The 288358-nt window shown below is 38.0% G+C and overlaps 13 protein-coding genes and 1 long non-coding RNA gene across 22 annotated transcripts in view; 4 read left to right on the top strand and 10 right to left on the bottom strand.

The window, feature by feature from the left end:
- Nucleotides 1-14370: 14370 nt before the first annotated feature.
- col1a1a (collagen, type I, alpha 1a) lies at nt 14371-31408 on the top strand. Its single transcript, XM_026207624.1, has 51 exons — nt 14371-14593; nt 16045-16236; nt 16594-16616; nt 16809-16844; nt 17457-17549; nt 17932-18003; nt 18402-18446; nt 18839-18892; nt 19403-19456; nt 19730-19783; nt 19901-19954; nt 20053-20106; nt 20193-20237; nt 20341-20394; nt 20673-20717; nt 20837-20890; nt 21176-21274; nt 21393-21437; nt 21581-21679; nt 21813-21866; nt 22088-22195; nt 22279-22332; nt 22487-22585; nt 23061-23114; nt 23249-23347; nt 23515-23568; nt 23672-23725; nt 23979-24032; nt 24130-24183; nt 24413-24457; nt 24570-24668; nt 24832-24939; nt 25067-25174; nt 25272-25325; nt 25424-25477; nt 25559-25666; nt 25809-25862; nt 25993-26046; nt 26157-26318; nt 27131-27238; nt 27447-27554; nt 27652-27705; nt 27794-27901; nt 27993-28046; nt 28152-28259; nt 28344-28397; nt 28575-28682; nt 28776-29055; nt 29178-29368; nt 29480-29722; nt 30030-31408. The coding sequence occupies exons 1-51, from the start codon at nt 14512-14514 to the stop codon at nt 30174-30176; spliced, it is 4347 nt and encodes a 1448-aa protein (XP_026063409.1). The 5' UTR covers nt 14371-14511; the 3' UTR covers nt 30177-31408.
- Nucleotides 31409-39974: 8566 nt separating this feature from the next.
- On the top strand, nt 39975-81358 carry ppp1r9ba (protein phosphatase 1, regulatory subunit 9Ba). Its single transcript, XM_026207625.1, has 11 exons — nt 39975-40134; nt 42261-43637; nt 65657-65789; nt 67216-67336; nt 69002-69106; nt 70979-71114; nt 74805-74948; nt 75783-75836; nt 75936-76165; nt 76351-76447; nt 78650-81358. The coding sequence occupies exons 2-11, from the start codon at nt 42318-42320 to the stop codon at nt 78701-78703; spliced, it is 2394 nt and encodes a 797-aa protein (XP_026063410.1). The 5' UTR covers nt 39975-40134; nt 42261-42317; the 3' UTR covers nt 78704-81358.
- Nucleotides 81359-83262: 1904 nt separating this feature from the next.
- rapgefl1 (Rap guanine nucleotide exchange factor (GEF)-like 1) lies at nt 83263-118101 on the bottom strand. Its single transcript, XM_026207626.1, has 15 exons — nt 116819-118101; nt 103209-103287; nt 99895-100045; nt 99650-99747; nt 98899-99011; nt 97772-97939; nt 97512-97609; nt 96955-97077; nt 95607-95785; nt 94679-94769; nt 94256-94306; nt 93408-93495; nt 90234-90298; nt 88991-89045; nt 83263-84432 (listed from the first exon to the last, which is right to left on the bottom strand). Exons 1-15 carry the CDS (start codon nt 117198-117200, stop codon nt 84308-84310), a joined length of 1866 nt encoding a protein of 621 aa, XP_026063411.1. The 5' UTR covers nt 117201-118101; the 3' UTR covers nt 83263-84307.
- A 12044-nt stretch (nt 118102-130145) lies between these two features.
- casc3 (casc3 exon junction complex subunit) lies at nt 130146-146332 on the bottom strand. Of its 4 annotated transcripts, none has more exons than XM_026207630.1 (13): nt 146094-146332; nt 145256-145280; nt 144989-145044; nt 140386-140577; nt 139982-140127; nt 139652-139828; nt 138037-138872; nt 137886-137947; nt 137086-137194; nt 136789-136905; nt 135497-135702; nt 135270-135392; nt 130146-131633 (listed from the first exon to the last, which is right to left on the bottom strand). In XM_026207630.1, exons 1-13 carry the CDS (start codon nt 146277-146279, stop codon nt 131595-131597), a joined length of 2274 nt encoding a protein of 757 aa, XP_026063415.1. In that variant the 5' UTR covers nt 146280-146332; the 3' UTR covers nt 130146-131594. The 4 variants fall into 4 exon arrangements, with proteins under 4 accessions (XP_026063415.1, XP_026063413.1, XP_026063414.1 ...); XM_026207628.1 differs by having other exon boundaries at nt 135270-135398; XM_026207629.1 differs by having other exon boundaries at nt 137086-137197.
- A 1109-nt stretch (nt 146333-147441) lies between these two features.
- Nucleotides 147442-153291, bottom strand: msl1a (MSL complex subunit 1a). The gene is made up of 9 exons (XM_026207633.1): nt 153137-153291; nt 151830-152549; nt 151442-151635; nt 150419-150663; nt 149931-149995; nt 149448-149515; nt 148803-148927; nt 148643-148715; nt 147442-148561 (listed from the first exon to the last, which is right to left on the bottom strand). The coding sequence occupies exons 2-9, from the start codon at nt 152439-152441 to the stop codon at nt 148471-148473; spliced, it is 1473 nt and encodes a 490-aa protein (XP_026063418.1). The 5' UTR covers nt 152442-152549; nt 153137-153291; the 3' UTR covers nt 147442-148470.
- A 550-nt stretch (nt 153292-153841) lies between these two features.
- Nucleotides 153842-172931, bottom strand: si:dkey-225f5.5 (major histocompatibility complex class I-related gene protein). 2 transcript variants are annotated; one of them, XM_026207635.1, is made up of 7 exons: nt 172812-172931; nt 156232-156492; nt 154937-155209; nt 154550-154840; nt 154292-154404; nt 154178-154199; nt 153842-154070 (listed from the first exon to the last, which is right to left on the bottom strand). In XM_026207635.1, the coding sequence occupies exons 2-7, from the start codon at nt 156410-156412 to the stop codon at nt 154036-154038; spliced, it is 915 nt and encodes a 304-aa protein (XP_026063420.1). In that variant the 5' UTR covers nt 156413-156492; nt 172812-172931; the 3' UTR covers nt 153842-154035. The 2 variants fall into 2 exon arrangements, with proteins under 2 accessions (XP_026063420.1, XP_026063419.1); XM_026207634.1 differs by lacking the exon at nt 172812-172931 and adding an exon at nt 156594-157045.
- Nucleotides 163723-171027, top strand: nr1d1 (nuclear receptor subfamily 1, group d, member 1). Its single transcript, XM_026207631.1, has 8 exons — nt 163723-164364; nt 167177-167479; nt 167565-167653; nt 167794-167938; nt 168353-169056; nt 169146-169331; nt 169443-169653; nt 170100-171027. The coding sequence occupies exons 1-8, from the start codon at nt 164319-164321 to the stop codon at nt 170294-170296; spliced, it is 1881 nt and encodes a 626-aa protein (XP_026063416.1). The 5' UTR covers nt 163723-164318; the 3' UTR covers nt 170297-171027.
- A 2788-nt stretch (nt 172932-175719) lies between the features above and the next one.
- On the bottom strand, nt 175720-181443 carry LOC113046713 (uncharacterized). The gene is made up of 8 exons (XM_026207636.1): nt 181392-181443; nt 179939-180035; nt 179487-179610; nt 178881-179037; nt 178594-178650; nt 178311-178453; nt 177693-177858; nt 175720-176196 (listed from the first exon to the last, which is right to left on the bottom strand). Exons 4-8 carry the CDS (start codon nt 179016-179018, stop codon nt 176038-176040), a joined length of 663 nt encoding a protein of 220 aa, XP_026063421.1. The 5' UTR covers nt 179019-179037; nt 179487-179610; nt 179939-180035; nt 181392-181443; the 3' UTR covers nt 175720-176037.
- A 4688-nt stretch (nt 181444-186131) lies between these two features.
- igf2bp1 (insulin-like growth factor 2 mRNA binding protein 1) lies at nt 186132-224040 on the bottom strand. 2 transcript variants are annotated; one of them, XM_026207638.1, is made up of 15 exons: nt 223406-224040; nt 222149-222209; nt 196410-196458; nt 195258-195309; nt 194985-195048; nt 194067-194357; nt 193737-193871; nt 192561-192683; nt 192331-192466; nt 192111-192227; nt 191846-191962; nt 190942-191016; nt 190726-190857; nt 189711-189824; nt 186132-189129 (listed from the first exon to the last, which is right to left on the bottom strand). In XM_026207638.1, the coding sequence occupies exons 1-15, from the start codon at nt 223578-223580 to the stop codon at nt 188974-188976; spliced, it is 1797 nt and encodes a 598-aa protein (XP_026063423.1). In that variant the 5' UTR covers nt 223581-224040; the 3' UTR covers nt 186132-188973. The 2 variants fall into 2 exon arrangements, with proteins under 2 accessions (XP_026063423.1, XP_026063422.1); XM_026207637.1 differs by having other exon boundaries at nt 192111-192233; nt 223406-224039.
- LOC113046715 (uncharacterized) lies at nt 211472-215353 on the bottom strand. 2 transcript variants are annotated; one of them, XR_003276144.1, is made up of 4 exons: nt 214516-215353; nt 213901-214053; nt 213086-213199; nt 211472-212701 (listed from the first exon to the last, which is right to left on the bottom strand). It is a non-coding gene; the product is annotated as an uncharacterized LOC113046715 (long non-coding RNA). The 2 variants fall into 2 exon arrangements; XR_003276143.1 differs by having other exon boundaries at nt 213901-215353.
- An 8420-nt stretch (nt 224041-232460) lies between the features above and the next one.
- Nucleotides 232461-240206, bottom strand: ube2z (ubiquitin-conjugating enzyme E2Z). 2 transcript variants are annotated; one of them, XM_026207640.1, is made up of 7 exons: nt 239557-240206; nt 238027-238099; nt 236936-237123; nt 236530-236641; nt 236312-236424; nt 235240-235327; nt 232461-234184 (listed from the first exon to the last, which is right to left on the bottom strand). In XM_026207640.1, the coding sequence occupies exons 1-7, from the start codon at nt 239853-239855 to the stop codon at nt 234008-234010; spliced, it is 1050 nt and encodes a 349-aa protein (XP_026063425.1). In that variant the 5' UTR covers nt 239856-240206; the 3' UTR covers nt 232461-234007. The 2 variants fall into 2 exon arrangements, with proteins under 2 accessions (XP_026063425.1, XP_026063424.1); XM_026207639.1 differs by having other exon boundaries at nt 235240-235330.
- Nucleotides 240207-242624: 2418 nt separating this feature from the next.
- On the bottom strand, nt 242625-245325 carry atp5mc1 (ATP synthase membrane subunit c locus 1). The gene is made up of 5 exons (XM_026207641.1): nt 245188-245325; nt 243874-243921; nt 243277-243351; nt 243018-243202; nt 242625-242942 (listed from the first exon to the last, which is right to left on the bottom strand). Exons 2-5 carry the CDS (start codon nt 243910-243912, stop codon nt 242828-242830), a joined length of 414 nt encoding a protein of 137 aa, XP_026063426.1. The 5' UTR covers nt 243913-243921; nt 245188-245325; the 3' UTR covers nt 242625-242827.
- A 28830-nt stretch (nt 245326-274155) lies between these two features.
- Nucleotides 274156-276618, bottom strand: eve1 (even-skipped-like1). Of its 2 annotated transcripts, none has more exons than XM_026207643.1 (3): nt 276107-276618; nt 275580-275818; nt 274156-275022 (listed from the first exon to the last, which is right to left on the bottom strand). In XM_026207643.1, exons 1-3 carry the CDS (start codon nt 276108-276110, stop codon nt 274594-274596), a joined length of 672 nt encoding a protein of 223 aa, XP_026063428.1. In that variant the 5' UTR covers nt 276111-276618; the 3' UTR covers nt 274156-274593. The 2 variants fall into 2 exon arrangements, with proteins under 2 accessions (XP_026063428.1, XP_026063427.1); XM_026207642.1 differs by having other exon boundaries at nt 275580-275821; nt 276107-276616.
- Nucleotides 276619-288036: 11418 nt separating this feature from the next.
- Nucleotides 288037-288358, top strand: part of hoxb13a (homeobox B13a) — a 1877-nt gene continuing 1555 nt past the window's right edge. Inside the window, exon 1 of the mRNA XM_026208982.1 lies at nt 288037-288358. This exon is cut by the window's right edge and continues 543 nt beyond it. Coding sequence (XP_026064767.1) covers nt 288238-288358 — 121 coding nt within the window. The 5' untranslated portion in view covers nt 288037-288237.

Below are 288358 nucleotides of genomic sequence, written 5' to 3' on the forward strand. Positions count from 1 at the left end.
CGACACACAGACAGACAGACATACATACAGACAGACAGACAGACAGGCAGACCGACAGACCGACAGAGACAGAGACAGAGACAGAGACAGACAGACAGACAGTTAGACCGACACACAGACAGACCGACACAGACTGACCGACAGACAGAGAGACAGAGAGACAGACAGACAGAAAGACAGACCAACAAACAGAACGACACACAGACAGTCAGACCGACAAACGGACTGACAAACAGACCGACCAACAGAAAGACAGACAGACCAACAGGCAGAGCAACAGATCGACACACAGACAAACAGTAAGACAGACTGACACTCAGACAGACAAACAGACAAACAGACAAACAGACAGGGAGGCAGGCAGGCAGACAGACAGACTGACAGATAGAGATAGATAGATAGATAGATAGATAGATAGATAGATAGATAGATAGATAGATAGATAGATAGATAGATAGATAGATAGATAGATAGATAGATTAAATAAATAAATTGCAGTGTCTCTGGTATAATATGTGGGCTTTAATTTTCAGTTTACATTTGAAGGAGGGAAAGGTACATTTTTACACACTGTTGTAGGACATGTACTGTTTGAACTTCTCCTGATGCTTAAATTGCCCCTCAGACTGCAGGGCCCCTGCGTAACAGGGCAGCTATATGGTACCTGCATGCTTTAAACTTTTTTCTTTCCTCACACACCGCCTTGGGCAAGCACAGCTAAATGAAACATCTGTCTACAAGCTGCTACAAGTAGAGAGAGCCATAGTAGTTCATCTGACCTCTGAAATGTGTCCATCTTTCCAATTAAGGAATATGAAACGAACCCATCGGGCGATTTAATAATTCAGATTTATATATAAATTTATATTTATATAAGTCAGTGATGTCGGCTGTGTGTCAGTTCTTATTGTTCTTTAACCTCACAAACAGACCTTAGTGTGTGTGCGTGTGTGTGTGTGTGTGTGTGTGTGTGCTAATGGTTTTAATAATGTTCTATTTACATGATTTACTTGAGCATCAAATCAGCATTTCAGAATGATTTCTGAAGGATCATGTGACACTGACGACTTAAGTAATGATGCTGAAAATTCAAGGAGAAATTACATTTTAAAATTAATATGAAAAAAAAATATTGCACAGTATTATGTTTTCATTGTATTTTTGCTCAAATAAATGCAGCCTTAGTGAACATGAGACTGTAATAAAATCATTGTTAAATCATGGTTATCAAAAGATTAATATTATGAAAGATTATGTATATGTGAATACACACACATACACATACACACACACAGAGAGAGAGAGAGAGAGAGAGAGAGAGAGAAAGTGTGTTTGTATATGTACTTTCTTAAACTTTGACCATATTTCACATGATATCCATGACCTTTTGTAAAAAGATGCTATTTATGAAAATAATGTAATAAATATTTAGTCACATGCTTCAAATATAGTTTTTTATTGTTAAAAAAAACACTGTAATATAGTATAATTAGTGCTGTCAAAAAATGTATCACAAATTAATTGCATTCAAAATAAAAGTTTTGTTTACATAATATATGTGTCTGTGTGCTGTATATATTTCTGGATATATAAATACACATACATACATGTGTTTAAGAAAATATGTAGTTATTTGTATATTAAATATATTTATATATGATATAAATTACAGTATATAGATTACATATTCAAATTTGATTTGAATTCTGCACAATGTTTTATTTGCTATCTCCGTTCATATTCAGTTCATATCCTGGAATTGAGCTGCAATTAAAGAGGCAAAAAAATTAATAAAGAATCACAGCAAACCAATTGACAGATTTTTCAATATGTGTGTGTTTATAAACACATAATAAAATAACAAAGTGCATACACATACTGTATATTATGTAAACAAAAACTTTTATTTTAGATGCAGTTAATCACAATTAATCGTTTGACAGTTTGAAGATCTCTGCCAAAATAATTAAGCAACTCTTGATGGAAACTAATGTTGTGATGTTGCATAACGTTTTTAGAAAGAATGCGACAATGAAAGTTCAATTTTATCAAAGCTAAAGCACGGCCAATTAAATAATAGAGTGTGCAGCTTTTTTAACAGGCAGTGTAAAATCTACTCCACAGCAAAAAGACATTCAGTAGGATTCTGTAGTGGTAAATCTTTTACACATTGTGCCTGATGAATCTTGACATGGTCTTGCTGGAATATGGTCATGTGTATGTCTCTTCAGATGTAGCTATTTGAGAAGTAAAAGGCAAAACCAGAAACATATTAATCATTGCAATAGTGATTCAATTCTACAATATGCTTTTAAATCTTTTTTTAGATTTAAATCTTTTTTGTATAATAATTATGCTGTTGTAGAAATATAATTTATTAAAGCTATGTACATTTTTGTAAAGGTGTATCATATTACAAGTCGATGTCTAGTATCCACACAACTCCAAGCCACATGAACAGGAAAGCACTGATATACTACAGTCCCAAAGATAAACGACTTTATCCGGAAACAAAGCCATTAAATTTCACTTTCTCCTGATGTACTTCTACAAATCTTCTGGATGATAGAAACAGGCTTGTCTGAAGATAAATAGAAAGCAGAGAATGTTAAAGAAGAGCAGCTTTGCCTCAGGTGTGGAGTGTTTCATTAAAGCTGTGCTTTAATGCTTCATTACCTGGTGTGCTGGTTCCTGCCCTGCAGATGTGTGTAAACGATGTGTTTGTGTGTATGTGTATGTGTGTGAGTGAGTGAGTGAGTGAGTATGTGTGTTTGCATTCATGCTCCCAGCAAACGTGTCCTTTAACAGCTCTTCAAACAGGTAGTTTCCGTTCATAAAAGGGAGGTCTTCAAAGAGAGGCACCTTTTGGTTCAGGCAGTCAGAGTGGACAGCTACAGTGTACTCATTAGGACCCTGTTATGAAGGGTGATGAAAAAGCAGCTGTTAACAGAGGATTCATAAAGCTACATACAAATATTTCATTTGGCTTGAGAAAGCCTGACCAGAAAGTTTGAAAATACACCCGTTTTCGCAAAAACAATCCGTTTGAGTTCTGTAATTTCTACAAACTCGTATGAAGATTTTACATATGAATGGTGGGGAAATTACTTTCAAAAACAGCTTAAATCGGATGTCTACAGTGATTTCAGTTTGGTTGGTTGTCAAGACAAGCTTTAAGTTGGCTTGAGAAAGCTGGACCAGAAAGTTGGAAAAAGCTTAAAAAGTTTAAGTAGTAAAATTTTTTAAAAGTTTGATGGCTTTCAGTCTGAAATAGTTAGACGTTTGAAATGGTTTTAAAAGTTTAAAGTGTGAATATAGGCAAAACAGTCTGTCAGAGATTGCTAGGGTGTTGGTATGTGGTTGCTAGGTGCTCGGTGGTTGCTAGGGCACTTGGGGTGGTTGCTAAGGTGTTTCTACAGTATGTGGTTGCTAGGGTACTTGGGGTGGTTGCTAAGGTGTTGCTGGTGTAGAGTCGGATGATAGATAACATACTGACTATTATTACACAAGTACATTTAAAAAGAAACATAAAAAAGAGAGGGTTTTTTGACAAGTATGAGCTGTTTTGCTGTTGCTAGTAAATATCTGTCTTGATAAACTGTGGAGTGGGAAAGAGTCAAAGATTATTTGATATGCACAAATACATTAAAGATTTAGCATTATAGTTCACAAAAATTTACAATGTTTTTTAAAGGGTCCTATTATGCTCTTTTACAAAAGTCTTTATTTTGAACTAGAACAGGCTCTGATACTAGGTTGTTCGAAAAACACATTATTTTTCACATATTTTACGTTATTAAAAAATCTCTCTCCCCAGTCTGTCATGAACGGCTGGAATAGTTCCTGCATCAAATGAAGGCCTGGCTTCTGAAATACAAAATGTGCTGTGATTGGTTAGCTGCACCAGTCTGTGTTGTGATTGGTTAGCTGGGCGAGTGTGTGACTGACAGCACTTGGTGGATGGTCTGGAAATTTCATGCCCTTACTGTAGCCGCCTGCGAGCTTCAGTGTAAATATTGCGTCAAAATTTAATCAGTTTGAGCGATTAAAACCCAGATAATTGTACTCACTTTACGTTCGTCTGCCTGGTGAAAGCTAGCATGTCTCTAGTCTCAGCCTCAGACGTCACGCCCACGGACCGTTGGCTAAACGCATATGGGACACAAAAGTGGAAACACTTCAAAGTCAAAGTCAAAGAGTGTCAAAGTCATCATCAGATTGGTTGAATTATACAGGATTTCTGGGAGACGTGTATGTCGTGTTCTTTAACGTTCTGCCTGGAAAACAAAAATGCTGTGGCGCCAAACCCCTCATGAAAGGAGAAAGCCTGTGACGACGAGTGCTTATCAGGGTCAACTAAACACTGGATATTTTAAAGTATCTCAAATATTTAAAGTTTGCGGCATAGAATCTTTAAAATACGTTCGAGAGTTTTACTCACTGGTCTGAAAGGGCGCATGCACTCTGATGTAAACAAGCACGCATGAGAAGCACATGGAGGAACACGTAATAGACACACTTAATGAAAGCGCATTCACTCTCTGACTGCAGATGGCGCTAAAATGCAGCCCTTACCCTGTAAACACAGTAAATAAAGCAGCTGTTACTTTCTAAACCATATTTAAATCATCTTAAATAACCATTTAGATTTGTGTTTTCCCTATGGTGTTTAACTACTGAAATATTTAGACTTAATAGGCTATTTATCTTCAAAAAATGTAATATATACATATATATATATATATATTGTGACATGCGTCCCGAGCGCTCGTCAGCGTCGCCCTGGCAACACACCGGAATCACCGGCACGAGCTCATCACGGGCTGAGCGGTCGCACCTGCAGCTCATCAAGCAGGGCCTACTTAGGCAGAGGAGGAAGACAGAGTGGTGAGGAATGTCTCCTAACAAAGACGCTAACCCTTACCTCCTCTTTTCCAGAGAGCAGCGTGTGACCGTCAGCCCCACCAAGGAGAGCACAGCACGGGATCCACCACTCAGGACACAGCGAGCATGAGGGACTTAAAGCGCCACGGAGAACACCGCCTTCACCCAGAGCACTTTCATCTAATAAATCCACCCTTCGGGGACTTTTCTCTTCCATCGGTTGTCGTGTAGTTCCTCACCCCGCCACAATATATATATATATATATATATATATATATATATCTAGACTACAAATGCCCTAGATATTGTCTGAAAGTGTTTTGATCTTTTATTGTACATTCACACTTTACATTATGGCTTCATTAGTTAACATAAACTGCCAATGAAATAATTATTCTGAACATTCATTAATCTTAGGTATTCCAATATTTAATAACACATTGTTAAAATTCAAAATTGCAACTGTGTTAATTAATGAGCTAACATGAACTTAGACTTGTATTTTTAACAAAGATTTATAACATCTATAGCAAATGTAGCTATTGCTCATTGTTTAGCTGTGCACTTATTGAATGAGCACTATGCGATGTCCGAACTGATTACACAATTTTTTTATGTATTGCACTGTATTTTATGTAAAATCATTTTCTATTTTTAAACTGTCTTAAATTCAAGACAAGTTTAAGTCAATTTTTAAATCATTTTCATTTTCAAGTTCTTAAATTGCTTGTTTTATTTTGGTGATTATTTTTCTTCATGACTTTTTTTTTACCACTGTGTACAAAATGTGCTATATAAATAAACTTGCCTTGCCTTGCCTTGAATGTTAATGCATTAACTAAGGTTAACTAATGAGGTCTTACTGTAAAGTGATACCTATTTGTTTTTATAGTTCTTTCGAACTTTAATGTGTAAAACATTTAACTTTTATATATATATTTTTTATTGTTTTATTTTAGTTATAAGAAAAAAAGGAATTTAACCTGTTATACTGTATTATGACCACTTTTCTAAAACAATATTTCAATACCGTGATAATACCGTATACCATGATAAAAGCATTATCAATTAACCGCAACAGTAAAATTTTATACCAGCATATTCATAGTCTCATCCCATTAGTTGTTGTAGTCCAAACGAGTTGTTTAAGTTTTTGTAGTTTTTGAAAAAGTGATTTCTGTTAAATAAAATATCTCCAATTTAATGAAAACTTTGAGCGTTGTAACTTTGCAGATCTTTTTTATGATCAAACGGTAACATTACAGAATAACTGAAGGTGAAAAAGCTAAATTTAAGTGCTTAATGTAAGTGTTTGCGATCAGTTTATTTTAGTTACATTTAAATAAAATCTTAAGTTGACTAACTTTCAAATAATAAATAAAAAAATTTAATATAGCTAAAATAAATAGTTTGCAACCACTTACCTTAAAACAAATAGTATACAGTCATACCCTATTATTATTATATACCACAAATATTGGCACCCCTAGAAATTCTTATTAGTAAAATATCTCTGAAGTATATTCCCATTCATATTCACAATTTTGAGCACTCCAGCATGATTATAAACATGACATTATCCAGCCATTGCTTCCTGTTTCACAGAAATATAAAGTGGAGGGAAAACAAAGCCCAAATGCCCTTAATCATCCATCACAAAGAAAAAAAAACAAAGAATATATTTCTGATGTGCAGCAAAAGATGATTGAGCTTCACAAATTGGTGAAGTGGCTTTAAGAAAAGAGCTAGAGCAGTGACAATTCCCATTTCCACCATCAGGACAATAATTAAGAATTTCCAATCAACAGAAAATGTTAGAAAACTGCCTGAAAGAGGTCGTGTGTCTGTATCGTCCTAATGCGTGGTGAGGAGGTCAGTTTGAGTCACAGGGTCAGAAAACCTTTAAAAAAAATTGTCAAACAGACCCTACATCAACACATGTTGTTTGGGAAGGTTTCAAAAAAAATTCTCCTAGCTCATCCAAAAACAAACTAAAGCATATTCAGGTATCAGACACGACTGGAACTTCAAATGGGACTGGCTTCTATGGTCAGATGAAACTAAAAATGAGCTTTTTAGCAGTAAACACTCAAGATGGGTTTGGTGAAAACAGGGATAAAAAGTACCCCATGTGTACAATGAAATATACTGCTGTATTTTTTATGTCTTGGGCCTATATTTCAGCTGGAGGTCCTGGACATCTTGTTTAGATACATGGTATCATGGTTTCTATCAAATACCAACAAATAAAAAATAAAAAAGTGACTGACTCTGTTAAAAGTCTTATAATGGGCAATGTTTGGATCATTCAACCGTAAAATAATCCAAACACAAACCTCAAAAACAACACCGAAATGGGTCACTGAGCACAAAACAAAGCTTCTGCTATAGCCATTCCAGTCCTCTGACCTGAACCCTATAGAAAATGAGTGTGGTGAACTGAAGAGGAGAGGCTGGGAATCTGAAGGGTCTGAAGTGATTCTGGATGAAGGAATGGTCTCTGATCTCTTGTCAGGTGTTCTCTAACCTCATCAGGCATTATAGGAGACAGTTTTGAGCTGTTAAACTGGCAAATGGAGGTTTCAAAAATAATTCAATAAAAGGGTGTCCTTAATTGTGGCCAATGAGTATTAGAGAAAAACATTTATTTCATAATGATATTTCCCCCCATTTTAAATTCTTATTATCCAATGAAAGGATAAATTTTTGTGAATTTTTTAAATAAAAAATCAAAAGGATTAACAATGCAGATGAATTTTCACAGCCTTATTTGATCATATTTGCCAAGGGTGCCAATATTTGTGGGCATGACTGTATATTTTTTCAGTGTATTACAGTTAAAACAGTGATATAAACAGATTCATATGTCAGGAAGTCATTGACTTTATAAAAGATGCTATCTGTCAAAAGTCTGGAGTAATTAATGTTTTTTTATGCAAAAAATTAAAAAAAAGTTTTCAGCATTGATAATAAAAATAACCTTTATCAATAACTAAGCCGCAAATCATAATATCATGTTTTCTGAAGGATCATGTGACACTGAAGGCTGGAGTAATGATGCTGAAAATTCAGCTTTGACATGGCAGAAAAAAAGACATTTTGAGATATACTAAAATAGATAACACTATATTAACTCATATTATTTACATAAAATCAACATATTTCATATAATAATTTTCCTGTCACGAAGCCATTGCCTTTATAAAGTATACAGCGAGATTTCTCTATATTGTACTAAAGTACTTAAACCTGTTGATTATGTCAATTACCTTCATTCATACACACATTTTAAGGTGAGACATATTTTCTTCCTAACCCAGATTTAGTCCACCATTTGACCACATTAGAGATTTTGTGTCTGTTTTCAGAATGAGTACTTCTTCACAATCTTCCACTCCTGCGTTCGTCAGTCAGCAGGCCGTCTGCAAACTCAATCAACTACAGTATTATTGTATTGTGTCACTGTATAGTGAGAGACAGAAAAAGAAAGAAAGCATGTCTCTACTCAGATCTAACCTCATTGCTCAGTCCAATGGGACTCCACCCATAATCACTAGCTGACCTCTACTGAGACTCTGACCACAGAACTATAGATTATAAAGAGCAGGCTCAGACGAGGAGCTTCAGAAAATGTCAGTTTCTATTTCAGTGTTGCGCCGTTCTGCCACTGCAGCTCTGTAAACTCAGTGAACGCTGAAAACATCCATTAACATATTCAGAAGGTGCACAATGTCTACACACAAACACTAAACACCATCATTGTAACACAAATGAAACTGAAATAATGCAATAAACATTTATTTAACAACATTAGGTGTAACACACAATGCTAAAATACAAACCGATGAGAAAGAAACTAAGAAAAACCATGGTTATTTCAACAACAAACAAAAAAACATTTTTTTTAATGTAGAGCAGGGGATTCTGGGAATGTCAATTTATGGTTATTCACTGTAAATTATAAAGTCTTTTTTACTTCCAAAAATGGTATACTTACATAAAATAACCTGTAATGTTCAATACAGTTTTTCATCATATATAGTAGGTAAATTTACTGTTGAATATATAACAATTGTGCATTTTTTTACAGTATTATACCGTTAAATTCCAGGTCATTTTTTGCAGAGACTATGCTCATCAAGGCTGCATTTATTTGATTAAAATACAATAAAACAAATATTAAATATTATTATGAATAAATAATAAATAATAAAAATTCATTTCTTTAAAACAATTTAAATGAAAAATCTTATTGGCACCAAATATATTGTAGTCTACAATAATGTTCACATCATTATTTCATGCATTAAGTATTATGTATCATCATTACAATCATTTAAGGTGTTATAAACAATATGTTTAATTTTACATGGTTTTCTGGATTGAACTTAGATTTCAATCAATTCCTCCAAAAGTCTAGTAGATACAAATGCCACTCCTGCCAAGACACAGTTGATAATATGCTAATATGCTATATAAAACTCCATATACAGTTCAAACCAAAAGTTTGGACACACCATTCAAAGAGTTTTCTTTATTTTCATGACTATGAAACTTGTAGATTCACACTGAAGGCATCAAAACTATGAATTGACACATGTGGAATTATATACATGACAAAAAAGTGTGAAACAACTGAAAATATGTCATATTCTAGGTTCTTCAAAGTAGCCACCTTTTGCTTTGATTACTACTTTGCACACTCTTGGCTTTCTCTTGATGAGCTTCAAGAGCTAGTCACCTGAAATGGTCTTCCAACAGTCTTGAAGGAGTTCCCCGAAAGATGCTTAGCACTTGTTGGTCCTTTTGCCTTCTGTCTGCGGTCCAGCTCACCCCTAAACCATCTGGATTGGGTTCAGGTCCGGTGACTGTGGAGGCCAGGTCATCTGGTGCAGCACCCCATCACTCTCCTTCTTGCTCAAATAGCCCTTGATGCCTTCAGTGTAACTCTACAATTTTTATAGTCATGAAAATAAAGAAAACTCTTTGAATGAGAAGGAGTGCAAACTTTTGGTCTGTACTGTATATGGTGCATATATAAAGCTCCATATAATTGGTTCTAAGAAACAATTACAGCTTTAACTTGCAAAGTACTTGTGCATCTGACAAATGTAATTTGTTGGTTTATAGTTTACAGTGCAGTTTATTTTGCGCAGGCCTTATTTGTCATAAAATGTAGTCAATAAGATGGAGAGATCCAAGTACGCCTACGTTTGACCCCAATGGTGTGTAACATAAAAGGGCACTATATTGAGAAGGATATAATAACGAATACATTTACTTGCTGGCAAAAACACTGCGGTTAAAATTATTTTTGGCAAGTCACCGCTCCTAAAAAATACTATATCGTTGTCCTCATGGTAGCCAATGCACATTTCGTTAAAGAAAGCAAGCATGCGTCCTTTAATTGGCCTTTTTGGAAACACAATTGGATAGATTTAGACTCAAGCTTGTAGTTATTTACTAGAAGCAGTTTAATCTATGTTGTAATATGTGGTTTCCACATGCCATTAAATCAAACTCTGTTAGAACTAGAGGAACTCGGAGTAACCAAACAAAACTTCCAAAAAAAAAAAAAAAAGCTGAGCTTTGAAGAATCGGGCTGAGATGAAAAGCATCCAAAATACACTTAATTTGAAGAACCTTGACTGCATTTTAATGTAAAATAAAACAAACCCAACCTCCTGATGAGCGGGCCTGTATCCAACATGATTTATGAGTGTTTCACAGTCACCCATTCCTTTACCACATGCTTCCCATATTTCCAGGTTCACAGATCCTTCATCATATTGAGCGTGTGTGCGTGTGCATGACAGCAAACCATAAAGACGATGAGCACTTTCTAAAGAGGAACAGCTGTGGAAGCAGGAGCAGAGTGAGGCTGGTATTTTTGGAGAGCAGACCTTCTGCACCATGAAAGTGTGGGGTGGGTCACAACACCTGTTTGCTCAGGACAGACACCCACCTATCAAAGCACATGTTCTCCGAGCGTGCAAGACTGAGCCGTTTGCCATAATGACAAGACGGTTGGGAAGCTCCTCAATGCTGCAGCGCCAGTGTGTCCCTTGTCCAACAAGCATGAATGTAGCCTATGAAATGCCAGTGTTTAGCTTGAATCTGCCTGATAATGAAAGAGTAATATGTGTTTGTAGATGTCCGAAAGCTTGAAACCATTGCCTAGATGTCATAACACAGCAGATTCAGGCTTGGTTAAAGGCACAGTTCACCCCAAAATGAATATTCTGTCATTTACTCTCCCTCAAGTTGTTCTAAACCTGTAAAAGGTTGTTTCTTCTGTTGAACACCCCTGAAGATACTTTGAAGAATGTTGGTAACCAAACAGTTGACGCTAGCTATTGACTTCCATGCTATTTTTGCCATACTTTAGAAGTTAAATTGCAACTGTCAACTGTTTGGCTACCAGCATATCTTCATTTGTGTTTGACAGTTGGAACAAACTTCAGAGTGAGTAAATAATAAGATTAATTTTATTTTGTGTGTGTGTACTGTCCCTTTAAGAGCACAGTTCACCCCAAAAAATTAATTTCTGTCAACAATGAGTCACCCTTATGTCATTTCCAAACCTGTATGACCGTCTTTCTTCGGTGGAACATAAATAAAGATATTTTTAAGAAGTTTTTGTCCATACATTAAACGTCAGTGTGGTGCAAAACAGGTATATATAATAAAAATATATAATATTAATAACATTAATAAAAAAAATATTAAATGTATATGTATGTTAAATGTATGCCTTCATCTTGCATGAAGAAAAATTACTTTTTAATGGTCTCAGTTTATAAGAAAGTAGCTCCACGTCCCATACAAACCACTCACTCTGATAGGAAACCAACTAGATCTCATTTAAGATCAATTTTTCGGCCCAATGAAAAGTTCTTCTTCTTCTTCTTCCGTCTGCTGCTTTTTCCAGGTCCCATCTTTAGAAGCTGTCTGTGCTGTGTTGTGTTTGGCTCTTTCTCTGCTTGCAGCTCATGCTGGCTTCTCCCAGAAGGCTTTGCTCTCCCAGGTAAAACACTACTACTTGGCTTCTTGTGGTTGCATCAATTTTCATAAATTTTCAAATCTACTTTGGCCACTGCTGGGTGTTTCTTTATTTATAGTTATTTAGACAATTGATAGAGACGTGTGAAGACATTTTGCTGCACATTTCTTGGCAACAATTGGCGAATGTGCTACATACAGTATTCAATTTCAGATATCTTAAGCATAACACTGAATTATTGCACTGAATTAATATTAATTGCACTTTTTTGTGTTGCTGCTGAAGCTACTGACTGACACTACAATTTATGTTATGAATGGCAATGAAAAGTTTGATTTTGAGCATCAAAGAATTTTTTAAATGTACACAATATTCAGAAATCGTCTAACTGAAGTTCGGCTGTGTGACTGCAAATTATACGTCTGTTTCTGTGCTTTGGATATTTATAAGTAGATGAATGCATTTTTGCTGTTTTGTTCAGTAAAAATTGGCAAGCCTTTGGCAACATTCTTGTTTCATTTCTATGTCTTTCATTTAAAATATGATTGGTTACTATTTTTGTGAAAATTGTTGGATGGGGGGAACAAATTAGAAACAAAAATCTCATTTTTGTGGATTGTAGAAAGAACAGAGAGTGTGTTTCCAATTATATACAAAAAAAACATCAAATAAATATTTTAGATTGAGGAGTTTGGATTTTTTTATATTGTAAAATTGATAAGGAAAAAATTATTGTATTTTAATGCATATATTAATGTACTCAACTCAACCTTTATTTATTATAAATGTTTATATAAATGTTAAATGAAATGTTAAAGTAAATGCTATAAATGATAAATGTTTATGTATATAAACATTTAGACACATAAATTTAAGCACATTATATTATCACAGGTTAGGCATATTAAGCATACACATTCACACACTGAACTGTAAAAAAAAAAAAAACTAAAAACTAAATTTAAAAAATCCTCTTGACATACTTGGCACATGTCAGAATCAAAGTTTCTCGGAGGGTATTAGTTTACAAGTCCATTCCTTTCCATTGTGCCTTAAGTCAAATTGCTTGGATCCTCCATGTGTGAATGAAGCACAAGTGCATTCATCGCGAATGACCCTACGTGCACCTGAAAGCGATGAGGTGGCGTTCTCTCTCTCTCTCTCTCTCTCTCTCTCTCTCTCTCTCTCTCTCTCTCTCTCTCTCTCTCTCTCTCTATCGCCTCCTTTCATCTGCATTATTCTGAACGGAATAAGGAGGCAGACGCAGATCTTGGATGAGACTGTGCTATGAAGATGAAGAGAGAGGGGGGAGAGCCTAAGCTCTGATTGGCCAGCTCCAGAAGTGTGACGTGTCTACGGAAGAGAGATGCAGCCGCTCACAAGCCAAGTCTCTTTTTATGGCTCGTGCGTGCCGCATATTAAGGATGTGCACCTTTAAGTGCGTCTTCCGTTTTTATAGTCTAAGACCATATTTGTGTTTTTCTCTGTTCTGTAAATATTACAATGTGGCTTTTTTCACTGTCACAAAAAAGGTTACTAAAATTAAGTTTAATAGCTGTCTTCAAGTTTTAAGTAAATACAAAATGATGTCACGGTGACAGACTACAGTTATAAGTGGATGGACTGGTTCGACCACGTAGAATTTAATTATCGATAAATTGAAACTCAGGAAAATGAAAAACGACGCAATCCAGCGGGCCTATAAATGATGGAAATTGTGCTAAGATATAAGATTGTTCTTGTTTTCCTTTTAATAACAAGAAAGTGTGCTCATCCTGAAGGCCTATAGCCTACCTTTCAAATATTCACCACACACAACTACTTTTTATAGAGGAAATATGAAATATTTGCCTAATAATATTAAAAAGTGCGAATAATAATTATAAACCTAGATAGATAGATAGATAGATAGATAGATAGATAGATAGATAGATAGATAGATATGCAGTAGTTGAATGCAGAAATCCACTAATGAAAAAATACTTTCTAAATTTGTTATGGAATCTTCACAAAAAAAAAAAAAACGAATTCCGTTAAACGAATTTCGTTAATAATTAGGCTAACGAAAATTCCGTCTGTAAAGTTTTAAAAAGAAAACGAAACGATAAAAAGTTTAGTTCAGAAAGCACTGTGTCGTCCTCATCTCCAAATCCTCATTTGAAGAAAGCATGTCTTTGGGTCGAGAGGTCTTTCCAGAATTCAAGACTGAAACAAAAGTCCGGAGATAGGATATGCCCACAATGCAGGTGGTCACGTTGGCACACAACGCAGCTTCACCAAAAAAAGAAGTTTTGAGAGCAAACCCTCGCCTTTTTATTAAGAGATCAGGTTTCTTTAGATGTTCGCTCTGACAACGTTGTGAAGACAGCCCCCTGTCCGGTGAAGGAGGGACGCTATTCTATTAAACGTGAACATGCTTGAGTTATCTGCTGCTCCCGGCGCCTCCCAGAAAGTTTGGGGTATAAAAGGCAGGACCTGGAGTTGGTTTAGGCAGTAGGGAGTTTCTGCTGGGGTCTGGATTGGAGTCACAGAAGACCGGACCCTACCGTGTATGATTGGAGTCTAAAGAAGAAAAAAAACTTCCCTAGCTCGCCTCAAAGAGTCTACATGTCTAATATTTAGACATGTTCAGCTTTGTGGATATTCGGTTGGCGCTGTTGCTCAGCGCAACTGTGCTTTTGGCAAGAGGACAAGGAGAAGATGATCGTAAGTATAATTTTCTACAACTTTTCAAGCTTTTGCTGGAGGTTAGTGGATGCAAATGTGAAGCAGTGAGGCTATTCTGTGATGCTGTGGAGAGAAATGATTGTCTCAGGACTGAACAAGTTATACAAGCGTTTTCCTGTAGCCTTAAGCACAGATTATGTTTTCTCCTGGAATGGGAGAAGAGTGTTTGTACAGTCTGGATGAGCATTAGACCCACTGGGCCTTTTCACACTCTGCTTGTCTCCTTTGGAGACAAGTTGGCACAGGTTTGGAGACTCTCCTCCATGCGCAATTTGTTATCCTCAACAGCTGCTAGAAGAGAAAAGCAGACAGAGAGAGCAAATAGTCCATAACGTGCTTAAATGGAAAAAAATTACTGAGTTAAAATGTATAACTTAAAACTTTAAGGGAAAAAGTTCAGAGTATTTTACTATTGATAAGATTGGCCAGTTGGAGGGAAAAAACAAGCAACTTAGAATAATACTGTGTAATTCCAGCAAAAAGAAAAAACAAAGATGGATATGGGCGACATCGATTAAAAAAGTTTTCCCCAAAAACAAAAAAGAGAGAGAGAGAGAGAGAGAGAGAGAGAGAGAGAGAGATGATCTCATTCTTGGACCAGCATGTTTCCAAACTGGACAGTTACATCTGCTAACTAAATTAAAACAAAACCCCTCGCTTTTCTGAAAGACTTTCTGAAAGAAAATCAAGACATGCACATAGTTTAAATGTACGTTTTACTTTTAATTAATATTCCAGACGTATAATTTGACCTGTTCTAGGGCTCAAGTATTTCAAGCAGTCTCACAGCGCCACTTCGTGGTGAAATGTGCAATTTTGACCATCCCACCCCACCCCACCCCAGGCCTTTCACTTTCCCCTCCTCTGTTATGGTGATTGAAAACACATGCGGACCCTGCAGACTTTCCACTGAAGGAAAACGTTAGTCGTTGCCAAACCGACAGTTTTCAATTACTTCATGATCTACGGTGAGCTTCAGCAGACGTGGATGTGGAAAAATTTCCCTCAGGCTTTTTCCTCTGAGTAATGCAATCGGCGCATAACTGCACTGCGCCACCTAGGGGTGAATTTCATACCAGCAAAAATAAAGGTGCGCTTCCTCGAGCTCTACCTTAATCTGTTCCCACGTCTACGGGAAATGTTTACTAAACAAAATTCTCAAAAGATGGCCTTTATCTCAATAGATAAAACACCAAACCAGTCGTATTTCCCTTGTGAAACTGAAGAGATTTTGACATTATTTTCAGATAACAAAAAACTGCTTTATAAGCATTTCCCACCTTCCGTCACTGATTTAACTTGATGCATTCGTCAGGCAACAAGAATCAAACTGAGCAATATTAGACATGAGGATCTTATAATCTATGGCATACTGAAATAACATTTCTGCTTTCATGCTCATGCAACTATTTCACTCGTTATTCCCATAGGCCCAGACGGCAGCTGCACAATGGACGGCCAGGTCTACAATGACAGGGACGTCTGGAAACCAGAGCCATGCCAAATCTGCGTGTGCGACAGCGGCACCGTTATGTGCGACGAGGTGATCTGCGAGGACACGACCCACTGCGCCAACCCAGTGATTCCCAACGACGAGTGCTGCCCCGTCTGCCCAGACGACGGTACGACGCCTTGATTCTCACGCCCCGTTTTTCTTATCTTGGGCAAACAGAACCAGCCCACATCCCTTCATTTAAAATGTCAGGGAAAATTCATATGGAGCCACAACTTTCCCTCCCCATTGGATTTTTAAACGTGATCTTCAAGCTTCCGGCCTTATGGTCACTCATTGGATTAATTTGTGGGTTTGCTCTTGGTGCAAGGCCTCAAGTCTAATTGGGGAAAACCGCAGACTCACTTGTTAGGCTGATTGTTATCATTTTAGTGCTAAAAGTTTACAAACCAAAAGAGGCATGTGATTATTTTCTATTTTTATATGGTTTTCATTTTTGTTTTCATTTTTTTCTTCAATTTTATAGAATTCAAGGAGCCCGGTGCTGAGGTAAATGTTTTACTTTCATCAGCTTACATTTCCTCAAATAAGTTTTCAGTTCATTGTTACAAAGAAGGAACTTTATAAATGGCCTATTTGAATGAACTCAAGGCTTAATTTGAAGCTAGTTATTTTGCTACCTTTCTGCAAAAAAAAAAACAAATCCTTATAAGCACATTTGTGTTCATTATTCTCTCTTAGGGACCAAGAGGTCCTGCTGGTGAGAAGGGTGACAGGGTAGGTTCCTATTTCCCTCTTTATATGCCTCTGTTTACTGCTTTATCAGGATTTGTTTAGATGCTGAACATCTTGAAGTTCTTTGAGAACAAGATACATACATCTAAATCAGCAGTCATTACCACTGCATAAAAAGTGACGTGATTGTCCTTATAAGTTACTTATAACCCAGTTTATATAGCTTGCCTGATAACATATCAATACATCATATTGATCATAACATATATTAAATGTTAAATATGTATTATTAAATTTAATTGAATTATAGAATTAGAATTATACATAAATTCATGTATGTATATATGAATTCATATATATACTTGCTGCTTATTTTGTCTTATTTTATGATACTCAAGGTGCTTTGAACACTTGTGATGCGAGAGATTATTTAGTCTGTATTTAATATAAAAAGCCAACAGAATTATATATCAGCCCACCACTTTCCTCTAATTATACCTCTACATCAAACTGACCTATAGATGTGGTGTATCATTTTGAACTGTGGAGGCTTTGATGTGAACTGCTCTGAGCCTACAAACCTGTCTGTACCATAGTATTGCATCTGCCTCATTTACTTAAATTCTCATTTTCCTTTCCCTTGATCTCAAACAGGGTCCTCCTGGCCCTCCCGGCAATGACGGAATCCCTGGACAGCCTGGTCTTCCTGGGCCCCCAGGCCCCCCTGGACCTCCTGGCCTTGGAGGAGTAAGTATCTAACCCTAAAGAGAGAAAATACTGATTTTCTCCTATGGATAGGTGGAAGGTGCGACTTAGCAGTGCCTTTAGGCCAGGTGCCTAAAAGTTCAGGATTTGTTCTAGGCCATAGTTTGAAATCCGATCATATTTAAAAGACCTTTAGGTCACAGGGCTGACACATTTCAGCACTACTTAAGTGGACAGCACCTTTGGGTCAATAGCCACAGTTGCACTCAGGCATGCAAAGCTTGTGATTAAGCTCAAGATTAGCCTGAGAATAAGATAAATTCAGTTAAGCCTCTTCCTGAGATGAGCAAAGACTTTTCTAAGGGTCTCTCCTCTTATCTTTTGACTGACAGGGTCTTTGCTTTTTCTCCTTGTCCCTCCACAGAACTATTCTCCTCAGATGTCTGGTGGATTTGATGAGAAATCCGGAGGAGCAATGGTCGTCCCAGGCCCCATGGTAAAAAAAAAAAAAAACATATGCTAACAAGCACACGTCTATACATGCATGCACATACAGTACACATGTATCTTTAAAATCTCTGAGTGATGCAAATATCAGTGCAATAGATGCATACACACTTCTTTATCTCTCTATATAATCACTGTTCAGCTCTTTATTAACAGACAGCATCATATCAGCTGGTGCACTACAAACACATGCGTAGTATATTTTAAATCTATGGCATACAGACATAAGAAAGTCTGTAGCATGTAGCTTTAAACAAAATGTCCCATGTATACACACTTACACACACACACACACACACACATGTATATATATACAGAATGTATATGTATTTCAGTTACTACTTTGTAAGGCTAGCTAACAGTATCTCTTTTGTCTCTTTTTCACAGGGACCTATGGGCCCCCGTGGACCCCCTGGACCTCCTGGATCTTCTGTGAGTACTCCCTAACAGTTTTTAGAAAACTTGACGCATGTTTTAACTGAACCGCATATGGGGAGTCATAATTAACTTAAGATAGAAACAAGATCATATTTTAAGCCAAATATACACCATGCAGTTGGAGATAAATATACGCAGTACAGTTGTAGCATTTTTCTTAAAACCCATTTTCAAAAATGTATTATTTGTAAATGTATCATTATGAAATTAGTTTTATGACTGCAATTTGGAACCTGGGGAAATCAGAATCGATTGATTTGAATTAGATCCACCCAGGAAGTCCAAATGAGCTACTACCTATTTCCTCAAGGCTTATTTTAAAATTTAATAGCACTGTGTTCCTCAGGTTTGTGCCTCTAATTTGTGCTCTTTGTCCCCCTCTACAGGGACCCCAAGGATTTACTGGTCCCCCTGGTGAGCCTGGTGAGGCTGGTGCTCCTGTGAGTATCTAAACAAATCACCTCTGCACTCATCAACTTGAACACACAGCTTTTTCTTAGTAAATAGCATAAATAACAAAAAACCTGACTGTATGTCCTCTACTGACTTTTTAAAAAGAGTTAGTTGAACCCTAGAAATTTGAGGTAATTGTACCTGCTTACATGTACCCAAATTAATATTACTCTCACATAATTACATTCTATTTGGGTCAAATGAGGTCAAAAGTTTACAGGGTTCATGAATCATCATCAGCCACCTAGAATTCTTTTTTGTTCTTCACTGAGTGGATGCATGACATCCAGTCTGTGCATATGTATAAAAGATGTCTCTTACTGGCAAGCATAAAGTCATTTTAGTCTATATTTCACTTTCTTTCCTCTGGATAATTCATACTGCCAAAGTGTGACTCACTCATGCTGCCACAATGTGAAACACATAAATACACTCACATGGACACAACTGTTTTTTTTCCTAACCTAGATTTTTTTTCTGCTGCTTTCCTGGTTTAGGGTCCAATGGGTCCCCGTGGTCCAGCTGGTCCCCCTGGAAAGAACGGAGAGGATGTAAGTTATCTACATACATCTGTGTATCTACCACATTTTAGCTTAAAAAGATACAAGGAGCTATTAAAAGAAAAAAAAACTTCATTTGTTTATGCAGTTTACTTCAGTTATAGATTTCAGGAAACCACGTGTTGTATTTATCAATGCCAAACAGAAATGGATAAAGAGACATTAGTGAAATAGCTAACATTTCTCATAATTCATTCTAAAAAGACTTTAGGGCTTAAATAATGGCTCATTCATTTTCTCATCTGTTTTTCTCTGACTCTGTAGGGTGAGTCTGGCAAACCCGGTCGCCCTGGTGAGCGCGGACCCCCTGGCGCACAGGTGAGTGTTGCCAAAACGACTCTTAACAGGATTTCTTATAATTGCATTCTGTTAGTTAGTAGCATTGTAGTGTATGAGAAAGAGAACTGGCTGTAACATCTATCTCGTTCTATCTAGGGTGCTCGTGGATTCCCCGGAACCCCTGGACTTCCAGGCATCAAAGGACACAGAGTGAGTTCTCTTGATCTAGGGAGTGTTTCCTCTTGTTTGATGAATATCAACTTATGTCCACAATACTCAAATCTTGATGTGCATCCTCTGCATCTCAGGGATTCAGCGGTCTAGATGGAGCTAAGGGAGACACTGGCCCTGCTGGACCTAAGGTGAAATCAGAATTAAAATCAATATTACACTTTAAATCTGAAGTTCAAATTAAGCAGACCCCTTAACATGCTGCTGTACCCATTAGGGTGAGCCTGGTGCCGCTGGTGAGAACGGAACTCCTGGAGCTATGGTAAGAAATTGCATTTATTCACACTGAATAAGTATGAATTTCATATTTCCTATTTTCAACATCTACATATGCAGTTCTTGTCTAATGTAACACTGTTTCCCAGGGTCCTCGTGGTCTGCCTGGTGAGAGAGGCCGCGCTGGTCCTCCTGGTTCTGCTGTAAGTAGCCTTATAAACATATAACTTTGCTAATGTTGTAATATATGACTTCTGTTGCAGTGTTAAATGTTATATTTGGATGTGATTGTGTACTTTGCAAACAAAGGAAAGACATGTATATTGAGAATTTCCTGATAGCTTTCTGCACTTTTTAAATGCGTTGAGATCGTACCTCAAACATAAAACTCAGTATTTATCTAAATCCTGTCCTCTGCAGTACACAGATTTATATTAATAATGTATAAGTTCCAAATAATAATCTTTTCTCAATTTTTTAGGGTGCTCGTGGTAACGATGGTGCTGCTGGAGCTGCTGGTCCTCCTGTAAGTAGCTATTTTATTATTATTATATATTTTTTTATATGAGTAATATGAGTAATGAAATACGAGTAAAATGGATAACTTAAGCTAACTATAATTAATTTTTCTCTCTCTATTTTTAGGGCCCAACTGGCCCTGCTGGTCCCCCAGGATTCCCTGGTGGCCCTGGAGCTAAGGTAAAAGAAAAATACTCATTTTGTTCCTATAATTACACATTCAAATTCCAAATCAAACCAAACATGGGCTAGAGAACTGCAAGGTGGCATTGTAATTGGGCTGATGGAGCCAGATGTTCTTGACAGCTGTCAGTCTTCTCAATTATGTAGGCCAATAATTAATGGCCGGTAAAAGTTCATAAGTCAAAGTTGACAAACTTCTCCTCTAGCAACATAGAAATACACGACACTGCATTTTCATTGAGGGTTGTTTCATTTCTCACTCTTACACTTTGCTTTCTCCAGGGAGAGGTTGGTGCTCAGGGAGCTCGTGGTGCAGAGGGACCCCAGGGAGCCCGTGGAGAGCCTGGTAATCCTGGACCTGCTGGTGCTGCTGGACCCGCTGTGAGTGAATCTTTTTATATACCACATTATCTAATTGTTTTAATCTTAAGTCTTAAATTTCAGTTATTTGCAAACTTCAGTTGACCACCTTGTGCATTTTGCATTCCTTCTTCTGTAGGGTAACAATGGAGCTGATGGTGCCCCTGGTCTTAAGGGTGCTCCTGTAAGTACAGTCTTAATTTTGATCAACAAATGCTCCTCTTCTTGATACAATTGGTATTTAGATAAAAATAGATAGATAGATTAGAACAGTCGTGATGATAAATTAACGGCCACATATTTGTTTCTCTCTGCTGCCACCTGCAGGGCGCTCCTGGTATTGCTGGTGCTCCAGGTTTCCCTGGACCTCGTGGTCCTCCTGGACCTTCTGGAGCTGCTGGTGCTCCTGGCCCTAAGGGTAACACTGTAAGTGTCCATTTCTTCTCAGATCATGAGCTTCATTTTTTTCTACACAAAATATGAATTATTTTACACATTAACTTTTTAGGAAAAGGGGACTCTGCCTATTTCTTCTTGAGCATTTTTGTTGGTTTTTCAGGGTGAGGTTGGTGCCCCTGGTTCCAAAGGAGAGGCTGGTGCTAAAGGAGAGGCTGTAAGTATAAACTTCACTTATTTGAGCTAGAAGTTTTATCACCCTCTTCATTGTTGCATTTCATATAAATCTTATGATGCAAAGTTTGGTAAAACATTCTACCGCTTTGCAAATTTTTTTAAAAAAAAATCATTGCCTTTGTACTGATTTTTCACAAAGCAACTCTGCTGTTGACTTTTACAATCATTTCTAACTATGTTCTTTCTTGTGTGGTTACCTAGGGTGCCCAAGGAGTTCAGGGTCCCCCTGGCCCCTCTGGTGAAGAAGGCAAGAGAGGACCTCGTGGTGAGCCCGGTTCTGCTGGTGCCCGCGGACCCCCTGGTGAACGTGTATGTATCCAGAGCAAAACTCTCTGTTTGTAACAACCTTAAAAGTAGCCCTGACCATAACAATTACACACCTCTTTGTGCAGGGTGCTCCTGGTGCTCGTGGTTTCCCTGGTGCTGATGGATCTGCAGGTCCTAAGGTGAGTCTACAAAATATATAAAACATCCTTTTACGTTAGCAATTAAGCAGAAAATTCATGCAAAATCTATTTAGAATGTTATTGTATTCATACACCATATTTTACCAATGGTAGTGATCATGATAAATGCAACACTCCCTGATCTTAATAACAGGGTGCCACTGGTGAGCGTGGAGGCCCTGGAGTTGTTGGACCTAAGGGTGCCACTGGTGAGCCTGGCCGCAATGGTGAACCTGGTTTGCCAGGAACCAAGGTGAGAATGCTGATTTCAGCAGAAATGCTACACATTATTTTGTACTGTTTGTGTTAAAAAGACTGTAGAATACCCAAGACGTGTCACTCACAAAAATTCAAATGCAAAAATGCATTGCTTAATATGGCCTCTCAAACACAGGAAGCCCCGCCTTCTGAATGAAAGAGCCAACTGTTAATCGGTAAAGTCAGCTGCTGTCAGAAGTCCCAGTTACTATAGAAGTAGTCAGCACTCTTGGGACTTGCGCACTGCCTGAGCTAGCCTGAAAAATAAGCTTTTTATAATGCTATTTGAGCAAAAAAATAACATTTATGACAGTTGTTGTCAGAATTCTTGGTGATTTCAAATATGAAATTTAAGAGAGTCATTTCAAAAATGGCTGCTGAGTGACATGACTTTTATTAAAAGGAATCCGTTGTGTATTAATGTACCAGTGAGTTCTGTTTGACCCCCTCTATCTTCATTTTCATAACAGGGTATGACTGGTAGCCCTGGCAGCCCTGGACCTGATGGAAAGACCGGAGCTACTGTGAGTGCCCACACAATTCTCCATAATGTCACAACAAACCAGCTCAGTCAAAAATGCACACACTCCATACCCAGAGATTCATACAGGGTGGGTGATAATAAAACTCACAGGTCTCATGGGTTTATTTTTGACAGGGTGCTCCTGGACAAGATGGCCGCCCTGGACCACCTGGCCCCGTTGGAGCCAGAGGACAACCTGGTGTCATGGGATTCCCTGGACCTAAGGGTGCTGCTGTGAGTGATCCTTATTCTCTTTAAAAAGTCAATATGCTCAGTTCACTGTATAGCCAAATTGCAGACCATCAGTTTATTTTCTATGTATAAGAAACTTTTGAGGTCAGATTCTATGTGTAATTGTTGCTAAACATTTAAATTTGATGTTTACTTCTGCCCCTGTACAGGGTGAGGCTGGCAAACCCGGTGAGAGAGGTGTGATGGGTGCTCTTGGTGCCACTGTAAGTAGCTATAACCTTTGTTTTCCACACCACAGTCAGGCTTGTTTGGTTCGTAATGTTGAAGTCTGATGCTTATTCTACTGTGTTTTGTATTTAACTATAGGGTGCTCCCGGTAAGGATGGTGATGTTGGCGCCCCTGGTGCTCCTGGACCTGCTGTAAGTAGCACTTCAGTATCCCATGAGGCATTTGCAAGATTGTTTCTTGTCAATGATTGTTATATGAGTCTGATTTAAAACAGTGGTCCTGCTAATCATCATACAAACTGTTTTAAAATATATTGCCCAGCATAAAAATACATCTTCAGATTCAATCTACTACATTATAAGAATGTTCTCTATAACATTGAAATATAGTTACTCTAATGACCCACTTTGGCTATAGTGTCACATTATATTTTTTTATGAATAGGGGCCTACTGGTGAGAGAGGTGAACAGGGACCTTCTGGTCCTCCTGGATTCCAGGTGAGTGAGTTTCCCATCTTACTTAACCCAAAGCACAATATTTTTGTTATAGACATTGACAAATGTGTGTTCATCTCTCTGTGCATCTGAATGACAGGGTCTGCCAGGACCTCAGGGTGCAACTGGTGAGCCTGGCAAAGCTGGTGAGCAGGTAAGTTGCTAGCCAGTGGGTTGATATGAACTTGCTGTTTAAAGCTGTGAACCTTTCGTATTTTATAAAATAATTGGGGATCAATGCTTGCAAGGACACTTACACTTAAAGGACGCTTAAGCATGGAGTTTAGGCTATGGGCGACAGTAATTAAGTCCCTCAGAAACCCTCATTAGAAATACAAGGGCAGGCGATACAATACTAATTTGCCTTCTTTGGCATATTACAGGGTGTTCCTGGAGAGGCTGGAGCTCCTGGGCCAGCTGGATCCAGAGTGAGTATCTACAGCATGATCACCAAATGCACATAGTCCATAAAGCTGACTGTAGTTCTAGATATATGAAATGGACAAGAACTGAAGGCATCTCTCTATACTTTCTTCACAGGGCGACAGAGGATTCTCTGGTGAGCGTGGTGCCCCTGGCCCTGCTGGTCCTGCTGGTGCCCGTGGATCTCCTGGTGCATCTGGTAACGATGGCGCTAAGGTGAGTCTCACCTGTTCTTGATGTTATACCACACGTTTACAGTGATTGGCTAAACAAAATCTGAAGGTTACTCTACAATGTGAATCAAGCTCCTAAAGTGTATGACAGCACTGTACCTATGAATATGTGTCAACATTAAGATTGCCTTTTCTGGCTTCCTCAGGGTGATGCTGGTGCTCCAGGTGCCCCTGGTGCTCAGGGTCCTCCCGGACTTCAAGGAATGCCTGGCGAGCGTGGTTCTGCTGGTCTGCCAGGTCTTAAGGGTGACAGAGTGAGTACTAATGAGGACTTTCCTGAACTTTCATGGCAACAAAAAAAAAAACACTAACACACAGCAAACTTAGCAACTGAACTGAATAGCACAAACTCTCAAAACTCATGATAATCTCTTATCCCAGGGTGACCAAGGTGCCAAGGGTACTGATGGTGCCCCTGGTAAAGATGGCATCCGTGGTATGACCGGCCCAATTGGACCTCCTGGACCTGCTGGAGCTCCTGGTGACAAGGTTAGTGTCTTTTGATTCCATATATCCATAATGTATCCATCTCAAAAAGTTGAAGAACATATTCAACCATGGTTCTATCATTTGAATTTTAATATAGGGAGAGTCTGGTGCTCCTGGACTTGTTGGACCTATTGGTGCCCGTGGACCACCTGTAAGCATAATGCTTGACTTGTAGACATGAACATTTACTACATTAAATTGACCATTAAAATGATCTGATAGCATCACCTTTTGTTCAATCACAAATAGGGTGAGCGTGGAGAGACTGGTCCTCCTGGACCTGCCGGATTTGCTGGACCTCCTGTGAGTAACAAACTCTAGTATATGTATCCTAATAAAAACTATTACAGGCCAGTTCTTATTTCAAGAATGTCTGTCCAACAGGGTGCCGATGGTCTGCCTGGTGCTAAGGGAGAGCCTGGAGACAATGGTGCTAAGGGTGATGCTGGTGCTCCAGGACCTGCTGGAGCGACCGGTGCCCCCGGACCTCAGGTGTGATCATCTTCTGATATAATCTTCTCATCCAAAACAGACTTGTGCTCTTTTAGGTTTATAACATTTGACCCACGTAGTCATAGTTTCTTTTCTTATGTTGACACGTACATTTTTAATCAAAATGATTTGTGCTATACAGGGTCCTGTTGGTGCTACTGGACCCAAGGGTGCCCGTGGTGCTGCTGGTCCTCCTGTGAGTATGACTTCCTTGATTTTATATTTTTGGTTGTCCTGTTTGTACTTGCCACAGTTAAAAATTACCTAAAGACACTTGTAAATGACATATTACAATTGAGCTAATACATTTTTACATTTTTGTTAAGGGTGCTACTGGTTTCCCTGGTGCTACTGGCAGAGTTGGACCTCCCGGCCCTGCTGTAAGAATCTCTACAACACTGATATCGATAGTACTAATTAATACATCAAAGTAGCAACAGTGATCTTCTTCCATAATTAACAATGATTCTCTAATTGCTTCTTGTCTTAGGGAAACGCTGGACCCGCAGGACCTCCTGGAGCACCTGGTAAGGAAGGCCAGAAAGGTAACCGTGGTGAGACTGGACCTGCTGGGCGCACTGGTGAAGTTGGTGCTGCTGGACCACCTGGTGCCCCTGGTGAGAAAGGAAATCCTGGAGCTGAGGGTGCTACTGTAAGTCTTTTATGCCAATCTGTAACATTATTACTTTATCTTCTGGCTTTTCATATACATGACAATAACCAGAGTATTTGAGAGTCGATTGCAGTGTGTAGCATCATTATTAGGAGGTCTTAACCAGTTCTCTCAAATCCTCACACTGGCAGTGTTATATATGCACAAAATATTGCCTTTGGTCTCATCTGACCAAAAAAATCTTTTCCAACATCACAACTGGCCAAATGCCATGCCTGTTAGCAAACTGAAGACATGCTTTACTAGTTCTTTTTGGATAGTGATCAGTAAACTCTGTATCTCCTTATTACTGGCCTCTCAGTTTCTTCTCACAAGTCATCTGCACCAAAAAAGACAAGCTGGTTTAAAAATATTTGGACGTTTGTATTCTTTTCTTTATTTATGTATTTAGATGAATATGGATTTATGCTTTAGTCTTAATTTTCATAGACATCTTACATTCGATTTATAACTTAATAAAATATTATTAAATAATTTTTCTTCAACTGTGAGTTTTCTGTCTACCATGAGTGGTAGTTATTTAATTGATTATTGGTAGAGTCCAATTCTAAGACCAATGTGTGCATTTTAGCACAACTTGTTGTCAGAAGTAGAGGAAAGGAAGATTCATCCGCCGTCTACCTGTCCATGTCTGATGTCCTTGCTAGTATAGATTAATAGATATTTATCTGTTACAATTTCTAGTTATAAAAACACGCACTGTCTAATAAAGACATAATGAAATACAGACATTATCTTTGAGGTACTTCCTATTTAAAATCACTAATATTCTTCTAATACTTTTCTTACAGGGCCCTGCAGGTATCCCTGGACCCGCAGGTATTGCTGGTCAGCGTGGTATTGTTGGTCTCCCTGGCCAAAGAGGCGAGCGTGGTTTCCCTGGTCTCCCCGGTCCATCTGTAAGTATTCTGGGTCCTTGTTTTACGCTCTCTGATGTCTTAATTGAACACAAGAACTCCTCCACAGAACGCAAATCTCTCATGTACTTCCATACAATAATAGGCTATGGTTTTTTTATTCAGCCAGTATCTACTTTCAAGTGTTTATTATTGATGGATCTTAAGCATCAATCATAGCTTTCATTATTGTCTTCATCATGCCATTTAGGGAGAGCCTGGCAAACAAGGATCATCTGGTCCTTCTGGTGAGCGTGGACCTCCTGGACCCATGGGACCCCCTGGATTGGCTGGACCTCCTGGTGAGCCTGGTCGTGAGGTATGGATGTACACCTATATACCAACACTTACCTACATAAATGAAACCATAAATATCATCCTGTTGTGTTGACATTATGTTATTTGCTTTACATTAGGGTACTCCAGGTAATGAGGGCTCTGCTGGACGTGATGGTGCTCCTGGCCCCAAGGTGAGTTCCAGTCTTCATAGTTTCCTATACAAGTCAAACCCCTTCACCACACATTAGGCTTTGTGACTGAGTTCTGCTCCCGACATAGGGTGACCGTGGTGAGACTGGCTCTGCTGGCACCCCCGGTGCTCCTGGACCTCCTGGCGCTCCTGGACCCATTGGCCCTGCTGGAAAGACTGGTGATCGTGGAGAGTCTGTTAGTGTCCCATCTCCAATAAGGAAATGAACTGTTGATGGTTTAAAAAGCATGGGACTATATTAACTTATCTGTTTTTTTTTTTTATTAGGGCCCTGCTGGTCCTGCCGGTGCTGCTGGCCCTGCTGGTCCCCGTGGACCCGCTGTAAGTCCAGACTAAAACCTCAAAAAGAATTGCATAATTGTCTATGTGGAGCTTCATCTATGATACACACTGTATTCTCATCCGAGGTGTAATGTCTTTATCCAGGGACCCGCTGGAGCTCGTGGAGACAAGGGTGAGACTGGTGAGGCTGGTGAGAGAGGCATGAAGGGACACAGAGGATTTACCGGAATGCAGGGACCACCAGGACCTCCTGTAAGTGACTCTATAAATCTTTGATATAATATCTGTAGCTTAAAAAATATTTGTAATTAATTTATTTTTTATTCTTGTCCATAGGGACCCTCTGGAGAGCCTGGACCTGCTGGAGCTTCTGGACCCGCTGGACCAAGAGTATTTATTATTACAAAATATATTTAAAAAAAAATCAAAACATACATTTTGCTGCATATTTGTACTTCCATCATTTCTCTGCTTTGATCGAGAATTTGAAGTATATACACGGTGGTCTGAGTGTGTTTTGAAGATCATTCTGATTGGATTTGGATGTTTCTGTTTTTGTATTAATAGGGCCCTGGTGGATCTGCTGGACCCGCTGGTAAGGATGGTATGAGCGGCCTTCCTGGACCCATTGGACCCCCTGGACCCCGTGGTCGCAATGGAGAAATTGGACCATCTGTGGGTGATTCCTTCCTTTTCTAAATCACAGTGAACCCAGAAAACCAAATATACACTTTAACCCCTCCATATTTGGTGTAATATGTTGTATAGGGACCACCTGGACCCCCCGGACTCCCTGGACCTCCTGGACCCTCTGGTGGTGGATTTGATATTGGCTTCATTGCTCAGCCACAGGAGAAGGCCCCTGATCCCTTCCGCTCATACCGTGCCGATGATGCCAATGTGATGCGCGACCGTGACCTTGAAGTTGACACCACCCTCAAGTCCCTGAGCCAACAGATTGAGAGCATCATGAGCCCAGATGGCACCAAGAAGAATCCTGCACGCACTTGCCGTGACCTGAAGATGTGCCACCCAGACTGGAAGAGCGGTACATTCCCTTTCTCCATTGCATGAAAATTCTAAATAACTAAATTTGAAAGTCATTTTACATTTCTCACCCTGCATTGCCATGCCTAGATTAATCCCGTTTCTCTCAAAAATAAAACACAGGTGAGTACTGGATTGACCCTGACCAGGGCTGCAACCAGGATGCCATCAAGGTCTACTGCAACATGGAAACTGGTGAGACCTGCGTCTACCCAACTGAGTCCTCCATTCCCAAGAAGAACTGGTACACAAGCAAGAACATCAAGGAGAAGAAGCATGTCTGGTTCGGAGAGGCCATGACCGATGGCTTCCAGGTGAGGATGTTTAGGCCTTAACTAGGCCAAAAAGAATAACCAGGTTTTGTCCCCATATGTCGATTTATTACAGTTTCTGATTTGCTTGTGATTTCCTCTCAAAACCTACAGTTTGAATATGGCAGCGAGGGCTCTAAGCCTGAGGATGTCAACATTCAGCTCACCTTCCTGCGCCTCATGTCCACTGAGGCCACCCAGAATATCACATACCACTGCAAGAACAGCATTGCATACATGGACCAGGCTTCTGGCAACCTGAAGAAGGCTCTTCTGCTCCAGGGCTCCAATGAGATCGAGATCAGAGCAGAGGGCAACAGCCGCTTCACATACAGTGTCACTGAGGATGGTTGCACGGTGAGTTCTCCATCTTTATCTTTCCTTGATGTGACTATCACAAGGTCTTATTGCCACAACACTACAGTTCATTTGAATGTGGGAGCTAAAACAAGATAAACTGTTAAAATGACTTCAGTGTGATTATTCATTTAGCAGTGGCTTGTGTCTGAATTAACTTCCATATGAGAATAAAGCAGAATGGTATTATTTCAAGGGAAAAAGCGAGTACTAATTTAACAGCATAAATGTTTGTTATTCTAGCAACGTAAAGGGTTTTGTATAGGCTCTAATTCTATCCCTGTTTTCCTTTTTTCCATCTCTCCAGTCGCACACCGGTGCATGGGGCAAGACAGTCATCGACTACAAAACAACAAAAACATCCCGTCTGCCTATTATTGACATCGCCCCTATGGACGTTGGTGCACCTAATCAGGAATTTGGCATTGAAGTTGGCCCAGTCTGCTTCTTGTAAAAAAGAAATCTGGACATGAGATTGTTTGTGTGCGTGTGTGTTTTTTTCTAGCAATCATCTCTCAAATCTTTTCTATGCATTAAAATCAAACCCTAGAATTCAATTTGGCTATGCAAATGGTCCACTTGCTTAGACCTGCGCTTCAGAAGACAGTGGTTGTGTGTTATCAGGCTTTTTTTGGACCACTATTTTGTCACCACCCACACTGAGGATACTTTAGAAGACTCATTTGTTTCACTGGCAACAAGAAAATAATATATTATACTTATAAAGTGTAAAATCCCCCTGGAGTTTAAAGAAACATCACTGATGCAACTGACTTCTTTTCAACCACTGAGGAAGGACAATGAAAGAGCAAAACCAAATGCTTTGTACCATGTTCAGGTGTTAAATAAATCTGTAAAATGACATTTAAGTGTCTTTGTGTTATACCCATTAGGACCACCGGGGTGCTGAATGCCAACGTTCCTCTCAAGAGTCACACAAAGTACATTAAGTAGAGACAGGGGTTCAACTTTGTTTTGATGTCTTATGGCTACCTCAAAAAAGAAACCTGCAATTCCCAGTGTTGACCAACATCAGGTCAGGATTTTACGTGGCAGAAGTATGGTTAAGGATCAAGTGACAGCTGTAAACGTGCTATTTCCTCATGAGGTCCTGTCAGCAAGAAATTCTACAGTTGTGCTTTTTCTAAAAGTAATGCATTGTTCGTTGCTTTTGCTCACAGGGCCTTTGGTGCTAAAGAAATCCTAATATCTTGCCGCCCAGTTGTAACGGATGCCTCTCTTTCTGAAGTGTACGCTAAGAGCCAGACAGCAGAGCTTCTGTTAAGAGGCAGTACTGTAGCTGTGATACACGCAGTCTTTTCAAGTGTAGAATAAGCAGGTGGAGTCTGTTTTTATTTTCCAAACACCTTTTGACACTTTTTGGTTGTTGTCTATTGGTTTCTTTTCAAAACATCCCCCCAATGTTGTCCAGTTGCTTCCAGCTATATCCCCACTTCTTTCACATACTTCTGTAATGAGGATTTTTGTTTTCACCCAGGTTTTTTTTATTTTATTTTTTTTAGCGTAAAACAGGCAATCAAATAGAAAAGTCCTAAAATGATGAGAAGCACACCATAGGGGGGGTAAAACAAGAGGATCTGTACCTATTTTGTATATGTATATTAATTTGAGATGTTTTTAATTATTTTGAATGCTGAAATAAAGCATGTTAAGTGGTCGACCTTATGTTTGTCAGAAGTGATCTTGACTCGTCCCTGACTGCCCAATGGACTTGAATGAAGCACAGCTTGCACCTGTTACAGTTGTTTTGACTAAAAGGAAAGATTAAAGAAAATCTCAGAAATGTCTGTTACTTTTTGGTGTTTTTTTGTTTTTGTTTTTGTTTTTTTCATGCTGTTGTTGCAAAAATAGTTTTTATACCACTGAGCAAACTCTATTGAACAAATCATCCTTTGAGCAAAGGTACTTAAAGTTAGCATATGTGAGGAAAAACTGCATGTTCTGAAGCTTGCGTGTACTAACCTGGTGCAGCCTTGAGGTACTTGCGAATCGTTGCACTCCCAGACGATGTGCATAATATTCCACTGATAATCCAAATGATCCATTGGTGAATGGCCAGGTCAAAACTCTTCGTGTCGGTTGATGCTCCAAACTCCAGATCTGTTGAAAACATTGGTCATCCGAGCTGTCGAGGATAGTATATTCCACAAGCAGGCGATCCCTTTGACTTGAACGCTGAGAGCGGTGTTGCTGTGAACATACTTGTTTCTAAATGTTTCATATTATTTAAAAGCATAACTTTTTTGTGGAGCTTCAACTAAGGAGAACCAGTCTTTTGCTGCAGTGTGCACTCAAATGCTAAAGGAGGTAGGAGGTGAAGGTGGTAGTCCTGTAGGACACAACAGGGCCATTGTATCATAAGGTATGCAGAGCCTTCCGTAGTGGGGGGCTTGAATATCTAAGCTGCTAACTGAATCCATACACTCACTTTCACTTTAAGACACTGAAATGCTTTGATGTATACAAATCAGTAGCACAATGATTTGCACAACTAATGCATCTTTTTCCCCTTCATTTTTGGAGTTCATTTAATGAATCTGTACACTGGACATGGGTTTTTATTTCTGAATTCAGTTACTACCCATATAGCCCATGAACGTAGACATCAAATATTGAAGATAGTAGCATCTGGTGTACATACATTTCAAGAAGTAAGAATTGCATAAAGTAAGGTGAGTGAGAGAAAACTGTAGGGTCAAAATCTCTACAGGGCTTGATTTATCATCGCATGCCACCGTTCTTCGTCCTTACAGAACAAATGCTGTCCAACGTTTTTACATTGCCTGCAAAATAGTAGAGTAACCCCAGAGTGCAGTCTGGACGATGGGGCGGGGCGACACTTCGAGGCGGAGCGACACGTGTCGCCCCGCCCATATTTGTTTTCCCCGCCTTTGACATTTTCCTCCGAGCCAGCAGGGGGCAGTTTGCGTTGAAACAAACGGATCGGTAGCAACTACAGCAGCAGAGTAATAACGCTATTCCGTTGATTGCTTGAGGTGAGTAAAAGTGGTTGTGTAAATATCTTATAATATGAAATGCGATGTTCGATCATTTATTTATCCATGGTACGTTCAATTTGAATAATTATTGTTAATAATTGTTATAAATTGCTAATTTTATTGTTCTTTGTGGATTGTAACAGTACACTCTGTACATGGCTTTAGTTCATAGGTTCGATTTTACAGAGGTATGCATCACATTTGTCAAGTTATTTGAACAGACATGCATGATTTTTGTGTTTATATTATTATTATTATTATTTTTCAGGATGACATGATCAGGAGGTTGTGGTGTTCTGTTCTCCTGGACAGCTTTACTCCGCAAATGTATGTAGCTGTTTGAATGTTGCTACATGAAACATTACTCTGTACTATATCTAGCAATATACCTACCTCTTGACATTTGTTCTTTTAGAGCTCAACCACTGAGGGGAGGAACTTCACCATTCACCATGTCTTCAGGCAGAGTCCAGCAAAGCAGGTTATTACATTCATTAAGAACTAATAATTACATATGTGTGTACATGCAGAGGTATTTTAGTTATTACAGCTACATAGTTGTTCAGATGTGAAATTGGTATTATGTACAAGTACTATATTGGTCAGCACTGTGGATTATTTAATATATAGCTATCAGTTAACATCAGCATCAAAGACATTTAAAAACATTTCAGCTTAATTCATTTTCAGACAGCAGCGAGTTTTTTAAATAACTTCTGTTTGCGATCTAATGTGGATTTTGTTCACCATATAAGACAGAAATATTTATATTCAATGTAAAAGATCTTCATGTGGATCATGCATACAAATATATACAAATATCTCACTGGATTATTACAATTAATGGCAAAATGTATGTGTGGAAATGTAAACTAATATATCCTACTGACACACAACAGCAAAAGATATAAATAATTGGCTTAAAACTGTTTTTTTTTTCAATGTGAAAATACTAACATGCCTAATACTTCTGCACAGTACTGTATATATTAACATTTTATTAGTGTTATTATAAAAGAATGAGTATGCAGTTGTGGCAACAATCTATAGAGTTTTTAATGAGAGTTTTAAAGCAAGGTTGTCTGTATTCAGTGTTTATATAATGTTTAATAACTTTTATATACATGTATAAATAAACCTATGTATGTTTTTGATTCAACAGCTTCCACTGGAAATCCTCAGGGAAGTTATTTTGTCGGCGGGTGACTCTGCATATTTGACACTTTCTCTGGTTTGCAGATGGTTTAGGGATGTGCTCCGAAGTTTTTCGGAAAGCGGCACAGTTTGCCTGGCTAGACAGTAAGATTTCCCCGTTTAATGCTCATTCTCCAATTGAATTTTGTAGTAGAAGGCTGTTAAACTTTTTTTGTATTATTATTATTATCTTTCATGTATTTTGTCTTTACACTATAAGTTGTAGCCAACTGGAAGAATTGTCCTGTCTCCTGACCGGAACAAGTTCAGACGGATGTACAGCATCAGGGAATGCTTGCAGTGCAGAGCCCTTTTCAAGTTTAACCCACCAGGGTACATGGAAGAGACTGGCGTGGTGATCTTCTGGGCTTTTGTTTACACAGGATTTTGTTCCAAGGACTGTTTTTTTTTTTTGCGGCATGAAACACATTTGTGTGTTAAGTTCATTGAAGGGAAATAGAGAATGGACTGAGATCAACTGGTTTTGATATATTAATTGATGTCATTTAAAGTTCAACTTTGCAGTGTATAATGTTTTAATAAAAAAGCTATGGAAAACACGTGCATGCCAACCGGTTTCAGTCATTTACATCAGTCTATCATTCTTTAAGGTTTCTCATATTTGATGATAACATCATTTGCTATGCATTGCTCATAATGGATTCTTAATTTAGTTGTGACAGGATTGTGAGGATTAATGAGGTTTTCAGTAGTGCAGTTCAGAAAACAAATAACAGAAAGTAACAAGTGTTTTTGGGCAAGTTCTTTAGAACCTGTATAGTTCCTTCCTTGCAAAAAGTAACCATGGATTTATTGTAGTAAAAATATTTGTTGGCATATTAATTACTGTGAGCTGTAATTATAAAAACACCATAGTTTTACTATAGTTACTGTAGCAGAACCATGGTAAATTTTCGTAGGGGCCAAGGGAATGTTCAGAATATTATTGGTGACGTTCAGAGACTGGTGACAATTTGTTACACAAACACACACACACATATGTATGTATATATATATATATATGTATGTATATATAACTTGAATATATAAATAAAGGTACTCCATGACTATCTACATAACCATACTTCGCATAATATTGCCGTGTCATTTTCAAACCAGCGAGTAATGCCGAGGTAACGTCTACACTACAGCCATTGAGGGAGTAGACCATTTATTTCTGTTCTGTTCGTCGTAATCCAAAACTCTTTGTATTTATACGGGATGTTGTGGAAATGCAACAATAAATGCAAAAACAACATTTATATTCACTTTTTAATTTATATTAAAAGTTTATTCATCTGAGTGTCTACTTCCGCATTCCAATCCTGTTAATAGCGTCATAATTCTCTATACCAATAAGCTGTAAAATCGTCACTCATCTGTACACCAATAAGCTCATCTTAATCATAAACCAATAACCGCTGAGGTGGGCGGGGCGACACGTGTCACCCCGCCCCATCGTCCAGACTGCACTCTGGGATACTTGAAATAGTACGATGTCGTTATAACAATTACTGATGTTAAATTCTTTTAAAAAATGGAGATTAAGATGGTCTGGACTGGACGACTGTGATGGTACTAGCTCCCTACACACTTTAATGGCTAGAGTAGATAATCTCTACTAGTATCATAGTATCACAGTACAATAAAAAGGGATTTAGATAGAGAAACTATTTAAGCAAAAGCAGTTAAATATGTGTAAGTAGGCAGATCCTCCTAACGTTAAATTATAACTTGAATTAGTGAAACCTCAATGGCCTAATTCATCAGGAATCTAATGACATTAAAATAAGTAATATAATTTAACTTGGAGTAAATATAGGTATCGACAATCGACAGCATGCACCAGAAAAAATAATTTCTGGTTACTTTTTGTCACACACACAAAATATCCTCGCTACCACGTTTTATCACTTATTTTTTGGAAAATATCAGCAAAACCGTATTTAAACATATAAACACACCGACCTTCCGTAGACTCACGTTAGGTAAAAAAAGCGCTTGTCTGGCAACAGTTTCTAAGGAAGGATTGGTCAGTAGCGTTTTAAAGGCGGGGCTTAGGAAGGTGAAGTGGGAGGCGATAAAAGAAAAGACTGAGGAAACAGAAAGAACGCCAATAGAAGAAATCTGCGGATTTATAGGACCAGGCGACCAAATGTGTCAAATTGACAGTCATATTTTGACATAAGTCAAAAAAGTTGACGATTTAAGTCGCAGGAATAGCATTACATTGTGATAAGAAAGGTAACATACGGTGCTACAATAATGTACGTGTACAGCGAATTATTGTTCATTACGCCACTATCACATTATATTATTTGTTTTATATATATATATATATATATATATATATGTGAATACCTGTGTTAGTCTGAGACTTGTCATTTGCACTCAGATACTGTTGCTCTTTTGTTAGTTTTGATTGCTTTTATTGTCCTTGTTAGTTTTGATTGCTTTTATTGTCCTAATTTGCAAGTCACTTTGGATAAAAGCATCTGCTAAATGACTAAATGTAAATGAAAACAATGGCGCATTTAATGTAAGTGTGACAACTTGCCCCAGTCTCCCCTAAATACAGTTGCAATCAAAATTATTGACTTGCAAGACATTTTGCTGCTAATAACAAAGTTTTATGAAAACAATTCAACAAAAGTATTAGTAATATATTATATAAAGTTTATTAATACACCTTTGACCGTTTCTGTGAACATGCATTTTAATAATAATAATAATAATAATAATAATATAAAATGATCTCTAAACATTGATGTTCAAAAGTATTCAAACCCAAATTTGCTTCAAAATATTTTATCCTTTAAAAGCTGCTTATAATTGCTTTGAAGCTTCTGTCACCTCTTGGCCCATTCCTCACCTGAAAAGCTTTCAGATCACTGATAATCTTTGGTTTTCCCATTGCCTCTGCTTTCTTCAGATTCAACCAAGTATTTTCAAAGAGAACTAAACATGTAGACTGAACTGGCCACTCAAGAACATCCTATGGCCGTTCCCTCAAGCCTAAGTAGATTTGGATGGATACTTTGGGTTGGCCGTCCTGCAGGAAAGACCATTGATTATCAAGCTTTAGTCTCTGCATCAAAGGCATCTAAATTATTTGCTTGATACTTCAGCGAATGCATTATGTCCTTCATACAGTCAAAATGTCCATTGTCAAGAGTGGCATTCATCAAGATGCCTCAACAAGAAGGCCATGCTTGTCTAGTGGTGTTCTTATACTATGAATTGAACTGTTTCTCTGTCTGTTCATCAGGTCATCTTGCAAGTCTTTGGCTGTACATTGCAGGTTTTTCTCAGTTGCTCTGATCAAACATTTTATAATATTCTGCTTTTTTTCTTAAACAACCTCAAAGTTTAGGATTAATGCTGCCAGCTGTGTCTAGGAACTTTGTGTCTTGACAATCCTCATGTAGCCTTAGACTTTCTAATGCAATAAAACTATTTCTTCTACATACTGTGGATTTTGGGAGAGCTCTGTTGACTTTGCCATATTTGCTACTAAAGTTCAACACATGCAGGGGCTTAGTTTTAAATGTGGAACAGCTCAAGCTAATTCAGTTTCTAAAGGCTTAATTGTGTTTTAAGACAATTCTATTTGCCGCCGTACAAATAACTGACTTTAAAACAGTGATGGTGGATAAGGGGTTGAATAATTTTGACAGTTGTGTTATAAAAATAAAAAAAAATCCTATAGGCTTAGCTCAAAAATATTACATTATATATTGGCACGGTAACTTTTAATATACCATTACAAAAGTTACAGATGCTGTTTTCATAAAATCCTGGATCTTCAGTAAAGCTTGTATATACTATAATTTGATTACGACTGTAGTTGAGGCAGATTTATAACTAGGATTATGAGGAAAGACAATAAGTTAAACACACACGCACACAAATATTAGTTCAACAACAACAAAGAATCCAAATCAAGCCAGCCAAGCCAATGTCCATTCAGTATTTTAATGAAGAAGACTTTAGAGAGAAAGTCCAACTCCCATGTTATTTACCCAACTAGTCAGGATAAAGAACTGAGCAATGATGCATGTGGAGCAGTTTAGTATCTAGAGGGGCTCACTGTGATTCTGTTTGAGTGTGATCAATGTCAAACACACAAACAATAGCTAGTGTGATCCTAGTTCACTGAACACACCCATGCATAAAAGCACAACACAGGGGAGTCTGTATGTACTATGTGAGTAGTGAGATTAATATCAGAGGAAATACGGGTCACTGTGGCAGGCAGTGGAGGTGCAGCTGCGGCAAACACAAAGATGTTTGATGCAAATAGACTAGAAGTGCAGCGTTCAGCTGTTCTGAGTCCCAAGAGAAGTCTCAATCATCGGCTCCTGTTCTGCAGTCACCAGGGACATAATGAGAGAGTGCCACTGTTTAAATTAACTTCTTTATATGGTGTATTGTTAAATGAGCCTTTTACTGCTATACTAATTGCTACTTAGAATAATATAACTAGATTTGTTAATCTATAGATGGCACTGTTCCAAAAAGAATAACCTTTTTTTTTGTACCATTCCAGTTACAAATGAGAGTTTTTAAGGCAAGATTATCATGGCAATGAGAAGTCATTTTTCAATCAAAAATATTTATTGATAATAATACTACTAATAAAATAATAATAATAATATGTAGTCCACTATTAATGTTTGGTGGCCAACTCATAGCCCCCGAACCAGATTCCTGTCCTACAAACATGATTGTCACAGATTTTCTGTCTATCTTTTGTGCCTGCAGAGTTCAGCATCAGCCTGAGGAAAAGCAGCATATCAAATTGCAATATAAATGGAACTGAAAAGGTTGTCCCACTTCATCTTCAGTCCATATTCAGTTCCCACAGACAGGGTTTCCACAATCACAGATGGGAAGTGTAACAAAGACTCCCCAGGGTGTGAGATTCCTCGCCGGTGTCCTGGCTACAGGCTGTTCATCTGAACTACTGAGACTCTCCACACGGTGTCCTCCTCTACACGCCAGCAGCTGCCTACAAGAGGCTCAGATCTCGCTAAAATGGGTCAGTGTGTCTTGCAGGTCTTCGTGCATTGCAGTGGTTTGATTCAGAGATTCAAAGGACACGTGTAGTAAAAACTTCACAGTTACTCTCCTTTTTTTTTTTTTGCTGCTTCGAGTTTAGTAGATCACTTACTGCTGTATGAAGATATATCTGCCTATCTATCTATCTATCTATCTATCTATCTATCTATCTATCTATCTATCTATCTATCTATCTATATATCTGTCTATCTATCTATCTATCTATCTATCTATCTATCTATATATCTGTCTATCTGTCTGTCTGTCTTCAGTTTCACCAAAGCTGTTATATAAAAAAGGACGACTTGAATAATTAGCCTAGCCTATATAAAATGCTAAAGAAATTAAAAGAGACAAATTTGAAATAAAATAAAAAGGGGTGAATTCATGTGTAGTAGCCTACCAAATTTCAGTAGGCTATACCTCATGTACACATGGTTATTAGCTATCAATAATGACAATTTTGCCATACTGAAATACAGAACACAGACAGTAAATGTGTTGAAGTAAATAAACAAATGAAGAGGAAAAGGAAACAAAGGTGGACAAAGAAAAAAAAAATCTCTGTACACTCTTGATCTTGAAGTAGTTGTTTAAAAACGGGAATTTTATATATATATATATATATATATATATATATATATATATATATATATATATATATATATATATATATATATATATATATATATATATATATATATATATATGCATGCTTTCTAAAATATCTATCTTGCTGTATTACATCTAAAAATGCTATAACTAATTAATAACGGCTATAACGGGAATTAATGTACATATCCTAACAGCTTAAGCTACTACACCTTTTTATGCAACTACTGTGCAAATCATTTTGCCACTTTACCAGTGTAAATCTCTATTTTGAAGGGTTAAAATAATCTGCGATGCTGCTGTGTACTATAGCGGTGAAGAAGAGAAGGGCAAGAGAGAGACAGAGTGTGAGTGTGTGTGTGTGTGTGTTTGAGAGAGAGAGAGAGAGAGAGAGAGAGAGGCGCGACGCGACACACACAAGCTCGTGGGGGAAACCAAGAAGGAGTCGTGGACAATGGATTCGCGAACGAAAGGACTTTCCGATGATTAAAGGATTAAAGGTCTTCGATGAACACGAGACACCAGGTACGTCCAGCTTCTGAGGAGAGCGCGACTCGTTGATTTTGTTCGGTTTTGTTAGATTGTAACGGCAGAACCGTTATTCGGTCGGTGGAGGATGCAGGAAGTCGAGGCATCATTGCGGAGAGCGCGGCCCGCTCGCTCCGCAGGGTCCTAATGTGATGTTTTGACAGACTGCTGCCTCAATCTGTTGACACTCCTTCACACAAAAATGATATACCTTAAAAAGTTTTTGATATAGTCTGTCTTGCACACAAGGAACATCTCGATCTATCTAAGCGGTATTAAAACGACAGCCGCCTAAAGGCTGGTTGATCCATGCTGCCAAGATAAGTGATCTACTGGCAGCAGCAGCATGGGATCACAAAAAGCCTTCCTGTCCATGCCAGTATGCATGGTATTTCCCAAGAATGCATGACCCGTTTTATATATCAAATGGCTTGAAAGTGTCTCCTGTTCCTGTGACTCTGTTTACGGTTTCGTTCATGATCTGACTTCCTTTATCTGACAGAAAGATCAATTCGTTGTCTACAGAGATCCAGTCCTGTTGGGAAATCCAGCTTTTAAGCTGGGAGCTGTGTTTTGTAACATGATAGCAGGGCTCTAGTTCATTTTCTTGCTGAATTTTGATCAGCTAGTGTGTTATAAAAACCAACCTGGTCACCTTAAGAGGCTTTGTTGACGATCAAAGATGGTCTGCCAGGTCATGACCATCTGAGACCATCTAGAAATGAGCTACAATGTTCTGAAGCACAGCTATCAGCATCACTGTCTGCCAAAATGAATTATTTTAGTTTAAAAGCTTTGAAAGCTTATGTGAGTTGTAATCTACACCTCAAAGTGCATCTCAAGGAAATTTGAGTCACCACGGAAGTGTTTCGCATCACTGCGTAAACTGTTTCCTTTAGTATATTGTTGCGATTTTTAATTTGCACCTTTTTTTAACGGTTGTGTGTTTAAAATTGGTCTTGCATTCTCATTTGCTCTTGTTTTAGAACAATTTTTATGTAAACTGTAAAAGTAAGAGGCATCTAGAATGCAACTTTTCTGACTTTCTGACACTGGGGCATCTGTGTGGCCATGGCAGAGCTGTCAATGAATGCTCAAAACCCATCTCAGGGTACTAAACCTGTAGGCTTTTGCACTGTACGGTGTTGTTTTTGATAATATATACAAATCATTGTATATATGATACAAATCATTCATCCTGTCCATTTGTACTCACTTCAATGAACTTCATACATTTGTAAATGTGGCTTAAGTGTTCAAACAGCAACCCCTTCATAGATTTTTTATACTAAAGGGATGCCTGAATCTGATTAGTTGACCATTCTGATGTGCAATTCTTTTTCAGGAAACACATGGCTAAAGTAGTTCCAGGCAGGTCTTGACCACATTACATGTCAGTATCACTTTTCCAAATGATTTCCGTTATTTCAAAGGTCAACAGCAAAAGAACCAAAACTCACAAAATACAGACCAAACCCTGAAATATAACAAACAGAAGGATAAAAATACTATTTCCATGTTTTTCCCACAAAATTAAGTTTTATCATTGACAGAAAGCACACTCTCTCCTGCTATCTCTCCCATACAAACTGCCCTACGACTGCAAAAATATATCGTTTTACAGCTGAAACAAGATACATGATATTATTCAGTAGCGAGGTGGTAACAGCGCTTGAAGCAGTTAAGCTTAGTGTCTCAGTTAGTAGAGACGCTGCGACTGAACATTAATTTGAAATGCACACATTCAGGTGATTTACACATGCTTCGCACAGCTAAATTGAATCTCTCTCTCTCTCTGTAACAACTGCATTAGACTGCATCAATAACAGCACTATGGCTCAAGCCTCCATAACTACGTTTAAAATGACATTTTGCAATTGGCAACGGAGCCTTGAGATGAGATGCTTAGGAAATTAGTCCTACATGCACAAGTTTTTAAGGACAGCAACCCTGACAGATGTCTTTAAATACATCATACACAATTATTCCTTGCATATTTCTTTTAAAATAGGTCAATTATTTGATTTATTCTTACTTTCTCCTTTTCTCTCGTTTTTTTCTCTTTTTGCTGCTGATTATATGGACTGATCGTGATGGCCGCCACTTCTTATTCATGCAACAAGGAGGAGAAGCAGAGGGCTATGCTGTTTCTGCTCGTCTTTACTGCTGTTTGATTAACCATGATGAAGACTGAACCCCCATCTGCAGCCAGCGCAAACACTGGCACCACCCTCGTAGCAAGAAGTGCATCGCCGCACAGGAACGCCTATGAAGCTGGAATTCAATCTCTCAAGCCGGTAAAAGATTCCAGTGCTGCTAAGGGCGAGGAGGGGAAACCTCGACCCCAGGGCTGGGGCCGCAGGTACGGCTCCAATGTGCACCGTATCAAGAATATGTTCATGCAGATGGGTTCTCCTGGGGATGAAGAGGATCCATCGAAGGCCAAAGACCAGTCCATCCGACTCTCTCTCCCCAGAGCGAGCAGTCTGAATGAGAACGTGGATCACAGCGCGCTGCTCAAACACGGCGGGACTGTGTCAGAGCGAGTTAGCCGCTTCGATGGAAAGACCGATGGTGGCGGCTCCCGTGGACCATCCACAGGCTTCTCCAAGCTACAGGAGACAAGGAAGATATTTGAGCAACGTCACCTGCAGGAGAAGCAGGCTGCGACTAATCGAATCCTGTTGAAGAAAGAGCGGGCGTCAGGCTTCCAAGACAGCCGTTTGGATGTGGTGGTGCGCTTCAACGGCAGCACGGAGTCATTGGACAGACTGGACGCGGGGGACTGTCGCGCTGATGCAGTGTCCCCAACAGTCAGCCAACTGAGCGCTGTGTTTGAAAGGGCCGACCAGCGCAACAACCTATACCGACCGTCCTCAACCTCCCCGCAGCCTTCTACCCCGGCCAAGGTGGGAGGAATCAGCTCCAAAGTTGTCACTAAAAAGACACGAGTCTCCCCTCCAACGGAGAACCAAGAGGAGGGAGCTCAGCGCAACGACCAAGAGGCTGCACCTGGGAGTCCGAAGAGTAGAACAAGCATCCAAGCTGATGGAGCCAAAGGCAAACCATCCGAGGATGCTGCTGCTGGTACGGATTTAGATAAGTCTAGGTCAGAAGAGGGTTCCAAACTAGAGGAGCATGCAGCCCCAGGAGCACCGAATGCTGGGAGCAGACTGGTACAGGCGGATGTCCACGCCTCTCTGGAAAACGGAGAGGCCACCAGCAGCCATGAGCCCTCAGAACAAAAGGAGGAAATCGGACAGGCCTGCGCCGAGGAGGAATTCCACAGAGAGGATATCTCAGAAGCAGACCTGGTGGACATCAGCGCGTACAGCGGGATCGGAGAGGACTCTGGTGGGAGTCAGCTGGATGAAGACGAGGAGGCTGAGGACGATGATGCTTACGAACCAGAATCCAGCTGTTCGGAAATCCCCGGGCTGCCTGTGGAAGATGAACCACCCCCCAGCAGGAAGATCCGTTTCAGTATAAACCCCATCAAGGTAAGTGTCTCAAACGTGTGAAAGCAAGGAGTGACAGTACGCGTTGTTATAAATTAGCATGACAGTTTACACCGTCTTAAAAGCTGTGGGCACAGCTTCAATATTGGGTTTTCTGGAATGAATTATAGTAGGCTGTAGCCAACACTTTATATAAAAGTATGGATGGGCAGGATTTGGATGCCTGAAGGCATAAGGAATTAAAAAGATTGCATTTCTGTGGGGAATTGTGCATAAAAGTGTGTTTGTTATTGGCATGACGTTGATGTAGTAGATGCCTTTGTCTCATCCAGTGTTCTTCTGATATGGATTCTCCTTGAAAGGAGGACTGCTTTACTGCTTGCAGAGTCACCTCTGGACACCGTCAGCACTTTGATACAGCATGCCATTTGCTCTCCAGCTGCTGATGGCCCACTTCTGCTGGTTTAAGAGCTCTCTCTCTCTCACTGATTGTTTTCAGTTCGCACTAACAGACTGCATGGTTAGTCAGGTGGTGCACAATGTCCTTTGTATGAGAATCACATGGTTGTGTTCCTCTGTGTTTTGGTGACTTTCACATCTGAATTTCTATTCTTGAAACAATGGCACATTCACATAATGACCAACGTTATCAGAGCGCCATCGCTTCAGACTGTTCATGTGGTCGACAAAGAGCAAAGCAAAGTTGCGGTTTGTGCTTTCGAACAGGCAGTCGCGTCCAAAACTGCAAGATACATTGCTCTGCAGGTGTTAGATTCACAGCATGAGGGTTGCTAGCTCCTAATGGAGGCATACCGAAGGCATGCTGTATCTGAAGTGAACACTGTGTAATCTCACTGAAGTCGAGGGGCTTTGATACTGGGGGTTAGCACTGTGTTACTAAACTGTGACTGACACGGTCCTTTTCTGTTCTTAGTATAAAGATGATAGCAGCAGCAATGCTTTTTTAAATAAGAATCAGGTGGGAACATCTGTGAACATCAGCCCACCAGAGGCCAGCTCAGATGGACTAAAAGCTTAATCCCTTGATCACAGCTTCATTATGTCTTGACTGGTTTTGTATCAGTAGACCACTACTGATCCTCGATCACTGTTCAAGGTAGACAGAGGCCTATTGTAGCACTGAGGGAGTGTGAGTGTTTCTTTGTAAATGTTTGTGCTGTAAGCTTGTTTTTGAAGAGCTGTAGGTAGTTTAATGAACTAAAAGGGTCAAATGCTATGAAGACAAGTATGTGTATAAGTGTTTGATGTGTAAAGATGAGTATGTGCATGACTCGTTTCTGAATACAGAGTGGTGCCAAAAAGCACTTTTGCCGCACTTAAAATGTATGAGTTTGTTGCATTCGCTCAAGCTGTTCCATACTAGGGATCACGGGGGAACTGCAGTGAAGTTGCTAAACAGTTAATAATGAATTAAATCACAAAAATATCAAATTAAAATAAATTATTCATAAGAAAAAATGCATGAAATATTTATTTGTTTACGCACCTACAGCTTAGCATTAATCAACATCAGAGCACTGTGTACATGCAAATGTGTTATTAAGAAATATTAACTTCAAATCTCAGAGTATTTATATGTAGTATTTTATGTCAAAGGGGCTCTGCTGATAAAGCAAGTTTTGGAAACCCTGCATTAGAATAGTAACTATAGCTAATAATCAAAACAGCTGGCTTCTGAAAACAAATAATGCTATATACGATGCTGACTTTATGGTTCATGGCCATTATGTGCCATTATTATGTGCCATTGTTTTTTTTAAGTCAGTTCCCCTCAAGTTCACACAGCTATCATTCTGCTAGAGGTACTGGCAATGATGTAAAAGCAGGCATTGATCTGCGGATGCGGTGTTTAGTCACACTATTACATCATAAAGTGGCACATTCCACAACTTGTTGTTTTGGAAGACTGGCTTCAATATAAGCCATTTTTGGTGAGAAACTCTTAGGATGTTTTTATAGTAATGACCTCTTGCTATCTTTACACTAGCCCTGTTATCTAATGCAATAGCATTCATAGGGTAAAGTGTTTAAAGTGTGCACATTTGAATTGTTTTGTGGAAAAAAAGACTTAACTCTCTGAAACGATGTCTGCTGTTGTTTACATGCTAATGTTGTTGCACGTTTGCTTGCATGAATATTCATTGTACCATCTGTATTCTCATAGGTGGTTTAGCGTTCACATCTGGTTTATAAAGCGGCCTTATTACTAAGTGCTTTGTGAGTCCAGACAGGCGTGGGCAGACTCTCTTATCCTCTCAAACACAGGAAGAGCTGCAGCAGTTTCAGTGGAGGGAGGTGGTTTACGCAGGACTGTTGCTGGAAGCTGATGTCCAGAGCCTGGTTTGCAATTCATTTCAGAAGTGAGAAGTTCCAGGTTTAGATGTGATGAGCAGATCCTAAAAGAGCATAGAACTTGAAAGCTTTACTTACCCTGGGGTAGAATGGAGGAAAAGAAGGAAGGGGACAATTATACATATTGATTTAATTCCTCTTTAGGAGATAGTATAGATTGCAGTCATTTTTCCATGACGAAAATATACCATAACAGGATCCCCCATGATGTAACATTACACTTATGAATAAACTGTTTTATTTGGACCCTGTCTGATTGTCTCAGCTGGCATATGTGTGCATCCATTCCTGCTGCTAAAAATAATGGTGTTTCCAATCCAAAAAGTCTTACTCCCTGCACTACAGGTGGTGATGGAGCTTTCTCTGGATTAAGGTAGCACCGATCCCAGACAATAACACGGGGAATAATAGTGCTGTGTGCATTGCCGAATGAGGCCCGTTATCAGGCTGCAACCGGAAACTGACGAAAAAAGGAAATTCTTAAAGGGGCAGTGCAGGTGTTTTAATGAGAAGCTGAAACCTGTGTATGTGGATGTTGAGAAGCTTTTGTTAGAGCCAAACTATGCCTCAAATGAAAACTAATCTAGCATACCATCATAGTTTAACAGCCCACTTTTGTTCTCCAGTGACGTGAATGATCCATCATTCATTCAGATTCCACAGTATCTGCAAAATTTCCTCAAGGCCTGCTGGGAAATCAATAGGGCTGGGTGATATGCAAAATATCGGCAATATATTTGTTAGTTGTATAATTGTAACATCACTGAATCTCCTAAATGCTTCAAAATGATTTTGGTAAATTTTTAGGTGCATATTAATAAACATTTTGAATCAAATTAGCAACAATTGCTTTTATTCGCTTGTTTACTCAAACGTCACGTAGCAGCGCTTCCGTGTCCAAACGCTCTATCAGTTACCATGAGAAAACAACCAAAGGTGCTAATATAAACTCACAATGTGATAGAATACTAGCGAAAAAGTTATAATCTTAACCTTTAACTCCATACCGAAGTCCCAGATAGGCAAACAATGAAAATATAAATAGAAAAAAATTTACATAAAAATGATTTGTGTTTGGGACGCTGTGAGCACGGAGACTGTAGTGAATACTGTAAGTTTGAAAGCGTTTAGCTTAAATGATTAATATGAATAAACAGTGCTCATAAACGGCTGCTGAGGTCGTATTCTCAAGTGAAGCGAATTGAGGCTTGGACCCGGAAACAGCGCTTCTTACGTCATCACTTAACAACCGAATTAATAAAATCTAGAATTAGCTTTTATTTTTGTATTTTAAGTTTTCTTGTAGATCTTACTGTAGTTTAATTTCTAGGTATGCAAGTTTCTAATTTGTAGGTATGCCCCAAAAATTACTACTTGGTTTTTAGGTTATGTTTATTTCAGTTGAAGTTCAGAGTTCAGAGTAATTTTAATGCTTCGATTCAAACTTACTGTCAAGGCACTATTTCTAATTCTAATTCATTTGTCAATTAATTGTATTCTTTTGTTTCAGCCTCGTTTAAGAAATATGGTTCACAAATATGTTTTTAGTGGTTTCAATTTTAGTTGAAAAACTGAAAAATATTGCCATTTTTATTTAGCTATATCACTCAGCCCGAGTCTTCTGTGAATGTTCATTGTGTTGCATTGGTTTAGAGGACTCCAGCATGGTTTCTGTGCGATCGGACGTCATGCATGAGTTGTTTATGTCATTTGTCTCTGTTTAATCCTTTAGCAAAAACCCTGGTTTTGGGGTTACCAAACAAGCCTGTTATTTTGCCAGAACTACAACCTCCAACCTTTCATGTTGATATATTGTGACCCAACCGTGTACATTGATTGAAAAAGACAGAGACATTATTGGGGTAGTTGAATAATATAGTGAAAAGCATGGGGTGGACTGTTTCAATCCGATAGAGGGCCTTTGGCTGGCTTTTGATGAGGTTATTGATTGATGTATGGCCTCATTTTGTTAAACAGTTCTCCCTGCCCATCCCCTCCGTCAGCGGCTTGCTACACTAGAGTACTAGACCCCAGGCATACTCGCTGGGGGGAAAAAGAGTACTATATATATATGCTGAAAATAATCGAATTGTGATTTTTTTTAGCCAATATTACGATTGAGATTTAATATGCAATTCTTTTTTAAAGCTCTTTATGTTCTGTATGAACACAAAAATGAGCTAAAATAATTTAGCATTTATTCCTGAGAAGAAAAAAACGTGTTTAAGTGCTAGCTAAACAGACTAGGTCATCTATTTTGAGATTCTTTTACATTTTTACATGAAGATGGGATCAAAAAGGTGGGAGGATATATGAAATCTGATATGAACCACTGTTTCAAAGCAACTCATTTATCTCATTGTTGTCGTTTTAAAGCCTGGATCTTAATATTCCAAAAATAATAGCTTTTGAATTTCTTTCTTTTGAATTTCTTTTGAGTTGATGGCCAATAATAAAGTCTGACTTTAATTAAAGAACTAAAGTTTAGCCAGTGTTCATATGTGCAATTCGTTGGATGTGACAAAAACAACTTTGTCGTGAAGGTTTTATACTTTCAGCATGTTAGTAGATTCAAGCCAATTTCGAATACTTTTGTAAAGGCGTTAAGATGAACACAACAATGAACAATGGCGTCAAATCATGGAAAATCTGTCATTTCCTCCACTGATTTTCTCTCTAGTTGGATTGATTATTTCTGGTGGTTCTCAGTGACCTGTAACCGTTGTTTTTGCTCCTGAGGAGAGAAAGCGTAGATAAATGGAGGTCAGAGGTGCTTCTGTCTTGTCAGATGTCTTTTAAAATTATCTCTGCTGCTCCAAGCCATTATTCAGCTGCCCCTTACACGTTACAAGCCATTTAGTGATGTTTATCTTTTTATGATACAGTTCTGCATTCTGCATCAGCTTTGCCATCTTAAAAACTTCTCCCATTTAGACTTGTGGGATTGTCTTGGTATGAGAGGTACATTAGTATCTGGAGAAATTGCTTTATTGCATGACAAATAATGGAATAGCCTATTGTATTTCCAAAGAGATATCAAGTTTCATAATAGTTATAATGATGGACTGTGTAACATGTTTTGAATGATTAATTATATAAATGTCTTCTCAGTCTAAGCCCTTCTACTTTATAGTGACATCAAGCGTAGTTGTTTTCTTATTGTTACAAACAATACTGTACAGCTAACCTTTATTTATAATACTACTTAGCTGATAGCTTTTATCCGGAGCCACTTACAAATGAGGTGCATCACATGCTATTTATCAGAAGAGCAATACTTGCTGTGCATGATTCTAAGTTTTAGTTCGGATCTAGATTTGCACACAAGCTAGAGCAGAAGTGAAATGCAGAAAAGAGAAAAAGCAAACAAGTTTTTCTTTGTTTGTTTACTAAGAGAGAGATAAAGAGAGATATTATTGAGTGATAAACAATATGCACAAACAATTTTAAATGGTTTTTCTGCTTTCTGTAGAAACATAATTGAAAATGCCAGATTTATTTGCATGTTCGTTTAAAGAAAGAGAACAAAGTTTATTTGAATAAATTAAAAGTATATTTATTGATTGATTGATATGTTTACATAATTTTAAATAAATTTTTCTGCATTAGATAAGATGAGGTAAATTAATAATCATTAGACAATTACAATAAATCAATTATATACCATGTAAATATTTTATTTATAGTAACCATTTAATTTTTTTCCCCCAAATTCTGTTATTCTTTCCCCCAAAATCTTTTAAAATTTTTATGGATTGTGTTTTTTTTTTTTTTCTAAGACTCTGTTTTAATGGTTTAATTAAAATGTTTTAATCAAAAAGCATGTCTAACTAATTGAAATCATGTAACATACACAATTTAACAGAGATTTATTAAAAGTTTAACAAAAAATTAATTTTTAAGGCCCTATCAAATTATTTTTTTCCTCAAATTCGGTTTTATTTATATGAATATATAAATAAGTTAAATGTTTCTTAAAAATGATGTTTTAGTAGTATCATTACAATAAGTAATAGGCCTATAGCCTATCTCTCTGACAGTTTCATCACGTTAAACTGAACTTTCATTTTGATGAGTCGCTGTGAAGACTTTTATGATGATATATTTCTCAAACGAAATGTAAAATGTTAATGAAATGACTCTCAGAGCAGTTCTAGAGGTTATATTCATGTGTTCATGTTAGTGCTGTCACAGTACCAAAATTTCAGTATTCGGTACTGATACCAGTGAAAAACCACGGTTCTCGGTACCAATTTCGGTACCAAAGCAAAACACAAAAATATTCTTATAAAAAAAAAAAAAACATTTTATCACAAAAAATACAACCAATGCCATTCTTTATACTTATTTACAATTATGTTTAAAGTTTTTCTACAAGTAATATAATTATGAAAAACAGTAAACAAGTTTCACCCAAATTTAATTTGTATTTTAATTAATGAAATGTAAACATTTAAATTTTAAACATGGAAAAAAATTGTGTGATTTATTTCTTTAAAAAATAAACTTTTATAATTTTTTTCCACAGTAGTAGCAGTATCACATACATTCTACTAAATAAAAGGTAATATCTAGCAGAATGCCTTTATGTAAACATTTTATTTTGACAGGCTACTTTTATTTTGACACTGGTTTTACTCAGAAGAAACGGTAAAATGCTTGTGAAGTGACTCAGAGCAGTTCTGGTGATGTTGTTTATGTATTTATGTCCTCATTGAGATGGCAGATTCTTAAATTACTGCAAGTTTCACGCTCAGTCTATGTAGTAAACCTGCACGTCTCTGCCATTCATTTATTCACACAGAGACGCGCAGAACATGCAGGATTCATATTTCAACCATCTTTTGCGGCTTAAAAGAATGGTCCATATGGAGATTTGATTTGATTAATTTATACTAACTTTGACAAATTTCGTGATTGTCCATATTAAAATTTAAGTTTCATTATCATGACTGGATTTTGAGATTCCGTCTGCGTTTTCTGCTTCGCGGAAATCACAGCGTTGTGTGCGTCAAGAACCAGGTTTGACCGGGGCCTCGGTACTACCGGTACTTAAAGAAACCTGCTACCGTCACATTTTCATTTTTTTAGTACCGACTTGGTACTGAAGTACCGGGTCTTTTGACAACACTAGTTCATGTACTCATATGTTGAAGCAGCAGAGGCTGGAATAACCGTGAGCATCACACACACTTGTGCAGGATGGAGAAGACAGCAAATGCATTAAATTGCCATCTGCACTTTTATATATTTACGTTTTTGAACCGTTCATTTTGTTTACAAAGCTTTGGTACATAACAGCACTTATGTCTGTCTTGCAAATGTACAGCAAATGATCTAAAGAACAATGAAGGCGAACAGAAATGAGACATACAGCTTTCTACTTGTAGCGCGTCAATCATGCTTGTGAGGAAAGTGAGTAAAACACACAAACAAACCAACCTTTTTATTAAATAGTAAGTCATTGATAGTGGTTCGCTTCCGCGATTTGGTACGGTTACGTTCACGTCAGCAGCGAACCGTACCGGAGTTCACATGAACCGTGCCCCAGACCACCCTTTTTAAGCGGGCTTGTGTAGTTCACATCATCCAAACGAACCAAACTCTTTCGTCAATCATGTTTTATTTTTTTAATTTGGTAAACACATTGATGCTGTTGAACTTTTTACCTTTGAGTTTTCCATTCAGATCTTTAACCACTAAGTCACACCTCTGCAGTCGCTGTCCTGGCTAATGTGAAAATTCGGCACCTAAGCAAGCTTAATCCATGAAAATAATCACTCAGTAGTCTTTATCCATATCATTTGTATTTGTTTGTTGAGTGCTTTAGTCTATGAAGCTCTTGAACAAAACTACATTGTTTGACACATATTTCAGCTGTAATTTTCTCCTAATTATCCCAGATGTTTTCTGCCTGGAATGTGTCCCTCTCTGAGCTCTCTTTGTTGCGGAGCAGCAAATCAAGTGCATGAAACGTGGACCAGTATCTGTTTTTAACAGTTGAGGATGTCAACTAGATAGAAACAACATTCTTTTAATGTTGTTTTGACTTGAGGTTTGTGGGATGGAGTAATTTTAGTTCTTGTTTGTAAGACAAGTCTTTGTCTTTCTTGGTCTATAATGCACATTTAGCCACTTTCTAGTTCCTGTGTAAGAAATGCCTGCCAAGGCAGCGAGCGTCTTTTCCCCCTCTGTGTGGGAGAGCAGAACGGCAGTCCTTGGATAACTCACAGGGAGTCTGTTGTAAAAAAGGTTGCCAGGGTCACGCTGGAATACCCAGTGCACTCGTTTATTTCTTTCGTTCTTTCTTTTCGCTGCCATTTCTCTATGGCAGTCTTCTTTGAGCGTTGGCCGTCTGGAGAGAGAGAAACGGGGTACAGTGAAGCCTCTGTTCTCCACTTCTTCATCTCACATTATCTCACTCAGTCTTTTTCCATTAACATTCTCTCTATTAGGCTCTTGGACATGTGCATAATACCTGGAGAAAGCCGTTCCCATAAATATAAGTGTCAGTTGTTTGGGTGGCACGCATGCAGTTTGAAAGTGGGCTGCACAGTTTGGGGAAAAAAATCTAGTATGAGAGTTTTCTGCAGAAAAATTGTGTTGACGATTTAAAATGCAGTGTAATATTTGCTGCTTCTCTGCATGGCTGCACAATTTGGCCTATTCTTAATTTTGTTTCTTAACATATCACAAATTCAGTGCAATTTCGATTAATTGTGCTGCTCTAATCAGAAATCTGTAGAACAGAACTTGTTGAGATGTTAAAAGCAGCAGGGCCTAATGGGGTCATGGTAACCAGCCTAACTTTGCCCTCATCATTTTTAAAGTGCTCATGAGGGGAGCTGGATGTACTAGACAAACATACTGGAACTCAGCTTCCTCCCCAGTCCAACCAGATCATTTCATGAAACTAGGCTGCTTTAGCAATGCAGAAACTGAGGTGTATTGGCTGATAGGAAATGTCTTAGTACCGTATTTTCCGGACTATAAGTAGCACTTTTTTTCATAGTTTGGCTGGTCCTGCGACTTATCAGGTTACGACTTATTTATCAAAATTAATTTGACATGAACCAAGAGAAATGAACTAAGACAAATGAACCAAGAGAAAACATTACTGTCTACAGCAGCCAGAGGGCGCTCTATGCTGCTCAATGCTCCTGTAGTCTACACTGAAGACATAGGCTGTGTCCAAATTCAGGGTCTGCATCCTCCTTAGGATCCTTCCTACCCGGTTGAAGGAGGATGGGTCCTCCGACGACCGCAAAAACCGGAAGTCGGTGTTTGTGAATTTGGACAGCCTACCCTTCTTTCAGTTCCCTCCCTTAACCGTTGCTCATATCCTGTCGCCTAGCAACCGTGACAGCGCCAAGCAAGACGCGGGTGAAGAGCTCATCGTTCTCTCCCCGGAGCTTTATAAACACTTCTGTCTGCTCTTTCGTCCTTAGAAGCGTTAAAAACAGCTTCAATCACTAACAAATACGCTGTGTGTAAGGGGATATTCACACAGGCAGTAAGGAAGAAGCTAGTTTACGAAAGTAAACTTTTTTTTTTTTTTTTTTTTTACATATACACGTACAAATGTAAAAAAAAAAATGCTTAACGCTAAAACAAAATGCCTAACTAGAAAACCACTGAAAATATATATTTTTGAAAAGCCAGTTTTTAAAAAACATCGAAAATAATACTCCTCCCCCACTCCGCTACAGCTCGCTTCATCCTGCCGAAAAGAATTATGGGATAGGTAGGACACGAAAGGATCCACCACACCCATCCTTCCAATTCGGGGAAAAGGAGGATGCATTTGTGGGCCGCATTTGAAGGATCCTACGAATTTGGACAGCCTTCGTCACGGCGCTGTGACGTAACATCCTTCAAATGAGTCCTCCGAAGGATGTAGACCCTGAATTTGGACACAGCTATAGAGCACCCTCTCGCGGCTGTAGACGGTAATGTTTTCTCTTTGTTTTTGGTTATAAATAAATGTGACTTATAGTCCGGTGCGACATATATATGATTTTTTCCTCATCATGACGTATTTTTGGATTGATGCGACTTATACTCAGGTGCGACTTATAGTCTGAAAAATACACAACAAGCTGGAGCTATCATATTTTTTTATGTCATCATTGTTTTTGGGCAAATGAGTGTTCACTGTATATATTGGCCGTATTTTATGGAGCATTGGCCACGTTTAAAGGACAAACCAAACAATACTGTTTTTGTTTTTGTTTCTTTTTTAATTCAAAAATGATTTTGCTACTCAAAGTAGATTGTATATTAAGGTTATATCACTTAAATAAATATTCATCTATAATTTGTAAAATATACAGGAAGCAATATGCCATTATTTGACGTGTGTCATGAATGTGTCTCAAAGACTGACAGACAAGAGAAAAAATGGTTGAATAAAGTCATAATTTTGTCTCGTAGCATCATAAAATTGCGGTTGAACCACTGATGTCATATGAACTATTTTAATGATGTCCTTACTTCAGTTCTGGGTCTTGAACATGTCAGTAGTGTTGCTGTCTATGCAGGGTCAGAAAGCTCTTGGATTTCATTAAAAATACCTGACTTTATGTTTTCTGAAGATAAACGAAGCTCTTGAGGGTTTTGAACAACATGAGGATGAGTAATTAATGAAAGGAGTTTCATTTTTGTTTGAACTCTCCCTTTAATAAGCAGCACAAATATTTTGCAATTCATAGGTTCAGTAGGTTTTTGATGTAGTTAAAGGCACTAAACATATATGGGACCAACCCCTTTAAAGGGATCACCCAAAACAAACCTTGTGTCAGTTTTCTCACCCTCCACGTGTTCCTAATTAGTATGTTTCTTTTTTTGTTGAACACAAAATAGGATATTTTGAACCAAACCATTTTGGGAACCAAACAGCTGACAGTAGACATTATATATACAGTTACAGTTTTCTTTCTTTACACTGCGATTAACGCTCCAGATTGGTGGTTGCAGGGCTGGGTTCATCTTCCACATTATTTATGCATGATCGCGAATCTACTGGTCATGTTTCTCTAAATGTTTCAACAACACTAATCAGACTCTGGGCACCTTACTCTCTGCCACCTTGTTTGCTCTGATAATGCAGAAGGATCCTTGGATGGGTTTCCCTGAACACTGCAGATAATGGAGCCAGAGCTGCTTTTCCATCTCCATGTGCTCACATCTTGACAGCACCACTGCAGATATCTGGTCCCCAGCTTTGAATGCTGTAAATAGTTCAAGGGAAGTTCACCAAATAAAAAATAGTCATAATTTACTCACCTTCATTGTTTTCTAAACACGTATGACTTTCTTCTGTGGAACACGAACTATGATGTATAAAATGATAATAAACAACATAAACATCTACAGTTACATAGTCCCTAACCACTTTCATTATATAGAAAATAATGGCCACTGGTCAGAATATTTTATTCAATATTTTATTATTATTTTCTTTATTAATTAACTACTATTAACTCAATTAAATCAGCATTTGCTGTGACCATTCTTTTGCAGCTTTTGCCCTCGGTGCACTTGCGCATAGTCCCCTTTAATTCTTGTCTGGATGTTCTGTAATGTTCCCGAAACAGACTGGCTAGAGTTACTGATGCACAAGCCATTAAAACATGTCGCATAGTTAATCAAAAAGCCTTTAGTCATTCGGTCCCGAGAGACTGCATTCCAGCGCTCTGAATAGCAAGTCCTGATGCCGAGAGACTCTAATACAATTGATCACATTTGTGTGTTTGTGCTGGGAAATGCCGGAACAGCTGGTCAGTCCATAGATCAGTATTAAAGTAGTATTAGTGGAAGCAGGACCAGCCATTGTGGCCTGGAAGGGAAGCCCTGAAGGTACGCGTTGTGATTGTTTTTCCTTCAACTGGTAACCCTGTTTATTTTCCTCAAATGACACTTGTAACACTCACTAGCTACGTTTCCATCCAAAGTTGTGAATTTAACAAAAAAATCAAGTGCGCAAAATTGGAACATCGTCTAAATGTTTTGAAAACCTACGGTCTACATCATCAGAGCCCATTACGCTACAAGTACGCCAAGGATGCTTACATGCATTTTAAAAGCTAACTAAAGCAAAAGTCTGACTTGTAAACACTTAAGTCTGTTGTAAGATGTTTAGTCCATTTAAACACTTACTTTTAGCTTTTCTATCATGTCAGTTCACCCATAATGCTTCAGTCACAAAGCAAACAGCAGCGAGTCGAGCAGAGGTCAGTTGTCCTCAGGAGTCACAGCCACTTGATGGGATTAAACCAGCAGGTCGATCCTTTTACAGCGTGACTTGTGAGATTAGTGGAATGCAATGTAATGTAGTGTAATGGGATGTGTAGTGTTGTAGTGCTGCATATTACATAATTTGACAGCTGTAGTTACGTTTTGCTTGGTTTAGTTTAAGTTAAGCTATTCTGCATAAGATAAGTTTTTCTATAAGCAAGAAGATCCTGGTGTCTGAAGCCTATTGTTCATTTGTTCATGTTTAAATTACTGGGTGCAGAAGCTCCACGTCCATGAGTGTTTTGTGCTTGTTTACTAAGAATAGAACGTGCGTGTCTTTGCTTCTCTTAACCTGACTGCGCTGCAGAGCTTTTAGCTTGTACGTGAGTGGTTTCGTTCGAACACATCCATGAAAAAGCCTACATTATCAGCCTGTTCCACAATGGAAACATGACAGGTGAAAAATTGACAGGTAAAGATACCGCATGTTTTCCACAAAAGCAGCAACGTTCCATGTTTTACACAAATCATTTTCTAAGGTTTATTACGTTGCAAATTGTAAAGACTGTCTACACAAGATGCAACAAAGCACCCATTGCAAATCATTTTTCCATTGTGTGAATACGTCATAATTAGTACAAGGCATCGGTTTACTGTCTGAGATTTGTCGCTGGCTTTTCACAGTCGCCACTTCCAGTTTAGTCAGAATCACTGTTTATAATAACTTTCATTGTTTTTAGTCATGCTGCATCCCGTTCCCATCATCCACGTCTGTCTTAGACACCATGTAAAACTGGATTTTTTTCACACTTTGCACCAATATAAGAATTATTAGTCAGACATCCTGTACTGCCCGAGCCAAATTCATTTCAACAACCATTCCTGTTCACACATGACCTCTAAATGGAAAAATGTAATTCAATTTGTTGCGGAGGCGCCTACTGTCACATTTTGTCCAAATAAATGTGTGTGACCTCTCAACTCTGTCATAGATGAGGAAGGGCGAGAGCTGTAGACTTGCTCTGGGGCTATTTTACTAAATGGATAAATGGATGTTTGTACTTTTAATGATGATTACAATTATTTTTATTTTTTTTTGGCTGATACTTGCTTGATATTTATGCTGTAGAGGATAAACACTGTGATTCATTTAAAAAAAACGGAGGGGGAAAAACATTACATAAATGTGGGTGTTTTGGGCAAACATGCCTGGAAACTGGAAAATGACCCTTGGGCTGAAATGCAGACTATTATTGGTTGATTGATCAATTGATCAGTTGATTGATTGGATTCCCTTTAATGCCACTCAGTAGACGACAATTTGGCATCGTTTTAGGTCCTGGAGAGCTATGTTTTTCACTTGGTTAAAGGTTGCTGCTGTTACTACTAGTAGTAATTAAATGGAAAATTAAGCTTTTGTCATTATTTCCTCATCTTTATTTTGTTCAGTATATGGGTAAGCTGTTATTTGAAAGAAGGAACAAGAATTAAAGTCGACGTGAGAGTTGAACTCTATAAGGGTGTTGAATACTAAAAGTTGATGTGTTTTTTTGCCACTGTCAGCAAGTAGTGCCAATTTTAAAGTAGTACGTAGTGTCTTACTCTGCTTGGTGAAGCTGTGATTATAATCAACAGCTTCCTGTTGTCAAAGTTGACTTCCTTGCTTGTTGCCTTTATTATTGTGTGAAAATGAGTGAGAGGTTGCTTAATGTATCTCAGTTTTAACACAGACCCTCTTACATGCAGCCTGTCATTTTCAAAAGCACCTGAAGATCCTGATTTGCAGTGGTCAAGGTGCAACTAAACCCTTAATGAAGGTCGTTTTTTTTTTTTAAGACATGCTGTCTGATTATGTACGCTTAGTGACTTTTAAACTGGATTAGGATCAACTTCCCCTGTTCACATCAGAGCCACAGCAGTTTCAGTCGCCACCCAATGATACATGTTTGTTAAAGTGAGCACAGAAAGTCAGACTATGGATTAGTTGTTGACACAGATTTGAGTTATGTTTGGAATAGCATTTCTGTCAAAGATGAGAGACAGTTAGCATACAGTTTGGATTTGGCAGGAGGAGTTGGGGATGGAGGAGGGTCATTAGGTATTGAGCAATGCGAAACCTGCTGATAATACTGAGGGAAATTATATGTGACCCTGCCCTTGTCTTAAGTGTACATTTTTCTAAATTGACATAAGGTTTGCAAGGATTGGACAAAATTTTTGGCCGAGATACAACTATTTGAAAATGTTGAATCCGAGGGTGCAAAAAAATCTAAATATTGAGAAAATCGCCTTTACAGTTATCCAAATGAAGTCTTTAACAATGCATATTACTAATCAAAAATTAAAGGTCCCGTTCTTCGTGATCCCTGTTTTAAACTTTAGTTAGGGTGTAATGTTGTTGTTAGAGTATAAATAATATCTGTCAAATTCTAAAGCTCATAGTTCAATGCCAAGCGAGATATTTTATTTAACAGAATTCGCCTACAAATAACGACCCGTTTGGACTACATCCCTCTAGTTCCTGCAGTAATGACATCACTAAAACAGTTTTTGACTAACCTCCGCCCACATGTTCTGCTTCCACGGAGAAGAGGAAGAGCTGGGTTTGTGTTTGTCGCCATGTTGTCGAAACGCTGTTATTTTCATCTCGGAGTCCAGTCACCTTTGTTTGGGCTTCCCAGGGAAGCTGTACTTAGAGATCAATGGTTACAACTTATGTTTAACTCGGTTCCCAAAAATTATAATCCACTTGTAAAACTATGTGCAGCTCATTTTGCTGAGGATGGCTTCCTCAATCTAAATCAGTTTAATGCCAGATTCGCACAAAGATTATTCTTGAAAGATGGAGCAGTTCCCTCATTGTCTGGATAAGGCGTTGTATATGGACCACAACCGGTGTATTTTATTATTTAAGTTGGGGCGTTTAACAGTTTCTGTAACTTATTACACAAAGGGCAACACTGTTTAGCTTTGTTAACTAGATGTTAGGGCTGTGCAAAAAAATCGAATGAGATTTTCATGCGCATCTCGTCAGTAAAAACGCTCCTGTGATTATAAGTATATCTCCAGCACATACAATCTTTTACTGTCTTTAGTTCAGATCAGGATTGCCAGGTTTTCAAAACAAATTCTGCCCACTTGCTTCTCAAAACTAGTCCAAAACTAGCCCAATCGTGTTTCCAGGAGGGCAGCATGCTCTCAGCTGCTGTCGAATAACAACACAGGAACTGCTGGCACAATCAGAACTCGTTACGTTTTTCTGAAGGAGGGATTTTATAGAACAAGGAAGTCATCAGCCCGTTTTTATGACAGTGAAAACAGCGGTATACAGGTGAATTGTGTGGAAAAATAGTGTTTTTTTACACGCGAAACATGAACACATGTTATATTGCACACTGTAAACACAAAAAAACAAAACACTTCAAAAAAGCAAGAAAAACTGGACCTTTAAGTTTTGATATATTTACAGTAGGAAATTTGCAAAATATCTTCATTGAACATGATCTGGATTTTGAATTGATAAAAAAAAATTGATAATTTGTGTGAATGGTGCTCTGAGGTGCAGCAGGATTATCTGTCTGAAGTTTCTCGCTCTGTTCAGTGCAGCGTCACGTGTCTGAACAAACAGCACGTGCTCTCACACTATATAATGAACACAGAGCCTTCTCAGCCGCTCCAGCAAAGGACGAAACACGGAAAACTATCGGCATGTTTTTTGGCCGATAACCGATTGTTCCAGCAATCAACTATCAGTGCCGATTAATCGGTAAAACTGATAAACCAGTCGACCTCTAATGCATTTAGCATGATATACTTTGTAGTAAGCTGTATATGCTAATATTCAATTTCAGTTTTAATTCCTCATCGTTTGTTGTCATGGTCTGGAGCATCATACTGAATGTCATAGTGCTATTCCAACATTAAATGATGAGGACTCCGATATTCAAACCTCAGCACATGTCTGTTTCATAAGTCTGCATTTCATAGATGTTCAGGACATGTCTGCATAAATCAGACATTAAACAAAGGAATAAATACTAATGAACTGTGTACAAGAGAAGGACATCATTGGCTTTGTTATATGCAGATGAGTTAATTTGCATTAGATAAATATTAAGTTGGAAGGGAAAATCAAGCAATCATTCAGTGCTGTTCTGACCAGCCTGCAGTCTCTCTCTCTCTCTCTCTCTCTCTCTCTCTCTCTCTGTGGGGGATACTGTAGACCACCCTGTATCTGAATACGTGTGATTTTTCAGGGCTGTAATTATTAGGCCAACACAGGTTGCAAAGAATATTGGTCACAACCGTTCAGGACGCCCGGGGGTTTCTCGTGTGTGTGTCACCTTGTGTTAGTGTTTGTGAATGTGATTGTGTCTGTGGACTGTTTTTTCGGTCTGCATGTAAAGACAGTCTCCATGGAAACCAGGCGAGGAGTGTCAAAACAGCGCCTATGTAGAGAGGATGCTTTTCGCCGTGGCTCGGAGAGAAAGGCGTTAGCACAGATGCTGGCTTGGAGAAGAGCAAGAAGTAAACTGGTGGACGTGCATACTAACACACTTGTGTTTCTGTTTAGTGTTGCACTTTAGTTTTTCTGCATTTGCTGCATTGGGGTTGAATTGAAGATCTGTTCTAGTAAAATCCCAGGTTTAGGGTTTGGATGAGGGGTGATCTGTTCTGCCTGCAAATTTTGTCTCTTCTAAGTGGACTGCCCCCTTTAAAAACAGTGAAATTGCAAATAAAACCGATTATTGAAGTACATTTTACAAAGAAATACTATTTCAGTCTTTCTGCATTAATTCAATGTGTTACTTGCCATTTCTTAGAAATTATTTGTGAAATGAAACATTTTCTAAGAGAAAATAGTTTTGCCTCCAGTTTTTTTCTAAATTATATTTTAGAATTATACAATTAACAGTATTAAGACTCATTTGTTTGCATTATTTGCCATTATTAAAAACATAACATTTTTATTATATATTTTGGTATCGGCTCTTAAAAAACCCATACTGGTCGGGCACTGCTCTGTCTTATAATCCTCCTTTCTTTTACTCTAAATCAACACACACACACAGTATGTACTGAAGAGGTCCCTCAAATGCATGTGTTTGTGTGTGTTTGGCTGCTCACATTCCAGGACCCTCCACATCTTCCTGTACGCAGCTTTAGGTCTGTGGCATGCCGAGAAGCGAAGGTTTGTTTGTGTGTGTGTGTCGGTGTGTGAGGGAGGGAGGGAGCGGGGTGCTGTAATACTAACACACTACACTGTCCCCCTGCATACCAGTGAGAGTTTAGAGTCTGTGAGCCAAAAACACACATTCAGACCATCTGTATTCCACATGCACACTCTGCAATGTCCGGTTTCAAGCTCATATCAACAGCATTATCTGTCACCTCGTGTAATTTATTGTCTTTAGTGTCACATGCTTGTTCTGTCAGTATGGCACAGCTTTGAAATTTCTTGTAATTTATGTCTTTGATACTGAGAATAATGACAGGAAATGAGACTCGGATGGTGGTAATATGAGCCTTAGTCAGACTTGACACCATTTGACACAAATGAAAATGAGTCTGTGAAGGATAGATGTACCATCGGGTTTTTTATTTTATTAGTATTTTATTTTTATTTGTTTATTTATTTGGGAGGAGCTTTGGACTCTCTAGGACCCTGGAGGCTCCTTGACCCTATTTTTAGTAAATATTGACTCTTTATTAATTTCAGTTTATCACTTCACAATGTGGCCGCATGCTTCTTTAGATTTGCATCAAATTGAATGTGGCATGAACTCTGACTGAGGTCTACAAAGACTACGAATTCTCTTCTGCTCTGTGGACGGAGTTCACAGAGGTTGCACGTGTGCTTCAGAAACTTTCTGTCGTCCCGTCCAACATTCCATCTGAGAGAGAGGTACAGAGGGGGAGACACCAAAAACAGACAGAAAGATGGAACAGACTCCTAGCCAATGACAGATGACCCACAGATGCCACTTGGCAATGCACTGTTTGAATTGGGCCTCGAAGACGTGAATGACCAAATCTCCCAAAACCCAGAATTCAAATTTATGGCGTTTTATCGGATTCATTTTTAGTCAGAAATGACATGTAGAGGGATGCAGGAATCCTGATTTCATTATTGTATAGGTTTGCATTGCACAGTCGTCAAGAGGAAGGCAGGAATAAAGAGAGAGGAGGGGGAGGGAGAGAACGAGTGGGGCGGGGGGTGGCACAACGATGTCATAATCACAATCGCCAAGCCGGGCCGTTGCCATGGAGACAGAGACATGTGAGCAGGCCGATGGCATTCACAGTGAGGGTGCCTCGACCTGCTGTTCACTTCAAACACTGAGATACAGGGAATATTTTTAGATAAGAGATGCAGCGATCTGAGGAAGGGAGGAGCGACCCAGAGAGGAGACGGAGGTGTGAGAGAGAAACACAATGGTGATGTGGTACTGTGCTGGAAAACCCTGATGGAAGCTGATTTTACCTGGTTTCTAGGTGCTCTAGATGGCTGGGTTTCAAGCTGGAGCTGATGACCTTGGACCGGATAAAAAATTCATTTTTTTCAAAAATCACCTTTACCAGTTTTTTTTTTTTTCTCAGCAGATGAAGATAATATCAAACGTAATTCATGTTATGAAATCTCGGAACTGTATTTGGTGTTTTAAGAAATGACAAATATTCGTCTTTTATTCATTTCCAAAATTGGCAATAGAAGCACCATAAACAAAGCCAATATGACTCATCTGCTATAATCCAGAGCTGCGTCCCAAATGATGCACTACTCTATGCTCTTAAACACTATGTACATATGTGCTCAACCATGTAGTGTATGAAATATATAAGGTTATTTATGTCATTCATAAGTAGAGTCTGATAGCCTCCCTTTCCCTCTGCTACGAAAGTGGCCAACATTACATTTTTGGGTTAAAAGTCCACTTTTTCTGTTTAGTGTTTATTTTAGTGTTTATTTATGCTAGGAAACGTCATAGAACAGTTTGTGATTTGGGATGCTGCGCACGTCTTCTCAAGCCATACGATAGCTTTGAGTGAGAAACAGACTCTGTTGACCACTGTGACTAAGTCATTGAGTCACAAAGTACAGTTTAATAACCAGATCATCTTTTGAGCTGTTCATTTATAGTTCATTAATAGACTCTAATATGGTCAAAATTATACAAACTTTCTATAATTATATAGACTCTTACAGTATGTGCTTTTTATTCTTTTTTTAAGAGTCACTATGAACTGTCTGTTTATCAAAAAGACTTCTGTTACACAAAAGAAAATAATAATTGAACCCATTTTCATTTTTGGGGTGAGCTATTCCTTGGAATGAAAGGGATGAGAGAATATAATGTACAGGGTGAGAAATAAGAGGAAGTGAGTGGTTGTGAAAGACGAGCTGTGTAGGATGGGGTGGGCTGAGAAAGTTGAAGATGACTAAACAAAAATGAACAGAAAACAGAAGCTGGGGGAGAAAGTCAATGTCTGCAATTTTCCTGCATTATGTCCGCTCTACCCAACTATAATGTGCACATTTTTCTGTAGTTTTTACAAGAAGAAAGAAGTTGACAGCAGCACCAGCGGAGAGACAGATGGAGGATGCGTTACTCAGCTGCTGTCGTACATTTCTTCCATCAGCAGTTTTTGATATAATTATAATTTCCCACTGCAGTAGAGCATGGGAAAAGATTGAATCAGAAAAAGAAATGAGGGGAAGCTTTTTAAACATTCAAACTCTGCCTAGATTATGACATCAATCAGAATTTTGTTTGGAACGAATGATTAACTTCGTTATCTGTATTAAGCAACGATGGGGGAAGGAAAAATCTAGTCAGATTTCAATATGACTGTCATAAATATATTTCTAATCTTGGACTGTGGCCTGAAACAATCTTCTAAATCTATTACGCAATAAAATGTAGAAATCAAATGAATGACAACATTTCATATCGAAGTAATATACGAGAAAGATGGCTTTGATTTTCCCGCACATAAGAATCTTTCAATATTTTTGAACAAATCTGCTGAATTATTGGGTTGAGTGAATGTTTCAGTGACAGTTCTTGTTTTATTCCCAAAATAATTGAAGTTTTTAAACAAATCTGTTGAATGAATGATTCAAGCAACTCTTTCGCTTGTCACTTGTCAGCTCTCACTTGGTAGCATCAAATGGAAAGAGTGACTTCCTGTATTTTGCTCTATATGCTTATAACATAGGCTTTAGAAAGAAAGAAAAAATCTTTAGATCAAAGGTGACCCTAAACAGGAAGCTGTTACCACCAGATATTCAGCAGATGTTCACAAGTGCTGTCTAAAGACTCATGGGGAAACTGTGCTTCTTTATATAGAATGGCTCTCTTTTTCCGGCTTACTGTTGTAGTTCTCAACTTTTATAAATGAACCCACAGTGATACACCCATATGCTGGTGTGGTTGCAGTGCCCTGGTCTCTCTGACCGTGAACATGATGCATGACTGTATCTGTATAAACTGCTGCTTTTGCTGAACGGTTAGTGGCGCTCAGAGCGATGGGGGGAAAAATATCTTCACTGAAGATGACTTAAGCTCTGGACTGTTTTCCCAAAGGTGTGTAATTTCCACTAGCTGTACCAAATGAAAGTCTGAAAGAAGGATTGTCTCCCCTACACTCCATCTGTCTGACATGGTTTGGCGTGTTAGAGTAGCACGGCCCAGTTAGCGCCTGCTGGTAGATGTCATAACTGCACCATCTGGACCCAGAGAGCTCCTTTCTTCATTGATAGCCATTCGAATAGTTAAAAACAATTGTTTTTGTTACTTATAATTAACATTTTTAGGACATGAAGTAATTCAATGACACTGCACATGCTACATTTTTTGGCCCTGGCACACCATCATGACATCATGTATAATAATATAATATCAGGTAATTTGGCCTTTTTTATGACAGGGCATGGATATTTCAGGTTTGAAATGTCACATAATGTGACTCCCCAAAAACGTAACAATATTTTTGAAGAATTAACTTTTTAGCTTAAAAATTGAGTTTTTCGCTACCCTACCCTACCTTTTTGAACCGAAGTACACAGATGAAGAACTAACCACACATTACTTTTTTAACGTGATTATGTAATGTGTGAAGTGTGAAAAGGCCATTTGGACCTTTAACCCATTGGCTGCCACTGAAGTCCACTTGTATTCCATCTGTTGTTGCTCAGTGAAACAATTTGCACCAAAATGCATCTTGAATATAATCCCGGTTAGAAAACGATATGGACCCTGTCATGGTGACTCTATCTGAACCTAAGTCTCCTGACAGCCAGTGTTAATTAATTCATAATTCTTACAGTAATTGGCCCTGCTCTGTTACTCTCAGTTTGGATGACTTACTGCATCTCTTGCAGGGAAAAGCAAAAATACATTACATTATACAATACGCTATACATTAAACTTAGATTTTTTTTCCCCCAGGTCTTCACCACATACTCGAACGAGGACTACGACAGGCGTAATGATGATGTTGACCCCATGGCGGCTTCGGCCGAATATGAACTGGAGAAGAGGGTGGAGAGACTGGACCTTTTCCCTGTGGAGCTGGAGAAAGGTACTCGACCTGCCGATGGAGTTTTCCTGATTAAACCGTGTGTGTTTTTAGAGCCTGTGTGGCATGTTGTCTTAAGGGTCATTAACTTCCTGTTTCTAAACAAACTGACTGAAGCAGCTTGTTTTGCTCTGTAAAGTAAGCAGCATTTGCTGATTAGGAAATCGGAGGGGTCGGGCCCTCTCTCCTAAAGCAGTCTGGCGCTTACTATAGCTACCATGTGTGAAATATCACTGCAGAGACGTAGAGGAGTTGTGTTCAGCTGTGGAGTTTTTATATTGCAATGGTAATATTACATAAGTTACAACCAATCTGAAAAAAAAAAGTAATTAGGATTAATGTCTTTTCAAGAGGATTTTTTGGAGTAAAGCGTATTTATAATTGATAACTAATTATAATCTTAAAATCTGCTCAAATGATTTACATTCATAGGATTAGTCACACTAATCCCAGCTCATTATCCCAATATTTAGTTATTGCATCTAAAAGCCTTAAAGCTCTTTGAAGTTTGCATTTACAATTTTAAGCTGTTATTTTATTTTATTTATTAACCTTTTGAATTAGGTTGAATTTGGTTTTAATTTTAGCGTTTTTTATATAAAAATTTTTGTTTAGTTTGTATATTTCCATATAGCTTAAATTTATTTGTATTTTGGATTTAGCAGTTCTAGTTCTTAAGTGCACACCTATTTATTTTAGTTAATTGTCAAGGCAACTTTCCTAATTTGCTTACGGTTTTAATTTTTAATTATATATATATATATATATATATATATATATATATATATATATATATATATATATATATGTCATATTTTATTTTATTTAACCTTTATTTGAATTTAATTTAATTTTGAATTGTACAGTATTTAATTTGATAATATGAAGCGATTTCAAATGTTCCTTCTCTTTGGAGTGTCACAAGCTCTTGGTGCATAAAGAAGATCTGTAAAGATTCAAAGAATAAAGTCTCAAATCCAAAGAGGTATTCTTTATCAAAGTTAAGACTCTGCTACGCCCCCTAAAATGGCTCACTCAAACACGCCCCCACGTATCTATGTCACTACGTGGAAATATTTGCATAATGCCGCCCAAATGTTCATGCAAAAGAAAGAAGACGTGGTTTCAGTAACAGCAGTAGTCTTGAAGCAGCCATGTGAGAGAGATCAGGGAGTTAGCTGTCTTAACCGTCTGTGGCTTGTGTACGGTGTTTTGGCGAATATTTACTCGGCTTCTAACGTCTTCTGAAGCTGTGTGATGGCTTTGCATGAAGAGCATACTGAAATATATATGTTATTTACAAAAAAATGCCATAGGTCTGAAATCCTGCTTGTTCTAATGCGTACTAATGCTTCATGTTGTGTTTGTTTATGAGAAGTGTTAACTATTTGTGTGAACTGTTATCAACACCATGATTCCTTCCTGTCAGATAAAGACGGATTGGGAATCAGCATCATCGGGATGGGTGCCGGCGCAGACATGGGGCTGGAAAAACTGGGAATCTTCGTCAAGACAGTGACGGAAGGAGGAGCCGCCCACCGAGACGGAAGGTCAGTGAATTACAGGACATGAGTGGGATATATACAGATTTGAAAGAAAATGAGAGTGAAAAGAAACTGGGATTCCTTTACCTTCGGTCAGTCTGTGCTACCAGACTTTCATCAGTCTGCAAAATAGATCAAATACCAAAGTCACAGAGGAATCACCAGAAATGCAGTGGAAACTGTGAGGCTGATGCTGTTAGACTGATATGAGACCACATTTAAGCCCATGGTTCTGATATTTATGAAACAGAAATGTATCTGGAGTTACACTTGACCGAGTATTACTCAAAACATATGTGCATTGATAGAGGAATAGAGTTTATTGATCTGTAATGAGTCGAATCTGACCTTGCAATGGCATCTGAGCTCATCAGGCCCAGGAGGGAGTCATGGAGGTCACAGAGAAGCTATCTCTGTCTGCCAAGCTCAAGAGGTTTGAAAAATATCAGCAATTCAGCCTTGAGAAGCCCACTTGTGCTTATGACGTTCATTTAGATCGCAGGAGATTCAGCCAGTGTTAGGGATCTTAATAAAAACTCCCCGGTCTTGAGTCAGTAGGTTTATGGTGCATTGCAGGGGCTTCATAACAGTTAGAAACAGTCCACCTGGAAGCCACAGGAGGTAAAAACATCTAATGAGCCAATGCTGAAATGAGCTTTAGCCACATGTGTGACACAAGTGCTTAGATATTGACTTTAGCTCTCAGAAATGATTTCATCCTCACTAGGGATATGCCGGTATCAAATTTCCCAGTTGCTTTTATCACAAATTTATCAATAACTTTTTTCTATTAAAAAAAAAAAACTGAACATTTAAATAAAATAAAGCAATTCAGAAATATATAAAGTTAAAAGATTAAAGTGCAAAAGAATTAAAAAGACCAACAGGTAAGATGAACATCATAGCAAATACACAAATCTGAATGGCTATTTAAAATGATTTAAATATGTTTTAGAAAGTAGTGCAGCTGCTTTATATATGGGGTTTCCAGGGTAAGGACTGCATTCTCTGCAGTTTAGCGCCACCTGCTGTCAGAGAGTGAATGTTTTCATTCAATGCATCCCTCATGTGTTCCTCCATGTGCTTCTGATGCGTGCTTGTTTACATCGCAGCACACACACGTCTTTCAAGCACCATACAGCGGTGTTGTGCATTTTGACCAGTTGATTGGAATAGTTTTTGTAAAATGCATTTCAAATTCAGAATAATTAGCAATATATAATTATTTGCGGTATTTATAAGTGCCCACGATAACAATATCATGCATATTCATTGCCGTAATATATCGCATTACCGAATACCGGCACAAATCTGATCCTCACTCTCTGGCGCCTCATTGGTGCTCCCGCTGTCTGTCATACGTACATCTGCCTTGGCAAAAAGGCTGTTTTTGGATGCCGCCGGATAGTTTGACTTGTTTTATGACTAAGAGGATGGATCGATCATTTTAACGGCTTGGATTACAAGAAGAGGTTTCATAAGTGAGGCACTGATTCACTGCTGCTGTTGGTCAGTTCCTCAGAACGAATAAATGACTTCTTTGGCATTGTTCGTTTTTCTACACGTATAGTGATGAGATTGATCCGTAACTTTAGATGTACGGTAGCAGCCATTATGAGGACGCACTTTTCCTCACTGAGCTGTTCTCCTGGTTATTTTTCTTCTTTCTAGGATCCTGGTGAATGACCTGATCGTGGAGGTGGACGGAACCAGCCTGGTGGGCGTGACCCAAAATTTTGCTGCGGCGGTCCTCAGGAACACCAGCGGCACTGTCAAGTAAGGAAATGAGACTACATTTTCATAGAGAGTTCATTTAAAGGGGTCATGAACTTAGGACTCATAATTCCCTTGATCTTTTGACACATGAGAGGTCACTGTACTATTTAAAACATCCCGTCAGTTTCAGAACGCCAAACTTTCTCATTAGTCTAAAAACAGCTTGTGTTAAACAGTAGGAAAGAGTGGATAGACTTTATATTTAATGAAGTTCTTCCCAATAAGGATTTGAAGAAAGATTGGAGTATCAGTAACTGGTTTTCTTAGAATTCTTTGTTTGTTAAACATATTGTTTGATATGAGTATTAATGCGTTTTTACCATAAATCACAGCAGTGTCCATCTGTGAAGGATGTTGTCTGTCAAACACACAACTGTTAGCCAATCACAGCACTGGGCGTTTACTTCCAACCGTACAAAGCTCCACACTTATTCCAAAAGGGGTCAAAACAGCACAGAAAATAGCCTGTTACTTCTAAATTATGATGTTTTTAATACAAATGTCTTGATAACATTATAAGTGGACCTCAGAGAACAGTAAAAAAAATAAAAAAGAGTTCATGATCCCTTTAAAATCTCACAGGTCAAGTTTTGGTCGAGTCCTATATATTATATTATATTATATTATATTATATTATATTATATTATATTATATTATATTATATTATATTATATTATATTATATTATATTAAGATTGGGAGTTTTATATTTTTTTTTTAAAAAAAGTCTATTTATTTATTTATTTACAGTAACAGTAATTTTTTGTATCAAATTTAAAATGTATATTTTATATTTGAATCTATTTTTAAATGTTTTATTCCTGTTTTATTTAACATTTTATTCCTGGGATGAATTTTCAGCAGCCATTTTTTCAGTGTCACATGATCCTTCAAAAATCATTCTTTTATTTATAATCATGCATTTATTTGAAAATACATATTTTTCTATGATCTTTTGATCAATTAATTGTGCCCTTGCACTATAATTGTTTTATTATTATTTTTTTGTGATCCTAAACTTTTGAAAGGTAATGTGTATGTGTGTGTGTGTGTGTGTGTGTGATAGAATTAAATATATGACAAAAATAATAGAAAATTCTAAAACAATCACTCAAAAAATATTTAGACCAATGCCAAATTTCAGTTTTTCTGTATCCAAACAATTAAAAATAAATAAATACATAAATACATAAAAAGCTATATATCACTGAAGTATTATCAGACTCAGTGTGAATGAGTTCACAGAGATCCACTGCTTCATTTTTAACTTTTGTTCCACGTGTTTTTGTAGCAAAAATTCAGGTTTTAGTGTATTAGAATTAAATTTCCCTTTATTTAATCCAGCGTTATCTCTTGTCATCTCATTTGGCATCAGCTACTCACTGACTCACAGTAATCTCTAATATTGCCCTGACAGTTCTGTGTATCGAATAGATTGCTGCTTTCCGTTCCTTTGATTTAACAAAGATCTAGGACCTGTGTGGTTGCATCTAGAGTCAGGATGAGGGCCTGGGTAGTTGTGGCATTTCAAACAAGCCCTGTTTTTTCTTCATCTGTTCTGGCTGGGCGTGGATGGTTCTTGATTGTAGTGCGGGGAAATGGAAAATGTGATTAATAGACGTGGCTTAAGCACAATGGGAGAGAACATGTTTAATAATAACTTGTATTTTTGTGGAATACCTGAGCACAGAGGCAACTGGCAATCATTTGCTTTAAAATTGGATGCAGTTGAAGGCCTACAGCAGGATAGTGAGGAAGTCTTTGAGCCTTTTAGGCTTCATAATGCAGGTCCTTTCCTTCCTGTAAACATCACAGTTGAGAACTCACTAAAGGAATGACAATCTTATCTGATTGGCTGGTGTTTGTGTTCCAGGTTTGTGATTGGCCGGGAGAAGCCGGGGGAACAGAGTGAGGTGGCCCAGCTGATCCAGCAGACACTGGAGCAGGAGAGATGGCAGAGAGAAATGATGGAGCAGCGCTACAACCCCTACATGGAAGAAGACGAAGTGGTAAAGCTCCTTCAGATACACCATTGGACCCTTAACAGACAACTTTTTCCATTTGTGACCAATGCAGATTCAGTATAAGTGACATGAGATTTAAGTAAATAAATAAGCTCTGTGTGTTTCTGAGTGAAGCGCAGCACTGTGTTCATTTACACATGAGCAGCTCGAGATCTGCTGGTGTTTGGTTTGACTCATCTCTGCATCTGCTCTGAGTTTGGGTCCCTGTAACATGCATTTGGAAATGAACCATATGATACGCCAGCCGTTTAAAAATAAAGAAAGCCTTAAATATTGTGAAGTAGTATCACATGTAAAATACCTCTTTCATAATTGAATCTATTTTAAAACATTAACTTATTCCTGTGATGAATTTTCAGCATCATTTCTGCAGTCTTCAGTGTCACATGATCCTTCAGAAATTATACTTGTAATGATTTCCTGCAGTTTTTCATAAAAAAAAAAATGCCATAAATATTAGTATTGTAATTCTACTGTTGTAAAAAACGTACCCGTATTTTTCGGAATATAAGTCGCATCAGTCCAGAAATACGTCCTGATGAGGAAAAAACATATAAGTCGCACTGGACTTTAAGTCGCATTTATTTAGAACCAAGAACCAAGAGAAAACATTACCATCTACAGCCGCGAGAGGGCGCTCTATGTCTTCAGTGTAGACTACAGGAGCACAGAGCAGCACAGAGCGCCCTCTCGCAGCTGGAGACGGTAATGTTTTCTCTTGGTTCATGTCAAATTTATTTTGATAAATAAGTCGCACCTGATTAGAAGTCGCAGGACCAGCCAAACTATGAAAAAAAGTGTGACATATAGTCCGGAAAATACGGTACTTAACAGTGGAATATTACATTAATATTTCTTATTTTGTTTTTATTTAGCAATTTGTCTACTTTAAGTGATTATTATTATTATTTTACAGCCATTTTCATAACAAAATTACAGAAATGTGTCGGACTACAAAAAAGCAACTCAAGCTGTTTTTTTATGGTATTCCAAATCACAAAATTTTAATCAGAACAATCACAATGAATTTTTTCCCCCAAATCATGCAGCCCATTTTTTATGTTTCCCAAACAGTGCAGAAAACAAATCTTTTAACTTATTAATATTCACAAAGAAATCACTAGGGTGGAAAGGACTTTCGTGTTAATATTGCAGACGTACTGAACAGGAGAACTGTGACTAATTTCAGATGATGCTTTCTGCAGAAACCATCATCATATACATTTAGTTCTCTGCAACAGATTGTTTTTCCATCTATTAAATATTATTTTCACTTCAGTATGTGACAGATTTATGAGGTGAACACCAGAGGTATAAATTTTTTTATGACATGTTTACATTTTTCTAATCATTTAATTGCATAAATCTAGCTGTACCCCTTAATGATGGGCTATTAAAGTGATTCTGGTTGCATGCAGAAGACAGGATTTAAACACTCAGACTCTTTCAGAATCATAAATCTCAATAATTAGCTCTATTTCAAAGCACTGCATTGCTTCAACACGTTCATGCTGTACATCCTGTACGTGTCTCATAACTGTCCTCCACACCTGCCCACATTGCCATGGCGCGAGGGGAATTGATGAATAATTTAGATGTTGAAGATTCACAGTTCTCGCAGTCGGTATTCTTGGAGATCTTGGGTGTGAAAGTGAGGGCAGGATTCCGTGGCAGTGCGTCTCGCGGCTCTCGATTTGCCGGCTCAGTGCCCTCTCAGCGCGTCCTCCTCCGCAGCTCTGAGCTCACATCAGTCTGGTGTTGTCTGAACGTCTGCTGCTTCACCCTCATGGCAGAGTGCAGACCGATGCATGGACTTGGGCAGACAGAATGACAAACTGGACTCACTGAGATAAAAAAAAAATACATGTGTAAATACAGAAGCCCCTCTCCTCTCCGATATATGTAGGGAAAATAATATTTGTTAATATTTTTTACTAGTGACAGATTAAATTGATCAAAAGTGACAGTAAAGACATTTATAATGTTAAAAGATTTCTATTTCAAATACATGTTGTCTTTTTGAACTTTATATTTACCAAGGAATCCTGAAAAGAAAATGCATGTAAGAAATAATTATTTTAATAATCAGTGTATTAAAACGATTTCTGAAGGACCATGTGACTGATGGCTGGCGTGATGATGCTGAAAATTCATCTTTTGGAACACAGGAATAAATTAAACATTTTTAAAATATAATCAAATGTCAAAGTTATTTTAAAATGTTATAATATTTCACAATCTTACTGTCATGATTAAATTTTTTTCATCACATAAATACAGCTTTTGTGAGCGTAAGACTAATTAAAAAGCAAAACAAAATTAATAAGTAAAATAAATGGTCATATCTATAATTAAATATATAATAAGTAAGTATTTATATTCATAATTGTTCTTTTAGATTAAATATATAAATAAGTTATACATACATATTACATCATATAATAGTTTATTAACAATGCAGTGTTATGTAATTAATTCATACGAGTCAGACATTTTATAATAGTTCTTATTAATAGTTTTTCTGTACAAAATAAAGTGCAGAATAATATATGAATAACAATTGTTTAATCTGAAAAGAATCTTAAATCTATAACCAAAGTGTTTTGTAACTCAATCTGACAAAATGTAGGTTTTTGCTTTTGTGTTTTTTTTTTTTTTACAATTTCACAATTGTTATTATTTTTTTCTAAGAATTTTCTATTCATTTTGTGTCATTTGCTCAAGTGACAATTACAGGAAATGACATTTTATATATGTTAACTTAAGATACTGTAGTAAATAGATTATCACTCTTTTCTTGTAAATAATAGTTATTGTGATACTCAGAAATACTCACAAATAGACCGACTGCAAAGGTCATTATTAATAAAAAAAAATGATTCTCTGAAGGAATCACGCTGTTGACCAGCGATTCTCTCGTGACGTGTGTCATTAACTCTGGTTCTTAGCCTGATAAGAGTTTACTCTGCGTTCACTCATCCAGACAGGAAGTCATTGTGTGGGAGTTTGTCCCATCTTGCAGGGGAAGTCCATTGTTAAAAGGATGTTTGTGCTAGTGGTGGATTTGCAGTTGCTCTCAGGGAGTGTTGGGTGTACAACGGCCTTTTGAGGTCAGAGTAATTGCAGTTTTAGGATGTGGAGAACATGTTGGATGCTTTATCTCAGATGTGTTGGGACATGTTTCCATGGGGGTGTTGCTCAGAAATTCCTCGGAGACTTTATATGTTTGTTTATGGTCCAAGATAATCCCAACAGCTCTCGAATCATTTCAAATGTGGCACATCGGCGTATCACACGGTTGCCGTTCCCTCAGTTTGCTCTTATCTGCCTTTGCTTCATCTTCCAGCAGCTGCAGAGTCAATTCAAAATGGTGGTTGGCCAGTCCCAGGGTTTGTTTGTTTTTTGCAGTGTCCTGGCATGTGTTTTTCCCTTGATCCACTGGGTTTCTGCCTAGCTTAACTCTGACATCTAGTGGTTAATGTTACTAACACACAGTACATAACCAAAGTCATTTAAGTCAAGAAACCGTATCAAACATCTCATACAGAAACGTCTTTAGCTTCTAAATCCATAAATTGATTAAGGCCAGATATACAAATCTTAAACTGAAAACTTAAAAACAGTATGTTTCAATATCCATCTCTTTTTCTTCCTCAATTGCTTGTCGGTGTTCAGACGGGTGAATATGCCACCGATGAAGAAGAAGAGATGAGTCTCATGTTTCCTAACGCCATCGAGGTGTTCGAGCTGGCGGAGAATGAAGACATGCTCTCTCCTGTGGAGATGGACCCAGAGAAACTTGCACACAAGTTTAAGGAGGTTAGTGGGACACACAAGAAAACCTGTAAAGCCGAACACACATAAACACATTACCATAAAAATATGCAAATCTGTTCATGCTGGCATTACTTACATTGATTTGCATGTTTGAAATTAACTGGGAATGCACTGATGATAAACCAATAGCGACAATACCAATAGCTGATCATTTTTTTTAAATGATAATTAATGGCTCTTTTAATTATAATTAAAAGTTATGATAGTTTTTAGCTATTTATTTCACACTAAAGCTCCAATATAAAAGTGTCGGGCTATATCAATGATTATTTATTTATCTGTTTGTTTGTTTGATTATTGAAGTACATTTCACAAGAAAATACTATTTCAGTATTTCAGTTTTCTGCTGCTTTGTTTTGTTTGTTAATTAAAAAAATACAATCATCCACCCCGTCTCAATATATAGAATTGTTTACTTCAGTGTAGAATTTTAATAGAATTCACGTGCCAAAATGTTATTAACAGATTAAAAGACAGATCTCCATTTAGTGTTTGAAAAACAAACATACTATGTGTGTGTGTGTGTGTGTGTGTGTGTGTGTGTATATGTTTATATTATATTTATATATTTATATACACATATATGCATACTATATACTATATTTAAAAAACAATATACTGTTTAAATTATCTGCTTCTAGTATTGAGAAAATAAATAATAATTATTTCTTATATAATTATGGTCCTTTTAATAAGTCTTAATAGTCCCAAAATAAATTAGAATATAATTTACATTTCATTCGAATTGGTTTGTAAATTTGTATCTGCATGTACTCAATAATGAAGAGAAATGTCCATCCATCTCTGTGTCTCCAGCTCCAGATAAAACATGCTGTGACCCAGGCTGAGATCCAGCAGCTCAAGAAGAAGGTACGTCGTTTTCTTTGCTTGCTTTAAATGTAAGCTTTCAGAATAACGAACATTTGTATGAGATCTTTAACCAACCTTTATTTACCCTTGTCTCTGTAGCTGGCTCACGCTGAGCAGGATAAGCAGCGCTGGCGGATGGAGAGGGCTCAGCTGGAGCAGACGGTGAGAGAGAATAAGGAGCGGATGGAGAAGCTGGAGGGCTATTGGATGGAGGCTCAGAGCTTGTGTCAAGCGGTGGATGAGCACCTGAAAGAGACGCAGACGCAGTACCAGACGCTGGAGCGCAAGTACAGCAAAGCCAAACGCCTCATCAAAGAGTACCAGCAGAAGTGAGTGCAGAGGACTGGGGATATTAACAAGACAAGACTCAATATAATGAGTTTAATCAGAGTCACAAAACAACATATGCATGTGTGTGGGGTTTGTGGTCGAAAGAATTAGACAAACTCCTTCATGGGAGCTAGCGAAAGGGTTTTAAACCATGTTGTGCATATGTGTGTGTGTTGTAATGCAGAGAGATTGAGTATTTGAAGAAGGAGACGGCCCAGCGCAGAACACAAGAGGAGTCAGAGGCCAGCCACAAGGTGGAGACAGAAAACCTCCAGGAGAAGGTGCGTTTGGACACCAGTGTGTCCAGAAACAGTTTGCTCTTATTACTGTAGCTCACACACTGTCAGGGATGTAACCATTCACTCAAGTCACCATTCGATATAATTCACAAAACTGATTTCACAATGCGATTTTCTCACAATTTAGTTTTTTAAGACAAATTAGAAATTAAAATGCGCCCTCTTATTATTTCTTAGACACAATTGCTAAACATTTCTTCGTGAGATTTAAATATAATAAAAGTAAATTGTAATTTTAAAACAAACCCGAAAACAAATGAGTGACACAAATGAAAGAAATCTGGTGATATAAACAAAGTAAGGCTTTGTTTGTGCTTCCACTATATTTGAATCATTATCCAAACAAAGATGCTGCATACTTACAACATGAGCAGATTTTAATCTAAAATAGATTGTATATTTTGAAGCAAAAAAAAAAAAAACTTTTTAAAGACAGTCAGTTCCCCTCAGAGATCCATTCATATAAACTTACAGTCCCACCCCCAATTGTGTCACGATTCATTTAACATCTCAACTGATTTGAATCGTTGTATATTTGTATTGATTTTCGACCGGCTCAGGGTTCATTGTGACCCACAAGGGTGAATGCGAATACTAGTTTTATTTTATGTGTATTAGCGGTAGATTCTTTTATTTGTATTTAAATCTTTAAACAGACAGGCGCCCACTTATATATCGAGCTTTCTGTCTATGCATAATCCATCGCGATCCCTCAGATCTCAGATCAGAGGTTGTTGACTGTTCCTAGGGTAAGAATAAATCTGAGAATTGATCCGGCTTTTTCAGTAGTTGTACCAAAACTGTGGAACAGCCTCAAGGGTTCAAACACTTTCTGATCTTAAATCTTAAATCCTCGTTTCCACCGCAGGAACTAAGGGACTTTGGGCCGGTACGTTGTGAGTTTCCAATGCAGGAACCAGGATCTAAATAAAGTTTTGGGTAAAAATGTAGTAGTACTACTAGTATTGGTAGTACCAGCAGTTCCACTGGCGAAGTAGTACCATAGACTGTATAAAAACAAGGACTTAGTGTCCGTGATGTCACCCATAGGTTTCAGAAGAGCGTTTTTGAAGCTTAAAGTGGGTGGAGCCGGCTGTCACCATTTTGGCAGCGCGTCACTCACGGAGAATTGAAAATGGGCAAAGAGGTAGTAGCTGGTTGCTGAAGCCACACCCACTTAGTTTGACGGTGGTGACATCAGCTGCAATCCACCTGTCACTCAAGTGGCCGCGCCCTTAATTATGCAGAACTTTAATGTTGTTTTAATAATATAAATTATTAATATAAATGGATGAGTTATTAATCTAACAGGTAATCTTTGGTCTTCATTCAATTAATCTATTAATATGTTAAAATGAAAAAGAGGCAATACTGTTTGATGTAATATTATGTTTCATTGTAATGTATGTACGTTCCCTGAACTACATTTCCACAGCTATTAATATGTTTCAATGAAACCGAAAAGAGGTAGTGGTGTTTGATATCATATTTCATGTAAAGGAAGGAAAAGTGAGGAAAATTGCATTAGTCAATGCGAGCTGACTGATGTTATCAAGTGGACTGCCGTTTGCAGAATTACTGGTTTCACGTCATCCCGTCCGCGGGAGATCACACTCCTGAGTCAAACTTCCCAAGCCCAATCTACTTATGACGCAAGTCCAAATTTTGCGTACATTATATTAAGAAATACGCGCAGACCTACATCACCAGATTATTTGTCTATTCTTCTCGGAACTTTAGACCGCGATGGAATGCAGTTGTTCTGCAAATTGTTCCAGTTAATTTCGGTGGAAAAGTGGCTTGAGTTGAAAACTTGTTTTTCTTGTCTTGTAATGTATTGTAGAGATTCATGTAATCTCCTTCAAAGAAACTGTTTTGTTCTAGTTGTCAACAGTACAGCACTTTGGTCAACTTTTATTTATTTAAAATTGTGCTTTAGAAAATAAACCTGAACTTGAAGCGAACATCACTATTATTAATCCTATTTTGACTTGAGCGCGTCGTGCATGATGTCATGCAAGATGTACACACAACAGTCCAAAAAATTTTCGTATCGCGTATTTGGTGAACATTTTCAAAAACATTAACCCCAAAATTTTTAACAGTTATGTATGCATTTAAAGATAAAAACAGTCGTTTAAAACGGTCGATATTAAGTGTAACTTCCCTCTGTTTCCATCGCAGATTACTGACTTGGAGTCAAAGGTTGGCGCTCTGAAGAGCTTGGAGCCGTCGTAAACCTTCCTCTGTGGAAATGACGGAGAGAACGACAGAAACGCCTTGAACTCCGCCCACTCTACCCTCCGACCACATTTTCCCTCCATGGCCTGAAGAGCCTGATGGACTACAGGAAACATGCCGAGGGGATGTTACCGGGGACAAAGAGGGGACAAAACACACTGTACCAGACGCCTGAGGGACGGCCATCAGGAGGCCCTTTTTATAGTCATTTAATCATGTTCTCCGTTTCTTTTTAAGCGCCCTTAAAGGTATTATGAGCCTCTCTGCTCTCGGCAGGAATGTAAAACCTCTTCGTTAATAAACGTTCACTCACGTGCTTGCAGGAGAAAAGCTGGTTAAAGACGGCACGGATGCCCACACGCACCCTTAATAAGTGTAGGACTGGAGCGAGAGGCGGCCTGTATAGCAGTGACTGACAAGAGGACTGTCTGTATATATTCTGCCATATATTTAAATATTAAAACCGCTTAAGCAATGTGCCGGGGGGGGAGGAGAAGGGGTAAGGGCTTTCTTTACTTTTCAAGTCTAGACAAATCATACAGTGAAAATGAATCAATCTTTGCATGGCAAAAGAGAGGGTTTTTTAGGACAAAATTGGAAAACGGTGTGAAAAGTGTAGCGTTAGTAGAGTTAGCGTTCAGGGGCTTCTCATGTTTGCTTTCTGTGTAAAGACGTGTCAATGGAAGTAGAATGAATAGGGGCTTATGGGTGATGTTTCTTCATTAGGAGAAGCATCACGTTGTGATTGTGGTTAGGTGGCGCAGTGCTCGTGTGCCTCGGTCAACCCTGCAGTGTCGTCCGACTCTGTGACGTGACAGAGGAAGACTTCTGCATCAATCAGAAATATGGCCTTGTTTAATTGCTACCCGAAACCTTTCACCAGCCCTCTGTGTTTAAGCAGGCTTGTAGTGTGTTTACTCCAATGAGCCACAGTAAGTGCACTACAGAGAGTCCAGGAGAATCCTAAAGTTTTCCGCTTAATTCCTCCTCTGTCTGATTCATTCAGTATTATCATTCCATATGATGTGGGATCTCCTTTAAGTTGGTTTGTGGTGTTATAAGCCACCTTTGTCTTCGTTATGCCGTGTTATAAGTGTTTTTGTTGTTTATTGTACTCCTGGGAAAACTGGAATTCTGACACAGGAATTTGAGACCTCGATTATATGTCCTCTTTTTCAAATCAAATCCACAGATGATCTCAAGTTTGGCATGTTAGAGACACCGAGCCTCATTGATAGGACACAAGCAGAATTAAGCGTCGAAATGTTCATTAAAGCACTCTTGGGGGCCGTTCACACAGAACAGAACAGAACGCCTTCTGTGTGAACGGCCCTCAGTCTGTGGAGCGCAGATGATTTTCTTTAACTGACGCAGATAGTTGTGTCTTGTTCTCACTGTTGGGCCTCTTTACATCAACCATAATAATGAAAGAGAATCAAGTTGTTTTTTTCTTGGCTCAGTATTGAAAACCTTAGAGCATTGGAGTTCTTCCCATTTCCCTCTCTAAAGTGTTTAAGTCTTGTTCAGCTTTTTACGAACTATTACCATTTTGCGTGGTTTTCAAAACGTTTCCCTTTAACTATGACAAGTCATTTGCAGTTTTTTGGTTGAAATGTTGATAAAGCAGCAGGGTAAGTGTTTCTTGAAACGATGGTAGGAACATAATAGGAATCGTTAAACCATTAATATTCTGCCGCTAACTTATTTTGAACGTCAGTCATCGAAAACTGCAATTAGACTGACTTTATGTCTGACTTTCATTGTCATAGTCACCTAAAATCATTTTTCAAGTAAGCGAGAGTAAGCACTGACTGGAAATGATTTTCTCGCTCCATTAAATATGGGACTTTTATCTCATTGACTCTTACAACTAAGGAAGCCCACTGGGTTGACAAGGATGTGCTGTGTATAGTTGTGTTTTCAGTGAGCCTCTGTTTGCTGAAATGTAATGTGCTGGCTAGTGCACAACGACCTTGTGTACGGATGTCCAGAGGTGACACAGTTGAAACATAGACACATTCATTTCATATTCCCGTGCGTCTCACTGTAGAAACGAGCAAACTGGGTTTTTATGGAGGTAACGGACACTTTGAATCATTTAAACGCTTTTAAATTTGACATTTTAGCTTAGCTTAGCTTAGCTTAGCTGCTGCCTTTAATGAAATGAATTTGCTTCCATGTACAGGAAAGAGGTCTGTGTTTTTCTCCTCACTTGCTGGTGTAATAGTTAGTTCCTCTTTATTTTCGGTGTCCTATGTTGTATTAAAATCTAATAATAAAATGAGTACAAAATAACATGTTTAAAGAGGTTACATTACAGTGTCGTTAAACAAGCAGCAATTTGCTTGGCTCTATATCGGAGGGGGGAAAAAGTGTCAACAAATGCCACAATTGTAATTTGATTGCCAAATTGATGATATTAGCGCATTTGTCTGACACCTAACATGAAGCAGGAACGCCGATTTTATAGTTGTTTCACGAACTGGGCTCCATTTCCTCTGTAGGCTGCTCTTTAGTTCCTTTCTTAACCCTGCTGTGTAAATTGCTACAACATGAACCAGAGGAAGATGTTCTCCATTTGAAGTAAGCATCATCATGTTCAATAACTGCACAAGTACTGTCATAATAAATACAGAAATGTGCTGAGCAAGATTGAAATTGTGTCTTTTTTTGTTTCTTTGTGAAAGTCGAAGTGCAAGTGGGTTTACAATGCTGAGCAATTGCTGTTAGGTTTTAAGTTAAAATTAGTACTGTCAGACAGACGCATCCAAAATAAAAGTTTTGTTTACATATGTGTGTGTACTGTGTATATTATGTATATATAAATACAAAAAATGCATGTATACATTTAACAAAAATGTTTATATATTAAATGTATTTATATAAAATATAAGAATAAGAATATATATATATATATATATATATATATATATATACGTAAATATTTTAAAAATACTCTGTGTATGTACTTATATATTCACAGTACACAAACATAATATTAACATATTTAACAATTAAAAATTGTATTTAACAATTAAAAACATTTAACAATTAAAAAATGTATTTTGGATGTGATTAATCGCAATTAATCATTTGAATGCACTAGTTAAAATGAGTTGTATCTTATAGCACTTAGCAATATTGATACATTGAAAAATTATTATTCTTTCCTTCATTATATATATATATATATATATATATATATATATATATATATATATATATATATATATATGTCTACAGCACAAAAACGATGCAGAAAACTTGAAACAAATTGTATTTATATTTGTTAAATGGATCCAAGCTACTCCACTATTTGTTAAGAAAAAGATGGCCTTCGTTGTGATTTTAAAGAAATCAGAGTCAATTTTTTACAATGAATAAAACGGTCTGAATGGTTCTTGTGTGAAATTGGAGCGATCTGACTGCAGCAGATTCAAATGTTACAGTCGGAACAAGTCACAGTTAGGCTTATTGAATAAACCGGCCTTGTTTGACTGGAAAGAAGAAATGATAGTAATAACCAATAATGATTGAGAATCACATAATTTTAAAACCTTTTGCTAGAAAGATTTTTTTTTTTCATTCTTGCACCCTGTGCACAAACACACGTAGTGAGGCAGAACGTCTGGAGAGCTCATCACAAGAGGCTTTATTTTAGATGCATCTTTGACTCATGTCAAGAAAAGGGGGCGGGGCGATATTGCATGCCCTGCCCTCCGTATCTTCCACTGGACATGTCTGAGTTTTAGATAATCGCACTGTAAACACGGACTTCTGTACAAAACCAAAAGAACAACAAGAGAATACCCGCTTTAAAAAGATCAAATAAAAACAAATGAGAAACTTTGACCAAATAAAAACAGCAAAATCCAACTAAACCACCTACATGCTGTACAATTCATCCATTGCAGACAGAAAATCTACGCAACCAAAACAGAGGATATGTACAGGTCATCTGTAATGGATAAGAAATGATATCAAACAGAAATGACAAAAACCAGTGAATATGCTATACAATACTTTCATCGCAAACCACAGACTCTGTCTGGGCCGTCGCCTTTTAAACTGTACACGTACATTTCTTTTTCTCAGATTTACAAAACAAATATTCTTCTTGAGAGTCCATCTCATAGCTCTTACATAAAATAGAGTCATATTCATATTTATTTTTGCTATTTACATGAAGTATGTACAGTGCAGCCTTACAGGCCGTCCCTTGTGTGACCTCAGGAGGAGATCCTGAGAGAGTCCGATCCAAGACAAGTCGTCCCGTACAGAGCCCGTTTACAGCTTGGGTGCAAATAAACACTTTTCCAGTTAGGAGGATTATTTAACTTCCCACCAGGCCCTTTCAACAAAACACAAAGGGCAGACTGAAAACAAGTGCTTGACCAAGTAAAGCTCGAGCTGAAATGAAGCTGGGCCATCAACGCTAGATTACATTGAATAAGTGGTTCTGTTCAAAAAAAAGAAAAAAAAAAAGAATACCGCATTTGGTCCATTTATACATCTATATATACCTTTTTTTTTTTTTTTTTTTTTTTTTTTGGTCCATCACTAATTTTTAATATATTAACAGCTATGTTAAATTTGGCTTCTACACTACAAAAAAATATATATATATATATATATATATAATTTTATATATCTTCTTTTTTCTATGCATAAGTCATTAAAACAAGATAAATGTAATCAAATAATATATTAATATTCCTAATCTGAATAAAGTTCAAGGCTTGTTTTCTGAGTATACATCTATATTTTGTTTTTACTCTACCGTCTCTTCTTGTTTTAAGCATAAATCTAACCAAATGTTTTATATATTTTATATTTAATATTTAAGACATATATTAAATAATACATTTCCTCAATTTGAAATATTAAACGTTTTATTACTTTATGCAATTTTGTTTCTAGAAAAAAAAAAGAGAAATATTGCTATAAATAGATTTTTTGCAGTTTATATGTTCTTATCCATTTAATTTATCATCCAGTTGAAGTGTTTTTCTTATGACTTGATCATTGAACTAAAGAACATCCTGTACGTTGGAGCTGGTCTTGGATTCAGGACTCATTTTTGATGGCTGGGGATCCATATCGAACATCTAATGCACAGGGTCGCAGTAAGTGCCAATGTTGGCAGGGGAGGAGGGAAGACCGAAGGTCAGATTGTCTCATGTATTTTAGGGTCATGAATGTCCAAAATGCAGTCTGTGTTTCTGAAGGCCCGGATGACAAACTGTACAGCTTAAGCTTATTCCGGTTTGGTTCAGTTCAACTGATGGCAGTGCAATCAGGACAGGTTTCCCTTCAGTTGTGAACAGCGATTAAAAAATAAAAATAAACAGTAGAAATGAATCCAGACCACTATGTGTGGTCATAATTAACATTGACACAGAATAAGCCACTATAAACACAATTCACACCATTTTCCTTAAAGAAAGTTCCTGGTTCGATGATTCGGAGGCGGAGCCGGAGATGATTGACAGCCCAGCTGGGTTGATCTACCACAATGGAGAACGAAGGGTTGGGAGTGTGGGTTTATTTGGCGGGAACAAGAGGTTTTGTAGATATGGCTTGTAGGTTGGCTTGGTCCCGTCACATGTCTTTAGGCTCCATCTTGCTGGACATCTCAAAAAGCAGGTTCTGATTGTCGATGACCTGCAGCTGCCGCACATACGCTTTCGTCTGGAGGTGAGAGGGGGACGGCTCGGCCTCCATCACTGTGAGACAGACAGAAGGAGAAAAAGAAAACAATTAAATCCAAAGAAACGCTGAAGTCACAAAATCTGACTGATTTGATGCTCAATTATCATCAGTAATTATTGGTGCTCAATTGTTAAAAATGGTTCTTATTATGATAAATGTTGAAAATGTTATATACTTGTATATATTTATATGGTGAAAATCATGATGCATTTTTTCAGGATTCTTTAATGAACAGAAAATCCAAGAGAACTATTTTTGAAATGTGTGACACTGAACCACAAACTTTCACAATTTCACAATTTTTTTTGAAATTGAGATTTATACATCATCTTAAAGCTGAATAAATAAGCTTACATACCAATATTTGGTCGAGATATTCAACTATTTGAATTTCTGGAATCTACGGATGTAAAACAAAGCAAAAAATATCACTAATCAAAAATTTTAGTTTTAATATATTTATGGCAGGACATAAACTAAATTTATTCATGTAACGGGAATTGTACTTAATATTCTAATAATTGTATATTAGAATATATTAGATAATTTTGACCCATTCAATGTATTGTTGGCTATTGCTACAAATATACCTATGGTTTTTATGACTGGTTTTGTGGTCCAGAGTCAAATATTAATATTTTTAGCATTACAGATGTCTTTAATGTATTTTGTCCTTGTGGAATATTTGTTTAATTTATATTATAATAGGAAAGAAAAAAAGACCATTTTAAATTGCAATACTATTTTACAATATTACCGGTTTTGCTGTATTTCTGTTCAATAAATAACAGCCTGGATGAGCATAAAATAAATCTTTAAAAATAGGCATTTTTGATTATTCCCAACTGGTAGTGTTAATGAATATTAATAATGCAACTATTAAACACTAACAAATAACATCACTCTGCATGTCTTCAAAACATATGTTGTGTTCAGGTAAAGAAGTGTCATAGATGCAGATGACAGAATTGTAACTCTTTATAATTATTACATTGACAGCATCCTCCAACTACTGTAACTACTGTAAACTGCAGAGGAGTAAAAATGTAGTGATGTATTGATCGAGGTGATACTGAGACTGACCATATGGTGGCGTGGTAGAGATACCGCTCGTGTCCAGCTAACCCGACTTCACACACACACACACACACACACACACAGCATCCGCTGCTAAGCCATACTTTAAAAAACACTGCAAGAAGAGAGTAAGTGAGAGGAGGAGGAGGAAGGAAAACAGCTCTTTCAGGAGCTATGAATAGCTGCACATTGTCCTCTCTGATCTCAAGAAAAAAACCTCCCTGTCTCTGCATCAGATTCAGCTGTCACTCAGGTTACAGCGAGACAGATGCTACTGCAAACCTATGCTGCTAGAATCATTAGTTCAAAAAGATCACTTTCAAATAAATACTGTGCTTTAGCAATTTCTGTTCATTAAAAAAACCTGACAAAAATAAATGCATCAAGGTTTCCACAAAAATACGAAGCATCACAACAGTTTTCAACAGTGATTACAATAAAAAAAATGTTTCTTGAACAGCAAATCAGCATATTATAATGATTTCTGAAGGAGCATGAGACAGAATATTCAGAAAATTACTGTTTTACTGTATTTATGATTTGAAAAATGCAGCCTCATGAAAGTCTTCTCTCAAAAAGTTTTTTTTTTTTTATCATATCGACCCCAAACTTTAAACCGTAGTGTGCATTTATCTTGTGTGGAGGATGTTCTGTAACAAAGCCAGACAAAGATATTGATTAACAAAGATGACTTTTGCAATACTCTCTCATATCTCAGAAGAATGAATGAAGTAATGTTTCATTAACGCAACTTTTTTCCAGATATTTCCTAAAATAGCCTAGAATAACAAAAACTAAATGTAGACAGCAGATCCCAGATCATTCAGTTAGATACTGAAATGTGACCCGTTTGCTCATGAACGTCTTGGAGCAACACTGGAAACGGAGTTGATGTCCTCAGTGATTTTTCTTTTCTAACGATAAGAGATCATCTGCATCCTCCTTCCTTTGCCGCTTTGACAGCAGGAGCGCATTAGAGACAATTACGGAGTCATTAAGTCTCACATCCGAGCAGCTCCCCCAAAGTTCAAAGCCGGCGTCAGGGAAATGCAGTGCTCTTACAAATGTCAATGGCTGCAATGTCTCTATTGAAACTGATGCCCTCTGGCCTCGACACGTCACCAAATGAGCTTCAGACACCCTATAGAAATGCCACTGCAAATGGGATCCGGTTCTGTGGGCGACGGATGGAGCGTCACGCTACACCAGCATCAATCGAACGACAAAAATTCAACATAAATATTAGTGGTTTTATGTGTGATCACAAGGACGATGGACAGTGGTTTGGGGTGCATCTAAATTCGATTCTTTGCAGAGCATAGAGACAAATGGATTGTTCTAAAAAAGGCCACTTCTACACACTGGACTGAAAAAGTGCTGTGCGCTTGGCTGGCCATCAATCCCTCTAATGGAAATAGATGAGGGCAATCCACTCAGGTAGATGGAGGAAGAATGAGCCCTGATAATTACAGCCCTCATTCAGAGCCACAGACGGGAAAATAAGTGGCCTGACGCACGAGACCTGCTGATCCACAAACTGGAGACACACAGCACAGCAGCTACACCAGACTAAAATAACAGCCCAAAGGGCTTCTTTTCTTAGTGATTCACACTAACAAAAAAGAGGCCGACTCAGTTCTAGTGCTGCTAAAATATGGTGGAATATTAACAAAGCTGCTAGAGAGAAACACCTCTTATGCTAATAAATGGTATGATAATTCCAATAATATATGGTAGGTAATAAATACACTTTAATTTAAAAGTTCGAGCGCAGTAAGATTTGTTTATGTTCTTGAAAGAAGTCTCTTATTCTCACCAAGGCTGCATTACTTTAGTAAAAAAATAGAGTAAAAACTCTAATGTTATAAGTTGTTTTCTATTATTTATGTTTGTGTTCAGTGTTACCAATTCTAATATGCTGATTCAGTGCTAAAGAACCATTTCTTGTTATTACCCATAATTATGTTTTTAATATTGCTGATCATTTTTTTCTTTTGTTTCCAGGATTTTCAGGATTCTTTGATGAACAAAAACAGCTTTTTGTAACCGTGTACTGTAAACATCTACTAGAAACAATGTAAAAATGACAATTTTGTAGCAATTCAATTCATCCTTGTCGAATTAAAGTATTAATTTCCTTAGAAATAAATAAAAACCTTACTGTCCCAAAACTGTTCATCAAAAGTGTATAAAAGCACAGCTCCTATATACTCCTATATATAAAGTATCATATACTTTTATTTTTTACACCTTAAAATCTGTATTTTAAAATACTCATGTCTAAAAAGCTAATTGCCATACTAAGAGTTATGATATTTCATTTTCTAACTAGATTTCTTACTTTCTCCTGTCATAGTTTGTCCATTGAGTTAATAAGGATAATATGTTTTTTTAAGAAACTAAAAAGTCATGATTTTTTAAATTATTATTATTGTTCACTTCTGTTATAGAAGTGTCAATCCAAAAATCAATTTTTAAATAATAAATCGTAAATTGTGTTTACCCCTTGATGATCGCAGAAATGCAGGTTTCAGATAATCATGATAATGACAAAATGATGCATGACAACCTGAAAACAAACAGCTGCATGGAGAGGAAGGAAATGTTTTCTGCAGGGCGTGATGATGCAGAAGACGATCGAAAGGCTGTGTGGGTGTGTGCAGAGTCACGGCTGTTCTACCTCACAGAACGTCACGGTTACCATGGAAGCCATGTTTTGTTTGTGTGGTTGAGATTTGAATCTAGGGAGTCAAGATTCCACAGCGGAATCTTGCAAAACAGAATCTGATATTCAGCTAATCGCAATTTCAGAAAACAAATATGGACACCTAGTCCATATTCTGAACACCTAATGACAGCATCAAGACCAACACTAATGCCCAGCTACGAGGTGAATCACAGCATTGCAAACTTTTATTTGACAAATCTGATAAAAAAGACAAAAGAACTACACTTAGAACTACAGTCCCATGAAGCATTGTGAATGACATAACTGAATTAAAAACTATTCAGTGAAATCTGTTGATTTTCTATAGAAACCATCCAATATTTCAGTATTTTGAGAGCACAGGGAGACCAAGCTCATTTGGTGAGATTTGCTGGCCGCAGCTCTCTGATTGGTGGAATTTTATGCACAGCATCATGGGTAATGTTGTTTCTCGGCACACATCCTGCTGTTAAACATGATGATTATTTGAAAACGCTGAGGGCGTGTGTGTGTTCGTGTGTGTGTATTATGAAGCGGTGCCCTGTGGCTCGTGGCCCCGAGGGCTGTGCTGTCCCAAACAGATGGGCTGTGGCAGGGTGGAGCAGCAGTCTCCTAGAACTAATCCACTCAGACAGGTGTGTGTGTGTGTGTGTGTGTTCATATAGGTAGGTTGTTATGTTGGCGGGTGGAGACATGCTCTACTTTTGCACTAATCCTATTTGACAGGCCGATGTCTGTCTGTCTGAGTGTGTGTGTGTGTGTGTGTGTGTGTGTAGGAATACACATACCTAGCTGAGTGCTCCTATACCGCCTGATGCTTCGCACCATCTCAGCCACTTTGTGCTACAGAAAGAAAAAAAAAAGAGAGAGAGATTTGGTTGACAGTCATTGAGTGAATGGTATGCAGTTACAAAATAATGTATCTGTGGCCTCTAATTAACTGTACAGAATATGGTGTATTAATCAAAGTCTCAAATAATTTTTTATGATTATTTTAGTCATTTTGTTTTGAAAAGGAATGCACAATGAAAACAGTTTTTACTGCATTCATTACACCCTCATCAAGCTGATTTAAGAACAAAAGCCTAAAGCTGCATCAGTTTGATCAAAAAAACACTGGAAACAGTAATACTGTGAAATCTTATGACAATTTAAAAGTAGCTGTTTTCTATTGTAATATATTTTAAAATAAAATTTATTCCTGTGATGCAAAGCTGAATTTTCAGCAACACTGTTTTTGAAAACAATGTTGAAAAAAGTTCATATATTTGTGTGGAAAAAGATCAAATTAACAGCATTTTTTAGTCACATTATACATGTCTTTACTGTGACTTTTGATTGATTTCTTTAAATATAATAATAATAATAATAATAATAATAATCTTATTAGCCCCAAACATTTGAACAGTAGAGGATATACATATATATATATATATATATATATATATATATATATATATTTTTTTTTTTTTTTACACAGACATTATAAACAGTGGGAAACAATTAAACATGCTTAAAAGTTGATTATTCATTTTCATGCACAGCGGACTAAAATTAATATTCATGCGTGTTGTCACAACAAAAGGTATAGGGGGTCCTAATACATTAACATTTAGTCATTTTGCAGATCCTTTTACTAAAGTGACTTACAGATGAGGACAATAGAAGCAGATACTTTATAATGCTGTTATGACTGCAGTGTGGAAACATTAATGAAAAAAAACTGGAAATAGATTGGTTATCATTAAAAAAAAAAAAAGAACCAATTCCTATTTTCAATATTTAATTGAAAAAGTTAATAAAAAAAGTTATTGACCCTATTATTAAATAAAAATGAATAATTAATATATTCGTTTTAAATGAGGTTCCTTTCAGTGGTAGGATAAAGGTGACTGCTAGCCTGTAGAAATGACAATTAGCCTTTTTACGCATAACAGAAGTCTATGGTATGTCCTCATCTAAGTGTCTAAATAAATATGTGTGTGCATTAATGTAAGCACATCATTACTTCCATTATATATGCCAACTCACCATCTTTTCAAAATTAACCAGCTCCCCGTGGAAAGTCTTACAGCTCTCATGGAGGAAGGTCAGATCTGCGGAGAGAGAGAGAGAGCGAGAGAGTGAATGCACAATAAAGGGAACAGTTATGTAATGACATGTCATCATGCCATCACTCGCTCAGCCAGGCGTCTTCTCTCTGGCCGAGCTGAAGCTTGACGTGCACACGCAACATAAGAGAAAGAGAGAGAGTGAGCAGTCATCATGTCGTGATGAGTGATCTGTCAGTGCCTGGGCCAGGTCTGGTGAAAAAGAGAGAGAGGCAGGTAACATGAGAGGAGGAGTTAGAGACACTACATGCTGTCAGGATGACTGAGTAGAGAGAGAGAGAGAGAGAGGCCAATGTATCGGCTCATAAAAGTAATTATCTGCAGGCTTACAGTTTCACACGACTGTTTGAGGCCTGCAGTTCAGCATGAGCTCACCGTCTGTCTACTATATAGAGTTTTGTTAATAACCCAGACCAGTTTGAATTTAAGAAGGTGTATGTGTATAGAGCAGTGTTTTTATTGATAACTAAGGCTAAGAGGGAAAAGCCTTTGATAATATTGAACAAAATATAAAGTTCTCAAGTTCCTAAGAATTTTATATTTGCTTTGACAGCTACAGTAACTAAAAATTAATACATTTAAGTACTAAAAATGAGCAAAACCTTTTTCTTTTCTTTCTTTATTTTTTACATTTTAAATAAAAATTTTATATAAACATATACAATTTTAGATTTGTACAAAATTACTAAAACAATCTAAAACTAAAAACTGAAAATATAGAAATAAAAGCTAAATAAATATTGTAAATATTGTTTAAATAACACTGGTAAAGAATGTACAATTCATCAGGCAATTGTGGGACTCCACTGGTTCCCATTGGTCTGTTCGAACATAAATTAATTAGCATATTATTTCTCAACTTATTAACATTATATCTCAACTGGGGAAATAAACCATTATTTTTATTATTACTACTACTACTACTACTACTACATATACATTTTTATATATATATATATATATATATATATATATATATATATATATATATATATATATATATATATATATATATATATATATATATATATATATATATATATATATATATATATATATAATTTAAAATGTAAAAAGTACAATGCTTTTTCTCAGGCATGGCGATAAAGTTACCTAAATGTTGAGAAAGGCAGAAAGGAGGGGTGCATCATGCTTCACCTCCTGACCTGCTTCTCTGAGCCATTAAAAATGCAACACGCGTCACATTTCGCCTTGCCATCACAAACAAACAACCCCTCCAGTTCTCCTGAAGGTCGCCGTTTTAACTCCTAAACTCAGAATTTATGATGAAATGTGGCTACAATCAGCATCATCTAATTCACTTGATGCCATGCCAGATGCACTTCTCTTTCACATGTGCACACATGCACGACTCCTGCAGGACTCCCATTTTCAGATCAGTTGATATTTCTAGACACAAATGACACGGTCAACTACTAACATCATTCTAACATCTTTACCCCAGCAGACTCATGACAATTTACACCTGCAGGATCCATTAAACAGCACCGTCAGACTACAGATGAAGCCGTGCTACGAGGAGTGACAGATCAGCATCAAATACAAATCAAAGGTGTTCGAAGACATTCCCAAATGTTTTGAGACGGGCACATTGCATTGTGGGCAATAGTCCCTGAGCAATAAAACTGGTTGTATACAAATATTGTCAGTAAATCCTTGCATCACAAATAAAATTGGCATATCAATAAACAATAAATAAAACTATTCTAAATGTCTTGAACTACATATTACACTAGGAAAAAAATGCTAATTAAATATTAATTTATGGGGACACTTGAGTGTTTTGTTCCTGCAAATGAATCAGCTTGCTACTATGAATCAGACTTTTCTAGTTATTAGTCCTGCGTTCATCATTCTTCAGCCTGTTCTTCCTCATTTCTAAAGCCTGTCTTTCGTATTCTGATGTGTGTGTGTCTCATGCCAGAGTCATGTAATGTGTGTCAGACTGAAGATTTTGCTCAGCAAAGATTTTGATGTTCAACCGATCCTGACAGGCTTGAGTCATGAGCACCTAGAGGGAAGGAGACAGAGAGAGACTACACACACCAGAGAGGACAGATGGGACAGGAACACAGCAGCTGTGTGTGTGTGTGTGTGAATGTGTGTAGAAATGAGGATGAGCAGATAGGTAAAGGTGTGTATGTGTGTGTGTACATGGAAGCTTTTAAAATCACTACAATTCAAAAGTTTGTGGTCAGTAAGATTTTTTTTAAATACTAATATACATATATATATATACACACACACACACACACACACACACACACACATTGAGGACTAAAGTAATGATGCTCAAAATTCAGCACTGACATCAGAGAACTAAATTACATTTTCAAAACATTGAAATAGAAAATACTCATTTTAAAATGTAAAAATATTTCAAATTTTTTACTGTGTTTAATCAAATCAAGGCAGCTTTGGTGAACCAAGATACCATATATTTATATGCTAGTGTACTGTATATACTTACACTCTGCAGTGTAAGTGAGATTTAAAAAAAGTGTCAATACATTTCCGGCACTTGTAGGTGTTAATGTTAACAACATTTGCCTCAAGTCACTCAGTAGAAGATCTTCATTCAAGATTTTCGTCTTTTCAGGCAGCAATTTAAGCATGTAATAAAGATTTTAATGAATTGAGGCAACAAAGTGTGGGTCAGGTTTTGCTTTCATTATGGGGACCAAATATCCCCTGAAGCATAACGAACAAAGTCCACAAGGAAACCCATAAAGAGATTACATTATGTCTTAAAGGCATGCAAAAAATCTGGGGTTAAAGGTTAAGTTTAGGGTTTGAGGATAGAAAATAAGATTGGCTAATGTGTATGCGTGCATGCTGATCCCTGGTGCATGTTTGGCTGCAGGGGGGCTGAAATCCAGCATGTTCAGGAGCTGCGGATCAGAGGGACGTTAATTAATGAGGCGGGGCCTTTCAGACTGACTTCAAATCACAGAGGCAGTCACGGCAGGAGGGGACTTTAGACGAACACATGGACAACAGCTGGAGGAAGAGACTGAGAGCACACTGGAGCTACTGTAACATGTGTGTGTGTGTGTGTGTGTGAGGGACTCACCCTTTAGCAGCAGTGGAGTGAAGGGTATGAGTGGGGCTCTCAGGCTCGCTAGAAGGTCTCTGTAGGATTTGTGGTTCCTCGAAGGGTCCTGCAGCAGCACAAACAACATCATCATTATGAATGCTGCCGATTAATGTCAAATCAGCCTGCAGAGTGATGAATTTTATTGCTCAGAGGTTGTTCTTTCAGAGATCAAGAGACTTAATGGAGTTCTCAGTTACACTGTGTTCAATTATTAAAGGAATGGTTCACCCGAAAATGCACATTTGCTGTTAATTTGCTCACCCTCAGGCTACCCGAGATGTAAGTGACTTTTATTCTTCGGTAGAAGAGTAGAGAGGATTTTTAGCTGAACCTGTGGTCCTTAGTGATTCAAGTCAATGGGTTCCGTCACTTTGAGAATCAAAAAAGCAGGGAGAGGAGGCACAAAATAGCTCCTGGCGAGATAGTGAGGTCTTACAGAGCAAAAGAATCCATCTGTGCAGGAAACTGAACATCATTTGATTCATTTTGTGTGTCCTGTACCTGTATATTTGATTTATTTTGTTCTCTTTCAAAGCGATGGAATCCCGTGTCTTGTATTTTTTGAATGAAGGCCAGTAAATAAATGAAGGTCAGCAAATGTTCATTTTGGGTGAACTAACATTCATTAAGAGATAAAGAAATAAATGTACTCATTTCTAAAAGTAGTGAGTAGAAAAATAGACACAAATGGGACAATTGCTGACATACAATTGGAGTATAGAGTTATTAAATGAACACTGATTTCATAGTCCAGATAATGATCACTGCTGTCTAGGAAAAACAGTTCAGATATTAAATAGCATTTGGGATTTTTCTTCACTTACAGCAACGCTCTCAAACTGCTGAAACTGCTTCCGAAACTTTCCTGGCAAACCCTGCCAAAACACACACACAATTAGCAATAATCACACATTGCACATGCAAATTAAAACTTCATTAGGAACTGGATGCATGTAAACAACACAGCGCATGAGGTAAAAAAAGGTTTAAGGAGTTATGATTTATTTAAAAATCAGAAGGCATAACGGACAATAAATGCACAGGTGCACATGGAAACATTTCCTTTGGAACAGCACAAGCTAATTCAGAGCTGTTGTCATGACAACTGCTAATAGCCTCCTGCCAAGAATAACACTCGGCGGTTCTTAGGAACGAGAGTAGGACGAGGTGCTAAGAGACTGTGTGTGTGTGCGAGAGAGAGAGAAAGAGAGCGTGAAGAAGAGAGATTAACACGCAAATGCACTCACTTCCCAGGTCAGACGCAGGCGGCTGACCGCAGGGTTGTCCAGTCCCAGAACCAGCGCCAGGAACGACAGCAGATCCTGCTGCTGTTTACACCTGAAACACACACACACAGCACTCATCACACACCTAACAAACAACGTAACAGTCTTAGAATTGTTCTCTAACCCTTTTAAAAACTCTGCATTTGGCAGCTGAAATAAAGCTGAAGTAAAATAAACATTAGATGAAAAACCTTAACTTAAAAAAAAAACCTTTACTCAAGTAATATTCTAAAGGATGATTTTAACTTCTGCCAAAGTCATTTTCTGGTAAGATATCTGTTCTTTTACTGCAGTGTGGCTTTCAGGTACGTCATCCACCACTGGATGTTAGTCACTTTTATTCTTCAGTAGAACAGAACAGAAGATTTGGAGCTGAACCTGTGGTCCTCAGTGATTCATAAAATGCAAGTCAATGGGTTCCGTCACTTTGAGAGTCACAGGAAGCACAAAATAGCTCCTGGTGATATATTGAGGTTTGAGCTATATAGCCTATTTATACTAAGTGAAAATAGCTTAGTGGATAGAAAATAGTGAAGTTTGCCAAAAGGCATATTCGAACCCGGGTCAATCACCTAAAAAAGAGGACACAGACACTCTGATTTTTTTTTTATTCCCAACAGTTAAACAGTAGCCCACAAAAAAAAAAAAAAAAAAAAAAAAACGGGGTGCTGCAGTACCCTAAGCACCCCCACTTCTCCCGCCTATGGTGGCTACCCACCCGCTCCGAGAGGCAGAATACGGAGCAGGTGTTGATGATGTGGGTGGTCATATGTTATCACATTCACAGTTACGACGCAGTTCAGTGCCATGATGGCTCCTGAATAATTCATTTCTGACACCTTCAAAAGCGGTTTCAGCTTGTACCCATCCCAAACACATTTACACTCACAAGGCTGCAATCTTGATGAACTTGCGCAGCAGCTGTATCCTCTTTGGGAGCGACTGGCACTGCAGGATCTCTGTGGCGACCCAGTGCTGCACTTCACTGCACCGCTGCAGGATCAGCTCCAGGTTGAGGGGGCGCCAGCGAGCCTGCTCCCCGTGAAACACGTAACACACAAACTCCACCTGTTCAAACAAACCCCCAAAAATATCATAAATAAATCAAACAGGAACAAAGACACATGGAAAACGTTGCATAATGTGCCATTAAGTTTTGATGTTTTTACATGGACTTTGCTATCTAAAAGCCAGTTTCCTAAAGCACACATTTGATTGCAATGGAAAACTACAGAGGATGCATCTAGACAAGTCTTGATCAGACTTTGTAGTAACCCACCTTCAAAGGATACACCAAATAAATATGCATACTGATAAATTAAGATATATTGTTGAACAGTGTTATTTTAGTTTTTTTCCATAATATTATAATAATTATTAATCTATTCGTTTTGAATAATTAACATTTTAGTTTAAGTCTTAGTCATTTTGTTATGAGCTTTTGTAATTTATTATTTTATTTATTTAATATTTTAATATATAGCTATTATAGTTTTGGTTTTAATAATCTCAGTGTCTCAGTACCTACACATGTTTTATTTCAGTTAGCTGTTAGCTTTTTAAAGTTGAAGTTTTTCTTCTCTTTCTTATTTATTTATTCACTTTCAACTCTAATTCGATTCCCAATCTCTAGATTTACTAGTTTTATTCGTTATTTTGTTTGTGTATGTAATGAGTGCCATTGCATAATACTTTTAGTACCTTTGAGATAATTCATAATTTAGTTTTAATTTTAGGTAAAAATAACAATACTTTTTTTTTTAGGAATTTTGAAAGAAACTGTAGCATAAAAACAGACATGAAATCATCTACAATGTAAAAAAAATCACTCAGGATTACATTTATTTGTGGATTTAAAATCTTGGAGATTCTTAAGTTTAAAAGCAGCTAATAAGGAGTAAATAAATGTTGAGAGCATGATACTAGCAACTAAAAAGGTCATGGGTTTAATTCCCAAATTCACATAAAATGCACCTTAAATGCCCTGCAATTTGCTTGGATAAAAGCATCAGCCATGCGCATAAAAAAGAACTAATAACCAATATTGAATGCAGAGCTACAAGGAATTCGTCTTTTAAGAACAAATCTCCTGACATCCCCCGAATACAATGATGTGCAAGCATTAAACACATTGATATTATGTGCACAATGCAATGCAGCAGCTTTCGGCTGGCCTGTGTCTGTCTGTGGTGAAGCGGAGCTGAATACTGATGATTTGAGGGCCGTAGTGTCCTGACCTCGTGCACACAGCTGAAGAGTTCCCAGTCGAACACCACCAGCTGATTGGCCACCTCCTCTGCGCTCATGTCATGGAGTTTGCTGTCTCCTGGCGACCAGTGGATCTCCTCAGGGAGCGGTATCTGACCCACAAAGACAAGAGGATGAGGACCGGAATCACCAAAAGACCAGTCAATACGGCTTTTTCAATAACTTTTACATTAGGTGCCCCCAAGTCTTAAATATTTGCCTCCATCTACCGCATTCTCCTCACACAGTGACTACGATCACAGAGTTTAATAACTCCAGCTCTCTGTTTGACTAAACACTGCTTTCGCTTTGTGGTTGAATAAAACAAGATTTCTGATGGCTTTCTGAACCACTGATTTAAGTTCTCAGCACTATTGCAGATATCATCCTCAAACATGGAGTCTGTGGTGTTTAACTAACAACGATCACGAGGAAGAATTCCCGTACGACTGTGACAAATACAGAACCCTTGTGCTTGCTATTTCTGAAGGTTTCGATGTGAACACCACTCCCCCCTCCACAGGAGCGCCTCGCCCACGGTTCTCACCAAGCTCTCGAGCTCCGCGGGCTCGCAGGCGAACAGGTGGGTGTTGACGCCCAGAGTGGTGAAAACGGCCTCGTCGCTGGGACGGAACACAGCCTTCTCTGAACAAACACAGATTAGATTATGATGTTAAAGCAGATGAGCCAGAGATGTTGTGTTCCCAAACAGTGAGTCAAGGTCGGGATCATTATTAACCGTCATGCCGCTTCATAATTCACACATATGTGTGCAAATGAGGTCCTGGTAAGATTGCATTCTCTTACCCCCAGATGAGGTGACGGCCACCAGTATGAGGTTGGCAGGTTGGGTGGGCTGGTCCTCACTGTACTGGAGTTTCTCTTTCACCAGAGCCAAGATCTCTCCGACCCGGCATGAGAGACGGCTCCGGATGGTCACGTATGAGTGATCTGGTGTGTAAACCCTGCAGAAGACTAAACAAGGACCAAAAAGACAAATTAACTATCCAATCACCCCCATCTTAGTCTCACTGCACTGCACATTATAGAAGTGATGTAAAATTATTTTATGAGTACGTAAATCAGCGAATGAAAAAAGTTTCAGGCAACAGTATCACAAGCTTAATAATAATAATAATAATAATAGACATGTTTTTGTACTTGTACATTTTGTTTGTGTACAGCTCATTTTCTAAGATAAAATTGTGAAATGTTTTTGCAATATAAACTATACTTTTTCTATTTCAAAATATTTGTATATACTGTATATAATCATTCGAATATACTGATTTGATGCTCATGAATCATTCAGTTTTATGATCAATAATTAATACATTTTTATGGAAACCATGATACTTTTTTTAAGAATCTTTGTTGTCGTTTTTATATATATATATATATATATATATATATATCTTTTCTAACATTATAAATGTCATTACTCTTGAATAAAAGTACCTATTTTTTTATCTAGTTAGATTAAAGAGGCAAAACTTTGAAAAGTAGTAATTCTGTACAATATTGACTTCCTTTCCATTCACCAGCCACAGTTCTGACAAAACTGCCACAAACTGGGTCACTGGAGGCTTCGGGGTCAGTAGCGTTTTGTACCGTCAGATTGCCTATTGATTAAGTTCTGGGAAATCACTTAGCTTGGCTTCAGCCACTGCCCTCACAAAGAGTCCCATTCCGTCAGATGAGCTCATTGCATCTATAAAACTTGGCAGACGCTACTTTTGTGACCCGATTTGTCATCCAGGTCTGAATGAAGTGGAAGCAGACTGGCACTTTTACACAAAAAAGGATGAATAAGATGATTCACTAACAGTATTCTCATGGGCGTTATTGCACAGCTAGGCAAACGCAGTGGTAATAAACTGCGGTCAGTCTGGGCAATATTTATGCATCATATTGAAAGGAAGGTTTGAACGTACTTTCGTCCGAGCCACGGAAAGCCTCTCGGGGCTGCAGGCAGGCGTCGATACGTCTGAAGTGTCGGAAGAGCGGCCGGACTTGCTTCTTGCGACTCTCCTTGTCCTCCTCGGCTCTGTCGGATAGCGGGGACAACAAGTCAGGTAGCTATTCATGTGTAAATAACTGAATAAGTTATATGTCTCCAAAAGACTATTATTAAACTAAAATTAGTTTAGTAGTGGCATCAGGGATGGAAAATATTCCGTGCATGTGCAAGATATTTGAGGACCAGTCATGCAAGCTCTTAAACTGTTTATATCTGCCAAAACCAGGAAAATGGCACTGGTTATGTTTGCATGGCATCCTTATAATTTAAAGAAAGACCAAACATGCCAGTGGCAGTTAAAAGCTCTCCAGGAAAATTTTGCTTTTTTTTAATAAACTGAGTTACAGAACTGTTTAAGGGTTTATGAAAAGACTGCTGCCTTGTCGAGAGGCTTTAAAAGGCACAATCGAAATCCAACACAACACATTAAAGTATTAATCTCTGCACAATAATTCTTCATCTGGTTCTAAAGCTTTTAATGGGCAACTGCATGCGCCTCATTTAATACTTTACAACTCACGCTGTACTTCACCAGGCTCTTGAGGCTTCATGCATTATGTGATTTTCTGTTCCTCTATGATTTCTCCAGCCATTATAGCTCATAAAATATATTTATAGCTTATATTAATATTCCACTGTGAGGATGAAGGGGATTTGATGCTCACGGGCTGTGTAATATCTCAGTCCAGCGCTGAAGCTTCAGGACGTCTTCCACCAGTTCAGGAAAGCGGCTGAGCTCCTGAACGGCGCACAAATACAGTTCCTGAAATGACATGCATTTATTATTAAGACATGCAGGAAGACAATAAAGTAGAAGAAGCAACTGATGATTATAAAAAAATTTACCTTTTTTATGCATTTGAATACTTTTTGTTTTTATTTGAATTTTTTTTACAAACGTGTGCAATACCTTTGGGAAGGTGTTGGAGCGATCTCCCTCCTCCTGCAGTAAGTCTCTGTATGTGTCCAGATAGCGGAAGGCCACAGACAGAACTGCAAGCTTCCGTTCAGCTCCTTCCCAACCGGGCCAGCCTTCACCCTGCTTACCCTCTGAACTGAATCTGAGCCAGGAGTTAAGAACCAACGCACACACCTGCGCTCACTAAATACAGTCAATACAACTGTACCAACACGTCTACACCTGTACAGACAGACCGACAAACAGACAGACAGACCAACAGAAAGACCGACAGACAGACAAAGACAGAGAGACAGACAGACCGTCAGACAGAAAGACCTACAGACAGAAAGACAGACAGACAGACTGACAGACAGACAGAGAGACAGACAGACAGAGAGACAGACAGACAGAGAGACAGACAGACAGACCTACAGACAAGAGACAGACAGACAGACAGAGAGACAGATAGACAGACCTACAGACTGAACAGACAGACAGAGAGACAGACAGACCGACAGACAGACCCTCAGACAGAAAGACAGACAGACAGACTGACAGACAGACCCACCTACAGACAGACAGAGAGACAGACAGACCTACAGACAAGAGACAGACAGACAGACAGAGAGACAGACAGACAGACAGACCTACAGACTGAACAGACAGACAGAGAGACAGACAGACCGACAGACAGACCCTCAGACAGAAAGACCTACAGACAGAAAGACAGACAGACAGACTGACAGACAGACCCACCTACAGACAGACAGAGAGACAGACAGAGAGACAGACCTACAGACAAGAGACAGACAGACAGACAGACCGAACAGACAGACAGATAGATAGACAGACACACTCACTCAGACAGACAGACAGACAGAACAGACAGACAGACAGAACAGACAGACAGACACACTCACTCAGACAGACAGACAGACAGACAAGCCTCAAACACAACGTGCAGCTGGTGTTTTTCAGAGTGGGTTTTTATGAGTGTATGCAGTATGCAGTGTATTCAAACACATACTCAGACAGCCGCTGTCCGATCACCTGACACAGATGCCACACTGGAAAAACAAAATGTATGCTTCAGTGGCCAGACAGCCAGAATAATTACAACCTTTGAACATAATTGAGGCCGATGCAACACACCCATCACACCCACACACACTCACATACACACACAAGTTGCAACAAACACAGCAAAGGTACTCTCATGCTTATATTAGTCACGTTGGTGAAGTCACACATAAGGATTTAAGTAAAGACATATAGTTCTTCGGCATGTAAAATGACCTAAAAAACTGCAAAGTCTCGCTGTCCCCAATCCTACCACTCAGGAAACCTGAAAGGCGGACTAAATTTAAACTGGAGTATCCCTGAGCCTCTCTGCTTATAATTAAAGAGTCCCTGACACCCGTCTAAAATTGACACAGCTATTCCCATACAAAAAAGGCCCAAAAGGAGCTTCTGCAATTGGCATGCGAGATCTAGTAAATCTATATCCAGAGCTGTCACCTCTGCTCGGGTGCTAAAAAAACAGCAGCCGTCTGAGCCGCTGGGCAGCTGTGAAAGTTGAACTCACATGAGCCCTGGATCGAGGCAGCCGCAGCGGTTTGGAGTCCGGCCAGGCCGACTCCATCGGGACTGTCAGTGTGTGAAGAGCTAAAAGCACTATCAGTCCTGACTGAAAAGGAATCATCCTGCTTTGAAATCCTTTTATTAAACCCCTCAAATGAGCCCTAACGAGTGGGAAGTCAACAAGACAGGGATTTTCGAAGCAGGAAGCAGACATGTTGCCACAACAAAAAGATCTGATTAGGCCTGGATTAGGTCAAGTCAAAGACCAGGAAAAAGGTGTGGAAAGTGGAAAGATAGATGGCCTGGGTGGAGGGAGAGGAAAGAGAAAGAGAGGAGCGGATCATAGATGAGGTGGTGATGGCAGTCAGGGAAGATTAGCGAGGGTCACTGATTGCCGCAGACTCTCGGGGGGCCGCCGTGCAGAAGACACGCTGCATTAGGAGCACCGAGGCATGCAGACCGGCCTCCCCAGGAATACCTTTGTGCTTAAAGTCTGTAGACAAGCCCCTCAGACGCCATTATGGTCTGGGTAGAGGGGGCTATGGCACTCACAGAAGGAATGTAGGTCACTGAATGAGAGGGGACTTAGAGAGAGAGAGGGGTGTCCTCTACACACACACAAACACTTATACACACTCTGACACAACGCCTAAAGCTAACAAAACAAACATTCCCCTCACTGCACTCTTCTTATCTGAATTTAGGAAACTGATGGGCCCAGGGGGGTGTGGGCGGGGTTTGGTCTGCAGAGAGTCTGATAGAGCTAGTTTAGCATTGAAGCTAATTGGTAAATCATTTTGACCCAAATCTTAAAAGGCATGTGCAACTGTTACCCCCCTGCGGTAGAAAGACGCTGGGCTCTTCGGCTGGGCATGTTGGCTGTTTTTGGCAGATAATTGAGTTTGTTTTGGAAGTGTTTCGAAGACATTCAAGTGTTCGGCTTGATAATTCAGAGCCAAATGCTTTTATTGAAGTTATGCGAAGTAAACAAACTGATTGGGGAACATGTGGGACACTAGCACAGCTGTCTGTGTGATAATTCAGTTTTAAACAAAATAACATAAAAGAGACCTAAAACTATTGAAGTTAAAAAGTTAGGTGAAACACTACAGGTTTAACCAGGAAGACAATTAGCAAGTTCTGCATGATTTCCGTTTTTTCTTCAGCGGGGTTAACCAGTTCTGAGTTGCTTCTTGATGGTAAATATTGGTCTGACAAACCATAAAGCCTGGTCATGCTAGACTTTGATCATGTAAAATTTCTCCTGATGCTGTAATGAATAAAGACAACAGTCCGTGGCTTGTGTACTGCAAACACATACGAACTTCATCACTGTGTCTGTCACCGACTCTGTTCCTCTTTCAGGCTTGAACTGATGGTAAAACTAAGGACATTATTAACTGTCTTTATATTTATTTTAAAAGAAGAAGCTCGCGATTATGGAAAGGAGCGTTATATTTCCGACGAGTGCTGGCAGTGATCGGCCAATCACAATGCACTGGGTCATTTGGCCAATCAGAGCAGACTGCGCTTGTCAGGAGGAGGGACTTTTTAGAAAAAAGAGAGAGGCGGGGCATAGAGGTCCTACAATAATGTACAGTATTTGAAAAATAACACGTTTTTTGAACATTAAAGCATGTCCACATATTCTGTTACATCAAATCCACAAAATAATGACCTTTAAAAAAGAATCTTCTGACCATTTAAGAGACTCTTCTGGTTCTGGCGAGGGGAAAGGATACTGCTGAAGCAAGACCTGCTGGAACTTGTCTGGGGCCAAGAAGATGGGGTGTGTCAGCATGAAGTCATCCAGGAGTATTTCTGCAAGGAGACAGAGAGAAGAACACAACCTTATTAGTGACATCACAACTGAACAAGATGTTGTTTGACACGAGGAGGACCGTTTGTTGAGACACCAGGAAAGACTGGAAAATCATGCGGACTTAGCCACAGCTGTTCTCGTTCGACAGGTTGTGAACGTATGTGTGGAGAAACCTGCCTTCACCTCTGCTAACTCATCTCAAGGACAGAGGGTTTGTGGGTAGAATAAATCACGGCACTTTCTGGCCCACTTTGGACCGCAGACACTCCCAAAGGCTGCAGTGATGTACTGTACACACACATCTGCCAGTACAAGACAACAGCTGAAAGCAAAAACTAACAAACTAGCTCACATAAACGTCAGCAAACAGTGAAAACGCCTTTATAAACAGAATAATCAACGAGCAACGCTCTGAAAAACTGTGTGAAGTGCTCAAAAAGGAATAGAAATGATAGATATAGTAGGTTTCGATCTGGGCCACATCTTCACGGTGAGGATTTCAGGACTTTATTTTGGCTGATGAGAAGACATGATGCTGATTATGTATCTGGGTTAGATCAATGTGGAGCACATAAATCATTGATACTTAACTATTAAAAACGTGATGGCTGAGAGGAATGAGAAACAAGTCAGTGGCACGAAATGAATACGTCGGTTCAAAATGCTAAAGCTTTCACGTGTCATGCAAATAAAGCAGAGCAGGGAAGAACTGGAGCAAAACAGGGTCCAGTGTTCAAAGCTTAACTAATACATTCGCTTTTCAGAGCAGTAGCTTGGACGCAGAATCATTTTGTATCATTGGCTCAGTCAAACAATGAATTTAATTAGGATGAACTGTCAGCTGAATGTCCTCAGCTGATCTGAACAGAAAAAAGATTCCCACAATCCTGCCCTGCTTTGCATTCTGATTTGCAGGCAACAGCCGATCACTGATTGGTGCAGACGTGTTCGCTTTAGTTCCTCATTGTGACTATTGAGAAATTACACAAACGTCCCCGTCGTGACCGGATACTGGGACGCTAGGCGTTCTAAGTCACATTTTAGAAACGTAACATGTTCAAACCTGCATACTTCACACCTCTGTGCATGTTTTTGTGAAGTCACACCTCTTTTGAGAATTTCAGGTGAGGAATAATGGAGAAAATAAAATCACATGCACACCTCCCTATCTATTGTATTATATATAAAATAATACAAAATGCAATCTAATATTTATATAAATATTTTTACTAATACAAATAATTGTTTCACTTACGTATATATATATATATATATATATATATATATATATATATATATATATATATGTGTGTGTGTGTGTGTGTGTGTGTGTGCGTGTATTAAAGTATTTAAATTATATTAAAATAATCATTAAAATAATAATTATATATATGAAATAAGGAAAACATAAGGAATAAAATATTTATAAAAATAATTAAGGAATGATATAATGTATTGTATAACTATGACTTTATATACATATTTATATTAATTTAAAATAAGTATTTGTATTATAACATATATTAAAAAAGTGTGTGTATAAACATACATATTATTTTTATAAAGTATATGTATTTGTTATGAAAGCCTCTATAACATTGTTATATATTTATGTATTTATGAATTATATTATTATTATTATAATTACAGTACCTATTGCATCAAATTTCGTTCAGCATGTCAGGCCCACTTTAGAGGTCACAGCGTCATACTTGTTGAATAAAATACAGCCTGTGTGTGTTTGTGTGTTTGGAGTCAGACGTCCACATCTTCACAGCTGCAGATCTTCTGCGGTTGCCACGGCAACGCTGACTTTAGAGGCTCCACAGTGAGTAAGGAGAAATAAAAAAGATGAGAGGACGAGAGCGAGACGCACAGACAAAATAAATACGTACGTATGAGAGACACGGAGGGGAATAGACTCAAGTTAAAACCCACAAAAAATCAAATATAGGATGTAGAGAGAGAAACGGGGAAAAGGCAGGCAGCGAGGCAGTCAAGCTAGTGTGAAAAACAGGAAAGGAATGACTGGAGGAGGAGTCAACGGGGTTAATTACCACATCTGATAGCAGCGATCCCTTGAAGGCACATGTTAGTAACCAAACTGAAGATACGTGCCGGACAAGTTCTACTACAGTTGATGAGGAAATGATGAGGTGTTGTGTCAGAGCTGAGGGCGTGAAATATATTCACGCAACTTTACTTTTAGTCACTGTAGAGGGTGTGTGTGTGTGTGTGTGTGTGTACTGGAGCCCCTCTGGTCAAATGTAAGCATTCTTTTCTAGGGCAATGTCCATCTCTCTTCATTAGCATTTGTCACGGCTGTTGAGATGAAATTAGAGGGAGTTTATAATTCTGGATAACTTGTGCTGCAGCGGTGTTTGAGCCGTGTGTTGTGTCAGTGCGTGGGTCTGTTTGCCTCCCTCAGACATATAATGCCTAGCAGAGAGCATCACAACTTCTGGAAAGAGCCGAGTTTATTCCTCAGTCATGTGAAGAATCACTGCAGGACGTGCGTTTAATGCATCCAGCTGTCCTTACTCAACACTTTTGGCTTTGACGCGTCAGATATGAGCCAAATTTAGGATAACTTTTATGCTAATAAAATTTTAGCTCACCGAGGTAAATCAAAGCGATAAAACAGGAAAACGCAAATGTGCTTTTGCACCTTGCATAGGCAGGAAGTATTAAAGCCTGCTCATCTATTTCTAGTAAAGGCAAACGTATATCTCACAACTGCAATTTTATTTCTCATAATTTTTATTTTATATCTCTCATTTGCAACTTTATATCTGCAACAACAACTTTATCTCTCAACATTTTATCTTCGTACTTAAACTCATAACGACTATTTCTCTCAATTTTGAATATATCGTTCAGCAGCAACTTTCTTATAATTGTGACTAATATATATATATATATATATATATATATATATATATATATATATATATATATATATATATATATATATATATATATAGATTTACATTTGTGACTTTATCTCTAAATTGCAAGTTCATATCTTAAAACTAAAATTTAATTTCTTATAATTGCAACTTTATATCCTACAATTGTGACTACATCTTACGATTGCAACTTGAATGTGAGTTTATTTCTTATGTTAAACTTTAGGTTCTGTCTCTGTTGATTATTTTTTTGGGTGGAAACATGCTTTCAAAATAAATGATCTATGTGGGTTAACTACATAAAAGTTTGATAGCTACCTTTAGTGGTAGTCGGCGCTGATGTTTAGCTTGGAAATATAAATCAGGATGAAGACGAGGCACAGAAGACGCAAATATGACACCTTTCCTCCTTGCATACTTTTTTCTTTATTTAATCCCTTATTTCTCTGACGGCCCCCACATACTCCAGCCTTCTTTCAAGCATTATCCTCTTTCAACTCACTAGTTTACATTACGATAGAGCTTAAACTGTAGCAAATCTCCTGCCCAGATAGGCACAAAGAGCATCTCTTTAAATGACAAGAGTGGGAATAGAGCAAAATCCAACACCCACCCTGATACCCACATGCACACACACCACACGCACACGCACACACACACACACACATGCAGATACCCACACAAACACATGCACACACACAATCCTTGTCAAATATAGAAACTGCACATGTATTCTCTACACCAACACATGCTTTCGCACAATGAGAATGAAATGCATGAGGGAGATCAGACGGACACCCATCGGTCAGACAAGTGAAAGCACTCCCTTTTCACTCTTTCATCTTAAGGTCAAGAGAAGCTCTTATTTCATATTCCTGCTGCCTTCAGACGATGGGAGGAAACGGGGAGTGTGCAGCTGAAGGCCGTCTAGAAGAACTTCAGTTTCAGCTCAAATGACCTGGATGAGACTGAACTGGGACCAAACTCATTTCACAATCTTTGTTTTGAAGTTTTTACATTAACATTTAAGATCACATGGAGAGCAAATGGAGACTTTTACTTAAATGGACAGTTCACCCAAAGATGAAGAATATGTCACCATTTCATGCCTTTTCTAAACTTTTATACTTTATATCTTCTGCAAAACACATAATACATTGTCCAGACCAAAGGTGAACCTATGCAGGAGGCCCCAGGCAAAATTAATCAGTGAGGCCCTTCTAAAAAAAATTAAATAATAATTAAAAATCCCTAGAGACATAATTATACAACATACAAAAAGTAGTCAAAACACATCTAATAGACCATAAATGTCTATTTTTTTAAACACACAAAAATATATATATGGACAAAAAACTAAGATATTTAGAGAGAAAAAAAAAAAATCTATAAATATATATATATATATATATATATATATATATATACTTTTATGTTTCACAGAATAAAAAAAAGTGATAAAGGTTTGGAACCACATGAGAAGTAAAAGATGACAGAATTATAATTTTCGAGTGAACAATCCCTTTAATTAAATGCCAATAATGTCTCTCTAGAGTTTCTAAAGTTTTTATTCCCAATCATTTCTCAAACTGTGCTCAGAATTGCCAAGATAGCAAAGTTTGTGAACAGAAGTCTGAGATTTCTCTATGAAATCTTACATTACATGGGCCTTCCACCTTTTAGAGTAAATCAAAACAAAAAATCAAAATAAAAAGGATATACTTTGTGTTTTTAGATATTATATTATATATTTCAGTACAGGCTGACTTACGTCCTCATGCCTTTAATGCCAGTCTCCATTTACGCATATAGCGGATGGACAATAAAGCTAACTTATATTAACGCATTTAGGCCTAAATACTTCGTAAACTTCATAAAAAGAGCTGAAGGGCAATTATAATTGGCCAACCCCTAACAACAGATCCTTAAATAAAACATAACCAAAAGACAAAAAGAGCAACACTTGAGCAGTTGCATTTTCATATATACACTGGGACACCTCCAGGTTAGGGGTCGCGGGGGTTCACGCTCAATCAACGGCTGTCAGAAAAGAGTCCCAGCTGCACGGATGTGGTCAGTGTGGATTGTAATCAGCTGGAGATGTGAGATTGGGATTTCAGGAGAGCGTAATGGAGAGGACCAGGGTGGCGTTACATAAACCATGATAGACACTGCGTTACCATGGAGGCCTTATCACATCTAGACCCCCCACTACCCACGCATGCTCTCCTTTCTCTTCCTCGCGCCGTCTTTTCTTCATCTCTCCCTCGCTCACGTTGGTGCCTTTTGGCATGACGCGCCGTGTGTGTGCATTTGTGCGTGCTTTGATGGTCTCTGCTCATTCTCTGAGGCTGTATGCGCTTGTTCTTCGTATCTGCTTTATCTCGACCCCCCTGCACAGAACCCGTCCATTCTGGGAGGGATTTCACCCTTCAACTCCCATCTTTTCTTTGGCTCGTAACACAAAACACCGTCATTCACATGCAAATCTCCTCTGGCGGGCCGCCAACTAGAAGGAAATACACAATCGCCACAATTCCTGAAACAATCTTTTGAAATAAATGAAAACTTCCCATACAGTTTGGAAAGAAGAAAGCAGGTGCAAATAAAAATACATGCGCAAAAGCAAGAAAGAGTTCGTGTCAAGCCACCAGCCTGGCACAAAAAAACACCTTACGGCCTGTAAACTAAAACAGAGCTTGCTGAATTTAGAAGCATGCCACTTTTTTAGGTCTAACCCAGTTGAAACTAGCCCCAGGAGAGATTTTACCTAGATCAAGTCTGCTCTCCGGTCAGATGGGAGAAATGATTTGAAACCTCTGCAGCTGGTATTATATAAGATGAAAATGAGAGAGGTGTAGCTCTAATAGCTCAACAACATCAAGATGTGCCCACATGAAAGCATGACACGACAGATCTCAACAGGAATATCAGTGAACACCCATGCAAACAAATCCAAACCCACTGCAGAGGTAATGGAGTCATTTTGCACGCTTTTGTTTGCCATGTGCACAAGCGCTGAACCGCTGGAGGCAGAGGCTTGATGCTGCTATTAACCAAGGCATCATTTTCTCACAGCATTTATTGAACTCGAATGTGTTCAGTTTTATCACAACATTTCTGCCAAAATGGTATGAACATTTATTCAGACTGTTACACATGTAAATCATTCAAAAGGTATCAATGTTACAAACGTTCAGATAAATTCAGATCTTTTGACTTTTATATTTATATTTTTTGTTTGTTTTCAACATTAATAATAAAAAATGTTTCTTGAGCAACAAATTGGCATATTAGACTGATTTCTGAAGGATCATGTGACACTGAAGACTGGAGTGATGATGCTGAATATTCAACATTGCATCATAGGAATAAATTACATTTTAATATTTACACAAATAGAAAACAACTTTTTTAAACTGTAATAGTATTTCCTAATATTACTGTTTTTATTGAATTTTAGGTGAATAAATACAGCCACATACATACATACGCATAAACTTTCTTCTGAAAAAAGTGTCACTTTCTGCCTCCCCTGGCTCTTTTTCCTGCAGGCGAAGAGCGAACACACACCCAGCTTGTCATCACAGTGAGAACGGCCCCAGTACTTCAAAATAGCATCTAACACATGTTAGATTAAGATGATCATCAAAGCTAAAAGCTCCTCTTTGCCTCGGTTTCTAAACGGTCGTGTATATAATCATCGCCCTCCTCCACTAGAGTGAAAGAACTAAACAAATGAACTTCATTGCCTTTATAGTATGCAGTGATTGATATTACTTCTCCCTACGCTCGTCGCTGTCTGCATTACTGTTTATTTCTGTGATCTCAAAGCATGGGAAGCTGCTCGAAGGCTCTGTATCTTCTTTGGTAAGCTGCTTCGGAAGGAGGCTTTCGTTGTGCGACTGCTTCTTGGTGGGAGTGATCACTGTGTGCTAATCACATCCTTCTCTCTAGCAAGCAGGAGGCTGTTTTCAGGCTGTTATTATGGCTGTCGGTCAAGCCACTGATCTGGGAGCTCGAGGCCATCTGTGTGCGTGCGTGTGCGCGTGTGTTTGAGTGTGCAAACTGCGTGGTGAAAAAGCGCAACCTCTGCTGTCACTTCAAAGGGGCGTCACGTGGAGTATTTGCTATGGTTTGATTCAGCCTCTGACTCGCACTGACTGCAATGCTGCTTTTGTAATGCAGAATGAAAAGAGCGGAGAGAGAGAGAGAGAGAGAGAGAGAGATTAGAAGTGGCGCCTTATAATCACTTTCAAAAATTGTGTCTATGTAGCCAGAGTGTGATATTCTGCGCTAACATCAGGGCATGAATTACAGGGGTTTGCAAAGGGAATATGATGATGCCTAAAATTAGACATGACCCACCAAGAGAAGGTCAAAACTAAATTATTATTTGTTTTAAATGTATGTATATCACCAGGGTTTTCAAACGTCAGTAAACACAAAAGTAAGATCACAAGGTAATACAAGTATGAATATTCACCTTGTGATAAATAGATGCTCGCAACCTGAAATAGTGTTCATCTGATGAGTTAACCATAGCAACAGTGGACTTCCTGTGCAATTTCCTTAGGTTCGAATTTAACATTAACACACACATGCACACGCACATATACATATATATATATGGATACATTCAATTTATCAAGTTCTTCTATTCCTTCTGAAATAATTATCACGGTTTCCACAAAAATATTAAGCAGCACAGCTGTTTTCAACATTAATAAAAATATTAAGTGTTTCTTGAGCAATAAATCAGTGTATTAGATTACATACATACATATACACAAATATAGAACAGAAATGTTTTAAAAGAGTGTTTAGAGTTGGTTAACAAACTTTACTAGGGGCGCCAAAGAGCAATTTAGCCTGCACTCAACATATTTCCAATTCAAAAACCTCATAACGTGCCATAAAAGACATTGCATAATTCCAACACTGCTTTCCACTTCTCCCTCTGTTCCCTCCTTCTATCTACCTCTTCCTCCTACACCTCCACCTCCTCTGAAGGCGGCAGTTGCCATGTGAACAGGTGCTGCGTCCGAGAGAGGCTCCTTTTACACTGGAGCATTTCGGCTAAGAGGACTAGGAGGACCCAACATGCTCACACAAATATCCATTTCATAACGTGGAGAAAATAGCATCCCAAAACATTTACTTGGAAAACAATATGTTTCTCCACTAAATTCTGAGGCAGCACAACATGTATCAAAAGGCAATCCCAGAATGCACTGTGCCGAGCTCAGAGAAAAAATACATCCAAGATGGTGGATTCTAAATTATGTTTTCGTGCTCAAAAGCTCAATATAAATAACTAATTTTCTCCTACATTTGGGGACATTCTCAGAACGAATGTGCTGATGTTCTTGCAAAGTTCTCTCAAAGTTATGAGCAAACATTCTTCCAGTAATGTTATCAGAATAGCCATTTAAAGTGATCTGGACTTCAGTAATGTTCTCAATATGTTAGCACAAAATAAGTAATTTATGCATCATTCATATGTCCTATGAATGCTATGCTACTCATATGCTCTATTTGCTTAAGTGAGCGTTGAGTTGCATCAGAAGTTGCCCATGCAGGAACAGTGCAAACGAATCACATATCAATGTAACAAACACTTGAAACTGCCCTACTGTATACTACCACCCCCTCCACAAAGACATCAGTTCTGCAGAATTAACATACATCAAGATAAACAAGTTCAAAAAGCAGAAAGTCGAGGTGGACAGCTAGCTACTCTTCAGCAGAGCGCTGCCCAGGTGCGTGGAGAAGCACAAACTGAGTGGGCTAACCCTCAAGAATCAAGAAGAAGGGGGGCGAGAGGGTGATAGACACAGAACGAGAGGGAGATATCTCGCCTTTTCTTATGGTGTTATGTAAAGCCTTGCAAAGGGAGGCCAGTGAGTGGGCAGCCATTCCACTCTAATCCCTCACTCTTTTCAAAAGAAAAAAAAAATGCCAGCATTCCTCCTACACAAATACACTCTCTCCGACTGCACTTCTCCCTCTCTCTCTCCCTCCATGCATTTCTTTCTTTCTCCACTCTCGCTCTCTTGCTGAAGATTCTTTAAAACACCCTCAGGATAGTTCGGACCCACAGGAAAGCAGCACATAGAGAGCGGGGTGGTCCTTATACAACCAGGCCTCAGTCCAGAGACTACCAACATCCTCATAAACCTTCCTTTTTGATGAAAAAGCAAATCAGATATAATAATACTCAAAGAAATCTTTGTGCATATGACTACAGAACTTTTTGAGCCAGGCTTCTGAGCTGCAAATGCCATCACTGGGGAACCACTGGAAAATGCTGATTGACACCACAAGAACGCACACAGTCCCAACCCTTCACTACCAACAATCTTCAGATGTGAAAGGCTTTTAAGAGTATGGCTGGAACTGAGAACAAATTTTCATTCATTATTTAAAAAATACAGAATGACATTTGGCCTAGCTGGTGGTTTTCACGCATGCATTATTCTGCCTGTGCGGATATACAGTAACGACGCTGCTTGAGTGAAAACAGCAAAAACAGACAACGCAATAAGTGTGGTAGTCAATTAAAAAAAGTCATGAAAGGTGCACTGTGCATCAGGACTGATACGCAAGTTGTCAGAGTCCTGAACAAATGATTAATTTGAGAATTAATCAAAAACAAAAAGCGCAACCTGTGTAGTCTAATAATCAAATGTATGACTCTAATGACTTTTTAATGCAGACCCTTACAGCTTACAACTAACTGTGAAACTTAAATCAGTTAATCAACTGACCAGCTACAAGCCAATCTGATGTACACTCTTAAAAATAAAGGTTCTTTGTCGTCATCAATGGTTGAATGGAACCTTTCAATGCAGAAAAGGTTCTTAAAAGTAGAAAAAGGTTCTTTAGATTTTTAAAATGTTCTTGAAATGGTTCTTTTAGAAGCTGTTCACTGAAAGATTCTTTTTGGAACCAAAAATTATTCTTCTGTGGCATCACTGCGAAAACACCCTTTTGGAACCTTTATTTTTAAGTGTGTACATTGCACCCAAATGGTGTAGTTACATCATCTACCAGGAGGACATTTTTGTTGACATCAACAAAAAAAAAAACATTAAAGCATGAAGGTACAAGCCATTCACCTCGGTGTATAAAAGTGGAACGAAATTTCCCAAAATTGGCAACCACCACCACTAAAGAATCACATAGCCATTACACTGCTCTTGCCCTGCCCACTGGAACGGTGTTCTGACATGCCAGCCAACAGAACTACTGTTGCCTCTGGCTCACAACTGGATCGGCTAAAGGTAAACAAAGTTATGTAATGATCAACCTGCTAATCTGGGTTCAATGAGCCCTACCAAACCACTCCATTACACACACTCATGAGGTGTCCGTGCACATTCCAGAGACAAAGCGGTTTTGTAGGTGTGTTCCCTTGGAAGAGCACTAAATTAGGTTCTTGAGAATCATGCATTCCACATATTAAACGCAAGATATACAAGTTAAAAAAGTATATACTCTCTAAAAAATTAAGTTTCGTAATTGCCATTAATGACCTTTGACATCCATGGAATCTGTCTATTGCACAAATGTCTCTTTATATCGGAAAAAAAAAGTTCTTTAATTTTTTTTTTTTTTAAGGTTCTTCTTACATTAGTTCTTTTAAGAACTAATCACTGAAAGGTTCCAAGGGAATCCAAAATGGTTCTTCTATGGCATATGGATCCATTATTTTTATGTATAGGTTATTTCAAAGTAATTTTAACTTGCAAAAATGGGATCCAAAATGTAGAAGCATCTACAAAGTGCATCTGTCTACAGTTACTCATTTGGTCAACAGCTGAGCTGTTTGTCTAACACTGATGCATCAGGACTGATACGCAAGCAGTGTCTTATTTCAGTGTTACCTCTTGACCCTGGATCAGTGGACTTCCCTCAGTCCATAATCCACAGTCACTCCATGGACAACAACACTAGATGAGACAAATTGCAGGCCCATTGTTGGCTAATCCAGGATTAGTGGCACTTTTTCAAAATTTCCCAGACCTCAATTGTGACAGAGAAAATGTCAGTTTTATCTAGAGGCAAGGCATCCCCCTTCACATAAAAAAAAGTGAAACAGGTTGAGAATGAGGCCAAATGTCTCAGTCTGTGAAAAAAAATGAAATCTCTCTGATCTGTTCTCTGATATAGAGCAGAGGTTCAAGATAAATTGCTTAAAATAGCCACCAATGGAGGAAGAGAGACGTGAGCTGTCAAGTGCCCAAAATGAATGACAGTTTAGGTCAAGGCGTCAGTTTATAGGTTATCAAGGGCTCACACATAATGTGCATGTTGATTGAGAACTAGTGTAATATTTCAAGCCGTATTTACAAATGAAGGAAATTCAGTTTCAATGCAAAATTTCAAATAAAGACGTCAAATTCTGCATGTCCTTCAAATGCTTCTAGGTTTTTAGCTTTTGCTTTATTACACATACAGTCTGCCTCAATTTAGCTTGATGTCCGCATAAACCTTTCCTCACCTTTCTACTATCCACACAGGTAGAACAGTCCAAAGGAAAAAAATCAACTAAACTATCTATCATCATTATTTACCTTGTCTATATAAACGGGACATTTTATTAGTAACCACAGATCCCAATAACGCATTGAACCAAGGCAAACTGACCATCTGGCCATCGATTACACATCAAGCATAATTCTCTCTTTATGCACAGGTCCGGCACACTGTCGAAATCCCTCCAGTTTCCATGGTTACTTCACAAAAACACTCTAATGCACATTTGCAAGGGAGAACCGCTGCATGGCTGAAAAGCATCACTGCCAATGAATGTGTGCGAGAGCCATTCTTCATAGCATAAAAGTCCTGGGACTTACAGGAACAGGTAACATGTATGCACTTGTTAAAGACACCCCATTCCTATCACAACAACATCACAGTTTGTCATTTCCCTGTATAGTGTCCTTTGTCTGAGGCTTCAATAGAAATCCCCTCACTTGGAACAGGAATTGATTCGTTCCTGGTGTTTTCTGCACACAGGTGCTCAGTGCTGTTTGTGGGTGTCATGTGCGGGTGGCAGCAGCTCGTCGGTTCATGAAACACCCATAACACCAATTTGAGGAAAGACACAAAAGAAAACCATTTCATATTTTCCTTCTGTTGACATAAGCGTTCCCATAGTCAAGGAAATACCCTGGCACCGCCCTGTTTGAAGATATTCCCAAGCCAGTTCCTCATTTAGTGATTGGGTCTGTTATTGACAAATGTGAAAGCACTTTGTTTTATGACATCACTATGTCCGACCTTTTGATGTGACCTTTTAAATGTTGTCAGTGCTCAATGAAACTCAAGGTTTACGACTAACCTTGACTGCCTATCTACAATACAGCGGTCCACTGTCGAGCCACATTTCTGTGAAATAAAGAGGCTACAAAATGTATTTATAGATCATATAATCATAGCTACAACAAGATTTATTTTCCTCAGTGGTGTGAAACTCAAACTGTTTTGTTCATACGGCCCAAATATTGCCAGTATTACTAACTATTTTTGTAATAGCAGTGACTAACATCTGTAACCATAGGGATGGTAATTAAGGAAATAACAGAAGTGCTAACACATTATATTACATAACAGACAACTAGTTGTCAAGTGTGATTCTGTTTACATATCACAGGTTTTCCCGGAAATGCAACAGCGAGGTGAGAAAATTTGAGGGAGTCAGTTTGGTTATATTTATTGCAACTTTAAAGTCTGGTTGGACACACCCACTTTTCACACTAATCAAGTCAATTTAAATAAAATTAATGCTTTGCCATTTTTTTCTTGTTGAATATAATAATTTACTCCAAAGCACCACATTCCCTAAGTAAAATGTTTTCTTTTTACTTTTATTTGATTTTATTAAGTTAAATGTTTTTTTTTTTAGTTGTTTTTTTTTTTTTTTACATTTTAAAAACAGTTTGTGGCATGACATACACACAAAAAATTAGAAGACATGAAAAAAGGGCCGACAATTTAAAAAAAAATTGATGTAGTAGCTCATTAGCGGAATTAGATTTATCGTGATTCTGAAAATATATCCAGCAAAAATCCATAAAAAAAAAATAAGTAACTTTTCTTTGTAAACATACAAACACAACTTATGAAAAAGTTAGGCTAACTTTTAATCACTTATAACTTCTGATCATACAATAGGCCTAATGTGTGTTTCCTTTAAGGCTACGTTAACAAATATGGCGCTTAAAATATTAAAACGGTTTGCAAATGTTTGAAATATTTATCTTACACTTGTATCCAACTTAAAATCCAATTTATTACATTATACGGATTACTGAAATATTATGCGGTAGATTGATGATTTATGTCTGCGCTAAATTTGTCAAATTCGTGCAAGCCGTGAACTAAAAATATGCGACATCGCGTGAATATTAAAGAGCAAGTGAATTTAAAATGCACAGTAATATTGAATAAAAATATGCAGGCGTTGTGGAATCTATTATTATTGTAACCCACCACAGTGCGCGATAGCAACGCAAAGAAACGCAGTTTCAATATTCCTCAGTAAACTAGCTGCTCTTCATAGATCCGCTAGAGAAGCTGTGTCAGTGGAGCATGATGAGTGGACTCGTCTCACCTGTGCAGGAGGCGTACCGCTTCCCCGCCACGCTGTCCAGCAGCGCCAGCGCCAGGTTCTCCGCGGTGTCCGCGGGCAGCGGGGTCCAGTTCGTGTCCAGACTCGCCTCGGAGCTCTGCTCATCACTGGACAGCGACGGGCTCCTGATGTCCGCAGTGGCGGAGGGCCAGCACGGCGCTTCCTCGGTCTCCGGGCTGAACACCTCCCTCGCCGGGCCGCTCTCGGGAGACGTCTCCCTGAAGAACGGCACCACACGGGACAGGCTGGCCCGCCGCCTGGACGCCCCGGTGCCGGTGGCCTTCTCCCCAAAACCGCCCCCACGAGTGAGCGCATTGGTCTGTTTCTTCAAGAATTTTTCAAGAGGCTTCATTCCAGCCGGCATTTTGATGACAGAGATCTCAAGAAGGCCCTGGGTTGCTCCTAATTAACACTCGACGAGGAACACTGACGATGACCGTGTGCACGCGAGCGTCTACATTATAGCTGGATGATGCTCGGTCCCAGCGCGGTTTGGAAAACGCCTGAAGAAGTTCTCCTCCGTTTGTGTTGAGGTGTCAAGAATAAAACACGGCCATGTTCAGTGTCCCAGTTACACAAGTGGATGCTGATCGAGTCCTTACTACGCTAAGGAGAAAAAAAAGCCCAAACGTGTCCCAGGGAAACCCGTCCTCCACTGCAGTCCTTCAGCTCGAGAAGAAGCCTATATGTGGACTACTAGCATTGCCACTGTCAACGAAGCCTTGATCGATGAGCTAATTAGACGAATTATCAGACACACACGATGAAAACAGCAGCAGGTAGGCTGTATATTAATAATGCATATGCATATATACAAATCAGTCTCTGTCAAGATGCTGGACCATATAAATGAATCGTCTTTACCGCAGCAGGTCTGAAAGAAACGCGCTCCTGTCGCAGAAAACTCGATGCTGAGGAGGATTTCGCGTCTGGAGATCCCTGACCGGTTCAGTGGAATCCGTGTTTGGTTTTCTCTCACGGTACCGATTGTCTCTGCGCCTCGAGTCCGCGCAAATACTGCGCTCCGTCTCTCTCACATACAGTATAGATCTCTCTCTCTCTCTCTCTCTCTCTCTCTCTCTCTCGCTCTCTCTCCACCCGCCTTCTCTGCAGCCGAGTGCGTGTGTTATTGGTGGTGTCAAGAGCTATTGCTCAATTGCTTTGAATCGCAGCAATTGCAGTCACAAGCTCACATACTAACGCCGAAGAGCCCACAAGGAATGAGTATTTGAATACGCGTTTGAATTTGTTATGATCATCCGGGGCAAAATGTGACGTTACACGTGGTATCGAAAAATTGTAGAACTGTTCAACTATTTACTTTATTGGTAACAATACCACTGTGTTTATAGGCTGCTACACTTGTCCAGATTAAATTAGTTAAAAGTCTGTTACCCCTAAATTAATATTAAGTACAAAGAATTCTTCAGTGGTCAAAACACCGTTTGGGAACATTTATTTTTAATAGTGTAAAATCAATTTGTACAGAATGAAATAACTTTTTGTGCATTGTAAATAGTTCTATATAACAGTGGGAATTTTGTCTAAATAAAACAAATAATAATAATAATAAAAAAAAAGATTTAAAATAGTAAAAAATAAATTATATAGACATTATTAAAAATAAAGATTACTAACTAATTGCATGAAAATTCATTAAGGAAGAACCTGAGACTTAAGTCCTGTATCAATTACAGTTGGCATGTGTCATTTAGGTCTATAGTTGGCCAGCTGTCTGGTTTCAGATTGCCCAGCTGGAAAACACAAAAAAGGAGTTATCTCCTCCACAGCCACTTCATGAAAACACACGCTGCATTTAAGAGTCTTTAATCAAAGGAGAACAAGCACAGACACCATCAGACCTCGGGCCTGGTCAAGACACGAGTGGGTTATAGTTGTGAGCCAATAGGGTAAGCAACTTCATTATCAGTATTAAGTTACATTTAGCAGGCCATACGTGGTGTCTTGTTCAAACGTCTGTCAGGAAACAGTATCCCGAGACATCTATGAGGGGTAAATATGGGATCCGGTAACTGTCGGTGACCGCACTATGCTGGCCACTTAATTGAATAGGGGGTCATTTTAACATATGGGAATAGAAAACAAATGTGTTTAATCTTCTTAATAGATCAGCTGTTTTGAAATATTAATGAGTTATGTGGTTTATAAAATGCATAAAGAAACTATTGTTGTACAGCATTACCAGTATGGTCTCAAAACTCACAAAACGAATCAAATATTGCATAAAACTAAATCTTATGTTAGTAATCTTTTCCTTAGTCAATTTACATATGTACTCGATGTTCCTTCATCTGAATACATTTGGAGAAATTTAGCATCGCATCACTTGTTCACCAGTGGATCTAATGTAGTGGATGGGTTTTGTCAAAAAAAAAAACAGTAAAACAATTTGAACTTCAAATCACTGCTTCTTTATAAAATATGAATCCTCTGTCCATAATATTGCTTTCTCCGGTGAAAAGTTGTCTTGTCTGAATCAGGAAATATGCACAGATCAAGCACCATACAAAAGTGAAAACGGTCCAAAGCTACTGATATATGTGAAATATGTCACTGGATTTTGATATGAAAGGACAACAGGGAATGTTCATTTTTCTATTTTTAGGAGGGAGTTTTATAATGGATTACCGACTGGTATTTTAAAACTCTTTGATGGATGAAGCTTTTCCCTTCACAAGATGTTAAGTGATGACTAGAATCATGCTATTTTTTTATGCTAATTTTTATCAGCTGTTTAACTCTCAGCATGACGGCACAAATTCACTGCAGAGGATCCAATGGTGATGTAATACTAAGTTTTTCTGATCTCATCTACATCTTGCCATGCAGGCCTGAGAGTGAGTACATTTTCAGCAAATGTTGAACTCTGTCATCTGCGGTTAGATCTTCTTCCACACATCATATGTGATGACTGCACACTGCAAAACCACCGAATGGGTATTTCCGCCCTCTGTGACATCATTTGCTGATGATGTGCTGAATGTGCTGAAGTTAGGCAGGGTGAAATGCACTTTAGTTACATCACATATGATCCAGTTGAATTTGGGCAATTTGTGTGATTTCACTCAGCCATGTCTGCAAGCTCAAAACTGCAGGCCGTAAAAAAAGTGCTGCTGGTATAAATTTAGCTCTGCGTTAGAAGAGCTCCTCATTGTCACCATGGAAATGAGAGTGAAACCATGCTGCAGAAGAAGTGGAAATCACACATCGGGTGAACCACTGCAGTCATCCGCTGTGCACAGAACTAAAATAACAAACACACGCATTCTCTCCACTTTTAAACACATCTATTCTAGTAAATCTCCCGGTTAGTGGCTTTTCCCTGCTTATCTCACCACAAGTCATCTCTCACTTTATCCCACTTCTACTTCTGAAGTTCCTGTGGCCTCTTGTATGGGGAAGTACACTGCATTAGGCCCGCTGTCAGATGTGGATGTGTGGAGTGTCAAAAGAATGACCCGGTCAAGTGTTTGTCATGCCGTTTAGTCATATGACATTCTCTGAAGATGACCGACATGATGTTAACATGCACAGTCTATGACTTCATCACTTGAACCCCCACAACAACAACATTAGACTTACCATCAAAGTCGTGCAAATGACTATATAATGTTTTCTGTGCTCTCAACGGGAGAATTTAGGGGGTAATGAACCCTTAAATAAATTAACTAAAGCCAGATGAGCTCCTGCAACTGGGAATGACATGAATGAATATCAAAATTTAGGAATCTACAGACATATAATGCCAATTTTTATGATTAAAAACATATATTGCTCTTTCACATACAATTTTTATATTTCATATACAAATTATATATATATATATATAGTTCCCTGAGAGATAGATAGATAGATCATGTATAATTCAATGTGTAATTCAATGTGTCACCTCTTGTAATTAATTGTGAAACTTTCTAGCAATTTCTAAATGAAAATTATTTCTACACCTTTTTTTTTTGGTGTATATATATATATATATATATATATATATATATATATATACAGTAGGTTTTTACACTTACAGAGCATAAAGTGTTTTCTGTTTTTCGGGTGAAATATTCCTAATATCTGCTTCCAATATCAGCTTTATCATATTTAAGTTCATAACTTTAAAAAAGGATGCAACTGGCCAATATAGCATTAGATATTATGTATCCCTACTCATAAAATCTTTTGTATCTGTATATTTGTATTAGTTTCTATCAACAAAAAAGCGAGGAGCATTTCCACAAAAGCAAGCAAAGTCATTACCATGGTAATTCCATAAGCATGTATGTCTTTGTAATGAACATGACTCTCTAATATATTTGGCTGGCAGTGAAGCCCACCAGTCCTCATGGATACATAAACCCACCCACACATGCAGATGATGGATGACCTCAGCAGCCTAACGCACTTGCCCTGGAGCGAGGAGAACGAAGCTCACATCTGCGATGACTCATTAAATACATCCCCCACCCCTCCTTGCTGTCTCAACGCCATCCTTATGTCATGCGTTATCGTACACAACCCAAACACACAAGCACTAGTGCACAAGCTCACTATGCTGTCATTTTGCATTGTGAAAAAACCCTGTAATGTATTGTACAGACAAATAAACACAACAAAATATTAATGTCCTTAGTCAGAATTCAGAGACACGCAGCCTTTTGTTTCACATTAACAAAAGATCAGTCCAATATTCACACACATTAGACTAGACTGGGAACCCCTTCAAATCCAGACAGAAGCTTCTCATGTGGACACACACTCACTCTTTTATACACACACATGCACAAACAGAAGCTACGATGAATGTTTTAGGCCTCTAGAGTACAGGATGCGTGTGTGTGTGTGTGTGTGTGTGTATGGTGTGTGTGTGTGAGTGTGTGTGTGAAATATTCATGCCTTAAGGAGATTATCTTTAACTCATTAAACAGACCCACTTTCAAGCACCATGATACAGAAGCCCCCCTTCTCATCCCTGATACCCGTACACATCCAAACACATCATAAGGAAGAAAGCCGTTTGTCTTACCCCAGCGCAGACGCCCTCCTTCCAGTGGGTCTGGCAGATTAATATGATAATGTGACCCCTGAAGATCATTTTCAGAAACACACATTCACTCTGATCCTCAGGCTTAAAGCATCATTAAGCTTTGCGTCGTTTGGGAAGCGTCAATAGATTGTGCTACATGTCTTAAGACAATGACACCAGATAGGAGACTTTCGTTAAGAGCTAGATATAAATCTTAATGAGTTCATTGAATTCATACAATTTTGTTGCCAAATGCAGGAATCATGAGAGTCACTTGTTTGGTAATAGGACTGGGTGCACTGTATATATTTTGATTAAATCCATGAGCTTTCTGACCCTCCATAGACAACAAGGGTCAAGACATGAGTGGTTGAAGGTCCAGAAAGGCATCAAGAACATCGATAAAACAGTCCATGTGACAGCAGTGGTGCAACCGTAGTTCTCATTTTTGGGTGAACTATCTCTTCAAGACACTCAAAAGAATCGATGTAAGTGTAATTTGCACAAAAATCAGTTCACTGTGTGGTTATGTTCATTCAATGTAAGACCTTTGTAAGACCAATGTAAGTTTTAATGTAAGACCTTTAATATAATAAATAAAGACCAGACAGAAAGAGTGAGACTTTTTTTTTCTTACACAAAAATTGCGGAGAACGATGGCACATTAGACACAGTCTCTATTGCATTCACCTAGGGATGCATGCAGGTTAAAGCAATTTCCTTGACTGTGATATCACACCTCAGTGCTGCTCTCAGGTGTGAAGACAATGTGAGAAAAATACAGCATAAATAAAGAAAAGAGAGGAAATCAATCAAAAGAAATGACAGCATATATGGGTCTCAGACGCCTGAGTCACTTCTGAAGAGTTTGTGTGAGGGAGCATCTTTATTTGATAAATGATACACACACATAACATTTTCACAATGCATAGATGCTTCCAAACGGCTCCCATGACTCATGCAAAAGTTTAATGACACCCACATAAACACACACTCCAGGCCCGTTCTGGGGGATGGGGACCCAAAATGACATCACCCTGAGAGACAGGGGGCTTTGTTTGGTTACTGTCACTCCATAAAGACGCCAGAGGGGGAGGTCCCACCTCGCCCATGTGCATCTCTCATACAAAACAAAGGATGAGAGTACAGACACTGTGAAATATGTTTAAAGCATTCAACTTAAAGCATTAAAAATGCATTGGTGGCAAAAGCTTTTAAAGCAGAATCGCTAATTGTGCAGACTTAATGAGTTTTAAAAGTGTGTCAAATTTAGGGCAGTAGAAATTTTAAGGCTTTTTCTGAGTTCTTCAGTCTTCCTGGATCCAAAGTTTGGGTTCAGTTTAGGGTCACTTTCTCTATAGTTTACAAAGATTCATCCAGCTAAATTCTTTCATGAACTGTTGTTCAAAGAAAATTCAAATACTGTTGTTTTCAACCTTGTGTAGTTCCAAATCAATAACTTTTTTACTTAAATGAAATACAAAACTGAGATATGTGTGTTCTAAAAATTGGTCTTGGTAAGATTTTTTAAAAATGTTTATGAAATATGTCTCTCATGCTCACCAAGGCTGAATTTATTTGTTTGTATCTTTCTTTGGTCAAAAAGTTTCGGTTTCAAGTTTCAAAATTAATTTCAGTAATTTTGTGAAATGTTACTACAATTTAGCTGTTTTCTATTGGAATCTACTTAAAATGTAATTTATTGCTGTGATGACAGAGCTGAATTTTAAGCAGCCATTGCTCCAGTCTTCAATGTCACATGATCCTTCAGAAATACATTTTTATTCATTTGAATAGAATTTAACAGAAGTTTGCATAAATCTTTAATCAGAACAAAAACCAAAATATACTGGATGTTGATCAGCTAAAAGAATAAGACTCTTTAAGCAAATGAGACCCTATAGTGTTTACAGCATGACGTCTTGGAATGAGTTTGGGCTTGTGACTCTAGAAGAATCTGTGACGTGTGTCAGGTTTGTGCAGGTCATCTGCGGCCTGAAGACATAAATCAGGTCACGCTTCAGTGAACTCCGATGCAGCGTACAAACAAATTCAGCCACGTGATCACTATCCTGCATGTGCTGTGCATGGGAAAGCATTGCTGCGCGTGTGTTTGTAAACACTGCATAAGTCTGGCTGGAAATATATCAAGGCTTATTGTCTAGAACCTGAGGCCCAATCAAATCTGGCTAGTCTGTGCAAGTCACCGCCGCTCCAGAGAGACAGAATGAGAGAGATGCCATACATAACAGATGAAGAGAGAAGAGGTCAGCTGGAGAAGAGGGAAGAGGGCTTGCTTTATGCATGTGGGCTGCTGTCAGGGGAAGAATTTGAGTGGCTAGATAAAAAAATAAAAAAGAGGAGTGGGCCGAAAATAACAATTTAATAGTAATAATCTTGATTTTTTTTATATGGTTTGAAAATATGGATTGTGCTTACCTGTGCTAAATTATTGCTTAGTGGTTACTGAAGTGATATGTAGAGTGTTATGGATGCTGCACACAGTAAAAAAAAAAAACTTTATATGTTTTTTTTACACTGCAATTTACCTTGTCATTACTTACTACAAAATAGTCAGAAGAACACAGACTACAGGAAAGCAGGTTTGACGAATCCATGGTCTGGCGTTTGCAATTAGACTCATAAAAACACCTTTGATTGTGCAAACAAGTGCGCACCACAGATGATTTTATTTCCCACTCAGGTCAAGTCAGGGGTGTGCAATACATCATCATCTATAATAATACGGTAAGTGTTGTAATGATGGGCCACCAAATATCACCAACCACACAGAGTGCATGCACACCCTGATTTACATGATTTATTAGTCTATTAAAACTCCAATCTAAATCTAAAATCAATCTAAAAGTCGACATTCTAAATTGTAGATGGCAAAAATCCTTCCGTTTTTCTGCATAGGCATGAACAAATTAAATAGTAATTTTATGCAAGTTCAGTAAAGTAATAAATGACTTACATTTTAGACATAATATTGCTTGGTTTTGATCAATTTTGCCAACGAAAATAGTTCCAAACAGATCACAGCAATGGATGGTGTTTACTTATTGAATGAATCAGCTTTTTGAATGAATCGGTTGAATGAATGATTCAGTGATTCACTCATTAATGCAGTCAAATGCTTTGTTTGCCTGAATGAATCAGCCGTTTTAAATGAATCGTTTGAAATCTCAATGACTCACTCATTAACATTCACTTGCTTTCACCTACTGACAGTTTTAATTTCACATTTCAACTTTTTTCATGTTTTAATTTATTTCAAATGTCAGTTTTCAACATTTTATGTTAAAAACAAAACATAAGGCCTATTTATACATCTGTATCTGCAGTTTAAATGCATCCATGTCCCCTGTGAGATATACATGCTATTTCAGATGCAGATTCAAGAAATGATTTCTTATGTTGGAATGAAAGACACTAAGTACCAGAAAAAGAGCTTCTTATTCTTACCCAAAAATATAAAATGGAAGAAATAGTTAAAAATGAACACAATCTTGCTACTCAACCGGTGTATGAACATTTGTATATATATTTATTTATTTATTGCACAAGTCATACATAACTTCATTCATTCATTACGTGCATGAATGAATAAAAAAAACGGAACAGGAAGAAGAAAATCTTATGGTACCTGTCGTTTATTTGTGCACATCACAAAAAAAAAAAACTAAAAAAACAGCTACTTTATAAATGGATCAACCCCAATCCTCACCCCAAACACCAAGTATTTTCAGTAATACCTATCTTTACACTTAATTATCATCATTTTAAGCGTGTTAGTCATCATTTTTCTTGTAACATTCCTGTATTTTTTTCTTAAACAAATTCTTAAATTTACAAACACTTTTGCAGCACTTCAGTTCATATTCCAAGGTGTTCCATAGTTTAACTCCGTAAATAGACAAACACATCTGTTTTTGTGTAGTACGTGCAAAAAGAGTTTTAAAATAATATTGCCTTCTATGGCCATAGATGAATATATATATATATATATATATATATATATATATATATATATATATATATATATATATATATATATATATATATATACATATATATATACTTCTTTTTCATTTTGCATTTACTTGTACTTTTACTTTCAATACTTAAGTACATTTAAAATTTTAAAAATACTTTTTGTACTTAAGTACAATAAATATCACATACTTTAAGACTTTTACTTAAGTAATATTCCAAACAGTGACTTCAACTTCTTCCAAAGTAATTTTCTGGTAAGATATCTGTACTTTTACTTGAGTATGACTTTCAGGTACTTTATAAACCACTGGTTTTCACCATGTTCCTGCAGTACGTATTAAGAATCACCATTTTACCATGATACTGTTAGTCACACAGCATCGTCTTTTAGTTTCAGTCTTTCTGAAAATCTCACGTCGATTTGTGCCTTGTTTGTAAATGAATCTGTGGAAAAATGAAAGTGAACAAAGGACCAAGTTCTTACTGATGTGCTATAGAAAAATAAAGTTCATCCACTCTTTCCTAACATTGGGATCAGAAGGAAAGCAACCCAAAGACAGTTTCCCCCAAAACTTTGGCACTGCACACCATCTTGTTGTCTTCAAAGCCATCTTTATTGTTTGGACTTGGTGTAGACCTGCATTTGCCTCTCTCATAAACACTACATGAGTGAATCAGTGGGCGGGGCTAAAGCAGTGATGTAGAAGCAGACGCTGATCTTCTTCTGTGGAGGCGGTGCTTATCCACACTTTCACATCATAGAATAGAACATTCCACAAACTGCCTTCAATAGAAGCTATTTTTAGACATGAGATAGTTTTGAGTTCTGAAACTTACAAGATGTTTTTATAGTACAATGACCTCTTATGTGTCAAAAGGAATTTTGGTTTCACAGTTCATGAACCCTCTAAAGCTAAATTACCCACGTATAAATTCTTTCTTTTAGCTTATTGTGACATTGTTTGACTGATATCAACTCTGCTAGAATTAATTAATGTTACAATTTAAATTGAGGCTTTTCTACCTTAGAAAGAATATTGAACTAAATGACTATAAAGGACATGTCAAACCATGACATAAGACTGAATGTGCTGTATAAATAAATTCCAATGTACCATCTAAACATGCGAATATAGTCTTAAATACAGTAAACTCATTGGCTGCTGTGTGTTGTTGTGTTAAAGCAGGCAAACAGTGCATGCTTACACGGTCAGTTTTTTGCATGTTCCTTTTAAAGACTTTTGGCCCTATCAGCCTTCCATACATTCTTACCTTTATAGTACAAATAGTCCATTCAGGCAAGAAGAATTTACAGTACAGTCTGCAATATTATATGAGAATATTTAATGCTAGAGCCTTTATGTGAGTCGCAGGCTGCGTTCATCCAATCAATAACACTGACACTGCAAATATGCTAATAAGAACATTAACTCAGCGTTTAAGAATGTACTGTGTGAAATATCGGATTGTACATACCCAGGATTAATTGTTAACCCTATAAGTATGAATAGTGTGAAATGTGAAACAAAATAACCCATGATTCGTTTTTCATTTAGAATGACCAAGAGTCAACTATTTCAAGAGTGAAAAGACTTTTTGTGTGTCGGGTCTTTCCTTCAAATTTAGGATTTTCTAGCTTTTTTATTATCTGCTGGGTAAAAGAAAGAATTCTTTTTTCAACATGCCGCACAATTTGAGGTATTATTCAGTTTAGCTAAAGTTTAACACTTAGGTTCATCGGTTTAAACAAATCCCCATTCATTACCCCATGAGAAATACTAGTTAGGCTATGATTGCCCTAGCGAGCTTTATTTCACCCTGGGAAACTAAGATTGAAATAAGAAATCTGAGTGCAAACCCCTACGCTTCCTGTTTCCCCCTTTCAGCAGTGACACAGGACTGTTGCTCACCAGTTCACATGTTTTGTAACATGAACCCGTAAACAATACTGTAGATATGCTCTACCCAGTGTGTTTCACATAAGAGTGAATGCACTAGACTAAATACTTCTAGAAGTAGGTCATTGAGACTATGCGCAGTTTCACGGCTTCTTTCAACTGCTGTGCATAATAATCACATTATGATGATTCAAGAGGCAGGAAAGGGTGTTTTTTCTTTTGTTTTTTTTTTTGGTATGCTGTAGTCAAGAAGATGCATGCAGTAGCCATTGTTTCCAGGAGAAGGATCATCACTTGATTATTTGATCGTTTATAATATAATTGGTGCCCCAATCTGAGTCACTTTGCTAGTGTGGTTGGTTTGGTGAAGCAGCGAATGGCCTTCAAGAAGCTCAGTGTGAATTCAGAAGCACCCAGTGAGGTTCACACTCTGAGAAAGGCCATGGGTTACTCTGAACTGAGACTATTTCTGGTCTTCTAGAGAAGACAAATCTTTGTCAAGTTGATAATGTTCATGTACAGTACAAGACAAAGGGTTAGACACACTGGCTCGTTCTTTCTCATTCTTTTGTCATGTTTTTCCACAGCTTAGAATAAAAAAATTCACTAAAATGTACAAAGTAAAATCTAAATGTAATGCAAACATCAACAGGAATGACTCTAAAAAGTGATTATTGTAATTATTTCACCAAAAAAAAAAAAAAAAAAAACATTGACAACAAATGCAAAACTCAGTCTCTTTGTCCACCAAAGGGGTTTAAGATCCCAGTTTTAGATTAAAAGATTGTTCTGAGCTGAACGGCAGTGTGATTTTTATTATTTATACATTTTTATAGGATTTATTCATATTTTGAATCCACATTTTCGTTTTATATTTCTATTTAGCTTTATTTTTATATATTTAATTCAGAACTGTCAAGCTTTTTATGTTATTTTCTTTCAATTAGTTACCAATGCAACATTTCTCATTTTCTTTAAGCATTTTAAATTGTTATTTTTAACAATTATTTAGTTATTTAGCTCAATTAATCAATGATTTTGAAATTATAATTTACAATCACAACACTGATAGACAGGTCCAATTTTTTGAATAGCCTACCTTACAACTCACTTAACAACATCTGTATTATAAATAAATCAGTCAAGCAAGCAATTAAGATTGAATTATAGCTGAAGATGGAAAATATCCATTACAGGAAAGAATTCAGCTAGTGCAGTATGTATTGTTTGGTCTGAACACTGCTGGGATCAAAGCTGTAAGAGATGTGTGAGAGTGCAGCAGTGAAGAATCAAGACATTAGTTCCCCCAAGTGGACATTCTGAAGCACTGACAGGGACAGTTAAACCTGACCTAATTCTACTTCCACTGAAGTCTATTGGTTCGGTTTCACACTTCACTGCTGAAATGATCTGTAATTTAGTCTTTCTCGTACATTTTAAATCCGGCTAAACGTGGTTAGTGGTGCGATTTGATTATTTTTTTATTCCTCTAAATAACAGATGCAAACGCGTCAATGTCTCGTAAACGACAATAATTAATAAATCCAAAAACAAAACGAACACCTCTACTGCGGCTGCAGAGTAGTTTCGAGGCGCGTTCCGCCGCATCACGCCGGCTTCAGTCACTCCCTCTTTGGCAGGATGTATGCGGCAGACGGCGACGCTTCGCTTTTGGCAAAGTCAAGAGTTTAGCACGGAACCACAGGCGGCAACGCTGACAAACGCTGGGACGGGCGAGCATTCGGTGTTTACAGACTAGAATGCTTTTTACCGCGACTAATATCGCTCATATTTCATCTCTTTGAAAAATGAAGCAAAATGGAGAAATGTATCAAATGGGAGAGCTGAACAAAAGACACAGCTGGTGAAGGAAAAGGGTTTAAACAAACAAACGCTTGCTAGTAAATTTCAGAGTTACAAAGAAACAAGTAGCACTAAATTAGAACAACTGAAATGGTATTTTCTTCTAAAACAAACTCCATCTTTATTTACAATTTAACAGTATAAGGATATTGATAATCGTTATGGACAATATAGCTGACATTATAAGTCTAAAAGTCATTGTGTGATAAGTTAAAAAAAAACGTGAAAAAAAAGTTGAATTGTTCCATTTGATAAATTCATAACTTCATAATAATAAACACTAAAAAGCTACTAGTAAACTTAGGCATTGCAACACTTTTAGAAGAAATTAAGATTAGCTAAATATATGACATCCTGACAATATTATTAAATGAAGATGAAGGCAATCTTAAATGTAAAATGGAGGAAATAAGCATTCATATTTAAACGTACGATGAGTCAATATTGATAATTGTGTAAATATGCAAATGTGTTTAAATATAAAGAAAAAAAATTAAGGACAAGTCAAATGTTATATTCAGTTTTTGTTTAATTTCATCTCCTGACATTGCTCCTCAAAATAAAATGGCAAAAATGAAACACTAATATTATTCAAACAAACTATGAAACACAAGCCCTCACAGTGTTGTCAGGTCTAATCAAACAAAGACAGATATGTCTAATCAATTAACTCTTTAAGGCATAGAAATTAATACAACATCTTCTAATAGTCTTTAGGAGCCATGTCTATACAACGCTGGGAACGACAACATCTCATTTATACTGTTAGTTTTCTCTTCCTTTCATTGGAAACAATGATAAAGGGAACAATTAAAAAAAAAAAAATGCATCCATAGCACTCAAAGAATAACAGCTCACAGTCAGATCTGCCATCTAGAATTGCTTTCACAAAGAAATATAGCTATAAAACCACGCATGCCTGTACAGTGTGCCTGAAAGAAAACTATTGCAACCATATTACTATTTATAAAAAGGAAAAAAATTGATTAACTGCAAATTAATTTTAGAAATGAAATGTAAAAAAATGAAAGACAGGCCTAAGCTAGGTTCCCTGCTGACTTTGTTCATACTGACAGCACTTCATAAATGACTATTTCTTAGTATTATTTGTTAAACCACTGGCTTCAATATACTTTAATATGTACACTTACAATAGAAAGCTAATCAAGCGAGTCGCACGGTCAAGTAGGTCAGTATCGGGCAAGGTTAACGGTTTGCTTCGATAGAATTACAGTATTGAATTCAACACAGTACAATGTCCAAAGATACAAGGGACAGACGGAGGGAGGAGGATTGATCAGTCTGAAATGGGACTAGCACCATCACAGCAGGTTCAGCAGTCAGAATAGCACAGCTCTCTTAAACGGAAAAGAAAACATGCTAAAAGAGCCTTAATTTGGACCAAAAAAAAGGTCTTGGATTTCATTACCATTAACTTCATAACCGTCTGCTGGTCTGACAGCTCTATTTGAAGCATGACACTGATTTGAGACTATATTTGAACCGTAAGTCCAGAATTAATAATGCAGGTCCATCTTTCACACACTAGTTTGTCTTAGTGCTTTTCTCCTTCTCAGTAAAAACATTTATCTGCCCAACAGAGTACAAGGAGATTTAAAACAAACTCGATTCAAAAGTCCAGCAGTCTTGTGCATGTTGACTTCTCGTCTATTAGAGACAGCGATGCAGGAGTTGCTCAGTGAAAACTAAAACCGCTCGCTGTGTAAGACCGCACATTTAACTCATAGCCGATCAGCAGATAATGGAAAAACACTTCACTGGTTTTGAATGGAAATACAAAAGATAGGGAGCAACCCCCAAACAGAACTTTGGATGAAGAGAGTGAACCGAAGCAAGGCGTAACAAATACACAAACGGTAGTACAACCTAAATGGGGAATTGAATTTATACAGAAGCGGTGCTGGTCCTGACAAGCGGCGGCCTCCTCGTCCTCCGTCAGCTAGGAGTGAATCTCCTCAGCGGCCTTTCTGCTCTGGTCCTGACAGACGGGAGAAGGTCAAACCACAAATCAGCTGTTAATCTCTACAAGTTATCATGTAAACTGATAATCCTTCTATCATACATTTATATGTTAAATACATGTAAATATTTTCAAAATATATGCTGTATGCGTGTCTTTATACACACACACACACCATATATACACCGCACACACACACACACATAAATGGATGCGATTAATCATTTGACAGCACAAAGACAGACAGACAGACATAGTGTGCATGTGCTCTATCTCTGTTAAGTTGAAAAATATTAAATTGGTCTTGCACACACAGACAGCCACGCACACAAATGCAGGGTCGACCATTCTCTGTGTTTACAGACTAGATGCTTTTTAGTATGACTAATACTGCTCATATTTCAAAAATGGAGACATTTATCAGTTAGGAGAGCTGAACAAAAACAACCCCATGAATGAACAGGGACAAAAAAACAAAAACTACAATAATAATAAATTGCTAGTAAATATCAGTTACAAAGAAAGACTGAATTAGAAAAACTTATAGTATTTTCTTCGAAAACACTTAAAACACCATAATCTTTACATCTTCACACAAAACAGTACAAGTACAGGTGCTGGTCATATAAATAGAATATCATCTATAAGTTGATTTCACTAATTCCATTCAAAATGTGAAACTTGTATATTATATTCTTTTATTACACACAGACTGATATATTTCAAATGTTTATTTCTTTTAATTTTGATTATAACTGACAACTAAGGAACATCCCAAATTCAGTATCTCCGATAATTAGAATATTGTGAAAGGTTAAGTATTGAAGACACCTGATGCCACACTAATTAGTAAATTAACTCAAGACACCTGCAAAGGCCTTTAAATCGTCTCTAAGTCTAGTTCTGTAGTCTACACAGTCATGGGGAAGACTGCTGACTTGACAGTTGTCCAAAAGACGACCATTGACACTTTGCACAAGGAGGGCAAGGCACAAAAGGTCATTGCACTAGAGACTGGCTGTTCACAGAGCTCGGTGTCCAAGCACATTAATAGAGAGGCGAAGGGAAGGAAAAAATGTGGTAGGAAAAAAAACAGTGTACAAGCAATAGGGATAACCGCACCCTGGAGAGGATTGCGAAACAAAGCCCATTCAAAAATGTGGGGGAGATTCACAAAGAGTGGACTGCAACTGGAGTCAGTGCTTCAAGAAACACTACGCACAGACGTATGCAAGACATGGGTTTCAGCTTCGCATTCCTTGTGTCAAACCACCCTTGAACAACAGACAGCGTCAGAAGTGTCTTGCTTCAAACAGGACTGGACTGCTGCTGAGTGGTCCAAAGTTATGTACTCTGATGAAAGTAAATTTAGTATTTCCTTTGGATATCAGGGTCCCAGAGTCTGGAGGAAGAGAGGAGAGGCGCATCCACGTTGTTTGAGGTCCGATGTAAAGTTTCCACAGTCAGTGATGGTTTGGGGTGCCATGTCATCTGCTGGTGTTGGTCCACGGTGTTTTCTTAGGTCCAAGGTCAACACAGCCGTATACCAGGAAGTTTCATGCTGTGTTCACACCAAACCTGAATAGAGTGTCAAATTCGCGTCTAGTTTGCCGCTTGAACATTTTACGTGCATTCGCGCGTCTAGAGCGAAATGGGTCTGAGGTGAAATCCGCTTCTTGTGGGAGGGGCAAGTGGTAGCAGTTGTCTGTTTGCAAGATGGCTGATGTTGATCGAGCACTCGGGTCTTTTCCACTTTTTCCTGCACACGTCCTCTGAATAAACGCATTATCTTGTTAGCGAAAAGTAGCTGTAGGCTATATTAGGGGGAAAATAGTTGTAAAAAAACAGCGGGAAGGCCGTGGGTCGATAAACATGTACGTGACTCAAAAGTTAAATGTGTATTTACAACACACTCTTCCAAGCAAGGTCCTTTTTATTCCTGAAATATGAACTTGTGTGTGATACTTGTGTCATAAAGCTCCGGTTGACTGCTAACTGACAACATCAGTCGTTCCTCCATGTTGAATGAGTGACTCCTGAGCAGGCTCCTGATTGGTTAACGCGGCGCGAATTGATGCCAAAGTTCAAATTTTTCAACTCAGTCGGCAGACCCGAATTCACGTCAAACACACAAATGCACAAAAGCACAATTCGTGCGTAACGCGCCTATCGCTCAATTCGAGTCATTCACGCGAACTAGACGCACGAATAAGGCCAATTTGCGTCTTCCGCGCTAAATGCCTCATTCGCGCCGCGAGACCTCCAGACGTGCGTAAACGCGCCTTTGCATTGACTTAACATTGAAATCATTCGCGCCAGACGCTCTATACGCATTTGGTGTGAACACAGCATTAGAGCACTTCATGCTTCCTGCTGCTGACCAACTTTCTGGAGATGCAGATTTCATTTTCCAACAGGTCTTGGCACCTGCACACAGTGCCAAAGCTACCAGCACCTGGTTTAAGGACCATGGTATCCCTGTGTTCTAAGTTGCCCAGCAAACTCGCCTGACCTTAACCCCATAGAAAATCTATGGGGTATTGGGAAGAGGAAGATACGATATGCCAGACCCAAGAATGCAGAAGAGCTGAAGGCCACTATCAGAGCAACTTGGCTCTCATAACACCTGAGCAGTGCCACAGTCTGATCGACCCCATGCCACGCCGCATTGCTGCAGTAATTCAGGCAAAAGGCGCCCATGTATTGAGTGCTGTACATGCTCATGCTTTTCATTTTCATACTTTACAGTTGGCCAAGATTTCTAAAAATCCTTTCTTTGTATTGGTCTTGTTACATTCTAATTTTCTGAGATACTGAATTTGGGATTTTCCTTAGTTGTCCGTTATAATCATCAGAATTAAAAGAAACATTTGAAATATATCAGTCTATGTGTAATGAATGAATATAATATACAAGTTTCACTTTTTTAATGAAATTAGTGAAAACCTTTTTGATGATTTTCTATTTATATGACCAGCACCTGTATATAGATAATTGAACTAATGTTGAATGGTTCTTTCCATTTTTTCTAATTTCTTGAAAAGCAATATTAATGTAAACTGCACTTATTGAAATTATGGCTAATAAAATAAGCTGGTAAGTATTTTTATATGGTCGATAACTGGCAAAAGTATTTTACCTTTTTTTTTAATGCTACAGGTGAATTTAGATATCGCAACAATATAATGCACAGCAACAAAATAGATATTTAGACATTTACTAAAGATTACATTTACAGTGTCATTAAATTAGTTTTGTTACTTTTTTTAATGGCATGTTATCATCAGGGCTTTTTACATGGCAAACAATCATACATTTTTATAATTATCATATCAAGACAAAATCTTGGATTTAGTCATATTATAGATTACAAAATATTCAACTTAACATGTTTCTGAAAAAAAAAAGTTTTCTGGCAGTATTATAAAACACTTCACCTAGCAGTAGAACATGAAATAAGTGTTTTTAAAGATGAAGGGATTGTGAGATCACTGCAAAGGTAAATCTAAACATGAGAGTAAATGAAAACAAATTCCAATATCAGCAGGTAACCAATATGGCATTGATATCCTGTGAATCCTCACCATCCAAACAACCCGACTGATCTCTCCTGGATGAAAGTAATGAATGATGTAATGTTCAATGTGCCGTTACCTCAGGAGGGGGAGGTCTGACTGTAACGGGATGAGAGGAGCGTCGGGGCGGGGAGCGTTTGGGCAGAGCTTGCTGCTGTACCGTGTCGTAGTAGGTCACACCACCGTAGACCTGTACCTGTGCCTGTGCCTGGAGAGAGGTGCACAAACCCCCGTCATGCTCACTGCTGTACTACTGGAGTGTGTCACAGGATACAGATGACACTTATTTGGGGTCAACAGGCTCACCTGGGGGTTGGGGTACATTGGAGGTAGCGTAGCTCCGGCAGGGTACGGGTAGTTGGTGTTCCCAAAGGTCATCACACCTGGAGGGGGGTAGAAGGGTGGGGGCAGCAGCTGCTGTGGAGGCGGTTGCCCAGGTGATATAGAAACAGGTGGGGCGGCGTAAAGAGCTGGATTGGGCATGGGACCTCCTGACTGGTGCGGGTGCAAGCCTGAAATAAAACGCAGCAAAACACTTAGCAGGTTAATGTTGACGCAACATCTGGAGAGATGCAAATCAAGAAAACTGAAGTTGCAAGAGATATTTTCTCATGTACTGTGACACGCTTCTGAAGAAAAAAAAAAATTATATATATACACACACACATATATATATACACACACACACGGAAGGATCAATCCCAATTAAATCAACATGCATTTAGAAACTAGATTGGGTGAATTTACTTCATACTGACTTAGTATAATCATACCTGCAATCTCCAAACCAGAGAAAAGGTAATTCCTTGGTGTATTATTAATTTCATTTTTTTAGAAATGCACTGATTGCAATTTCATCCAATTTAATTTCTGTTGTCTTCATTGTAAAAGTTAAATACAAATTAATGCTCACCCTTCAGTATTCAGTTAAGAGCAGAAAGTGGTTTGTTTTGTCTTTTGTTCTTTGATGAACATGACAGACAGCAGCAGGGATATTGGTGTGCGGTCCCTTTAAGAGTTTATCTACGGTCTCAATAGACTGTTACACAACATGCCTTCTCTTCCTCAACTATTTAATGTTCCAAATCTGACATTGTTTAACCAGATCCTCGGATAAGGGCGTTTTGACAATTTTTAATGTATTTGAACGTTTTAGTGCAGTCAGCTACTCATTTTGGTATTTGATATAAAACTATCAAAAGTTCCCTTCAGATATACATTCATATAACACACATTAGCTTTGCATGAATTTCAAAGTCAGTGAATATGCCAAAAAGTGACGAGTTTGCATGCATGGCAATACTCAAACAGAAAAGTAAATAAGCAGTCAGTAATATCGTTTTAATTGGGTGAACACCGGTTTCATGCTACTCTTCCTTAAATAGTCTCCGATCAGTTTTTTCTCTTTCAAGTCTAACGTGAACCACATTCTGTTGGCCTTCACCTGTTAGCTAAGCTTCAACCGCTCAGACTTTTTGTTCTTGCACCCCACTAATTATTAAACATGAGTATTTTTTTTATTAGAATTTTAGGGACTACGGATAATGCGGTCATTAACCGATTTGAACCAGAAGTCTGCAGATGTTCACAGCTCTCACCTGGGTGTCCGGGGTGAGTGGGGTGTGGCAGGTGCATCTCAGGCTGAACCAGCATGCCTTGAGGGGGCAGGGCTGCTGGGCTTTCCCCGTGCGCGTAGATTGGTCCCTGGAAAGACACTGCAAGTGGAAATGCAAGCTATTATCTTGGATGTTCACAGACAAAAATAAATAAGAATGGCGTTTCCTAAATTAACAGCACTTGAGTTTTCAAATGAAGGACTAACTATAAGTTTAACTACTCCGTAGCTGATTTTAGGACACATTCCCATGACCCATTAAACTTAAAACTGCACTCACTGGGTTCATAATAATGGCCCTCCATGACTCCAATGTGCATGGGTGCAGGCTCGGGAACTGCCCTCTGGCGCTGTGATGAATAGCGCTTAGCCCGGCCACCGCCAACACCCTGCTAACAACAAACAACAGATGAAACGAGGTCGTAGCTTATGACTTTCATCTGCAAATTCATACACATTTGCGAAAATACATGTACATTTATTCATTTAGCAGATGCTTTCATCCAAAGCAACTTACAATTGAAGAATACAAGAAGCGATTCATCATAGAGGCGCAAATAAATGTTAGAAGTGCTTGCAAAAAGTTTCAGGCATTATTCAAATACTTTTAAGGGTGATGTTTAAGTCATGATGAAACTGAGGTAGCGACAGGTCTTTCATCCAAACTGTGTTTCATTTCACTGTATTCATGAAGTCTTTGTCTTTTTTTAATAAATGGCAATATCATACCATGGACTTCATATCAAGGTATTATTGTATTGTGAGATTTTGGCATGATTATATCCCAAGGATTCAGAAAAAAACAGGAACAAAAAACAAACAAACATTATAGTGGCCTTCAAGCTAAATTCAAGCAAAAATGAAACCAGCTGTGTGAGGGAAATGCATTTTACAAATAAAGTAATATAACTTTTCTCAGTAAAAATTATATATTTACTGTTAACTGCTTTATAGAAGTTGATATGCATTACAAATCAACACATTTCATATGATTTCAGAAAATGCAATACATTATTAAACAATTCAAAATAACATTATTAACATTTATATAGGCAATTATTGATGGAGCGGTTGACTCACCATATCCTCCATGTTTCCATACTGCGGAGGGCCTCCTGTCATGTGCATGGAGCTACGAATGCCTGTGAGGAACAATAAAAGCAGAAAATGTAAACCAACGTTATCAAAAAAGATTGTAAAACCACCTAATTATACAAAGATGAAGCATTACCTCTCATCTCAGCCTGCAGGTAGGAGGGTGGGCTTTGGGCCCAGTTTTGCCCCGCCAGGCTGAGTCGGGCCAGGTCCTGGTCGAGGCCTGTCAGTCCAGCTTGTGTTCCAGCATCGCTCTGCTCTTGCCACGACTCGCTCTTTGCTGCCGCTGGGGCTTGCTGGACCACGGGCGAAGACTCATCTAATGACGCCTGCTTACTGAGATCAGATGGTCGCGTTCGCGTCGCCCTCCGCGCAAGAGAGTACGACTTCTTTTCCACCGGCCTCTCTTGAGGAGGAGACGATTCTCGCACCGGACCGGCTGCACTGCCCCCTTCCATCGCTGGGCCAGACTCTTGTTTCCGTGGAGCCGGGACCCTCTCTCTCTCAGTCCTGTAGTGGTGAGCGGTGTATGTAGTTGTAGCTGTTGGAATCTCGCCCTCCTCCTCATCTTCCTCACTGCGGACGTCCTCCACCACCACGGCTGGGCTACGCTCGGCGTGAACAGCATGTGAGCCTCGGCCCCTGAGCCTCGGGCCCCTCTCGCCCTCTACAAGCTGTGGCTGCACTCCTCGGGGTGGCGGGCCGTCTAGACTGGGCTTCGAGTGTCTCTGCCCTTCTGTCCTGTGGGGGGCCGACGAGAAGCGACTGCTTTGGAAGCTGCGCTGTGGAGGCTGAGTCGAGGGTCGGCCAGAGGGTTTGGGTGCTACAGGGGGAGCAGGAGGTGTGCCTGACTGTAGGGGAACCATCTGAGGGGTGTTGCGGTGGCCAGGTGGAGGCGCCTGCCATGTTGTACGAACTGACTTTTCACCGTCACGGTGACGCCTCGGCTCCCGACTGGGTGAACCAGCATATCTGCAAACATGATATATAAGCTTTTAGTCCACAACTCCATAAATATCTGGCTGTTACAAATATCTAGGAAAGAAGTATAAATAAGTATGATTAATAGAAATGTGGCCAGTTTGTGTTTTGTGGTCAGTAAGATTTTTATTTTATTGTTAATATGCTTGATTTGATCAAAAATAGTTCAAAAAGTTAAACTGTAAAATATCTACAGTTTAAAAAAAATACTATTTTAAAATAATTTATTCCTGTGATTTCAGTGTTTTTTTTATTGTGGCCAGCCTAAGGCACACCTGTGCAATATTCATGCTGTCTAATCAGCATCTTGATATGCCACACTTGTGAGGTGGATGGATTGTTCTGGCTAAGGAGAAGTGCTCACTAACACAGATTTAGACAGATTTGAGAACAATATTTGAGAGAAACAGGCTTTTAGTGTACATAGAAATAGTCTTAGATCTTTGAGTTCAGCTCATGAAAAATGGGGCAGAAACAAAAGTGTTGCGTTTATAATTTTGTTCAGTGTATATATACACAATAAAAAATAAAAAAAAATGTATAAAATTTTATGAATTCAGAAACTGAAATGGTTTATTATTTATCAAAAATTGAGAAAGCGAAGGTAACATTTCTAAAATGCACTTTTAAAATGGCTAAAATAGAGCTGAATAATCAACCTGGGTAGTTTGTCAGTCCATCACTAATACATACGCATACCTAAAACTTTAAGTAGAACAACTAAAGTTATATTTTTACCAATAAGAAAAAGAAATAAACACGGGCTTCACCTGGGTTTTCGAGGGCGGTACGATCGCCCGTCACTTGCCCCTGTGCCATTGCGGATGTCATAACCATATAAAGCAATTAGCTCGTCGCGCGATTTTGGGGCCTGCTCCTCTTCGCGGAACTTGTCGTGTTCCCATCGGCCCTCGTCCTTCCACAGCCTCCTGTGCCTGCCTTTTGGCCTGATGACAGATGGACAAACAGGGGGAGGAAGAAACGGCACAAAATGAAACCATGAACCCCATGGCTTTGTGACAAATTCAATGAATTACATCAATTACAATACGACTTGGAAAGGGAGCTTTCCCTGAAAGAAAAACCCTCATGTCTCTCACCTCTCCTCCTCTGTAGCCTGGCCTCTCACGTCATGCTCAAAGAAAAGACCTTTTCGGGGGATGTAGGCAGGATTCTTCCTGTCCTCATCATCATCAAGCTTCTCGCCTTTGCTGCCTGATTTATTCTCAGGGTCCTCTGTGCTTTCCTTTAAACATTAGAGGTCTCAGCTTCAGCTTACATGCAAGCAGTGTGATCTAGCATTGTCTTAGCCCAGAATGTGGCATTCTGGCCAACTTTTTTAAATCTGTCAAAGGAGTGTTTTAATCATTCGGGATAGTCTGAATTCAAACTAAGTGTTTTCAGCAAAAGAAAGGTGTTTAAATGTCAGTCCCGCCACACAGACTGAACCGGACCCCTTCCAGAACTGTTCTGGTAGAAGATGTAATGTTCTGTTCCTCCATACCTGTCCGTCCCCACTCTGTCGCTCCCCGGCTAGATTGCCCTTCTCATCAGATTTAACTTCCTTGACCACTCCATCTCTCTCCTCCTCTTCACCAAGCTCTTCTGTCGGGGCGTCTGCACTGGGCTTCGGCTCTGCGGCAGGACGTGAGGCCTCTTCATCACTGAAATGCTCTCCCTCCTCCTCCTCTCCTCCCTGAAACAAGCAGCGCCAAATAACAACACATTCTCAGCCCAGAAAACACACAAACCAAAACTTCATTCCTATAGAAGTACATTTTAACTAATTTTAGAAACACAAAAGGAACGTAGATTCACTGAAGCTCTAAAAATCACAAGAACAAACAGAAACACTATTTCACAGTGTCTTTGTTACATATACTTACTACACTAATCTATGGCTGGATAGGAAAACGATAATTATTGCAATATCATTTTCCTCGATAAAATGATAAAGAGTTCAATAAATGTTCAATATGATGTTTATATGTGAAACAGCACGCTACACAGACCATTTATAAAGTTGAAATTGCAGCGCAGTGCGAGCAGATGAGTATACTCGCTGATAAATCACATCACCACTAAACACTGCCGTGAGATCCAGTGTGAAGCGTTTGAGTAACGATACAGGCTTTTCAATTTACAGATCGTCATCATTTACCATGAATTACAGTGGTAACACTAACAGCACCATGGTATTGTGGCAGAAATGTGGGTATTTGTCTCAAATATTTTTAATGTAGACGTGTATTAAACATAAGTAACAGAACCGTATTTTTGTGATGAAACTAGCGTTTATGCATTTTTAATTATGCATTTAGACTACTGTTTCTCATACACATTCCTAGAAAGCATATGGTTACATTTTTGCCATGGTATTGATGTGTGCTATGTGTGTGGTTTTAACAGTAGTTATGACCTAAATGCTACTATGGAAGGCCAATGGTTAATATGAATAAAATCCAAGTCAGAATAATTCAATTAAATTGAGCTACATATAAAAAGTAATATTAACATTGCAGCCTGCACTGCAGACTGTGCTGAAACGAGGCATCAAAGTCAAACAACACAATTTTTGAAATGATGGCAAACAATAATCACTCATAAGAGCATGCAGAAACTCAGAGACAACTTTTTCTATTAAGATGCTGATTTTGTTAATGATAAATGACTGGAAACGTGAATTCAGAAAACACAAAGTAATGACCTTAAAGAGTAGTTTAAAAACCACAAATAATGGTCAGGGCCCATATTCTTAAAGAGTTTAAGAATCCTCTCAGAGATCTCCTAATTCAGCTTAAAAATCCCTAAAAGTCTTATCTTAAAAGCGATTCGGGACCAATCTGAAAGCAACTCTGAGCGAGGAAAAGACAAAAACTTATCTTAGCGAGGCGGCGTGGCTGAACCCATTAATAGCTACGACACAGTCTACTGAAGACTGTGATTGGTTGCTTGTCCAAGAAGGAAATAAAAGATCACATTTAAGAGTAGGGTCAATTATAAGCCTTCACTTTGAAATTACATGTGTCATTTTTCCCGTTTAACCATACTCTCTCACTCTCTCTCACACGTACATATATTCTTTATTTTTTTATTTACCATGCGGTCATATTTGACATTTTATAGGAGATGAGTAGCGACACAATAAGGTTCTGAAAGCGCTGTAATTGTGTTTTCACTTTGCTCACAGAAGGTTGTGACAGACCCATATCATCACTGCTGCATCGCTGCATTTTTCCAGCTATGACATTTCTGTGCGGTGTGTTGGAGATGTTAATGTGTCTTAAATAAGATTGGTTACAAACAATCCCTGCATGATCTAATAGCATCTTATTAACTCGCCGTCATGCATTGTGGAACACATTTCTTCTCCCTCCCTCTTCAGGTTTGTCCATTTTCTCCACTGCTAAAGAAACTCTTAACCCCTTAACTGTCAGTCACATTTTTGAACATTGACTTTGTAGTGCACGATCCAAACTTAAATTTGTATAATTCACGAATGAAAATATTTTGTAACATGATATTGATGCACCATTTACATGGTAATGCAATGCCTGATTTAAAAATGGGTTTTAATTGTTGAGGGTGCAGTCTTGACATAAATTAATCAATTACTTTTCCTAAATAATTTAACAAAAAACATTGGTAAAATATATATTCGGGAGTCTTAGATCTTTCCAACGATATATAGTTTGTCAAGATTAGATTAGATTTAATTGTAATCCAGTGAAATAAATGTAGGCGTCCCAGAGAGCGGACGGGTGAGTTAACAGTTTAAACCTCTTAAAAGTCCTCGTCCCTACTCCTAACAGTTTTGGACCTTAAGACCTCTTTTAAGGGTTAAGATGCTTTCTGAATTATTTTTCTTTACCGTGATCTTTTCTTTAATTTTAAGAGGAAACATCCACATTTTGTTACTAGGAGCAAGTCTTAGTTAGCACGAAGATTTAATCCTAAATCCGAGCTCACACTACAGCAGTTTTAAAATCATCACCGATTTTGAAATATGGTTGCAGCTCACACGAGGAGAATCTTTGCAGATTATCTAACCTCAAATATTAAACATGCACACACTACAAGATTTGAACATCGTGGCACATCACACACACTGCAAGATACATTAAGATGATCATGCCAGAGGGAGCACCTTACGCAGCAGATCATCAATGATTTTTTTTTTGCGTGCTAGTAGCTTTCTGCATTCACCCGGTGCATTTATACTGAGGTGATTTCACTCCAGCGCTTCTCTTTCTCCTAACGGTTGTGATGCGTTTTCGACACATTATACAGACTGTCCTGTTACTACAAAAGGTCAAGAAACAGTTTCATCTATCTCCACTATCCAACGAAGCTGTACATCAGCCGTTTTGCGCATTTGCTGTAAAAGTACTGACGAAATCATATAGAAATCATTAATCCCGATTTAAATCCTAAATATCAAACATGTTTGATAATAATCATGGTTGCCCTGATTTGTTTCCGAGATTCGATCGGTGAGCGCCTCACATTACCAGATAATCCACGCCGAACATCGGGAACAGATCGAGGTGCTCGCAAGATGTTTGCTCTGATTCTCGGGAGGGGGAAATCAGGGCGAAAAATCCTGTAGTGTTTCTGGTCATATCGCCCAGCTTCAATAATAACAGTAAATTATGCACAGCTACAAGCAACGAACTAAACCTAAACAGAAATGTCACTTAATATTACTCCGTACTTGTTTGCGTAATTGCTCCCTAGCAAGCACACCCAAAAAAAAAAAATATATATATACATATATATGTATAAAATCTGCACATTTGAACCAGAATAAGCAAAACAACAAGCTTTTCCACATCAGCAAAACAGTTATCGGTAACTATATATAATAATAATAAAATACATACATAAAAATATTAACTTAAATAGAAATGTTGCTTTGGAAGCTGACTGAAATTACTAAAGCTGGTAGAAAAAATAAAAAGACCCACTTTATATTAAGTGGCCTTAACTACTATTTACTTATTTTAATTAATAATTTAGTGCAATGTACTTATTGTGTACATACATGTTTTTACATTGTACTTATATAAAAAAACTACATGTAATTACATCTGTATTTAATTTCTGTAATAACATTTATAATTACACTGTTGATGACCCATACTTTACACCTTAACCCACCCTCTCCCTAACCTTACCCCTATCCCACCTCAATAGCAGCAAAAGTGTTTTACAATACAATATGAACACAATAAGTACATTGTACTTATTTTTTATGTAAGTACATCGTAGTTAAGGCCACTTAATATAAAGTGGGACCAAATAAAAAACTATTACAAGACGCACATAAATTTTCCCACTAAAACTAAAGTGAAAATAAACTGAATAAACCAAGATAAAGTCAATTCAAAACATCAGTAACATGCTAAGACCTAGCAGCAAAATAAAACTCTTTCAGGAGAAAGTCTGGCATCCACTGATTTCACTACACAAAGTTTGCCATTATACACTATATTTCTGGATCTTTTTAACATTTACATATTATCGGCTCAGCAAGACTAAGTAACTATGGCACTACAACCCAAAAACAGGTCCAATAAACCTTCTCCTGGTCGTTCCTGTTCTAAAATCTCCTTCTGACAGCATTTCGAAGCGGTGAGGAGACTGTGCTCGTCTGCAGTGAATTAAAGGCAGCTTCACGCAGGTCTGAAGAGTAAGGATGGTGTAGAATGAGACGCTAGGAGACCAAACAAAGAGGACAACACCCTCATTCAACTCCACCACATCACCCGAGGAGCCCACAATCATCAGAACGATACTTGCATAGAGAGGAAGAGCAGCAGAACGTGTGGGTGGTGCGTCATGTCTACTAAAATTAGATGTGGACCGCAGATGCACTAACAGCATGGGGCTCCGCTCTGGCAGTCCTCATGATGCCACGAGAGAGAGGAGCGAAAATATCATTGACACAATTTCAACAAAACATTCAATCCAAATCATTACTTTGGGAGGTCCGTATTGAGCTTTAAAGCCACTAGGTTAAACAATAAACATGCTCTCAGATCCACAGTCTCCATGAAGAAAGGGCAGCACGCTCTCAGTGACACAGCATTCCCATAGAGACTCACCTCCGTGTGCGACCCGTTCTCCTCCAGATCAGCGCTGTCATAGTCCGATAAGACCGCTGGAGGAAAGAAATCAGACGTGTTAGCAGCTCCGGTCACGCTTCTGAGAGCAAATAACACATGGCTTCAGAAGCGGTCATCATAATTTAACCTGCACTAAAAACTGACGTGGTTTGTGAACCATAACAATAATCTTTTGGTCTCTTTTGAGAGTAGACTAGTGAGCTTGAAGTCAAAACTGAAGTCATGAAGACTAAAATACAGACTCACCTTCACCAACACCATCTTCACTTTCCTAAACAGAAAGAGAACAGAATCAGACACTCAGCCGAACAAGCACAAGCCTGGATTCATTGAGATGCTTAACTTAAGAATTAAAGACTCATAAATGAACTAAATCAAGAAAAACAAACTTGTTAATAGAACATACAGAGCATCCAGTTTAAAACAATAGTGCACTTCCTCTTCCCCGTAGAGAATGACGGATCAGATATCAAACCCCCAGCAACCTCAGATCTCATCCAGTTTGCTGATCAGTACCTCACACAGCATCTTAACACCGATCACGTGCACTCATGAAGAACTGATGCACTTTCATACGAGCATCAGTGCGTCTCAGCCCGGTTTATAGAGCTATGGTGCAGTTTAGGGGTCTTATTAATCTGACACACACAGCTCGGTCTCGGCTGTCTGTTTGGGATGCAGGCTCAGCTGATGGGTGTAAGTGAAGGAGACACACACACCCACACCGTGCGGGACGAGGGGAGCCTCCAGGACCAGGATGGAGAACCACTGAGTGACTTCGGATGATTGAGAAGCAAGGCATTTAAAGGTCAAATGAAGTCAACACCACATTTATATGAAAGGAGCGCCACAGACACATCAGGAAATGTAAATTCCTGTTACAGAACTAGGATTAGTCGGCTGTTAAACACTTGAGCATTTATCTCAAGGGCTACAGACAAGAAAACGCGCATCAGATTCTTTCGTCACAGCTGAACTCGTGTTTAAATGACACGAACTCCGTGTGTGGATTGTGTGAAGCCTCAACACGCAAACACAGGGATCGGCCCTTGTTATAAAAGCAGATTTACAGCCACACACTCACACACTCCGACTCGTCGTCTCTCTTGGCGCTCACGCGCTCCGCGGGCGACTCCACCGGCACGGGCTCTTCTCCGCGAGTCTTCCGGACGCCGGGCAGCGACCCCCCGCTCTCGGAGCCCGACGCGGACTCGTCCTCCTCCTCGCTGTCCTGAGAGGCGCGCCGTCTCCGTCGCCGCCGGTCCGCCATCTTAACTCTCACGGAAAGGAAAGCGGATCTGCGCGCGGAATTGTGGGTGATCGCGCGCTCGTCACATCCTCTTGTTCCCTGCTGCGTCAGTGGAGGCACGCGCGAGTGGGTAGCTCGGTGACGTACGGTGCGAGAAATGTCCAAGTATAGCTCTCTGCAGGAAAGTAATGGGAGTTACGAGATCAAGGTGTTTTTACATCATGATACCTGTAATAGTGACGTTAGGTTTAGGGGTGGGGTTGGGTAAGGGGGATCATTTAGATTGCATGATTCAGAAACACCCAGCAGTTTCAAAACACCAACATGGTGATAAACGCCCACTTTTGCTCTGCAGAGACCTAAGTCTCGAAATGTCATTTATCTGCGCGGTTTCGTTTTTGTGTGGACCCACAAGAAGCAAACGCAATAGAGCTGAGCTTCTTCATTTATTTGTTTTGGCAATGCACCTACACAGAAAAATGTTGGTCAAATTGTTTAATGTTTATTCAATCTTATTTTGTAAGTGACTTTTCTTTTTTACTTTAAGAATACGGTAACTTAAATATTACATAATTAATTTGTTTTCTGTTAGCTAAACTTCACGTTCACAAACAGAAGGTGACTGTCCAAAGTTCTGCTAGTTTGAAAGCTATGAAAGCTATTTCTGTATTCATCCTTTGTGTTTTCCTAAAGCTGAAAATGTAATTTTATTACCGTTTTTATATTACTCTGAAAACAAGAATGTGTGTATTCTTGTATTTTTTTTTTCTTTCACTTTGTGTATAATTGTAATTATATTGCCTTAAGGTTTTATTGTTTGTATTAATAAAAAAAAATCAGTAGCTCTAAGTCTAGAACCACGTTAAGTTACTGTTTCCCACTCATTGTTAAATGTACAAGGGCATCTCAATAAATTAGAATGTCGTGGAAAAGAAAAAATGAAAATGAAATCAGCATCTTCAAAAAGCTGGTCAGCAGAAGGAAGCATGAAGTGCTACAAAAAATTTTTTTTTTAGTACCATTATATTTTCATTACTTTTGAAGAACAACAAAATACAATGGTATTACCACTTATTTGAAACACTATGGAGCACTAAAACACCAATTTGCATTGCAATTTGTTTTATTTTATTTTTTTAAATGTAGGACCATAATAGCAAAATAATATATATATATATTTATATATATATATATATATATATATATATCCCTACTGTAAAAAAAATCAGAAACCATCACAGAAATTCTAATAGTTTCCACTACAGATACCGTTACAAACCTTCAATTTGTAAGAAAATTAAAAGAAAATGTTTCCTTTAGTGTCTTTTGGGACATATTGCATCAGGATTTAGTGGTTTTAACAAGCCACCAATTGAAGGCGAAAAATTACCAGTAGAGACCATTACAGATCCCATTAAAACCAATGCAATTCCCATTATAACCAGTAAAACCATTAGAAGTTCTGTGAAGGTTTCTATTGTTTTTGTCTAGCAGGGACATGGAATATGCTTCTTATATGTTACACGGTGGTAGAACATTTTTTTTGACAATTTTAGGGCTTGTCACATTCCACAGTACTTATATTATTTATATATTTCAATTTCTCACATGAAGGATAGGTTAATACTCTTAAAACTGATGACTGCTGTCTACATCAAACACTTTTGCCTGGTTGAATCTGATTCCAGTAAAAAAAAAAATTCTTAGCCAAACATGAAAGTCAAGATGATTTCTGTGATTAAGCTTTCAATACAATCCTTCATTAAAAGACATGAAAACAGGGTATATTCATATATGACTCGTTTTAATATCTGAAATAATTTCTTTAGTTACACGTATCTTACACATTTCCTTGGAACAAAAGCGTTACGTTACAACAAATGCTTCTGTTACCGGTTTTCATCATTTTTCCCTTTATGCGACTGACAGAACTCACAGACCAAAAAGCGCAGCATGTACAGTTTTGATCTTTTACGGCAGCTCTCGGTGTGTTACGGTAGAAGCTTTGGTCCAAGTATGACACAATGGTAAACACTGAAGTGGTCCACTCTGCACTATGATCATGGGGGTGTTGTTGGGAGAGCTTGCAGGGGGCTTCAGATCCAAAATTCACCCTTCAATCTGCTTCTGAAGATCCAAAGTGCAATACAGGTGTGTACGCGAGATGAGACCACAAGGCTAAGATTTCGGAAGGAGCTTCCTTGCGACGGTTTCATTTGCGACATGTTCGATGAGGCGTCCGTTTCTTAGTCACCTCTGCCCGACAGCGACTACGCTCATCCAGCCAGGGCAGGTCAAAGTTTCTGTTTAAATGTAAATATGTATTGCAATCAAAACAAGACGTACATTATTAACAACATGCAAAAAACAGATATTGAACTTACTGCTGTTTCAGGTTGGGCAGAGGTCGTCCAAAAGCCACCACTGGCAGGAAGGGGGTCACCATAACAGACTCCACTGAGGACAAACACAGAAACAAGCACTGTCAGTGAGCAGACCAAATAGTTCTCAGGCATGCTGGGAAAAAGGCATCGGCTGACATACCATCCTCAGGGTCTGGATAGAAGGAGCGCAGCTCTGGTTCACTCTCCTGAATGACCTTCCTCCTGTTCATCCTCTGCTGCAGGCGCTGAAACATCCTCTGCTCACGAATACGCTGGATATCCCACCTGAATGAGACCAATGAGATTATGGGATAGAGTTATACAGTAGTGAACTGCAGGCCTATTACTTTAATTTATATATCATGCAGCACAATGGTCTGTGTGTAACAAACTATGTCCATATTTACAGACGAACTACATTCATCCTCATGTGCCCAGACAGTCAAGAGTGATATGTTTTTGGAAACGCTGTTTTGTACTCATTAATTCACAAGTCAGATGAATGTGCTGCTAACTCTGCCGGCTGAGGAAGCAGAGCTGTGTCAGGAAAGCTGAAACCTTGCACTCGCGGGGCGAAACTCGTTGCTATGTGCTTGGTCTTACAAAAGAGACGGTAAACAGTGCAACACTGGTTTGTGCACCCCTGTGTTTGTGTGCCACAGAGGTTTGAGTGACACGAGTGCTATTTAAATATGAAGTGGAGACAGGTCCAGACTGAATTATCTCCGGACCGGAGTCCAGACTTTGACAAGAGCTGCTCTAATCTATCTGATACTATATAGAAGAAAAATAAAACAAGCATCACCTCTTCCTCCTCTTCTCATCCAGCTCAAGTTTTGAATGCCTCTTCAGAAAGACATTATCATCTAGACACTGCACAGAAGAAAGTATGAGCATGTACATGCATCATTAAGGTGGAACATTTCATTCAAATAAAACCAAAATTGTGATAGGAGTATGAAATCGCAAAGGCTGTGATTTAATTAAAGGGATAGTTCAAACAAACATGAAAATTATGTCTTTAATTACTCACCTTCATGTTATTCCGAACCTGTAAAACCTTATTTCATCTTCAAAAAAAAAAATTAAGATATTTTTAATGAAATCTGAGAGCTTTCTGACCCTCCATAGACAGCAACACAACTGACACGTTGAAGGTTTTCATTTTTGAGAGAACTATCCCTTTAAATAAATATATATGCATTCAGAGTGAAGCAGCATCTTGATTCACAGAAAATACAGCTCCACATGAACTTTGCCTCTTGGGATGCTTATGGGTCTTACTAACCTCAGGGATGTCTGACGCCTCTTTCTGCCCCAGTGGCTCTAAGATACTCTCCCGCCAAGAAGGAACTACATATGGTGAATAATGATACATTTTTGAGGATCTTAAGTATTCTCTATGATCAATATATGTGATTAAAATTATTAAAGGAATATTTCATCCAAAGATTGTGTCATTATTTACTCACCCTCATGTCGTTCCAAACCTGTATGAGTTTCTTTCTTAAGTTCTTAAACATTGTGAAGATTGCTGGTAATCAAACAGTTAACAGTCCCCATTGACTTCCATAGTATTTCTTTCCCTATTATTACGGGAGTCATTTGGTGAACCATCAACTTTTTGGTTCTTCAAAATATCTTCTTTTGTGTTCAACATAAGTTATAACATATACAGGTTTGGAACAACATGAGGGTGGGTAAATGAGGACAAACATTTTTCCATTTCGTGTGAAATATTTCTTTAACAGAGAAATGACATTCACTTCTCCCAACCTGCAACTGTGTCCTCATGCACAGGTGAGGGGTCTCGACGAGGGGACGGAGGCGGCTGATGCCAGCGGCACAGGTACATCTCTGTGGTGGTCAGGTAGGGCAGTTCCTCTGACTGAGACTGAAATTCAGGCCCCGTCTCTTCCTGGGGCTCCTCCTCCTGAGCTGGGCCGTCCTGTGGTGGTGGTGGTGACCTGGGCTGCCCACGTCGTGACCTACTCATCCGGGAGTCCTGGAAAAGAAACCTCCTTTGAGAGGATGAAAACATAAAACTTATTTAGTTTAATCAATTCTCATGTCGTTAGCTACAGCACATTAGGGCTGTCGAATTTTGAATTTCGAATATTTGTGGAATTAAAAAAAAAAATCCAAGTTTGAATGCAAAAACGTTGCATGCAAATTTTAGGTGTGCGTCAGGCAGCCTTATCAGTGGCACACAAGATGCAACGACGATAAACAGTGTTGTTGCAATTTAATGCTTTTGTTGGTTTTTCCCCATCCCTCTTCGTTTCATGTTTTTAATTTTACAAAAGTACTCTCTGTTTTTGAATCCTTTGTATTAATTTTTGCACACATACGTGATGCTGTTTTGTTTCTAATTGTTTAAGCTAATTATGTTTTAAGTTTTAAACAATGCACTTTTTGCAAAGATAGTCCTGTAATTTTTTTTTTGCTTTGAATAAATGTCCATTAGTAATATTTCGCTCCATGCGCCCTCTTGTGGCTTTAGAAGAGAAGCCAAAATCTATTTAGTGAGAATACTCCTTTAAATTTGAATATAATTTAAATAAAGATAACATTTAAGCACAAAATGCAATTTTAGTTTTTCAGCCACCTTGACTGCCCTACAGTTGGAAATAATGAGGATAGCTCACCCACAAATTACAAATTGTCTTTACATACACACCCTCATGACTTCTTTTGAGTAAACAAACGACATGAGGACAAGTAATTGATGATGAATTTTTGGGTGAACTATCCTTGGAATAAATCTTTATATAATTAGAGAAAAAGTCATGATCATACCTTTTCAGTTTTTTTCCTCTTCTTCCAAAGTGCATCAGCTTTGGGGTTTGGACCCGCCCCTCAGATTTCTGGACGTCCTCTGTGGCAGCAGCCTCAGGTTCCTTTCGACGAGGCGCCTGAGAAGGACGGGACTGCGTACCCTCTTTTCTCACCATCTGCAGCCGACGCTCCATGAGTTCAATTCGGGCCATTAGCTACAAACACACACCTGTGTTAGGCTGTGTATTAAACATCAGCTTCGGACCAATAGGTGAAACAAGAAACAAGTGTTACCAAACAACAAGCGGGAAACTCTGAATGCACCCAGTTTAACACAGGCCCATCATTTAACACTTCATTTCATAAAAGCAGGGGGAAAAGTGGCAAACTGTCAGCGTAGAGAGCGTACCATCTCTTTCTCAGCTTTGAGGTCATCGATCTCTTTGCTCTTGTTGTGCAGCTGCTTCTGCTGCTGTTCAATCAGCTCCAGCTGCAGCAGCAGGATCTGTCGGATGCAGCTGGTCTGCGTGTCCACGAGGCCGGAGCCTTTCCTCACATTACGACGCTTCCCATCGGGACTGTTCTCCGGTGAGGGGACCCCCACGACCGCCCCCACTTCTCGCCGCTGATTGCTGCCATTTGATACCGTGGGATCCATCTTCCCCACGTGCTTTTGACTGGCCTGACAAAACAGTGATTTGCTCTTGACCGGGGAACCTTCGGCCCCCATCTGCTTGGTTGACGGGAGTGTCAAGGCCCCCAGCGTCTCCCAGTTCTCCTCCTGCCCGAGGTTCCCTTTTGGAGACTGGTCAGGGGAGCTCAACACGTCCCGGCGGCTGATATTTGCTTTGCTGTGCAGGTGATGCTTTTGATTTCCGCTGTTGTGGATGGTGCTCAGCACATGGGTGGCGAAGTCGTGACTCTCCTTCTTCAGGGATTCATGGGCTCTCGCTGGCTTCTTGCTGAGGCTCGTGTCCAGTCTGTGTCCTCCACTCGTGAACACGGTGGATCGCATAGTCATCGCGACTTGCTCCAGTTGGAGCCTTTTTACCAACACCCACCTCTATAGATGAGGAGGATTTGAGACAGGCTGAATGTGTGTCCTTTGAGCCCCTTTTCTATAGCCATTCTGGGGGAACAACACAAAAACTTGAGTTTTATTGCACAATTTGACCATAATTTGTTTCTTAGGAAGGCAAAATTAAAAGGTAGGTATACTGATATGACTGATATACGATGCTTTGTTTTCTGAAAATTGAAAGCACATGAATCTAAGAGGAAAAATGTAATTTATAGAAACATATTGTATGATCGTAATTCCAAAATAATGTATATGGTATAACGCTGATGTAACTTGAAGTACCCTTGGCTTCCTATCTGTTGAGTGTTGCATGCATTGTGTTTACTGTTTCAGGAAGCACATCGTCCGATCACTGTTTACATGCATGCAACTGGGAGTTGTTGTTTTTAATCTATACTGAAACTCCAGAGTCATACACGACCTATTGTGTGGGCACAGGCAGCGTCCACCATTTTAGATATACAGCAAAAACAATTACAATCATTTCAGCAGTTCCCTTCGTCTGCTCTTGAGGGACGATGACGCCATTTTAAGTCATGCAATCGTGCTGTTTATCTAAATACTGAACGAAGCATATTGCAACCATATCGTATCGACATTTTATTTAAATTTCCCTGGCCCCCGTCCGAACTCACCTATCACCTTCCTTTGGCCCACTTTCCGATGTTGTTTGAATCTGCGCACACGGCGCATGCGCGGTACGTCTGGAATCTGATTGGACTCTTGCGGAGCAACATTTCGTGGCGCGTGCTTCAAGGTTTGCGTTTTGACATCATGCAGAGATGAACTGAAGATTTAACATTCAAGTTTTAAAACGCATTGCAACATTACGGTAAATATGAATAAGATCGTGACAACTTTTAAAGAATTCACAGATGATTAAAACAAATGTTTATTTAGCGCACTACTGAAAGACAGTTTTACAAGCAGGCTAAATATACCGAACCTGATTAAATAAATACTGAGGAGTTTATTTTTTTTGACTGATTTATTGGCAATGCAATCTGGCAAACAGCAATGCTAAAATACACAGGTGTGTTCAAAAAACTTGGTATTAGAGGAAACCTGTCAGATACATACAGTTACTACTAGCCTATTAACCAAAAACATTATTTTGTAAAACTTATGAATATCGTAAAAAAATACTGAAATATTCAAAAATATGATAGAGAACAAATCAATATGCATGATAAAACAGTATTTTTTTTTCTTAAATGAAGAAAAAAAAAACGTGCCAAACTGTCAAATGATTGTAAAAATATACAAGTAACACATTCTTTTGAAAGGATATGTTTTATATATATATATATATATATATATATATATATATATATATATAAAGAAAGAGAAAGATACATATCAACACACACATGTATATATGAGTAATACTTAATAATTTCTCGTGATGTTAACAGATGTTAAGAAAAAAAAAATACTGATTCAATTTTTTTCAGTTCAGTCAGTTTATAGATACTACAAGATGCTTTCAGTCTGTAAATGTGAACAGATCATTTGGTGGCACTTTGCAGCCAGGTCACATCTGCTGTTCTGCTGTTTGGTCATCAGCTGCTGAGGAAAAATAATAATAATCAAATAAACCCACATTCGTAAATATACATGTCTATCTTTCTTAATACCAAATGCATAAATATATCGGAGCAGATTACAGGACAAACCTGAGGTAGGTATGTAGATGATCTGCAATATGAAGACAGAAATACAATTATGAAGCCTGGCCAGCAGAGCCATGTGAATCTGATGTATCAGTGAAACAGTGAGTGTATGTGTACCTGCTCAGGCTGGGAATATCTCTTCCTCCATATTTTAAAGACAGCCAGGAATCCAAAAACAAACAGCAATAGAAGTACAGCGGGAACTATGATAACAGGCTCAGGACCAGGTTCTAAAAATATACAAAAAAAGTTAAATAATATATATATATATATATATATATATATATATATATATATATATATATATATATATATATAAATAAAATATAGATATTTATTAGTGTAAAGATTGCAATTTGTATCAGATTGCCATACCTATACTGATGTCAAGCTTGTTGTCCAGGCTAAGGTGAGTTACAGAACAAGTGTAGGTGTGTCTCTCTCGTTGTTCTTCGGCGCTGAGCTCCACACTCTTCCTCATCTGATAGGTCCCATCAGGGTTGGGCAGCAGTGCACCTCTTGTGATCCTCTCTTCATTAACTGGCTGGCCATCTTGAAGCAAGGTCAGATTAATGTGACGTGGGTAAAACCCAGTGGCCAGGCAGGTCATCTGAACTCCACCTGCCTCCCTGCGATAGCGTTTAATCACTCTCACTCTGGGCTTTACTGTCAAGGAAAGAGTGAACACTTTGAGCAGGACACCCATCATTAATGTTTTTCAAACCAAACGCAGTGCATTTTTTGGAGGTTACATTAACGGACCTTTTGCCATCACACGCTTCTGCTCCTTTTTTAGATATTTCTTAAGCTGGCTAATGCACAAGGGCCGGTAAAAGTGGGCATAGAGCCATGTGTCGTACTCCAGCTGTGCCCTACTCTTTATGACAGGCCATTTCCAGTCAGTGTGCTGGTCTCCTTGAATGTTATAGCGGCGTTCAAAGCCACTCTCGCCATTAAAGGCCTCCAGCGTCATCATTCGGCCAGGCTCATCACGGAGAAGTTCACATCCAATCATCCTCTGCTGCACGTGAAGGCCTTGGGAAGAAATACAGAGTCTCTGATACACAATATGTAAGGATTCACAATTCTGGTTATGAGATTACATTAACATTTAGTCATTTAGCAGACACTGTTATCCAAAGCGACTTACAGATGAGGACAATAGAAGCAAACAAAATCAACAAAAGAGCAATGATATACAAGTGCCATAAAAAGTCTCATTTAGCTTAATGCAGAACACATAGCAAGTTTTTTTTTAAAATCATATTAATACATTTTTTGCTTTTGTTATTTGTATATTAAAAAAGAAAACAGATAGAATAAAAAAAGATTAGAGAAGCTAGTGTTAGGGTTTTTTTTTTTTTTTTTTAAGAAAACAAGCTGTTATACATAGAGTGCTAGTCCAAAAGGGGCATGTTTTTTAAGAATAGAAAAAGAAAGTGAAGTGTTTTTAGACAATTCTTGAAGATGAACATTGACTCACAGAGAATTGAAAAAAAAAAAAAAACTAGATTTTGCTGACAGTCACAGTAGTTCACTAACAATAAGGTTATCTGCCATTGAAATGGTTTGGGTATGATTTTCTTTCTTTTTTTTAATAAGTCTTTGTTTGATCGAATATTACAGTACAAATAATAATAATGTGAATTTAAATGAACTGTTTTCTGTTTGGATATTTAAACATCATTTATTCCTGTGAAGCAAAAGCTGAATTTTCAGCATCACATGATCGTTAAGAAATCATTCTAATATGCTGATTTGCTTTTTAAGAAATTTCTTATAATTTTTTTTTTATAAATTTCTTATAATTATCATCAGTGTTAAAATTAGTTATGCTGTTTAATATTTTTTATGAAAACAGTTTTTCAAGATTATTTGATGAATATAATTTTTTAAAAGAACAGCAATTGTTTTAGAAATTGAAAGTGTTTTATGTATTTATTTTTAATCCTAGTGAATTCCAATTATTGATTTGATTGCATGTAGCCTACACAATGCACAGAAACTTTTTCATGCACTCTCAAGAGAACAACGCAAGCCCATTAGAGAATAATTACCTCTTGTATAATTTAGGTAATCGATTAAGTAGTATGCTTTGGTTTTCATGCCCTCGTGTATGCCTTTAAAGACTGTTGAAATAGTCGTTTGCTCCGTGACATTAACGGATTCTTGCACCGTCACCGGGACAAAACTTCTCTCATCTGCGTTATAGCGACCGATGACAATATCATCCAGCATCACAACTGCAGTGAACTCTGGGAAGGGCACTGAACTGTCTCCGGTCAAAAATGTAGCAAAGACCCATAGCGAGTGCGACCCTGTGAGAGATCAGATTTTTTTTTAGCTTCATAATTCGACAATATAATGAGCAAGAATAGCAAAATGTCTGCTTAGTGCTGTAAAACTAGTTCTTGCTTACCTGATTTAGAAACAACAGTATGTGTGGCTGACAGTATGTACACTAAGATGAAATAAAACATTCCTTTTACAAGGTGTTAATTTTTTTTACCGTTTTTTCTTTACATTTACAAAATGATTAACTTTAGTCATAGTATATCTATTTTAGGTTCCAGCACGACAATATTTGAGTAAATCTCTGATATGTATTAAATCAGCAGCATCCCGTACTAACACTTCCTCGTTGTGCACGAGGTTACAGTTCATTTAACGGAGGTGTGGTTTCAACACGCGTGTCTGCGAACACCACAAAACTGAAAGTGGAACCTTGGAAGGTGCATTTACATTTTTGGAAAGTGAACATCTTAAACAAGCTAAGACCAGCAAACCACTTTAGCTTGGTTTAATTTAATTGTATTTATTTTTTTCGAAGGGGAGCTGGGATTTGAGACCCAGAGTGTAACTGTAATTATCTTTCTTCTCCACTAGAGTGCACTCTTTGTCAGGTTTCGTCATTCTCATTCGCAGAACTACTACAGGTTATTCTCAATATATTAGAATGTCGTGGAAAAGTTCATTTATTTCAGTAATTCAAATTAATTAAATGCACACAGAATTAAGTAGTTTCACTCTTTGGTTCTTTTAATTGTGATGATTTTGGCTCACATTTAACAAAACCCCAGCAATTCACTCTCTCAACAAATCAGAATATGGTGACATGCCGATCAGCTAATTAACTTAAAACACAGGAGCCACAAACATTCATTACCATAGAGTGCTGTATCCAAGCATGTTAACAGAAAGTTGAGTGGAAGGGAAAAGTGTGGAAGAAAAAGATGCACAACCAACTAAGAGAACTGCAGCCTCAATTCAAGAATCTGAGTGAACTTCACAAGGAATGGACTGAGGCTGGTGTCGAGGCATCAGGAGCCACCGCACAAAGACGTGTCAAGAAATTTGCTGAACCACAGACAATGTCAGAGGCGTCTTGCCTGGGCTAAGGAGAAGAAGAACTGGACTGTTGCCCAATGGTCCAAAATCCTCTTTTCAGATGAGAGCAAGTTTTGTGAGTCTGGCGGAAGTCTGGAGAAGCTCATAGCCCAAGTTGCTTGAAGTCCATTGTTAAGTTTCCACAGTCAGTGATGATTTGGGGTGCAATGTCATCTGCTGTTGTTGGTCCATTATGTTTTTTGAAAGCCAAAATCGCTGCACCTGTTTACCAAGAGATTTTGGAGCACTTCATGCTTCCTTCTGCTGACCAGCTTTTAGAAGATGCTGATTTCATTTTCCAGCAGGATTTGGCACCTGCCCACGCTGCCAAAAGCACCAAAAGTTGGTTAAATGACCATGGTGTTGGTGTATTTGACTGGCCAGCAAACTCACTAGAACTGAACCCCAGAGAGAATCTATGGGTTATTGTCAAGAGGAAGATGAGAAACAAGAGACCAAACAATGCTGAAGGCCACTGTCAAAGAAACTTGGGCTTCAGACCACCTCAGCAGTGCCACAAACTGATCACCTCCATGCCACGCTGAATTGAGGCAGTAATTAAGGCAAAAGGAGCCCCTACCAAGAATTGAGTTGATGTACAGTAAATGAACATACTTTCCAGAAGGCCAACAATTCCCTAAAAATGTTTTTTTTTTTTTTTTAATTGGTCTTATAAAGTATTCCAATTTGTTTTTGTTAAGTGTGAGCCAAAATCATCACAATAAAAAGAACCAAAGACATTGAATTTATGATGAGTTTCACAATTTGAGTTGAATTACTGAAATAAATGAACTTTTCCACAAGATTCTAATTTATTGAGATGCACCTGTACATGCATGTAGCTAATACTGCTCTAATTGATCAAATGTGAACAGTAAGATTTTTATTCATTATTTTATAAGTTGTACAGATTGGTAGCAATGTTAATAAGTGATTTGTTTTTGGACAATGTTAATTTGTAACTTCCCACAAGGTAAGTAAATATGGGAGTGGATGAAAGATTCCAGGAATAGCAGCTATGCCATGTAGCATATCATGATAAGGCTTATCAATTTTATACTGCTATATCATGCAAGACCAAGGCCAGTAGGAGTTCATTTAGGCCCATGTGATATAAATGACCTCTATGATCTACACAGAGAAACAGTTATGGGTTCACGTGTTCAGAATTGAATTTCTTCATGTTTGATTTAATGATCTCTTTTCATTCCTCGCTCTCTTGTCTATTTACCAGCTTTACAGCACTGAGGGAACCAGTCAAAACAAAAAAAACCATAGTCCGAGTTTCTACGTTCTTCAGTTTGGGGAAATGTTTAAAATCTGAAACTTTTAATGTATGTTTTCAGGCCTAATGGCTTTCACTCTTTTTCTGTGATGATCACACTGGAGGGTCAGTTGGCCATCTAAAGCTCCTCTGGGGTCTTAGCCTTGTAAAGAAAACACATCAATGCCAAGGAGCTAAACCGTAAAGCCATTTGATTGAGAAGAACAAGAACATGTTTATCATCACATAACATATGCTTTGACATTCATACCCAGACCACGAGAAGACAATGAAGCACCTGAGCAAACAATTCTATCAGTTCTACACAAGAGCAACAATAGACCACTTACTGACAATAAAACGGATTGTTCTACGAGTCCAGCACAGAAGAAACCTGTTAGATGAGGGATAAAAAAATAAGAATAGTAGTAAGTTATCAACAACAAGTCGTCTAATCATGTCTACAGCACGAATAACTGTATAAAGTCAGAAGTCAAACAGAGCTTACATGATAGTGTAGATAACCCTTACGAAAATCAACAATGGTTTTATTTTAGTAAAAGTGTAGTAACCAGGTTTTTTCATGGTTAAACTATGGTTAGTGTAGCAGGACCATGGTTAATTTAGTTACCATGTTTTGGGGGGTTTTATCTGTAGTTAAACCATGGTTAACTTAGGAGTGGGATAGAATCAGAACGTGTGTGTCTGTGCGAATCCACGTTTAAATAGAGCAACAACCCAATTACACGGCTTCGGTTTCCCTCGGTAAGACCTCGGAGTTGTTTACATCAGTGCATGAACGAGGCTACTCACTTTCCACGAAAATAGGGCTCGCCGGGTCGACGCCCACTTCACTGCTCCACTTCAGGGCTGAGTCACCCCCGCACGTGGACCAGCCTGGTGACCGCCTCCGGGGACGACACGCCCCCCTCACACTCCTGAGCGCGCAGCCGTGTCCTGTGCGGGACGACTCACATGGCACACGGGACCCTGCGACTGCAGCGCGCACACAAACAGAGACGCATGTCTCTCTGCGCCGCGTCGATGCGTTGAAGAGCTTCGCATGGCGTGTATTATATTTGATTGAGGACTGAACAACGGCTTCATAATAAAGCCCAGGCGCGTCCAAGAGACGAAAATAACCTGTCGCTGTTTGAATTAAGAGATGCGTTTGTTGTTAAAAGACGCGCGGCAGCGGCTGATATTAAACTACTTAAAGTAGTTTAAGATATTGAAAATATGCTTTTATTTTTAAAAACGGGAATGACGGGACTTGGAACGTTTTACTAATACAAAAATATGATCGAATCGCACAACATCACCTTAACGGTGACATATCATAAAAATCAGACATTTTTCAAGTTTTTAAGTGCTATTTCAGTTCCACGGCGCATCAACCAACCAACCATTGAAAGTGCACCAAATTAACCCAGTAACTTTGTTTTGGTAAGCCTGAAAAAACGAGCGCCAGTGACGTTGCAGTGAGATCTCATTAAAATATTAGCGTCCCGGTTTACACCCATGGCGCACTCATTTGATTTCGCAAGCGACAACAAATAACGTCTATAATAGTGAAAATGACAGCATTTTGTTACATTTTAGTCCGATACTGAGAGAAGCGCACAATCAGCCACTGTTGCTATCGTTACCTCCTTATATTAACCCTTTCGCTATCGTTTACTTGCAGCTGGGTGAAAATACATGTTACTTTGGTGACTTTTGTGGTTACTTAAGCGTGTATAAACTCTGTTAAAAAGTACTCATTTGTCAAACAGTATCGTATTTACTTTTATGAAGTTCAGATCTCACTCCCTATGAATCACGCCCCTATCTGTCTCATGTTAGTTGTCATTTTTAGAATAAATATTGATTAATCAGCGCTTTCATATTTTTCCAAATAGCTCTTAAAGAATCCTTTATGTGGTTGATGTGAAATGCTGTATATAAAAGACAATTCCTGTAAATGTTCTAATACTCTTGCTTTGCTCATCCTTAAGGAACGCGTCAGTGTTTTCCCAACACGTTTAGATGGTCTTTGGTGTTCCCGGAGGGAGGAAGACCGCAGTGATGAGAGTCTGATGAGTGTTCAACATGCACTGAGACTTCCTCACGTTGTCGAGCACGAGCGCTGGTGCGCCAGACAACACACAGAGGACAAAATAACACAGGGATAAAACCACAGCTGAAGAGTTGAGGCATACTGAACTTTGCCTCTATGAGTCCAGTGCTAATTATCATGCTGTACTTTGCAAATTGATCATCGTTACTAAAAATATGCACGGCTGACAAGGTGTGGGGATTTCTGGAGAGATTGTTAGCAATTAAGTTTATTTAAAGGACTCATAAGGTTTGATGTGTCACCTCCATTTTAAAACGAATCACATGTAATAATGCCACAATTAAGCACAGTCTAGGCTACATAAATGAGATCAGCGAAAGCTAGTTTTCCGCAAGGTGCATCATTTTTAGGCTTATACCACGGGGTTTAGCGGCACTAAAACACAACTTCACCCATACCAAAAATATATTATTAATTGCCATTTGAACATTCCAACCAGATGACATTAAAGAACCTTTATTTTTAGAGCGTAACGTAGAACCTTTTTTATAAGGTCAGTAGGCCTAAATATGCAACCTGCATATATTTAAAGCTCAAATTTACAATGCTCATGATATCTCTGAGGGACTTGATGACTTTTAAAAGATTTTAAACTTTAGACTTTAATATTACAACTAAATATTTAATTCTGCCTTTATACAAGCACATTTTTAAGCCCATCTCACAACAATTGCTTTAAATATTTTACTAGGGCGTGTCAGTGGGGCGTTATATAACTTCAAAACTAATACATAACTTTTAAAATAACTTTCTGGAAAAAAAAATATTTCTACACACACAAATATATATATATATATATATATATATATATATATATATATATATATATATATATATATATATATAAAATTCAGTTGGGTTTGAAATCTGGCACTGACCAAGACACTGTGCGTCTGGTGACATAAACAAAGACCGTGCTGGTTAGATTATGGTACACCGGTGCGCTCCATGTGAAGTGTGTGTGTGTAACGCGTACGGAGTGTTTTTGCATGTGACAACACAGCGGTGTGTCAAACGCAAGTCTGGGGAGTCAAAGCGCGCGCAGCTATAAGTCCACTCAAGCGATACATGCTGCGCGTGCCCGCTCTCATGGTGTTTGGTCCAGGTAACGTGATGTGCAAACGTGACGAAGAATTTATCATCTTGCTTATGGTTGCTGTGCTTATGCAGAAGCACTGTTATCAGGCTACCATGTCCGCGATAGTCAAAATACAGATGTATTTTTTTATTGTTATTTTATTATGTGTTTATTGTTCTGTTTCTGTTTATTGTTCATTCTGTTGCACCGCGGAGCTTCTGTCACGAAAACAAATTCCTCGTATGTGTAAACATACTTAGCAATAAAGCTTATTATGATTCTGATTCAGCACAAATATTCAGACACTTGCCATAAAGATAAAGTCCGAAAATAGAAGCAACAGGCGTGGTCAGTTCACAACATCAGACACGCAGTGAATCATATACCTTTATGTTTTCCACCCGGTTGTCACGTGTAGCGCCACGCAGTGTTGTTATATAGGTGAGAATGATTAATCATACCCACAATAAGACGCCAGAGTGATTCACGTGAATGCAACTACGGATGTGACTCCTTTTATTGCTGCGAGATGTTCTATGTTTTTTTTTTGTTTGTTTGTTTGTTTTCAATAGCACGGTTTTGTTCTCTGACACGTGCTTGCTGGAGCCGCAAAAAAGGATAATGGTCTGCCAAAAGCTGGTGAGCTGTTCTCTAAGAGAGGCGCTTTATCTGGGACACAGTGGAAACTTGTTTTGGGGGCGAATTACTGTTTTGAAAATAACCTTAAAATAAATTCAAAAGCTGAAAAGGCGCAACAAAGTGCCAAAATAAGCCTCTGAAACACACTAGTTCAGGACATAATAATTTTGTGCATCCTAAAATTAACACACACACACACACACACATATATATATATATACACATACCCATATATATATATATATATATATATATATATATATATATATATATATATATATATATATATATATATATATATATATAGCACAGACACACACACACACACACACACTTATATAGGGTAAGATTGGGAAAGAAGTCCACATAAGCTATGGCATATATGATTTTTTGGGGTTAACAGGATTGTTATATGCTGTGGAATTATTAAATAACACCAACTTAAATATTAATGAATTTCAAATGTTTATGTTTAACATCAATAAACAAAGCAACCTATTATTTTGGGGCAAGATGTCCCCAGGGGACTTTTGTAATACTTTACCCCATCTCACCCCCAAGGCACAAAATATATTCCTCAAATCAATGTTAATTATTCTACCCATAGTCTTCAGTGTACATACATTTATACATTACAGATTAACTCTCTAAAACACAATTTTACATTAACATAACTTTGACATGACTTTAGGATTAAGTGATGACCTATATAAATAATGAGCATAGAAATAAACTAGTATGTAAATGTAGTTCATATTTTATATAATTAGGCTATATTCACTTCTCTGCCATTTGCTATACCTCAGATTAAATTCACACGTTATTCTTATTTTTTTTTCTATGGAATAATTAATACACTTAGTTGATAATAGAGAAGAATTTTATTTTTGCCAGATAACAGATCAGACATCTAATATGTTAGTAATGGCACATTAGATATAGTCTGTAATGTTCACGTTCACATTTTTCATGCATTGCACTATTTTAGTATAGCGTAGAGCCTGCCACATTCTGAATGAACGTTTGAGGAGATTCATACATTTACTGGGACATCTACATGCCTTGCGCTGAGCACTCACTAAAAAAAAACTTCTCATTCAAAAACACTTTTCAAGCATTGGTTTCAAGCACAGAAACCAGATTCAGTCATACAATATTCCAGACGATTTCAAACTCTTCAAATTAGACCTCATTTCCCAACACAGAAGAAGGCACGTGCGCGGGGATTTTTTTTTAAATTCGCACAAATGTGTTCTGGAGAAACTGTGTCACTGGGCCACGAGGCTCCCGGGGTCACATGCACACATTTTGAGCCTCGTGCAGCTGCGCGCCTGCGCTCATCTCATCCACGCTCCTTGGAACAAAAGCAAAACCCGGCCGACTTGACAGAACAGTTCAGAGCGACACAGATCGGGGAGTGACAGGCGCACTGGCGTATGATACACTTTTACTGAATGAACCACATTTCCCTCACGTCTTTGCGCAACATTTAACATCTTTTCTCAGCATCTAGCAGATGCGTGTGTATTTTCTGCGGTTTTAGGACGGTCGTTTCGTGGCAGTTATGACTTTATCGTAAAGAAGAACCGATCTGTTAGAAAAACAGAAGTGCCTCTTCTCTCTGCGTGTTGCATTGGAGATTCTTTCATAAAGCTGCATGACTTTGGGGCTCAGCATGACGACAGCAGTAGATACAAACACAGGTAAGAATCCTTTCTGTATGATTTTAAAAACAGGCTCGTTGATCATTTCCTTGCATTCGCTTCTCTGCTTCATCACTGTCAAACTGATGTCTGTAGTTTCTATTACCTATGCACTACTGAATGTTGCTCGATGGATCCACAAAGTACATTTATAAGCACAGCTTGGTGCAATGGAACGGCACGGATATCTTAATAATTGTAATTAATGATCTAGCAGTAAAGTTCGCCGAATACCTCGACATTTTGTAATAGCTAGCCTATTTAACGACGCATGATTCTGACATAAACAATCGCGAAGATATATTTAAATATGTACATTAATATCTTTTAGTATGTGCAAATACTTCACTGTGCTTTCGTAAAACTTAATTATGTGTACTGAAAAATTCTGTTAAAGTATGCATTCTTTCAATGTTTATATCGTATATGTAGTGATAAAAGTTCTGTATCTGTATGTAAATACACAACGGGGGCAAGGACAGCACGGGTTAAGGCACTGTGTTCTCGTGAAATTCGGGGAACTAGGTCATAACTGTAAAGTCAGGTGTACGGACCTCCCCGTGATGCAGTTGAGCATCGGCGATCGTCGCTCGATTCACATGGACCGCCGTGCCTAGCCATGTGCTTTTTGTTTTCATTCTCCACTCTCCGCCTACAGCCATTGGTACACGCAGGCGCTCATTACATAATTCCTCCCAGCGCGAGCCCGTGTGTGACGCCGCAGTCTGAGCCATGTGCGCGCTGCGATTGGACCGAAGAGCGAGGCGCGGGGCTCGGCATCACGTTAACCCGTGTTTGCTTTAAAAGTGGGACATGAAATTGATCCAGTTTAACGTAACAGCCCCCCCCCCCCCCCCCCATGACATGAATACAGCGTCACAAAACAGTTCCCCTGGACTTAACTTAGTGCTCAAACATACTGAGAATGAGCGGATTATGGTGCCTAACCTTAGTTTATGATACAACTCAAAATGTTTTGAAGATATTTTAGAATGGGTTAATTTGCCAGTGGTATATCAAATACCTGATTAATCGAATGTCTTCGACTCGATTCTGAACAGGCTACTTATCAAATATTTAAAATATTTTGTATACCATGCACTCCCCGGTAAACAAGTAAAAATATATCTTTATATTCAACACTTTGTTGCTTGGTAGCCTATAGCCATTACCCGTCACCAATATACAGTCAACCCAAATTATATAGCTAACCTAGCGGGAACATGTTAAAATGTAGAATGTTTACAATTTTTATTGAGCAACATTTAATTTTTAAAATCACGAACAATGAATTTTCCGTTTCGTGTTCTTAGAGCACACTCATCTAGTGGCTTAAGAGACAAATATAATGAACCCAACCTAAACTATGACTGAATTTATTCATGTAGAGTGTATTTGTTGTCTCACTCACTGCGTGTGCAAGTTTAAAGAAGCGGGTGTGTTTTGAGAGGCGTGTCTAATGAAGTGAGTCTCGTTGAAAGGCTGTCCTTGTGTGGCGCACGTGGAGGGGAGGCGTGCTTCCCTAATGACACAACAGCTCACACGCGCCTGTGTTGTGCTTACACAAGTATTTCCTTTGACAGAATGTTTAGGAAAAACCAAGTGTTTAAATTGACAAAAAAATAGGAGCCGAAGAAAGCACGTTTTTGAGCATAAATAGGGAGAAGATCTCAAACCACTGTTGCCATGTACCAAAACCAGAAACATCCAGACTCACTGCAGACTAGTGGACACGCATTGATCAATCTAACGCGGGACTATTGTTTTTCAGGAGCTTTTGAAGGAAACCACAGGGCAGTCAAAGCTACAGCATGTTTCCCAGTCGTGGCTCCACCTGACACAGTGACTTTTTCACCGTTTGTGCTAGTGTACAGCTGTTATGTAACCTCTACGCCAGTTCACCTTTGACATTTAAAGTGCTAATGAAGATTATACTCTCTAACACTTCGCAGAATAATTCTTGAACATGACCAGTCAAGTTTATTTACTCTATAAACTTTCATATGATAATACAAAGTTTTTGTAATATCTATCTATGCATCTATGGATGCATCATTTATGTTAGGAGAACAGAAGCACAAATCTCCCTAAAACATGGTTTAGAACGAGAATGAAGGATACAGTGTTAAACCTCAGGGGACCAAAGGTTAGGAAAGGCAAGAGGAGGTATCATACACTAAGGAACAGTTTACATGCTAGAATCAATGCCGAGGTGTAAACTCTAGCACTGCGCTGTTCCTCAAGAGCAAAGTTGAATAGTCGTATCTGATTTGAGCTGATGGACGCTAATAAGCAGGATGTAACTCAAACAAAACAGTCGTAAATCTCATATAAATGCACATGGTAAGGCATGTGCTACTGAGACATCATGCAAAGTTATGTACTTCATAAACGGAAATAACATCAGACAAATGTGGCTGGCTCACATGGCTCACTGGTGCCAGTGAAACTATAAACCACAAGCCTTCTGAGGCACAAACACAGGAAGAAAGGAGTGGTCGCTGTCTTTTTTTTTTTTCTAATGTACCCTTGCAGTTTACAATAACATTTCCTAGAAAGTATTTTCCACAAAAACAGATCCTCTTGCTCCCTCGGCTTCCTGGTTTCCATAGCGCAATCCGTTTCAACTGCTTGTGTAGTAGAGAGAAGTATTTATGGGAACATTTTAACGAGGATGGACTGTTTTAGGCAGGAGAACAAATACCTGAGAACATTTTCAGCCCCTTCTCAGCGGGCCCCTCTCACTTTTTGTGTTCCCACAGTGGAGTAAAGAGGACCATCTAGTAAATGTGGCTTTCTTTTCCATTGCTAGGTGGGGTAATTTCATACATCGGATCGTGTGGAGGCTCTCCCAACCGCACCAGCCCTGTGTCCATGTACAGTGAGAATTCCAACAGCAGCATGCAGTCCTTTACACAACCCTGCTTTGGCTCGTCATTCCCACCTTCTCCCAATGGATCCCATGATTCTTCGCGTATGTACACTAGCAGCAGCAGCTCAAGTTCAGGATCAGGAGAGGACGGAAGCTCATCGTGCTCTGGTGGATCCCCAAGAGGCCGCGATGATGGTGGAAGTACACGCAATTCCCCCAACAAATCAGTTGCCACCCTTACTAGTAAGCAATAAGAACCATATTTTACCTGATTAATGTATAGTATGGTATCCAGGAGAAGGATTTTAACATCTGACTTTCCATCCAGAGCTGAATGGAATGGTGTTGCTGTGCAAAGTGTGTGGCGACGTGGCTTCCGGATTTCACTATGGTGTCCATGCCTGTGAGGGCTGCAAGGTAAGACAATAGCATTGATTTGCATGAACCATTAAAATATTGTTGATTGCATTTTTGTTTTTGTTTTTTAATTAAAAAAGCTTAATAATTGTAAATACTGCATAAAAAATTAACATTTACATTATCTACTTTGTCTGCAGGGTTTCTTTCGACGCAGCATCCAGCAGAACATCCAGTACAAAAAGTGCCTTAAGAACGAAACCTGTACCATTATGAGGATCAACCGCAACCGGTGCCAGCATTGCCGTTTTAAAAAATGTCTTTCCGTGGGAATGTCCCGGGACGGTAAATATCTATACAACCAGACTTAGAGAAACAGTTACAGAAAAGTTTTTGGGATGCACTGATATTAAAACTCTGAATAATGCTGATATACCGATATAAAAAAAAAAATCGTAAATACCAAAATTAAAATTAAAAACATTTATTAAGTGAATAAAGGCAGTGAAAACAGTATAAACATTACTATTAACTTTAAAACTTAATGTTAATATTAAAAATAAAATGTTTTAATGTTTTTGTTTATAAGATTAACTCTAAAGTAATTATGGCTAAAGTAATGTAAAAAATGGGTAAACCCAGTGTCTGATATGATAAATTTATATCTTGCATCCCCTGAAACGTGTATGAACAGAACGTTGACATACAGCATAAATATGACGAATGTGTGACATTTTCTATCCTTTCTTTAACCCCCAGCTGTTCGTTTCGGCCGTATCCCGAAACGCGAGAAACAGCGAATGCTGGCCGAGATGCAGGACGCCATGAACAACATGGTGAACAACCAGCTTCAGAATGAATTCCAGCTGGCGAGCATCACATCCCACACCCCCTGCTCTTCCTCTTCATCCCCATCCACCTCTTCCTCATCTCCATGCCCGGGGCTTACAGTGGGACCGCAACTCCAGCCCCCCGGAGTGCCGGTAGCACCGTCCCCTTCCCCTCCGACCCCAACCTCTCCTTCGGTTCAGCTGGCTCAGAGTCCCTCGGCTCTGACGGCTTCTCCACCACCGTGCTCCAGTCCAGGTGTAGACAAAACCATCGCCGCCATAACCAGAGCACACCGTGAGACCTTCATCTACGCCCATGATAAGTTGGGTCCAGCGCTTCTGCCTCACAACGGCGAGCTAGACAACCAAAGTAGCAACCGCTGCATGGCTGGATACCACCTCAATGGTGCCAACACCATTTACCATCATAATAATAATGTCGCTCACCATTGTAACAACTTCGAGGTGCCACCAGAAAATGGCCTTCATTTTCAAGTCTCTGGACAGCAGGACAATAACAATGGTCAGCGACCTCCAAACAGTAACCTCTTTGGCGTCCACCACAGTCAGGAGATGAACAGCAGCTCCCAGGGGCAGAACTGTCCGTGGAAAAAACACAAAGAGATTCTGCTGGTAAGATCTTTGATATTTAAAGTACTCCACTATAGGTGATTACCAAGTAAAGAGGACTTGGAAGTGATCAGGATTCCTTTTTTTCCCAGGCTTGTCCAATGAACATGCATCCTTTCTCAGACCCCAACAAAACACCACAGGAAATCTGGGAAGACTTCTCTCTTAGCTTCACCCCAGCCGTCAGAGAGGTGGTGGAGTTTGCCAAACACATCCCAGGGTTTAGCACGCTATCTCAGAATGACCAGGTCACGTTGCTGAAGGCCGGAACGTTTGAGGTAAGTTATTGGTGTTTTATTTAAAACAACTGACTTGCATCAAGGCCACAGTGCCAGTCACACCTCGATGGTTTTACTAAGTGCGTATTTCTTTTTGAAAATCTCCTGCAGGTCCTCATGGTGCGCTTCTCCTCTATGTTTAACGTAAAAGAGAGGACCGTGACGTTCATCTCGGGCACCACCTACACCCTGGAGGCCCTGAAAAGCATGGGCATGGGCGACCTGTTGGGAACCATGTTCGACTTCAGTGAAAAACTCAACGCATTAGAACTCTCAGCAGAAGAACTGGGACTCTTCACTGCAGTCGTGCTGGTGTCTGCAGGTCAGTTGCATATTAGTGTGAAAGAGGAGGTTCACTCAAAACTGTCATCACCTACTCACCCTCATATTGTTCAAAACCCGTAAGACTTTGGTTGATCTTTAAACACTATCCAGACATTTTTAATGATAACAGAGTTGTTTGTGGTCCTCCATTGAAAGCATATTTAACCAAAACTTAGAAAATCCCAAAATCCAAGCCTTGTGAAGAGATACAATCGCTCTTTATGATTTATGACTTTTTTTGGACCTTTTGGTTACTTGGAACTTCAATGGAAGGACAGAAACCTCTCAGGTATTATAAAAAGTATTGTAAAGATCAACCAAAGCTTTATGGGTTTGAAACATAGGGTTGGTAAATCATGGAATTCCAAACTTCAAGACTGTGAAGTACCTTCATTTGATCCACTAATTAACTGGGTCTCTTGTTGTCTGTTTCCGTTTGTACAGACCGTTCTGGCATTGAAAATGTGAATTCAGTGGAGATGCTTCAGGAAAGTTTGATCCGGGCTCTCCGATCCCTTGTCAGCAAGAATGCCCCTAATGACGCCTCCCGATTCACCAAGCTGCTGCTCAAACTTCCAGACCTGCGCACGCTGAATAACATGCACTCAGAGAAGCTGCTCTCTTTCCGCATTGACGCCTGAGGTTGCAAGAAGCTGGTGAAAGTGGGTCACCGCTGGTTGACTGAAGGACAGAATGGGTACAAACACTAGAACTCTTTCCAGGAGAACCCACCAGAGAGCAAACTCATGGCTTTGGCACTTAAAAGCACTCAATGACACATTTAAAGGGACGCTTTGGTGTCTAATGGTCGGTCAGTAGCCTTTATGGCTTGATAACCATGAAAGCTCATTGAGCCTCTTTCAGTACTTACCTGAAATGGGTAGTAAGGTTAAGCTAATAATAAAGCAGACAAAAAAAACCCTGGCATTTGGAGTACATGGGAAACAAGTGCAGAATGCCTTTTGTAAAGAGTCGCAGCCAAGCCAGAAGGATCTCCAGGTCACTTCCAAACAGGTGACGACAGCAGAAAAATGTCAAGCGTCTCCTCGTGCCCAGTCCGGCCTGGGTTCCTGCTATACCCACACTCAGAGAACGTTATGATCATTTTAACTCTAACGCAAATGACAAGCTATAAGGGGGATGAACCTTCACAAATAATCACATCCCTGTGACTTTGTAAAATATGTGTAAATATGATATATATACTTGAACTGTTTTGAAATGTATAATATATATTTTTTGTAAAGTTCACATGCTCAACGCAAATGATAAATCTATTCAAGCACAGACATATAAGTAGATTGTATGCATATTATAGACATCAAGACATGTATTTCAGTTGTCTTCTTCATAAAGGCATTTTATGAAACGAGTGTAGTGTCATTTGTATCTCTATATAATATTTTTAACTTTTGCATCTTGAATAAATGTTGGTTTATCTGTGTACTGAACATCATGTTTACACTTAAAGAAAGTACAGTAACATAGTAACTGAATGATAAAAAACTAAATAGAGTACTATTCATAATATACTAGGTATACTAAAAAAGTTGCTTTTCAGTGTCAAGAGAGCACCGGGCAAAATGTATCATTGCTGTCCCAGATTGTAAAGTTAAGGCTTTGTCCTCTAGTGGGAGCTGACATGTACCAAATATGGAAGGCAGGAAATGATGCCAATTCTTTCCCATAAGTTCTGACACTGAACAGGACTGGGAAGTAAACTAGTACATTATGTTCAAAAGTTCGGGATTAGTACAGTTTAATAACAGTAATACTTTTATCCAGCAAAAAGACATTTAAGTGATCAAATGTGACAAAAACAATAATGAAAAGATTAATTATAAATATAATTATTAATATAAACAATGTTCTTTGGAATTGAAAATGATCAGAAATAATCGGATCATGATCAGAAAATGAGCAAGTGAGGAAAAATGGTGGAGGGAGGGTTGGGGCTCAATATCTACCTCATTCCTCAATACCTCAATGCAGAAAGAAGTATGATTAATTAGCTATGCACGCAAATACTGATTAAAAGATAATACAAATTCTGTACAAGAGCTTTTAAGACAATTACTATATATACACAAAACCAGATTTTAAGAGGGACAGAAGCAATAGTTTACTGAGGTGATTACGAAGTACTCAAAAGGTAAAAAGTCTTAATTTTCCCCACCGGACGTGGAATCTGATCTACAGAAACTGTTGTCAAAGCACATCACGTATCCCAGGCCCTACTTCATTACGGACACCAGAATAAGCAGCGAAAATGTGAAGTGTTCTCAACACACATGGACTCTGAGAGACACTGTGCTCTCATAAACAGTTTCACAGCTGCCTATTGGCCAGATCCGATCAAAACTCACATCTTATTTGGCCAATGAGAGCCGCTCTGACTGTGCAGCGCCTGAGGGCAGATAACTGGTACAGAAAGTGGAGTCATGCTCTAAGTGCCAAGTGGAGTATCTCAGAACAACCATGGGAAGACAAAAAAATGAATGTGAATTTGACCTCGTTTCATAACAAGCTCGGGGGTGGCCAGAAGCCAGCATGATAGGAGCTTTTAGTGTCTGACATGGACCACTTCAAAAATGATTCTACAGAACTGTTGTGTAGTAAAAAAGAGGATTAAAATATACAGGTAGCAGAAGAACAAGCTGGATCTCCAGATACAGTCTAAATCGTTACCTAACCTGTTATGTCAGCCCATAGCATGCATATGGTGCTCTTCACAGGAAGTGCTGCCCTCTAGTGAGGAAAAAACAAGAGCTGACTGTAAATGTAAAAGAGGGAAGTGGAACATGCATGCCATTCTATATATTTTAGATTAATTTCATTTACCTTTTTGTTATATAATAGACACAGATATTGCATTTAAACTATACTGCTGAGAGATGTCATGTGACATGTCTGGCTTTACTTGGTGAACAATGCAGAGCTCTTTACTACTTGAAAACTGTCTCAAACTGAACTGCTGGCTCTCCCAATCTGTTGACACGAGTGAAGAGCAGTTTTACACAAATAATAATGATAATCTGACTCAAAATGCAGACACAACACAAAAATGTTTTTTTATGTATCTACAATACAACTAAAACTGTACAGTGCAAATGGATTGTTTGTGATATATAGACTCTGACTCTGGATGTGACATACATGATGAAGTCTAACCGGAGGATCTGGCCTGGGGTACATCTTGTGATGTCAGATGATTGGATTGGAGGAGAGAAACTCAAGCCACTCTGTCAGAACAGGATGTTGCACTGGGGGCTGAAAACAGTGATTTATAAATGAACAACCTGAATTCAGAAAAGACAGAAAATGATGTTGCATCTGAGCTGGTAACATATTGACCTCCTATAAGAGGGAATATTCCAGTTACTTGGCTTGGGAACATTTTCAGAAAATGCTGGGTCTCAATTCAGCATGGCAATCTCTCAACTCCACTTACTTCACACACAAAAAGACCCGCTCTAATAAACATGCATTAAAATGCAACTTAAACCTTCAATGAAATAAATGCAGATCCTCTGCGAGGAGCAAATGATGGATACAATCTTTTTTTTTTTTTTGGGGGGGGGGGGGGGGAGATGGGGAGTTAATTACAAAAATGATACAATTGTTCTGATATCATAGTAAAGAAATTCATAAAAATAAATATTATTAAATAGTTACATAATTTTATACAACTAAATTACTAAATATACTAAAATAATACATAAAAAAAATAAATAAAAAAAACTTGTAAAATGTCATGAGGGGCAGCTCCCCAAAAGCATATTGATATCTATGAATTTATAGTTCCTGAGATATATATATATATATATCTCAGGAACTATATACACACACACACACACACACACACACACACACACAAACACATACATACTTACATACATAGATATATTAAACATGAAAACAAAGAATATAATTTATAATAATAATAATTTATATTTATTTTAAGCTTCCTATCACTGTTTATAAGTCCTGTACAATAGGTTTAAATCCATCCAAGGTTAAAAAACATTGTCATTTTGTCAAAATATCATTTTAAAATTACCTCAATTCTCAGAGATCCCTAAACGGTTCGTGCGAAGCTGTTCAAAAGATTCAGTTTCCTTAAACCCCACCTTTCGGTAGCATACTGTGTTCTGATTGGTCAACTAACATAGTTTTGATTGGTTGTTCCGCACACACCTACACGGTAAACTATGCGTTAGCATCTGTTTGGGGTGAATTATGTCTTATTCCTCTCATCGCGAAGCAAACAGTAAAATAAAAAACTTGAACAGTCTCGCTGCTTTTTCTTCTGTGTGGGTGTATTCAAGCCGCGCGCTTCAGTTTGAATCTGAATAGTGCGTTCAGCGCGGGGGCGTGGTCACATTGGATAAAATGAAGGGAGACATGAAAAACAGACATCGCGTTGTTTTCATATGGATTACTTTATCACAGAATATCTGTTTTCGGCAGCACTTGTTACACTTCATTTTAATGACAAAGGCTGCAGACAGCACATGATAAGACGCTCGGGAAAAAATAAACACATAACTTCATAATCATACTTTGCGTTGTGATTCGGAGATGCTCGTTGTTCTAAATAAAGTTGGTAATGAACCCTCTTTTATGGCCAAACGCTTTGAAAATCCTGCTGTACTCACAGAGATTAGAAAAGCAGTCATCAGTGAAATGTTGTGAACACAACAAAAGGGATTTGTTGTACTGCTCTAGTATTGTGGTAAAAATGAATTTTAGCCATTGGTTCTTCTGATCTTCATTCCTTGGCAGTGAAAATAAAACAAACTTGCCTTTACAATTAAGAACACACTGTCTCCTCGACATGATGCTCTCACACCAACCAGAGCATCTGTGTGGGGGGGTGGGGCAGGTCAGATTTAGTTTCTCCCAAGACGGTAGGCAGAGATTATTAAGTGCTCCTAGTGACGTACATAGAGATGGGCAAAAGATTTGAAATCTATAATGACTCGTTTCAACAATATCAATAACTTTATAAATCGTCTCCTTTTTGGTTTAATTACTTTGCACATTGTTTACACTGATGGACAGCTACATCATACACTGTAATACAGGTAATTTTTGATTTCCCATCTGTGTGGCTCTTTAAATTTCTATTCTACTTCTAAATAAGAACATTTTTCAGCAACATATATCCAATAAAAAAGGGTGAAAAACTCCTCCTCATTTTCTGCACCAACTTCAAAATCATCCGACATTGTTTTCACTTTTTTTTTGTAGAGAGCATTTTACTTTCTTTGCATGTTTGCTTGGTAAACACTGGGTCGTTACTTCCGCCGACTTAAGTAATGCATGAGGTCGAGCTAGTGCAAGATGAGCATTTGTGGTTAATGAAAAAAAAAAAAAAAATTCCCCAGCAGGGATCATGTAGAGAGCAATAAAAACTAAGCAACAAAAAAGACTACATGGCTAAGGCAACATTTCACAGGTTAAATAATTTTAAACAAAAAAAATTATGGCGTATGGTGCCTTTGGGTTGATGAACCTTATTAACCTTTTTCTTTATCAGCAACTTGTGTTGAATCTGACCTTTACAGTCATAAAGAAATGATACTGAGATTTATGAAAAATGTATGCATATTCTTTCAGGAAATGTACCTGGAGTGCAGAGCCTGATTCTCAGACAGCATCTCTCCTTGACTTATGTACCGCTCCAGGACCTCCACAAGGGCGGCGCTCACTTGCCTTAGACATCCATTCACTGCCTCCTCCACAAGACCAGCAGTTCCCTTAAACACCTGAAACACAGGGAAAAGAGATATCTACAATAATGTAGTAAAGGAAAGTGAGAACCAGACAAGGCTAAAAATACATATACTTCTAGAGGAATATTACCACTCACAAAAACAAGAATATTTAGTTGTATTATTATATGCACACTACCATTCAAAAGTTTTTAAAATATCACATAGTAATAATTGTTCAAATTGATAAATGTCTTTCTTGATTGTTGATTAAATTAAATACAAAATATTTTTTCATAATAAAGTTGAAGTTAAAGTTGAAGTTATGTAGCATGAATAGTGCTTTGTTTATTTGAGTTCTTATCCTATTTAATTCAGCATTACAAATTATAGTCTCATCATATTGAGAGCATGTGTACATGTACAAAATAAAATTTACAATTTTATCATTAATGGCACTTTCCACTACACAGTACCAGCTCGCCTCGACTCGACCCACCTCTGTTTGGTTTTCCACTGTGTAAAAGTTGTACCTGCTTCCAGGTACTTTCTTTCGTATCACCTCCGGCGAGGTTCTGAGAGAGCTGCGGCGATACTAAAATGTGACGTGACACCAAAGCAGACTGCTGATTGGTCAGAGAGAATCGTCACTATTCACTGCATCATCATTGCACGCGCCAGATGGAGTAAACTCTCCTGGTATTGCAGCAGTGTTTCGTTTTGCTGGCCTCGGCCTCTCCTGAAACAACGTTTGTCTTCTTGCTGTGAGAAACGGGCACATCCCGAGGATCAAAGACAGCATACACTCGATTTCCTCCATTGTCCTGTGTGTGTGGGCATAGACAGTAAAAGAAATGGACACAGCAACCCCATTGGATTCAACGGAGACAAGTGAAGTCAATTAGAAGCACACACTTCCTGGGGGTTAAGCGTACTGCGCAGACTCAAACTGAGCTTGATGATGTAAATGTCACGTGAGCAACCTGTCTGACAATTGTCTTCTAACCGCTGTGTCAAGAGAAATCTGAATCATCCACCGAATCTTGCAGACGTTGAATAATTTTGTCCCATGTCCTTTATAGACTTGTCCCTTGACTTTATGCCTCCACGTCCCCCCGATAGCCTCATAGAAACTGAAAGATTGCCTGCGAGCTTCTCCTCCTGTCCATATGGTAATTCATCTAACAGAGTCACTGGTTATGACGCAATTGTTAGCCTCTTTTTTTTTTTTTTTTACAAAAACTGCTTCTACGGGACCATAATATTAGATACTAGGTAATGAAGCCTTTTATACATTTTCGTGTTTCTTTAGAAATAATGAATGGACAAATGGAGTCTTTAAACGCCTCAGATGTAAAGTTATTCACTGTAAAAGTGACGCCAAAATGAATGGGAGTCAATGGGATGCTAACAGCAGGTGGTCCGCCAGCCAATGGAGGCGCCCAGGGATGCTTCAATAAAATATGAAACCCTGCCCCCGTGTGCGGGTAGCGGGTGTGTGTTGCGTTGAAGAATACATCACGGCAGTTTCCTGTGGCAACAGTGTTGCCAGATTGGAAATGTCCAAGTATCGTACCAGAAGTTCAAAATTATCATGTTTGGAAGAAAATTATCATAAACGAGTCAAAAGAGTTATTTATCTATTCTAAACCAACTACATTTTGACAGGACCTGCAAATTACCACCAGGAGTATGTTTGGACGGAAGCAGTGAGACAAAAATACTATCCCATTATTTTCAGTGACTGTTTACATCGCGACGCATATTAAAATGATTTTTCCAGTGTAGAAAAATCATATAATTATTATTTTGATTAGATAATCATGCAGTGTTCTAAAACAGAAGAAATTAAAGTGTGAGAGTACACATACGGTCTCCATAACCTATGTATGTAATTTTAATGTTATGAATGCTGAATTAAATGGTAATACTTAACAGTTAGAGTCAATTTGTAATATTAATGAAAGCTGTAGACGTATTGATCCTAGTGTGTTCATTTCAACATGTACTATTACTAATAGGCTACATTTTAATTTTTTTTTAAGTTTCTTTATTTAACATAAGTAAACTATGAAATAAGTTTACTGGTCAAGATAATAATTTATATAAATATGTTTATTCATTTACAATGTGTGGTTCAGTTCTGCTGCGGGTTTTTTAAAAATAGTAAAGCACTGTTTTAGTTTCCGTTTAGTACCTATTTTAAAAACTGTGGGTTGATTAATGGATATCAGCTAGTGTGGTCCATCCTAGCTATCAGAATCTGTAAAATCTGTCGACCTCTAATCTCTACAGGGAAATATATGCTGAGACACAGTACCTGAAGACGAAATTCATCACTGGTTGTCATGGTGATGGAGACACACAGGGGCTCAAGTGATCTTTGAGCAGCACAAGGCAAGAGCTCAAGGCACAGCTCAGAGGAACTGACTGACAGCAGCCTGTACGCCATGTTTCTGTGAGTCACGCTGACCAAGGTCTGCAGCCTGAGAGTCAGAGAAAACAAGAGGAGTTTATGCTGTTTAAATCTGTTCGCAGCAAAAACTTATACATATTAAATCTTCAGTGTAATCAGTCACAGCAACAACACAGTGTGTTCAATAAATTGTATTGTTGTTGCGGATGCGAAAAAAAAAAAACCTCTCTAAAACATCAAAATGATGTGATGTGAATTATTTAAAGAGTGCAAGCCAATGTAAAAACAAATGTAGCCTGTTCCTCGTTTTAATCCACGTTTAGTCAGTATGGCTTCTAAACTGACTAAAATCTATTTCTCCAGGCTTTGGTGCCACATGATCCTTCAGAAATCATCGTGAAACGTTGATTAGCTGTTCATGAAAAATGTTCTATTATTCGTATTATCGTATTCGCTGTGCTGCTTAATATTTTTGAGGAAATGTAATTTTTTGATAAATAAGTCTTGTATTTACAGACTCACCCATCTCTTAAGATTGTCCAGTCACTAATTCGAGCCTGCTGCTTTTCAACCTCATCCTTGAGCTTAGAAAACTGCACATCACAAGCACTGATTGAGTTTTGGGCGGCCTGGATGAAATCTTCCATCTGAAAGCTGATTTGTTTCTGTGTGAGAGAGAAAGGAGTAAGAATGCCACCAATTTGATTCAACCCGACTGTCCCACAGCTGTTCTCGGTGAAGAAAAGAAGACATTTTTGGAGCTAACTAGCCAGACCAGTAAGTCTAAAGTGAGCGGATGTCTTACCTCAGCTCTCTGATTTCGTTTATCTGTGTTTCTCTCCTTCTCTTTGCACTCCTCCTTCTGAACAAGAATAAGATTCGATTTAATGTCCAATAAAACAGTAAGAATATTCAAGTGTGAAGCTAGCTCCATGTTTGGTTTTATAAAACTGCTTCATAAAAGTAGCCATTGTTTGAAATCATAAGAGTATAATAACCTGAAATAACAGCTTTTTATCAAATGCCTCCAAAACATAAATAGTATGTGTTTGCTAAATCAGATGAAAAGCCATATTTTTCTGAATGTCTTACCTTTATCTGCAGAGCAAACAGTAGAGTCTCCAGTGTCCCCCTTGCCCCTGAAGCTCTTCCATGCGATCCTGGAGAGTGCTGATCATCTGCTCCACCTCCTGAACTCTCTCCTGATATACGGCTTTTAAAGACTTCCATGCAGAACGAGCTCCATTACCTGTGTGCCAACACACACCAAACACTGCATCATTTCACCATTTAGCCAATGTAACAATGAACGGTCAATATATATTGTTTGTTTGTTTGTTTATTAAGTTTTTACGCCATGTTAGCATCATGGCTATTTACATGGCAAAAAGGTTCAGTATCATCCATAAGATTTACATTATATAAAATATTTCAACGTAACATAAGATAGAAAATCTAAAATACATTTAGGTGGTACATTTTCAAATATTCCATGCAATCATGTTTCTGAATAAAAGCGTTTTCTAGGAGCATCATAAAAATTACAATTCAACAAAATATGCTTGATAGTCTATGGAACTTTACATGAAAGTCATAAAGGAGGAACTTCACGATCAATATATATATATATATATATATATATATATTTTTTTTTTATTTTTTTTTTTTTTTTTTTTAAACACGGCATGTGTGTGTTACCTGGGTTTTGGGGACAAGGCTTATTGAGCAGCTGATCCACTGACTCCAGACCTGTCAGGAGCTGGATCATGTCGACCAGCTGACACAGCTGCCTGAATACATGCTTCTGTTTTCTCCTGCAGTCCTACACAAACAAACATCATTAAAGGGCATCAATATGCCTTTAATGTATACATCTGTTTAATGTAAAACACTTTAAAACACCATAGTACTATGGTTATTGTTGCCACAATAAAACCATGGCAATTGGGTATTAACCACCAGTGTTATCAAAAGTAATACTATTTTAAAAGTAAATAAAATAAATGAAAAACTATGTCAGAGAAGATTCTAAATGGTTCTAGCATCATTTGAGGGAAATCCTCAAATTTATTGTTGAATAATAAAGCATTTTTGAAAGTTAGTTATTGGCATAAACTGAAGCTTAGCACAAAAAAAACCCACAAACTTACCATCAGATAAGGAGCCATCATTTCTCCCTCTCCTGTTTCCTGCAGCTCGGTGGTGTTGCATGATTTCAGAAAGGAAGGGTCAGTCCTTTCCAGAAGACTGAAATCAGAGAAAACGGTTTAGTGGTTATTTATTCAATCGTACTTGTCCATATTTTTCTATAGCTGGGCTAAGCCTCTGGAACAAGCTACCTGCTGATATACGTACAATCACTGACCTGGGCCTCTTTAAGGCTAAGCTTAAGACTTATTTATTTAGACTGGCTTTTAATTGATATCAGTTGTTGTGGCATTTTGTTTTTTCTTTGTGGCATTATATATTTTGTATATATATATAATATATATATATATATATATATATATTTTTTTTTTTTTTTTATATATATTTTGTATTGTTGTCTTTATGTGTGTGTATATATATATATATATATATATATATATATATATATATATATATATATAATTTTTTTTTCTCCTGGAAAGCACTTTGGTTCACTTTGAGTGTTGTAAAGGGCTGTACAAATAAAGGTTGATTGATTGATTGATATTTCATGTGCTTAAAAACAAGGACCATAGCTAAACATATTAGAGACTTTCAGTATGTTGGGTCATTTTATTTAATACTTTGATGTAAATCAATAAGTTGATTACAAAGGAAAGATATATTTTAATATATTTTAAAAACAAATATATTAAAAATAAATACAAAAACGTGCTTGTTTATAGAATATCCAACTGCAGTTTATTTTGGGTGTTCACACTCACCTGCACACCAGTATTTGTATTAAAATCTACAAAATATGAGGATGAAATCAAAGATAAATGTCTTTAATCATGGTTATTTCATTAAAATGCCCTAGTGAAAACACATCGGTGGAGTATTTCAAATTGGTCACACTTTACTTTAAGGTCCAGTTCTCACTATTAACAAACCATTAGTTATGACTATTGTCTCAATAAATTGCTTATTTGCTGCATATTAATAGTTTATAAGGTAGTTGTTAAGTTTAGGGTATTAGGTAGGATTATGGATGTCATGCATTATATGTACTTTATAAGCACTAATAAACAACCAATATGTTAATAATAGACATGCTAATAAGCAACTAGTTATTAGTATGAATTGGACACTATACTAAAGTGTTACCTTCAAATTAAGTCGTAGCATGTTGAATGTGTTAGCACGCTGCCACAAATAGGAAGATGAAAGTCATACAGAGTTAAGAGAACGGGTGTTTTGGGTGTAACACCAATCCCTAATGATTTAAAGATCCATCAGAGGGTTAATGTAAAGACGGTGGTGACTGAACACTGAGTGGCCGTCTTTTTAACAGTAACTGTATTGATGGTAGTTTAGCGAAAACTACCGTTACAACCGTTACAATCAATTCAAAAAGTGTATTAATTCCGTATATGTCTTTATAATTTGATAGCCAATACCTCTGCCAATACTCACGCTTCAGTTCTCTCCGTCGCCATTTGTGTTTTGAAACTTACCGCCTAACGCTTATTTGTTCGAGTAGGGGGCGTGGTTTGCGCTCAACTGGTTTGGGAAAAAAAATCACGCATTTGTCAGGGTCAGACTCAGAGCTCGCACGCCTACGTCACAGATGTGCACCAATCATCGGTCTATGTATGAACCTTTAGATGTAAATTTACAGCTAAACAACCACACATTAGTGTATTTAAAATATACATGACATAAATAATTTTAATTTGTGAACTATTTATACATAGTAGGCTACTAAATTCATATTTTAAATGATTAATATATAGTTTTTGCGTTGTGAGTTATTTTATTGTATACTTTTACAGGAAATACATTTTTTAATGCTTACTTCAATGTTTACATCAAAAGCGTTCTCGTTTAATTTAAAGAGCAAAGTTGGCAGTCATTCAATAGCCTACGATTAACAGAATGAATCAAATGCACATACTTGTCGTGCACAAAAAAAACCCCGAAACAACAGTAAAAAGAAGTTAGTCTGCAATCCAAACAAATAAAAGCAACATAAATACAATACAAATAATAATAATAGCCTACTTGTTTATCATTCCTGGTGATGACTTTCAATAGCTATTTTTTATTAGTCTAATCTTCTTCCACGATTGAACAGAGAAGGAAAATTTCGTTGATTCCTTAAATTAAATTTTTGTTTTTTTTTATCGTTTTCTAACGTCAATGCTTCTCGTTTTTCACGTTATAGGGGAGACCAGGCTGATCATAGGAACCGTCGACAGATATAGTTTTTTTGCTACATTGATACAACAACAATGTGACACACAAAACAATACTTCAACTTAGATATTAAAATGCAATCAAAATGTCAGATTAATGATTTAACATTTAAATAATCTATTAATTTATGAGGTCATTTAAAATTATTCAATAAAAGTCACAACTTTCTCTGACCTGTATCATTATCTTGAGAACACTGGCCTCCCTTTTCTTTTTAAATATGCCTTCGTTGTAGTTCCACTGTTAAAATCTTTAAGAGGTGTATCTTAAACCAAAACCCCAAACTCTTTTTTTTAAAACACATATGTGCAACTGGACTTTTGACTCAAAGCCTTGTATACAGTTTACATTTACAATATCTGCATTCAAATCATATTGAATATCTAGTGATTAAATTAAATGAAGAACAGTCAAGATAACATATGGCACACTGTAAATATAAAGCCTTTTAAATTAGGTAGAAAATCCAAACTAGATGTGCCTAAGCAGAGACAAACACAAGACGACACCGGTTTACTCATCTTTTATTGTCACATTCATATCTATGCTCTGTATTCTTTACAAGGAGTTCAAAACAACTGTGGATGAGAATCAATCAAAGTAAATCAGGCAGGCAGAGGCTGAAAGTCCTGGTGATGTCTGTGGCACCTGCTGTAAGAAGGGTGAAGGGATAAAGGTAGTCAGGTAGTCTCCTTCCGCTCTCATCCTCCTAAAATGTGCCCCATTTAATTCAACAGACCTTCACTCTCCTGTTGCATCATTACAGGTGAAATGAAACAATAAAAATGAAAACGATTTCAACATCATGCTGCTCTGTGTGGCCTGAAAAGATACTATTATGTTGCGGTTCACAGAGAAAGAGAGCGGATTCTATTGCAAACATAAGAGATACAATCCTATGTCCTTTTTTAAAAAGCCATCAGAAATATAAATCAAACGAAGAATTTGTAAGTTAAAAATAAAGTCAGTTTAATAATAATGAAAAGGAGAAAAAAAAAGAGATTGGATAGTGAAACATGTTTATCTCCCCTCCCACATTCCCATTTATTCCATTTCCGAATTCATCCAAAACAACTTCAAGCACAACTGAAGAAAAATCATCTTTGGAAGTAAAAGACTCCTATGCACTACAAAGGAGTAAGGAGATGCTGCTACCCAGTTGCTTAAGTCATTTATTATTATAACTATTGATTCATTAAGCTTAACATTTTCAAAATTAACTTTTCGTGTCCTTTTTTTTTTTTAGTTTTATGATCTGTTCTATCTGTTTGTCTTTATTCTAAGAGGTAGATCAACAAAAAAGAAAAGGAAAAAATTTTAAACACATGGTTACATGAGTCGCGCCTTTCGATTCAGGCGGTGAAGTCATAAGATGGGACAACAGGTGGAGGACAGAATGTTAGTAGAAGCTCCGGACAGGTCGTGCCATTTTATTGCTGATTTAAATCTAGTTTCACCAAAGAAGAGAGAAGGTGAAACCATTTTCAAGATCGGCGAGAAAAGGGCTTCTAGACGGGGAGGGTTGTGTTAGGGTCAAGGCTGCATGGCATGGAGGTAGTGTGGTGCCATCGAAGTGGGAAAGGACACAGAGGAAATAGCGCAACAGGCACAGTTGTGAGTTTCATCTACTGAGGTATCATTAGTCACTCTATGAATGCTGGCCTAGTTACGTTTGTGCCATTAGATTCAGAAAAATCGGGGTTTATGGTGCATCCAAGTCCTTCGGAGAAGTCTGTATTTATGAATAGGGAAGCCGTAATTACCACGTCACTTTAGTGGGTGCGAGAGGGCAATGTAGCTTTCTACAAAAAAATGATTTGTTTTTAAACTTCTATAAATCATCTTCACCTCAGTTGTGTTTTTCTTTATGTTTTTATCCAATTTCTAAATGTGCTGCAATAGTAATTGTACAATACTACTTTATTTTGTACATGCGATCTATTGCGGCAGCTATATATTCTTACAAACTAATATAATATATATATATATATATATATATATATATATATATATATATATATATATATATATATATATATATATATATATATATATATATATATATATATATATATATATTCTTATTCAAATACACACCCCCAACTTGAAAATTAAGGGCTTATATCAAAATGTGCCTAAAATGTATTCACCCTCAGGCCATCCAAGATGTAGTTTGTTTCTTTAACTGAACAGATTTGGAGGAATTTAGCATCACTTGCTCACCAATGGATCTCTGCAGTGAATGGGTGCCGTCAGAATGAGAGTTAAAAAGATCACGATAACAAGTCATCCATAAGGTAAAGCAATACAGTAGATAGAGGACTCATATTTGAAGCTATAAACATCTTAATGGTGGATTCTTACAAACACACAGCATTTCACATCACATGCTGTTAACTGACGGACTACTGTGATGTTTGGACTCTAATTCTGACGGCACCCATTCACTACAGAGTATCCACTTGTGAGCAAGTAATGCTAGATTTCTCCAAATCTGTTCAGATGAAGAAAAACGTAAGCATGTTTAGCATGTTAATGTGCGGTCAACTCATAAATACAACCTTTCCGACCATGACTTGAATGCACCATAAGTCACAAAGAGAATTTAAGCTTAACTCTGCACGAACAGATCTTCACAGATTATTTAGCGTTCCTCGTCCCGTGCAAACCATCACACCACACCTCCGTTGCCCGTCCTGCCACCTCGCCCCGAAAGAGTCCCAGATCCAAGCCGGAGTAGTATTCTATCCAAACGTCTACTGAAATGAAGAGCTTAAAATAAATTAAAACTCAAAAGTAAAATGTAACATGCACTTACGCTCTCATCTGCTTGATTAAAACAATCTTATGGCTAAGTCTTGAGGTAGCGTTCCTAGTTATGTGAGGTTTGAGTCGTCATTTGTAGCACCCAAATGTTTTCCGTAAGGAGAGGCCAGAAACTAGCACGGTGAGATACAACAGTGGCATGCAACGTCGATATGATGATCACACCCAACTAAGCTGAACTTCAGCCTGTGGTCTACATGTACATCTATGCACTGCAATGCAACTTTTCCAAGTGGACGCTTAACAGTCCGTGTGACAAACGACAGCCATTCGCTTGACTCGTCACAGAATTGCATAAGTAAACAACATACTATCTCTTTCCCAAAGCTCAAGTATGCTAAACTGTTCTACGGTTTGTTCAAGCCCTCGACCACTGACAATGTGTGGAGGACATCGAAATAAAAAAGAAGAGAAGAAAACACTTCCAAGTGCCAAACAGGAGGCCGCCTCGCAGTACTCAGGGAACCGTGTATCTATATGAGCACTGCATCCGTTCCTGACTGCGAACAGTCTTATTCAGTTCCCTTTTTTCTTGAGTACAAGAACAAAACGCAAAGCGAACCCCAGTTTGGCTCAGGTGTTACATGAAGAATTATTTATGTGTTAGTATTTTAAATGAACTAGTAGCAGTGTAAGAGGTGTCTGTGCATAAAGAATTCATATCGAGGAGAAACCTAGCTAGAATCCAAACTTAATGGAGAAAATTTGAGAAAAAAAAAAAAAAACAGGAAAACGCGACGAATGAGGAAAAATAAAACTTGCAAATAAATTCAATATCAAACGACTGAACTGAACAGAGAAAACGGTCACAAACGAGGCCAGCGTGAGAGAGGGCGTTCAACTCCAGAAATGAAAGGACACGTCTCTTTTGAATCGGATAATAACGCAAAACTAAAATGAGCAGATGAAGGTAGCGATTGGTGAAGGGGATGAAAGGTGAGAACACGAGGGGGAAAAGAGGAAGAGGACTTTTGAAATCTTTACAAAATGTCCACCGAAACCAGGGCATCTCCTTCTCATCGCTTTTACCTTTCACCCGAAGAAGAATAATAATAATAAAAGAGACAAAATAACAAAAAATGCAATTACAATAATATATCTACTATTTCTGTTGTTTTTTTTTTTTGTTTGTTTTTTTGCCTTTTTTTGTCACAACTATGTTAGTTCTTGGAGATCCGCTGTTATGTTAATATTTCTTGCTCACAAATTTTTTTGTCTTTTATTGATGAAACAGTTCACAACCAGATGTCATGTCCAAATAATGCTTGCTGTCAAAAAAATACAAATAAAAAGGTAAAAAGGCTGCTGCAGTCTGAACAGAGTAGAAGTGTGTGAGTGTGTCTTGACAGAAATCTATGGGCTTGAACAGTGTTGTGTCTCCATGAGTCATTGACAAGTTCAACCCTCAAGCAGAAAACAGAAGACTGCCCTCTAGTGTCAAAAAGGGAAGCTAAAAAAAAAAACGATGAACATGCTAGCAAACCCTTCGCCTGAACGGAGCCTGAAAAGGACGTGGTCTGGCAGTGTCCATGCATCTTTAACGGTTAAAAGTCTTTCCATCCATTATCCATTTTGTATTTTATAAAAAAAAAAAAAAAAAAAAAAATACAAACAATTTTTTTATATCCGGAACGGTGAACAAATTATTTACAGGTTTTAATTGGAAAGATGTGAATGTTTTTATTTAATTCTTTCACGTTCTATTTTTTCGGCTTCCGCTTTTCGAAGGTACATTTTATGTTCTCAGTCAGTTTAAAAAAAGAGTATGACCAAGGCCATAGAGTGTTTTTCTATGTTCCTGCCTTTTTAAAACACCCTAACCACTTCCCCAACAAAAAGATTGAACTCAATTAGAAAACACACTCGCGCACACTTGCACAAGACAATGGGGAAGGACGAGTTGAGAATGGTTCACATTCAGTGTCTTGGGGCTGAAGATCGTCGACATGCTGTTGTTGTTTTTTAAGCATGGCGAGTTAAGTCAAGCCCTTTCAAGTAAGTCATCCAATGATGTCAAAATCAATCAGCGCAGCATGACGAAGATCACACCACAGGTGCAAAAACAACGGCACGAGTTAGAAATAAAAGCCATTTTTAGATTCTACCAAACTTGTTCATTATGCACCAGATGGTATGATCTGTCCTACGTCCCATTGAAACGTGATTTCAAGTGCGACTCTCCAAGGACCCCCAGGCTGGCCTAAAGGCTGCGAGAGAGACCACCTAAACAATTCTGAATTTTTCCTGGGGGTCCGTTCTGATCTCAGGTGAGGAAAAACCCCCTCAATTACACTCACGCATTCACTCACACCCAAAAATAAAAGGGAAAAAAATTAAAAATAAGAGTAAAATATTTCTTCCTTAAAAAAATAAAATATTCAAGACTATCAGCTTTTATATAAAAACACCAGCAAGCAAGCAAAAAAAAAAGAAAAAAAAGGAAAAAAGAATGAAAAGAAACAAGAAATTAGGAATACTGAGGTAACAATACCCTGAGGTAGGTTTTTTTTTCTTAATTTCATTTTATCTAATCTGTTCTAGGTTCAGTGAGAAAGGCAAACCTCATCGGCAAATGTCGAACAAAGTGGGCGAGAGAGAGCACAGAAACCTCTTGCGGTCACCTGTTCTTGACCTTTGACCTACAGGCAGACTTGTTCCCTGTCATTTCAAACCTGCCATTCAGGCTGACTGTCCTCACTTGATAAGGTCTCTGCATATTTTACAGCATATTTACTCTCAGGAAAACCACAGAACAATGCATCTGAAGGCCAGGTTTTATGATTGCTTTTTAAAAATCGGTGAATATGTAAATCACACATTCTTCAAAGAGAAAACATTTTAAAAAGATGCCAGGTCACGTTTTCTGAAATTGCGGTACGTTTTTTTTTTTTTTTTTTCATCATCTGCCTGCTCCACTGCAATGAGGGGCCAGGTTAACTCACATATCATATATATATAATATATATAAAATATGCCGTTTGGGTGTGAGCGGCGCTGCAGCGATCGATCCTCGCCGGCGTGGTTTAGGACGGAGCTGATGGGTCTCCGCACATCAAAGCTGAGCCACTGCAATACAACTGCAGAGGTCACCTTTAGCCCACACGCTTACTGAACTCTCGCCGCACGTCCCGCCGGACAAACGGCACGCAGCCTAAAAGGGAAGCCTCTGAAAAACACCGCAACCCTCTTAACCCAGGTACGCGACTGGCGGCGGTTAAACGTGCAGCATCTCAACACAAAGTCATGAAGATTATATTTACAACCTCATTTTTTTTTTCATCTCGTCACCCTCACAGTTTAGCGTGGGGGACTTCAAGAGCTGTGTTAACAACTTTAGCCCCTCCCCTCGTCTCTTATTGGCAGGGAGAAGTCACCTGATTGGTGACCCCGCCCCCCAAAAAATTGCTAAGGTTCCTCTGCTCTCTCTTTCCCATCTCTACCTCACTGCATTTCATTAATAATACCTCTGAATAAACATTTCTATACATATATCTCTATCTTTAAAAAAAAACACAGTTTAAAATTTTGAAGTGACTGCTGATGGCTGAGGGTCCCGAGGAGCTCGAACACACTTTTGAGGGACCTTCATTACGCCCCATTCCTAATAAGCAGCTATGTAAAAAGCTCTCACCAGAGGGCGCTCCGCTCTGACGGACCTCCTCGCCATCCTCAGTCACTCCATCTGGCCTGGCATCTGGTCTCTGTTTTCTAGTTATCTCTCTTCAAAAAAAAAAAAAAAAAAAAAAAAAAAAAACTTTTTTTTTTTTGTAATTCTTGTTCGTTTTCACTCAATTATCTTCCTCGCCCTCTCTCGGGCAGGTTTTTTTTTTTTTGTCTTTTCCTCTCTTTAATTCGCTCTCATTTCGCTGCTCATTTCTCCCTGTCTACCGCTGGGTCTGTGTGTCACTCTCTCTCTCTCTCAGTCAGTCCTCTCGTTTGTCTGTCCCTCTGACTGGCCAGCGGCCCCGGGCTCTCACTTCCTCCTGGGTTCTTGTGCCAGTCCCTGAGGGGTCCCCAGCTCAGACATGCCCTCCGGATGGGACACCTGTGGACCTCCTGTACCTCCTGTACCTCCTTTCTGCTGCTGCTTGACTTGTGTCAAAATGTCCCTGATCTTCCTCTGTGCCAACTAGAGAGAAGACAACAAACAGCATTTAAGTGAAAGTGAAGTGACGTATGGCCGTGTTTGGTGATCCATACTTGGAATCTGTGCTCTGCATTTAACCCATCCAAGTAGGTGCCTTGCTCAAGGGTCTCACCTCAGTCATGGTATTGAAGGTGAAGAGAGCACCTATCTAAGCCAGGTATATTTGTGACCCCGGACCACAAAACCAGTCATAAGTAGCAACAGCCAAAAATACATTGTATGGGTCAAAATTATTGATTTGTTTTTATTCCAAAAATCATTAGGATATTAAGTAAAGATCAAGTTCCATGAAGATATTGAGTACATTTCCTATCGTAAATATATCAAAACTTAATTTTTGATTAGTAATATGCATTGCCGAGAACTTCCTTTGGACAACTTCAAAGTCGGTTTTCTGAATAATTAGATTTTTTTGCACCCTCAGATTCCAGATTTTTATGCAACATATTTATTCAGCTTTCAGATGATGTACAAGTCTCAGTTTCAAAAAATGGACTCTTATGACTGATTTTGCGGTCCAGGGTCACGTTTGTGCAGGGAATGCAGAAAGATTAGCGACTGACCTGACTTGCGTAGAAGTGGCCGATGATTTTGACGATGACCTGGTCGTTTTCATCGGGGGTCTGCTCTCGGGGAACCACTACTTCAGCAGCGGTGAGGTTCTGCAGTTCATTCACCTGTGAGGGGTCGTTTCAGCACACAGGATTATTCATATGAAAGGAAATTAAAGGAAATCAGCTTGATTTTATTAGAGTTTGACCACAACATATTAAGAGTTCTTTTTAAAGAAATTAAAATTCAGTTTTGGCAAAGATACATTTGTGACAGGGTGACAGAGTTTTTTATGTTTCAAGGCACTTTTCCATTCTACTCTATTGTAAGGATCTTTTATCAAATCCACAGGACTCTTAGTTTCACTCATTTTACCGACTACAAACTTTTGAGCAATATTAGCCGTACAGATCAATAGTAGTTTAACTTATACACTATTTTAGTTTCAGTTTTTTATAAGATTAGGCTTTTTTACACTCTCCATTTTCAATTTAATCTTAGTTAATGTTTTAATACTGTAATTCTGTTGTGTGTGTTTTTTAATTCAAGGATTTTTTTTTTCAATGTCTCTTACTTTTTATTTATTAGTTTTAGCTTTAAACTTAACGAAAAAGAGAAATGTTGACATTACAACTAGCTCAAATCAAATAAATCTTAAAAAAAAAAAGATTTTATATTATTTCAGTTAACAGATATTTTACCTCAAGTACCATTTTTAATGGCTTTCATTTAATAATCACCCATATTAACATTTCACCGTAGATGACTAGAAAAGATAACTTCAATTAATCCATACTAAAATGAACTGAAATGTACTATTTGCTGCTTTAAATATTAGGGAGAAAAAAATTATATAATAAAATGTATATTATTCTATACATTGGGTTGACACCGTAATAAAACATTTGAAATCCATAAAAACCTTTCTCTGTGATCATCTCTTTTTAATTTTACTAGATAACATCAGAGAAACTCTTTGTTGTCATTTATTATTTTTCAGCCATACGTTAATGATGTTCGACGTACCGTTTTCCCGCCCTTTCCGATGACCCTTCCTGCTGCTGCAGCTGCTACTTTGATGTGCGTCTCCAACTTCACTTCCTCTTTGGGGCCAAAGAAGTTCTCCTCCTTCAGCTTACCGTATATTCTGCCTTGAGCCTAAAACACACAGCGCTTCTTAAGTGACTTGGGTCCTCCTGACAGCAAATATTGTTTTGAAATTAGTTTGCAAAATATGCAAACCTTGAACTGGGCCTCAGGTGGTCCTGTAACAATGACCATTCGCATTTTCGAGTCTGGAGCCTCTGCTGGTGCAATCTGAGGAAAGACGCATTTGAGAGCTGAAGTCATCGTGACATAGCCATGCACTCCAGGAAGAGAGAACATGAACCTCAATATTTTAAATGACATACGAACACAATATTTGATCTGAGATGACCTGTGTGATCATGTTAACAATAATGTCACCCAAAGATAAAATATTTATATCATGTACTCACCTTCACGTTGTCCTAAACCTGTAAGATTAACCTTTATCCATGGAATATATATATATATATATATATATATATATATATATATATATATATATATATAAATTATTTTTTATTAATACTTGTATGCAGCATTGATCAAACTGATCAAAAGTGACAGTACAGACATTTATTTATAATTCAAAAAGCCTTGAAAAATATTAAACAATTAATACTTGAGGTATTTTTTAGCCTAATCTCTCACGCCTCACACACAATTATTATTCATCTTTCTTCCCCATAACCAGTATTGTCTGCTTTTTCATTAAAAACAACCAATGATGGTGACTATCTGTTAGATTGGTTTTGTTTGTTGGGCAATTATATGCAAGATGTAAGATTTAAATATAACTGAAGAAAATCTAATAAATAAAGTCAACCAAAATTAGAATTAAATGATTTCTGAAGGAGCATGTGACTATAAAGAGTGTAAAATGATGTGGAAAATTCAGCTTTTTAATCCGTTTACAAATTGAAAACACTGCAACAGGTTTGGGGAAGAATTAAGCATGAGTAAACAAAAGAAGTCATTTTTTAGGTGAAATATAATGCTTTTGTTTTTTAAGCATTGTAAACCAAAGAGATTACCCACAATGCATTTTTATAAAGGCTACCTTAATAGAAGCTCCAGCAAAGCGGCTTAGCTGCTTGATATGCTGTCCTTTCTTGCCAATAAGGGCTCCTACGGCTTGGGCTGGGATGTACACGTGGACGGTCTCCTGTTCGGAGGCCTGTGGGGGGAGACACAAAAATGAAAAACCTCTTAGACCGCCACAAAAGAGAACTGCGTTAACCGACCATAACTGGCTAAAGATGCCACAGAGGCCTAGTTCATGTGACATCGGTATCTATGATTTTTTTGGTCAAAATTGGTCATACCCCCATAGGGCCATAGGGGGGTCCAGGCATGGAGTTTCCGAGGGCAGGAGGAGGCATGGCAGAGGATGACGGGAAGAGGCCGATTGCTCCCAGGTTTAGTCCAGGGATCAGGTGAGTCTGTTGCTGGATGAAGGCGGAATAGATTTTCAGATTAGGATTCAAATTCATACCTATTAGCCAAATAAATCCCGACACATTTGTCTCTCAGACACGAACTCACATTCATGGCAGCAACGTCGTTGTCATACGCCTCCCGCACTTTCTTCATGATTTCCTGTTCTGCCAGACAGCACGCTTCGATCGAGCCCTTCACTGTGATCGTCCTCTCTGGGTTATAAAGGGTCAGATCCTGCAGTCTGCATTCAGAGACATTGAGAAGCAAACCGTGTTAAGAACAGTCAGTAGAAGATTCAGCCACTGGTTGTGTGATTGTGTCCTTTCAGTGCTTACGGTGAAATTGTGATCTTGGTATCGGTGTCTTGTTCCACTTTCTTCAGGTTGCGTCCCTCTTTGCCAATCAAACGGCCAACAAAGTTGTTGTGAGCAAGAACCTTCAGAGGCACCTCATCGGCACTACCAGAAATGTACAGTATTTGTTAATACTGATCTGAGAACAGACATGACCCAATAAATTAAATGCAATTACAACAGTAAATGGAATTGTCCGTTACAGTGACTGAGAAAAAAAAAACATTTAATTCATACTCCACCCCAAAATGAATTTTTTATAATCTCCAAAATGCTGCTACAGTGATGAGCAGAGAAACAGAGGAGACGAATTGTTGAATAAAGTCATTATTTTTGTTTTCTTCGTGTACGAACAGTATTCTCGTCGCTTCATAACGTTACGGTTGAACCACTGAGGGCAGGTGGACTATTCTGAAGATGCTTTTTATACTTTTCTGGACTTTGACAGTGTAATTTACTTAATAAACCTGACGTTTTTCATCCAAAATATCTTAAATTGTGCTTTTACAGTTCTGGAATGGCACAGGGGCGAGTGATTAATGACAACATTTTCATTTTGGGGTGGAGTACCCCTTTAAATTACAGTTTCTTTGAATGATTACAAAGGGGGTTAACATCTGAATATTTTCACACACACACACACACTAAACTGATTTCTTTCCTAGACTGTGATATCTTTAACTGAAATCTTGTGGTGGCGGTGCTTTACAATGAAGTGATTACAATCTTAATTCAAGTGATGAAGGATTTTGAAAGTCTGACAGTAATGAGTGTTGATGGCTGCTGTAAGGTTAACACTGCCTGCTTCAATTTATAGTTTCAAAACGATTCACTGTTTTAAAACATTCATCAGAAATGTAGAAAAGTTATCAAATGAACTCGGTTACATTAATAAAGCAACTGAAATAGTTCAACTACTCATACCATTTTAAATAAGGTAACTTGTAATCTCCAAAGTAACCTTCCCAACACTGGTCAATTTCGATCATTAATGAATAAAGTACTAATTTATTAAATAAATTAATAAATAACTTGCCAAGCCCAAACTTTTGAACATATAAAGAGGACATTATTACTTTATTACTTATGTATTATAAGAAAACTCAAATTTGTAATAAACGTAAAGGGGTGACTGTTCTGATGGTCGTCGACGCTCACGTTTTGGTGTCCTTGGCCTCCTGGATCATGATTTCCAGGATCATGCGGCAGGCAGCTGAACAGCCCTCTGGGGTAGAATGGATACTTATGGGCTTCTCAGCGGCACCTGCGTTCTCTTTACGATGCACATCAATCCTGAGAGAGGAGAGGAGAAGAGAAGAGAAGAGAGGGCGGCATCGGAAAGGTTACGCAACGAACAGTGTATCAAATATACAAAGGTATGAGGAAAAGTCAAACAATCAGTCAAAAAACCTTCTCTTAAATTCTATTCGTTTCTGTTCCATTCCTCCACGTTTTCCATTAAATCACACTTAAGAGTCAATAACTCACTTGCTCTGAGTTTGTTTGGTGATGTTACGAATGGTGGCGCCCTCCTTGCCGATTATGGCCCCCACGTATTGCGTGGGCACCAGCAGCCTGAGAGGGATGTCAGGGTGCTGATGTTTGCTGGGGATCCCAGAGCCGGGCGACATCTGGCGGGACGTTCCTCGCGGACCGTATCCAGGACGTCGGCCGTTGTCTGGGTCTCGCTGGGAGTCGACATCAGAGTTTTCATCAGGGATGTATGACACACGCAGAGCGTGGTTCTCAAACTGGTAACCGTTGAGCTTCTGGATTGCTCTTTGAGACGAGAAGCATGAATGATATACATGAATGCCAGAGGGTTTAAAGTAACTTTCTTGGGTGAAAAAAAAAGTCACTGCGGTGTGGATGAATGCTGAATTATTCAATGTACAAAGATTAAATCATACAAATAGTTTGGCAGTTCAACAGAAGAGATTAGCTTGAATGGTTATTAAGCAACATTATGAATGAATCTGATGAAGAATCCAGGCTGACAGATCTCGTAGTTAGCTAGCCTGAATAAAAGCTTGTAAAGCAGCTGAATCACCAGCAGGTGTCAGCCGCAAACAAGGAAAAACCCTAATGAGCGCATGCATGCTTTGTGGTGAAGGTTTCACATGTGGTATTGCAGAAAGACAAAGGATTTTAAAGCTGAAATGTGTACTTAGTATTTTTTTTAATACTTTATATTATTACAGGACGATGTACACATGCAGTCATTTTTTGTGCATTTTCAAAACATTGAGAATCCAGTCTGAGGTGAGAATCAGTTTGTCCAAATAATGGAAGACAAGGGAAACTATCTGACAAAAGTCAGTATTTTTGCAATTAAATCTGGTGACATTAAAAATAAAAGACACACTTCAGCTTCAAAATGAAGGTTTCAGGGCAAAGGTCACTCACTGTCTAGCCTGTTCCCGCGTCCCATATGTGACGTTCACAACTGCAGTCTCACTGTCTGTATTCACTGTGGAAATAATAAGAACAGAGAAAGAAAGGGAGTTTAAATAACTGCAATTTTTTAATCTTTCAGATTTATTTTTATGCAACAAAGCGCACACAACTTTTCCAGGTGTTCAGCGTGCTTCTGATGTATCTTTAGAACATAAGTCATTCAAACGTGTGTACTATTTATATCAGTAATGCATCATTCAAAACATAAAAGAAACTATTTACCTTGTTCACAGTTCTCAACCGTTCCATACTGGAGAAGCATAGCATCAAGAACCTACAATGGATAAAAGAGAATGAATGAAAGTGTTGGGGAAAAGATCCTGATTGCGGATTTACTTAAAACTGTAGTAACTAACAACAAATGCAACAGCTGACTGAATTGGTTTCACACAAGACTCATGAGTGTACACTTCATTAAACGTAGTTACCCAGGATGCTCTCTTAAAAAAATAAATAAAAAAAGTTTCAGTACATTTCTTTTTATTCTGTATTACAGAAACATCCTAACTCAGAATCCTATCCGTTTAAGTAACCAAGCTAATATCACTTAGGAACTTAGAACTTCCAAATTTGATCAATATTCCAAAACCTAATTCAATATTATGTATTCTGTATTATAGTGTACTCTGTCTATGATAATAGACTTAGTTTCTCCATACCAAAACTTCACATCTGTCAAACTGAACTAGGCTTCACCCATTAAAACCTGGTTGGCGTCTGATTGGTTTCGCCTCCTAGTGGTTGACGTTGGGGCTTGTGGCTGGCAGAAGTGGGGCCTGCTGGAGAGGTGCCAAGAGAGACCCCGCCCCGCAAGAACAACTGTCAGCCAGTACAAAAACCATTGGAGAAAACACACTCTGAGCCACACCCATGCGCACCCATGCACACACACAGATGGTTTCTTTTTGCAAGAAGTTAAAGAACTTAAATAACTAATAATTAATTTGTCATTTATACTTAATTTTTTTTTTTTTAAGATATTAAATTTCTCATCTTCCAGCTAAATTTGCAAAGAGATCTTTTACATGTAGCTTCATTTTCTAAAAGAAGAGCAAAATAAGTGTCTCAGTGGGACTATTAAAACATGTAGTTTTGTTTTTCGTTGCGATTATCTGTTTGTTCCGACTAATGCAAAATTATTCCAGTTCTCTCTGGTGATGTATAAACATTTATATCCGGGATGTTTTTTTTTTTTTTTACATCAAACCTAAAATAACATCTGAATCTATGAATGGATAACACAATCATTTATTCTTGGATTATGCTTTAATCGGTCTAAACTACATCCTTAAGAGACACCCATGCTGGTGTCGATGGAGATGAACTGAAGAAGTCTTCCTGTCAGAACAGACACGGACACTAATCCAGACTCACCTCCCACTGCAGCTGTGGTGGAATGTTTCGGATCTGGAGTTTTCTGGTCCTGCAGAGGGAGAACAGAAAGACAGAAATGGGGTTTAGAGGAGGCTCCCTCACCAGTCTTGCTTCATGAAACAAGAGCCATCAATATATCCAACCCAAAACGAATGAGAGCAGCGGTTCCAGCCGCAGACATCTTCAAGAAAAACTGCTCTCAAGTTTACACCCACAATCACATAAAAACTAATTACACTAATGCCATCCAACATCATCCAAACGCTGATTTACGCTGACAGCTAGTGTTCAGAAAGGCCCTGGTCTTGTCCATCTCTAAATGATGTGGAAAGGTGAAAGTCAAAGTCAGAACAAGGATAAATCCACCAGAACGCTAACTTTCATCATAAACGGTACTTCATTTTAGCTCTGATATTAAAACTTTCATTCTTTTACATGCCATAAGAGTGACACCTTGTAAAAAACACTTTATTTTAAGTCAACTCTTAATTACTGCTTACTAAAGGAGTTGTGAAGTTCAGGTCTTGGGTAGAATTAAGGATGTAGAGTATGGTCGTACAGAATATGTGCTTTATTAGTATTAATAAACAGACAATATGCTAAAAATATGCATGTTAATAAGCAACTAGTTAATTGCGAGAATTGATCCCTACACTAAAGTGCTTTACTATACTAAAGTTTATTTAATAAATTAAATTAATTGAAACTGAAGAATTAAATTAGTTGTTTAAAAAAAAAAAATGGTATTCAAGTCATTGTATTTAACATTCATGATCTATGTTTAATGAAAACAAAAAAGACTGATAAAATATACACCTTGAACTTTGGATAAAAGTATAAATGTAAACAAATATAAATGTAAAATTCAGTCCTGAACTTTGACCAGCTATACAAGTAAACCATAACAAGAATGTGTTGACTGCAGAATCATTCTGATAATTCTAGAACGACATGATTTATGCTCATAAATTTTATTTCAAAATCGAGGGCAGGACCTGTGAGGTTGGAGAAAATCTCTCAAAATGATCTGGAAGGAGGTATTATTTATAGGTATAGATTAAACGTGGTGAAGATGCTCGGGCATAGAAGCGAGGCGGAATGGGCAGAAGAGAAAGAGAGCGAGAGAAGAGACTGAATGGGTATATTATTGAAACTGAACACTGATGTAGTTCAATGCCAGCTGCCCCGGAAGCATCCAAACTCTCGGCCCGAGAAAGAGAGAGAGAGAAAGAAAGACATGCAATAACTACAGCAATGCAAGGCTCAGGGGGAAGGAAAAATGAGTGAATCAACTGTAAAGTCTGATAGAAGACTGCAGCATGGCATTGCCAATGACACAGTTATAAGGAGACCGGATAACCTTCACAAAGCCGGAGCACTCTGGGACCTCTAGAGGGCGCAGCAGCAAACTTCTGAAGCAATGCATGTTTTATAATCAAGGAGGGAAATGGGTGCCAGGGGTCATGTGGGAGGGGCAACCCTTTTCTGGTAACTGAGAGCAGAAACCCTAAAGACCTCTGAACTCCGGAAGGTTGACGCCCACCGATTGACAAGCAGAGAAAATGGCGCCGTTTGCCCGCTTTCAAGCTCCCTTCATGCAAATGGCGGGCAAAACAGCCAATCAGGGAACAAAGAATCCTGCAAGGGTGTTTCACGCCACAAAGATCAGCATTGTGAGCGTGCCTAAGCCAAATGAAACCAATTGAAATCATGCCTCGCCCAATTTTGAAAATGGCCATGCAGATTCAAAGGCCTTGAAGCACTTATTAGACTATGTACTTTCTTTTTTAAGTTGGCTTCCAAGATTATGCACAAATCAGGAGAAATGCAACACGACTTGAGTTGAGTTTGAAGCACCAAAAGGTTCAACAAAAGGCAAAGGCCACACAAACACGGTGGGTGAGACCACCAATCTGTTGGCTCTCCCGCTGATCAATCACCTTGCCCCCAAACCCATCCCCCAAGCTGACGCTTCCACATCCCACCCCCACTACTACAAAAACATGCCTCTTGTTTGGCACCTTTGAACCCGTTTAAACCCATCATGTCACATCCCACCAAGTCTCCGACTACTTTGATTGGTCAACGCCGTGGAAATCACGTCCAGATGAAAGAGGTGACCTTTTGGTCTCTTTTTACGTTGTTTGGAGCGGAAAACATGCTTCAGCTTCGCGTTACTCAATTTACCTGTAGTGCAGCAGGCCTTACGTCCAGCCGTGGAGCAGTGGATGATGGGACACCAAGCACAAAACCAAATCTGTTAACACCCTCACATTCCCCTGAAAGAGTTGCATGAGATTTCACTGTATTTTATGGTGTGGCAAATAAAGTCTATGTTTAGATTTGGCTAGATTTTGCTGAAACATAGAAAATTCAATCACACAGCACTAAAAAGACAATAAAAATGCTAATAAAAAGACCAAATAAGAAGAACATAAAAGAGTGAAGAAACAAAGAAGAAGAGCGATTAACCCCTATAAGGGTCAGAGGTGAGGACTCTATAGGCCAGCGAATAGTATTAGGGGGAGGGTGTGTGTCTGTGGTATTGTCCAACAGCAGCGGTGAGTTATTGAGGTCTGCTCTTATCTTAATATAGTGAACGTGAAAAAAAAAAGTATAATAATAATAATAATTAAAAATTAAAAAAGGTTGAGATATGATTATATAACCTGAGATAAGATTTATCAGAGGCTATAGCATGAGTTTGCAATGTGCTTTTGATTATTATAATAAAATCATAATAATAATTCTTAAATCTCACTCTTTAGTAAAGAGAGCGGTAAAGAGAATCATACTAGGACAATAACCCCTGCTTTGCACACACAGCATCACATGAGCCCAACAACAAAAAAAACCCTTGAAGGGAAAGAGCTATATGTCTTGACACAGTTAAGCACATTCAGTTCCTCCACACACCACTCAGACATGCTTAAACACAAACACCTTTACTTTGCTATCTAAATGAGGGCACATAGCAAACTACCAATCAAAAGTTTTGGGTACTTTTATTTGTTAAGAATGCATTAAATCCCAGTTTCCACAGAAGAGCATAAATGTTAACAAAACTGATAAAAGTGAAAAATGTTTCTTGAACAGCAAATCAGCATAATAGAACGATTTCTTAAGGATCATGCACGGTAAAAAAAAAAAAAAGTGGTGTCCTTTTAGGTCAAATACTGTAAAAACACTACGGGAGAAAACTGGTCATAGGTTATAATACATGCTACATAATCTGTAAAACATCTAGTAATTGGACATTTCATGTTTTTTTACAGTAAAATATTGATAAAGGTACAGTTATAAGTTAAAAAACAAATCTAATTATAATTTGCAGTGGAAAAAACTAAGCTGATATAGCTTTTATTTTATTTTTGTTTTATGTTACAACATCTGCTGTTTAAGAAATGTTTATTGCATTATTTCGGTGTCATGTTTTGTGTTTGTGTGAATGACTGCACCTTCTGTATCATTCTTCATGCAGCTTCCTCTTTTACCACCTGTATTTAATATGATAATTTTCAGTGTATGTTAAAGTTAAAAAACAGATTTTAATAGAAGTGAGCCTTATTGGATTTACTGGTTTAAATGGCAGTTTTCAAGTTTGTAAATTCCATTTTTATACTGTAAAATGTACTGTTTGCTCTATAAATACGTTAACATCTTTAATAGTATATTTTACAGAATTGTTCTGGCAGCCACAGCTGTGTGAGACACTGAAGGCCAGCTCTGCTTTCAGAGGAATAACATTTTAAAATCTCTGCAAACAGGAAACTTATTTTAAATTGTAATAATCTTTCACAATATTACCTTTTTACTGTATTTTTTACAAATTAAATACAGCCTTGGTAAGCATTCAAGACTTTTTCCCACACTTTTAAACAATCCTGAATGTATGTGTAGCAGACTTTATTTGAACATGGTATTGTTTTAATAAACATTTCTGCTGTACAGAATGGTTATATATATATATGCACAAATACATAATTTCAATTTAAGACAATTATTCTGATAACTATACTTATAAATTAAAATGAGTAATGTTTCCTTTTTATAGCACACAATATCACACATGGGCCAGTCCCAGCTGGCTTGGAGGAATCAGCAATTCTCTCTTAATCAGACATATTTCATATCTTATATTTCACAAACACTCTCTGGCATAAACACTGGCATATCAAAGAACACAAACTTCACTTAAGGATGTTGCCTATTGATTATCTTACATGCAAGTTTGCCATAAAACAAGAAAATGATTCATTATTAAGTGTGAATTAAAATGAAAGTACAACAGAATTTACAATTGCATCTAAGACGTCTTTAAAAGCTAAAATGCTACTCCAATGCTCAAACACACACTCACAATCTAAGCATTCAAACAAACAAGCCCCCAGTGCAGGGAACGAATGTGTTATACTGCCATTAAACACACACACACACACACACAACACCGTCAGCACTACACAGGTGCAAGCCGACGTAACCTCCACCAAACCACGTATGATGAGCGTCGGCCTGTCAGGACACAAGAAAAGACACAAATCTGGAAGACAAATGCGTGTTGTTGAGGATAATAAAGGTGCTTCCCAAAACATCGCTCTCCATTTAGTCTCAATGGATACTCTGTATTAAAAAAAGATACCATACCTTAAAAGCCTTAGACACTGGGAATTATTTCCTGTCAACTGTGAATGTGATTTTTTTTTTTTTTTTTTATTTTATGAAGTAACACTTGTTGGAGAAAGGAGCTGGGAGGAAAAAAATAAATGAAGAAATCATTGACTGTAAATACAGGGAGCTACAATAGTATGAACAATAGTGGAGATCAAATCTAAAGGTTAATGTGATTTGTAGTTTACATTAGCGTACATTTAGGGCAACGTCAAAGGGCAAGAACCAAGTCCTAAGTGGCATTTAATTATGGGACTTAGAACGACAAAATGTAGTGATCGAACACTAATTAACCATTCAAGTCCCACCGTGAGAGAGGTCCAAAAGGAAACCCAGTACACAGGAAGCCAAAAATCACCCCTTAGAAGTCACAGCCCTCATCGAGCAACTTCCTGTCTCGCTGTGAGCCATTGCCACCTCAGCCAATCAGAGGTGAAGTTGATTTAAAAACGGGGGAAGGGCAGAGAAGCAGAAAGAGAGAGGAAGAAGAGAAACAATATGCCAGCAAGAAAAGAGCATTGCATCTTTAACCCCTCCTCCATGACTTATACATTCACTCACCTAACACACACACTTTCATTGCTTAAATTGAAGTTTTTGCACCAATATTTTTGGAGCTACACAATGAGTGTAGGTTAAGATAAACACAAGGTACATTGTTGACCAACAAATCAAACTAACTTTCCTCTTAATTTATTCATTTCCACATATTCAAATAGAAAAATACTGGCTTGCATAGCAATTTAACTGCATTTGGGCATTAGAGGGATCTGAAATTAAATTGCATCCCAGATACTTTCTGAAACATTTAGGAAATTCACGCACGCGTTACTTATCATGCATTCACTCATGGAGATAATGGGGTCAGTTCAACCAGTTCTGCTATTTGGAGAATTTATTTCAAAATTTCTCCAAAAAGAATTGTATTAAATGGACCAAAGACATTAAGATGTCTGCATTAAAAGAAATTTACAAAAGTGATTTTATGTCCTTAAATGTAAGTAAAGTGTCTACATTTAAGGTTTCAAATACGTTTTTGGAGAATAAAATGTCAAAATTTGGTTGAAATAAAGATACATTGTCATTCAATGTAACACTATATTTATGTAAAAATACAAACGTGTTTATTCTGACCTGTACATATTAAAATATATAAAGGAATAAGTGAGAACATTAAATTTGATTGTGTTTAAAATTAGTAAAAAAAAACAAAAAAACAAAAACAAAACAATCTTACTATTATGGGCAAAACCTATTATGGTGGCAAATTAAAAAAATGTAAAATTAAAACGAATTAGTATATAGGGTGAAAGTAATTAATCTTTTAATATGTCAGAAATAGAATTTTGTTGTATATATGCATGACAAGATTGTTACACTGAATGACATTTTAGTGAGCGCCTTCTGTAAATCAAATGTATGATATTTATTATTTGCTCAGAAAAAACAAAAACAAAAATGGAATTAAATTAAGCAGATTTTTTATTTATTTATTTTTTATTTTTATGGGGACAACATCAATTTAAATCAGTCTCCAGAAGTAATATTCCATAAAAATTATTGTTTTTAACACTTTTTAATCATTGAGCCTAAAAATAAAAGCAAAAATCTAAGACACTGGTGAAACCTACAATTTGGGCTAAAAAGACTTTTGGTTTGAATACTAATAAAAAAAAAAAAAATAAGCTGTGATTTACTAAAGATGAAAATGAATAAATAGGCTAAACCACATTTTTGAATCAAATGTTTTAACCATTTTTTTTAAAAAAAAGTTACTTAAAAATGTTTTAAATAATCTTTATATATTTCAAATACAAATGCAAGATTAATAAATTAGATAATATATACAAAAACATACTCTTTCTTTAATAAAAATCAATTAGAAAAAAGAAAAGAAAAGCAGACTGGGATTTATAGCTCTGCAGAAATAACATAAAAAAGTGAGATACATACTTCTTTTTCATCTACTTTTTTGAAAAGCCATTCATGAGCAAATCATTTTTAACTCTATATAATTATTGTATTAATTCGCATCTAGAAATCAAAATCTAATCAGTCTCCAGAAGTAATATTCCATACCACTGAAATCAATCATAAAACTGCACGTATAAAGGTATACACAACCCAAACTGAGATGATACGAAGCTAAAGCACCTTTTTAACCTGACGCACTGTGACAGAGGAAGTAAACTGCTAGAGGAGCTTCGTACACAGCAAGGCCTCTGCAGCTAATGCTGAAAATGGCGGGTAAGTGTGGGAGGGGAAGGGGCGGATCCTAACGTCCACGCACCACCCTTTCCCGCTCTTTGCGTAACAGCGAGTCCACAGTGGGACGTAGTAAGCTGCTTAAGGTCTAGATGGATGTGAGGTTCCTCAAGTCAATGAAAACATCCTGGCAACTAAGCTAAGGAGCTCAGCTTGGTGGCCGTGTAGAAAGCAATGGGTGCCGTCGGAGATACCCTCTCAGCCGGGGGAACAGACGCGGTGGTTCCAGGCGCTGAATGGAGCAGCAAGGGTTAAACCATAAATCAAAGTGGTGTAGAGAGTAGCACCGATGGTGAGACAACTTCACCAGAAATAACAGACGTCCCATCCCCCCTTTTTCCTGCTTCTTCTTACCGTTTCTCGCTCCCTCTTTCTTCACTCCTCCCTGTGGAGCTATCTGCTCTGCATTACCTGATAGGCCTTCCCTCCCCCTCGCCGCTACGCTTTTTTTCCCCTTGCCCTATTCCTCTGAGAGGTGAAAGGTCACTTCCCAAGCTTAGCAATCAACACATGCTGATGCAACCCATAACATAGCAGAAGAAGAGAGTGAGGGGTAATATACTGCTTACTGCCGGCCCCAGCAAGACAGTCGTATAACAATGAAAACAATAAAAATAAATCTGCCGCCTCTAAAAAGTGCCTCTTGGCATTGAGCGCTTGTGCTGGCCAATAGCATGGCAGGAGTGGACACTGTCTGAAAACTGGGACTTAGGAGATTACGGTTTTTGTATTTTCACTTGAATTTTTTTAAGTTGTGAATTAATTTACGGCTTTAAAACTCTTTAAAATGTTCAGAATATCAATCCTGTCAATGCAGGAACTTCAGTGAGCAACTGCTGGAAAACGTGCAATGATGCATTCAACAAAAGCATCCGTATAAACAGATAAATTCATAAATATTATTTATAATTAGGCATACACACACACACACACACACACGACCCTGGACCACAAAACCATTCATAATGATAATTTTTTTGAAATGTGGTAAGTTACATCATGCTTGGAGACAAACTGTAGCTTCTCATAGGCTGCTACAGAGCAGTGACAGTAAATTTTTTATGCTATTGGCAAGCAGAAAATCTGAGTTAATATTTCATAGTTCATGCATAAGTGACTAGTGACTGAAAGTGTCTCTCTAAAATGGATTTGACAAACAAAGATTTGAGGAGCAAGGTCAGACCTTCACAGAAACAGATCTAAACTGTTGCAAGGATGGAAGACAGATGTTCATTTTTTTTTTTAGCATTAGATATACTTAAATAAATCTTAATTATATGAATATTATTAAACCAATGAACTCCAAAAGATGGATAAAGGGAGAAAGACAACAAAAAAGAACCTCTTTTTATTATTACAAGCTACACCACAAGGTTATGTCATTCTCCACATAAAGCAACTTCACACACAGATTAAAAAAAAAGAAAGAGAGGGAGGGGGAGAGAGAGAGAGAGAGAGAGAGAGAGAGAGAGAGATGGTTTTGTGATTTAGTCTGAAGTTTAAGCTTCTCTAATGAATTCATACAGAAGACTCACCGTTTATGGGACATGTTTTACAAAGTGTCTATAGGAGCGTTTTTATTTTTTTTGCCTAAACTGTTTTCGCACTGAGAAGCAGAAAACAGCAATAAAAAAATGATGTTTTAAATAGGAAAAGTATTCCCTCACCGTCAAAAAAACACAGGAATGCTAGTTGAAAACAATTAAAATCTGCTAAAAATAAATGATTTACAAGACTAACAATCTGCACACTGTCTTTCTATCAGTGATCTTGATATACCAAACTGTCTAGCAATGACTTTTTAAACGTATACACCCCAAGTTTAGAAACATCAGGCAAGTAAACCACTGAAAGAAAATTCCAAGCTATACCTGAAAACGTTTTTAGACTTCAGAACGGAACAGTTTTTTGACTTGCATGGGCCCAGCAGCACAGGGGAAGCACTCTGCCTTTGACTGCACATTTTTAAGCACGTCAAAGTGTGCAGGGAGCGACATGCTCAACTGAGGAATGCAAACGGCCTCTGAAACGGCAGCCGGTGGGGGTAAAGCCAAGAGAACCTGAGGTCCTTTCCTGCGCATTATCATGTGAAACACCCCTCCCTCTCATCCGTCATCTTCTCTTTCTCCCTTGGCCATTTGATTGAGACCGAGAGCCATGGGGAACGGAGAGAGAGGGATCTCATCTTATCGACAAAGAGGTTTGTCTGCAAGTAGTTCTCAACCTTGCATCTCAACCTTTGACCCCAATGTGGATGGGGAACGCTTTGGTCAGGACTTTAAAAAGAGGCAGGGCAGGAGACCGGGGTTACCAGCAAACAATTGAACTTTTCAAAGAGGCCGCATATTATGCTGAGGTATGGCGGCTCTGTTGAAATGGGGGAAGGGATTGCAGGACATAAATGTTAAATATCTCTAAAATTAAATTTGTGGTGCACTGTTAAAAAAAATTACTTAGCATGTTGAAAGAGGCTTGCTGAAAAAGGGGCGTTGTCTAAATCATAATTCATCATCAATAACAGAAGGTATTGTCTAAATATTTTGTTAGCTGCACACACTGAAAATTGTAGCAACTGATCTCTTCTCCGCATGTAGCCTACGATATTCACGCAAACATGTGCGTCGTCTACCTACAGGCCACACAGAGAACAGGGCTCGAGCACAAGAGCGTTTGCGTCTTTCTAAAAACTCCTTTATGTTTAGGCATTTCCCTCTGGGGTTGGGTTGGTTTGGTCGGTGGTATGTGGGAAACAACTGTAGAGAGTAACAACTCCGGGATCCATTTAGTTTACAAAGGCGAACTGCCCTTAGTTTGGGTCAAAGTTCACGCTTCGCTCTGCTGTGCCCTACTCCGCGTGGAGAAGATGAGAGCGCTCGTGCGCCTCCATTTTGTGACTCAGGAGCAGAGCACGGACAGACAGCATGACTGACTGACTACAAACTGACTGAAGAGACGTAAAGTGAGCTCAAAATGAGCAAATACTTTGCATTATGATTAACTCACCGCTAAGTTGCTTTACGAAGAACAAATCACACGATTTAAGAATAAATTAGGAGCACTAACGCTTAAGTAACCGATCGAGGCATAAATATGACCAAGCATCATAAATAATTTGTCCCGAGGGCTTTTGTAAGCCAATCAAGTTTGTATGCTCCTCAACTATATAAATGAGAGTGTAGGATATTAAATAATGTTTTAACTTGTAAGTTTTGAATAAATCTGTATACAAATATTCCTCCCTCCTTCCGTCTCATGTTCGCCATTTCATGAAAGCCAAGTGTTCAGGAAGAGATGAAATGAAGGTTGCACTTCAAAACATACTTGTTCAGCTGCAAAAGTCACCAAATCACCTTTGAGCTGCTTTTGGAAGAAAAAAATACATATAGACACACGCACACGCACACATGCTCATGATTTAATCAGTGGAGGAAAAAATACACTTACAGCGGTTTAGTCTAATTGCTCATATTTAGTTTACATTTTAAAAGTAGTAAAAACCTCAAATAAACTGTTTTTTTTAATTAAGTTTGCAATTATAATGCTGACAAATAAGACTGTCAAAAGACAGTTAAACAGCTTTATTTCATTTGATATCCAGTTACGCATTTTGCATGATAAGCGCGTTAAAAAAAAGTAAAAGATCATACCCAATTTAATAATTAGCTTCATCAGAGGATTTAAATAATAAAATAAAAATATATGCATACAAAAAAGAAAAGAAAAGAAGCAAAGACACAAAACAATAACAAAAATAACCTTATCTGTAAAAGTTACCAAATTAGTTAGGCTATTTAAATTTAGCTACAGTCAGTGAATCATGAAGCACGCGATAAATATGGGCACTAAAATGCACATTGTCTTTCCCACCAGTTATTTAGGATGCGTCTTTTGTTGTGTGGTTATGGTTTATTCTACTTTCTCATTTACCCAACGCGCACCCGCAGGCCTACGTGAGGATGTTTACGAGAAGCAGACTCGTGAAATTTGGTTATCTCATATCATAACAAACACATCCGGAAATTCTTGTTCGGAGTGAGTAACATAGGCCTGGATACATCTCGAGCATGTGGACCAGCGTACGTTCAGCCATCTTCCGCTGACAACGCCCAATTAACACAACGAGGCCCGGTCACGTGAGCAGGCGCAGAATGTGCTAGAAAACCATAGGTAACATCCAGGAGCAGAACAAGCCTCCATGTAAGCACAGAGAGCAATGTGGCGTGTTGTAACGCTGCTATTGCAAAATGCGTAAAACAGAGAACATGCGTGTGAGAATTGCGTTAGTACATGTGACCTTACAGCAAAATAAAAAATAAATAATTAATAGGCTTAGCTGTAGGCTAAGGATGATATTTTATTTGATGGGTTCAAACTCTAATATCATCATCCCCTTTTAAAATGCATTATAATGTATTGCTGTTGCACTATCATTGCACTGTATAGTGTCTGCTGTAATGTAGGAATCAACGTGCATAATAATTACATTACAGCTACGAGTTCATCCAGCAATAAAGTACTGTATTGCGCATTAAACTCCATTTACCAGCGCCTTCATCTGAGCCTCATCGAACTAATGTGAGGATGTGAAGATTTGCCTGTAGATGACTGACTGCCTGCAGTGCAGCAGGCGCAAGCGCGCGCGCTTCTCTCGAGCACACTCCCCTTTACGCACGCCGCGCTGTGGCTTCAGCTTCTCGCAGCAGTGAGGGGGAGACCTGCCTTCATTCATAAAGTCACCGAGAGTACTACAGCGCCGTGGAAGAGGCGGTGCGCGCCGTCACTGTCCCGCCCACCGCCGAGGAGCGGAGGGGGTTGGTGGAGAAGAGGAGGTCTGCACGCTGACGAGGAAACAGGGGGTGTGGAGCGGAACTGAAACCGTCTCGTACAGAACCGAGCATCCAGGCTATATGTGGCACAATACAGTGCACCTGACTCAGCACGGGTTAATAACGATTCGGTCACGATTCGCAGCGCCCCCGGTGCGGTCCTCTTGAAGAGCACGGCTTGTAGCCCACGGATTTCCCGCGTTCTGCCGTAAAGATCAGTAAATGAATAGTTTCCATCATGTTCTGGTAATAAAGCGCGCAATAAAAGCCCGGGAATAATTTCAAATAAATTATTTCGTTCCATTCGGAACTGATCATGAATATTATTAGCTCATCTACGGCTGTAAATAATTGATTCTTTCATACTCAAAGCAGCTCATCTAGTTAGAGTTGCAATTATTATCATAAGATCAGAAGCCAGATTTTAAGCACAGTGACTCGTTGGAGAAGTCAAGTCTACAGGTCTGCAAATGTGAATGAACATGCCAGGGAAAAGTCTGATATTATCTTGTGCATACATTTGATATATATTTCGCAAGGCTAGCTCATTTTCGACCCGCATAAAGCATATTTTACATAGTTTTTGTCAAATAAATAATCATCTGTTTCATAAAGGATAGTTTAAAGTCAAATGAGCACCAATGTGTGTTGTCACATTTCAAGTAGTTTGCCTTTTGAGACAATAAAAACATTTTCCACTTTCCATCTTAACAAAACTGAAGAAACCAATAACTATCAATTACTATGCACCTAGATTTTGCAAATTTAAAGTAGTTAACTTGATTCAAATTCTCAAGCTTTTTGAACAATAATAATAAAAACAAACTATATTCTCACATTAAGACAAACTGTGTTTCTTTTAAGGCAGTTATAAGATTATTAAAATCAATAATTGTCATTTGTTCCATGACTTTTTTCCCCCAAACTTTGAATTATCAAAAAATGTACAAAACCTATATAACAACCTATATTTTCATTCACAAAACATTTATTGCTCATATATAATTGCATTGCTAGAAACTAATCTTTAAATGCCACAAGTATACTCAAGACCTCACACGTTTTGCTTTTCCTTTAAGCACATTTCACAATTTGTAAAACTAATACAAACAAGTAAACATTCAATTTAAAATATAATTTAGTCAAACAAATAAATACATTTCAGTCAAAAAATGAAGGACTCTGAAATGTTGTTGTACAGTTCTTTTTAATGCAGTTTAAAACTAAAGTCTCTGATTACTTCACTTCTCAGTATTTTTATTCAGACAGTAGTTTGAAAACAAATAATACCATTTTAAATGGAACAAAATAAGGTTTGAAAACATTATTCTACCACTTAAAAGGTATACTTTTTTAACTCAATTACTTTGTAAATACATTATTAATTGGTTCCTTTAACCTTTAATCAATAAAACCTTTGGTTAAACCTTTCTTTCAAAGCCAGTTTATTCTTTTGTTACGAAAGGACATTCTTTTTTGCAAAGTGTGACGTCAAACTCTAATGTTATTTTTTTAAGTTTTAACTCTGAAAGTAGACAACACTCTCCTCTTACCGGTCTTCATGATCTCTCCTCTGTTCCATGTCCTTAAGAAAAATGACTATTAAAAATTACACTGTCTCAGAATCTGTTTTCTTTGTTTTGTGGTTTCTTTGGAGGGAAAATAGTCTTAAGTCTATCCAAAAGGGTTCAAAATTAAGTTAAAAATGCTCAGTAGTTCGCAGAACAACCTTGTGGGTATAAAGCTACACAAAGTAACAAAATCAAAATGTGATTAATTTATTTTCATAACACTTAATACTACTGAATTAAAACTAGATAATAAAAAAAAAAATCAAATAAAAATCTAGAGACTTGAACTGCACATTTTTAAAACAAAGCTAACACCTTCTTTTTTTTTTTGCAGGAGACCTTAAATGTTTTTATTTTATTTAAATCAATTCTCCAGGTCAGCTTGATTTCACAACAGCTTTTGTACTATATTATATCGATATCTGAATGCACAGAAATGACCAGGATCATAAAGTTTACTGAAATGTTGCTCTGCAACTGTCACATCTAACTGCATGCAATCAGAAAATATAATGGATAGTAATATATTTCTATATGTGTATGTAATGTATACACTGGTGGCGGCTGTACTCCGCCTGAGAAAGCCTTCGCTCTACACTGCAAGAGGAAGGTATGACTCCATGTATGTCTGAGGGGGACGTTGCCAGCCCCTCCCCCCTTTCTATGCTTTTAAAATGCATGTGTGTGTGTGTGTGTGTGTGTGAAGGGGGATAGCATGACCATACCAGCACATGCCTGTTACGAGGCCATGTGATCTAGAGGCTCCATTTTAAGTCATTTGGACTCAGTAAGGAGGAATTGCAATGTGGAGGAAGAGAGGGAGGGGGAGGAAGAAAGAGAAAATAGCAGAAAAAGAGAAGAACAGTGTTTACTGATCTCTGTGGCCTCACAAAGGAGAAAGGGGTACAAGCCATGTACATTCTCGGTCACTTTCATGCTTCTCTAAGGCACATTTTCAGCAAAATAAAACAACTGCAAACTTCTGTTTTTGTGCAAGTTGTTATACTGCTAAAAGAACTTTAAATATATGTGGACCTCACTAATATGAAGGATCAGACTGAATCAAAATCGAAATGACTAAACTAATTCTATCGTAATGCAAACAAACATTTGAGTTGAGTTGTCACCAAAGTATTGATTAGTCTTTTCTTCCCTACATTCAAGTGTGATTTATCAGAAAGTTAAAAATTAAAGAAATTCTGTCCATCGGCTGTGGACTAGATTTTGAAATGTGAGCGCTGGACTCATCTGCAGGGTGTAAGTGGACTAAATGTCTGGACACAGCACCAGAGAAGTAGGCTAAGTAAGAAGTTTCACTGGAAAAAACAGTTATAATAAAAATAATAAAAATAGTAAAAAATAATAATAATTAAAAAAAATTGCAGGTAAAACTTTTTTTTTTTTTTAATGAAATATGTGCATGGATAAATCATGAGGTTAATAACATGCACTCTCAAAATAGATAGTGAATTTGCTTTAATTCTGACTTCAATAGTAGAGTTTTACACTTATAGCTAGCAATGGCGGGTCAGCATCCAATTAATAATTTGCTGGCACACAGCTCTCTAAAACATACATTACATACATACATTATAAAAATGCATACATTATTTATACAAGACAGAGGGGAGATGGTCACTAAAGAGAAAATTAGCTACATCTCCCCTGTTCTAATACATGTGAAACGTTCTTGTTATGATTGATACAGTACACTGTAAGAAAAAATACACCATATCTACTCAATAAAAATGAGGCAACAGATTACAAGCAATATTATTAATTAAATTTCACAAGGTTTAGTATTGAGTAAATATTAATTAAATGAGATCCTTAATAGTTATTCATTTAATATGAGTAGATTTGAATAGAAAACAGCACAGAATTAAGTATAACCCAAATAAAAATATTGAGTTGTTTTGAAAAAGATAAACTCCCTAATGTGTAAATAGTACTAATAAATATTAATTAGATTTTACATATCATAATTGAGTAATCATCATCTACATCAATCTGCACATTGATTTGAATTTAATCAATGCAATTAATTAAATCGAAATATTTCTTTCTTATGAATAATATGGCCCAGAAAGTACAGAAGTTAAATACTCAAATAAGAATTTTATTAACAATTCACTTTTGTGCTTTAGACACATTGTAGCAAATCATTGTACACTGCAACCACAGTCTCATTTCAAGCCAGAAGTTTGAAAAGGACAGAATGCTGACTTTAAACTATTTTGTAAAAACAAAAATAAATTACATAAAGAATGATGTGATGTGTCTATAAACCTGCATGCTTTCTCATCTCACATCCCACTAAATTGGGTCAATAATGATCTTAAAGGAAAATCCTCCAGAGGTGCATGTACCAAAAAAAGCAGAAAAGTGTAATTTGTACAGAGCAATAAACATTTCGTACTTTGAACTAGAAATATCACTGACATTCGTGGGATAAGAGTCCAAATCAGTGCTAACTTACAAACATAACACTTTCAGATGTGTAATTCCCAAGCTCTGTAGAAGCTAAACATTGTGTAGCAAATCATGTACACTGCAACTACTACTGTCTCTTTTTTAAAGCCAGAAGTTTGCTCAAGCATTTCAAACTTTTTCAGAACTTTGAAAAGGACAAAATGCTGACTTCAACTTAAAATTGCAATTCCCAAGCTCTGTAGAAGATGAACATTGTGTAGCACAAAAGTCTGCACTGCAATACAGTCCCATTTCAAGCCTGAAGTTTGAAGCAGCACTTCGGTAGTCTGGGATAATCAAGATTCAGCGCGTAGGTCAAGCCAAAGAGGACAATGCAAGCCCTTGCAATATCTCCAAGTCCTGTGATGACTTCCACGCCCTTAATGAGGATCCCAATGTTCTTTGGGCAGTTGCTTGTAGAAGCTCCACGCTTTGGGGTCACATTAATGGCCATTATGAGCTGTTCAAGTTCCTCCAAGTTCTCAGTGTCCTGCAACATGAAATTGTCATTGTCTTAGTATAAAACTGTCAGAAATATTTTGCAAGCATATCAAATTACTAGAAAATACATTCATTATTGTTTTCATAGCTTATGAATCTATTTTAGTAGATATTATTTTCTTGCAGGCCTTGGTGTCAAATTGTTATTTGTTGTGTTTTCTTCTCTATTTTGATGTTTTTGTACAGTGTTCATGTAGGTTACAATAAGTCAAATTTTAGACCTTAAGACCTACACGATGCATTACCAAAAAAATTTCAAATCAAAGAAATTCTGAAAAAAAAAATCATTAATTTAATTTACATGTAAAGGTCACATTTCTAGATTAATCAACAAATTGAGGAATTAAGTTAAATTTATATTAAGTTCACCTACGTTGAATTCTTTGATAAGATGTCCCCCTTGTTCTCCAAGGTATTTTTTGTAAGATACCGAGGAACAATCTCTCTGGTCCTCTCAATCGAAGAGTGCTGGGGAGGAAGTCAATCACTAAAAACAAAAAAACAAAAAACTGGATGTTTCTGTAATTTAGAAAAGTAAACACATGACATCTATCAATTCTGATCATACTTTACATGTCTGCTTTACTTAATGTATAAAGCTTCGTCAGACCATAAGGCAGAGCTTCATAATGCTTTAAAGTAGAAAATACTGTTTATGATTTCATGATAATCCATTAGCCCCTTCCACACATGCACTGCAAGCCTGAAATTACAAAGACATCACCTGAAGGAGAATGTTCGAATCTGATATTAAATGGATTTAACCCGGTCAGCTCTATAGTACAAAGTCTGTGTCATTTCTGAATTACCCCATGTGTGAATACAACAGGGAATTATCCGAAGGATTCACAGTGAGCAATTGAAGGTATTAAAAAGGGTTTCTTGGGAGTTTTTCCTCGGTCAGTGTGAGGGTCTAAGGGCAGAGGCTGTTGTCATGATGCTATGCAAAGCCCTTTGAGACAAAATGTTTGTAAACTGGGCTATACATATAAAATAACCTTGTCTCTGATCAATTTGTAAGGCAAAAAACAGCATCTTAAAGGCATGAGCTATTATTAGTTTTTCCTTTTCTAAAATAGTACAGCATCTCTGGAGGACAATTGTCTATCATTCAGTTTGATGTCCTTATTGATATAATTTGGAAATCTTATGGAACAAAGCTACTTCTAATTTAGAAAACTACTGTACCTGCAGCATTTCCTTTATGATCTCCAGTCTTCTTCCAAGTGCTCCATCGTTGGCACAAAATGGCGTCAGTAGCTTGGGAGTGTGACAGTCAAACACAGACATAAATTTCGGTACTTGAAGTACAGTAGTTGTTCTTTGAAATTCTGCATTGATCTGAAACACAAAGGCGACAAAGATATCACATCAGTTCTTAGCCTTTTAAACCTCTTTCATATAAACTGTCTAACATTCAATACTTTTTGCCACTGTCAGAGTACTGAAGTCCTCCTCCACAATATTTTCCAATTTAATCATTCTGGAATTGTAAATGAGGAAGAGTTAATGTAATTTTAAAGATTTTAATGACATTATTGAAACTTTGTGGGAGAAAAAAACGTGTTAGACTAATTATTAATCAAAGTATGAATATTTTTTTTCAATTTTTAGTGTAGGGTTTAGCTGTAAAATTATAGAGTTTGTGCCAATGTAAGATTACCACATTAAAATTAACAGATTTATGCATGAAAATAAATAAAATTGTGGCTCTTAAACATAACACTGTTAATAGACTGACTACATGTGGATTTAGCTAAGTTAACTTACAAAACAGTGAAACAAAGAGAGAAGTTAAGTTACCTGCCTCTGGAAGACGAGCTCCACACACGAGAAGTAAAGCCAACGGAACTGCGTCAAGTGCCGTCTAAAATATAAGATCCTCATCCAGCGAAAACCCCAAATATTGCGCTTTATGGAACCTTAAAATTAAACGCCATGTACTTATTTACGCAATTTCATACAAAACATACTTAGGATATAATATTAACACACAAAAGACCTAGGAACCATGATAGAGAAAAAGGTAACCCACATCCTTCAAAATAAACGTTTGACTTCGATACATAAGAATTCTTCCAAAATGTATGATGCTGTGTCAATATTATAGCGCAACAACATCACATAGCCTTCCAACAGAAGCCAACTTTGTGTTGCTGCTGAGTCTCTTTTTCTGTGATAACTCATTTTATATTGTAATATACTACTACATGCGTTTTTCTTAGTAGCCCAGTGATAACAAAATAAGTTTTCTTACCTAAGTCAACCAGTCAAATTTTGCAAGATGAGCAATGTGGAAGAAAACGAACATTCACTGTCTGTAGCCTACTCTCTTCAAATGCCTTGTAGGCCTGCTGCATTTTTAAAATAAAAAGGCTCACTTCGACAGGAAGTGCTTTTCAATTAAAATTAGCCCGATTACATTAATTTGAATTAACTCAATATTCTCTCCATTTGGGATTAGATAAATATAATGCTTACATTTTATTTAACTACAATGGGTAGATTTTATTCCAACCATTTTTATTTGAAATTTAATTAAATATTTGCCTCAAAATCAAAAACACAATTATATTGAATACATTTTAATCAAAAACATTCATTCAAATCTACATGACCACAGAATCATTTCTTACAGTGTAGTAATATGATTCTGTAGGACTCGATTCACATCTTCATTTTGCAAGATTTTTCTCCTTTTAAATTACAAACTTAAAAAAAATGTGAAAAACAAAGTGCTTTCAAAGATTCCTCTGTTTATGTTTTTCAATGTATTGGATATTAATTTAGTTTCTAAGTATTTGTAGGTGCAAGGAACAATTATATGCTCAATCAATTCACAAAAAGAGTAGAGCTATTAATAGGAGCTTGTATAATAGAAAAGTTTTTTTTATTATTTTATTTTTTTGTGTTGGAAGATGATAACATGCAGGCATCAATCATTATGAGTTACAGAAAATTGGCACAAGCCTAATTTTCACCATAGTGAACTGATAAAAATTATTTTGTGGTGAAGTAAATACAGAAATACAAATGAAATTCCTACATTAAATAATTTAGTTCAGACAAGAATTAAAAAAAGAAAAGAAAAAGTGTAAATTCAATATTAGTACTCAATTTAAGCTTGTAGAATTTAAAGTTTTAACTTATAAGTATATTTTACTTGGAATTATTTGTTATTTTTACAAAGATTGTTTAAGTAAATATCAAAGTCATGATCCCGCTGTTCCCATCATGCACTTGGGCATGAATAATTAATAAGGACATTTTTTTTCTGTTTTCGAGATGTATTTACACTGTTTAATGGTTGCTTTTGTGACATCTAGAGTTAATGTTCTGCTCAAAATGACCCATTCATACTGAACACTATTAACTGATTGTTTCTGCCATTGTGTATCATGCGCCAAGTATTCAGGTCTTGGTGTTCATTCAGTTAATAACTACAACATTGTCTCAACATATTACCTTAAAAAGAATAAGGAGCTGTGATAGTAAGTGAACCGCATGCTTTATTGACATTTTTTTTCAGTGCTATGTTGTTTGAGTAAAGTTTACAAAGAGTTCTTGAGTACTGCAGTGTAAACATAATGAAGTAGAAATGACTCATCAAACTCTAACTGGCCATGTTAAATTGACTTATTATCTAATTTTATATAACTTAGTTAAGTAGATTTTACTTAATTTCATACTTAAATTTTACTTAAAAATATGCCTGCAAAAACTTGCAAAACAAAAATGAAGTACATTTTACTTCTTGCTGTACATGGCCAGGTTTAACCCAATTCCAAAGAAATTCTACAGTAAATATTTAGGAAAGCATCCGTTTAAATATGCAATGAGAACTTGAATGAATATTAATCAGTTCAAGTCCCTTGTGTCAACATTCTGTCAACATCACATGTACTATGACCCAGGCACTCAATACATGTTCATTGGTCCATTTGGAGGGGCAAAAAAAGCAGAAAGAAAAATGTAAAGAATTTTTGGTTCAAGGGGCACCCCCGTTCACCAGTGTTTATGATGGCGACGCCTTCAGAACGGTCTGTTCACCAGAGAAATAAAGAGTCATTGGGGGGGGGGGGGGGGGGCAAACAGGGGGCCCATACTTCATAGGGGTAAACCACCATGAACTTTTTTTCCCCTTGGGAAACACCCCTAGTCTCACATCCTTCCCACACACAAACAGTAAAAAAACAGAAACACAGACCTACACGCATTTCTAGACTGTCACACTGCACTGCATTCTCTAGAAATACCCACAATGCTATCTGCACATTCAAAAGAAAACAACAAGGTTAGGTCAAAAATTTACGATTGAGTAATTCTCGTCCAGGACTACGTCAAGCAGCACATTTTTTTTGGAGAAAAAGTCAGCAGTTTTAACACAACGTAAACTTATTTTATTCGCGATTAGAGAAGTTAAATGTATGCAGTGCTTACAATTTAAATGAATATGCAAATGTTCTAGATCATTGCCAAAATGTAAGAATTTTACATTTTAGATATGCTGCAAAAAATGAATAAATCTGAATCAGGCGTGACCCTGAAACCCGTCCCACGCTGCAAAATGGCGCCAACCAATGATTGGAACTTCGAGCCAAGTCCCATCCACCTGTTCACGCTGCCTCTGCGGTTAATATATTCATCTTTGAGAGAGGATATCTGACGCCTCATGTCACACATGTGATCAATGGACAAGGAGAGAAAGAAAGAATGTTCTTAATCTCCTTTAAGATTTCCTTGACCATAGAGTTATCAACACTATTGATTTAACTCTTAACGAACAACAAAAAATTTTATTAGGAGACATCTCTCTAATAAACATACAAACACTCACTTTAATCATGTATTGTAGCCCATTTACACATTTGTGTGTGTGTGTGTGGTGTGTAAAAGCCATTGAGGATGTGAACGTGCTTGTGGTACTGAGTGCTTGTCCAAAGCTGAGGTAAAGGGACTTCGATCCTTTAAAAAAAGAAAAAGCACAGATGGTTCAAAATAGGCAAAGGGGGAGAGAAGAGGACACGTTGGTAAAGGGTTAAAATGGGAGGGGTGCTCTTAAAGGCACAACGCACACTTAACTTTCAGCATGTCTGCGTGCCATGAGCATTTTTCCCTTTGTCCCTCATCTTCCTATTTTCCTTGTCCAAAACAACGGTCATTTTGAGAGAATCGCTCTCCGTAACAGCAGAAAAAGGGAAGCCCACAAGGAAGTGCTTCCATGCATTCCGTCCTCAATCCCCACCCCCTCCTCTCCTCCTCTCCTCCTCTCCTCCCTCTTCCTGCTCAGGCAAAATCTGAGAGTAGAATGTCATATGACCAAACGGACAAGACTGCCTGCCTGCACGTTCTGCAGTCCTGCAAATTTGGGAATCAATCAGCGGTGCATGTCTCGCAGCGGAAGGAAAGACAGCCTATGCAATACACGGGGACAAAGCCAGACAGAGCTAAAGTGCAAGCTAGGAAAAGAAAAGGGAACAAATGGCACTCAGGCAAGCATGCTGCTGGGAGAGACAGAGAGGGATGAGAACGAGGATGCCTCACGTGCAGCACCGTCAACGGCTTCTGAGAAACGGCACACAGGTGTTACTGGCTCCTGATTGGTCGCACCTCCTTCTTCGTAAAAACCCCTCCCCCTGACTTCTGTAGTACTACATTCACAAGCGGAGATGGAGAAAAAAGGACAGAGAGAGGAAAAGGAGGGAGGTAGCAAGAGAGAGAGGACAGAGCAGGCAAGTGTGGCTTCAGACTGCCTGAGCATGCAAAGGCAACACACTCATTTATTTACCCGGCGAAACGCCTCGATTCAATTCAAAGCTGAAGATTTCCTTTTCTCTCTTAAATCCACTTTGCAAAGGTCTGGTGAGATGCAGCTAACTTTAAATGCATACATTTTTATTTAGGAGTTACTTAGCTGTTATTTCAGCCCTGCAGGTTTTTCCTTCAGTCAAAGCAACCAAAGCATTTGTTAGATATGGGACGTATTGTTTAGTATTTAAAACATAAAAAAAGACTATTTACAGCACTCTCTAATTGCAAAACAGCAGACAATTCATTTTTTGTTGTTCTTTAAAAATATATTTTTTATTTATTATTTGAATCACTAATGGATCTGACAGCCAACATGGGCCATGGTAAATGAAAACTCCAGCTTTTAGCAAAATTGTGCACTTGAATTAATAGTGATTTATTAATCACTATTAATTAAAATTGTGCAATTAATAGTGAACTGTCACAATAAAGAATATCCTGAGACAAAAACAGCTCAACAGGGAGAAACTACTAACAATACACACACACACACCCCTCAACAGGTCGTCCCCTTCACTATTTATTAATAAACCTGAAGTACATTTTTACTTCAGTAACATTATGTTTCCCTACTACTCACAAATACACAGGTGCAGTCAGATGATATACTAAACTGCTATTGTGGAAATAATAATTCACTTTTTTCACATTCAAGATCACGTTTCCCAAAATATTATTACTATTGCAATTTGTATTAGTATATTTAAAAACACATATTTCTAACGCATTTCTATACCCACGACACAAATATGTCTTCTACTAGAAGATGGACAAATTTACATTTTTGGGTGAACTAACCCTTTAAGTTCAAAGAATTAGCCTCTGACACAATTTGTCAATATTCATTTTATTTAGAAAGAGAGCAATAAAATGTTGCAGCAAAAACATGTTGCTTTCTGGAGCTTGATAGGTGCTTACAAGGGGAAGGGAGCACGCAGAGTAGCATCTGGAAGAAGGGGGAAGGGCTATTGTTACACTTTTAACACCCAATATTGTCATAAAGGTGTGGCTCTTCCCCTTGTTTCTAAATCTCTCCTGCCCGAAGGACTTCAAAAGTGGCCCATCATGCCATTGCAAATGGCCCCGTCACACCAATGCAACATTACATAAAGCAGGGAGAAACTCAAGGCGTGAGACATGGAGCCGCCCACACAGCTCTATGCACAAAACACTATGGCTTACTCACTACACCCTCTATGGTCTTCACTCTATTCTTTGCACACATTTAACATCAGTTTTACCAACAACTACTTTACATGCTTATTACTCCAAACAACAGAATAAAAATGCTCTTGATATCAGCTTTCGGTGGTTTTTGATGTTATGACCAGTTTTAATTATTTTTCTTTTAACAATAAGACGCATTCCTAGTTTTCCTTATGAGCATTACATAAGACAGACCAAATGTTACCAATCGTAAGGGGTGTGCACTCTGACCCTTCACCCTAAATCTTGTTACTCATCCTTCACTCACACTTCTCCAAAGCAACACAACATGAAACCTGAAGCAATTGAAGTGTGTTCATGCACCAATTAATCAGAAATATATCTATTTGAATTGGACAGTACTCACCAGCACATATATAACACAACAAAGGGTCAAATCAACCTATATGCTGACCTGGGAGTGTACACTGCTCTTTAAAGTATTGCACCACAAAGACTTTTATCAAAATGGCGACGAGTAACAGGTCCACCCTAATTAACATTTCTGATGCATTTTCCACAACTCTTGGTTGTGTTTTGAGTGTGTCCGCGTGCGTGCGTTCGTTCTCGTTCCTTGGAATTTTCAACTCAAAAGAACCACACAACGTCTATACGACTATACGAATTCTGTACGATTTCTATACGAAGTCTGAAATTATCATACGCACACAGGGAGAAAAAAGGTTCCGTAACCTATAAACGTAAATGACAAAATATGAGAGTTTAAGAGCAAAACGCATTTTTAGCAAAAATACATCACCTAGCAATTATATTTAGGATTAGTTCACGGACTAGTAAAACTGTTTACGTGGCGCTATTAAATGAATTTGTAAATATGCATTTGCTCTCATTCATGTTAATGCCCCAGTGCTTTCAAATGGAGCCTTCGACAGAGGGCTACATTGTACGCCATTTTCTCATTTGCTGACGTTGGTCACTCTTCACACTGATGGCGACCCAGTGACACACTATCAGTGCACAGTTGGCCTCCCAACACTAATCACAACGTATGCCATTAACATCTATTAAAAACGTATATCTGTTACAAATTAATTAATAAAAAATACAATAAAATAAAAGTCCGCTTTATCAGTATAAATCTGGAAACACATTAAGCCTCTGCTTCACAAACATGCAAAAAAAAAAAAAAAAAAAAAAAAAAAAAACCGGCTACATCATATGTATAGTGTAATATTAAATATGCAAAGCATACGTTCACACAACACGTATTTCACCAGTACAGATTTATGTCTAAAGCGCGTAAAACAGGCGAAAACAGATAGAAAGCGGCCATCAAAACAACGTAAATGTAGGCTATCAGCTGGACCTACCACAGAATTATTGCCACATATATGAACAGCAGAATTTAAAATATTCACTGCAAATTATGTATCTGTATTATTTAGCACACACTGTTGTTTTACTATATAGATTCTCGACAGCATGCAACATTTTAAAACAATATACCATCGAGTTATACCCCAGGTTAACAGGTGTGGCTCTGATGGTTGTGAAAAAAATGCGTTTAGGGTGTAAAGAGGTAAGAAGGAGGGTTGAGTTGGGTGGGGACGAAGGGGGAGACCTTTTTGTTCCACACAAACAGTCTTCTACGCGCCATGCAAACTCCCCAGAACACAAATAAATACATTTCTGAGGATAATTCTAATTTTAAACAGCAGAGTTACACTCTCATATCCACATTTACTCATAACTATCGGCAGAAATACGGATAAATGATATTTTAGACGACACGTCTTTCGAACTGTACAGATTGTGGAACATAGCCATGTATTTAGGATACGCTTTGTTTCTCCAGCGTTGACCTGAAGCGGCGTTCCCTACAAAGTCTACCCTTTAAATATCCGTAACAAACGTACAAACAACGATAGCGTTCCAGAGCGTTTTTTTTAAACCCACAGCGTGCTATAAAACTAAATCTGTGTTGCATGAATTGTTTAAAAGAATCAAGCACCGAGGCCTAGGCCTTGCAGTAGGCCAAGGCCTATTCAACAGGGAACAAGTGATTGAAATTGAGATTCGGAGACTAGCATAACATGTTTGACAAAAATGCACGCATATGCACAACGTGGAAACGACTCTCATATAGCGCTGTAGTAACTATGAATGTAACAGCACGTGGTGTAATGCTAAGAGCATATGCCACTTTGAACACCCAAGCAGTATAACATCCGTCACGTGAAAAGAAACAAAGAATAGTCGTATACAGAGAACTAGACTTAAAAAGTAACAACTACTTAACTGTTACAAACAAACACATCGGCAATTTAAGCACACAGCGAAATCATGCTTACACAGTACACATATTTGTATCACCGCCACGACATATTTATATATGCATTCAGCTTTTATGTAATACAGCAAGCAAACACTGTCGAACTTTTAAAGAGAAAGCAAATACCTCTGCTTCTTAGGGACAGAATGTTCGACCTCAATTCGTTTGCCGTGAAGTTCCACTTTACCTGGAAAAAGGAAATAAATTATTTTATTTTTTTTTTCCTTTTTTTCACCCCACTCAAAATGAGACCACAGCTTGCTTAAATGGTCTTAAAACATAACAAATGTGTGCCTAAAATATTTCTATATGTATTTCTCTGTGTGAAGAGAAACGGTGTTTTTACTGTATAACTTGCGTTGCGAAAGGCCTAAACGAGCATTTGAGGTGTTGTGTTGGCAAGGGTGGGTGTTAATGAAAAGTAGCCCAATTAAACTATATATATATATAATAAATGACAAGATTCTTAGGACGCTTTCTGCTCAGGGCTACACTAGCTATTTGCGTCCACTGTATGACAGAATCCATAAGTGTAGGCTATTATTTGTTCTTCGTGTCTAGTTGAGACCTAAGAGGCATATAGCGATAAAAGTAACAGCTGAAGATGAATTAATCTTGACCGTGACTTCAAGTGGTGGATAGTTTTAACTGGATCCTCATCGGCATGGCGACCTTCGTGCTATATAGAACACACGTCACATGCTACATATGTGGAGAATCGAGGGGAGACATATTTTGTGGTCAGTGGGACAGATGCAATGATATATTGTGGTCAGTGGGACAGATGCAATGAAACTGCATGGTTAAAGTCAGCATATGAGAATGCTACATGGTCGGATGCGTTAAAGACAAGAATATATTCCCTTAGCATTGTGCCTATTAACTCAAGGGGCTCCAAGAAACATGTTTCATTTTAGCTCCACTGGCCTATTAGCCAAAAGGGGGAGGGGTGAGACCTGATTCTATAGCTGAGCCGGGGTAGGTTGGACTAAACCTAAGGACTGAGCTTTGGAGAACCACGTCCTACAGTTTACAATCAGAACGACGCTAAATGCATAGTTATTTGCTAAAGTAGAATACACTGCACGTTTTAAACCCGTCAGAGCTAAGAAAGCATGAATGCTTTTAGCGTATGCACTCACTCTGCTCTTAAAAGTTCACTATCTCAAGCACCTTTGCACCATAGAGCCTTGCATTGCACTGACTTCAATGGCAAAAAGTAGATACATTGATTCATTTTCACAATACACAAGAGATCCCCAGTAAAACAGTAGATTTTTTTTTATTATAAACAAGCAAAACACTTATGGGATGTTAACGAGAGTAAGTTACGGTGGAGAAGCAAACCGGCAACGAAAGGCCCATTAAAATCAATTTACTCACCAGAAAAGGTCTCGATCGCTTTCATTGCCCATTGGTCATCTGGGCAATCAACAAACGCATAGCCAGTTTTCATGAGAAACTGTCCAGAGTATGGGATCTTGTGATCTTCAAAGGTTTTAACCAAGTCCTCCGCGGTCACGTTTTCATTGAGATTTCCAATATATAGCTTGTTCATCGTGGAAAACTGTAACGCTCCCCCCAAAAACAGAAATGAAAATAAAACTTTTCGGCGAAACGCTCTTTAATTTTGAGAAAAAAGGACGCAGACACCCACAGATTACAAAATCATGTAGATGTCAGCCAGTTGGAATTAAAAACTGGGGGTAAAAAAAAAATCTAACTGCAAAATAAAAAGGGGAAAGTTCGACTAACAGTAACGTTGTAGTCTGATTAAGTCCTGCAGGCGAGTGGTAAATATTCTTCACTGTAGCAACCTTTGCGAATTCCCAGCGCGGTGTAGAAATGATATCAGTTTGAATTAAGCTGATGTTTGTTACGATGGAATAGTGTCGAGCATAAAGCCGGATCGGGAGAAATTCTTTCCTCTCGCTGCCCCTCAACCTAAAGCTGTACCCTGCACTGTCACACAGATCCTACCGCTTGGCGATGGCACCGCCTCTAAAACCGAGTCGAATTTACTAAATTTTTTTTGTTTGCAAAGAAGAAACCACGTGGTCTCGGAGTAGCTGGGGAAGGGGCCGGTCCTCCGCGCTCTCTCGTGCGCGCGCGTGCGCTCTCTCTCTCTCTCTCAAGCTGTGCTTGCTTGGAAAGACAGGAACATTTTCTGTACATTGCACCGTATATGCTCTGCCATGCACACATACAGATTCATACTAGCCCACACATGCTCCAGTTTTACTTATTGCGCTCAACTTCACGTTTCCTGTTTTCTTTTAACCTTGTGTGTCTGTATTTGCAAGATTCTCTCGGGATTCCAACGAGACACTGTTTACAGGACAAAAGGCCATTTATTATCATTTTCGATTTTAAAAGATTCTACGTGTGACTGCAACCGCTCTGTGATGTTGCCCGGCTGCTTTTCCTCATCCTTGCCCTTTTCGTACTCCGTATCTTACTCAAGTGGCTAAAGTTGATCACGAAACACGTATTTTGAACCGATAGCCTTATGACATTGTTAGCTGTAGGTCACGACCAGGGCGGTGAAGTAAAATATTTAATTAGAGTAGTTTTACAACCTAAGTTTATGGCAAACATTTTTGAGGTGGAGTAAATACTAAGCAGTGACACACATATTCAATGCGTGGTTTTATTGAGACACTGTTTCCTTTTTAATTCGGCTCTTGGGAACTCGGCTGCGCGGGGAACGCAGAATCCAGTTTAACTTTAACAGGTCAGCTCCAGCAGCGAGACAGACTTCCACAGATCTCCAAAGTTCTCGCGCACACCTCCATGTCGCGCGGATCCGAGGCACGAGAAGATCCAACAACTGATTCAAAATGTTGATAAAGCAGGGCCTAGCGGCGGGGAGCCCGCCCTTCAACAGGAAGTGAGCAACTGTTGCATCGCGTATTGTGTGTGCACGCTGTGTATTATATGTTGCATTCCGAGGATTTTTTCACCAGTTTTCTCGGGTCTGAAAAAATTCGACCTCAAATCCCCATTCAAATGAGTTAAAGGCAAATCAGATGGGAATTTCAAGGGGTTACTTTTGTTACGTGGCTCTCAAATTGTACACGTGGCGGCAGTACACCGGATCTCTGGGAGAAAATGGCTTCCCGTCCATTAAAGCAAGAGTGAGAAGTGATTCACGTCTCGCAAGAACGCCATACCGATGGTCCGCAATGATGCGTAATCAAGTGCTATTTCGACCAGCGTGTTTTAATGAAACAAGCGCAGATCCCGCTCCATTGATTCATTTAGCTTCCCTAGTGTTGACTAAATCACACCTGACGGGGTCCTTCAGTAACCAAGCATAAGCTCGCAAATATGTCTTCTTTCAAGAATGATTATGATGAGTTGACTATAGATGTGAAGTTGTGTGCATATCCGAATTGTGTAACCCGTCTAGTGGTCAATCACCTTATCTTTTTAATGTCTGCATAAAAACAGGCCACCCCCTGATGCACATACGGATCTTGAGGGTCTCTCGCCAAGGTTTACTATGTAAACAGAGGCTGCTTTGAGGATGACACTCCTTATTTTTATGTTCATTCACCACAATGCATAAACGTATGCTCTTTGTAGTGTCTCAAGGCCATTTGTAGGTAATCCAGTCTGTTCGGTGTAAATGAATTTGAACAGATTCTGTTGTACATGTCTGCGGCAACATCAGCTGACATGCAGGGTTTAGATGTAAAAAGAAATAAAGGTGTAACTGATTTGATGGCCTCTTTTTGCTTAAAAGTTACTAGGTCAAATGCATGTGTAGCCTATATTCTCTTAAGAGCAACAATTAACGTGCAAAACCACAGAAAGTCATCATCTCGTGTTGCATGAGATATGAACGTCTTTCCATAGTACTGTTAGACTCAGTAACTGTTGCAAGGAGGTGCACTATATGGTCCTGTGAAGGAACTGACATGTCGATACAACCCCCTGCGAGTCTGAGATTTGAGATTGTGACCTGACCACACACTGTGAGGGGGATGAGGAATAACTGGTGTGGGGGTAGGGCATCTCTGTTCTGGGTGAGGGGGACCACAGGCATGGAGCTCATCCAGGACAATAAGGAGTTTAGGAGTATGATGGTGCATCATTGAAATCTGTTTCATGCTATTCCTCACAAAGTGTTATGCTCATAAAACTAAATAATTATTTTGTTGATAGCAGTAGGTTTAGATACTATAGAATATCAAATGCAAGTGCTTTGTTTTCTTTAGCGTCATGTTGCATTTAGCAATAAGGCTCTGGATCTTACTCAGAGGAACATAGTGTGGTGGGAAGGAAGTTCTGAATAGAAGCAAGAATGACTCTAAGAATAGTGTCAACATTTTTATTTACAGTTTACATGCTATTCAGTCGATTTCTGTAACTCAAGGTTACTTTTCAGAGAAAATAATGAAGGCTGTAACCAAAAAATCTGAAAGACACAAAGTAACAAAATTAAACCTGACAAACAAAGCTGAAGTTATTTTTGGTCTGGCCTCATATAGTTCAGGGTTATCTGACTGGCTTACATGCCTACATATGTAATTGAAAGGTAAGTTTCTGCTTTAATTCTAATATTTGGAAAGCAACATTTGAACACTGGAGACCAGAGGCAAGGTCAGTCTTAAACAGAAATGGAAGATTGTAGCACAAAAACATTGTATTTTTTTTATGTAATTGGTATATATGCATTTTTAATAAGCCTCTTTACATACAAAAAAAAAAAAAAGAGAAATGTTGCACAACTATACGAAAAACCAAAAGCCACAACAAGTCTCTGTGTCAGTGTGGAAATAGGGACTGGAATACAACATCATTGCACATTAATTACTTTATATTGTATGGTTATTATAATACAAAATTAGACCTTAAGTTTTTTTGTATAACCCAAAATACATTTTCATTTTTTTTTTCATCACAAGGAATGCATAATATTATGCATATTTATGCAACCCACATGATCACCTTTTCCAGAAGAAAGTCTGAGTGTGAAAGAGGTAAAGACTTCATTACGTATGTTTTCCTTGAATGCTTCCATATTTGTTTTCTTGCTTCTTTTGTATCTTCATGCATCTATATACAAATCTCGTCATGGAAGGAACTGATAGATCTTAACAATCTTTATTAACTTTTCATTGTTTTTAATCAATTCTACATCAAATGTAATAAACTGACTGAATTTGAAAACAAATAATTTTGATAATTAATCATGAATTAAATCTGACTAAGAACTGGTGTCAAGTGTCTGATCATTTTTAGATACTGGATAATTGAGTAGCACTTCTTTAAATTAGACAATTAACAGAGAACTGAATCCATTTAAAATAGGAGTACTTTTAGTTTATTTTCATGCATGCACAAATACAAGAACACAAATGTTACAAAAAGTAATCCAAACTCATTGATAGTTCCAGCATTTATGTGCATGCATTTGCAAGAACAAAAATAACAGCAGAAGCAAATGTGATTTAAAGTTTTCAAAGGTAGGATTTTTTGTTTTCCTTCTTTAAATACCTTGTAATAATGAAGATTACAATTCCAATATAAACCAATGCAAACAGTTTAATGCAACTTTTTATTTATTTTGACAACCTGTTACATCTGTCTCATACAGCATCTGCTCAAAATCATGTTTGGACTATTTAAATACTGGCAAAGAGTGATGCTATTTCTGCCCTCTTGGAGGAAGTTGAGAATGATTGTCAGTTCCCTGTCATTTCCCATGATGCAACTCAAATGATGTGAGACCCTCTCTGCTGTCTTAGCAATAACACAATATAATCTGTGTTTGTAAAATCCTGTAAATCCAGCTTTATTAATCTAAGCAGTAAGCCCCTATGAAGACCCAGCAGTATGTTTAGTGTGTTTCCAACTTCTGAAACAGTTTTGTTGCACAACTTCTGAACAAAACTGTTTCAACCCGTCTTCTCTTTTATTTCTATAATAACTATAAACACATAGTCTATCTAAAAATATTTCCAGTTTGTAAAAACATATAAACTAAACTTTTTACAATAGATTTCTCTTTAAAACCCACTCTCTTTTAATGCAACCCACAATAAAACAAATAAATGTGGGTTTATAAAAATGTTTTATTTAAATGCTGTGTGCAAATAAACAAATAAATAAATAATATTACAAGCATTGTTTCATTTTGCATACATTTCCAGTGATTAATAATAAGCAGCCTATATTTGATATGATCTATCCCCTCCCGATAAAATAAATTTCTGGTTTCCCAGTAAAGTTTCTCAAATCTAATAAGTTAAAATATGATGTAACCTCCTAACAAAATAAGCCACTGAAGTAAAGATACTTCTTTCTGTTATAAACACATAGTGTACAAGTTTAAGTGTAGAACATATTTGAAGCTTTTAGGAAGTCAGTCATTTCCAACAAAAACAAAATAGTTAACAGCACAGCACAACAAGCTAATTTAATTGTTTTAAGTGTGCAATCTGAACGCATAATACAAGCACATTAAAACATAAATAATCAGCAAAATTAAACATACCACTGCAATATTAATCATGCAAGCCTTTGTTTGAAAAAATTAATTTAGATAACAAATTAAAAAAAGTGACTCAGATGGAAAAAAAAAGTTTGATGTACCATCACACAATAGGACTAAACAAGAGAAAAGAAATTAACAAGAAAAGAAAGAAAAAGAAAGGAAGAAAGAAAGAAAGAAAAAGAAAGAAAGAAAGAAGGGAATGATCCTCATTTAATGCAGACGCTGTTGTTGAACTACCTGTCTGATTCTTATCATCGCTTCCTCTACTGTATTAAACTTCTCGATGATAATACACTGATTATTCGATATCCGGTTTTCGAAAGACAAAGAAACAGATTTTATGACCAGCAACTTGAAGCTAATATGCGGTTTTTCACAAAATGGAGAGGGGGAGGGTGTGTCCAATCAGAGAAGAGTTTCGCCTCTAAACCGGTGACGCAAAGAACACACCCCCGCGCGCACAATCTAAACAATTACACTCGCCAGTTGTTGTACTCCCCTCTTCCATATACACATACGACTTACGCTTCAGTTCACGTATAGCGAAGTACGTGCTTTCTCCACCAGTCTTAAATCATATTAACATACTGAGCGACTGAACACAATAAGCAATTTTTTTATTCATTCAAGCGAGTCGAATGCGCCTGATTTACTCTTAGAGAGTGAGAGAGAGAGAGATACCGCGCGCGCGCTTTGGGAGACGAGCTGTGGTTGACCCTCATATCACAGATCTAACTTATCGACAGTTGTATCGACAGTTCTCCGCATCAATTCGGCAAACTACAGACTATATTTAGCTCTCAAAACGAGATCAAGAGACCCACAACTGTAAGATGTTGGTGTTTTAAGTATATCATGCCTTGTGGCTGCTTCCACCAAGCGGGCATTTTGAGATAATGCATGTTCCGAGGAACTGAGACGCACGTTTGTTCACTTTAAGTACATTTTAACTTGCATATTATCATATATTTATGGCAGATGATTGCAGGGACCATATAAAGCTCCATTAACTGAAATCATTTACGAGACGGATAAGATCTAATATCAGAATGCAAGCGAACATAGTGACATTTTCATATTATTGTGGGAGCAAATTCCACAAAGATGGATCAAGATTGTATAGGTCCTAGGTTACAAACCATAATGAATTTCGTTTACTCGAAGCTTCTGCCAGATTGATGTCACGTGGGACATGAAAACTGTGTTGTTTACCAGACGTTTCAGTCGTGATGTGTCACTTGGATGTGACAGGTAATGTTGCAACAGAGTCACACATGACTGATACTCAAAAGCTCGTGCAGGCTGCATTGATTTAATTGATTTGGTCAAGTGCACCAGTGCTAACCGACAAAGACATAGCTTTAAAGATTTTCCATAGCCTACATTTATAGGGATTTTCAACGCAACGAAACTGGAAAACGGCGCAACAAAATAAAACAAAATATCGCATTAACACCGTGTGCTTAATTCGTATCCTATAATTTTCCAGCATAGCTACAAATTAGATTGTGTATATTTTACCAATAGCTAAGATTGATATTTACTTCCAGCACGTGTAAAGAAAACACATAACAAAGACGAAAACGCTTAAAATGGCACACTAAATGATATACATTGCAAGTTATAAAAAAGTTGCATTAGTTTATACCAACCCAGACCGTAAACAAGACCAATCGAAATATTAAACTCTGTTCTGCGTGCGTAACGAGTTATTAAAATGATTTAAAGATGCAAAGTCAGTCTGTTACAGCAACCAAGATGTTTAGCTCTTTGTATTAATTGTCTGAATTAAATAAACAGTTTGCTATAACGAAAGACCAAAGTCAAATCGAATCTGAGTCAATCAAATGACTGTTCTGAAGTAAATAATGTCTTATAGAAAACAAATCGTTCTGATGAATGAATGAATTCAGTGAAACTCAAATTGTTCATAATTGTGCGGTTTTCAGTAGCTATAGCCTTATAACAATTTTGTAGTGTAGATAACAACATCATACCGCACAATGAATTAAATGCCTTCTTCTTTAAATTACGAAGCATAAAGACCACTGAGAAACCATTTTCATCTGTTCAACATCTAACCTTTCCTCGTGACTTCCTCTGATTACTTCCTTTTAAACAGAACAGGCTGTTGATCACCTAAATTCGAGGTTTCCCCGGTTTCTTCCCCATCGGGATGAGTTATTTGTTGTCATGCTCAACTTTTGTGCTGCTCTGCATGGTCTCGTTGATGTAGTCAGTTGGTTAGTTTGGTCAGTTGTTTTCTGATGAATTTACGCAGGGTGGAAATGTATGTATCGTGACGTCACGAAGCGTCAACTTTCACCGCCCCTCTCCCGAAATTCAAATGTTGAATGTATAGATGTGCTATTGTCGTGAAAGAAATCCTGCACAAGCGAGTCATGTGACAAAATCAAAGACCAAGACGCTCCACTGACCACAAAACCACTCATAAGGGTCAAATTGTACATCATTATACATCATCTGAAAGTTCAATAAATAAGCTTTGGTCTGATGTATGGTTTATTAGGATCGGACTATATTTGGCTGAGATACAACTATTAAAAAATCTGGAATCTGAGGCTGCAGAAAAAAAATCTAAATACTGAAAAAAACCATCTTTAAAGTTGTCTAAATGAATTCTTAGCAATGCATATTACTAAGCAAAAATTAGGTTTATTTTTACGGTATGAAATTTACATAATATCTTCATGCAACATGATCTTTACTTCATATCCTAAAGATTTTTTGAATAAAAGAAAAATCTATAATTCTGACCCATACAATGTGTTTTTATTACAAAAAATATACCCCAGCGACTTATGATTACTTATTATATTAATGGTGGATGTAGGCAAAAGATATAATTCAGAATAGGCCTAAATTTAGTGTAGTGACAGCATATGTGGAAATGAAGAGAAACTAATTTATTACTCCAATCCTAATGAAAATTTGAAAGCATGAAGGGTCCATGTTTTCTTAAAGCCAATTATTGTAAATACAACGCGTTTCCGTTTTCAAAGATAGCTTTACAAACTAATCTTTTAACATTTACCAGATGAGGTACATGTATGGCAGTTCCTTCAAGAAGAGCTACAACTCTTCAGGGATGCTTGCTAGATCACATTTTTTACTACAAATCTCTTCATGTCTTCAGTTATGTGCACTTTCAGGATTCATGTTTGAGATCAGTTTGCTTCAACAGGTTTGACCCAGGAGGGCACAGACAAAAAAAGGAGAAAAGAAGTTAAAGGTGTGATATCTGTTGCATAAATTTCATACCCTTTTCTGTGGCGCTTATTGTGTTTGTTAGTAATTCTATGCTTACTGTTGTTTTTAAGAGTGAAGTGTTTAGTTAGGGGACGTTACATTAAGATGTTTTAGCTGATCTTTTCCTTAACCAGCGAGAACAGTGGCAATTCCTGTTTCACACTGGTTTACAGTTTTCTTCATCATAACACAGTTGGCTCAAGGTCTGTGGTGACCAAAGCTACACACTATCGCCCCCTAACGACAGTTCCATATATGAACTCTATTATCAAAAAGATTTTTATTTTATTTTTTGGCAAACCCTGTATAAAACTCTATAAATGTGGTCATTTCTAGCCCGTTTTATTAAGCATGTTTAACAATTCATAAATGTTTAAAGTCTGGTACTTTTGTAGATTAAGATGATCCCACATACAGCTAAATGTGCTAGAAAAATCAGAATGCATTTACTTTCTAAACATCTTATCATAAATTTTCTGGAAATAGACATGCAAATATATATATATATATATATATATATATATATATCAACTATGGACCTATCTGTTAAAAATGCATAAAATCAACATGGTAACTTCAAAAATACACGCTCACTGCCCCTGCAATTTTGCATGATTAAAATAGTAAGTTGATGAAACAAATGAAATCCAAGAGAGGCACAAGTAATCAGAATCAGATTTATATATTTTTTCTTATTACAGTTGCAACAGATCGATACATTAATTATTCACATAATTCATTTTGCTAACAAGGGAAAAGCGTTAGTACATCAAGTCAAACTCATAGTCAGGGAACGGTTTCCTGTTGCAGGGCGTTCTAGAAGAGAAACTGTTCATTCAAACCAAACAAATCAAGCAACCTAACAAAATATAATGTCCTAGACCAGAATATATACTCTCACACTTTAGAGAGAGATCAACTGCATCAGAATGATAGCGCATGCAAAACCTCTGAACTGTACTTAAGACCCGCTGGAGAATGCAAAACTTTGTCAAAAGAGTTGTTTTGTGGTTCACTTAATAGAAGACCATATGCTTGTCCATAAATAAAATGCATTATAATTGTATATGCATTATATAACATGTATAAAAAATACTAAAGGCTGCCAGTCTGGTTGTGTTTAGCATGCTGTGGAAAACTATGTGCCTGCTATTTAAAGGGATGGATTGCAATAGATTTTTGCTAAATATTTAGGAGCATAGATAGTCATGAACCATGGTGTCAAGTAACGGTTTCTCCAATCCGTGCGAGGCAGCTTCATCCTGTTGCATATGAGGACACCAGTGGCACAGTATCCCCGGTAAAGAGAAGGACATTTGTAGCAGTATCGAGGGACACTTTGAGCGGAGGCTGGAGTGGAATTGCTGTCTAAGAATTACAAGTAAAATAACCAAGAAAAGGGAGCAAAAGTTAGTTTCTAGTCTGTTGGAAATTCAAGGTTATTCCCAGAACAATAACAGAAAAGATGTCTCATTTGACACTGACAGATCGAAGTTCACCAAACAAAACTATTTCCAAAAAGTCGACGACACTCAAAAGGCAACCGTTCCCAAAAGGGCTCGGCCGGCTGCTGATGCTTTCACCAGTTCAACAGCATTTTAAGAGCATTCAAATAAAACTTCTCTATGGACGGTTACATATACTTATTTATTTTTTAAAGTTGCATCAGTCTTAAAGTGTGGTATTCAATTCATTATCAGTTTGTATCTCAATTTATGTTTTAAACAATTTCGTGAGTGAAATAATGTTTTAGGAACTAAGTGTGTATTTGCAAGTAAAGCGGATTGTTTTAAGAGTGATTTTATCATCATCATCATTAATTCTTCGACTTGTTTTTTCTGTTAACTCTACACTGGACGCAGGAAGGGTCAGAGAAACATGCACTCAAAAAGCTGAGGCTGTGATGACCGGCGTATACATCTTTGTCACTTACAAATGTACACACATACATCTATACACCTCATTCCCCCTCTGGACTGAACCTCTCCTCCATTAGAGGCAAAAAAAAAAAGAAGAGAAAAACAAAAGGCAGTCATTGGCCAACACACAAGGAGCAAGAGGAAAAATATTAACCAATGGGATGAGACAGAAACTCTGTCCTCTGGTATTTCAGCCCTCCTTACATCGGTGCTCGCTTGAGAGGCGTCCGGAGCTGCAGGTAAAGGGGAACGGTCTAACCTTGCTGGCTTCGCACCCTGAGAGAGGGCACTCTAAGGCTGTGAGCTGCCCTGACTGTCCGGATCGGTGCCGGAGGAGCTGGTGTCTGAGTCAGAGTCACCGTCGTGGTCCTCTGGCGGGCACTTTTCCCGCAAGCGCCTCTGGATGGCTCTGAGACGGGTCAACAGACCCTGGTAGTCAAAACGACCTCTCTTCTCCCCAAAAGGATCCTGCAAAAAAAAAAAAAAAAGGGAGGGAAGAAACAGGGCATTTAGGATATCTAACCAAACTAAGGTGCAAAGTACCAAAGTGGATATAATAATAAAAAAATAAATAAAATAAAAAAATAAAAAAAATAAAAAAAATAACCCCCAAGTATGTATTCGTTATATAATAATATATACACCCCCATTCAACAGTTTGGCAGTATTCCATTTCCTTTGAAAGAAACAAAAAACTTTAGTTCAGCAAGAATGCTGTGAATAAACTTATCACATTTACAATGTTATGACAGATTTCTATTTTCTTTTGAACTTTTCTTTATTTTTTTTATCCTAAAGAAATGTATCTGTCGGAACTAAAAGTGGTCAAGTATTTAACGGTTTTCAATATTGATAAAAGAAGAGCAGCTTTTTGAGTAGCAAGTCATCATAGACTGATTTCTAAAGGGTCATGTGATACTGAAGACTGGAGTAATGCAAAAAAATTTGCTTTGCATATATGTGTGTGTGTGTGTATATATATATATATATATTTTTTTTTTACTGAAAACAGTTGTTTTAAATTGTAATAATTTTACAGTTTTTACTGTATTTGTGTGCAGTCAGGATAAGAATAAGAAAGCAATAAAATGTAAACAAGTTACAATCACTGATCTATAATAGATCATTTAAACAGATTATACAATATCACAACACTATAGAAAAGATAAGAGCAAATCACACAAAGACAATAAAATTAAAGCAGCTGAACAACAGCTCGGTGCGGCATGACTACAAAATTCCTGAAAGCTGATTGATAGCGTGACTTGAGGACAATAACACCTCTGTAAATCCCACGGAACCGGCTGCTGGCGAACAGAAGCTGTGCGGAGTGATTCGGCTCAGCTCCGCGCTCCGAGGTGTGGAAGGACGTCAGATTCTTTGACTCACCGCAGCGAACAGGAATGTCACAATGCTCAGCGCTTGCATAAGGTTATACTTCTAATGCTAGGATGGCAATCAAGATGACAAATAATAAGGCACAGTGGGAAAAGTAGCAAAGCAGATTTGCAAACAGTCATCACCTGCATGTTCTGTCCTTGGAGATGCAGATGTTCTTTGCAGACCCCCTCATAGAAATCATAGTACTCCAGGAAGGATTTCTCCATCACGCTGCTAGGATGGAAAAACAATGCTTTTTATAAGGGTGTTCAGTAAAGAGTAATAATCAATGCACTTTTTTCAACAGAGACACTGACACCCAAAATTACCACATTCAGGCTATACATTTATTTTTTACCAGTATGTGTTTACCTACAACCTTTGGAGCTGCTAATGCAATGATGCTCTACCACTGAGCCAAGGGAACAGGAATTAACAGTTTAATTGAGCTGAAAACATTAATAAAAAAAAGCTATTTAAAATTGAAGAAACATTCAAATAAAAAAAAAATTTGCACAAATATTTAAACTACATGTCCACTTCTTAATCGCATAATTATGTTTCCACTCCAACCATGCTAATAATCAAACTTGTTTTCATGACAGCTTTATTCAAACATACATTAACTGATGAAGACAACAGGTTTATGAATATTTATTCAAGTATTTATTTATCTATCAAAATGCTCCTCTTCTCTCTATTCAGTTCAGCTGACTAACCGGTTTATGGACACTGAATGTCTTTCCTGAGGTAAATGTAACATTGTAAACAGTTTTACTGACACATTTTTGGCCGCTGAAACACTCACCGAATGATTACTTACAGTAAATTTCAGTTTCCTTCAGCATACCATCTGATGTTCATGAATGTTTATTTTGTGTTAGTAAAGCATTCATGCGTCTACAGCCATCTGTTACTTTACATCAAAAAGCGGCAGATTTCTTTTTGTATTAAATGAGAAAATTAAAAGAATTTGAAAGCTATTCATTAACAATGAGAAATCAATATTATTAATCCGGGCACTAGCACAAAAATAGACACTCACACAGTCAAAAGTGTGTCGAAACGCAGAAACTGAAAATTGCAGGACGAAAATGACTGGTTGCTAAATTTTGGTCCATCACTAACAACAATACTTAGAGAGGTTTGGTGTGGACTACAAGCGCTTTAAAAATTACCCTGATTATGCACAATGTTCAAGGGATAATCACTCACCACAAGGCCTTGGGACACGACACTTTGCCCTCGAGCATATCACACACTGCAACTCGCATGGTCTCGTGGCGGATACACTCGTTATAGTTCTTGCTGTCTCCTGGATGCCTTTCCTAGCAAACAGATGAGCAGTCACAGTGTTCAGAATAAAGCACAGATTACAGGAGGGCCACATCATGGCTTTAGATACTAAGAATGCATTGTGGGAGCTGTAGTACCTGCTCAAAGCCTGGCTCATTGTGGTAAGGGTTCTCTGTCATTAGGGACTGTATGGAGATGAGAACTGAGGAGATGCTCTGGGCGGGACTCCACGCTGGACCGGTCCAAGTGCTGTGGAAAGAAACCGCGATCAAAATCAGGATCACAACAACGACGATCAAGCTAGCTATTACTGTTAACTATACTATTATCATTCATTCACAGACAAAAAACAAAGTGATTTCTACAATATTGATCATGTCTCGTTTTCATTATGGATGTGATGTGGACTCTACTGTCACAGAATTAGAATAAAAAAATATTCAAACATATTGTCCTTGGTGTAAGCAGACCTCAGTTTGGGAACTAAAAGTGGTTAAGTAAAATACACGTGTGACTCCAATCACAAAAATAGATCACCCTTACCCAAGGATGCTGAGGCAGACTTTGCCGTTGCGGTAGAAGTTGGGGTTGAATCGAACGGTGTTGTGGCCGGTAGTGATCAGTTTGACCCGTGGAGGGTGGATGGGATAGTCAGGGGGACAGCGGAACAGGAAGAGGAAGAAGCCTCCCTCATATGGTGTGTCGAAGGGGCCGGTGATGAGGGCGTGAATCTGTGGAGACACGAGGAGGAGGAGGACGGCTTAATCCAAACCACTGCAGCGACCTCCATGACTTACTGTACTACATCATCACCCAATACTTTCAGCATTTGTTCATTGAGGTTAATGCTAATTTTATACCATTGTTCATAGTTAATGCATGCTTGTACATAAAATGTTAAAAGCATTAATAAAAAATGCAAACAAAAAATAAGGGGAACGGTTTAGCTCCGACCCTAATTAAACCCAGCTGATCCAGCTAATCTAATCATTTAGGCTTATTTGAAAACTACATGGTTTGGGTTGGAGCTGGTTTAGAAGTTTGGGGTCAGCTCAATATGTTAATATTTGTAAAAGAAGCCTTCTTATGCTTACCAAGGTTGTATTTATTTGATCAAACATACAGTAAAACAGAAACCTTATACGATTTTACAGTTCAAAAATAACTTTTCTAGTTTAAAAATACTGTGAAATTATTCCAGTGGTGGCTAAACTGAATTTTCATCAGTTATTATCTCAGTTTTCAGTGTCACGCGATCCTTCAGAAAATGCTAACTTGGTGTTTAAGAAATGCTAGTTTTTTAAATCAGAATCTCTTTGATGAACTGAACCACAGTTGTTTGAAACATATTTATGTAACAATGTATGTCTTCATGGTCACTTTTGATCAATTTAATTCATCCGAGCTGAATAAAAGTATTAATTTCTTTCAAAAAGAAAAAAAATCATACTGACCCTGAATAAGATAAAAAACTGTAAAAGTATTGTCCATGTAACCTAATACTTTAACTGTACACATGCAATTAATGCCTTCATTGTTTAGTACGAATAAAACAATATAAAGTAAGGATCGAGGGAGCAGAGAGCAGAAATATCACCATGTGCAGTGTGAGGGTAAAGTGTGCCGATGCTTACCTTGGTCATGTCATGAGGATCAGGAACCACAAACATTCCTGGAGGAGGCTCTTTATAAATGGACATAATGTCTCTAAACGAAGGACAGAAGAGCAGGGTATGAGAAGACGAAATGAGGAGGAAGCAGAGCTCACAGAAATACCCTACCGAGAAAACCATCAGATCACTGAATGCCTGGATGAAAGAGACACACTTCACATGAACATAACGGACTCTGTGTCACCAAGTGCCTTCGTCTTGTGTCCACATCTCCATTATTAGTCCTCCAGGGACATCTATCACTTCATGCCCAGGACAAAGTCACTGCCAAGTGATAATTCCCCCGAGTGGCAACACTGTGTCTTGTAAATACAGTCGCCTATGATAGATGAATCTGCTTGCAACATGTGGCTGGAGAATGTTTCAGCATACCAGGAGAGTGGAGGATGCCTGCTTACTGGAGCAATATTTTACAGATGTTCAATAATCATTTCTAATTAAGCAGTTCCCTGTTCTACTGATAAATGTCATTATTTGGTGGTTTTCTAAAGAAAGGTGCCAATCAAAAAAATAACAATATTCATTATGTTTACATTACATTTAGTAGACACTTTTATCCAGAGGGACTTACAAATGGGGGCAATGGAAGCAATCAAAATCAACAAAAGAGCAATTATATGCAACAAGATAAACATATATATGAAATAAAAAATGTATATATAATAAACATACGCATAAAAATTCAAATCAATATACAATAAATAGCTAATTTTGTGCAGCAGGCATCAATTCTCAAAGAAAGAAATACATACCCAAGATGAAAATGTAATAATAATGGTTCAAAAACTGTATGTATATAATACTTTCTATGAAATAAATATATACATAGTGCACCCACTTGCGTGTGACCCTGGTCCACAAAAGCAGTCTAAAGTAGCACAGTGGTTATATTTGTAGCAACAAAACATTGAAAGGCTCAAAATTATAAATTTTTCTTTTTATGCCAAAAATCGTTAGGATATTAAGTACAGATCATCTTCCATGAAGATATTTTGTCAATTTCCTACTGTACATATATAAAAACTTAATTTTTGATTAGTAATATACATTGCTAAGAACTTAATCTGGACAACTTTAAATGCGATTTTCTCAATATTTAGATTTTTTTCCTTTTTTGCACCACACCTCATTCTAGATTTTCAAACATTTGCATCTCGGCCAAATATTATCCTATCCCAACAAACCATACATCAATGGTTTAGGTTCTCTTAATGGTTTATTTACATCAATGGTGAATCATTTATTCAGATTTCAGATGATGTATAAATCTCAATTACAAAAACATGTACCCCTACGATGGTTTTGTGGTCCAGGGTCACATACATAATGTGCCGAGAATCAAAAGCAGTTAAAACGGTTAGTTTGTGTTAAATCGGGAGTCTGTGTTTATTCAGGCTTCGGGACAAACAATGCTAATGTCACGCTGCTTTACTTAAAGATGTCTTACATTTCCCAAAACAGATATAGCTCTACATGACAGCCCAGCGTTACCTTTTTATCCGGAGGATGCACTGCTGGGACGCCTTCTCGTTGTCCCAGTCGGTGCTCATCGTGGGATCCCAGGAGGTGGCCTGGATTTGGGACAGGAGGCTCGCTCCGGCCGGGACCCCTGACACGACACCGGTCGGCAGGGACGGAGGAACGGCTACCACGGGCACCGAGGGCTCGAGCAGGCCGGTGTCTGCCGGAGGCGGCGAGGCTGAAGAGTGTCCCGGGAGGGAATTAACCAAACTCGCGGACAACTGCGCCCCCACAGACCCGTTGGCCTGCTCCCCGACGCTATCCGCCATCGTCGATGAACGGAGCGAGACGCTGTCAGATCAGTCCGTGGACAATGTAGTTTCTGTTTCTCCTAGCTCGGAGTCAAGTGGAGAAGGAGGAGGAGGACGGCAGGAAGAGATAGATGACTCCTACATACTCTCCTCTTTCCCCTCTTCAGACCTCAACGATAACAAACTTAACGGCGAAAGCAGCGCCGATTTTAACCAGTTTTCCGAAGTAACGTTAGCTGAGCTTAGAGACGCGTTTATCAGTCGCATCGGTGAGTAACTGAGTCTAAACGTAGTTTCTCTTCGTCTGGCCTGTTTATCGGCGCTGCTTCATGTCCTCTCACTTCACTTCCTTCTCGTTTTGAAGCAAACAGTGCCATCTAGCGGTGCACTCCTACAGGAGATTCAGGATTCAAACGATTCTCTCGGGATTTATCTGGTTAACAAAACTCTAAATAACGTGTCTTTGAACTACATGTCAAACGGTTATAGGAAACAGTGCTATACGGTAACCATTGCTGGTTCATTTGGAGCCCAACAATAACTTGAGGTTCATGAGTCGTATTAGTTGGTAAGTGTTTGATTCATTAAAAAGACGGGAGTCGCTATTTACTCACCGATTCATTTCAAACGAATCAGTTCGTACGAGTCATTTGTTAGCGATTCGGTTCACTTTAGTCGCACTCGATTTGAGTTACATGTAGACATTTAGCAGAGGCTTTTATCCAAATAAAGGCAATAGAAGCAAAGCCAACAGAAGGGCAATGAAATGCAATTGCTATAAGTCTCGGTTAGCCGATTATTTGATTGACTAAAATGAATCAGTTCATAAGAATCCTTCGTTAGGGAATCAAACTTGTGTCGGGATGCAGGTTTTTGATTTCACTTAACTTACATTCAAGAACCGTTAATGTAACGGAATCGACGAAATCTTTCGGCTAGGGTATTTTTAACGACGTCCCTTCTTGGTTCATAGCCCTAAAAAAAAAAAAAGAGTTTGCTCATGCAGTGGCGGCTCCAGACAATTTTGATTGGGGGGGGCAATGGGGGGTCCTGGTCTTTTCAAGGGGGGTCTCATGAAAACCAACAAAAAATACAGTGGACATGGCTTATAACTGCATATTACTGCTACTAAACAACAAAAACACCTTTGCAATGTAAACAAATGACAGGCTACATTTGTTATTCATATCCTGCACACTGCACTTTCATGTCAGGTATATTATGCATTTTTATTGACATTGATATTTTTACATTTATTTCCAGATAGATATTATTGAGTTTACAGGCTAAAGTGGTCTTGCTGTTGTAAACACTGTTGCTATTGTAGAAAAAATATTTGCATCACATTTAAAATATAATTATATTTTAATTCATTTCTGAATTGTTTTTATTTCTATAATGATAATTCAGAGAATGAGAAAATCTGAATAAGCCTTACCAGTGTTGTGATAATTATTTTTACGTGTTAAAAATAAATAAGTACTGTAATATAATAAAAGTTTATTCAAATAACATAAAAAAGACCAGACCCCTCGATGCATGTGAAACTGTTCTCCCTCAAACAGCACGCTTGTGTTACTTCTACACTACAGGCTACACACAGCAATATAAACAACGTATCTGCATGTTCTCACATCACATCGTTCTTGTAAAATAATAATAAGTAAATAAACATCAAAATGGATTTGGCTGAGAATGAAACACCACTTACCAGCTGCCACGATGTTGAAAATATCCTCTAGCAATTAAAAAATGCAGGTGCTCAAGTGAACCGGTTCTTTCGGACAATTCGATCAAATAAACCAGTTGAAAAAAAAATGGTTCACCGGTTCTTTTGCGCTCGATGTAATGCCGTCATTGGCGATAAATGCCCTTCATTCAAGCCTTTGGTTTACCCGCGCTTATAACATTAGCACAGAATCAGTTCAGAATCAACCACCAAAAGAATCAGGTCGGTTCAGATGCGCTCTGTGTCAGTCTGCTTCACGCTGAATCACGCATGCGCAGTTATCATCAGCTCATCGGTTCTCGAATCGGACGCGTCTGACAGAAACGGTTCTCGTTTCAGTGTATGAATAAATATCGAAATAATTATTTATTATTGTTCTGCGTAGTTTGAAGAGAAACATTTTTGGATCTTTATCCCGAATATATATATTTTTTTAATCAGGAAGAGGCTGGGGGGTCAAATGGGGGGTCAAAGCATTTTTTGGCAGGGTCTTGAGACCCCCCAAGACCCCCCCTGGCGCCGCCGGTGTGCTCATGATAGTTTGGAAAGCTCTTCATATGACAGGGTAACTTCAGTACCGAGCGCCCACAAAATAAATTGCAGGGAACCCTGGCTACCAACATTTCTACATTTGCTTCTCTAGGAACGAAATTTAGGATGTCCTTCAAACGAAGAAGCTTTGAGAAGCTTTTTATGACAATGAGTTACTAGTTTTACAGTAGCACAATTAATTATAGCATAGCAGTGACTATGAACATTACTTAAAATTAGCATACTTGCATTACACAGATAAGTGAAGCTTTAAACCAAAAATCAGTTAACCCAACGATCGGTCATGTATTTTTTGCATTGCTAAATATTTTATTAGACTAACCAGGAGCTATTAAGGGGATATTTCATTCGAAAAGAAAATTGTGATTGTCTCGTTATATTCAAGTAAATTTTTTGATAAACGTTCCCCAAATCCAATATTAGTTTTAAAAACACACCAGCCTAGTCTACCTTTCCTCAACAACTTTGCGTCCTCAAAGCAGAAAAAAAACGAGAGCAAGGGCAAACAGATTTCAACCATTTATTCAGATGGTCTTATGTGAGGTCTGTTCTTACATAAAACTTTCAGATAGAGGAAAAACTGTACGGGGGGGGAAACATAAAAAGGGAGAGTTTTCTTGTAGTTTTGTTGGAATGGCGGAGCCACGGCCGAAGCTGTGTGTCCAGTCTCCAGATCAAGAGAGTCGGACCGCAAGAGAAGACGTCCAAATTACATGGCGAACAGGATGAGGAACGCCACCATCAGACAGAACAGACCCATGGCCTCAGACAAAGCGAAGCCCAAAATGGCATAGGAAAAGAGCTGCTGTTTCAGGGAGGGGTTCCTGTAAACGGAAAAAAAGCCATTTAGACACAAGCCACGTGTAGAGCAAATAAACTGAGTTCAAGAGACTGATTACCTGGCATAGCCAATAATGAGGCTGCCGAACACAGTCCCGATTCCTGCTCCTGATCCGGCCACACCCACCGTGGCAGCGCCAGCACCAATGAACTTGGCCGCGGTGTCGATATCTCTGGATACAGCGCTGGTCTGGAACCCCCGGGTTACATTAAGACTCGCTTCACTGACTGGCAGCAGAGCAGCCTGAGAAGAGCAAGAGATGTAAGCACGTGCAAGAGAAGCTGCAAGACACAGGGAAGGGACTTTATCTTTTTTACCTGTTCAGTTCTTGCTTCTGGTCTGTTGAACAGCACTGAAACAGGCCGGGCCAAAACCCTGGATCCTCCACGGAGCTGAGGGGGAAACAAATTCAGAATGAGAACTAAATTAAAATGTCAATATGATATGCATTGTTTTTCTATAAACAAACCTGAACAGAAAGCAGGTTACGGATTCAAATATTTTATGTGAGTGAGTACAAGGATCCAACTGGTATTAATGTTATCTTTAACAACCTTAAACCAATGCACTTGAAGAGAAGGGAAAAAAAAAAAACAATGTGTTGGTATGTCTTTCCTGCTCTAGCTCCTTTCTTAAAATAGCTTCTGAATACACCTGGCATGATTTAGGCTACTGTGAATATTGTTGGCTTTGTAAAAAAAATCCTTATGTTCCTCTATTGCAAGTCACTTTGAATGAAAGCATCTTCTAAATGCATAAACCTAAACTTAACAAGCCTTTAAATGCATGATTAGAATTGATACTTCCATGGAAGTTAGTCAATACTCATAACATGTCTCCAAAAAGCCGTGGCATTAAGGTCAATTTCTGAGATGGTCAATGGAGTGTGACGGTAGTTGAGACTGAATACATACCACAGCAGGTGAGGTGACAAACTTAGCACACGCGTACATGTTTGGAGCCTGTGGAGAAGAAAAGAGATGTTAAACCGGTGAAAGAAAACACTAGTGACATACACAGCATGGCATGAAATGTAGTGTTCCATACACAGTGATATTTATTTACGGAAGGCGACAAAGACAGATGATGTGTGCCATCAAGACTTAAACTACTAATTTAGCAACTGAAGAGACCTTAAATTTAAGACCATGCCATTCGGAGAAAGCAAATAAGATATTAAATAGTTCCCTAATATCATCAGCATACAAATCAAAAGATCATCTGCTCGGATAGGTTTACATTCAACCAAAGGATTCTAGGTGGCTTCAGCCCAAGAGGCACATCCACTGTAGGTCAGTGGTCAAACATGGCAGCACAGAGGTCATGGGCTGGATGTTTCACTACGGTAATACCACTTTTTACCCACAGTAAGAGGTACAGATTGGAGAGATAGTTTAATCTAACAAATCTGAGGTTATTAGGCAGAGCCTGTTGAACGGTCCACATTGTGACACTAGCAGCATAAGTCCAGCCATAAATTCTGTACTAAATATTTTCATCTTATGCATGTTTTATTTAATTACATACGTTATTAAGAGTTCCCTAGGTTGTCTATTTGGCCCCATTTCAGGTCAAAGTATGGATAACCTTTTGAACAACCGGAGGACAAGGTCCATGCATTTTTAAGTATGAAAGGACATTAATAATCTTTGTTAAGATTACTAATCTCAAACTTTAGGCGTTGAACTTGTCTGTAAACTGCTCAGACGAATAGGCTGGAGAGCGAAGGTCACCAATAGCTTTTATTTTCATCTTTTTTTACTTAAACGCATGTAAGCCTTCTTACTACATGACACGGACATGATTTATAGTTGCACTTCATTGTAGCATAAGAATGCATGTAAGTGCATGGTTTAGTTGCAGAGGTAGGGCAAAGGATCTTGAGGGCCGCGCGCGAGTCAGACATTTTTTAAGTGTCACGGGCGATATGTGAAGAACGCCTTCGTGCATTTAAAAAGCAATATAAATCTCGAAGCTAAGGAGCATTTGTGCTATTTCCCGGTTGCTCGACGTGTTAGGGTCCTAATATGTAATCTCAAACGGATTCATTCATTCATTCATATGAAATGACTTTGACAAGCGGCTAGCGGAGCTTTAGCATCGCGCTTCTCTGAATGGCACCGCAGTTACCCGATCCGGATCAACAACTTCCGCACACTTCACAGCTTATAAAAAGCAAAGCTGCCCATTACGTATTTTTAAACGAACGCAGAGAAAACCTGACTCACCTATTAGATACAGCACACAAGGCCCGGGTTTACAGGGACAAGATTGCAGCTATTTTAGAGGCAAGGAGTAACGCCGTAAAAACTGTCACCTTGTCATTTATAAGCTTCGGAACTACGTCCTCGTTCGTGATTGGGCAGAGGGTCACGTCCGCCTCCTCTGATTGGCTGCAAGGTATGTCAATATAAACAACATACCCAATCATGTGCGCTGTCAGGAAGGCGGCCTCTCTTTGATTGGTTTAAATGATTTAAGGAAGAAAACCGTGATGGATCATGAATCGCTTCCCGTGTCCCCTGTTTCTATTGGCAGCTCAGGGTGGAAATCCCGCCTTGTAGATTCTTTTTTATTTTATTTTTTATTGCAGCTTTGAAAAGAAAGAACGTACAAGGCAATAACATAACAATTACATCAAAACAAATAAAATAATAAACGAAACCAAATAAATAGAAATTAAATAAGCAATAAGAAAATCATGTCCATAAACAAGTAATTACAAATTATTCCAAGAGTAGATTTAAGGCTTTAAATTAATAAAAAATAAAGTTTTATTTTTCGCCTTGCTATTTCTTGTTTATTTTAAGGTATACAGGTAGTGACATATGTTCAATTTTTAAATGAGTAAAATTACGGGGTAAATTTGGTAAAAAAAAATAAAATAAATAATAATAATAATAATAATAATAATAATATATATATATATATATATATATATATATATATATATATATATATATATATATATATATATATATATATATATATATATATATATATATATATTATGAGAATATAAAAATATAACAAAAGATTAAGTATAACAAAAAATTCTGAAGTGAAATTAGGAAATGCTTGCGATCTGCAAGCACATCAAATATGATGGAAATTATGGAATTTGTTGGGAATTTGTTTATGTGTCACCAAAGTGCATCCCATTCCTGCTCAAATAAAACAGATAAGAGATATTATGATTTTCCAAAAACTTCATACAAACTTATTTTAGAAAAAGTTGTGTTTGTGCCCTTGAGCAAGGCACCGAACCCCCAACTGCTCCCAGGGCGCCGCAGCATAAATGGCTGCCCATTGCTCCGGGTGTGTGTTCACAGTGTGTGTGTGTGTTCACTGCTGTGTTTGTGCAGTTTGGATGGGTTAAATGCAGAGTACGAATTCTGAGTATGGGTCAACCTACTTGGCCGTATGTCACTGTTACGACTAACTCAGAGCCATAACAAGTGATAGGAGACCATGCCACAAACAAACGGTACAAGACATAAATTTATTGTGTATCCAACACAGTAATATCCAAATATGGGGTGTGTGAATGTTTATATCAGTAGTGTAAGGCAAATGCATGGATGGATGTATGATGTGTATGAGTGCAAGTGTTGAGTGTAACAAAAGGCAAAAACTTAAATAAACTCAAATGTGCATCAGTGAAGAATGCTGGCGTCCCGAGCAAGGCATGGACCTGAACAGGTCAACCGAACAGCGTTCAAACTTTGAGCCATCGGAACCAAGCAGGAAGAGAGCCCCGAATCCAGCAGTAAAAAATTTAAACACCATTCTCAGGTTACAGCAATCAAGTCTGAAATAGAGGAGGAGCAAGAGAACAAGCAAAAACAGGCCAAGGGCCGTAACAGTCACGTCACTTAAAAAAGTTCCGTATCAGTCCTGCATACCTAACTAGCCTTCTACCACGTTACAATCCATCAAGCTCCCTAAATGTCACAAAACTGGACTTTTGGTCGTTCCTAGGATAGCAAAGTCCACTTAAGGATGTAGAGCTTTTTCACATTTGGCTTAGATTAAAAACACATCTCTTTCGCCAAGCATTTGAATAATGTATCTCTTAAATTGTGAGTGTAGTTGCATGATCAAATGCACATTATTATTCTTTAGCTTCGGTTAAACTAATTAATTTTACTTTATGGAACAGCAGCTATGCTTACGATTTCTCTATTTGTTTCTATGTTTTACCACGCGATGTAACTAGGATTTACACAAGTTCCAGTCTGGATCCAGAACACCTGAGAAGAGATGATGCCGACCCTCAGAGGATGATGCTAACCCTGAATCAACAACAGAACTAACAAATATTGCTACATGTGTGACTGCATCCTATAATAATTGCTGTTAATAATGTTCATCATCTGGTTGACTACGTCTTGTATTAATTTTTCTGAAAAATACGTGTAAAGTTGCTTACAAATAAACTTGAATTTAATTGAATTGAATATTTCAGTCAACACACTCTATTATTACAAAGTGCAAGCAAAATACTGCATCCCAGCACACGACACAATGATGCACTGTCTCTCAGTTTCTGGTTGACATGACTGTGCATGAATTTTGGTACAACTTTTGTATCCGTGGTTAAAGCAAGATGTTCATTGTTTGATTAGTTGGTGCCCCTCATGTAATCAATGAAATTGTGTGTCATGGCAGACATGGCGCACTGGTCTGTTCACTGTGCAGACTCATTGGCATGATAGAGAGCAAACGTGAGAGGTCAGGTGAAACATTTCTTCCAAATATATGCACACTGCACATTCCAGATCAATAGGTAGTGATTATGCTCCTTTTTCGCTGGTTTGCGAAACCACCATAGAACATCAGAAGAAGAACTGACTCGCAATAGCTGCTGGATATCTCCGGAGAGCGAGCTATGCTCTCTCATATGAGGGAAAGAGAGCGTGGAACCAGGGTGGATCTCTAATGTCACTTTGTAGGCAAAACCCCAGAAGCGAGTCAAGGAATGAGATTTTGCTTAAAGGGTACATAACATACACAGTTTCACCTAATCTCATGTTAATCTTGAGTACCCATAGAGTACCTTTAGAGTAGTACTGCATCTTTCATATATCCCAAAAGTATATATCCAAAAAGTCTTTAGTTTCATCACATTTATAAAAGAAAAATACTGCTTTCCGATTCTTTCCGGAAAAAGTCGAGCTCCTGGAGGCGTGTTCCGTGAGTGGAGCTTTAATACTGATGTTTTGTGGTGTTTCCATTAACATATATTCACTTATGGGCTGATTTCCAACAAAAGACAGAAATCTGATGCAATTGTACTTACATGAATGGGTTCTTTTATCACAGGGACGGCTCCATGTTTTAATGGCCAACGATGTACAAACTTGGGCCTTGTTTATAAAACATTCCTCACTCAAATGACCAGAACACACAAACGCACTTGATACACTCCGTTGCTGCCCAGGAAAAACAAACTGCATCCACTGTTCATGTAACGCTGAGTTCTTGGGGAATCTGAACACGGTAAACTTTCCCTCACATCCAAAAATGAACTTATTTGGAGGCATTCTCGAACAAATCCTATGCAGCGCTGCCAACGATTTTGAAGCACGTTGATGTGTGCGCTCTCGCTCTCCTCTGGTCAACATGTGCGCTGTAGCGCTTTTCCGGGAGAAATGCTCATATAAGGAGTTCCACTCTCATCTACGTCATTAGTCTAGATCCACGACTGAAAAAAATCAGCCGAAACTTGTACCAACCCGGAAGTAAGATTTTCAGCACAGAAATTCTCAGTCATTCTTCTAAATTATTTTTTACTACTTTGTCCATGTTTAGCATGAGAGTCCATCTCTTTAACACTGTGAACAACTCTGAATACACGAAACACCATTGTACTCCCCCACCCCCTTAAATCCATAAAATCATTGGTACACACAGGCTCAAGATACTTTCACATTTTATTCTACAGCATAAAGCACACTAGTTACACCCCACTCCTGATTTTTTTTAAAACTGTTGCGTTTCTTAAAAAAGACTATTGCAAACACATTGCTAAATGGGATTACAGGCACTGTCAGAGACATTAAACATCATTAAGCCGAACAGTTATTTCCAGTCGTAGTATAATTTGTAATACAATTACTTGTAGAATAACCAATTAATAGTTAACTGCATTTTATATTGTTGGTCTTAGTTTGGATCTATTTTTATATTTATTTCAGTTTATATGAAAAGGTTAATGTATTGTGGATTAAACTTTATATACAGAATAAATAAACACATTAAAAATAAGTTTGAAAAGGGTGTGGCACGCGTGGTGGTGATGTTGAATGTGATTAGCGACCATGAATGTGTAGTTCGTTTATAGTTTAGTTTAAATTCTTTTTTTTTTTTTTTTTACTATAATCCAAAAGCCCATGGAAAAATCACAGTCTACGGGAAAAATCCTAAAAGGGATTTTTTTTTTTTGTCGAGGGAAACTAACAGCCGATCCACCTACAGAGTGTCCGTCTTGACTGAGTTTATTTCACTCCTCCCCTCACTGCAGCCGTCTACTCTCACCTACATTTCTCATTACATTGGTCTTTAACCAAACTATTATTCTCTATTCTGTTACATGAATGTAGCCTATTCTATTCGCAGAGAAAGATTCAAATATAAGCTGGCTATGCCCTCTATGCCATGCCTTTGTGTCTTATTCCATTCATGTGATGTGCAGTGGGCTATATCTGACAGCTTCTTTTAGTGGTTGAGACTTGCATACCTTTGTCTGGTGTGAACTTTACCTTTCTCTATAGGTTTCCTGTATACTCACCTGTGTGTCTATATCATTTTAACTGCCTGTCTGAACAAGACCTTTTATGGATTATGGGCATGATAAATCAAGTTTTCCCTCTCTACCTCTTAACCCCGCGTTGGAAAAGAAAACAAACAAAAAAAATACGCTCCTAACTTTTTTTTCTTCTGGTGCCTGTATCAATGTGTGAAACCACAGAACAGAGCTCCAAAGGCTGAATTATGAATTTTTGAAAACCTGCCTTCAGAGACATGTTTATGCATTTGCACTGATTTATGTTGATGAATGAATGACTGACTGATGAGGATGAATATTTGTTTTATTAGACTGTTTAATATCTAAATCATGAATGCATAGATAGGCGGTTCATGCGTATTTTGTGCATATAAAAAGCACATTTTAGTTTTACTGCTGTCAGATTTTACCAGATTTTACCAGATTTTCATTATACACTTGTTTGTTCTTAAAATGTTAATAACCAGAATAGCCCTAGACAATCTCACAATGTAGCCCTTGTGTCACTGATGAAACAGAAAATGAAGCAGAACACATCCTTCAAGTAAATGTTTCACTGCACAATAATTCATCCAAAGCTTCAACAGATTTTTAGCATACTTTGAAGAAATGATATACGCTCCACAATTCATCAAAGGTGTACAGCGTGAGATAAAATGAAAGATTCTGAGGTTTTAAACAGAAAGCTTGTTTCATAAAAGCTTAAATTTTATGTGTGCACAGAATTGAAACCCCCTTTAACGCTTTAAATGAGCAATTCATTTTTTTTTTCCTGTTGAAATATACTGGTAATTGAATTTGAAGCAATAAATACATTTGTTGAGAAAAATGCTGCGGGTCTTCATGAAAGTATTCTCTGAATATTCCAGAAACAGACCCTTTCTAAGAGTTTAGACGCTCTCTCGCAGCAGGAGGTAGATTTGATAAGTTTTACAGATGACAGGGGCAATAAATTAGGTGTTTTTACAAGCTGAGGCTGGCAAGGTTTTCCACAAAGAGTCACAACTGAAGCACAGACGTGAAGTTTTGTTCAAGATCTGCCACTGGGCACATTCAGAGTGACATCTGAAGTCACTGTAATTACACACTTCACATATGTCAAGTGTTTTATCAACAAAACATAGCAAGGAGTTTACCTATACACATCGCAGAAATAATAATAATAATAAAAAGTCCTAGTATGGGAGTAGGAACATGAACCTGTCTTGGTTTATTTTAGAAACATGTAAATTCCTAACGCATGCTAAACCAACAAAATATGATCATGTTCTGTACTGATTATGTTGCAGGGGTTTCCAAACTTTTTTAATGCCAAGTACGGCTACATTTATTGCCCTTGCCATTACATTTTTCATGTATAAATGAGAATAAATACAAATATTTATTTGTGTGGGGAAATTATACATTATATTATATTATATTATATTATATTATATTATATTATATTATATTATATTATATTATATTATATTATATTATATTATATTATATTATATTATATTATATTATATTATATTATATTACTATTTAAGTTTATATATTACATTAAGCTTTTTCCTAAAAAAGGAACTGGCTAAAAATAATTGTCATTGCATGAAAATAAATTATTGAAGTATTATCTGGAATGAAATAATCATGAATAATCTCTAATCTCTGATCACTTTTTAAAAATCAGAATGAAACATTAAATACAAAATATTAAATTGAGCAAGCATTTTTGAAAATAAAAAACTTTTACATCCTTTTGCATCCTCACAGATCCCTATGTCTGGAAGTTTAAGAATATTTTTAATGCTTTATTTTTTTCAATGTTATTTTTTTTTCATTTCCTTATTTCTGCCAGTAAGGGGCGCCACTGTAATACCCTATCCTTTTTGAGTAAATTGCTCTAGGCTCAGAAAAGGACAGCACCATGGAGGCCTAAACATTTCCAAGTGATATTTCTGACTATTTTGCACACATGTGGATTGCTAGAACAATGTGGGCATAAAAAAAAATTAATTTTGATGGGACGTTAAACAAAAGACATTGCAGAATTTCTCTCAGAATCGGGAGTAACTGAGATCACAGACCCTAGCGATAACACTTTTGTCTTTCCTAAGGTACTAAATCCCTGTTGTTTTTTACTCAAGGATCACTCAAGGATTTGGTGCTCATTTTAAAAGATTAATGATGAACTGAACATGTGCAAATAGCATTTTAATGAGTTTGCATTTGACAAAATGTTTGTGGATCTGTTTCTAAATGACTGACAGCAGACACTAAAAGGACATCCTGGTGAACCAAAAGGTGTGCCAGCCTGGGGTGTCAGGTTCCCTTCGGCCCACCCTGACAGTAATTCATATGAAGCTGTGGAGTTTAAGAGGCTCTTGCTGAACACTTTTGTTGAAAAGGAACTGGAGCAACATGCACACATGACATACTATAAAAAGAGTATTCCTATTTTGGAAAATGGAATAAGCATGGCATACTTTTTTTAAAATAATAATTATGGAAATTGTCCTATCTCAAACAAGATGGATAGCATGACTGAATAAAATCGATGATATTTTTTTCGCTTATTTGAATATAACATAAACAGGATCATTCAATATAAAAACACATACATAAAGTATAAATAAATAAATAAATAAATAAAAGGTTCCAAAAGTTTTTTTTTTTCTTTTACACTTTTGCACAGAAGAACCTTTTTGGTTTCCCAAAGAACCTTTCAGTAAGTAATTCTAAAAGGAACTTTTGTTTTTTAGTGTGAAGAATGTTTTAATAATCTAAAGAACCCTGTAAATAACTGTAAATAACCTTTTGTGCCACAGAAAGCATCCATGGATGTTAACAGTTCTTCGTTGAACTATACATGTCATAGCAATAACTGACCTTATAGACCTACTATGCATATAACTTTAAGTATATAGATTTAAATTGAAGTGATAAAAAATAGAAGATTTGAAAAAAAGTAAACTATTTCACTATATCATAGTTTTCCTTTTAAAAAAGCTTTCTTAATGTATATAATTACATGAGAAGTGAAACTGCATTCATTGTTAGAAAGCATCTTTAAAATAACTGCTTGTTGTTTTACCGGCCTGTCAGATTCAGTTTTTGTATTTTATTTATTTAAAGTCAAGTAGAAAAAAGAAAAAGAAAAAAAGAAACCTTTTTATGTTTTTACATTTCCCAAATCCTTAAAATAAGATAAATATACTTAAAGGCAAAAATACTTGGGATAAAGACACACTCTGTGTCTATGAACGTGCATTTGCTATAACTCCCATCTCAGTTCAGAAAATCATTACAGCAGGGTGCATCAGTAGTTACAGTTGAATATTTGGGGAGTGAGAAATTTTGCACTATAAGGTCAAAGGTCAATTTTTGGTAGGCACAAGGCACAGACGGATTGTGGTGGTCATAGAAACAAGATGTTGCTGGCACAGTGGAGTGGGTGGTGCTATAGGTGTAAAGTGGGCATGGATAATGTACACAGTATGTCACACCCATGAATTGAAAATCAGTTAAAGCAATGTTATACCTGCCTGAAGTTGTAGACACCTCATATATATCGAAATCATTATTTTTGTAAATTATAATTGACAGTGACAGTTATGGGACTATTCACATGATCCAATTTTGTGGTAATCTATAACCAGCACTACTTAGTACTTTTACACTCAATCTTTTGCCATATAAATTGCAAAACTGGTCACAAATCTGCTGCAAATGGTACTTCACACGACACTCTACATTCTGCCTCACACACTATCCTCAGTATCCTCTGACTGTAGGCAGTGTAAAATCAATAGGCTCTTAACAGGCCAGCTAGGCTTATTTCTCAGCCTCAGTCTTGACAAACGAGGCAGTGTGTGCTAATTGATCGGCACAGCCCTCACAATGTTCTCTGCGTGCCATGCTTTAACACGCACGCTGAGCATGTAGGGTTGATCACTACATCTGCTGCATTGAGCCAGCTCTTAACACATCAAATCATGTCCGTGAATCATCTTCATGGGACAAACTGTCGATACTGAAGATAGTATGTGGGAGGCAGATCATTAAGACAGAGTAGATGGTGACGGAGAGATGCACAGGCTAATTTTAGCACAAGTCTCATCTAGACGTGTTAATCTTATACTGTAACACGTACATGTCACATAACAAAGGAATTGTGAATGAGAGGATTGTGACTGTGCACCTGTCATTTTTGTTCCATGACGTAATTTACTTATATATAAACTACATATACATAATTCACCCTACCTAAAAATGATTTTCAAAAATGAGAGCAAATTTCACTTGAATCAGCTGACATGCAGCAGGGTCCTGCGAAATTCAGAGTTGGTCACCTTTTAATTCATGAGCGAGAATTTAAATATGTAAAATTCTACACATGCAATGCATTATGGGAAATGTAGTTGTTCTGTGGCCCCAATTCATAAAGTCTGTCTTTCTGTCTTCTGTCATTAACCACATCTATGATTCTGCCTTTCTAGTTAAAAACAAATCACATGGATTTATTAATTTCTAATACCTTAAACATTCAAATTTAAATAGTAATTCTGTTTCTTGTTTGCTACCTTACTTCTATTTCAAATTGTAAAAATCTCTTCAAAATCTGAATTTGAATTTCAAAGGCGTTCTCAGTTCAGAATGGCACACTGATAAAGAGTCAGCATTTCAGGTGTCTGCACTCTGTGAAACCAAAAAGCACTTACATTTTTCCAGATCATGAATGAAGAGGGCTTTATAACCTTAGAAAAAGAATGAAAGTGTTGTACTTCCACACAGATGTGGGATACATTTCATCTTATTTGCTGAACTTGCAGCAAGAGAAATGTACGCAGATGTGTTTTGATAGACCAGATCTTTGACGACAGTTTTTCTGTCGTTGTATCTCTCCTATGTATAACCGTACAGACACTGACTTGCTCTGAGTGTGTGCGTGTCTGTGTTTTTTTTTTTTTTTTTGTCTTTAGAAAAAGAAAACCCTTTGAGCCCACAGACCAGCTGCTCATTTCTGGCCAGAGAGGGAGAGAGAAAAAGAGACAGATGGGGGAGGGAAACACTTGGTTACAGCTTCTTGTAAATAAGACTCATCCCGTCCTTTCGATGTCACACACACACACACACACACACACACACACACGGACATCTGAACATTAGATACACTCACTAGCATGAAAGAATATCTAATGCAGGACTCATGTGACAGGTTTGTTGGGCATCCAGCAGCTTCAAACCTCCCAACGGCTGCGTTCAGAAAATATTTAACCACTCCATAACAGCACAACAATAATAATAATACACAGAAACCACATACTCACTAGAACAAATGTCTCGATTCTCTCCACAACCATCCCCCACAAACCTTATCTCCCAGACATCAGCTTCAGCCATGTCAGCGCAGTGAGCGAGTGCTTTCGCGAGGAGCTGCTGCTGTTTTTTTAATGGGCTGAGAGGGATGTGAAGAGCCCGAGCAGTCATTCAAAGTATTATTACACTCCTGGGCTGCGTACTGTCTGCTTGGCCCCCTTGTCGAGGTCGGGGAAGATGGATGGCTCGCTGGAGCAGCAATTAATAATGTTTTTACAAGAGCAATAGAGACGTGCATGAGCCACGGACAGATTGGGCAGAGTATTGAAATGTGCAGGTGAATTGATTGGCCCTTCGGACTTCCTGTAGAAATCATTTGGATTAATTGAAAGCACTGGGAAGGAGGAGGGAAGGTGAGGGGCGCGTATTGATTTATAGGTCTCACTCAGAAGAAGAAGAAGAAGAAGAGGACTAGAAAATGGCCGCCTTGCTCTTGGAGACAAGGTGAGGTGGTTTCATGCTGGCTGCCATTCAGCATTAATTGGCCTACTCTATTGTTAGCATGGAAACTCATTTATCGCCACAGGATGGAGATACAAGTATTTCATCAAGTGTAAGGATACAGCTCATGAGCTCATCTTCCTTCATTTACAGTGACATTTGCACACTACAGCCAGTGCCGACCAGATACACTATCATAACAGAGCTTTTCTGAACAATTTCTACTCAATACTGCCCCCTGTGGTGTCTATGTTACCAGGAGTCTTGAATGCTGACACTATCATTACTTTAATATTTAATTAATTTATAGCTCTAACTTGCTTTACTATTGCATTTTGTAACGCGGATAAAAAATATTAGTTTAAAATATTTATAATAAATAAACAGGCATGCTTTGCAGAGCATATAAAACATTTTTTTTTATATAATCCTACTGTATAAAGGCAACAAAATAATATAACTAATTCAAAATGAATATAATGATGTAGAACTAGGAAACCTGATTCATTAACATGATTTGAACAAGATTAAGCCTTATGTAAAAGTCGTTTTTGTTCTGTTTTGTTAATTAAATAATTGTACTTTGAAAGAAAAAAAAAGAATGATTACAGCAGACGAATATGGTTTTAAACTGCTGATAACATTTACTTTTACTCTGTACAGTAAACATGAGTGAATCTTTATTGCCATCTCTTGCAGACAATGTGATGAGGCAAGTTAAAGAATAAACTACAGTGGCACCAGCTTTTGTTAATAAATGCATCTGATGTTTGCTCACTAAGCTGAATGCAAAATGTGATCTGCCTATTCATCCTGTTCTTTCGGAGATAAGAAACTTCCATTTGCTATATAGGCGCTGAAGATCAATAAACATCAAACAGATTCATTTTTATAGATGTAGATGTTTTATGTTTTTTAAGGCTTAGTGTTTTCCATTCACCTCTTGATTCAGGGGGCAGCATTGTCTCCTAAAGAAACCAACATCAAACCCTCTTTTTAAAACTAGTTTATAACAATATAAAATTATGTGTGGCTGGTTTTATAAATAAGGATCATGCGAGTGTTAAATTTTGTTTGCTTTATTATTATTATTATTATAATTATTATGTGATTACTTGTATAGGGATAGTATAAACATAATCATAGCTAAAACACTAAAAAAGACATGCAAATATGCATTCAATGTCCCCAGAATTGCTAGACAAGAAAAATAATAACAAACACTGCCATTCAAAAAAAAAAAAAAAGTTTATAAATAAATGTCATATTAAGCAAGGATGGATTGAGCTGATCGAAAACGACACTACAGACATCCATAATGTTAAAAGATTTCAATTTCAAATTAATCCTGAAAAAAAAAGTATTATCTTGTACAAAATATATGAAGCATTCTCAACTGCGATAATAAAGAGAAATCAGCATGATCAGAGTGATTTCTGAAGGATCATGTGACACCCAAGACTGGAGAAATGATGCTGACGATTCAGCTTTTTCATCATCACAGGAATACATTATAATTTGAAATACACTGAAATAGAAAAGAGTTATGTTCATTGGTAATACAATGTTTTTAATGTTCGTTTAATGCATCCGTTTACTAAGAACTTTGTTTTTACCAAAGGGTGAATCTTTCTAAAAAAAGCCTGTTGGTGAACCTAGTCTGTCTCAGAATGAGCTGTGAGCAATCTCAGAAGACTACGGGAAAACAAGATGTGAAATGAAGCAGCTTGTTTTTGTGTAAGTGACCATGGTTTGTTCTCAGCTCTAAGCTTTTTGTGCATAAACCTCAAATTTCACCTCAAAACATTTGTCTTTTTCTCTGATGATAACTCACTGTAAACATGCCTTGCGTTTTTCTCATTTTAGGAAAAATACATCGACACACACTGTATATCGGTCTGTTGGCCAAAATCACTATCTGTCCCTGCTTTTCTCAAGCCAGGAGACAGCGGGTGAGAGCAGGGGGTGGTGGGACGTGATGCCCAGAGGCAGGCACTGGTTATGGCCAGCTGGCTGTCTGTAAAGCAAGCGGCTGACGCTGAAGCAGGCCTGAGCAGTGCTCTCCGGTTACAGTACCTGTCTATAAAACCCACTCCCGTGTCCAGCATCCCTCTCCTTCCAGACCCCCCAGGGTTCCCCCCGAATACTACCAATGATGAAAGCCGTGTCTTAGGTTGCAGCCTCTACAAACCTAGCCTGTTTATGTGCCCTCGTTTGATGTCTGCGCCTGGTTAAGGAAATTTGCACAGAGACGCTTTAACTCACGGGAGGGCCTTTAAACATATCACTCAGCATTACAATAGCACTGTTTTTCCAAATTTTGATGCGCAAGGTTGGGCCAGTAGATCAATTATATAAATTAGAAGCCAGATCTACACAGAGAAAATGTCTTCCTTTCAGACCGTTACGGCATGAACAGTTGTTAAACAGAAGCTCCAGGCTCATCTGTGCAATGTAATCTCAGATGCATGTTTGTCTCCGAAGGGTTAAGATCATCTCTTTGCACCCAGCACACCAGCTCGAGCCCTGTTAAAATATCTCACATTCCCCATGACATTCAAGAGGCTGCTGAAGGACTCTGAGTCAGTGGAGTTAAAGATTGGGCTCTTGTGTAGTTCCAGTGAAGGAGGTTTATTGCAGATTTCTTTACTGCACGCTGGTGCACACCTTTTTTTACAACACGGAGAGAAGGCTTAACGGTTGGGGAACGAGTAATAAGTGGCATGTGAATGATGCAGGTCGGTCTGAATGAGCTCCCTCTGATGCTGTTTACAAGAGCTGAGCACTTTTTAAGACTCTTCCCCAACCGCAAAAAGTCAGATCGCCCTCTTGCTTAATTACTATCAGGGTGTATGATTTTTACAGGCAGGCCAATCACAATTCAATTCAATCCTGCCTCTTTTATTTTGACAGCTTTAGGAAAGCATAGCCGGGTTATTTATTTATTTACATAGTCAGTTGGTCTACTGAATTTTTCAATTTTTAATGTCAGATCCTCATTAGTGAGGACAACAAAGTAGAAAAAAACAGTATATGCATGTATATTGTCTTTGTATTTTTTTTATTTTTTTTGTCTTTCGGTGTCTTTTATTCAACTTGATTGTCTTTTATGACTTGAGTTTGAGTAAATTGTCATATTTTGGTGAAGTATTTCTTTAACTGAAACATTATTTCATAACCTAAAAGGTTTTATAGCTTAAAGCTTCTTCTCTAAAAGCTTTAACTGCTCTGGTTCTTTTACCCAAAAACAAACAAACAAATAAATGGGGCTTTTGTTAATACATAATGATTTATTTAGTTAGTTAGTAAAGAGGTTTATTATCTCCCAGGAAGCAGCATTAATAGGACAGGGCTGCAGCTCTTCTCAAAGTCTTTAGCTTATTAAAAATAATTTTTCAAACTAAATTATTTAAATAATGTTGCACACCCCGGCTCAAAGTCTCAATGGTCTTTTTGTAAAAAGACTTAAAATGTGTAATTATACTATAATTTGTGGGAATGATAATATAGTCAGATAATGATCTCAGTCAGACAAACATGCTTGCAAGGCAGTGTCTGAATCCCTGTGAGCTGCTGACCAGTAGGGGGCACGAGAGACGGTGTGCACACTGGTTCGCGGTTTTTTTTTTTTTTTTTTTTTAACCAGTAATAGAAACCAGAGAATTCTGCTATTAACATAAGAGTTTCAAGCAGCAAGGTATACCTCTGAAAAATAATTACACCAATTATTTAATATTCAGCACTTCATTAAGCTTTGATCTGGCCTGATTTTAAAGACATTCATTTGTTGATGTTCACAGTTGAGCTTAAAGTCTTGTATAGTACAAAAATTAAATAGTGTTATTACACCTGTTGCCAAAAGCTCAAAGTAGAACTACATAAATATATATCATTAATCATTAAAGTTCATTTTATTCATCATTAATGTACACACAGCACCCCATGTTGACAGAATTGTTGAAATTTTTACACATTTATTAAAAAAGAAACTGAAAGATCACATGGTTCTGGTATATATATATATATATATATATATATATATATATATATATATATATATATATATATATATATATATATATATATATATACACACATATATACACATATATATATATATATATATATATATATATATATATATATATATATATATATATATATATATATATATATATATATACATATATATTATATATATATATACCAGAACCATGTGATCTTTCAGTTTCTTTTTTAATAAATGTGTAAAAATTTCAACAATTCTGTCAACATGGGGTGCTGTGTGTACATTAATGATGAATAAAATGAACTTTAATGATTTTAGCAAATGGCTGCAATATAACAGAGTGAAAAATGTAAGGCTGTCTGAATACTTTCCGTATACCCACTGTATATATTGCTAATCTGTAAATATGGACAAATAGGACCATATCTTCACTGTAAAAGATACACACCAGACAAAACAATCCTTAGCGAATACATCAATCTAGTCATAGAAAAAGGCAGACACAGGAAGAATAGTCCTTCAGAAGAGCACTATGCTTGAGTCATGGTGAGACTGGGTTGATACTGGGTTGACACCTTTTCATTCTCTATAATAAACAGAAGACAACTTTACATTTTCCTAAACAAACTGAAATCAGATACCGGTGTCACTGCTTGAAGATGGTCATTTGCCACAGCAATTTAATATTTATTGTCTGTATAGGTCTTAACGTCTTCCTTCTTTAGTCTACTTCATGCTTTGGCAATATTGTATGCATAACACTCATTCAAATTATACTTCATTTAAATGTAAAAAAGTACAAGTTCTCGTAATGAATCTATAAAAAAAATTTAAAAGTGTATTTTATATGTAATTTTCCAATCTGCTTTAGAAATGTAATTCTAATGTAGATACCTGCACACTCAAACTATAAGCTAACAACCACAAGAATCCATTTCAAATGTCATTTTGTGAAAAATATAAACATTTTAAGAGAAAAGAATTTGATAATATAGGCTAAGCCTCTGTAGAAGTCATAAATAAGAGTAATTTCAACATCTTTATTAAAAACAGGTGTACCTGTGAATCTTTGATGTTATTATAACCAACCAGAATCATTCTACAGTGGAAAGAGTAACCACTGCAACATATTCCTCATCACCGTCCAATTACCTGCTTCCTGGAAGTAGTTTATTTATCCCATTCATTTTCTCCAGGGATTTCAGAAAAGTCTTCAGTGAAGAGTTTTGAGTTCAAAGTCTTGATCTAAACTAACTCTGAGATTAATTACTGAAAGAAATGTATATGAAGAGAGAGAGAGAGAGATGAAAAAATAATATAATGAATAATCTCTAGCCCCAAACACTGTGAATGGTTAAACAAGCATTTCAAAGCGGCATTTGTTGTCTTTCACTGCCAAACAAACAAACAAAAATATTTAAAATGACATCATTAGAAGACAATGATAAAAACATGGCATTGCATGTTGTTTATGTTTAAGGTACATTTCAGCCCCTTATATGCTAAATAAAAATGATCAGCCTATCTCATGACTCTGTATAATTATATACCAAAATGTGAATTTGACCTGAATGAACAAGGGGATGCTTTCATGTTTGTTTTCTTGAGAATGCTAGCACACCATTGTTTTACTGATGAATGTTTATTGTTAAAATAAGTTCCTGTAGTTGTTCTTACTGCAGATGTGATGTAAAGGTAAATTTGATCTAGAGAATTTGATTATGGTCTAATTCTTCACATCTTGTTGCTGTGTCATGAACTATAACACTTAAGATTTAAGCATTCATTTGAAGTAATCCATGTCAATAGAACTAGGAACGAATATAAGAAAATTATCACTATCACGAAACAAGAATTACTGAATGAAGTTCCTATTAGATCATGTCTTAACGGATGTATGGTTTAGGCCGAAAAACACTCCTGAAGTTGAAGACAAACCTGAAATAGTTTATCCAAAAGTCTTATATTCGTACATGTTTTTTTTTTATTTATTTCATATCTAGCCTATTTTAAAATGAGATGGGCAAGACGTTTTCAGCATTTACGTCATAAGCACATCAAGAATGACTTTCCCCCATGCAGCTACAAACAGCAGAATGTGCATAACTCCAGACTCTAGGGCCCTGGGAGAGCCTCATGTTCTGTGAAGGCCCGTAAACTTGTGGCATGTCTCATTGGCAGGCTCAGTGTATAAGCAAGCTGCTCTAGACTCAGTGTGCTTCCAGCTCACCAGTTCATTGCACACACTGATAACACAGAAAGCATTGGTTTTTAACACACATCAACATCTGTAGTATACGACCACATCAGTTGACCTACAGCATTCCAGACTGTGAAAATACCCACAGACACGCATATCTTACAATTTATATGCGACCATAGACATTTTATCAGACACAGATAAGGTTGTGGCTACACTTAACAGGTTGATAGAAGTCAGACATATCCTGTCAACCACAGGACACAACTACAACTCATTAACCCACGGGTTTATTGTAAAAGGATGCAAGCGACATTAGCAAAGACATGAATTGAATCTGTTTCCCAACCATTAATCAACTCAGCATGAAACTAGACACATATAAACAAACATTTGGGACTTACGGCTTATAACATACCTCTTACTGTACATTAACCCTATAAATCCTACTGTATCATTTGATAAGTAGATTTTTGGCCTCTATGATCGATATGATCAAAACTTTGCTGAAGAATTAGCTGTACAAAATCTTCTCTGATCCTTCTTTGATCCTTTTTTTTAGCATGTAAAATGCCTTACATTATCATTCTAAACACCATGTTTTGGAAAATGTTTGCTTTTGCTATGAAATCTTTACTGATTAATGTAAGAATAACTTTTATATTGTTTTTTAGAAAGGGAATACTGGATTAAAGCAATTACAATAGGTTCCCCTTCAGGAACTCGAGCTGCGTCAAAGCGGTATGGGAATGCCTTCAGCGTGACCATGCTCTGAATCACGTGTGTAATCAGTCTGATGGATGGGTGTGGTGACTGGCGACCAGGAAGCTTAAAAGCAAGTGCGGTGGATACGGCAGCTTTCTGTCATTCAGCAAGCGGTCTGTTTGTGTGTCAGTCTCTATCCATTTGTAAGTCTTATTTGGTGTTGCCTGTCCCTCACTATAAGAAAAAACAGCAGACAGCTCGCGAGGGAGCTCGGTGGAGCGCCGGCTGCGTTCGTTGGTATTACAGATGGATCTGGTGGAGGGAATGGAGATGGGCATGTCCCTTTCTTCTTTCTCATCCACCAGATCCAGCACCTGCTCTCTGGGATCGGAAAACTGCTCTGTGGTTTCTTCCCCCCCGGGGAGAGGGCTCTAAGCTCCGTCTAACTTCCTCCAAGGAGGTTTATGTGGAGGGCCTCGATGAGGACTCCCCCCCTCAATCACCCCAGTATGAGGAGCTATTGTTCAAGTTCAATATCAAGTCTGCTTTATTCTCAATTCTTCCACATGTACAGTACATACATTCAGAGAATCAAAATTGCGTTACTCAAATGATCCGCCGAGAAATAGCTATCTGTCCCCTGGAACATCCTTGTCCTTGGACCACCTCAGCTCTGGTGGGCAAGGATTACATAGCAGAGGGTCAGGCTGGCACTTGCTTGCAAACCATGGTGGTGCTGTAGGCTCACCAAGCCCACCTGTTGAAAGAGCTGGATGAGGGCAAGTAGACTGAGTCTGAGGATATCAACAAGCTCAAAGGAACCCATGATTTGTCTCTCCGTGCCGCCAAAGAGACCTTATGGAATCCCCGCTTGCACCTTCTGGCCTATTCGATAACCCCATCAATTCCGTCATTGACAGGTACATGGAAGCTCGTAAACAGGCGGAGGTGTTTCAGCGGTTCCTCCCTCGCTGCTCTCTCTGAAGTGAAAGCTTTTCACTTAGTGCGGAGACTGCCAATTGGACCCAGTTAATTGCCCAGTTGGTACAGTGCTGGAGTTCCTGCAGGCCTGATTCTCTGCAGGGTTGACCCACTCCACCTTGAAGGTCTAAATGGCGGCCATTGTGGCCTAACATGCCCCACCTCGGTGGCCAGACAGCGTGCAGACACCCCCTCACGTGGGACCTGGCTGTGGTGTTAAAGTTTCTCAGTAAGCCTCCTTTCAATCATACAGAAGAGATATCGTCTCAGGTTACGAATGTAACCATGGTTCCCTGAGAGGGAACGAGACACTGCGTCCTCTGAAGGGACACTATGGGGAACACCTCGTCGTGACCCGTGTCTGAATTATACTTTGAAAAACGCCAACGTGTTGGCCGGCGACAGCCTCTGATGTCGCTACCGGCGAGACTATAAATACGTGCCCGTAGGACCGTCACTTATCTTCTTTGTGAAGCTTGCATCCGAAGCATGGCAGGGAGCTAGAGGATGCAGTGTCTCGTTCCCTCTCAGGGAACCATGGTTACATTCGTAACCTGAGACGTTCCCTGTCAAGGGAACTTCGAACTGCGTCCTCAGCAGGATGTCTGCTCTCACAGTGCATCTCAAAACAGTATGTAGTACTGGAGCACTCTGATGAAAAAACCGCTGAGAGAAGGAGTCCGAGCTCCGAGCAGCATGCTCATAGGCGACCCTTTCAGAAAAGGGGAGCGCTGCTAACTACCACAAGAATTGCCCACACAGCCCCCCATGTTGAGGGGCGGTGCTTGAGGTGTATAACAAATACACACTGGTGTGAAGCCCAAGGAACCTCAGAGCTAATCATCTTAAGAAAGGGAACGAAGCGGAGCGCGTAAGCCTTACCTTACAGGATTTCAGAAAGTACGCAGAGTCTTGCGTGCACACTTACCACTTACGTGGTTTTCAGACAGTGCGCAAAGCATTAACGTGCACACTGACCACCATGTGGTTTTGAGAAAGTACACAGGCTTAGTGTGTGTACTGAAAGGTTACCTGACAACCACAGTACGTTGTAGCTTGCCTTCAGAGAGACCTGGTGAAGCCTACTATCTGAAAACCACAATATGCCATTTAGTGGAAACATACAGTATGTGGGAGCTAAATCTCCAGGGAGGCCTGGTGAGGCCTACTACCTGGCAACCACAGTATGTGGGAGCTCACCATCAGAGAGGCCTGATGAAGACTACTACCTGATAACCACAATATGTGGGAGTCCAGACAGTCCCTCATGTTGAGGGAAGCGATGCTTGAGGTGTATAACAAATACACACTGGTTGAATGAAGCCCATGGACCCCAGGGCTAACCATTTTTTAGAAAGGGAACTTACCACTTACGTGGATTTGAGACAGTGCGCAAAGTGTTCATGTGCACACTGACCACCATGTGGTTTTGAGAAAGTACACAGGCTAAGCGTGTGTACAGAAAGGTTCCCAAGCATTGCAGAGGCGCTGGATCACATGGGAGAGGCGAGCTCCAACCCTCAAGCGAGGGGAGCATCACCTGAGGCAGTACATACAGAAGGACTCCGTAACTACCTCCCCGGATGCGCCAAGTGGCCAGGCGGCCCCTCTGGGTCATCCATGAAATTCCCTGCAGTGCTGTGCCAATTCTGATGATCAGCCAGGCTCTGTAAAGGAAACTCACAGAGTTTGTTGGTAGACAGATAACCACCAGCAACATAACACCCATAAGCAGGTAAAGAAAGGGTTATGTACTCACCCACCCTCCTGTACTGTCCGTCAGTAAGGCATTGAGCATCGAGAAGAAACCCCCTTTTTTCCCTCCCGATGTCTGCCAGGTTCACCCACAGATCTCTCTCCATTACCACCATGGCCGCCATAGACCTGTCCATGGTGGATGCGGCCTGCTTGGTAGCCCGGAGAGAGAGATCTGTGGTGCGGCGCAGCTCAGCTACCTGGTCAGGTGAAAGGCCCTCGCCTGTATCCAGGTCCTTCAGCAGGTCAGCCTGGTAAGCCTGAAGCACTGCCATCGTGTGCAACAAAGCCACAGCCTGACCTGCTGCTGCATATGATTTGCCATTTAAGCGGGATGTATCCTGAAGGGGCTTAGATGGCAAAGAGGGAGATTTAAGAGAGGACGTTTCCCCCACAGAGAGATAGCTAGCCAGCGTCTCTTCTACAGGGGGCATCCTCTCATAGCCGTTTTCGTGCATGCCCTCGATATCAGCATAACTCGTGTGCTGAAACCGCTGGATGCGAGAGGAAAGCTGCCTCTTCTATTCCTTTTCGGCTTCTGCATGCATGTCAGGCAAGAATGGAAGGCTCATCTGGGCTGGAGGGCTATGGTCAGACAAATAATGCTCATCGAGGTGACCTCGTGACGTTACCTTTCTGGCACGCTAATTTCGCCGTGGCGCGATCCATAACCTCTAACAGCTCCTCATACAAAGGGCAGGAGGATTGAGAAGGCTCAGCCTCAACTTCTTCGCCACTCTCAGACTTTTCCTGCTCTTTCTGGGTAGAACCCAGCAGAGCACTAACTTCAGTGTCAGAATGGGTTAATGACAATGCATCTTCCTCCCGAAGTTCGCTCTCATTTGCCGCCGGAGAGTGTGAGAGGAAAAGTCCCTCTCTACCCTCCTCAGCGAGATCCACTTGTGATCCCCACGAGCTCATTCTCCTCTGTGCCTCGGCAATGGCGGGTCCTGAGCCGCGAGATCCAGATGGCTGTCCCTCCTTCCTCAAAAAGAGAGACAAACGAGAGCGAAGCTTTTTCACAGAAAAACGCTCGTAGTGCGTGCTGATTGCCCCCTCAAATACATCGCTCGCATGCTCTTTGCCCAAACAAGAGACACAAAGAGTGTTTGTGTCATCAGGTGTCAAATAACGCAGACACGTATGCACACACTGTCTAAACGCCTTGCTAGTGGATGCCATGATAACAATAATAGATCGCTCTTACCGATTTGGTCGTTTCTCAGATGCACGCTTCAAACAAAACAGTCAATGAAGACGAAGAAGATAAGTGACGAGTCCTACGGGCGCGTATTCATAGTCTTGCCGGTAGCGATGTCAGAGGCTGTCGCCGGCCAACACGTTGGCGTTTTTCAAAGTATGCTTCAGACACGGGTCACAACGAGGTGTTCCCCATAGTGTCCCTTCAGAGGAAGCAGTTCGAAGTTCCCTTGACAGGGAACTGATCGTTATCTTACTATTAAGACTACCTTCCTTCTGGTGAATTCTTCTCTCAAGAGAGTTGGGGATCTCCAGGCCCTGTCAGTGGCCCTTTCTAACCTAGACTTTGCACCCAATCTGGCCAAAGCTTTTCTCTACCCTCAAATGAGTTATGTACCTAAAGTTCACTCCTCTACACCATGTCCTGTCATACTCCAGGCCTTCTGCCCTTCTCCATTTTGGGAACCTGACCAGCAGAAGCTTAACTGTATGTATCTCTAGGCTGTGCATGTAACTCTGGTTCCCAAAGGGAACAAGACACTGTGTCTCAGTGCCATATTTCCAGCATCCCTGTGAGCATTTGCTTTATTTCTCAAAAGCTGCCGCTGTATCCACTGCATGTGCTTTTAAGCTTCGTAAATGCTGGTCATGTGATGATAACTATAATGAAATGTATATTGCAATATTGTTGATGAATAAAAATTTGAGTAAATGTGGTTTACAAAATAAAAACTATCCTAAAATGTCTCTTCGTTTTCATTGACCAAAACAATATGAAACAAAATGTTATAACATTATTTTGTCTTGTTTAGTCGCGTTATTATTATTATTTTGCAGTATTTGTGTTTCCTGTGTCTCACTTCAGGGGCTGCATCTGGTCGCACAGTCACTTTTAGTTGACTGAAACTGGAATGGACTAAAAAGAGCATGAACGTCTCTAAAACTAAAATTAAAACAGGCTGTCAAAAACAACACTAATGAAAAATCAGATAGCCTATGATACACAAGACTTTTGAGGAATGTTTATTTGTTTCTATTTCAATCATCATTTAATTGCACTAATTTGAATATTCCATTTTGAGCTTGATTAGTTTGATTAATTTTGAGTGTAAATACTGGGTACCTCTTGGGCTAGTTTAGAACATGCAACCACATTATTGAAAAGACTACTGACTTGACAGTTGTCCACAAGACAATCATCACCATCCTCTGCAAGGAGGGTAAGCCATGGAAGGTCATTGCTGAAAGGTATATCTATATCCTAAATATATCCATAGAACGTTGACTGGAAGGAAAAGTGTGGTAGGAAAAGGTGCACAAGTGACAGGGATGACCGCAGCCTTGGGAGGATTGTCAGGAAAAGCTGGAGTCAGCACATCAAGAGTCACCACACTCAGACGTTTTCAGGAAAAGGGCTACAGCTGTCACAATCCTAGAACCAAGCCACAACTTAACCAGAAAAAACATCAGAAGCATTTCACTTCGGATAAGGAAAAAGAACTGGACTGTTGCTCAGCGGTCCACAGTCCTCTTTTCAGATGAAAGTAAATATAGCATTTCATTTGGAAATCAAGGTCTGGAGTAAGACTGGAGAGCCACAGAATCCAAAGTCCAGTGTGAAGTTTCTGAAGTCAGAGATGATTTGGGTGCCGTGACCAATGCAGGCATCTACCATACAGAGGAGCTTCAGGCTGCTATCAAAGCAACCTGGGCTTCAGTAACACCTCAGCAGTGCCACAGACTGATCGCCTCCATGGCACGCCACATTGAAGCATTAATTCGTGCAAAAGGAGCCCCAACCAAGTATTGAATGCATAATAAAACTTGCTTTGGAGATCTTGAACATTTCTGTTTTGTAATTCTTTTTTTTTTTTATTGATTTTTGAGAAAATATTCTTTTGTGGTAAGCATGAAAACAAAAATAAATAAATATACATACAAACATAAAGTCTGATTTAGAAGAAACCCTTCAGCCCATGCAAGTATCATGCCCTGCTCAAAAATACAATGAGATGGCCCTAATTTGTATTCATGAATGTGACCATTCTGTTTTTTTTTTTTCCAGCAGTGCTGTGCCAAAATAAAGTATGGCCTAAAGGAGGCACTAGATGGAAATTACTGCACCAATGAAAACAACTGAGGACCAAGCAGTCCTCTCCCTGATGTACCATATTAACACATACAGCTATCAGGTTAGTCAACCTGTTAGGAGTCCACTACTGTGCTGGTAAATTTCCCTGAAGCTATGCAATACAGCTGTGAAAATTATCAGCTCACTGATTTAGACAAGCTACAGGGGACTTGGTGACACAGATTTCATTTTAATTTGATTGTTTACTTCTATGTTCCACGGTTTTACTATTGCCCTGAAAGCTGAACAAATCAAATCCTCTCCTTACTTGAGATTGTTACAGCCTGTTCTGTTCCTCCCTCTAGCAGAAAAATCCAATTAAACTGGTGTCAGACGCTGTGTTGATGTTGCGCGCACCTCTGCAGAAGATTATCCATTTCCCTGTAATGACTGAGACTTTTGTTGGTTGAAAACATTTAAATGATAGAATATTTCCCTAAAGAATATCATATCTGTTCTAAGACCTGGTACGCTTACTATGCAAGTTTATTGCTTTTTCTCCACATGTTTGTATTTCCCCCCCCGCTGTCTGACAGCGCATATGTTTTACCATATAAAACTATTTGTAGCATTGCCAAAGTTCACCACATTATGAGTTTTGAGGGGTTAATGATTAAAAGCAATGTATCATTATAAAAATCTTACAGGGCTTGCATTGAGCATTCCAGCGGCATCCACCTCAAACCAGATTTGACAGTTTTTTCGAGTTTTGATGCAGCAGTTTCAGTGGTAATCTTGCTCCTGTGACCTTTGTGTTTTTCTAATAAGTATAAAGAGGACATTCCTGACGGCGATATCTTCAGATTGAGATGAAATGCAAAACCCCATTGCTAGTGGACAGGTTATGACTCCCAAACAAGTATAGTCTCTCCCCGAAGCACAGGAAGATCAAGATTTCTTTGAAAATTCATGCCTAAAATACAGTTCAAGTTTTCGTGTGAACTATAATAATGTGTTTTTTTTTATATTGGGTCTTGAGTTCAATCCCTGGGTTTCACATTATGGATATTGGCAATAGTGTGGTATTTTGTAGCTGTGCTTTCAGACAGCATTGCAGATTTCAGAGAAAGTGATTGGTGCATTGTGTAGTTTTAGTGATAAAATGTGTTTATTAAAACAGCTATTTGTGACCTATTGAAAGGTGACAGTGGGGTTGTTATTATCAGTGCAACAGTTCATTCTTTCTCCTGAGCGTCCGAGCTTTGAGGAACCTGATAGTCTGAGCGAATGAAAACCATTGCAGTCTTCTGATGTTGGCGTGTTTGCTGCGGCAACTGCGGTTTTGTGCTGCTAGAAAGGAAAATAGTTTGTCCAAGTGTGGGCGGAGTCTTCTGTGATGCTGTGGGATGTTATTGGTGATTGTCTGTCATAGGAAGGAATAAGGCTTCTTTCTTTCTTTCTTTCTGTTTATTTGCTCATGGTCCTTTTGACATGGTCCTCATTTTTAAGTATGCTTGCTTAACTATTACAGAATATATACTATATGTTGTATGAATATTTTACACGTGTATTCTGTGTTGTGATTGCATGTTTGTGCATGCATGTCTTATTTAAAATACAATGCATTTCAGTCAATTTAGTATATTTTGGAGTTTTGTTTTGCCCTTTAAGTCATAAGTCTTCAAAAGCATGTGAAGGGGCTTCTCTGAGAAGACAGAAACGTTCTCTGACTGAATCATCAGCAGCACTATTTAACTTTTTATTCACTTTGAACAGACAGTTAAAAAAAGACAGACAACTTTGACAGACAGATTTCATCACTCCGTCTCTATATCTGAGTTTTACAGTATTTAAATAGCTTCAGTTGACACAGGACAAGCCTGTAGATTTTACTGCTGCAATAAAGCTCTGTCCTAGCAACAATATAGAAACATCATACGTACCCATAACTTTCTGGCTTGCTCTCCTTTGCTTTTTCTGTCTTAGAAGGATGTCTGCATGCACCTGACTAATTTTGCTATCAGCTGTACGAGACTGCAGAAATGAGAGCAACAGAGTGGCTATAGAGACGAGGACAGATTTCCATTTGGACACTGGACATCAAGGACATTGAAGACGAGTCACTGATGATGCATACAAACTATACATTCTGTAATATATTAAAACAGAGAACAGTTATCTTAAATAGTAAAGATATTTCAGAGTTTGACTGTTTTTGCTGTACTTCTGATCAAATAAATGCTGCCTTAGTGAGGAGAAGAGACTTCTTTAAAAAAACATTCGAAATCTTACTGTTCAAATGCTTTTGACTGGTAGTGTACATTTACAGGTTTGTCTCTGTTCAGAGAAGTTCTTTAGTGGGACAAACACTTGCATATTCATTAGGTGATTGCTTCAGGCGATCATTTAGCCATAAGACGATGCAGCTGTGGTTGTTGGCACACACAGCAGCTTGTGGCTGCCTCATGAACCAAACAAAGCTTGGAAATGTTTCTCTTAGACAAGATTTTGGCTATTACAGTTGTTAACAATACATCTGTTTCCACGTAGAAGGGCACTGGTTTCCCTGGAGTGCTAATGCCTCTCTGAGAGTTCATTTTCCTTAATTTACTTCTTAATTAACTTAATTTCCTTTTAAACATACTGTAGCATGTTTCTCTGTTTAGTGATGAAGTCTCTGACCCATAAGGTCTAGAGAAGGATGTAAAACTTTCTTCATAGTCACTTCTTACACTCCCTTTCTTGTTGACGTTAACTTACTGGACTGTGAATAAAATATCTAAAGCTTAGCACATTTAGTTTTAGGTCTTGCATGTTCAACTCTCAGATGAGCATGAAACCAAACAGCAACTTGTTTAGTTGCATTTTTTTTGTGTGTGTGTGTGACAAACTTGTACAATTTGACACTATGAACACTACAAGCTCAGGATGGTTGGCCGGTAACTGTACCGCATGTCCAGCACTCTAAGATACTTGCAAAAAGTAATTTTGTTTTTCAAACTCAACTTCTTTTCTGGAGTAGGCGAATCAGCGACTAAATAAAAAAGTTCAGGGGTTGGTAAGATTTTTCAGAAAGGTTTTTGAAAGCTGACTTTTATATTCACCAAGGTTGTATTTATTTGATCAAGAATACAGTGGAAGCTGTAATATTTTTTTAAAATGTTATTATAATTTAAAATAACTTACTTTTAAATACATTTAAACATTTATATTCATTATTGTATTGGCATGCCTGTTTTTTTGGCATTCATTACTCCAGTTTTGAGTGTCCTTCAGAAGTCCTTCTAATATTCTGATTTGCTGCTCAAGAAACATTTGAATTATTATCAATGTTGTAAAATAGTTGTGCTGTTAAATATTTTTGTGCAAACTGAGATACTTTTTCTAGGATTGTATAAATGATTAGAAAGTATTTATTTGAAATAGAAACACTGTAGAAAACCTCATAAACTCAAAACATCACATTTTTCAACTGGCCAAACTGAATTTATAAAACTAGATTCACATTATTTCAATCTGGCCAAATGAAACATGATGTGATGTTACAGATGTGATTAGTCAATAGAAAAATTTGAATTGGAGAGGTGGTTATTTTTTTTATTTTTTTTTTACAGTGAATTTTTAGTAAAATTCAATTGAATGCATCCTTTAAAATAATTCTTTCAAAAAGTCTTACTGACTGCAACTTAAATCCTGTAAACAAATGCTTGTTTGTTACATGCATATATACAACTTAGATACATACAATTACTTTTAGTATTTTGTATTCATATTTTTATGATGAAGAAGGAAGAATAAGGTTTATGGAGAACTTGCAGTCATGTCAACCTGTCCACCTCTGAATCCCTCAGGGCCGAGGCAGTATTAAGAGCAGGAAGTTGTAAAAATCACACGGCAGTGCTCTCCAGACAAAAGAGGATCCACTACTGTGTGCTCAATCGGTGTTCCCACAGTCACCATACAGGAGAATCTCTTTACAGTCTGTGCCAGTATACCACATCACTCACTATTCAAAATCGTTTTAAGCAGTCGTTTTTTTACTGTCATTTCCCAACTATTGCCAGGGCTTTACTGCAGACGTCACCCATTGAGTTATTGTCAGACTCAGACAAGGGTACTGCAGACTGTTAGTCTCTAATGATCTGAGCATCCAAAGTGTTGGAGTTTACACCTCCAAACATGAGGAGATAGATGTGATCGCAGTATACATGCACCCATGCAGTTTACTGTGTAGCCCAGTTTTTATTATTTTACAAATACCTTGTTGTTAAAATCATTCTAAAGTCATGTTGCGACATTCCTTACAAATACCAAAAACTATTTCATCCACATGAATCAGCACACTATCCCCTGTAATTTTGTCAGCACAGAAATTGTATTAGTAGCCACAAATCGGAATGAAGGTACAGCATTAAGATCATTTTCTTATAAGGGTGATTGTGTCACAAGTTAGACGAGGTTAATTTCCGCTGAGACACAGATTCAGCAGCCTTTCAACCAGAATTCACCTGTAGCAGGTGGAGCACACCTGGATATTCAGCAGGTGCCTTCATTCACATAACCAGCTTCTCAACAGCTTAATTCCTCATTTCTAGTGCGGTGTGTTGGAAACAGTGCTGTTTGTCCGCTTTTGGCTGTGTGTATGTGGTTTTAAGCAGGACATTATTAAAAGTCATGACTGTGTCATAATTTTATAGACAACAGTAGCTAGAATTCACAAAACCGCAGTTGCCGCAGCAAACACGTCAACATCAGAAGACTGCAATGGTTTTCATTCTTACAATACATTTAAGCACTGCCATTTAAAAGTTTGAGCTTGATTTCATTAACGCTGCATTTATTCAGTCAAAAGGGATTTCAGAACATTTTAAATAACTGTTTTGTTTGCATATATTTCAAAATTTTATTTATTCCTATGATGGCATAGCTGCGTTGCCAGCAGCCATATTGCTCTAGTATTAATCATTCTAACATGCTGCTCAGGAAACATTTCTTAAAACTATAAATGTTGAAACATTATTTATTTATTTTTATTTTTTTTTGTGGAAACTGTGGTTTTGGTGCATGTGTGAATAGAAGGTTCATCACCGTTTATTCGAAATAGAAATCTTTTGTAACAATATAAATGTCTTTACTGCCATTTTGTATTAATTTAACACATGCTTTCTGAGCCAAATTATTTTATTTCAAAACATGTTTTAACTGTATTTGTATGTATGTATTCATGCATTTTTAAGTTCGGCTTGAGTCTGTTTTGCAGCCACTGTCATATTTTCTGCATTAATTCAGGCTTTTCACTTGCAGACATTATTTATTAGAGCAAGGTCTGTGAGGCTCAGACACTCCTGTCCACCTGTTCATGTTTTGTCTGGTTACAGGCTGTTTGATTTTAGATTTTCAAGATCATAATTCAGCAGGTTGTGTCTAGGATGGAGTATAATGACAGGAGCTTTGTGTCTGTAAGTTGAGAAGTAGTCTTTAAGATTAAAGTGCTGTTTGGTCAACAGGTTGCTGTTAAACTAGGACAAAAGTGTTGGTGTGAATTATTAGAGTTGTGTCGGCTGTAAAGGCTTGACAATGTTAATGAGTAGAGCATTAATTGTTTTCTATCCTTCTATACAGCCTTGTTATTATTATTAGTTTTGTTTATCCGACAAAGAATAGGCAGAAATGCATCAAGTTAAATGTTTCCATAAATATTTTTAATAGTCAAATTTGTCATATATATTTTGGAAAGCATTATGTACACAAGTTCATCTATGCCACAGTGTTCAGGTGCAAAAAAGCGCCAATAGATGAAAAATGTTTACGGACAAACTTCAAAAGATCAAATGTTATGAACGCAAGCAAAACTGTTCTATGGGAAGATAAACAACAAAGCAGCTGTTCATGGGGAATGATATCTAGATTATGAATTACTGTACAGATGCATAAATACAACAGCCTTAAACGTTTACAGTACGGCCAAGAAACATTTTCAAAAACTATGCTTTTGTGTCCCACAGAAGAAAGAAAGTCATACAGGTTTAGAGTGACACGAGGGTGTGTGAAAATGATCAATTAACTTTCCTTTTTGAGGAAACTATCTTTTTAACATGCCAAAGATGCCACTATTCTTTTATCGTGAAGCACTGCCAAAGGGTTTGGGCTGTGTGGCTGTCCTAGCTCCCCCTCTAGGTTTAAGCAAGTGGTCTGGTCTCCAGTGCAGGCAGTGGGGACAGTGGCATCCTGCAGGATGGTGCAGTGTCTGGACGGGGGAATAGAGAGCAGGCTGTGGAAGTCCACTGAGCCAGGGGTAGGTCGAGGGAGGGAGCTGAAAAGTGTCCACTGGCCTTGTGGTGGCACTGTAGGGGTTTGTATAACCTGAGAGGCTAGCCATGCCCAGATGGGAGTATAGATGAAGGGGCGAGCGGGGTAGCAGTGGGTAGTGGAGTCCAGCAGCCGCCTGACTCACCATGAAGGAACACAGGTTTGGGTCCAGTGGATTAGGCCAGTTCAGACTGTGACGCTGCCTCTTGTCCTTCATCCTCCTGTTCTGGAACCAGACCTGTAATGAAACAGAGGGATAAATGGTCTTAGTAAAGGACACAGTATGTCCATCGGATTAGGTAATTGTAGATGTACAATAAAATTTTCAGTTTCAGAAGGGATGGAGATCAGGCGTCTGATTTTAAGGTTTCTTGGGTTGACTGTAACCCATAGCCTCGCAAGACACAGACAATCCTCTCTTAAAAATAAAGGTTCAAAGAGGGGGTTTTCAGAGCGATGCCATAGAAGAACCAATCTTGAATTCCCCAAAGAACCTTTCATTGAACAGTTCTTAAAATAACAAATTTTTCTTAGTGTAAAGAACATTTTAATAATCCATAGAACCTTTTTCCACTGTAAATGACCTTTTTATGAAACATGGATTGCAAAGGTTCTTTGTGGAACCATTGATGCCAATAAAGAAGCCTTTATTTTTTTAAGTGTGTAAAGCCTAAATTTAGATTGATGAATAATAGCGCTTTTTAATGCACTTTAAAAGTTGCCTGTTGGGCTGTGAGTAGCTTTTGTTGGGCCAGAGGTTGAGTGTGGCATGAAAAGGTCTACACCGTGAATTACCTTTATTGTGGTCTCAGGCAAGTTGAGCGCTGCAGCCAGTTCGCATCGTCTGGGTCGTGACACGTAACTTTCTTTACAGTATTCTTGCTCAAGACGGGTCAGCTGCTCCCTCGTGAAAGCAGTCCGGTGCCGCCGACTCTGGTCCATCCCATTCAGCAATGAAATACGAGGGCACTCTTCCTCTCCTGGATCACTGTCAGCATGAGCAACAGTAGACACTGGAGACTCCCTGCCCTCTGCTACTGAAAAGTTTACTTCACATTAGGCATTCGTTTACTTTGCACATAGCACATTTACATTCAGAAAGACGGGGTTTTCAATAAAAGTAGGCTACAATTTCCTAAATGAACTCGCTACACTAATGTTAATTTTTGCACAGTAGGCCTATATACATGTAACTTAAATAGACAACATATCAAGGCAACCAGGCGATTTTTCAAAATAAATAAATAAATAAAAATACAATGAAAACGTGTTTATTCCTCCCCTACGCCTAGTGTTATATATGAATGGTGCAGGCTACTTACGCATTTTATCGTTGATATCCACGTCCGTAATCCAAATATTCCCCAAATGGATTTTCACAAGCTCCTCATAGTCCTGAAAACAGTCCCAGACCAGGCCCTCCCCAAAAAAAGTGTTTATCTCTCGTCACTGCTTGTCTTCAGAGCCAAGTTCGTTTATGACGGGAAAGATGAGTTGTTTTTGTAGTCGCTGTCCACCCCCCTCCTCCCTCAGCTCTGCATCTTTCAGGTCGTCCCATCTCGTCCCTAATGAGAGACGCGCTCTATCCGCCGAGGCGCCGCCGGGGCGCGCGGACAGAGGGAGGTGTTAAACTGTCTTTGGTCTCCGACCGGCCTTTGTACTTTTTTGTTATGGAGAATTAAGATCGACCATACTGTTTGCATACTGTCACAGTGGCTTCCCCGTCGAGATAGGCCAACCCTGATTGTTCCTTGGCGTTTGATGTTTGTATTTTTGGAAGTCAATCATTAGAATCCTAATGTTTCTAAATTGCAGAGGTTTACAGTTTATCATAGACTTGAAAGCGTTTCAGAAGCCGTATAAATAAAAGCTACGTAAGGTAAAGAAGCTAAATAGCTATATATATATAAAATAGTAATTGGAAAATTGTCAGAATATTAGAGCATCAACTAATTTAATAATAAACAAATATCGTTGCCAAACAGAATTTCCTGGCATTGGTTAATCTAACAAACCCGAACGATATTTTATTAGCTATTTAGCATTTCCCCCAGTTTACTGAAAACTCAAAGGGGACAACTTAAAAAAAATGTACTCGTGCTCATGTAGTTCCATAAATGTATTTTTCTCCTGTGTGGAAAAAAAGTGTCCATAATATGTGCTTCAGTGCAGGTACAGAGAGGATAAAAGGTCATGTGACTGCACGCGACATGGATCAGTAATGGGTTTCTCTATTTTACCATTGTGGATTGATTGGACACCTAAGCTTAAATTAAGGCAATGTCACTCAGGCGCCTCTTCTTCTTCTTTTTTTTCTATTTATGGATTTAGATTTAATATTTAATATTTCAAATCAAAGTAGCCTATATTTATAAACATGTAGGTAGGCCTACTGTATTTTGCGATTCAGTAGGCTATGTCTATTTGTTCCCACTCCTAAACATTCTGGATTATGAGTAGAATAAGGTTTGTAATTAACATTACTCAAGCTTTTAGCATTTCTATTTTAGATTTATTTAGGATTTATTTCTATTTATTAAGCATATTTAGCAGTTTATATTTATTAAGTTGGTTTCTCTTTCCCATAGTCTCTAAAACACGTACGTGGCGCTTCAGCTTGGTCTGATATCAAACTAACTGTTGTATTGTTATACACCAGTGCTTTGATCACTTGTCAGTTAAGGGAAAGGCTCCACCAGGGCTATGGCCTGTACCTGGCTGGAGACTGACGCAGATATCGTGTAGAGGTGACAGAAAATTGCCCTAACATGCGCTGACAAACCTATGTGTGTCACAGTGTGTGTGTGTGTGCCGTTTTTAAAACTTTAGAATACTCAGTTTGGCTGATTTAACGTTTACACGATAACGATGTACTTTTTTTTTTTTTTTAAGTCTTACGTATACACGACAACGTTTTCAAAACAAAACGATTCGCGCTTACAAATATCTGCTAAAACGGCTAAAACGCTGTATTACATATGCCAGGTACACTGACACCTTGTTAGTAAAGGGTACCTGCAGGGAAGTAACGATTTTATGATGTGTGATGCTGTATGATTTATGATGTAGGCTATCTCCGCTGTTGGTTGTAATATTGGTGAAGTAAATCCACACTTTGCTGAATAAGCGTTAGGAAACTCTCGGGCAGCGACAACAGTATATGCTCTGCCATTGTTGCGCATGTTTTTTGCGCTTGCCTTTAAAGGGGTCATATGACCTTGCTAAAAAATAACATTATTTTGTGTATTTGGTGTAATGAAATGTTTTTATGCGGTATGCAGTATATAACACATTATTTTCCATATACTGTAGGCTACATGATCATGGTTGATCTTCTGTGCCCCACCTCTCTGAAACGCATGGATTTTTACAAAGCTCATCATTCTGAAAAGCGAGGTGTGCTCTGATTGGCCAGCTCTCCAGTGCCTTGTGATTGGCTGAATGCCTCAAGCTGTGATGGAAATTTTATATCCCTTAACATATGTGATGCTGTGTCCCGGTGCAACAAGAGAAAACCAATAAAATCCACTACTGAGGTGGCATTTGTGGCATCCATAATTACTGATTATAATGACTTGTACTGTCTTTTTACCTGTTACTTTGCATCAGCGCTGCATAAACATAAAACTATGTCTGCAACTGTGACTGGAGAAACCACAAACAACAAGCCTACTGTACACTGCTCAAAACTTGTGTTTGAATTGTCACTGGACAATGTGAAGTAAATATGAAAACATACAATCTGTGAGTCAGAACAGATGGTATTGTATGTAGGCTACTCTTCCAGATTCAGGAAACATCCCTCTGTAAAATGCGTTGCACACAAACAAATGTTTGATTTAAACTGTTCTGAAACAGTGTTGTAAGTACAACCTAACCACTGATTTCTGATTGTGTCCTCTTTTGGAAGCTCTTTTTGGCCGTACAAAGCAGTCTCGCTTTCACAACAAAACACACAGCGTCTCAATGACATGGTGGCAGCAACAGCATTACAGTGAGAATAAAAGTTTCTCCTTCTTTCTTTGCATAAACATTTGGGTGGTCTGGTATGCAAATCTTCACACACAGTGATGTAGACATGTGGGGGCGTGTTTAACAAGGAATTTTAGGATTGTATATGGATGAGACTTAACTTTTAAAGAGAATATCTCTTTGGATTTGAGACTTTTGTCTTTGCAACTTTGGGGATCTTTACTAACAGCTTGTAACACTCCAAAGATAACGGGAAACTTGAAATCGCATCATATGACTCCTTTAAAATCGACACTACTGCGCATCTCATCACATGCGCATGACATCACCATTTTTCCCCTATTGATAGTCTTCATGTGACATCACACACTCATAGGAACACCCACCTGGAGGGCAAAACAAAACTTTGCTTCACTGTCCGCCAGATATTTTTACGCAGTTTGCATTAAGCAATTTAGTAAAATGCAGATAGTAAAAGGTGAAATTCAGTAAACGCTTTATTGATGATGTATATTTTGTACAGGCAAGCATATAAGCCCAGAATAAAAACAACAATGTGCAAAGATTCACGTTTAATGGTTTCCCATAGAAAACCATTATAAGGAAAACAGTGAACCATTAAGTGGATTGCGTTCATATTCTGACCTCATCTGCTTGCATATGTACACTTTGCATCATTAATATACTGATTACAGAATTTGATCTTTTAATATTACTGTTGTAAAAATAATAAGGCGCTTTAAGTGTGTTTACGTTTGGCGCACTCTTTAATGAATGAAATATTGCGGCGGGTGCTTAATATGGATTCTAAATGGCCAAAACATGCATTTAGTTCACATGTTTTGTTCTTTTGAGAAGTGATCTGAATATTTGCGTCTGTGAAACAAATTGAAAATTAATAGGCTTGTGGTACAGTTCTATGGCCCTTTATGGGAAATGTGAATGGCTTTAGGATGATGTGGAAAAAAAATATTGGATTCAGTTTGTTATATTTTATTAGTGTTCATTTATTTTATTAAACTTGATAAATTATTACACCTTTTTATAATTAATGTGGTGTCATGATTTACTTTTGATAAAAACAAAAGTTTATTATTGTATATTCGTTTGGCATTACATTTATTGTACCCTTTAAATTGATTATTGAAAAAACAACAGCAGCAGCAGCATTATGCTGTAACATTAGCTACATTAGCTTTTTTTTTTTTTAGCTGTTTTTGTGGTTTCAGTATTGTTTTGAAAATACTTGATTTTTAGTCCATACAGTACATTTCGACTGTAGGCCTTTAGTATAGTATGACAAGTTTAGTGCTATTAGTGCTATTTTTTTCTGACCTTCACTGTATAAAATACATTTAATTATGCAAGTCCATAAAATGTTTAGATGTCAACTTGAATGCATTTATTTTAAATAAACGATCAGTTATTCAAAATATTGAAAGTAAATGTTTTGTCTTGATCTATATACTTGGCTGTACAATGAAGGGCAAAAAGTATTCAAATGTGTTATTTTACTTATATGCATAATTAAAACTTAAGATATTTGAGGTTTTACAAGGCATGGGTGCCTTTGCTCTGCAGCCCTTTAGTTTTCCTGCTCTTCCTCTTCATCTTCTTCCTTTAGAGGTTTAAATCAAGGCTATTCACTTTGTTCAGCAATGCAGCCACACATTATACTATCTGTTGCCTACTGTAGCATACATAGGGGCACCTGAACAAACTCAAACTTAAAATCATACATTACTTTGATTGTGACCGTTCTTGAAAATGGTTCAGTTGTCAAATATGTATGGATGTTATTTTAGAGATATGCTAGTATGCTACAAAGCGGCATGTTCATAGCTCATTATGCTTCCAGCTCAAAAGTAGCCTATAGTGTTACAGTTTAGTCTTCTTTACGTTATGTTTCTGTTGTTCCTTAAACGCTAGAAAATCAGTAATAAGACATTTACAAGGTTATCAGAATTTTGTTAGTTATGCATGATTTAATCATTATTTTTGCAAAACGGGTCATCCTTTGCAAAACTTATGCACATAATGCACACCCCTAAAAATACCCTCAAAAGTAAACATTTGTTCCTTATTTAACCCCTAAAAGATTCATAGCAGTGCCTTAAAGGCATATTTCATCCAAAAATGAAAATTGCGTCATCATTTACTCAGAAGTCCTTGGTCACACATTTCTCACTAAATAGTTGATTATTAGCATTACTAGCATATTGGCTGTTTATTAGTACTTATAAACCATAATAATGCTTTACATTTACATTACATTTAGTCATTTAGCAGACGCTTTTATCCAGAGAGACTTACAAATGTGGAGCTTTATAAGTAGGCCTTCTAATATTTTAGATTCCCTAATCCACCCTATACCTGGACTTAACAACTACCTTATAACAACTTACAGCAAATCAGGACTTTATTGAGGCAAAAGTCGTATACTGAAGTGTGACCAACTTTTTTATTTTGTTAAGTACAAAGGAATATCAAGAGTTTGGTTCCAAAATGCAATATATCCATTTTGATTAATTGTTTTTTCTTTACCAAAAAAGTGGCAAGATGAAAACCAGTATTTTCTGTTTCAAACTTACACATAGCATCTTTAGGTTATAATAACATTAAAGATTCAAATACAGGTTTTTATTTTCAAAGATTTATTATAAAATTTTCTCAAAATGCAATAAATTCATGATACTATTTTCTCAAAATGCAATAAATAATTTATGCAATAAATCATAAAGCAAACTGATGAAAATACATAACATAATATGTTGACCCACATATGACAGCCTCTGAACTTGGTCAATACTCATCATATATACAGGCACTGGACAAAAATTATATTCATCAGTCATCGCTTGAACATGAATTCAACGGGTCATCTTGTTAATGCTATAAATTCAATACAGATATAAAATAAAAATGTTATCATGAACAAGAACATTAACAATATCACAGTAGACCACAGAAATTCCAAAATGAAAGCACTTGATGGAAATTAATCATTTTATATTAATCACAGAACCAGCTTTACTGACTAGATGCTCATGACAATCACATGCGATTTATCTTGCAGCCCTTGTTTGTTGATCACATAGTACAAAGTAGATGAGGAAAACTAGGATGCTGGGTGTATTCAGAGCACCACCATTACTGTCTAGAGTGCTGTGGAATGGTGCACTGTGATTGGTTGAGCAGATATAAAAAATGGAGACTGGTTTGTCCCAGTTTGGGAAAAAAAGGGAGAAAACATGACCAATACCGCTGCGAATATTGCATTTTGCTTAAAATTAAGACTTTTTAATAATGACCAGATACAATACTTTTTTTGGCTGAAACGCAATAAAAAAAATGTACTGGAATTTATCGTGTTTTGGAACCACACTCTTCATAAACTTTGAAGAATTTTGGTAAACACTCAGTTGACTTCCATTTTTCCCCACACTATGGAAGGCTAACGTCAACGGTTTGGTTACCAGCATCCTTCAAAATACCTAATTTTGTGCTGAACAGAAGAAAAACACTCGTAAAGGTTTGAACAACATGAGGGTAAATGATGACAGAATTTTCATTTTGGGGTGAACTGTCCCTTTAAGTGTACATATTACTGATTTAAGATAGGCCTACTACATTTTCATCTTTTAAGGGTATTGTCCCAGTGACAGTCTGTTTTATCTGTATCCTATGGTACATGTTTTGCACATTGTTTGAATGTAGAATTAAAGTGTTTTCAAAAGCACTTCGGTTTCTTCTTAGACACTGTACAGTTACAAGTGTGCTGCAGTAATTTTATGCTATTACTGTATGTTTTTATTGTAGCTTTTTTTTTTGCAAATGAAAGAATAATAATAAAGATGACAAAGTTTATGCATTCCTACTTTAAATTTATTAATCTTAATGAAGTCACAGTAATGTGCTATTTTAAGGTATCATGTAAATACATAATGAACATTAAGCACTCTTAGCAAGCGTGTCTTGCATGCATTTGAAGAGCATTTTTGGTAAATGTAAAGTTTGAATGTTCCCACACTCTGACTGCCATTAATATCACTCATGATCAGACAGCTGTGAGAGTTTCGTTGTCTATGAAGTTGTTTGGATTAATGTAATTTATGATATGTTGTCTAATATATTTAGGTATTTTAGAAGCAAATTAAGAGCGTAGTAATCAAATATTTATATATTTACATATTATTTTTATATAAAAAAAATTTGGAAACCAAGCAATCTGCACAGAGGTCCATGGTTGTGGTGCTTTCCAGAGGGGCTGCAAGTTCACATTGCATAATTGCATTTAAGGCTTAGCATTCAGATATTTTGACGCAAAATATTTTCCAATCCTCTCTTTTTTCCACAGAAGTAGTCTCTTTTTTCTACCTTTCCACTGTAATTTAAGGCCCATATTCCACCAACCCCACAGAAACTGGCTTCAGTGAATTATTACTGAATGCAAATACTTTATGGTCATAACAGCAGAGGTAACTTCTCCCATCTTTCATGCTACTTTTTCTTACTCTTTCTTTTTCTGTCTACCATTTTTACTGAAACTCATAGGTCTCTATACAGAGATTGTGTTTCAGTGCAACATTATAAATAAAGAAAGTCTATTTAATTTATTTGTAAGGTTATTCTTTTCACCGTTTTAGGCTATAGATGTCATTATCAAAAACTCAGGGACTATCCTGACTGAATTAAGATGAAGCATACATTGTCCTAACATCATCACACAATGTTTTATATATATATATATATATATATATATATATATATATATATATATATATATATATATATATATATATATATATATATTTCCTTGATACTTGTCATGTCTCCTATAATAATGCTGTAATAAACTTTTGGCCTCTGCATTTAGTCTTAAGATTTTTATTATTTTGATTTCATCCCTTCTATTGGTGAATATATTAATTCTGAATATTCTGTATATTCCTCAAACCAATCGGCCTTTAGGATAGATATGCATACAGTATCTGGCCATTTTCAATTGTGAAAGATGAATTTCTTGACATTTGTTTTTTCAAGTTTAAAAACTATTTTCAGTGTTTAAAACTATAATGTGTCTGGGTTTAAAAAGTCACTCTCGATTTTTCCAATTCCTTGGGCATTCTTAAACGAAAGAAAGATCCAAGTAAATGCGCCTCTGGACAGATTGAGGGATGCGGCGCTCATATTAGGAATGTTTGATTTAACAGGATGGAATTCTTTTTGCGAGCTCAGCTTTAAACAGTGGATCTATAGCCATCAATGGTGTTGCTTGAACATGGATATCATTCTTTCTTTTCATTACAATATTTCTAATTTTGTTGTCATCATTTGAATTGATTTGAATTTGATATGTAGGTGCTTGTAACATTTATGTACATCCAGATATTTTAACGTAGTGTGTTTACAATGATATTTCGGAAACTGGGACTAATTGAAACTATAAATGTAAAAGTAATAAAATGTTATGTGAATTATTATTATTATTATTATTATTATTATTATTAGTATTATTAGTATTATTAGTATTATTAGTATTATTGAAAGTGGCTTAATAATTTAGAGTTGTGCAGAAGAGAAGGCGAATATATCTATGGACACCAACATCCGCATCCTCACTGCAGCGAATTGCTCCACATCTTACAAGTGTAAAAATAAACTTTTTAGATCTGTTTTGCGTTGTTATAACTGTAACTAATAATTCTAAATTTGTAATATGTGACTGCCATGCTACAGCCTAGGTTAATAGAGCAGATTCGAACCTGACATTGAAGAAGATGCATGAGGAATATGATGAGTGGGAGCCGCTCACTCACTTTATTTATTTATTTACAATATTACAGGGTGCATCATATTTCATGTGAATAAAACGTCACAGTTTAATATCGAATATAGTCTCTGATAAACTGTCTGAGTTATGATAAAAATTATTTTGTTTTGCATACTATCGAGTGGTCGAGGGCTCGTCATTATTGGCGCATTGTTTGTGCGCTTAGATAAAGCATGCTGTAAAACACAAAGTAAAAAACGCAGTCCATATGAGACATGTACAGACTGCGTGCTTTACACTAATGTTTTCTTAAAGTGTTTTGGTGTCCCCAACCAACTGAATTTGAAATCCCATGAGAAACATCTTTAGTTTTAATTATTCAAGATTCTATATTACAATAAGAGGATCAAAATACATTTAGCTATTTAATCAACAGAATTATTTGTCTTGTGTTTCCGTTACAGATAGAGTTGAATCAGCAAAGGTCAGATCTCACAAAAAAACTAAATATTATCTCGTCATTTAGCCTATACTCACCCGCATGTCTTTATTACGTGTAGCCTCTCTCACAATAATAGGCTATATTTAAAAAATGTATCTAGTGTATTTTTGTCCATACAGTGAGGATCAATTGTCCATTTTCATTTGGACCCCAGCGATATTTTGTGTTCCACGGAAAGTCACGAGGGTGAGTACATAACTAAATGTGTGATCAGTGCTCACAGTAATATATAAATGACAATAACAACAATGTCTATTGTTTTTCTAAGATATTCACTTTTACTGTAGCCATAGCCGCCTGACTCACAAAGTACGGCAAACTGCATACTGAACTCTATCATTTCCATGAAGAGATCACGTTCTCGCCTTTGTTGTCGCTTTATGGAAACATACTTGCACTGGGTCTATGCAGAAAAACGTTCAAGCCGTGAAAATAAATCTATGCAGGAAAAAGTTAAAAATGTGGAAATAAATCTATGCAGAAAAACGTTACAAATATGAAATACTAAAAAGCAGTTTTGTGATATGATGCCTCGAAGCGTGTCGCTGTATTTTTCAATGTGAAACGGCTGTTTTTATTGAACATTACCAGCTCACTAAACGAACATGAAACAGTATTCATTATATCTCGTGGTGCATGTTAAATGCACTTATACTAAATTACACTAAAGTTTTTTTTCTTTTAAACCATTCACTAGTGTTTGATGTGTGTCAAAATTGCGATTTAGAAAGAGAAATGAAAATTTGATTTAAATACATTTGCACAGAAACGTTCATGGTTCTCCTTGATCTAAGTGTGAAGCATCTCATTAAGCGTGCAGACGTTGACACTGGTCTAAATCTAAACTGTTTGTCAAAGAAACGCCGCGCATCATCTGTAGGTTAGCCACACTTTTGTTTTGTTAAAAAAAATATTGCTTTAGATATAATTAACGGTTCACATTAAACTTTATGTCAGTTAATCTTAAGCTTACAGAGCAAAACTATTCATTTCAAGTTCGCGTATGCGCTCTCTTTACTTTCATTTACGTATTCTTCTTCTATCATTCCTGCAAACTTTTTAGTTTACATTACGTTGGAACGGGTTTTAATGTGTTAATATGCTGATTATCCCACTTACCCTGTACATAATGAATTCATATGTGTCTGTCTTCCGAAGATGTAAGTTTATTAATGCTGGACGCGAACTGTACAGTTTCGTGTAAGACCCCTAGCACGTGGGCAGGGCGTTTTACAACTAAACCATTATGGCATTTCCTGGGTACAGTAGCTGCCTCAAGCTCAACGTGTTGTGAGGTTGCTCAGCTCTCACTACAAACACAGACAGGCTCGTGCCCTGAACCCAGAGTAACAGCTGTGCACTGGCAATGGGAATGCACTGATGATTCACAGTCTTTAAACAACATGAAGAAAAGACTAGTGAATTATTTTCGTCTTTTTTTAGGACAGATAAGTTCATTTTCAAGTAAGTTAAATTACATTCTGAGTATGACTGCTTGAGCAATATCTTTAAAATTTAAGCTATTTTGTTTACCTGCAGACAGTTTTATTATTCCAGCTTGATTCAGAGACCTTGAACTTGGATAGTTTGCCTAAGGAGGGACAGCCTCTATCATTGGCTCCTAACAGGCCCTTCAGGGAGGGCTATACTCATCCCTTTAAACTTGGCCTTGACCTTGAGGGCCTTTCCTGACCTCTATGTAAAGACCACAGTCTGGGGAGGTGTGTGTGGGAAGACAGATTAAAGGGGAAGGCTGTTGTTCCATGTACACAATTTTCATTATTTATTTCCATACACAATGACGTTTACATTTTTAGCCTCTGAAATTATACACACACACACACACACACATTTGTTTATTTTTTATTTCTTTTTGATTTTCCACATTGATGTGTTATTGTATTTTCTCCTTTAGCCACATCTTTTTTGTTGCTTGCCCTGAGGGGTTTGCTTTTTGCTACAGAATCTCATTCACACGCATCTGTATTAACACGAATTTGATTCTTGATTTGTTTTAAATCTTTTTCATAGGATTATAGTTTCTTGAGGTAAAACGCTGAGTTTTGTTTGAAAAAAGAGGGTTACTGGTTTTAATCATTTGCATTTTTTAAAACATGTTTTTAGGTGAAAAACGTCCTCTCACTGATAAAATGTGATATTAAAATGAGCACAGTTTTTTTTAGAAACCTTCCCAACTGCAAAATCTGTAATAATAATTTATATATTTGGTAAAAATGCTAAAACGCACCAGTGTGGCGATAGAGACCTTTGAGTAACAGCTGAATAGGGAACCATTTTGGAAGTTTTTTGCCTTTTATTTCAGCCGATATTTCAAGTATGACATTTCATAAAATGGTACGAGGGGTTGTTCAAGCATATGTATGAAAAAAGTTATGATTTTTCATCTTTTATGGTAATGATGAATAATTTATACATTTGGCACTGCTGATTATGGGCCTTTAAAATGTCTGTAATGATTTAAAGGCATTCCAGCGTGTGCTTAGCCAATGTGTAATTAAATCCTAGCTAAAAAGTATGACCCATTTAAACATTTCTATTACTTTTTGCAATGAGATGTTGGTAGAAATCGTTATAGCATTTGATGATCAGCAAGGGGGCTGCCAGAAATATATCTATTTAAATTATAATATTTTCATGCAAGTACGCGTCTCTCTTCAGTTCAGATGACATATTCAGTGCGTAAGATGACACACGAATAAATATAATAAACAAAAACTTTTAATAGGTTATCAGCATATATTGTTATAACATATATAACATAACACACATTTGTTAAACGAAATTATTAGGATTACAATACATTTTCTAACAATTAATTAACATTAAAATAACAAATAGCAGCATGTATGCAGATGTTATTAAAAAAAAATAATGCGATAGATAGCTCAGTGAGTTAAAGAAAAGGAAGTGTATTAATGCATAAATGCAATGCAACAATAATGCAGTATTTGAAGACAACTTTTAGACATTTAACCAGGGCTTGACAAAAAAGAAAAAAAAATCTTTTGACATTCTTCACTCAGGGTTTATTTTATGCGTCACGTGGTACAGCTCTTATCCAATGAAGGCACTGCAAAGCAGACTGAAGTCCATTGCGTCAATGCAGCTGTACCAATGTAACTGAGTGTCCTGCTTCGGACTTGAGTCTTTGCAACATAATTTTCCGTCCGAATGGTGAGCGTGCTATGACCACCTCCCTGGTCCTGAATCCTCGCTGGGCGGACACGGTTATGTTTGTGTATGAAAACAACTTGGATGAGCTGAAGAACATGGAGGGTCTGGTTGGAAGCGGCAATTTTGCGGCCA

The sequence above is a fragment of the Carassius auratus genome, chromosome 28 (assembly GCF_003368295.1).
Source record: "Carassius auratus strain Wakin chromosome 28, ASM336829v1, whole genome shotgun sequence".
Classification (NCBI taxonomy): domain Eukaryota; kingdom Metazoa; phylum Chordata; class Actinopteri; order Cypriniformes; family Cyprinidae; genus Carassius; species Carassius auratus.

Excerpts from the sequence above, each read along its gene's own strand:
- igf2bp1 (XM_026207637.1), bottom strand. The coding sequence starts at position 223,580 with ATGAACAAGCTATATATTGGAAATCTCAATGAAAACGTGACCGCGGAG. Across the intron at positions 195,310-196,409 it reads CACCACAGCTGCAGTGGGAG|GTTCTTGATGCTATGCTTCT; the intron begins GTGAGTCTGGAT and ends TATCCATTGTAG. Across the intron at positions 192,467-192,560 it reads ACCAAGATCACAATTTCACC|ACTGCAGGATCTGACCCTTT; the intron begins GTAAGCACTGAA and ends CTCTGAATGCAG.
- ppp1r9ba (XM_026207625.1), top strand. The coding sequence starts at position 42,318 with ATGATGAAGACTGAACCCCCATCTGCAGCCAGCGCAAACACTGGCACC. Across the intron at positions 75,837-75,935 it reads TCCAGCAGCTCAAGAAGAAG|CTGGCTCACGCTGAGCAGGA; the intron begins GTACGTCGTTTT and ends TTGTCTCTGTAG. Across the intron at positions 76,166-76,350 it reads ATCAAAGAGTACCAGCAGAA|AGAGATTGAGTATTTGAAGA; the intron begins GTGAGTGCAGAG and ends GTTGTAATGCAG.
- casc3 (XM_026207627.1), bottom strand. The coding sequence starts at position 146,279 with ATGGCGGACCGGCGGCGACGGAGACGGCGCGCCTCTCAGGACAGCGAG. Across the intron at positions 136,906-137,085 it reads GGGCCATTATTATGAACCCA|TGTCTTTCCAGGGACCAATC; the intron begins GTGAGTGCAGTT and ends TTCCACTTGCAG. Across the intron at positions 135,399-135,496 it reads CAATGTACCCCAACCCCCAG|GCACAGGCACAGGTACAGGT; the intron begins GTGAGCCTGTTG and ends ACCTCTCTCCAG.
- rapgefl1 (XM_026207626.1), bottom strand. The coding sequence starts at position 117,200 with ATGCCGGCTGGAATGAAGCCTCTTGAAAAATTCTTGAAGAAACAGACC. Across the intron at positions 100,046-103,208 it reads CAGCAGGTCTTGCTTCAGCA|ATTCAGTTCAGAGGGTAAGC; the intron begins GTATCCTTTCCC and ends CTCCTGGCTCAG. Across the intron at positions 99,012-99,649 it reads ACTGAGATATTACACAGCCC|AGCCGAGGAGGACAAGGAGA; the intron begins GTGAGCATCAAA and ends GCTATCCGACAG.
- nr1d1 (XM_026207631.1), top strand. The coding sequence starts at position 164,319 with ATGACTTTGGGGCTCAGCATGACGACAGCAGTAGATACAAACACAG. Across the intron at positions 164,365-167,176 it reads AGCAGTAGATACAAACACAG|GTGGGGTAATTTCATACATC; the intron begins GTAAGAATCCTT and ends TTCCATTGCTAG. Across the intron at positions 169,332-169,442 it reads TGAAGGCCGGAACGTTTGAG|GTCCTCATGGTGCGCTTCTC; the intron begins GTAAGTTATTGG and ends AATCTCCTGCAG.
- atp5mc1 (XM_026207641.1), bottom strand. The coding sequence starts at position 243,912 with ATGTACGCGTGTGCTAAGTTTGTCACCTCACCTGCTGTG. Across the intron at positions 243,352-243,873 it reads TTGTCACCTCACCTGCTGTG|CTCCGTGGAGGATCCAGGGT; the intron begins GTATGTATTCAG and ends TTTCCCCCTCAG. Across the intron at positions 243,203-243,276 it reads CAGAAGCAAGAACTGAACAG|GCTGCTCTGCTGCCAGTCAG; the intron begins GTAAAAAAGATA and ends TGCTCTTCTCAG.
- col1a1a (XM_026207624.1), top strand. The coding sequence starts at position 14,512 with ATGTTCAGCTTTGTGGATATTCGGTTGGCGCTGTTGCTCAGCGCAACT. Across the intron at positions 20,107-20,192 it reads CTGGCCCTGCTGGACCTAAG|GGTGAGCCTGGTGCCGCTGG; the intron begins GTGAAATCAGAA and ends TGTACCCATTAG. Across the intron at positions 20,238-20,340 it reads ACGGAACTCCTGGAGCTATG|GGTCCTCGTGGTCTGCCTGG; the intron begins GTAAGAAATTGC and ends ACTGTTTCCCAG.
- LOC113046713 (XM_026207636.1), bottom strand. The coding sequence starts at position 179,018 with ATGGAAGTCTTTAAAAGCCGTATATCAGGAGAGAGTTCAGGAGGTGGA. Across the intron at positions 178,651-178,880 it reads TGTTTGCTCTGCAGATAAAG|AAGGAGGAGTGCAAAGAGAA; the intron begins GTAAGACATTCA and ends ATTCTTGTTCAG. Across the intron at positions 178,454-178,593 it reads AACGAAATCAGAGAGCTGAG|AAACAAATCAGCTTTCAGAT; the intron begins GTAAGACATCCG and ends TCTCTCACACAG.
- eve1 (XM_026207642.1), bottom strand. Across the intron at positions 275,023-275,579 it reads TGCCTGAGACCACAATAAAG|GTCTGGTTCCAGAACAGGAG; the intron begins GTAATTCACGGT and ends GTTTCATTACAG.
- ube2z (XM_026207639.1), bottom strand. The coding sequence starts at position 239,855 with ATGGCGGATAGCGTCGGGGAGCAGGCCAACGGGTCTGTGGGGGCGCAG. Across the intron at positions 236,425-236,529 it reads ATGAGCCAGGCTTTGAGCAG|GAAAGGCATCCAGGAGACAG; the intron begins GTACTACAGCTC and ends TCTGTTTGCTAG. Across the intron at positions 234,185-235,239 it reads TCCAAGGACAGAACATGCAG|GATCCTTTTGGGGAGAAGAG; the intron begins GTGATGACTGTT and ends TTTTTTTTGCAG.
- msl1a (XM_026207633.1), bottom strand. The coding sequence starts at position 152,441 with ATGACTATGCGATCCACCGTGTTCACGAGTGGAGGACACAGACTGGAC. Across the intron at positions 150,664-151,441 it reads AGAGGAAAAAAACTGAAAAG|GAGGTTTCTTTTCCAGGACT; the intron begins GTATGATCATGA and ends ATCCTCTCAAAG. Across the intron at positions 148,928-149,447 it reads GATGAGAAGAGGAGGAAGAG|GTGGGATATCCAGCGTATTC; the intron begins GTGATGCTTGTT and ends GGTCTCATTCAG.
- si:dkey-225f5.5 (XM_026207634.1), bottom strand. The coding sequence starts at position 156,654 with ATGTTTTATTTCATCTTAGTGTACATACTGTCAGCCACACATACTGTT. Across the intron at positions 155,210-156,231 it reads TTACCTAAATTATACAAGAG|GCCTTCACGTGCAGCAGAGG; the intron begins GTAATTATTCTC and ends TTTCTTCCCAAG. Across the intron at positions 154,841-154,936 it reads GAAGCGTGTGATGGCAAAAG|TAAAGCCCAGAGTGAGAGTG; the intron begins GTCCGTTAATGT and ends TTTCCTTGACAG.